This window comes from Rhinolophus ferrumequinum, chromosome 16 (genome assembly GCF_004115265.2).
Source record: "Rhinolophus ferrumequinum isolate MPI-CBG mRhiFer1 chromosome 16, mRhiFer1_v1.p, whole genome shotgun sequence".
In the NCBI taxonomy this organism is placed as follows: Eukaryota; Metazoa; Chordata; class Mammalia; order Chiroptera; family Rhinolophidae; genus Rhinolophus; species Rhinolophus ferrumequinum.
The window spans coordinates 64,372,856-64,643,071 of record NC_046299.1 but is presented as its reverse complement, the minus strand read 5'-3'; the positions used below and the strand labels follow the sequence as shown (position 1 = coordinate 64,643,071).

Sequence of the window (270,216 nt, the reverse complement as noted above, 5' to 3'; positions counted from 1 at the left end):
GTCTGTACACAGGCGCTCAGTAAATGGAGAATGACTGGCATATCTGGCCATCAATGGCATGCTGTCTTTCAACTCACTGTGTAGGTCCTGCTTAAAATCTTTTACTCCCTGGGCATTGTAAGGGGGACATTCAGGGAATCAGTAACGTAATTAGAGTTAGCTAGTTTGCAGTTTGACTCACTGCATAGCTCTCTATTTAGCCACCGGTAATTAGACTTAGTTTGTTTGCAGTTTGATCCATCCTGATATTCATCTGTTTTCTCTTTGTTTCTCTCCTCACTGATTAACTGAAGAACTCTGTTCCCTTTCTCAACCTCGTTAATTAACAACATCCTAACCTGAAAAGAGCAATTTCTTAATCCCCAGGCGTCTTGACACTGGAAGGCAATTTACAACTCCCTTGCAGCTTTCACTGGTAACACATTAAAGTCCCAGGTCGCTATGGCCAGGTCGGAGTCCAGAGATAATATCATCTTCAGACCAGACCCCAGGAAGGATGTCAGCCCTCAAACCTGCCTGACTGACTCCCCCTTTCCTATATAACAAAAAGCTAACCAGAAGTTAGCTTTCCACTCTGGTGCAGCTGTCCACTCTGACTCCGCTCTGCCTGGGCAAACCCCACCCTATCCCATCCCCTCCTTACTACCCACAGCAGGCGTCTTCTTTAAACACTGCCATGGGCATTCTCTCTGCCCTAATTTTAAGAAAACCTTTTCTCACTCTCCCACTTTGTAGAGCCTGTGAATGCTTTCACCTTTTTCGAACAACCAGGGGTTAATTCTACATCACACAGACATTGCACTGAGATGCAAGTCCAGCCTTCTGCTATGATCCTTACTTCTGAATCCATCCTCAACTCTCCCAGCTCCCTGCTAGTGTTCAGTGATCTGGCTGTTCCATCTCACACTTCCTTGAAGTTCCTTCTCACTGCGGAGTCCCTCTTGTGACAAACCAACTTACCTTTTAAATACAGATCCCAATTCCTTTCCATCTTGTGTAACCAAGGGCAAGTATTCCAACCGTGAGCTTTCTTCCCCAGTAAAGGGAGGATATATACCTTGCAGGGACATGTTATTAAATGAAGTGCTGTTTGTGCAATAGCTTGCATTGTACCTGCCATACAGCGAGCATTCAACAGAATTACTCGGCCATAAGAAAGAATGAAACCTTGCCATTTGCGACAACATGGATGGACCTAGAGCAGGGGTGTCCAAACTTTTTTCAAGGGTTTTCACCAAGGGCCATATGAGGTAAAATACACAAACAGCCGGGCCACTCACTCGAGGTGAAGTACATATTGCTTCACCTGGTTTATTTAAGTAAACTAAATATATTTCTGGAATTTGCTGCGGGCCAATTAAAAATGGATTGCGGGCCGTAGTTGGCCGGCAGGCTGCAGTTTGGACACCCCTGACCTAGAGGGTATTATGCTAAGTAAAATAAGTCAAACCAAGACAAATACTGTATGATTTCACATATGTGGAATCTAAAAAAGCAAATGAACAAATTCATAGATACAGAGAACAAACTGATGGATGCCAGGTGGGATAGGGTTGGGGCATTGGGTGAAACAGATGAAGGGGATTAAGTATAAATTTCCAATTACAAACTAAGTCATGAGGATGTAATGTACAGCATAGGGAATATAGTCAATATCATAATAACTATGGATGGTGACAGATGGGTACTAGACTTATCGTGCTGATCACTTCATAAGGTATATAAGTATCTCATCACTGTGTTGTATACCTGAAACTAATATAATGTCAACTACAATTTAAAAATAAATTTAAAACAAAACGCAGATCTTACCATTTCTCCTATGCCCTTTATTTGTCCAACTCTTGGATTTTCTTTTCACCTCTGTCACATCAATAACAACTCCCCTGATTATCCCAAATATGATTTAAGTGCCCCCTGAATTATTGTCAATATGTCTTTAAACATATTCCTCATAAAGTATTACATTGTATTATAATGTATTTATATATCTGTCTCCTCTTTAACAAATAATAGCTAATATTTGTGAAGTACTCAGTGTTTACCAAATACCTTACACATATTTAATTCTCACAATGATATTATAAGGTAGATATTACCATGTTTCCCGAAAATAAGACCTAGCCAGACCATCAGCTCTAACGCGTCTCTTGGAGCAAAAATTAATATAAGACCCGGTCTTATTTTACTATAAGACTGGGTCTTACATAATATAATATAGTATAATAATTATAATATAATATAATATACTACCAGGTATAATATAATATAAGACTGGGTCTTATATTAATTTTTTGCTCCAAAAGACACATTAGAACTGATGGTCCAGCGAGGTCTTATTTTCAGGGAAATACGGTATTATCCCTTCCCCCCACCCCTTGTTATAGTTGAGAAAACTGAGGCACAGGTTAGAAAACCAGTAAAGAATCAGAGCCAGAACACACACAGTTAGCCACTATGTTACACCATAGCTAGTCTTCATTTCTTAAGGGAACTTTATTTAAGTTGTCATCTACAAACTCCCAGCTATTACCCTAGTCATTAATTTTAAAAAACAACAACAACTTTAGAATTTGGTTGGTAAAATTGAGGTGAGCCACTTATCAAACTTGCATCTCACCTGATATCATCATGGGCAACTTCAGTGGCCATGTGGATGAACCTGCCTCAATGTGCCCTAATAACCTTAATGTACATCCCAGTTCTCAAAGCCCCTGCTTATCCACACCCTGGACCTCATAACCTGAAACTGGATGGCTTCTAAATCTGGATGCAATAAAGCAGCCTCTTAAACTTTCAGATCTCTCTCTGTCTCTCTCTCTCTCTCTCTCTCTCTCTCTCTCTCTCTCTCTCTCTCTCCCTAGTCTGTTCTCAACTAACCAAACCTAAGTCCCTCAGTGCACCCTTTTCTCCCACTTGTTGCTTTATTTCCTTGCCTGTTCCGCCTAGAGCCCATGATAGTAGCCTACAACTTCTCTTGACAGCCATTAATATCCACACATTATGTTTCTCACACATAATCTTTGATCGTAATGTCAGTCAAATTTGACCAAGAACTACAAGGTAAACAAAAGCTTTACTGAGGGGGTCTTTAGGAATTGCAATTCAAAACACAGGTTTGGGTAGAAACCCAACTGTGTCCAAGGGGGAAAGAAAGAGACAGTGTATAAAGACAGAAAAGGGGAGGGGAGGCTTCCTAAAGGAAGTTGTTTTGAAAGAGCTGTGATTGGTGCTGGCATACAGACTTACACTGTGCAATACTTGATTGATTGCTTATGTCTATTGCTAGGTGAAAATTTTATTTCTTTTGATGTAGAGTTCAGTGTAGAGCAAGTCACAGGAACTGTGTCCGGATGTAGCCATTTGAGTTTTAACCCAGTTCCGAAGTTCAGTTTCACATGGAGGGTGTGTTAGCTTCCTAGAGTACTCCTGGGTCTGTTTTAGAATTGTTCTTTTGACAATAGTAACTCCATTTTGCTATTTTTCTTTCAAGCTAGCTCCTAACTTTGAATGAGTCCAACTATGCTCTTTCTCTTTTCCTGGACCTACGTTCCTGAAGGAAATCACTACACATTCCTATTCTACAAACTTAGCTGGACCCTCATCGCTGAATAGCAGTCCTTTTACTTACCTTTGATTTTTATACTTATCCTTGATCAGCTTTCTATGATAACTTCACATTGTTCAAACTATCCACTGCTTCCACCAGAGAGAACAGACTTCGCCTTGTCACTTCATACTTATAATGTTTCTATGTCTACATCTGTGTATCTCATGCAGCTCTTTATTTGCACAAAACTGAATTCGACTGGCAAAGTCAAACAAAATACAATTTTTAGGAAAGATACTGCAGAGCTCACAGAACTTAAGAAAAAGCTAGTAGACAGGTCTTGGGAAGAGCATAAACCAGAGGAACTCAGGACAGCCTTCTCTGAGCCACAGCCATCAGAATGATTGCGCTCCAATCATTTCCCTTTTTATGTTTCTCCGCTGAAGTTTCAAGTTCCTGAGATAAACAGAATCTGATTGGCTTCCCTTAGGTCATATTCCCACTTATCTAATTGGCACTTCTACCAAGATCACATGGAACAGATATAAGTGGGTCCAAAAACAAAAATTGGGAACTGTTGCCAAAAGCAGGGAGAAGACATGCTAGGCAAACGAAAACAACGGGCTGCATGCTCCCTCAGTCCCTTTCTTCCAGTCTCTGGAAAAGCCATCCCCACTCTTGCCCAGGGTCAGTCAGTGACCACCATGTTGACTGAGCCTCTCCTGCTTCCCTGGGATGGAGCTGTCTTAAACTCCCCTTCCTGTATGCTCAGTGTTGCTCTCTTTACTGGCACTTCCACCATAGACTTGCAAATGTTTTTGAGTCATTCTTTTTATTGAATTTGTTCATGTTAAAGAATTCTTGCACTGCCATAACCATGCCTGAGAATTCAGATAAATTTATCTGGCGTATAGTATTTTAAAACTTAATTCATTTGCATTTTGATAAGTTTACAATCTTTTAAATATTATAATAAGAGTTGAAATTCTAAAGCTGCTGCAATTCTTTACATTTTCAATACTGTATGACATTGAATAACATTTCTACATATTTATCTCAGTTTATTTTTCAGTAATATAATCTCCAATAAGATTTTGCTATAAAAGATACATACTTTTCAGAGAAAAGACATGCCTCAATATCTAAGAGATTATTCATTCAGGTTTTTGGTTCTCAAATGAAATCTTCAGTTTAACCAAGAATTTTTTGCTTTACTTTTTAGCCCCCAACCTCCCTTGGCTCAACTACTCAGCCAAATACATCAAAAGGCAGACATCCAGCCTGCAACTTCAAGTAATACCAACACCATCACCCAGAAGTGGTTGGCAAGTTCTGTAGAGGAGACACGGTAACTGTCTTAGGAGACCAATTCCTGCACCGACAATTTAACTAAAGCTGAACTGTTATAGGGAACGCTCCCTCATTGGATGCTATGACATCAGCATCATTTTCCTCACCCATTCACTTCCCTCTGTGTGTGTGTGTGTGTGTGTGTGTATGTGTGTTATCCAGTCCTTTTTTATTGAATACATTTGACATATAACATTGTGTAAATTTAGGTGTTCAATGTGTTTCTTTGATACAGTTATATATTATATTATGATAGCCATTTATCACATTACATAATTAAAGTACAATATTGTTGTCTATATTTATTATACTGCACATTAGATAAGTATGGCTTATTTAGTACTCATTGAATGCTTATACCCTTAAACAACATAAATTTTAACCTTCCACCCCCTATCCCCTGGTAACCACCATTTTACTCTCTATATTTTTTACAAGTTTGACTTTTTTTACATTTCACATATAACTGATAACATATAGTACTTCTCTGTCTCTGTTTGACTTATCTCACTTAGCATAATGTGCTCAAGGTCCATTCATGTTGTCCCATTGCTTCACTCTTGCCAGTACCAAGTCTTCAACTCCTGCATTTGGCAAAGATATTGATTACATATAATATTGAAATATGTTATATATAAATTATAATATATTAATATATACAAATTTATTATATATAATTTTAAATTTTCTCTTCTTTTAATTGTTGCACTTTTCAATTTGAAATCGTTTCAGGTTTACAAAGAAGTTGCAAAAATGATGCAAAGAAATCCCATATTTCCTTTACCTGGTTCCCAAATATTTATATCTTACATAAACACAGTACAATCAAAACCAGGAAATTAATATCAATGTATTACCATTGTCTAATCTATAGGCCTCATTCAAATTTTGTCATGTGTCCCCTGTCCTTTTATGGACCAGAATCCCATCCAGGATTACATAGTGCATTTGTCATTCCTCCTTAGTCTCCTTTAATGATATATAATTCCTTTATCTTACTTTTTCATTCATGACCTTAACGCTTTTGAAGACTATCAGCCAATTCTTTTATAGAATTTCCTTCAATTTGGGTTTCTCTGTTTCCTCATGAATAAATTCAGATTATGCATTTTGGGCAAGAATACAATGTGGAAAAAACAAATATGATACACAAGAACATTTAGGAAAACATTAAAATGGAAAAACTGAGGAGGGACTAGCCTTACCAGACATGAAAACATACTATAAGCCTCTATAATTAAAACAGTGTAGTATCAGTGCAAGAGTAGACAAAGAGACCATTGGAAATGAATAGAAAACTCAAAACAGACCCAAGCACATTTGGAAACTTAGCATACTGATAAAAGTCACTCAAGCCACTGGGGCAAAAATGGACTTCTGAAAAAATGATGCTGGAACAACTAACTGGGTAGCTATTTGGAAAAAAGATAAAAGTTTACATAAAAATTTTACATAAAAATAAACACTTTACATAAAAATAAACTCTAACTGGATTAGAGATTTAACTGTAAAAAAGGAAACCACACAAGCACTAGCAGAAAACATGAATGACTTCCTCTTTAACCTCAGTAGAGAAAGTCTAATTATGACTCAAAAGCCAGACTCAATTAATATAAAATAAAAGAAACAAATGATAAATTTGAATGCATAAAAATAAAGTGTTTTTTCATGTGAAAAATAATAATAAACAAAGTCAAAAGACAATTGACAAATGAGGAGAAAATATTTGCAACATATATCACAGACAAATGGCTAATATCCCAAATAATAAAGAGCTCTTAGAGATTAAGTAGCAAAGGATCAAAAAGTCAATAGTAACAATAGAAAAAAGAAAGAAGGCCTTTAATTTTAGTCACACAGCAGCCTAGCTGACTGTCCCCCCCCCCCCCCCCCCCCCCCCCGTGTATTTCCTTGACGAAAGAAAAGTGAGACTGTGCCTTTTTGGGACTTTGCTTATCTCTGTTTTACACCTTATGTCTCTCTGTCTGGTCCCCAAAAGATGGTTTGCAGCAAATGATGAGTAAGATTCCCCATGGGGGGAACAACTCAAGCCAGGCGGAACTGAGTGGGGACCCCCAATGAGCTGCCTTAGAAGATCCAAAAAGGAGCCTTGCCTCCCCTTCCCCCTGCCTGGGAAAAGCCATTGCTGACTCTGGCTTTCCTCTCACCTGATTGTGAGAGAAGTCATGAGGGCAATAAAGATCAGCTCTCCTCACTTATCTCAACAGAACTGTGACTACATGAGAGACTTGTCCCTGGGAGGATACGTGTATCGTAGTTAAGACATCATGGGACTTTATGCTTCGGCTGTTAACAGACAAAGGGTGATTGAAATAAACACTTTTTCTGCTATGATGTATGAGTCTCAGAGACCGTGTAAGAAACTATGTTACTTTCTTGTATTTGTATGAGTGTCAATAAAAGCCACCAGTCAGCCCGATTCGAGGCTCCAGTCTCTGGTGACTGTGAGACCCCTTGGCCCTCTGAGATTTAACTGCATTAAGTCTCTGTTTCTTTCTTTCTTAAAACTTAACCCAAAGCTGCCCCTTCTCGTTCCCTCACTGCCTGTGTTGCGCTGGACGCGACACTTAATGTATGAAAATATGTCCCAATATTCAAAATTAAAAGTACATTAAAACGGTACACATAATATTTCTGTCCTATCAGAGCAGCAACATTTTGAAAATATGACAGCCATTCTATCAACCAGAGTGTGGGGGAAAGGCACTGTCATACATTATTAGTGGGAATGCAACCCAAAAGGGAGGATGACCCTCTTGAAGGAGACTTTGGCAAAATGTAGCAGAACTATAAATGTATTTTTTGACCCAGCAATTCCAATTTGAGGGATTTACCCTGAAGATACACTTCCAATAATATGAAAAACATGTAAAAGGAAATTTGCTGCAGAATTGTTTGTAATTGCAGAAAAATTGGAAACAATCAAAATGCCCAATGAAAAAGAAAAAAGCAGCACCTTGCATCCAGGGGTGGGCTTGGTACTATCAGCTGGGTCTTGATGTTCTTCTGTTGAACATAAGAAACTTCACAGAACATGAATGTTAGACAGTGTGACTAAGATGGGTCAGGACAGAACGAGACCACTTGCTCTTATATCTGAACACAGACAAATTTAGGAACATTGTCTCCACCACAGACTGAGCACGCATCCCTCCTCTGACTGATGTGAGTGACTGCTCTTTCTTTACCACTTATAGCTCTAGTCTCACTCTTGTCTCCCCTCCTTCTACACAGGATTTAGTAAGATGCCCCATCACGGAGTTCCTCTGCTTCCTACCAGCATCCAGTCCAGGGCAAAGCCCACTTGAACCCTTCCCAAAGTCAATGAACACAAGTCCAAATCCCACAAGGCCTTTCCAACATCCTCTTATGGAGATGACCCCATGGTTTCTATAGTATGCATTCTCCCTCAATGCAATGATTAATAAACTCAACTTGTTCAACTGCAGGTCTGTTCTTGGTGGTATTTGGCTGAAAGGCAGCGGCACCATACATAAGAGAGTAGTTGAATAAACAATGTACCAGGCAGTGTGCTCAGCATTTGGCAAGATTCATGACATTTAATGCTCACCAAGGCGGCGGAGTCTGTGAGTGGCAGAGAACAGAGGTAAACCCGGATGATACAGCTCTACAGACCCATCACCACCATCACTCTACCACATCCTTGCGGCATCCCCAGGGTTTTTTCTGTTGTCACAGTTCACTTCTGCTTCCATTACTGAAGCACAGACAGTCCTAATAGGTGCTTCAGCAATCATTTCACCCAGCTCAATAATTTCCTGTCCTTTTCCTGGTCATCCTCTTTCTATCCCTACATGATTAAAATTGCAACTAGTGAAAGTCCTAAAGGAGCTCTCTGTGAGGGTATCTATGAAGTCAGGGTAGATCTCTGGACAAGCGCCCCAGTCTGCGCTTCTCAAACATTGGGGTACCCAGAAGTCTCCCATGGAACTTGTCAAAATGCAGGTTCTAATTCAGTACTGAGATGGGCCCTGACATACTGCATTTCTAACAAGCTCCCAGGCTCCTGACACTAAGAAATATTGGGATAAAGAATTCCCTGGTGAGCGGTACTGCTCCATGGTGCGAACCTTGACAGCCAACATGTCTCTGTGTCAGAGGGAAAGTGATGAAGAAAGAGCTGGATATCACAGAGGAGAGAAGCCAGGACTTGCTTCTCATATGTTGTGAGAATTCACTTGCAAGGCCCATAGAGACAGGGAAGTGGGCCCCATAATTATGTAGTGGGTCCCAGGTTGGGATGGGATATGTTTTGGGCCATTCTCCCTGGAAGGTAGTGGGAAAAAAAGAGCTTAGGTTTAGAAGCTGAAGTTGACCTCTCTTGGACCACTGGCTTTAGGGAGGCCCAGAACTAGCAGGATGCCCCATGGTTTCCTTGCAGCATCGTGGACTAATGGACCACAGGGAAGGTCTGCCACGATGCTGGCCCAAGCACCAAGCCAATATTGGCTTAGGGAGCCAAGGATTAATGAGGTTTACATACCAGCTACTTCCAGATTCTAACCAATCAAGTAACCAATCATCCACTGCATTAGGAACTTCAAAGGAGAGCTAGAAATAAAGATAGAAACAACCAGTGGTACAATACAACAGGCAACACTACAAGAATTCCACATTGTAAATTCCAAGTGGATCCTACAGGTTATACTTACTATTGGGGTTTCAGAGTATGGAGAAAACTTTGAGGGCTGTAAGGATGAGAGAGAGAGGAAAAAAGAAAACACACTGGAGTTTACAGTGTAGAATTCAGATAATCAAAATGTTGTTGTTGCGCAAGGTGTCATGTGGGGTCTCTAGTCCCACTCCCCACATAAGAATGCAGGACACGGTGAGGCCAAAAAGGAACACCCACGGAGCCATAGATAGGGGAGTCATACCACTATAGTCCCGCTGATGGCTGCGTTGGAGACACAGGAAGCAGGAGCCACACTATCTGCAACCTGCCATCCACTTCTCTGCAATCCGCAACCCACACTCCACCATGCTAACTGCGATCCGCGCTTGCTAGCTCAGCCACCATCTTCTGGCCAGCCCCCCATTTTCTGCTAGCATAGCCACGGCAGTTATATTAGTGGCCAATGGCTCACTGGTTACAGCTGATGGTCAACTAGCCACAGCTGATGGCCATCCAATCACAGCTGACGGCCATTTACTACCCGAGTGAACACCTTTCCACGTGAGGCCAAGAGCCTGAAAACTGCACTCCTGGCTCTGTCCCCACAGTTTTTGTTTTTGAAGTTGTCATCAAGAGAACTTTACTTGCACAACAACTTCATTTTAGAAGGGCTCTAGGTAAAATTTTCCAGTTTACCAAACAGAAAGATTTATAAGCAGTTGATTTGAAACAACAGGGGATTTTTAATTGAAAACAAATACATAAATCTGAGACTAATTAGAAGGAATTGGCATACAGAGTTGTTCTGGCAGTGTTTTCAACTTTCATTGCTGAAGTCAAGAAGGAGCCTCTGTTTCTTGGTGTTACACAGAACTCAGAAAGTAGCTAGCTCAACAGAGGTCACAGAAAAGCTTTAATAGACTAGAGACTGCAGGGTTCATTATGTCCTGGAAACCTTACCTGAAGTATAATTTTTGCAGTCTACTTATATAAAATGGCAACTTCCCTGCAGATATACTCGTACACATAGCTTCACTTAGCAGGGTGCTAAGAACCTGCTTATTCAGGGGAGGGTACCACTATCAGTAGTTCACATCTAGGTATGATGGACCCCTTTCATTCCTTAAGATTCTGGCACCTTGTGAGTACTGGAAGGGAGGGAAAGATCATAAGTCCTGTTGTGCAAGAATTGGTAAACTATTTGTGCTTGAATGCCCAGCCAGTTTAGATTAGCATATCTACCATCTGTGCAAAGACAAACACACCCAGAGGGAAAAAAACTAACCCTTAATCAGATTCATTCAACAAATAATACACAAATAATGTCCTTGAACATAAAATCAGACTTTACCAATAAGACTAAATCCCTTGCGTCTCCCCCACCCCAAACTCTCCCTCCAAGCCAACACACACCAATCACTCCACTCTTCATCTCATCTCCTCAGAGGTAATCTTAACTGAGTTTGATGTTTAATCTTTCAGGGATTTTTCTGGATGTTTATGTACATATATGGTATTGATTTGTGTGTTTACACATATAAACTAATTCTATACCTTTAATTCTGCAAATTTTGAAATATTCACAATATGGCTATCCATTTTATCACAAATTAATCTAAATTACTCTTTCTAACTAACTACTGCAAAGTATTGCCAATTATGAGCATGCTATGATTTATTTAGTCATTCTCCCATTGATGAACATTTAGATTATTTCCAGTATCTAACTGTTACAAGCAATGCAGCTATAATATCCTGATCACAGTTCCTTGTACACGTATGCAAATTTTTGGTTTTAATAGGTTAAATTGCTCTCCAAATTGATTGAGCCAATACTCACTCCCAATGGTGGGACATGAGGGTAATTGCTCAACTTCCTTCTTGACACATGCTATTTTCAAAATTAAAAATACTTGCCAATATAATCAGCAAAAATTATATTTCATCTCATATCTTTCTCTTGTCTTCTGCTTTGCCACCTGAGTCCAATTTCTCATCTCTCTGGTCTTTGTTTCTTTTCATTTCCTGGCCATATGTGAACCAGAAAAATAATTATAAAAATTATAAGTTGTTTTAATTAAGAGAAATGCATTATTCCTGTTTTCATTGCCAAAGTGAATGAGTAAGAATGTTTACCATTCCTCCACTACGAAAACAAAAAACAAAACTCCTGCACTCTGCGAAAACCAACAGGATTATTTTTCAATCTGAAAATATTTATACATAAAGACAAGTGTGCTCCAATGTTCACTGCAGCTTTATTTACGGTGGCCAAGACATGGAAACAACCAAAATGTCCTTCGAGAGATGAATGGATAAAGAAGTTTTGGTATACATACACAATAGAATAGTATTTGGCGGTAAGAAAAGATGAAATAGGACCATTTGTGACAACATGGATGAATCTTGAGAATATAATGCTAAGCGAAATAAGTCAGACAGAAAAAGCAGAGAACCATATGATTTCACTGATATGTGGTATATGAACCCAAAACAACAAAAGAACAAGACAAACAGATGAGAAACAAAAACTCATAGACACAGACAATAGTTTAGTGGTTACCAGAGGGTTAGGGGGTTCAGGGGTGGGAGATGAAGGTAAAGAGGTCAAATATATGGTGATGGAAGGAGAACTGACTCTGGGTGGTGAACACACAATGGGATTTATAGATGATGCAATACAGAATTGTACACCTGAAATCTATGTAACTTTACTAACAATTGTCACCCTAATAAACTTTAATTTAAAAAAAAAAGAATTGTTTTTCAAGTTTTTTATTAAATTATAATATACCTACAGAAAAGAGCACCTATTTTATCTGTATAGCTCAATTAATTTTCACAAAAGAAACATAGCTGTATAATGAGTATTCAGATCAAGAAACAAAGCATTACCAACACCCCAGGAGCCCCTTTCTATCCCCATCCAGTATCTACCTTCCACTCACCCAGGGGTAACCACCATCCAGATTCCTAATAGTAAACACAAATTCTACCTATTTTTGTGCTTTATAACAATGGAATCCACTGTCCTAATTTCAGTTTCCCTAGAAGCTTCCAGTGGTTTTTCCATACAAATGGCCTGTCTTGGCTCATGCTGTGGACTTTCCTAAAGTCTCTCAAAAGTTCACAAAACCCAAACAAGCAGCATCTGGATTCAGTGTATCCCATACCGCTTGCTGAGCAGCCCTAAGTCTGGCATTAGCAACACCAGCCTCTCAAAGCACCTCCAAGCCCAGCGTGAATAATGGCCATCTGCAGATTGCTTTGTGACTCATGCCATGTGACCTTAGGGAGGGCACAGGCTGTGGCTGAACCCACAGGTCCCCTCTCAGGAGGCACCAGTGCTGACAAGCCTGGTGACCAGCTTCAAACAGAGCCAGAGCATCATCCAGCTGCTGCCAAAGATGACATACCAAAAGAACACACAGGGCAGGCACTGGAGCCCTGCTAAAGTGAACCCTGCTCTTTAAGGTCAGCCCCTGCACAACAGCTCCTCCACTGTAGTCACAGCCAGTCCTCACAGCCAGTGAGCCCAAGGGTCAATCCCTCCCATTGATGTGCATGAAGCAACCACAGCTCAACTACAACAACAGGGCATACACAACCCACCCAAGTGACACAGCTAGAGCACCAGCTCAGGTGACCAGGTAGACTGCAACACTGGGTCCCACAGGACACCTACTACATAAGACCACTCTACTAAGATCACCTAATACATAGAAACAAACACAGGGAGGCAGCCAAAGTGGGGACACAAAGAAATATGTCCCAAATGAAAGAACAGAACAAAGCTCCAGAAAAAGAAATAAAGAAAATGGAGACAAAACATCTACCAGATGCAGAGTTCGAAACAGTGGTCATAAGGATGCTCAATGATTTCAGTGAGAACTTCAACGATGAGAAAACTTAAAATAGAGATAGAAAACAAAGAAAAGAAATAATCAGAAGTAAATACAATAACTGAAATGAAGAATACATTAGAGGGAATCAACAGTAGATTAGATGAATCAGAGAATTGAATCAGCAATTTAGAAGATAAGGTAGAAGAAAATGCCCAATATGAACAGCAAAAAAGATAAAAGATCCCGCAAAATAAGGAGAGTGTAAGGGGCCTTGGGGACAACATCAAATGTACCAACATTCACATCATAGGGGTACCAGAAGGAGAATAGAGAGAACAAAGGAGTAAAAAACCCATTTGAAAACAATAATGACAGAAAACTTCCCTAACCTGGCAAAGGAAATAGACATACAAGCCCAAACAGCACAGAGAGTTCCTAACCAGATGACCAAAGAGGCCCACACCAAAACACATCATAATTAAAATGCCAAACACTAAAGACAATCTTAAAAGCAGCAAGAATAAAGCAGTTAGTTACCTACAAGGGAGCTCCCATAATACTGTCAGCTGATTTCTCAACAGATATTTTGCAGGCCAAAAGGGATTAGCATGAAATATTCAAATGATGAAAAGCAGGACCTACAATCATGATTACTCTACCCAGCAAAGCTGTCATTTGGAATCGAAGGACAAATAAAGAGCTTCCTAGACAAGAAAAAGCTAAAGGAGTTTATCACCACCAAACCAGTATTACAAGGAATGCTAAAGGGGCTTCTTTAAGATGAAAAAAATTAAAATTATGAATAATAAAATGGCAATATCTACATATCTATCAACAATTACTTTAAATGTGAATGGATTAAGTGCTCCAATCAAAAGATAAGGTTCCTGAATGGGTAAGAAAGCAAGACCCTTACATATGCTGCCTTCAAGAGACTTCAGATTGAAAGACACACATGGACTGAAAGTAAAGGGAGGGAATGAAATATTTCATGAAAATGGAAACAAATAATGGGTAGCAATATTTATACCAGACAAAATAGACTTTAAAATAAAGTCTATAACAAAAAACTAAGAAGGACCCAGTAATCCCACTTCTGGATATTTATCTGAAGAAACCCAAATGCTACTTTGATGGGACGTGTGCATCCATATGTTCATTACAGCATTGTTTACAATAACCAAGATGTGGAGGCAGCCTGGGTGTCTGTCGATGGATGAATGGATAAAGAGGAAGTGATATATGATTGATAGATAGATAGATAGATAGATAGATAGATAGATAGATAGATAGATAGATAGATATAATGGACTATTGCTCAGCCAGGGAAGGGAATGGGTTCTTGCCATCTGCAGCGGTGTAAATGCCCTGGAGGGTATTATCTATATATCCCCAGATACATGTATCTATGCATCTACTCCTCTGAAATTACTCTGAGTCACCACAGGATGACTCCGTACTGAATGGGGTATGTCAGACAGAGAAAGACAGATGCAATGTGATTTTGTTTATATATGGAATCTAAAGAACAAAATAAACAAACAAGCAAAACAGAAACAAACTCATAGATACCAAGAACATTTTGATGGTTCCACGTGGGGAGGGATTTGGAGGGGGTGGGTAAAAAGGGGGAGGGATTAAGAAGTACAAATTGGTTGTTAGACAGTAGTCATGGGAATGTAGGGTACAGCATAAAGAATATAGTCAATAATATTGTAGTAACTATGTATGATGTCAGATGGGTACTAGATTTATTGGGGTGATAGATGGGAGAGGGGTTGAGGCAGGGTGAAAAAGGTGAAGGGACTAAGAAATACAAATTGGTAGCTACAAAATAGTTATGGGGATGTAAAGCATAGGGAATATAGTCAATAATATGGTACTAACAATGTACAGTGCCAGGTGAGTACTAGACTAGTCAGGGGGATCACTTCTGGTTTTTTTTTTTTTTTAAGTTTATTGGGGTGACAACGGTTAGTAAAGTTACATAGATTTCAGGTGTACAATTCTGCAATACATCATCTATATATATCACATTGTGTGTTCACCACCCAGAGTCAGTTCTCCTTCCGTCACCATATATTTGATCCCCTTTACCCTCATCTACCAACCCCTCCCTCCTTACCCTCTGGTAACCACCAAACTATTGTCTGTGTCTATGAGTTCTTGTTTCTCATTTGTTTGTCTTGTTCTTTTGTTGTTTTTGGTTTTATATACCACATATCAGTGAAATCATGTGGTTCTCAACTTTTTCTGTCTGACTTATTTCACTCAGCTTAATTATCTCAAGATCCATCCATGTTGTCACACATGGTACTATATACTAGCCTCAGCAAATTTAGGAAGATTGAAATCATCCCAAGCATATTCTCTGATCACAAGGCTTTGAAATTGGATATCAACTGCAAAAAGAAAGCAGGAAAAAACACAACTATTTGGAGATTAAACAACATACTTTTAAAGAACAACTGGGTCAAAGAAGAAATAAGAAGAAAGTTCAAAAGATACATAGAAACAAATGACAATGAAAATACATCCTACCAAAGTTTTTGGGATGCAGCGAAAGCAGTTTTAAGAGGGAAATGTATATCATCACAGGCCTAGCTCAAGAAAAAAGAAAAATCCCAGATAAATAACCTCACATTACACCTTAAAGAATAAGAAAAGGGGGATCTCTTCTTAAATTATATAAATATCTAAGCATATGCTGTACACCTGAAATTAATAAAAAGTAATATTGAATGTCAACTGTAATTGAAACAAAATATAAACTTCTGTGTGTCAAAGGACATTATTAACAGAGTGAAAAGACAACCCACAGAACAGGAGAAAATATTTGCAAATCATATATCAGATAAGTGGTTAGTATCCAGAATATAGAAAGAACTCCTACAATTCAATTATAAAAAAGAAACAGCCTAATTTAAAAATAAACAAAAGACTTGAACAGACAGTTATCCAAAGAACATAAAGAAATGGCCAATAAGCACATGAAAAGATGCTCAACATCTCTAATCACTAGGAAAATGCAAGTCAAAACCACAACAGGATACCATTTCGTACCCCTTAGAATAATTGTCATCAAACAAAACAAAACAGAAAATAACAAGAGTTTTAGAGAATATGGAGAAATTAGAACCCTTGTGCATTGCTGGTGGGAATGTAAAATGTTACAGCTCAAAAAAGTATTTGTATACCAATATTCATAGTAGCATTATTCACAATAGCCAAAAGGGGAAAACAACCCAAATATTCATCGTAGGATGAATGGATAAACAATATGTGGCCTATACATACGATGGAATATTATTCAGTTTTAAAAAGAAATGAAGTTCTGACACATGTTACTACATAAATGAACCTGGAAGACATTATGCCAAGTGAAATAAGCCAGTAACAAAATGACAGATACTGTAGGATTCCACTTATATGAGGTACTTAGAATAATCAAATTCACAGAGACCAAGAGTGGCGGTTCCTACAGGCCCGAAGAAGGAGGAATGGAGAGTTAATGTTTAATGGGTTCAGTTTCAGTTTGGGAAGAGAAAAAAATTCTGGAGATGGGTGGTGGGGATGGTTGCACGACAATGTGAATGTACCAAATGCCACTAAACTGTACACTTAGAAATGGTTAATGGTAATGTATATGTTATGTATATTTTATCACAAATAAATCATTAAGAAAGGATTATGTCTGTGTTTTTTAATTTGTCAGCTATTTCAGCAAGGTAGGTTTACAGGAGAGTATTGTTAGTTGGGGATATATATTCATCTATGTATTATTCCATAACAGGGGAAGTGTCACTATTTTTTCTCCCACGGTGGAGATAAGTGATTGGAAATACGTCTTTGAACACGTGGAGGGTTTCAGTGACCTTGGCCAGCCTCTGTGATGAGGAGCCTCAGTTGTACAAAGCACCAGCTCTCAGCCCTGGAGCACGTCCAGATGTTGGTTCTGCCTGCAGAGTCCCTGGCCAGTCGCTTCTGGTGGGACAGGGTGCAGAATGGAAGACCAGACTCATCCACCAGACCAGCTGCCTGCAGACTTTCAAAAGTGTGAGGACCTATGAAACTAATTTTAAGGTGTAAGGAACTATGGAAGCCCCACCTTGCAAAGATCATCCTTTGTAATTGTGTGCTCTCCTATCTAAAGGCCAAACTGGTAAAATGCTACGGGGGGGGGTGATATCTGTATATCCCCAGATACATGTATCTATGCATCTAGTCCTCTGGAATCACTCTGAGTCACCACAGGATGACTCTAAATCCTCACTAAATCCCTTTCAATAAGCTTTACTTCAATGACTGACTTTTGCCTTTTGTATCAAGGTTTTAATCCAAGTGAACTACGTAGGCTCCTGTCACCCTGTAGACCACTCTCTCCCCTCCCCCTCCCTATTCTGTGCTCTGGAGGGCTGACCTCTACAGACAACATCATTCCAGTCACCTCTTCCCTGCCTTCTAGCTGGTTTTGGGTGACATAGGTGGCAGCAGCAGCAGATACAGGCAAAGAGAGAGCCCCGGAGTCTTTATTCCCCTGGCTCCTTCCCTGCCATAGCTGTGTTCCTTCACAGGAGGCTTCTCTCCCCAGATTCTGGTAACGGGTCTCCCTCCCCCCGCCACCTCCTCAAACCCAGGGGTAAGATTGCCTCCCTGTTACTGCTAGTCTCCAGGATCACCGCCATCCCATAACCTGCCTACACCTTTGTAAACGGTCCCTTTGCTAAAAGTTACACCTCAAGTGTGCAATCATTTTCCTAGCAGGACTCTGACTGATACACCAAGAAGTAAAAAAAGAACAGTGAGGAAGCAGGCATGCTGGTATGGGGAAAGGAAATAACATCTCTCATATCGCAGATTCTGTTAGTTTTGCACATTATCTCACGTAATCCTCACAACCTTGTGATGAAAATTCTATCTTCTCTATTTTCTGAGAGATTAAACAATATCTTCAGATCCCTCAAAGAGTGAACAGCAGAGCTGGTCTTCCTGTAAACAAAACACATGTTCTTCCCCTGAAGGAGTGAAAAACATTATGGAAAATTCACTTATATTTGTGCTGTAAAAATGTTATGCGTTAAATCAGTTTGCTTCTGCAATGTAAAGCTTCACATGAGAAATTTATTGTATAAATTTTAGATTTAATTTTTTAAATTAAAAAATTAATTTGTTATTTTAACATTTTAGAAATCTGGGGGTGGAGGAATGTAGCTCTGTTAAGAATCTGGAATGCTTCTCTCTGAGGAGAGCTATGTAACTTACTTCATTATTTTTACCTCCCTGAAAACCAGGAATCTCCTTCCCAAACTCTGATCACAGTTATGCCCCTTTCACTCCCATAAATTCTGTCTTCTTTATCTTGATTTACCAGTTCTATTTGATTAGCTTCATCTTCTGACCTTTGTATAAGTTTTGTTTGTTTAGAATTTCTTTTTTTAAAAGGCATGGAATTAGTCATATATGTCACTTTGCTTTTTCCCAGTTTATATCTGAAGACCCTGGCTTAACATGTCAAGGATGGCACTAAGAGAATCAGAATTGGATGTAGATAACTTCTGGGCCTGGGCATGTACCAGGATAACCTGCTCTCCAGCAGGAAACCAGCAGAACAGTCTTTCTTTGCAAAGAAAACACATTCCATTGTTAATATGAACTTCAGCAACATGAGCCAATGATTAATTAAGGAAGGAACCAATACGTAAATGCCATGATTTAAATCTGTAATGTAAACATTTAATTTGTAAAAAGAATTTCCTTCTTATTTCATCAAATCCTGTTTGCCCAATGTATTTTATGGATAACTTACCACTCACATATGAAACGCCAAAGCTAATATTGTGGCTGACAAGAAGGTAAGATGCCAGCAATTACCTATCACCATCCAGTCATGTTATTAGTACAGGATAATGGAAGTTTGTTCATGGGAACCGCAAGTACAAATTACTATTTCTGATGACTCTTCCAATACTGCCAGTCTATTTCTTAAATTCAAAGCACTGTGTTAATTTCTGGCTCCAAAATTCTGCACAATCTGACATCTAAAAAGGCAACACTTTTTTTCTTTCAAGTGGTGTGTGTGTGTGTGTGTGTGTGCATGCACGTGTGTGTGTGCATGTTTTAAAAAAATTTGTCTGTAATTGAAAGTTAACTGACCCTAATGGCAAAAAGCAGAAGCTGGTAGCCTCAACAAGAACCGTCCACCACAGCTACAGATGAACCCAAGGGTGGACTACAGGGATGTGGGACAGGCGTTAATAGCATCTGCTACAATAATATTTAAGAAAAAGTTTTTGCCCTAAGGAATAACGCTTTTGGGAGCTTGCAAGAACCTGGATTGAGTCTCGTGGTAGACATGGAATTGTTCTGTCCATTACATCCCCCAAATCCCCTTCCCTCCTATCCCTCTCCCCCATCATGGAATAACTTGACCCCTAGTTGCAGGGAGTGTGTGGTCAGTGGATGGTCTTCAGCTATCAGCTCCTTCAGGGTTCTTGATCTTTCAGGGTGACCTTGTGTTCATTTGGGATTACTGCCTTCCTGGAGCAGCTTTATCCAGCAACTAGGTGAAGCAGAGTCCAAAGGTCTGACCACTCCAGTCTGAAGTAGACACTCTGATGGGTACTAGTTGCTCCAAGTGCTCCCCGCAGGCTGAGACTTTGCAACGTCTGCATTACAGCTCAGTTTCTTCCTCTGCCCCATCTGCTTTTGTCCCTTCCTTTCACAGGTGTTAAACTCTGATATCACGCACCTCAAATTCCATCTAAGTGGACACTTTTGGAGAACTCAACCCTCGACAGTCCCACTAGATACCTCTCCCTATCTTTATACAGAGCTCAAGGAAGGGCAACTTTACCCCAGAAAGACCTTCCTGCTTACAGGCACTGGATTTTTCCAAGACCAGATACTTGATAAATTGCATTCTTTTTTTTAAATTTTTTTTTCAGTTGCAGTTGACATTCAATATTATTTTATATTAGTTTCAGGTGTACAGAGTAGTAGTTAGACATTTACATAATTTATGCAGTGATCCCCAGTTAGCAGTTACCACTTGTCTTTGGCTTATAGACTCAGTCATTAGCCATGATGCTTTTCAGTGGTCCTGGGCTGGCCCCTCAATGCATTAAGTGTGTCAACATAAGAATATCCAAAACTGTAGAGAATTTTTATAATATTTTATTTGAGCCAAACTGATGACATTGCTAGGAAGCAAGATCTTAAATGCTCCAGAGGATAACAATGTGTAGTTTCTTTTGTGTATTTGGAATTATGAAGGGAATGTAAGGAAGATTGCATGACGATGGAAGAAAGCCAGGTGGATTACAGAATAGGTAGCAAGATAATGTGCCCTCTTGAGGGTGGCTAAGCTTTTGAGCGGTCTGTAAAAGAGGTATTTCAAAGGTGTGTTAACTTAGATGCATAAGAACAATAAACAGGGTTGGCTTAAAACACTTCACTGAAGAAGTTATAGGCCTGGCTGGTGACTACCCGCCATTACATGTCCAGTAAGGAATTTATGATCAGATCACCCTGTGAGATTACTTTTGGTCACTGAACTTGTGCATACCCCCTTTTTCATCCATAACTGCAGAAATGTTTAGAAGTTATCCAACCTAGAAACAGCCCAGAAGGTTCGCTCTCCTGGAAACGTGGTACTCTACAGGGCAGGCATTCCTGCAACCTCTGTAAGAACTGGACTGTTCTCCAGTTGATGGAAACCTAGCTCCAATTTGAGAATGTTCCTGGTATTGGTTGTGGAATGGGGATCCTGTGGGGCACAAGGCATGGAACATAAACACAGTGATGATTTTCTGGTGCTGCTCACTCTGAACTCACTGCACAAAATAGGACTGAGATCCAGAATGTTTGGCAGGTCATTCTTACCCTCTAGATCTGTATGCTAATGTAACCGCTGTATGATTCTGACTAAATGAATGTGCACAATAGTTCTGGTCACATTTCTTGCCTCGGGGTAGTAGGTGAGACTCCATTTGGCCCCTTACCAGCTATATGATCTTGAGCCAGCTACGAAGACTCTTAGAAAATCTGTTTCTCCATCTGTAAGTTGGGGTTAGTGATGCTTGACTTATACATCTGTGGTGAGGTAGATATGAGATACTGTATTTGAATGCCTGGTACACATTATAGGCATTTGCTAAGGGTAGCTGTGATATTATGAGTTATAAAATATTTGGTCTTCATCCAAAGTATCTGACTTACAGTCCCCAAATCTCTTGGAATTTCTTTTTTTTTTTTAATTCTAATAGGAGAATAATAACCAAATTCAATGAAATATGTAGGTACAAAAACCCCACATACATGAAAGATTCAGAGGCAGACAGGTAAAATGAGGTATATGTGACATCCCAAGCTAAGATGTGAGGCAAGGCATGTTGGGGTTTCAGAGGGAAGGAGGGTAAGAGCAGATGTTCAGTACCCTTGGTATTTCTTAAGTGGTGAGCATGATAAAGGTGTTTTTTTGCTTTATTAAGAGGTGATTTGGGGACCCTATCCAACAGTGGGGGCTTGTTGCCAGGAGAACTAAACATGGGATTAGAAGATTAGATCTTCCAGTCCCACCCTCTGAGGCAGAGAGCTGGAGATGAAGTCAATCCCCACTGGCCAATGACTTAGTCACGACTGTGTAATGAAGTCTTCATGAAAACACAGGAGTACAGCTCATTGCTCTTTTTTCTGGGAGGAGCTTCCAAGTTGAGGAACCAGAACAATTTCATGTGCTACCGAGCAAGGCCCCAAAAGTTCCTTTGTTGGGGACCTTGCCCTATGTATCTCTTAATCTGGCTGTTGACTTGTATTCTTTAATATCCTTTGTAACAAATTGGTGCTCTATTGAGTAAATGGGTTTTCTTGAGTTCTGGGAGCCATTCTAACAAATTAATTAAACCCAAGGTGGTGGAGGTTGGAGGGTCATTGGAAACTCCAATCTATACCTTGTTAGTCAGAAGCACAGGTAAAAGCCTGGGTTTGCGACCTGCATCTGGGGTGTGTGTGTGTGTGTGTGTGTGTGTGTGTGTGTGTGCTGGGGGGCAGTCTTGGAGGATTTAACCCTTAACCTGTGGAATCTGATGCCATCTCCAGCTAGAGGAGTGCTAACTGAGTTGAATTCTTGGACACCACGCTGGTGTCAGCGAATTGCTTGTTGGTGTGTGGGGAGCTCCCCCGCCTGTGTTGGAAATTGGGTCCAGGAACCCCATTCAGTAGCACTATGACCCTGATAGTTACTGTTACCAGTAACTATTAGTAGCCACTGCCTCTTTAGGGTATTCAATAACTAAGAGAATATCAGAATATTTGGTTCACAAAATCTTGAGAAGTTTCACTGGCCTTATGATGTCCACCAGCTTCATGGTGAAGGAGGAGCAGCTCGTAAAAGTAAGTATTCTTGAAGGTTCACATGAGAATATGTCCATCCATATCTCAACATCTTTCCCAGTCTCAGGCGCCTTTCATCACCCTGACAGCCCATATCCCATAAACGAGCAGGTAGGACTATTACCAAGTCAAGCAGCAAGGGAGCCTTTGCTATTTTCTCCTTGGCTCTTTCTTCATCTTGTGGATACTTGTCATTTTGTGGTTTCTAACACTTGCCAGTTCGCTTTCTAACAGTTTCCTGTGTCTCCAAGTGTTTGAAAACTCCAAGTGATGTTTTTAAATGCCACTTAACTCCACATGCCTTTTCCCTGACATGGAGTACAGCTAAAAGAGCACTCATGTTATGTACATCCTGCACGGGCAGGAACCACAGCTGTAGCTATTTAGCTAGGCTCTAAGCCAAAGAACAGGCTGTAAGGGCCCAAGGCACAAAGGACCAGGGAACACGGATGGCACAGGAGGATGTTGCCCACAGGTGGTGTCATAAAGGAACTTTATAAGAACAAAGGGTCCAGGCACAACCAAGCAGGGGGCTTACAGATGCTCTCCACCCTGAACACGAGCATGTAGAGAACTGGAGAACAAGGACAAATAAAAGGCCTGACAGGTGACTGCAGATTTCTGACACATAATGGTAGGAGGCCCAGTGTTGCTTGTGTCAGTTCCATTTTAGCATCCACTTTTAAAAGCATATTCACCAGTGATCATGTACCTAACCATTCCTATTTTTGATAAGTAGTTCCCATATGACAGAGGGATAGAAATCCAGTGGATCAAATGTATGTTAATATTACTTTTTTCCTCCTAAGTTTTATTTTTGGAAAATAGCAAACATATATTATCTAGGTTCACTAGTTGTTAATATTTTGCCACATTTGCTTTGTGTCTCTGTTTATTGTTTTGGAAGCAATTTAATGCAAATGTCATGTCACTTTCCCCCCAAAGTACCCAAAACAAGGATATTCTCCCACAGAACCATAATATAATTATCACACTCAGGACACTTAATATTGATACAATACTATTTCTTAGCATATTGTCCATATTCAAAATCGCCCAATTTTTCCCATAACATTTTTATAACATTTTTTTCCTAATCCTGCATATAATCAAGGATCATGCATTGCATTCGTGTGTCATGATTCCTGGTAGTGATTTGCTTGGCTTCCAGCTTAAGAACTGAACCAGATAAATTTCCTGATGACAGCTGCATTTCACAGTCTCTCCAATTCCCCTTTTCCACGTGGATCACGGCGATTAACCCTGATGCAGCATCGTCAGGCCAGACCCATCACTCCTCTCTGTACTTCACCACCACCACTCCCACTCATTACCAATTAAGGAAAGCCCCAAATAGCCCAGGGTCCACTGCAGCTGTTCCTCGGGGCTTTTCCTTATCTTTTTTACACCAAAGTTGCCTTACGGCCAATTAGGTATGCAGCAAAAATGCTTATGGCAAAGACGCCTACAACAAAGATGCTTACAGAGAAAATATCTAGAACCATTGTGAACAGTGCTGCTGTGAATGTCGGTATAGGAGTATTTGTCTGAATACTTGCTTTCATTATTTTGGTTATATCCCTAGGAGTGGAATTGCTGGGTCATATAACTTTATATTTAACATTTTGAGGAACAGCTAAACTGTTTTCCAAAGAGGATGCACCATTTTACATTCTCACTAACAATGTATGAGGATTCTAATTTCTCCAAATTCTTTGTTTTTTTTTAAGGCCTGTTAGCTTGTGCAGTCTTTATTTATTTGTGTGGGGTTTTTTATTAGTTTCAGGTGTACAAAACAATGTAATAGACATTTACACCCCTCACAAAGTGATAACTCCCCTCCCCCAATCTACTACGCCTCTGACATCGTATATAGCTATTACAGTTCCACTGACTCTATTCCTTATGCTGTACTCCACATCCTGTGACTATATATATATATATTAAATTATAGATGACATTCAATATTATTCAGCTTCAGCCTCAGGTGTACAGCACAGTAGTCAGGCATCTACCCTGTCCATTAAGTGGTCTCCCTAATAAGACAAATGCCCATCTGACTCCCTATAAAATCTTTACAACATTATTGATTATATTCCCTAAACAGTCTTTCATATCCCCAGGGCAATATTATGGCTACCCACCTCCTATCTAGCAACCATCAGTTTTTCCTCTATATCTCTGAGACTATTTCTGTTTAGTTTGCTCATTTATTCTTGTCGCATCCAGCACAACACAGGCAGTGAGTGAATGAGAAGGGGAGGCGAAGGGTTAAGGAAGAAACAGCAATCAAGAAAGTCATGAAACAGGGCCAAGGGTCTCACAGCCTCAAAGGACTGAGAGCCCCGAATCGGGCTACCGTGTGCCTTTCATTGATGTACACACAAGGAAGTAGCATTGTTTTCTCCATTGTCTGTGAGTCTCATACATCATACCAGAAAACTGATTCAAACCAATCCTGCAGCAGCCGGAATCGAAAGTCCCATGATGTCTTAACAATTGTGGTATGTGCCTTCCCAGGGACAAAACCTTTATGCTGAGACTTATTGATAAGAATGGAAGGAGAACTGATGTTATCACATCACTGACTCACTTCCCAAGCAGGTTGTGGGAAGGAATATGGCCACATAGGCAGAAGCTCTCCTTAGATGGGGGAAGGTGGGGGCTGTGCCCACCTCTATTGACCACGTGAGTTCTCCTGGTGGTCCCCACGTGGATGCATATGTTGATACTCATAACACATGAGTAACAGCCTTGTTAGTAAGGCTGTTGGTTTTCAAGGCTACCACAGAGCTGGGAGGAAGGCAATCAGAATAGGGGAAGTTATGATGCCTCAGAGCTCCCTGTTCTTACTGAGATTCAGCCATATTTCTGAATAAATGTTTGTTAGATTGTTGCAAGCCTTTGGTTCATTCTCAGAGCTCTGAAAATATTGATTGCGACAATTTTTGCCAGAGTTATCATGCTTTTATGGAGGAATGGATTTTGGGAGATTCTTAGTCTGCCATTCCATTCTTGCTGAATTGTTGTATTACTTATAATATTTGTTGTAGCTTATTTGTCATCGTTTTTTATTTTATTTATGTAATTTTATTTATAATAGTTTATTTGTTTTTGGTTCTCATGAATTTCTAGGCAAATGAAGATATTTTCTACAAATAATGCTTCTTTACCATACTTTTCCCCTCCAATGTTATACATCTTTTTCTTATTTAAATGTATTTGTTAATACCTCCAGAGCATGTTAATAGTAGTGAAAATAAGCATCCATGTATTGTTCCTGGCTTAAGTGGATGTTCTTCCATTGTTTTACCACTAAGCTTTATAGTGCCTTTTTTTCCCCAATCATCTTTGTAGTTTTTAAATATGTGCAGATCACTTGTGCATGCCCTCTGCCTCATTGCTCTTCATCATGGCTTCATTTCTAGGCAAATCTATCGCAGCCTTCTCTTGTCTAGGCTGGGGTCCTCCTTATCACAACACCCACATATTTCCACCTTGATCAGAGCAACGAGGACTTCATCCTCTGGAGGAATACCCCAAACAGAAATACAGCACAGAATTGAGAATAACATTAACAACATACCAGAGGGAAACTTTTGAGACTATGAAAGTGAATATTTTAAATCAATATTAGCAAACAGAATCCAGAATCACATAAAAGTAACGATATTTCAGTAACACGTCTTTTTTCCAAGCATGCAACAGTCTTCCAATAAAATGGAATCTAATAATATAAGCTCACATCTTAAAAAGTCAAAGAAGATAGATTATCTCACACCATGCACAAAAATTAACTCAAAATGGATTAAAGAATTGAATGTAAGTCCTGAAATTATAAAATTAGGAGAAAACATAAATAATAAACTCCTTGACATAGGTCTTGACAATGATTTTTTGGATTTGACAACAAAAGCAAAAGTAAACAAGTGGGACTATATCAAACTAAAGAGCATCTGCATCGCAAAGGAAACCATCAACAAAATGAAAAGCAAACTACAGAATAGGAGAAAATACAGAGGGTACCAAAAAATGTACACATATTTTAAGAAAGGAAAACTGTATTAAAATTGTAATACTCAATATATACTGATAACAAAAGATGAATACAAGTCACATTTGATTTCTGCAATTACAAGTGGTGCTCAAAGTGGTTACCATCAGCGTCCAGACACTTCTGATTATGGCGAACTACTGCTTGAGCAACGTTGACCAAAGTGTCCACTTGTATACATTTTTTTTGGCACCCTCAGTATTTGCATATCATATATCTGATAAGGAGTTAATATATAAAGAACTCATAAAACTCAACAGCAAAATAATAATAATAATAATAATAATAATAATAATAATCTGATTTCAAAATGACTAGAAGATCTGAATTCCAAAGATATACAGATTGCCAACAGGTACAGGAAAAGAGGTACAACATCACTAATCATCAGGGAAATGGAAATCAAAACCACAATGAGATATCACCTAACACCTGTTAGATTGCCTATTATCAAAAAGACAAGAAATAGCAAGGGTTGGCGAGGATGTGGAGAAAAGAGAACCCTAGTGCACTGTTGGTGGAATGTTAATTGGTGCAGCCACTATGGAAAACAGTGTGGAGGTTACTCAAAATTTTTTAAATAGAACTACTATATTACCCAGCAATTCCACTTCTGGGTATTTATCTGAAGAAAATGAAAACAGTAACTCCTAATAATATATGCACCACTTTGTTCATTGCAGCATTATTTACAGTAGCCAAGATATGAAAACAACCTAACTATTCAACAATAGACAATTGGATAAAGAAAATGTGGTACATATATACAATAGAATATTACTTAGCCATAAAAAAAATGAAATCTTAACATTTGTGGCAACATGGATGGACCTGGAGTGTATTAAGCTAACTGAAGTATGACAGACAGAGAAAGACAAATATCATATTATCTCACTTATATGTGGAACCTAAAAATAAAAACATAGATAAAGAGAACAGATTGATGGTAGCCAAGAGTGGCGGGAAGGGAGTGGGGAGTGGAGGGGTATGAAATGGGTGAAGGGGCTCAAAAAAAAAAAAAGTAACAGAGAAAAACCATATAATCATCTCAACAGCTGCCAAAAAAGATGTGAATACATACAAAATCTATTGGGTTGTTTCAGTTTTTTTTTTTTTTTAAGATTTTATTGGGGAAGGGGAACAGGACTTTATTGGGGAACAAGTGTGTATTTCCAGGGCTTTTTCCAAGTCAAGTTGTTGTCCTTTCAGTCTTAGTTGTGGAGGGCGCAGCTCAGCTCCAGGACCAGTTGCCATTGTTAGTTGCAGGGGACACAGCCCACCATCCCTTGTAGGAGTCCAAGTGGCAACCTTGTGTTTGATAGGATGCGCCCCAACCAACTGAGCCATCCTGGACCTCAACGACAGCTCAGCTCAGGGTGCCGTGTTCAATCTTAGTTGCAGGGGGCACAGCCCACCATCCCTTGCAGGAGTCGAGGAGTCAAACCAGCAACCTTGTGGTTGAGAGCCCGCTGGCCCACGTGGGAATTGAACTGGCAGCCTTTGGGCATTAGGAGCACAGAACTCCAACCACCTGAGCCACCTGGCCAGCCCCTCTATTGTTAATAAACAATAACAATAGTAAAATTGTTAGTAAAATTAGGAAGATCTACTTCCTTAACATAACTTTTCCAGGGCTAAAGGAGCCCTTGGACTTTTTCATTTCCCTTTTAGTCACCAAATGTGTGTGTGTGTTTGGGGTGGAGGATTCAACTCACCAAGCAATGCTCTAATTCTCTAGACACCAGCTAGATGTCTTAAAATGTAACTCAAGTCTGACACTATCTACTGAGAGACAGCATTAGATACCACAGATTAAGGGCTCAGTCTCTCAAGACTGTCCCCCTCCCCAATTCAGATGCCAATGGCAAATCTGGATTGTTACCTGTGCTTCTAATAGGTATAAACTGGAGGTTCCCATGACTCCCTCTTTGGGTTTGATTAATTTGCTAGAGAGGCTCACAGAGCTCAGGAAAACATTTTAGTGCCTATTGGTTGGTGCAAAAGTAATTGCGGTTTTTGCAATTATTTTTTGTCTTTTAAACCACAATTACTTTTGCACCAACCTGATAGATTACCAGTGTATTATAAAAGAATATAATTCAAGAATAGCCAGATAGAAGAGATGCATAAGGCAAGCTGTGGGAAGGGCATGGAGCTTTCAAACCCTCTCTGGGTGACACTCTCCCAGCACCTCCCCATGTTCACCAACTTCAAAAGCTCAGAACCCCATCCTTCTGGATTTTTGTGGAGGCTTCATTACATCAGCATGATAGATTAAATCATTGGCCAATGGGGATTGATTCAACCTTTAGCCCTTGTCCCCTCCCCTGAGATCAAGGGGTAGGACTGAAAGCTCCATCCCTTTAATACCTTGATTGGTTTTCCTCATAATCAATCCCCATTCTTAGGGACATTACAAAAGTCACCTTATTAACATAAACTCAAGCTTGGTGGAAAAGTACTTGTTAAGAAAAACAAAATACACCTTTATGGCTCTTATCACTTAGGAAATTCCAAGGGTTTTAGGAACAGAAGAAATTTAGGAAACAGAACATCTGATTACTTTCCATACAGCAACTTAATTTTGATTTCAAGTCCCTGTTCCACTGGGATGATAAAGAATTCCATCTCAGCCCTTTTGGGGAGTGTTCTCCTGTTCTCCAGGGCATGTCAGGGTTATGGAGATTACAGAGTCAAGATTTTAGAGGGGGTGTCTATATGGTGTTTGGTCTTCTGTCTCCCCATATTCCTGGGGAGATACGCATTGTCTCTGGCCATGTGGTCCCTTTGGATCTAGTGACTCAAAGAGAATCCCTTGGGTAGGAGAGACCTGGCTCTTCTAATTTCATCTCCTGGATACATCCCTCAAACATTCCTCTCTAGCGTGCTTTTACCTCTCCAGGAGATTCTGGAAAGATGCTCAGTTTCCTGGCCACATACCTCCTCCTATGGAATAATAAACGATGTGTAATAACCTGAGTGCTGTGAGCCCAACAGGTAGGTCTTTCCACCAGGTTCGTATCCCTAAGGCCTTTATTGCTCCTCATCTAACATGGTTTCTGTCACATTGTGGAATATGGAAGATCAGTGTTCAAATCCCACCACATACTTGCTATGTGCTCTTAGCAACTCACTTACCTCTCTGAGTCTCAGTTTCCTCATTTGTAAAACAGGATAGTTATACCTTCTTCCCTGGATTGTTGTAATGATTAGATAAGACTGTGCATGTAAAGCAATGGCACAGTGTTTGCTTGCAAGAGTTCGAAAAATTGAAGCTATTGTTATTCTAACCTAGGCATCTTCCTCACTTATAATGCAAAGCCAGACAAGAAGACCCATGGGAAAAACTCACCCCTGCTTCTGGCTTGGCTGCACTCACAGAAGTTTATTAAGACTATAGTGGACCCCGATCTACACATGTACACCCCCACACCCACCAGAACACTTCTTTATGCTCTAAAGTGGGTTTAATCTGCCTTATGAGGCTCCACTCAGTATAGGAGTGAAGGTGGACTTTAAACCTGCTAATCTCATTCTATTCTGATTCAAATAGTCTGAGGATGGCTCAGACTTTCCCAGGGAAAGATACAGTTGTTCACATTTCTTTGCCCCTCCCTTCCTCTGTCTAACTCCAAGAGTATGGGCCATGGAGATGGGTGACTGCCATTAATAAGAGAAGTGGCCTTGGAACTATCTTCAGTGTCTTTGCAGGTCTTGTTATTGAACTAAAAGGGGTGTGTTTACCTGCGTGCATCAAAGCCAAGTAAGACACAAACAGGGGTTTGCAACAAATAAAGTAAAGGTTTATTTAAGGAAAATGCCGCCAAGCCCGAGACACAAGTGAGCGGGTGTTCAGAGACCTGCTTCCTCGATGGCCTCTACGAGATGGGTTATATAGGGGAAAATCATTAGTCACGGTAGCTAAAGGAGGTGGGATCGTGGGCTGGAGCTGAAACACAGTTGAGGTCAAGACATTATCTTTAGTTTGACCAAAATTCTGTTTCTTTGGTCAATAGACCTGAGACTTTGTTCCTAAGACTGTTTGATGCTGACGAGAATCTGAGGTCCTAAGGGCTTAATGATGAAGGGAATGGTCAGCTGTGCAGTATGTGCAAAGGTGGAAGGATATGAATAGAAAAGCAAGTGAGTCATGGTACTATTACACTAAGACAAGGTCAGTTTGAATCAAGGAGCAAGAAAAGAGAAAAAGTCATTTTAAAGAAGTAAAGTTTTTGCAGTTACAGTCTCTGCTACGTAGTCATGTGTGTCTGTTGGGTTCCTGAGTCCCTTGTCTATTACATGTGGCTGGTGAACTAGTGACCTGTTCTCTTGGCTCATCCAGTCTTCCCTGACTGATTTGGCTTCCCTCTGGTATTGTGGATGCTGCCACTTTCCTAAAGTTCTAGTTGTTATTCCCATTCAATAGGGTTCCCGTCACCCTCAACGGATTAACTGCATCCCATGTTCCCATCTCTTCTGGGGGCATGGGTCGTCAGAATCACTGGCGCTTCCCGTACAGGCTGTGGCACCCAGGCGGGTCTTTCTGCCATTGCTGTGCTTTCACCCTCCTGGTTGCTACAGGGCCCCCAGGCAGCAACATGCTGCCAAGATTTCAAACGGTTTTCTGCTTCATCTAACATCTTTTATCAATTAGAAATGTTTTTGGCTGCAAGTAATGGAAACCCCAACTAACAGAGATATAAATCACAAGGTTATTCACAGGTAGGTCCAGGAGCGGTGGCATCAGGAAGGGTTTGGTAAGTCAGTGATGTCATTTTCCTAATTATAGAGCCCAGGTCATTTCTACTTTTTCTCTGGCATTGGGGTTCTTGGATTCCCCATGACAGAAATCGAGAGGAAACCCCAGAAAAATGTCCAGACAGATTTTATTAAGCTTATGTTGGAGCACACGGGAAGAGGAAGGTCTTCCAAACTGACTCAGTCTGGCTCTGCTTGGCTGCTTTTATAAACTGGGGACAAAGCAGGCTTGCACAAAAAGGTGGGCTTTTTTAAAGTGGCAGGCTTTTTGAAAAAGGAGACCTTTCTTTACCGGTTACATTGCCTGGTAACTCTGTCCGCACCTGCGCTACGGGGGGCAAGATGGCGGAATGCTGATTATCGCCAAGGAAGGTCATACAGCGGTCAAATCTTGATCAACGGGGCATGCGGAGCATTGGTTTCTACATCTATATGGAAGCAAATGGTTAGAAGGGAGTTAATAAGCAGCCACTTTTGCATTTTTTGCATAGGGAGTGATGGGGTAGTAGCATTCTTGTGGTCAGCTTATCCAGCGTCCTCCTGGCCATCAGGCATTCCTTTGGCCCCAGGACTAAGTGCCTATGCTGGCTCATCTCTGTTATCCTTAGTATAATTGTTTTCAATTTTTGTCATCTAATTAGCATAAGATGGCTGTCTCAGCCCCAAATATTACAGTCACATTCAAGAAAGTAATAAGTGGGACCAAAAGGCACCTACACTTCTCCTCTTGTGTTTACCCCTTTTATTCAAAAACAAAATCTCTCTCAGAAGCTCTAGAGAAAACTTACACTTGTGTCTAATTTGCCAAAATGAAGTCACACAGCTACCTCTAGTTTAAAGGGAGGTTGGAAAAGAGAGTATTTGGCTTTCCAGACGCTCTAAGAGATGATTACCAGGGAAAAGGAAGTTGGGAGTGAACAATCACCCAGGTTGGGGACCATATGTTTTCCCACTGCTTTACCTAGGAACTTGAGCAACGGGGGCAGAATGCTAGATTATATTTCCTCATATGAATGTTGTAAGAATTAAAGAAAATTATTTATGTAAAGTACTTAGCCTAGTACCAGGCACAGAGTAAGTGCTCAATAGATGTTAGCTATTGTTATCACTGAAATTATTATTATTAACTCTGGTTTTTCCCTTTCTTTGTTTCTTCATGCCAGAAGGGACAGGCTTTCTATCTCTTCTCTGAAGAAAATTCTCCAATTATATATCCTAAGTTTTTTCTACATCAAAACTCTTTGATTAAGTCAGGCTTGTTTTTGAAGTCTCCATATAGCTTAAGAGGGGTGAACATGCAATTTATCATACAAACTAGAAGGCTTCATAGTACAAAAGAGAACACTTTTTTGTACAGCTTTATTGAAATAAAATTCATATACCATACAATTCAACCTTTTAAAGTGTGCAATTCAATACGTTTTTATATATTTACAGTTGTACAACCATCCCCACAATCAATTTTAGAATATTTTATCATCCCCCAAAGTACCCACTGCTCTTTTAGCTATAACTTGCCAGTCTCCCATCCCCCTAGTCCTTGGCACCCAATATTTTACTTTCTGTCTTTATATATATTTGTCTATTCTGGACATTTCATATAAATGGAATCATATATGGTCTTTTGTGACTGGCTTCTTTCACTTATCGTAATGTTTTCAATATTCATCCATGTTCTATGATATATCAATACTTCATGCTTTTTATTGCTGAATAATATTCCATTGTATGGCTATACACATTGTGTTTATCCATTCATGAACATTCAAGTAGTTTCCACCCTTTGACTGTTGTGAATAATACTGCTGTAAACATTCATGTACAAATATGTATTTGATTGCTTTGTTTTCAATTCTGTTGGTTATATACTGTTAAAGAAAAAGTTCAACCAAACAAATTTGAAGATCTAATTGACTTTATTAAGTGATCCATGAATTGGGCAACCCATCTAGCAACTAGAAGGGAGTTGGGAGGGTTAGTACAAAACAGAAGGTTTTTATAGGCAGAAGAAGGTGGGGGCGCGCACAGGAGCTATTTACAAAAGAAAAGAAAGGATTATGTTTAGACCAGGACAATTTCTGCTGGGGGAATGGGATCAGCAAGGGTATTTATCATGCAGACTGCCTCTTCTTTCAGGGTTTGGCAAGGGGTGGAGGGGGGGAGGCTCCATGTGACACATGACTGATGACCTCATTGGAGTTGACCAGAAAATTCCAGATCTGTTGATTAAGATTATGTTTCTGGGGGAGGTTTGACTTCTGCAGTTACAAGAGGTGCTCAAAGTGGTTACCATCAGCGTCCAGACACTTCTGCTTATGGCAAAGTACTGTTTGAGCAATGTTGACCAGTGTCCACTTGTATACATTGTTTTGGCACCCCCGTAGATGAGAAGCAGGGTGGAATTTGAGAGGAGATCTAACTTTGGAAAACATTAGAACGGGATGATTTCCTAATTAGCTAGGCATCTTCAAGGTCATTCAGCATGCCCATCTGCAGCATGAGTACAATTGGACTACAGAACTAAAATAAAAAGGCAATGTAAAGGAACTCAAAAAGTACTATAGAGTTATAACTCTCGTTGTTATTTAAGCTAAGCAAACGCTTCCAAACTTGAGATTGTATTCCAAGTTCCCTTTCTATAGTTAAACTTCTGGCATAGTTCATTTATAACTTGTGAAAGAGAATAGTAGCTCCATCTGCCATCTCCTTGTGTACTTGTGCCTACACAAAGATGCACACCCTTGTTTTTTTGTGTGTGTCTGTTTGCTTTTACATTCTTGCTAGAGGTACTTGGCATTAAAAAATTGCCAGCTGTTGACATACAAAATCTTCCGTTTGGTGGAACCTGCTAAACACATCTCTAAGAGAGGCCTCTTGATACTCTGAGAAAGACACTGGAATCACATTTAGAATGAAAGGAAAGAAATGTGACATTTATGAGGTACAAAGAGTAGGAGTTTTACCTGTAGCCTTCCCAACAACCCTGAGGAATAGTCATAAATGCACATATTTCACAAATGAAGAAATGGGCTCAGAAGCATTCAGTTACCTGTCCAAGGTCACATGTGGCAGAAACCAGATTTGATCCCAGTTGTGTCTGACGCACTTAGCCTGTTGTTCTCTTTATACTTTTGAATGCTGACTAGCTCGATAATTAAACTTAGGTAAGCGGCACTTTCTTTCCATGACTATTTATGTCTCAGTAAAACAATACCTTTCCTACCAATCTGTCCATTTTGATATGAGACTCGATAAGCAACTTATAAACTCTCATTATGTTCACATAAAAGATTTCCAAGATTTAATGAGTCCAAAGAAATTTCTCTGAGAAATGTAAAAAGAGAAAACTGGGTTATGTGGACATTCTTTATTCCTTTTCCATCCAGCCATTCATTCAACAAACATTTATTGAGTGTGTCTACCTTATGCAGCATTGCTTTATACAAACTGGAGGACTGGTGAAAAACGGGGGGCACCCGACTGCATTCTCCTGTCACTCAAGGCGGGTCGACACTTGGGAGCAGGGGAGGCACAGCCATTGAGCAAGAGCCTGTGAGATATGGAAGCAGGGACCCTGAGAAAGAAGGTTTTGTGTGATGGCAAGGACCAAGGCCGAGAGCCGATAGGGCAAAGAGTAGTCTACAAACTCAACAAGGAGCAGTAGAGTGCCTAAAAACGTGGGCAGTAGGATTCTAAGGGTGACACTGCATTCTTTATTTTCAGGACCTAACACCCTAAATTTAGTTCCATTCAACAATGCATTTTAGCTTAAAACCTTTTCTTTTCTTTGTTTCCTTCCTTAATGCAGTTTAGTTTGTTTGTTTGTTTTTTTAAATTTTATTGTGGAAGGGGAATAGGACTTTATTGGGGAACAGTGTGTACTTTCAGGATTTTTTCCAAGTCAAGTTGTTGTCCTTTAAATCTTAGTTGTGGAGGGCGCAGCTCAGCTCCAGGTTGCATTGCCGTTGTTAGTTGCAGGGGGCACAGCCCACCATCCCTTGCGGGGAGTCCAGGAGTTGAACCGGCAACCTTGTGGTTGAGAGCCCACTGGCCCATGTGGGAATCGAATGGGCAGCCTTCGGCGTTAGGAACACGGAGCTCCAACCGCCTGAGCCACCGGGCCGGCCCCTTAATGCAGTTTTAATGACTGTTTACTATGCATAATAGCAGTTTCTGTTTATTAATACTATGCATATCAGTTTCAATGACTCTGTTTACATTGACTTGGAAGAAGTCTTTTCAATATCTGCATAAGATCCACCCTTATACCCCTTTTTTCTCTCCCCCCCTCACTAAACTACTTGGAAGCACCTCCTTTTCTTTTTCAAATCAACCAGGAATTGCTGGACTACCACCCCCTTTTCTTTATTCTGCCTCTACAAGTCTATAAAATCTCTTGGTCACGTGGGAAATGAGGAGATGGACTTTGGACAGGAGTCCACCATCCTCCTGGTCTTTCCACCAACCTTGTCTTGCGATTTTGGGTCACAAGGAAGCAAGCAGCCGGACTTTAACCCGGCAACAAGATTAGGTTATGAGAGTTTAAATATTGACTCCACCACATACTAACTATGTGACCTTGGGCAAACTGTGCCTTAGTCTCCCTGTCTGTAAAATAGAGACTATAATGTGGGGTGTTGTGAGTAATGGGCTTTGCTTTATACAAACTTTATACATAGTGCAAAAGAAGGTGTCTGCCTTGAAGTGAGTGCTCAAGAAATATTTGGAAGAAAATTAAAAATGCTCTGTCTTTGAAAACAAAACAAACAGTAAGTGAATCTTAAGAAAGGTTTAATAAAAGAATATCTTAAAGCATGTGTTATGGATCACCTCTCCTAGTTGAGGATACAGAATATTTCAATCCAGGAAGCTAAACAGAAAATGCATATTTACTCGTGGTGTTAAGATCCGGAATTGTCCCCCTCAGACAGACAGAGAACCCACACAATAATGCAAGTCACACAGCGAGGTTTATTACCAGCCGGCTGGGGTCCCCGTCTCTGCCCGACGCAGCGGGTTTTTAACAAGGACCCCAAACACTTAAAGCCAAGGGGTTATATAGCATTTTCAAGGCCTTCCATAGCTTCTGAGAGTACAAGATAAACTTACAGGACTTACATAGTTTCAAAGAGTATAAGATTTACTACAGGACAAGGAGACCAGGAGTATAAGATAAGCTACAGGACTTGCATAGCTTCAAAGAGTATAAGATTTACTGCAGGACAAGGAGACCAGGAGTATAAGATAAGCTACAGGACTTCTAGTCGCCATGCTGCAACTGCCCACATCCTGGAATTTTATAATTATGTTGTTTCAGGCTAGGGGCTGTTAACCCTGACCTGAAGATAGCAGTTCTCATGCTAACAGTCTCTTACATGCTAACAGTCTCTTACAGTGGAAGACTAATCTTGAATCCGGTCTGTTATAAGTGGTAACATTTTCTCTGTTGTATTTTTCTGCCATTCAATGTAAAAAGACAAAGACTCTCTAAAACCAAAACAATGTTTGTCAGGAATTGTACTGGTGGAGGATACCCCTGGTCATTCACAGAATGTGAAATAATTTACAAGGCTCAAAAAGAAAAGAAGTTAGAAAGTTTATTTAAGAAGAAAGGCACAGAGAGGCTGCTGGGCGGTAGAGTCTGCACAGCTGCGCTGATTTTTAGATTAGCTTTTTCTTAGATAGGAAAGGGGGAGTCAGGCAGGCAGGTCTGAGGGCTGACATCCCTTCCTGGGGTCTGATCTGTTTGAAGACAATGTTATCTCCGGACTCCAGACTAAGACTCAGCCACAAGCCTGGGGCTTTATGCATCATCAGTAAAAACTGCAAGGGAGTTATAAACTGGATTCCGGGTGTCTGGATGCCTGAGGATTAAGAAATTGCCCTTTCCACTGCTAATTAAATGGATTAACGATATATATGTAGTCTTGAGAAAGGGAACAGAGTTCTTTAGTTAATCAGTGAGGGGAGAAACAAAGAAAAATCAGCTGAATATTAGGATGGGTCAAACTGCAAACTAAGTTCAATTACAGGTGGCTAGATAGCAAGCTAAATGGTGAGTCAAACTGCAAACTAGCTCAGTCTAATTATGTTATTAATTCCCTGAATTTCACTTTTACAGTAATTATGAGCCATGACCAGCTAATTAATAGAAATCATAAAATATGACTGTGTAGATTTTAATGGTTCATAAAGTGTAGGTATTGTTAATGACTTCAAACATGAAAGGAGTTCAAAAATGGACTTACAGCATTTGGGTATTTTTCATTCCTATTGTCTTAGTCTACTTGGCTGCTGTGGGGACAGAGTCTCAGAGAGCAGTTTCCAGGCTCTCGGCCTCGCGTGGAAAGGTGCTGGCTCGGGTAGTAGATGGCCGTCAGCTGTGGCTAGTTGGCTGTCAGCTGTAACCAGTTAGCCAATTAGCCACTGATATAACAGCTGCTGCTGCACTGGTTGGGGAGTCCGTTGGTTGGCAGGCAGAGAAGCGGACAGCAGGTTGCAGGTCGTGTGGATCCAGACTCCAGTGAGACTATAGTGCCACCACTGAGACTATAGTGGTATGACTTCCCTACCTATGGCTCCGCGGGTGTTCCTTTTTGGCCTAGCCATATCCTGCATTCTTATGTGGGGAGCGGGAGCTGAGACACTGCAGGCCACCCCCCATGACAAATGGTGCAGCGAGCAGCGTCTCCTGCACGACAGCTGCCATAACTAAGCCACAAACTGGGTGGCTTAAACAACAGAAATTTATTTCTCACAGTTCTGTAAACTGGGAAGTCCAAGATCAAGGTACTTGCAGGGTTGGTTTCATTTGAAAGCCTCTTCTCTTAGCTTGTAGACAGCTGCCATCTTGCTCTGTGCTCACGTGACCTCTTTGTGTTCATGCTTGAAGAGAGGGGAGCTCTCTGGTATCTCTTCTATAAGGGCACTAATCCCATCATGGAGTTCCCACACTCATGGCCTCATTTAACCTTAATTACTTCCATAAATGCCTATCTCCAAACACAGTCACATAGAGGGATAAGGGCTTCGACATGTATTGGGAGGTAGGGGAGGGCAGCAAAACATTCAGTCCTTAATACTGGTCTATACCTAGTCCCTCTTGTCCAACTGTATAACACCACCCCACTCCCAACTATGATTTCCCAGTATTTGCAAACAGCTGATATGTGTTGTCTTCCTTCACCAGGAGTTCACAATGAGCCTAAAAATATTAAAATGCTTTTGGCCATCTCAAAAGCAAAAGACAGTGGGGAGCTTTCGTTATCCCTCAACACAATTATCCCCCTCCCACATTGAGAGCCCTTAACACTAACCGAGACCCTGGTATTCTTCAGAAAGTTCTGCATATAGGAACTTTGTTGGAAAGAGGGAAGACAGCATTTAAATTGCTGGCACTCTGACCTAAATTTTAAAAATACTGCTCACTAGCATTCTTAAAAGTACAGAAATATGCAAAGAAAATCACTTAGGCCCAAATTCCACTTCCCATAACACGTATTAGTATTTTTAAAAAGTAATATATGCAAGAGATTAGAAAAATTCAGATGATATAGAAAGTGAAAAGTAAAGCCTTCATCCCTCACTGTTCCAACACTTCACCCCAAAAGTAACTATTATTAATATTCATTCATTCATTTAAAAATACTTGCTGAGCATCGACCATGTGCTGGGCACTGTTCTGGGTGCTCGGAGTCCAGTGGTGAGCAAGATATGTCAAGTCTCTGCTTCCTGAACTTGCATTTTAGTGGACAAGGCGGGTGATAAACAAGCAAATACATAAGACAGTATCAGGTAGTGGTAAACACCGTGAATGAAAAGCAGTGTGGAAGGAAAGAACACTGGAGCAGAGGACTATTTTGAGCTATGAGCTGCAGTGAGGGAGAGAGTGAGCCTGTGAATGTCTGAGGGAAGCTCATTCTAGAAAGGGAGAACACCATCCATGGGTGACAGTTCTCTTGGTTTGAGGAATACCAAGAAAGCCAAAGTGGCCAAAGTAGAGTGCTGAGGGGGCAGTGGGAGGAGCTAAGACTGGAGAGCAAGCTGAGGGCCAATGACACAGAGCAGGGCAAGCACTGAGGACTGCCCTCTCCGTGTGATGGAGAGCCATGGGAGGGTTTGATCAGAGGAGCGACTGGTCCTATATGTGTCTTAAATGTCCGTTCTGGTACTATGTGGACAATAAACAGCAAAAGAGTGAGAGTGGGAGTGGAGAGGCCAGTTTTGAGGTATTACCATATTTCAGGTGAAAGCCTTGGCCTAGGTTGTGAGAAGAGGTTGCATTTGAGATGCACTGTTAAACTAGAGTGAACAGAGGTTGCTGGTGAATTGGATGTGTGAGGTGAGAAATAAAGGAGTCCAGGATGGGTCCAAATTCTTTAGCCTGAGGAATTGAGGGCCCCATTTCCTAAACAGGTGACACTGGAGGAAGGTTTTCTCGGAGATACTGCCAGAAATGTTTTTATGTATATATTAACACATAAATCCTTATCTTTTAAAGGTATGCACATGGCATCGAGTTGTATACAGTGTTACAGTGATCTGTTGCTGTGTAACGAACCAGTCTAACAGTGGCTCAAAATGACCACTGTTATTTTGTTATTATCTCTCCCAGTCCTGTGGGTTGACTGAGCTCCGCTGAAGGGTCGCCTCTTGGGAGCATCGCTCATGCAACTACAACCCGATGGCAGTGTGGTCAGCCCAGGTGATTTGGGCTGGACATGCAGACCTGGTCCCCTGGGAGCTCAGCTAAGTTGACAGAAGGGAGTGTCAGCATATGGTCCAGTCATGAAGCTTGGGCTTTTCATAGCTCGGCCCATGGGTTCTGAGGAGGCTTGTCCCACAAGTGCCCAAGGCAGACACTGCAAGCTTTCTTATCACCTAGCCTCGGAAGTCCCAGATGCCCCAGCTGCCAGCCATAATTCACTGGCTAAGCAGGTCACTTAGCCAGCCCAGATTCAAGGTGAGGGGAAACAGACTTTGCTCCTGATGGTGGGGAGACTAGATTACATTGCAGAACAGTGGATATTATGGCCGTCTTTGGAAAGTGTAATTTGCCCACACATAGTCACATAGTGTTTGGCATCTTGTTTTTTACCCTTAAAAGTATACTTAGAGTCCTTTTAAGATCAGTACATAGAGAATGACTTCTTTCTTTTTTAACAGCTCTATAGTTGTCCTTTATGACTATGATAATTTTGTAATGAGTTTGCTATAATTGGGTATTTAGATTCTCTCTCTCTCTCTCGCTCTCTCTCTCCCTCTCTCTCTCTTCTAATAGAAACAGTGCTGCAATGATCATTTTAATGCTTATATATTTGGCAGACTTTTGCCAATATTTCCACAGGGGAAATGCATGCATTTTAAGTTTTATCATTATTGCCTACAGATTCATTTATAAACAACAACAGAAAGTATCAGAAATCAAAGATATTTTAGGCCAATATTTCTTACATGTGCTTCCTGGACCTTCTGTGTCAGAATTAAGCCAGAAGCCTACCTAAAATGCAGATTCCTGGGCCCCAGACCTATGAGATGAGACTCTCCAGGCGGCATCCTAAGAATCTACATTTTCAGAGATTCCTCAGTGATTCCTATGCACTCTAAAGTTTGAGAATGATGATTTGATTCAACTACCTCACTTTCTAAGTGGGAAAACTGAAAGCAGATTGATGGCTACTTGTACTTCCATTATGTTTCTGTCATAGCCCGTAACACGAAGTACTCTCTTCACAAAATGGAGAGTTATTCAAGACAGGTCAATATTAAGTATCTCAATAATCCCAGAACTGAGCACCACACTTGGTTTGTGAAAAGAGCTCCATAAATATTTGCTAGATGTCAAAATCAATTGACCACACATATAGGGTTTATTTTTGAACTCTCAATTCTATTGCATTGATCTACAAATTGTCCTTATGCCAATACCACACTGTCTTGATTACTGTGGCTTTTTAGTGACAAAAGCTGTCTCCTTGACCAGACTTCAGTCAGAGGCCTCTGAGCCCTCTTCTGAACTGGGCTTCAACCTTGGAGTCTGACAACTGCAGACTCACAGCACAAACAGTTTTGTCCACTCTCTAATACTAAGAGACGTGAACAAATGCTAGCGTAGTTTCTAACAGCTCAAAGCCCGTAACCTTAGAATGACAACCCCAAGCCCCTTAAGTTCCTCCCTGAGAAAGCTCAATGCTGCCAAAAGAATTTGCTGTTGGTTCCAGTCAAAACGTGACGATAGGTCCCTGACCTCCCTTTTCTTAGAACATTCACTACAGAAAACTTGCAATTGTAAATCCTTTCTCTGTCTCCTTGAAATATATCTTGTATAACCCAGGAATTGTTTTCCCCAGGACTCTAGAGCTATCCCTTTGAAATGTAATCACCAAGAAGGATAGAGCCCCCGTCTCCCAATCTCTGTGGTAGGGCAGGAGCCTAAGCACACAGGTGGCCTAATCGTAATGACCAAATCTCTCCCCACCCCAGTGTCCTCCAGTACTTTTCCTTTAGGACAACCCAGCATGTAAATGCCTCCTGCCTTTTGTTTTGGTGGAGTTGAGCCCAGTTTATACCAGAGACTCTGTCCCCCACTGCAGTTGTATGAATAAAGCCTATGTATCTTGCCATTTTTAACAAGAAAGAATCCGGCACAAAATTTTTTGGGGGATGAGGCGACTCTTCGCTAACTGAAAATTCTCTGAAGACCCTTGGGGCATTGGCTCCTGGACAATGGTGATAAACCGAGCTGAGCTGCGGGTGGTAAAAGAGATCAGCCTGCCCACCAGCTCTGGTGTGTTCCTTCCCTAGCAAAACGGGCCTTTTACTTTTGCACCAACAGCTGGAAATCAGAATTTTGGTCAGTATCCAACTCTCCTAAATACTTCCTTGTATGAAACGATACACCTCCCTTTGCCTGGAATATGTGATTAATCTGTCACTTGTAGTATCTTATTTCTTTATTTGGCTTATTAAGAGATGTTATCCTGTATGCCATCAGCTTGTAAATTTATTATAATTCCACCTGTGCAAACCTGTGCTAAATGAATCGCTGACAAAGACAACTCAGTCTCTGAACATAACTTCTGCTGCCTCCCACAAAACACTACCGCTCTACTTCTGCCTCTAAGCCGTCACTCCTGAGGGACTTCTGGAAGACTCTGCCCCTAGTGAGACTGTGAAGGTGGCTGGTTGACTTTCTTCTCTTTGGTTCTGGTGGCCACGTTGACTGCAGGTTCTGGACCACGAGAGACGATCAGGGCTGGGGGTGCTTGTGTGCGTCAGTGCAGACGTACTGGTGGATAAGTGGCCACTGCCCTGAGACCCCTGAGGGTCTCCATTCAGCATGCTGAATATCCTGGTCCCTCCATACCTCAGCAGACACAGAAACGAAAGAGGGAACATTTGGCACAGCAGGGTCCCCCAGATAGACTGCTGGCAGCTGTGCTGATGGGTCAGTGGTTGAGTCGTGCTGCACGTTCAACATTTTAAATACCATCCCAGAAAGGAGGAAGACACTGTCACCAACAAAAGCCTTACTGTCAGTGCCTTATCTTCAAAAGAAGGCAAGCATCAACTCCACAAAGGTACAGCAAGGTCAGGGAGGCAGTGGTTTCTGGGTTCTTTGCACAATTACTCTAAGCTGTAAACACAGGATCTTTGACCAAATAACCTGTAATTCATTTAACAAACAAGACTCTGAACCTCCTTGGGGACCCGTGGGGCTGCCTTTCTCTGGAACAAAATCTGGTTAGTTTCCTCAGTGGTTAATCCCAGACATGTTTGCTCTAGTTTCATCTCTTTGTTTCCGTGTTTATTGTTTTCAAGCTCCTCTAAATACGCTTTCCAATTGCCTTACAGGAAAAAGAAAAAAAAAGATTATTTACCAGTGGTCTTTCTGGTCCTTGGCTTCTTAGCTTCAGGCACATTCTTTCAACACCTTCCCAGGGTGGACAGGCCTCATGGAGCTTGCAGTGTTCCTGCAGGGCCCAGGAAACCCATACCTGCGACAGTTCCTGCTGGTAGAGGCCCACAGGTGACAGAAACCAGTGGTTTCTGTCTCACTATAAGTTTCCCTTGGAACTGCAGAATCTGTGTTCCACTGTCACCCTTGCCCAGTGTGGGGGTTCACTTTATAGCACCCCTGATGCTGTAAAAGACCCTCTGCTGTGTCTTTTGGCATATGGACTTGGACTTGTCTTATTGTATTAAAATAGATGGAAATAATTCATTTTGCATAGATGAATACATGCACTACCTCGGCCTCCATCTTTCTAGTTTCTGTAGAGTGAAAATTCTACTGTAAGGTCTGACATAGTCTGAGCCCCTAAATCTAGAAGCTAGTTCACCTCTGGACTGAACACTTGAACCCAAAACGTTTCCTTTTGCTTCTGCTGTTTAAGTTCATTTTTCTAATATGGCCGACAATATCCTGATGTCTCCAGAACCTGGTCCTGCTGTGGGGTTTCACAGGTATCAGATCTAAAATGAAAAACCGATAGGGGGTTGGATTTCTCTTTGGTGAGGATCTCCCTTTCCCTGGTTGAGAACTCAACAATTCACATGCCCTGGATACTTTTCATTTGCCCCTTCAAGCCCACTTGTCACCAGGGAGGTTGGATGAAGTCCCTGAGAAGGTGTGTGTGTCATGGCACGTCTGGGACAGGGAAGGGATCCAGAGGGAAAGTTGGAGGAACAGGAGAAGGTCAATGTGTAGGAGACAGGTGAGGCAGTTCTCACCTCTGTTCTCTGAGAGATAAGCAGTGATGAAGGAGGTATGAAGGAGGGACAGGTGGGTGGGAGTTTTAAGAGATGTGATAACAACGTGGAAAGGCTCTGAAGAAGGACATATGGGAGACAGGTAATCAGCTTGAAGATTGGTGAGAGGGGCCCCGTGATCCAGAGCACCGAAGCCTGCAGCGGCCTTAACCAAGGACTGTGCGGCTGTGTGTCCTGAGCAGCTCTGTGGAGGCAGAGGTGGGGCAGGGGACTGCAGGGTCCATACACAGGTGGGGAGAGGGTGGAACAGTGGAAGGCGGGTGCTGAGGAGCTCACACTCTGCCTGACATCCTACTGGACTCAACCCTCCTATGTGTGGCAACCTGTAGTCAGGTGAGGTAACACCTCTGATCACAGTGGCCAAAATTCCCAGAGAGAGTTATCAACAGGAGCAATGTCCATGATGAAGATTCCACTTCAAAGCCTGGCTTGCTAAGGCCATCTTACACGGCTTAGTAGGCGTTAGGTGGTGAGACAGAATGGCATGTTTCCTCCCATTGCCACCTGATTATTCAAGTGTCAGCAGGTCTGAGCTTCTGCGGGCAAAACAGTATTTCCCATTTCAAAGACAGTGCATCCCAAGGGATTAAAAATTAGACCAATGGTGTCCACTAGGAATTCCTGAACATTCTGTGTTACAATTATAGCAAGAAAAGTCTAGTTTAGAAAGAGAAGTTTAGAGAGAAAAAGTACAGAAAGAAATGCCTGGTCCTCACGATAGCCCGGGGGGAAGCATCTGAGGCGACCCTACTCCCTGAGACCATAGTCATTTCCCTGTGACAACGTGTGGAACTCTACAGCTTACTAGCTTGTCACTGATCCCCTCAGTGCAGAAAGTCAGAGCAAACACTGCCCGGAGGGCACCTGAGGTCTGAGGCGCTGTTCATTGCAACCGCTGTGTCGAACAGACGGTGTGGTAACATGTTAAGGGCTCACTTGTCAAATCCACTGGGCAAAACACATACACACACATGAAGGGCCAGGGATGTTTTTTTCTGTAGCGTCTGTCTCCCACCAGAGTCAGGAATCTGTGTTAATTTAAGTAAAACACCATCCACTTATCAATTTAGCAAACATCAATCCCTCTGGGTTAAGTTAAGGAAGATGTATTTCTGAAAATAAGATAATCCTGGATTGGGACTTAAAAGGAAGGATTTGCTGTGCAATCACCAGGCCTTGAATGGGCACCCAACAAGTATTTGTCAGACAAATGTCCTGCGTGTGCCAGTCCATTGCTCATCTTTTGTCAAAGGCCCACCCGTGACATTATAGAAGACCAAATTATAGGAAAGTGAGGTGTGGGGAGCCTCAGAAAAGGCATTTACCTAGCAGATATGATGGGATTTCACAAGGTATCTCATAAAATGTGAAGTTGAGGCTACCCGAGAGGAAATTAGCAAGTAACAACTTACATGTACCAAGATCACCCACCTCCAGGAGGTAGGTGCCCCCACCTTTCCTCTTCACCGGAACCACCAGCTGCAGGATGGGTAGGGTGTATTCCTGCTGAAAGGTGGCCTCATGCTTGTGGCTCGTGGAACTGTCCCCAGTGTGAAGGCAGATGATGTATCACAGAGACAGAACTAAGCAGGGCATCACTTACACTCCCCAGAGTAGAGGAAGCTTCCGCCACCAGACTCCAGTGGAGAAGGATGCAGCAAACTCCTGTTACCTGAAGATGCCGCCATTATAAAAAGGACATCACCACCCTTTATCTGGCATTGGGCTGAATGCTTTAGACACATTTCTCACTTATTTTTCATGCCAATCTTTTAAGGGGGAGAACATCATCTCTATTTACTACACCTTGACCAAGGTAACACAGCTATGTGGGAGCAGAAGTTGGATCAGAACCTTCTTCTGTTCTAACCTCTAGGCTAAGTCTCCTTGCCGTGATTCTGCATTTACCTGGCTCCTCAGGCAGTGTTTTCTAAAGGAAGAGACTGTGGTCTCAGAAGCAGTGAGGTACAGGAGAGGGTGAAAGTTGGGAGTTCCAATGCAGATACTCTCATTTATGAGCTCTTGGGATAGTGACAGGATCTTCCAGGATCTTCCATTTCCTCAGATGTAGAGTGGGGACCTCACTGGGAAAACCTCCCTTACAGTCTGCAGCAGGGCAGCCTCTCCATACATATTGTTCCTTTTCCCTTCCTCTCCCCAGTGTGATAAAGGGAACTTGCTTGGTCAGTATTCATATATGGGCTTCTTGGGAGTTTGGTACAACCTTGTGAGGTCACAGATCAAAACAAGAAGTGATTTGGTCCATATAATCAGATGGCGAGCATCACAGCTTAGAACATGGTAACCCCCTAGGACACTATTCCCCATAAAGACCTGGCAGCCAAGCAAGCCAGCTGCCCAGGAGAGTTTCTTCGTTTCATCCCTTTTAGCTATAGCAATATGAAAACACACTGGTACAACATTCGTTGCCGTGAAAATCCATTTCAAAGGCGAGTGATAGAATATTTTCTCTCTTGAGGTGGAGCCCAGAATGGCATGATAACTGCTCCCAGAGGCCATAAGTGACCTGAGTGGAGGAAGAGGCTGGCACATGGCACAGAGTGCACAGACTCCTGGGGCAAGGTGAAGAGCACATGTGCCCCTCTACAAGCGTTTGTTATGGCAAGCCGGTCAGGCAGAACAGAGAGCAGGAGCTTTTCCATGTGTTGGGGACAAGCTAATTGTGTGTGGTTATTCTGTGACACGCAGAAGCTAGTCCAAACAATGAACAAAGTCTCTCGTGAGTAAAAAAGTTTATCAATAAACAAGCCTCGTAGTAACTCTCACCCCTTACTTGCATAGCACTTTACAGTTTCTATAACCCCTTCCACATACGAGGTGTGATCAAACAATACAGTGAATGTTTAAAAAAGATTTATTACAGTAAAAGACACATTGCCACCAATTCCCCTCGCTTCACACACACTTATCCCATCCTTCTTGCCACTTTCTGAAGCAGTTCTGGAAGTCCCTTTTCATACGTGTCCTTAGTTGCGCTGTCATGGCTGCCTCAATGTCCTGAATCATTTTGACTTTGGGGAAGAGCCAGAAGCCACTTGGTGCCAGATCTGGTGAATAAGATGGATGAGGATACGTTGTAATGTTTTTATTTGACAGAAATTGCCATACACGAAGCAATGTGTGACACAGAGCATTGTCACGATGGAGGATGAATTATGGCACACTAAACACACCTTCTCTCAACCATAGCTCACATCTGACTGACAGCACCGAACAAGTTGAAACTTGTCACACACTGTTACTAAGGTTCAACCTCCCGCTTCACATATTGAAGATCTCTGCCCTTCCATTGGATGGCACTTGGCAGCGGCGTTCACCATATTTTGTGATCACAATGGAAAAGCTCCGTGTAAAACATCACTTCTGGTAATGCAATTTCTGTCAAATAAAAACATTACGATGTGTCGCATGCACTGTTGTGCATCTTCCTTTCTTCTTTTAGTGCTGTATTAAAATTTAGATAACCAGTCTCCTATCCTATCACTAAGATGGCTGTTTAAGTTGATTCTCAGTTTTGCTATTACCAACCATGCTGCTACAAATGTGTGTTCACATGCCTTTGAGCCCAATTTCCATTTTTTAAAACTTTTTATCTTGAAGTAATTTGACACAAAAAGTTGCAAAAATAGTACAGAGTTCCTATACCCCCATCTTCTGCAATGATAACATCTTAAATAACCACAGTCCATTTTCAAAACCAAGAAATTGGCATTGGTAAAGTAGTGCAACACTATAATTAAACTATAAACTTAATTCCAATTTCATCAGTTTTTATATGCACTTTTTGGTGTGTCAGCTCCCATTTAACACCCTTCCACTTGGCTTTCTTGGCCTTTTCCACCCATGTTACTTTTGAAGCAGGATTGAGTAAGTGTAGGTACATCAATGCATGTGACGTCTCACACTGACTTTGTCACTTGCCCAACGTAACACATGACGTGGCATAACCTCTTCATAATTGACACCATTGACTAGATGGCTTTTAAAGCTTTACCCCACCCCTTTCTTCTGCCCCTGGCCCATGCTGGTATGTGAGCCTTGCGCTCCCCCCAGCTGAGGCAGTCGGTCGCCAGTCATCGGTCGGCCGCTCACAGCAGCTCACGGCAGCTCACTGCTGGCCACTCACGCTGGCTGCCAGTCACTCATGGCAGCACACAGTAGCCCACAGCCGCACACAGCAGCTCACGGCAGCTCACGCCAACTTCCGGCTGCTCACGGCAGACCAGCTCCAGGGAGAGCTGTTGTTCACAATCTTAGCTGTAGAGGGCGCAGCTCACTGGCCCATGTGGGACTCGAACCTTGGTGTTAGGAGCACGGTGACCCAACCACCTGGGCCACCGGGCCGGCCCCTAGATGGCTTTTATAAAGGTCCTTGATTCATTTTCTATTTATTTCTTTGTGTGTGTGTGTGTGTGTGTGTGTGTGTGTGTACACTAAATCTGGTGTAGCTGGAAAACCTTAGGATTCATACCACTTTAAAAATATTTTACATATTTGTTCCATACCTTTTCCCATAAAGGCGGAAATTATAAACTACCGGTATTAACATATATAAGGGATCAATCCAAGAAAAAAAAAGATTTTAAATATGCCAACTACTCCATGGCTTCTGGTGTGTGATCCTGGGCAACGTATTTGAAACAAGTGGCACCGTTTCCTGGTGCTTGAAAGATCGTATCACTTAGGGTGGGCTTAGGGTTGTGGGCTATGCAGGCAGACATGCCAGGGCTGGAATCCTGCTTCCAAAATGTTTACCATGTGATCTCAAGCAAGTTATTTAATCTCCCTGTGCCAAATTATTCATCTGATATGGGGATCATAATTAAATGCGATAAAACGTGCTAAAAGTAAAGTCAGATCAGGTCTCTCCTCCAGAGGCTTCTTATCTTGCTAAGAATCCAAGCTGGAGTCCTTCCAGGGCCTGTCAGCTTCTCCATGACCCTTTTCTTCCTCACGCACTCCACCCCAGCTTCCCTCACAACTCCTTCCGGCCCTTAGACACCTCCAGGTCTTCATTCAAATGTCACCTTCTCGGTAGTTCCCTCCCTAGATGACCATATAACATCTCACCCACACGTCTGCCCTTGCACTCCCTTCCTCCCTTACCTTCCCTACCTTCTTTTTCTACAAGGCCCTGACAATGCGTGAGCTCTAGTGAGAGGAACTGAGAGACTGGGAGACAGGTGGGAGAGAGGCTTTTGTTTGTTTTTTAAATAGTGGTTTAAATGTGCATGCATTACCAATTTAAAAGTTAAATATTTTAAAATGCGATGAACCCTCCAAAGGAAGCCTCACAACCTTTCTAGCTATTAACCATATATAAATAAAGGCAAAGAACTATATTATAAATACTTGATAGATCTAAGTAAAAGTTTAAAATCTCTATGTCAAAACATATCACTTTAAAGGTAAAAGTAGAAATAATGAAAATTTCTCATTCCTTAGGTCTAACTCCAGAGTCTGTGTTCTCATTATGAAAAAGTGAGGAAAATATATGTAGCATATGTGACAGTTGAAGATTAATATCTTTAAAATGTTAAGAGCATATTTACTAATCCAGAAGAAAAATACAAACACCCTAAAACAGAAAAACAGATAAAGGATACAAGTGAACAGGCTACTCACTAAAGAAGAAATACAGTTGACTAATAAATATACCAAAAAATGTCTACTTTTGCCAAACTTCAAAGAAAAGTAAATTAAAACAAAATAACATTTCCCACCTATCAGATTAGCAAATAATGAAATAAGACCGTTTACCCAGAAAGTCTATATCTACAAATTTATCCTAAGGAAATTAGCATAAATGTGGGGACATGTTTATCTAAAAGATAAAATTCCTAGTTAAAAAAAAGTCAGAAACAACAAGAGGAGATTGATCCAATAAATGAGGGCTTAGCCATTCTGTGTAATAAAACGTAGCCATTAAAGCAGTGATCAGATCTCTATTTATTGATAGGCAAGAATGGTCATAGCATTGCTAAAGGAGTAGAGCAGAGTGGATAACAATATGCTATACCTATGTATCACAGTAGGTACAATGTTCTGCCTTGGGAAAAAGTGCATAGGATTTTTGTCTCTCCTGAATGAAAATACACCTAGAATGCTCTTAACCCTTTCACTGCATTAATTGATTTAAAGTGTTTTTTCCCCAAAATGTGTCAAAAATTCACAAAAAATAAAAAGTTGATATTTTGGGTATTTTATGCATTTAGTAATAACATTTTGAGCTGCTTTGTACATAAATGACATTATTTTTATTTTAAACCTTTGTTATATGGTAATAAATTTACCAATATATTGATTTTTAGCAAAAAATACTAAAAACATACTAAGTGGTATCAATTAGATTTAAGTATAGATAAATTAGTATCTAATGGCATTGACAATATAAAAAATTTATTACAAAATGATACACAATATGGCATACAAAACCACTTTGTTATTGATGGTGCAAGCCACAGGAAAACATCCGAATGTCGCAGCAAAAGTTTAAAGGAAATCCTCCAAGATGCTGACAGTGGCTCTCTTGGGACAATCCAACCACAGCATTTTCCCTTCTGCTTATCTCTCTGTTCACTCTTTTTTGACCACACATATGGAGTGTGTGCGTCTGCATGTGTGAAATAAATAAATAAATAAATAAGTAAATGGAACAGTAAGGCTTGTTCAGTCTGTTAAGATAAAAGTTGAAATAGGATCAAAATCAGGCAGGTTCGGGCAAAGCTGGCTGCAACACATCTGGAAAATACTGATCATTTTTTTTCCTTCCCTCCCAATCCAGGTAGGAAGCACTCACAAGTGCTCACAACATTCCTGCCCCATCACAAGCCATAGCTCGTGTTCGGGGGCGGGGGTGGGGTGGGGAGTGGGGGCTAAAGGGGGGGCAGATAGGGACACCCTTCTTGCAGCACCTAGCAAGTGGCAGATGGGCCCTTTCTCGCTGTGGCACTGGTTGGCCATGTGGAACCCCCGCGTTAAACCGGGTGTGATTATATTCTGCACGGCTGCTCGTACCAGGCACTAACTAGGCCAAGGGAAGGCTGTAGACGGGAACAAGCTGTGGCCACTGTCTCAGTCACTGAGTTCTGAGCTGGGAACAGCAGAATCTGCTCCAGTATGTGTGAGCAGGAAAGGAATTCAGTAAAGGTGTTAGTCAGCTCACAGGCTTTGTGGGAGGCCAGAGACATTGACTTGGCTGCCACAGGCCAGGTGGGTCCCCGGAACCCTACCGCTGACAGCCGCAGCAAGGCCGCACCGCCAGCTCTCACAGTCACTGCCCTGCACACGGGCTGCAGAAACCCTCGCCCTAGGAGCCTCCTCCTCTACCATCACTCCCAGGAGACTCTGCCTGATGCCGGTTTCCAAGAATGCTCTTTGAGGGGGTCCTGCTCTGTGTATCTGATTGTGGAACTGAGGTCACATGCCTGTGATAAAGATGTTAGGACACAAAATCTTAGGTACGGTGGGACTTGTACTGCGGCAAATTCTTCAAACTTGGTGTTTCTGAAAAGGCTGAGGGGCCACTGACTGTGACAAACATGCCCCTAACGTCTAGGAACTTAGAGTCCACAGCAGTTTAAATGAGCAGGTGACAGCAGAAGCATGCAGGAGCCTGTGGTGACCCTAGTGAATGGGGAGGCAGCCCTCCAAGGGAACAGGAGAGCTAAGCCACGTGGTATTGGGAGGTGGCAAGACTGGTTTTAGGGGTGGTAGACGTTTGAAGAGGACAACATGGCTGTGACCAGCTCTGAAGAGCTTTGAGAGCCAATTGGCTTCTTCAAGAGGCCTGAGCTTTCACCTGCGGGTGGAGGGAACCCAGGGTGGGATTTTAGGCACTGTAGCAAGCTGTGGGGAGATAAAATGGGATAAAACAGTGTTACAGGCTGAATTGTGTGCCCCCAAATTCATATGTTGAAGTCTTAACCCCCCAGGACCTCAGAATGTGATTGCATTGGAGATAGGGTCTTTAAAGAGTTGATTAAGTTAAAATGAGCCCACTAGCATGGGTCCCAATCCACTCTGACTGGTGTCCTCATAAGAAGAGGAGATTAGGACAAATGCACACGGAGGAAAGACCCTGTAAAGACACAGGGAGAAGGCAGCCATCTGCAAATCAAGGAGAGAGGCCTCAGGAGAAACCAACCCTGCCCGCACCTTGATTTCAGACCTCTGGCCTCTAGAATTGTAAGAAAAGTAATTTCTGTTGTTTAAGCTGCCCAGTCTGAGGTATTTTGTTAATGGCAGCCCGAGCTCGATTAACTCAGAAATGGAACATTCCTCAAATATACCAGCAGTTTCTGCTTGCTGCTACTCCCCAAAGCCATCCTCGACATGAGGAGGCCAAGAAGCCTTTTCTGGAAGACGACTGTTGAACAAAGAGAAGGAAGGCTTGCTTGATGCAGCAGGCAGTAAAGACTTGAGATTCAAGAAGAGTTTTAGAAAGTTCAAGCTGCTTAAGCCTAAGTGGCTTGTCAAGGAAAGTCGGCTGTGGGGTGCTGCTTTTTCATTCCACGGAGGTAGCTTGGGGCTGTCTGTTCTCTCAGAATAGACCCCAAGGGCAGTGCCCTGGTGGGCCTGCTGGCCTGACCCACTGAGTATTCTAACGCCTCCTTGGAGCCCAGCTTCACTACCTGGCTGTGTGATTGGTGTCCCTGAGCCTGTTTCTGTGTGAAATCAAGTTAGATACCATCCACTCAGCATGGGGGGAGGCTCAGGAAACAGGAGTTCTTTGCTCGCTCATGTCAAGGGCAAATGCATTTCAGGGGTGGAGATGGCTAAACACATAATTTATGAATAACTCATAAATCATCTGATGCCAGTTTCCTGTTGATTCTCAACCCTCTGTAATCAGCGTGTCCTTGGCACATTCTTCCCTAATGATGCCGGATGTGTTGTTACTGGCTCCTGTATAAATTTGCTATGACTTTCCCTGGACGCACTTGCCTCTAAGGACTCCTGCTTGTCATGATGGTAGGTAACTAACTGGTTTCATACATAAAGTTCAGAAAAGAAAAAAAATGAATATACAGCATATTCCTTATGTTAATGTACTGTGATGTGCGTTTCTGCTGGATACAATTGAATGGTAAATGTGACTTAGTTAAGACTCTTCTCTAGATTACCTGCAATTCAATGTGTAGTGTGTAATGAGAGTCTGCAAGCTTGGGAAACTCTTAATGCATTTAGCGCTATATATATATTCTCTAAAATCAAAGCTGTTGTTTCTTTTTCTTTTTTTAATTGGAGAATATTGGGGAACAGTGTGTTTTTCAAGGATGTCAACTCATTGTTTTTTCAATCTAGTTGTGGGGGCGGGGGGGCGCAGCTCAGCTCCAAGCTCAAGCCGTTGTTTTCAATCTAGTTGTGGAAGGCGCAGTTCACTGGCCCGTGTGGGAATCAAACTGGTAACCTTGTTGTTAAGAGCTTGCTGCACTCTAACCAATTGAGCCATCTGGCCACCCCCAAATTTGTTGTTTCTTTCAGGAATTTGGGATTCAATTAGGTTTCACTCAGGGCTCTAATTCTTGGGCCCTGAGTGAGTGATTTGTGAAATCAAACATAATTTCAGAGCTACAGCACTGCATCATTTTACAGATGAGAAATTGAGCCAGGGGTCGCACCATGAGCCTATGGGGAGCCGAGATGGAAAACCAGGTGTCCTCCTCTCTAGGCCAGGGGCTTCCAAACCCGGCTGTGCTGTGAAATCACCTGGGGGGCTCTGATAAATACTGATACCTGACTCCCACACCAGCCATTCTGAGATAATTGGTCTGCAGTGTGGCCTTGAGAATTGGATTTTCAAAAGCTGCCCAGGTGGTTTTAATGTTCAGGAAAATTTGGAAACCATCAACCCCTTCAGTGTATCATGTTGTATTAAGAAAGAATTTTGCATCAAAATCTATAAAACTCATCTAGGTCCCCTTTTTGTCTTTAATTCAAACTTCACCTTTTAAAAGTATCCTTTGCTAGAACCAGTGAAAGGGAACGAACTGGGCTGTTCTCGGGATGCAAAGAAGAGGAAGGAAGTGGCCGAGGCACAGGAGCAGGCCAATAAGGTTGGAGGATCCTCAGGGATGGACTCTGGGCCTCCCTCGGGCCAGGCCTCAAATACGGTGTCAGTGGGAATGGCAGGAAAACGGCAGCTGGGGTCCTCCTGCTCTCCTCAGACCCTCCTTCAGCCTCAGAGTGAACTGTGTAAGCTGCACATCTGGGAAGGGCCTGCTCTGCTTTAGACCCTGGATGACGCCTGACTTGTGGGAAAGACCCAAGGAGCAGCAACTTACCTAAAGGGACAGGATCTCTAGGGGCACTGCCAGCCTGCTTCACCCCAAGGCTGGTACAAAGCCACACCATCTAGAAAGTGTGACAAATGCCAGCCTCACGGCTGCACTGTCTCCTATGCCTGCACGTGTCAGGTGCTCAACTTCACTGAGTGCAGGAAAGGAAGCAAAGGAGGTGGGAGGAATTGAACATGGGAGCAGGAAGGGACGTCAGAGCTTCTGTACTAAGGTGGTCCTCAGCCCAGCAGCACAGCCATCACCTGGGAGCTTATGAGGAACTTCTGGGGATTCATACCCACGTTAAAACAGCGCTGGTTTTGATCATGTTTCTCGTACTCCTCACCTGGGGGATTTGGCCAAGAAGCAAAGGCCTTGTCCTTGTCCTTCTTGACCTTGAGACTGTGTGTTTGTTATTAGCAGCCTGGTGACTTTGATACCCACCCAAGTGGGAGAACACCTCTTCTTACGGGGAGGGAACTGAGGCAGAGACAGAGAGAGAGAGAAGAAAGAGGAGGGGAAGCACCAATGGCAGGCTATATGTGAGGTATTGTCAACTGGTTAATCTCAAAACTCCATCCTCTGCTCTCCCCTGTCACCATGTTTGGACTCCATCCCGGAGTCTCTGCTCAGAGCAGCAGGAGATCTGGGAGTTCTGCACCCCTCACCCCCCGTGGGCTGCAGCCCGGCTTGTGCCCACTGTCACCTCTGTTCTATGCCGAGGTGAAACAAGACCTCCAGGATTCCTGTAATTACCACCACTCCCCAGCAACATCCTTTGTGGATGAAGGGAGCAGAAATTCTGTCAACAAGGCTGGATTTGTTGTGGGTTTGTTGTTGTTAGTTTGTTTTGAGAAAAAAATTCAGGTTATACAGAATGATGAAACAGAGAGAGCTGGTGCAAACTTAAGTTCTGGTGTGAGCTAAATGTATTGAGGGTTTCTTGTAAGAATTGATTTTTGTTGTTGTTGTTATTAAACCAATACATTTCATTGTAGCCAATTTAGGATATAAGACGAAGAGCCCAGAGAAGAAAGTTGTCATAATCCCTCAGCTCAAAAATGACTTGTTAAAATTTGGCACAAAAGTTTTAATCTATTTCTGAGCATACTCCTCTATGTGTATCTTTTTACATCATAAGAATCACACTGTGCACACTGTTTTGTAACCTGTGTTATTCCACTTAATGATACATAGTGATCATTTATGTCATGTCATATTCTCTTACCTCCTCAGTTTACCAGTTTTTATTTTTTCTGAATCACCATGTTCTCAACCAGCCCTGTTCTTGGGCATTTTGGTTATTTCTATTTCCCCACTCCAGTGATCATCTTTGAGGACAAGCCTATCTCCTTCTCTGTGCTATTCTTCTTAGGATCAAGTCTTAGAAGTGAAAAGGTGATGTAAAATGTTGTAAACAGTTTTAAGAATTTGGATACACACAATCAAATTATGCTCCATAAAGACTGTTCCAACATACACCATCCTTGTGCATTTTACTTCCCATATATACCTCTATTTTCCTCTGAGTACTAGAAATCATTCTTGCCATCCCATTACAGTTCTATTTTATCTACATATTTACATTTATTGTGCTATCAGAAGTTAAACTTTTTCATGTGTTTGTTCATAATTTCTATTTATGCCTGTGTATGTGTTTGTGAAATGTCCCTTTATTTCCTTTGCCATTTTTCTACTAGGATATTTTTCTTTTTCCCATTGATATATAGAAATTGTTTATGTAATGATGTCGTTCTCCAAATTTGGTAATTGCTTTTTAATTTTGTTTATGGACTTACATAATCAAATTAATTTTTTTCTTTTTCTTTTATACTTAGAATAAAATTAATACTTACCTATATTTTCTGTGATTAGTTTATGATCTTTAAAAATTTTTTAAAGTAAAGTACAGTAAAGTAAAAAATTTTAAAACATTCAATATTATATTAGTTTCAGGTGTACAACATAGTGATTCAACATTTATATACCTTATAAAGGGGTCACCACAATAAATCTAATAACCATCTGTCACTGTAAAAAGTTAGTTTACAATCTTGTAAAAATTTAACCTTCAAATCCTCTTAGAATTTCTTTGTGTGGGAACTAAAGTAGGAAATTAATTTTGTTTCTTTTCAAAATAACCCACCACTTGTTCTAGTACTGTTTATTGAATGATCATTCTCTACAGATTTCAAAGACTAAGTTTATTTTATAATAAATTTTGATATGTATTTAAAAGTACACTTCCTGGGGTCTCTATGTTGTTCCTCTTACCTGTCTTTCTATTCTTATATCAGTAATGCACTGCTTCAGGTAGTATCGGTGAAAATTAATTTTAGACATCTTACAGAACAAGTACCCTCACCCATCTTCTTTTTGAAAAGTTTCCTGGAAATTCCCACATTAAAGTTTGTTTATTTAGCTTGCTCGTCTCAAAATGACGATAAGCATAACTTGATATTTTGTTTTTGTCCTGCAGATCCAGTGTCAGCTAGAGATGAACTGATAACATTCATTAGCCATCATTGATTCCTTTATCATTTAGAAAATGAAGTTCTTAGCCTCGTTTCTTTCCTTTAAATCATACATACTCTGCAAAGCAGTTAAAAAATCAACATCTACAAGGGTTTCCCGAATCTCCTCTGTAATAAAATAGCACAATATAACTGTTGGCCTATGATCTTTGACTCACATTTAGCTATTTTTCCAGTTTATTTTAGTAACTTGTCTTATTCCTTTGCTAGATTACTGTAGGGTATAAGCTCCACCTTTAAATCACCTGCCAGAGCCCAGCAGTGATCCTCCTACAGGCTGCTTAGTCAATGACTACCGTCTGAATTCATTGTTTCCTTTCTGACGTTTCTTTCTATTATAGAAAGCTTTTCTGGACAGCCTCACGATTTTCGCCACCTTCGTGACTTTATGCAATACCCAGTGCTATTTCAAGCCTAACACATACTTTCCAAATGATGTCTCTAATGGTAAGTTCTGGCTTTTCAAATTTATTATTTTACTGCAGCCCGGTAGTTGTAACCTTTTGGCAGATGAAGGCCTTTAAATCTACATGAGAAGGAGGGCTAGGGGCAGATATAGTACAATGAGGGACTTCAATTTGTCATTTATATAAGATAGTGGCTCTCACCCAAGCCCTATGAGAATCGCCTGGAGAGCTTTTGAAACCTACCAATGCTCAGGGCCTATCTAAGACCAGGTAAATCAGAATCTCTGTGGTACGAGCTGTACATTTAAAAGCTTTTCCATTGACTTCGTATGTGCAGCCAGAAAATCATCAATTATTCCAAAGCAGTACTTCTCAAACTTTAATGCACACATAAGCTATCTGAGAATCTTGTGAACATACAGGTTCTGATTCTGGGCCTGGAGCGAGAGAGAGAGTTGGCATGTCCAACACAGCGTCAGGTGCTACTAGTCCCAAAAGCACACTTGGACCACCAAGGATTAAAGCAGTGGTTCTCACCCTTGGTTGAACATTTGAATCACTTGGGGAGCTTTCTAAAAATATGGTGGCCTGGGCCCCACGCCAAGGGATTCTGATTTCATTTTTTCTGGGGTAGGAGCCAAGCATAGATTAAAAAAAAAATACCCAAGATGTTTTCCATGTGCACTTGAAGTTGAGAAGCAAAACAAAGGGAAGTGGGAAAATGAGACATTTACCCAGAGATAATACTGCAGAAAAAACTTGGTCCCTAGTACCTCTAAGATTGTAATAGCTATCTGATTAAAGAGGAAGGCCTTATTTTTCCTTGAAATGTCTGTTCTGAAATAAAATCTGGAAGGATTTAAGCTTGCTGTAAGAAAATATCAGTGGCATGAACTGGACAGTACTGGAATTTAGCTGTGGGTGATCACAGAAACACTTTCTTTAGATGCCTTCAGGATCGATGAGATTCTCCTCTGGGAGGGGTGCAGATGGCAAGGACTGGCCTGTATCCTGCAAGCCTTGTTCTGGTTGCATGACTTGGGGACTCCACTGACGATGCCACATGTATTATTTTAGAATGCAAAGAATCCAATGGAGTCACACACTCGCTGAACTCAAGGTGGAGGACTGACAACTGTGAGACGTGTTTTTGTAGCCAAGAAGGAATTGATTGTTGCAACATGTAAGTCGTTGCCAGCCAGGCTACGAGGGGATGTGGCTGTGGTTGTTGGGCTGCTTCCTGAGGTACAGCTGCTCCGTTTCAACATCCCATCCTGAGGAGGGTTTCGTTTTCAGTACTATTTCTTTCTTTTTTTTATTGTGGCACAACATGTATAACATAAAATTTAGCATTTTAACCATTTTCAGGTGTAAAGTTCAGTGGCATTAAGTGCATTCGCATTTTTGTACACCCATCTCCAACATCATCTCTAGAACTTTTTCATCTTTCCTAACTGAAGCTCCCTACCCAATAAATAACAACTCTCCATTCCCTCCCCTCCCCAGGCCCTGGCAACAATCATTCTACTGTCTCTATGAATCCGACAACTCTAAGTGAAATTGTACAATATTTGTCCTTTTGTGACTGGCTTCTTTCAGTATAATGTCCTCAAGGATCACCCATGTTGTAGCCTGTGTCAGAATTCCCTTTCTTCTTAAGGCTGAATAACATTCCATCACATGTGTAGACCACATTTTGTTTATCCATTTATCTGTTGATAGACATTTGTATTGCTTTCATCTCAGTCTTACTTCTTTTAAGTTGTTTTTGCAACTTGATAAATATCTTTATTATTAAATACCTGTATCCTGATGTGTTGCTGAAGATAGGAAAGGATACCTAAAGGTCTGAAGCTATTGTAAAGGTTATCTGGTCTTCACTTCTGCTTTGGACTGTGGTGATTTGTAAGAACAGGAGTGAGTCAGAGCACAGGCAGAGGGCATAGGGTGTGAGGGGGAAAGGATAACATGTACTCAAAACCCTAGTTTCTTCATTGCTTAAGTTTAAACTGTCAGCCCCAAATCACACAGATGTTTTCTGCTGGGTTGCTGTGGACACCAAAGGTCTAGTACGTGGGCTGATAGAAGAGAGTACCTGCAGTGTGATCCTAATTTTCTTGTTTTTTTTTTCCACCAGCTATGTCTATACAGCCACTCCACTCCACCTCCAGTCCTCACCCCCTGGCAAATTCCACTTGATGCCTTCACTTCAGCCTTAGCCTATAGTGTTTTGCAAGAACAGGAGTGGCTTTGATGAAAGAAGCATTGGTTAAACACAAACAAAGTAGTGTTTCTTAGATTTGCCTGATCACAGACTCATTTGGGAAGCTTGCTGAAAACAGCTTTCTGGGGCCCACTCAGAACCTACTGAATCAGAAGCTATAGGGACCTAAGGAATCTGAATTGTAACAGGTATCTCAGAGTTTTATGACACCACCAGAGAGTAGAGCAGCGAGCACTTGACTTAAATCAGAACATCTGAGTGCTACTGAGTAACTTTAAGTATCTGGAAAGTTCCGAACACATTTATTGAGGATGCTCCATGCTAAGTGCTTTATGGAACAGGAAAAATATCAGATTAGGAGACTTTCTGGCTGCCTGAAGCAGGTTCCCAGGTATTGCCTTGGCTGGGTCACTACAGGTGATAGCTGAACCTTGAATTTGTGGCTCCAGAAATTTGACACTGCGTTAGTATCATGTGTCAGTGTAACTCTGGAATTTGATTATATCAGCCAAGTTAAGGGCTAGTGAGCCTTTTCTCCCTGCCATTGCAGCACACCTCCAAAGTGGCCAAAGCTTCCATGTTACCAGGCTTTGACACGCCCCCACCTGGTCAGGGCTGCATCATCACAGCCATGTCAGTACCACCGTCTTCTAGGGTTCCCATGGACAGAGCGTAGAAAAGAGTGACGTGGGAAGAGCCTTGATGCCGGAGTCACAGTAATGGAGTCGGAATCTCCATTCCTTGCATACCTGCTGTATGACCATGAATATGTTTCTTAATCTCTCTTAGCCTCGGTTTCCTCATTGCAAAATAGGGATTATCAGGGTTTAATGAGAATTAAATGAGATTCTGCATATAAATTCAGTAACTTAACAAATATTGAATGCCTTCTCTATGCCAGTTCTGTGTCCGCTAAGCCTGGGACAGTAACCAACACCTAGTTGGAGCTCAAAGTACCACTTCCCTCTTTCCTTCCACCTCCCTATTCCATTTGGCACACTGTCCCGCATGGAGGAAAGGTGCACATTTCTCCCTACTGTTCAGAGCCAACTCCTTTCCCCTGTAATTGCCTCATAGCCTAACAAGTTGTTCTCATGATTTTTTTTTTTTTTTAGTACAGCAAAATACAGCTTTTGATTAAATTTTCTCTGGGAGAATTTTTTTGACACATTTTACTCTCTAAGGGACACTGTGCAGATTGCAAGCTGCCCAGTGGCCTCCCCACTACCCAGACCCCTGCCCCAAGTGCCCAGGGAAAATCTATTTCCAGTTCTCACTTTGATCACTAGATTACCCTTTGGGAGGAGGACTGAAATGTCTTCTTTGATTAAAATATGTCAAGGGTCACCTTTTGGAAGGAAACATTGTCACAAAGGGCTCTGGGGATGGCTGCTTCTGTGTACACGTTGGGCAGGGGTAATTTAAATCTGGGGTGTATGGATGGGTTCTGGGAAAGTACTGAACCCTAACATTGTTTGCTCCCTTGAATGTATGGGTGGACACCCCTGGGGAGAGGGCCCCAAGCTTTTGTCAGCATCTCCCTGGACTCCGTGAGTCTGGCCTGGAGTGCCTCTTTGCTCATGTTGGCTGAGCCAGCGCCTACTCTAATAGGTCCCCATGACAGAGATGGGACAACTGTTCTCTTTCTACATTCAAGCAGCAGTACTGCTAGCCATTACCTGATCAAGGAGCACAAGAAGAGTCAGGCTGGAACAAGCTGCTTGGCCCTAGAACTTGCCTTTGGACCTCTTAGAACTTGCTGTTGTCCTGTGCACACAAGATGGATCTCAGGAACAATGTCAGGGATGGTCTAAGTTTTCATAGCCCAGGTTCCACGAAGGCATCACTTAGGGGTTGCAAACCAAGGGGTGCCCTTAAGTTGGTGAAGGGCATCCTGCACAGTTGGAGTGTGGGCTGCTTCTACCACAGAGCCGGCCCTGAGGAGGCTGGGCATCCTCTCCCTTCTAACACGCCTTCTTTTGTCTCAATGACAGGGTTGCTAAACCGGTGAATTATGACACAGTCAAGTGTGAAAAAATCCTCAACAAGGAAACCTGCACCTATACAGTGGTGGAGCGGGAGGACCCAGAAAAGACTTGTGATGTCAGTGATTGGCTTGTATAATGTGCTTCCAGTAGGTCTGGGTCTCCCAGCCAGAGGGGGCCCTGGTCAGGCCTCCTTGTTCTATGGCTTCTAACAGTCTCTGATTATGTAACCCTTCCTATCAGTAAAATCATATTGAGCAAACACTTGAATATGTGTATACTTTCAACTTATAGATTATGTATGCATTGATATAATGCACATTATAAAGCATGCAAACATTTAATGGAGAGAAAAAATAAATATGAATAAAAGTCATTATTTTCCCTACACTCCAATAGATCATCGTACATCTCCTACTCAGGCACTGCTGTTTCTGATATAGCTGCACTCTGCTTGGCGTCCCTCTATCTGGTGAACAATTCAAAAATTAATGTGTCTTTAAAATGAATTCAGATTCCTTACATTCTTGGAGGTTTTATGTTTTTCCTTCCTTCCTCTTTTTCAGAGTGTCCTCCATGCTGTATCCCTCATATATCTCTATATTTGCCTTACGTTAAGGCAGGTTAGAGTGGAACAGCCTGGAAGAAGTAGCTGTGAGACCGACCACATGCAGCCTGATGGGGTATTAAAGGCCAAGAGCTCTGGCGTGCGGATGAGGAATGGCTTGCGTGCAGCATTCCAGTATCAGTTATTTCTTGCTGCATGCAGACCACCCCAAAAGTTGGGGACTTAAAACAGTGACAGTGCTGATCATCTCTTGCTTCTGTGTTGGAGAACATTTGTTCACCCAACAGGTCTTTACTGAGTGTCTTGGCCGGGCAGTGCTCTGGGCTGGGGGTACAGCAATGAACCAGAGAGACCAGGTCCCTGGTCTTCTGGGGCTTGGAGTCAGGTATGTGTGTATGTGACAGATCACAAACAAGCAAACAGTTTTCTGTTGAACAATCCATGGGCAATTGGTAAAGGGCTTTAGTTCTCCTCTTCCCTTTAACCCTATCTGTTCAAAAATGTTATAGGACTAGCTGAGCAATCCTAAGCAGGCCCCTTAGTTTTTTTTGGTCACTCTAAGATTAAAAAAAAAGTGCTTTGGTCAACTTTAGTGAATCTGCATCTGAGTTGAAGAGGGAATGGGGGTCAGGGAAGTTAAAGGTATGATGCAGTCTTGGCTCCCTCGGTTTGCGGCAGTGGTTAGGCTGATTACTTCCTCATGGGGCCTTTGTGGGCCTCTCCGACATTTTACACTGCCCCTCTTTCTCCACTTCCACCCACAGGCTATGACTGCCTTCTTAGCTTCTGCATCTGAATCTATGTTTCCTGGTGTTCTCAGGGGAGATTGCCTTGACCCTTGGAGGAGTCACTCTTGGGTGGTATCCATAAAAACCTATCGTGATCATCTTCTTTGTAAATCCTACTTAGATGGCCCTTTATCTTGCTGTGAAACATGGGGCACAATTAGCACCAAGTATGGGGACCTCTGTCTAAATGGAAACAGAAGGATTCCTATTTTAACACCTGCTCACAAATAAATGAACAACGAAAAAAACTCCAATGTGATAATGCCGCATTAAGTTGATCGTCATGAGGAGGTACAGAGTGGTGGGATGCAGAGTGTAGAAAACTGTGCTGTGACATGGTGCAAACAAACACATGCTTTGGAATCAGATAATGTGGCTTGGAATGTGGACTCTGACATTTATTTATTTATTTACTGAATTTTTAAAAAAATTGTGGGAACATATATATAACATAAAATTTACCATTTTACCATTTTTAAGTGTACAATTCAGTGGTATCAAGTGCATTCACATTGCTGTGTAAACATCATCACAATCCATAACCAGAACTTCCCATCATCCCAAATGGAAACTCTGTATCCATTAAACAATAATTCCCTTTCCCCAAGCCTGTGGCAACCACCCTTCCAGTTTCTGTCTTTATAAATTTGACTACTCTAGGTACCTCATATAAGTGGACTCATAGTATTTGTCCTTTTGTGTCATCTAACATTTATTTTTGCATCCGTACGTTAATGCTAAATAATACCTACCTTGTGAGTACATTTGGTGTGAGAGAATCACTTAGGATATTCCTCCATACAGAGTACAGAGTTTGCCTTCAACAAAGGCTTGTTTCCTTTAATCTGATTTATTCAGTAAGGACAAAAGAACTGTGACCAAGAGCTCAGGAAAGAATGTGCGCCTGCGCCCTGCACCCTCTGGAGGGCAGACAGCGCTTTGGGCTGACACCCAGCGGAGATCTCGCGAGATTATCAGACTGTGGCGTGAGGTGTGGGTGGAAGGTTGCGCTCTCGCGAGAACTCTGCCATTGGGCCTTTGGTTTGTGTCGGGCTGTGTCTCTCCGAGGAAGGTCCCCTCGGATTGCCGGGAGTTGCACTTGGAGCTGGTAAGAACGGGCGGGCGCGCCCCCTTCGGAGCCTTGGGCTGGTCTGAGGACCATGACTGCTTGCCTTACGGGCTTGGGCCTGCTTTCTGAGGCTAGTTTCTCCTTCGACCCGCCTGGCTCGTGGGCCACCTTCTGCCTGCCCTCTCCCCGGCCATCCACACTCTCGGCCTGGGGCCACCTCCTCCTGTCTGCCGCCTTCCCTCCGGCCCCGGGTGTGACAGCTGCATGTCACAGCGTCTCTTGGAGTGAGGAGGGGCCCGTTTTCTAGAACGGGCCCAGAGTATATGCATTCCTAGCCTGTTGGGTGGAAACGCTAAGAAGGCAATGTTTTTTCGGCCTTATATGCCAACGTAGCTTGATTATCTCCTTTTTTACAGATGAGAAGAGCGAGGCTTGCTCATTCATTGATTCATTCCCCCCAACAATCATTTATTCAGTGCCTGTGTGTTCAGGGTGTTGAGGATATAGCAATGAAAAAAATGGACACAATCCTGTTTTCATGGAACTAAATACTATGTCAGGGACAATAATTATATAGTCATATGTGCCACGTGGTGTAACATGGGATGATGTGATCCAGAATGGCAGAAGTCAGACTGCTAGGGTTTATCTGACTGCAAAGAGCTTTTTTCACTGTACCATTTTGTATTGTTTTCTAATCACGGTAAGGTACACCATAGCGTAACTGTTTCCACCACCCACTTGGTAATTTGGAAATATGAGACTCTTGAGTTACTTCCTGGGGTGAGGATGGGGACGTCATCATAGTTGGCTCACTTCTGCAGTGGGGTCGTAGTGTGACATTTCTGAACTTGAAATAACATCAGACCCTTGGAGGAAGACTTACCCATTACCCAGATGCTACAGTGGAGGTGGGCTTAGACACGTTACTTGGTGCACACTTTCCAAGGTTTGCTAGCTTGTGGATTTGTAAGTGAGATAATATATGTAAAGTCTAGCACAGTAACATTTCTTTTGTTTTATTTCTCCTTCCGTCTCTTCTGTGGAACTTTTGTCCTTGGGTCCCTAGGGAAAATCCTAGAGGTTTAAAGTTTTATGATATTTTGTGTCCTCTATAATTACATTATTAATTTTGGGCAAACAGGTATTTCAAAAGTGGGAAAGCATGGAGAGCTGTGTAAGGAAAGGAAGATGTGATTTTCAAAGGGGGAGGAGATATTTTAGAATTACATAGGACTTCCCACCTCACCCCCCTTCATTAAATCAGCTTAGCTGTGCCAGAATCTCGGGAACCTATGTAGGGGCTTCATAAAGCTGCACAGGGTATTCTGACACATCCTTCCCACAACCTGAGAGCCACTTAGCAAGTGTTTTATAGTTTCCCTCATAGAGTAAGTGTGAGCATACCGGAAGACATTCAGAGCCATTCATTGCTGCTGATGGACTTTTAAATTTGTCTCGTTTCACAGAATTAGTATTTTCTGCTAGATTTTTGGTGAATCAGGGGCACAAATTCTCTAGATGGCAAGTTCACCATTATGTCCTAAGGGACCTTCATGGTACATGTCAGCTTAGGTACTCAATAAATATCTGTCGAATGAATACATAAAGCCTTAATAACTAAATGTAATAATTTGGTTCAGTGAAGGAATGTGTAACTTACAAAATAGGTTAAAATATTTTGTTTGCTTGGTCATAGATAGGATGTTAAGTCTTTTAATACTTGGATGATTATAGATTTCATAAGAACATAATCTTGGGTATATGGTGACTTTTATTTTGTCATTATTGCTAGTCCCCTGGCTTTAGAAGAGGGAAAATATTTTATCAGTTGTTTACTTATGTGGGGGAAAATCCACAAGATGTTTACCATATAAAATCGGGATAAAGTGGTATTATTACTGTGATGGCAGATAAATAACATGTTTTTCTATCCTTGACTATATTGTGGTGAGAAGTTTCCAGTTGAAGATAGGGCAGGGCCCTGTTCTGAAAGCCTACTAAACTTCTGTGATGTCAGCGGGAATTTCTGTGGCGCTGCAAAATCTGAGCAAAAAAATTCCTGTGGCTGTAAATACAGCACTATTTCCCATTTTACTGAGAAACATGCTGGTGCTTGTGGATCTGTTTAGCTGAGCTTTGAAGGGTCTAGCGTCAGGAAAGACACTTTATCTCTGCGTCTATCTTGGAATCATGGTTTCAGTGGCAATATCCTTGCCAGTTTTGTCTTGTTTGAAAGAAAACTAAAAGTAATAGTTATGCTAGAAACATTTCCACTTTTGAAAAACCTCCTTGAAATAATGCAGGCCTTAGTGGGACATCAAGTTGATTATCTGTGTTTAAAGCAGAACTATACCTTACTTATGGTAGCTGGTCTTAATTTAAGCATTTATCATTTATTCATTCATTTATCAAACATGCATTAAGCCTCTGTTGAGTTTAGGACTACAGCATTGCATAACTCCAAGGACGCCTTCTCTTTGTGTCAATGCAATAGAGCACATGGACTGTGAAAGGGGTTGGTAATACCAACATACCGATACCAGGCATTAGCTGTACAAAGCCAAATAATATATGGTCTCTTCTTTTGGGGAGCTCTCAGGCTAAGGAGGCAGACATGTGACAATAAGGGTAACGTGTTACAGGTGTCATGCTGGAAACCTGTGAGATTGCAGTGGGCCCAGAGGACGCAGCAACTAACTTGATTGACCAAACCTATTGAGGGACGGGTGCTTGGTCAGCAAATGCTTAGTAGTAGCTGTGACATGAGCATAGTCAGAAAAGTGACAGATGAGGAGAAAGGAAGGAACTGACGTTGCTGGCAGAGAAAGCTGGGAGACCAAGCTGGACAAGGTGAACCAGCCTGGATTACGTACGGGACAGCTGTCTGGCAGATCATGGTGTTGGTGGCTGCTCTGGGGAGAATGCAGGAGTCAGGATGAAGCCAGAAAATAGAGACCTTTTTGTCTTTATAAGAAATGTGGACTTTATCCTGTAGGCAAGTGTGGAACCATTGGAGAGTTACTGTTTACGCTCTCTTTAGATGACATGATCTGGTAGGAAATGGATGGTTCTTTTGTTCTGAGATAGTGTAAAAATCTTGAAGCAGAAGAGAGGTAAAATGCTTTATGAATTTTTCCCCTTTAGAACCTAACCATTTTATAAAGATCCAAGGGCAAATAATTCAGCTTAAGGGAGTAAAGACAGGTGCCTGCCAAGTGGTCTGAATGCAGAATTCTGATAGATTTTTATGATTTTTCCCAGTCTTTTTATGTTTATGTAATATTTAATAAATCACATCATTATAGTAACAGCTAATGCTGGCATAAGCTGATAGAATAAACACTGTGACTCCAAATAGTTGTGTAACTCAGTGGAAATTCAAGGGAGGGAGAGCTGGAACATTTTGTGTGCTGAAGCTTTGGTCAGGATCTTTTGATGAGGACATAGCGACCATCCACACCAAGTTTCAGCTGTATTTACGTTATATTTTATAGGGCCATATTTTATAGGGCCATATTATATTTTATAGGGCCTATATTTTATAGAAAAGATGAAAGTTCTTGGCATCAGTTATATTTTAACAGACTGAAAATTCCTCCTTTCTAGCCATTGACTTAAAGTACAAAAGGCCATAAAATTTTAACTTTTAGAGGTATGTCTAGTGTTTTTTTGTACACTCACAAAATGTTATCTAATATTTTGAATTAAGAGTGAAATTGTTTTCTCATTATTTTTGGTAATGAATATCTGAAACGGGATCCCAGAAACTGTGCATAACAGATAAAGCAGGCACCTCCAATGACTATTCATCTGAAATCTGAAGGATGCTTAATTGTGGGTGATGGCCTTTAGTGTTACCTGTTTTTTGTCATGTGGTTTTGCTTTATTTTTTTACTATTTACAAAATAGGTTCATGTGCAAAGACAAGCATAAGTATTTCACATTTAAAAAATTAATTGAAAGGGAATGACAGTGCTGTCTATATTTTGTCTTCTGGTCTGATTGGATATGCAGACTATAAGGATTTATTTTTGGAGAAAGGGGCATCAAACTAGAAGTGCCATGAACATCATAATCAGACATGAAACACTGTGCCAGGCAGTGTCCTAAACATTTTACATATATTAATTCATATAATTCTCTTTGAGTTTTTTCCGTTATTATTTCCATTTTATAGATGGGAAATTGGGGCATATATTGGTTAACTGACCTTACACAGCATCTAGGACGCAGAGCCAGGTCTAGTTCCAGAGGCCATTCTCTTCACTACTGTGTATTACTGCCTGTCCAGGTAGGGCTCTCAATTTTACTTGTGTATTCTCAGCACCGAGAATGGTTCTTGGCATCTGGTAAGTGCTCAGTCAACTTTTGTTGAATGAAAAGCATCCATGAGTGTTAAAGCATAACTGAACTGAGGCCATGGCGGAGGGGGGGATGGGGGGGTGAGACGGGGCGGGGGAGAGAGAGAGAGAGCGCGAGAAAGAGAAGGAGGGACACACACGGGGTGGGGGTGGGGCAACAGTTCGAGGTGTGTCAAGGATGTGAGGTGTCTGACAGCCTGAAACAAAAGCCCAGGGCTGAACCCCAGCTGGGCTGACAGTGGTCATCTTGGAGTGACAAGGTATTGGCCAGGAAGATTCCAATAATGTTATAACTCGGTAAGCCTGACTGCCCCACGTTTGTTATTCCTCTGTAGTGATTAGCAGCAAAATCCTTAAATCATAGACGTCTTGACGATTTGCGGCTTGGAAGGGGTGCACACAGGCTAAACGCTGGGCAGGAAGGCCGAAGAGAGGCTGGAGAGGAGGAGCCCAAGCAGGAGGGACGCACGTCCGCGCCTCGCGGGAGGTTAGGGGCCTAGGGCTGCCGGGAGGGCGGAGTGCGTGCCCGTGTGGGCGGAACCTCCAGCCCCGCCGCCGACGTGCGCGCTCCCGCCCTCTGTTCGTTGCCGCCCGTGGCGTGAGCGGGGCGGGGCGTAGTCCGTGCGCTTGGGCACCTTCATCACCCCGGGCCTGCATAAAGCAGCCTCGGGCTTGCTGAGCAGCGTGCGCGGCGGGGACCTGGCCTTCGAGGTACGTGGGGCAGCCCAGGGCCGCAGCGGAGCCCTCCGGCCCCTCCGGCCTGCGGGGCCCTGCCGCCGGGGCTGCGCGCATGCGTGGTGAGCGGTGACCCTGCCAGCTCGGAAGCCGAGCGTGAACGCACCTAGGCTTTGCAGGGTGACTGTTCTCTTAGAAAGTGTTGGAGAACCTGGAAAGTCGCATGAGTCACTGTTGCTGTGAACTAGAAAAGCCTTGCTTAGCGTTAGATGGTAAAGAACCAACTTTGTGGTCAGTTTTCGGTGACTGCTTCGGAAAGTTGAAGTGCTGGGATTGATTGCTCATACTTGTAAAAAGGTAGACAAATCTGAGCGCAGTAAGCTCTGAAGTGCTAAATAATCTTAAAATATGCTCTCGTGGTTTTATTATTGCTTTGTTTTGTTTAAGTCTCTTCAGGCATTCTCCTTTATTTGCGTGGTTTTAAAAAAATTACGGAGAATCACATCCTGAATTTCAGAAATTAGTCTTGATAAAGAACTAAAAGTGGGCTAGGATAAGATACATGTAGTCTTCGAGTTAATTAATATGATATTAAAAAACTTTTTATTTTTTTAACTGAAGGAGCGTGTGAAAGAAAAAATATCTCAAGGTAAAATTTAATGTGGAATAATTGTTTCATAATTGTTTTCCTGAAAATTTGTACATATGGTCTAGTATATTGCCTCATCAAAGATAACGAAATTGGCAGTTAGTATTTCGAATTTAGTAATCCAGAGAACACATAGGTATTCTGTGGATTGCTTTTTAAGGGCTTGGGTTTCTAGCAATGATTGGATGCCAGGAAAATAAAAATAATTTATGAGTGATGATAATGAACTAAAGGAAGAACAAGCTGGACAGAGAGAGAGAACCCAGGACTAGACCTTAGGAATCCAAATCTACCTGTTATGGCTGTGGCCCTTTAGAGGTCTCATGTAAACTGTCTGGGCCTTGGTGGCTTCATCTATAATATGAGAGTAGTGTACTAAAGGGATGGTCAAGTTTTTTTCAACTTCAGATTGTGGTTTGTGTTGGTCACAAGAGGGTCATAGCTCTTTGGAAATTTTATGGTTAAACCATATGATGATGACTTGCTTTGTTTGTGGTTAGTTGCTCAATTCTGTTTCCATGATCTTCAGACTTGATAACTAGATTTGTGCAAAGCATTGTGCAAATATGGCAAATACAGTTTGTAGAGCTCCTCTTTGAGGAAAGCTCCAGGTTCTTTATTTATTTATTTATTTGAGGGGTATGTGTGTTTCTTCCTCCTCCCTCCCCCAAAACCTAGATGCAGGCTTTGCCCTTTTTTAGAAAGGACTTAAACTTTTAACTTTGTCTCAAAAAATTACCTTTAAGGCAATTCTCTTTGGACAGTGGCAGGGCAGTAGTTTTGATGGTAAAGGTGAATATGGAAAGAAAGACATTTTTAGTAGTCTTTCATTAATTTGACTTTTAGAATTAGAGCTGATTTGGTCCAGTCTTTTTACAGGTAAGAAAACAGGCAAAAGTGTGCCTACTTGGTTTAGACTATTGAGTTAATAAATGGCTACATGATTGTAAGTGAGGGCTTCATCACTTCAAAGCTTTCTTTGGCATTAGTGTTCCTTTCTATAGTCCAAAGGTGGAGGAGGTTGGTAAGGTCCCCATAACTCCTTTAACTCTGCTAAACCGAATAACAACTACAGCGTTAAAAAGTACAGGGGCTGGATTAAATACTTATAGGCAGAAATGTCACACTTTAACTTCACTGCAGCCCTTTGTAGCTGCTGTCATTTCTCCATTTTTTCCAGGGAAATTGATGTGGGAGAAGTTAAGTAATTAGTTCATGGATCTCAAGCTTGCAGATGCAGTTGGAATTCTGGTTTGTCAGACCCCAGAGTAATCTCTTAACCATCATGCTGGCTACACTGGCACTTGAACCTGAAACAGTGGTGAACTGTTGAAAGTGGCCATATGAACTAGTTACCTCACACAGGTCTCTGGATGTGGCGTTTCGTAGTTAGCTCAGGCTTCACCTCACTGCCCTTTGAGTTCACCAGTGTAGTGGAGTTTTTGTTTTTCGCCCTGAGGGCTTCCTCCTCTCTGCAGTACAAGAGGACAAGCTTTCCACACCTCTCTTCCTGGGATCTAGGCTTTGGAAGCTGACTCGTGAGGGAGGAGGAGGGGCAGAGCCAAGGGCAACAAAGGGACGAGCACCCTGGGACTGGCCACAGTGAAATGAAACTCTTTCCTTAGTGGCTGACAAATGGGCTCTAAAGACCTTATTCTAACAAGATGATTGAAGGATAACACTCATTTTAATTTGAAAACGTGATTAGTATGTGGGGAAAAATCAGTTTTGTAACTTTTAAATCTCACCCGACCTTCTGTTCATAGCTGATAAGAGGAAATTTCAATTTGTGTACTTTTGCCATGTTCTACTCTTGTTAGGCAGTTGTATAGTACGTGTGATTGAATTGAGAAGAGTTATTACTTTAGGGATCTAGTAATACAGTCATCACTGTATGCATTTGAATTTGTCTTCTACGTGGTCTAGAGCTCTGGGGTTTTGACTTTGTGAAGCAACATTTTAATTTTTTGATTACATTTTCCACTGTATTTTCCAGGCATTGTGGCGTTTCACACAGACGGTGAGGACCTAAGAGTGGGAAATTTGGCACAGGTGAGGTTTGGTGAACATATTTGAAAGACAGCTGAACTTGCCTTGTGTGTAACTAACGAAAGTGCCAAGTGAAGCAACTTGTGGCAATGAGCTGGCACTCTCGCTCTCTACATCTGAGCCAACAGTTCACTCATGTTGTGCAAAGTCTCTACAGTGTGCACCGAGTGTACACTGACGTCTGTACTTAAAACGAGCAGCTTACAGTGTGGAAAAGAAGGCAGCATAGTGTTTTCAAGAGTTGGAAAAAATTTCAGGGATTCCTGTCAAATCCTGGGGAAACAGACTTAGGAAAAAAATAGTAAGGGGAAGTTAGAAAGTTCCTGAGTCTTTCAGTTTTTTATAAAAAGCCTGTAGTTGATGAATGTGAATCTTTTGCTGAGATAGCCAAAGAAAGCCTGCTGGGCTTCTTTCCGCAGTTTTATTTCAGAGGGTGGGGATCACACTGTTTTTTGTCCCTTTCCAGATTCTAGCCAGCTACCGGGCCCTAAACTTAGGCCTGAAAATGCACTTGAAGCCAAAGTTCCCTGGGCTCAGATGAGCCGTCAGCCATTTGGAGGACTGCATGTGGCAGGCTACTGTTCCGCTGAAAGGTGGCTTCCCTGAGGTCATTGCCTCAGAACTTGCCTGTTGGGAAGTTCTTTCATATACTGCCTCAGATACCTCCCCCCCGGCCCTACACACACATACTTTGGGTTATTCTAAACAAGGTTATTTCTTGTATTTGACACGTCTCCAGAAATTGGAATAGTAATCATGTCCTCCCAGAGACTTCTCTTATCAAGGCTAAACAGCCTCCCTTCTGGAGAAGGTTTTCAGAGTTTTGAGGCCTCTTTCCCATTTCTAAATGCTTCTTTCTAAAGTGTGTTATTCAGAAGGAAATTCCAGATTTAGTCTGATAAACATGGAACAGATTAGTCCTGTGACAAATGCTGTACTTTTAATCAATTCAGTCCAATAGTGTGTAAGTTATATTTTCCTCAGAGCCAGCATACTGCTAACTCATATACAGCGTCCTTTCAGTTAAAAATCTCCATCCTTTTAAAAATTTATTCTCTTCCACTTTGTCCCACCACATTCATGTTCAAAAAATTTACATTTGATAAGATACAACCTCTGGTAGAGATTATTTTGAAATCTGTTTCTTTCACAGACTCATGTTATCTCCAACTTTAATGTCTGTCTATTATGTTTTCTTCCAAGTCATTAGGGAAAACAGTTGAGTAACTGGGAAAAACAGGGACATACCTCTAAAAACTTACAGTCTGGTTTCAGTCCATTATCCTTTGAGTACTTTGTGAAAATAATCTTCTGATTCAATTTAGTTGTACTTCATTTTAGCCTATATTCACTTTGTCCACAAAGGTAGCATGCAGCCTGTCACAGTCCTGTTGTCCAGGTATATCATGTGTACAACGTGACATTGACTGGCCAGTTTTGTGAAACGATCCAAGGGGGAAATCACTTTGGTGACACAGGGCTTAGGGAACCCATGCAGGGCTACAGTGATCACTGCTTTCGTTTTCTACGTGTTTAGAGACCGTCTTTGATTTTAGAGCTACCCAGGATCGACAGCAGCGGCTTCTTTCAAGTTTTACTTCATTGCATCTGTGACACTCTTCTGTCCCAGTCTCCTGTCATTATATCTTTGATTATGTGCTGTTCTATCCACTTGTATTTCTTATCTCTCTAACACTGAGCTTGTTAGAGAGCTCTCTGTAGTTTCCCACACTAATTTCTGTACCTCCCTTATATCAGAAGCCTATGAAACTATTCTGTTAGCTTCCTAGCTATGAGGCCATCTCTACATTGTTTCTAAATTAAAAACAAACAAACAACAACAACAAAACCACTGAAAAAAGAAAAGAGAAAATAAACGAAAATTCCATCTTCTGAAAAAATTTTGGTAAATGCCAGATCTAAGCAACGTCTAAACTCTGTTTATTGAGTATTTTTTTTTTTCTGGAAGCTTTTTTCAAAAGTAATTATGGATGCTTTGGACCTTTCAGTCTTCACCTCTAAATCTGTAAAACAAGAACACATGCCCTCTGTGACTTCATGTGTGTTACAAATAGAAAGAAACTTACACACTCTAGTGTTCTTTTAACTTTTTGGAGGCTGTATGCCTTACTGATTTCAGAAAAATTTTAGTGTATTTTTTCCCCCAGAAATATCTGTTCCCATGTAAAGTGTTACTAAAGCAGATTCATTGACTCTTACAGCAGGAACACAGTGGTGGGCGGGAGGGGGAGGCATTATTTCTGAAGGATACACTATGTGCCAGGTCCTCCGCTGGAAGTGGTCTAAGTGTTAGTAACTGGGAGCTGGTTGGAATGATCATTTGGGGGGTGATGGAAAGGTGGTTTGGTGTTGTAATTATGGTGCAATTTGGATTGTTCTTTTTTCTTTTAAAGGAGCAGTAAGCAGAATGAGTACTTCCCAGGACCAGAATGGCTCCAGTGCTAGAGAACCCCTTTGGAGGTGTTGTGATGCTCGGAGGGACTTGGAGCTTGCTATTGGTGGAGTTCTCCGGGCTGAACAGCAAATTAAAGATAACTTGCGAGAGGTAGGACATGTACTTTTCACTTGCCTTGTCTGGACTTAGCACAGGGATGGTTAGAGTATGGCCACAGGCTTGGTTCTCAGTGCCAACCAAGGAGTTTCACCCCAGGCCTTGCATGGTCTGCTGACAATGGTGATGTCTTTGATTCCAAAGGGCAGCAAAGCACTTGTTAGAAGGGTCTGGAAAACCTTGTACCACCTTGGAGAATTAGCTTTCTAATGCGTTTTTGATTGCTCCTCAATATAGCCTGTGTGCCAAGCTCTGCCATCAGTATAGAAATAACAAAATGAATGAGCAGCATACTGCTGAGTTATGTCCTTGATGCATAAAGGATGGCACAGCAGCCTGACCTCTGCCATCTTTTAACCTGGTGGTGGCATGGTTTTGGTGGTGGCCTGGTTCTATAATTGACTTTATCTTAGAGCAAGCCAGAATTAAATATGAGTATGTTCATTCCATTGGTTTAATAATATTTTCTTGGTGAGTGGGTAGATCAGGTAGCATAACATGACTTTAAAATCCAACTATATTGTACAGAAGAATGTGTTTTAGAATAGTTTCTTAATGGGGATTCTCCTCGATAATATATTGCTGATTTGATTTTTTTCCTTAGGATTTTTATATTTATCTCCCTTTTGAATCACTGTTTATACTTCCAGAAACCTTTAGTTTGTACTTAAACCATCTACTCTAGTGGTCTGTGGCTATTGACATGTAGTGGCACATCTCTTTACTGAAGTAGCGTACTGTAAACGGATTGCTCATTTGTAGGGTGAGAAAGAGATAAAGGCTAGCTATTAAGCGAATACTCTTGTCTTACTTACAAATTTGTGAAACTACAGGTTTTCAAATTATATGGGAAACTGACGGGGATCAGTATTACGAGACATATCCTTGTCTTTTCTCCTGATTACTTTAGGATACGCAACATAAACCTGATCCTCTTAGGAGGGAGGGGTATTGAAGGAGGATTTCAGAGCCGAAGTCTGCCTTTATGGCTGGAATTCTCAAACTGGGCCCCTGGGTCTTTGGGACACTAAACCCTGAAATTAAAGGCAAAATTTTGAGTATATGCATTTTTCTGGGGAGATACTCTATAGATGTCATTGGATAACCGAAAGGTTTTGTAACCCCCAGAAATTTAAGAACATCACAGTTCTGTGGGAAACACCATTCTTTGGGCTTGTAACACTAGTGAAACTAATACATGTTTCTTAGGTCAAAGCCCAGATTCACAGCTGCATAAGCCGTCACCTGGAATGCCTTCGAAGCCGTGAGGTGTGGCTATATGAACAGGTAGATCTCATCTATCAGCTTAAAGAGGAGACGCTTCAGCAACAGGCCCAGCAGCTCTATTGGGTAAGGCGGCTGCCAGGCTGTATGAAATTGGCTTGAGTATGGTTTCCAGGTTCCAGACAATGTCCTTCCTATAATGTAGCATTAATATAGATCAGATAAGAGTTTAATCTCAGGTGCTATTTGTTAACTTGGATACACATGATGCTTTTAGTGTCATTGTGGCTAGATGGTTTAATTTTTCTTACAGTTACTGGGCCAGTTCAATTGTCTCATTCATCAACTGGAGCGCACCCAAAACAAGGATCTAGCCAATCAGGTCTCTGTGTGCCTGGAGAGGTAATGGCCCTTTTTGCTTGTTTTATATTTTGGCTCTTTGACTTTCGTGTATTCAAAAAAAGTCAGTATTATAACTCATTGCATGTTTTGGACTTAACTTGACTTCTCTATTCCTGTGATAAGATCATCTTTATATATGTAATATTATACTTGGTACGTGGGTAAGTCATCTACCTTTGGTTGAGATTCTTAGAAAAGTATGATTGTTTAAAATAATTTACAATTTGGCTTTCGTTTTGGATGAAGTTAAAATGGATATTCCTTAAAAGTAGCCAGGTTTTATTTATTTTTTTCCTCCAGACTGGGCAGTTTGACCCTCAAACCTGAAGATTCGACCGTTCTTCTCTTAGAAGCAGATACAGCGGCCCTGCGTCAGGCCATTACCACATTTGGGTCCCTCAAGAGCATCGTGAGTAAACGTGATCTCAGAGGGCTCTTCGCAGGCCCGTGCCTCACAGGGGCCTTAAACACATCATATTTGTACTGTGAATGCTGACTCTGCTCAGAATTTGGTAAACTTCAGAAATTTCATGTTCTGATTAAGTCTATAGAGCACTGGTCTGGTGGTTCTTGGAATGTGGTATTGACTCATGGATAATCTCTAGAATTCATTTTGTGTATCTTTAAATACCTTTGACATGTTATAAAATTTATGGCTTAATGGTCTTTTCCTTTTTTTTTTAAAGATTTTATTGGGGAAGGGGAACAGGACTTTATTGGGGAACAGTGTATAGTTCAGGTTGTTTCCAAGTCAAGTTGTCCATTCAGTCGTAGTTGTGGAGGGTGCAGTTCAGCTCCAGGTCCACTTGCCATTGTTAGTTGCAGGGGGCACTGCCCACCATCCCTTGCGGGTGTCGAGGAGTCGAACCGGCAGCCTTGTGGTTGAGAGCCCATTGGCCCATGTGGGAATCGAACCAGCAACCTTCGGCGTTAGGAACACGGAGCTCCAACTGCCTGAGCCACCGACCCAGCCCTGAATGGTCTTTAAAGAACCAAACATGGTCTCATTTGGGTCTCGTTAAAGTAGTAATACCAATTCTGGTGAAGATATCATATGATGATAGTTAAGTAGTAGAGAAGTCCCAGATTTGATAACTACTTCATAGGTCATTGGATTTATTGTAAAGATCATCCTAATGAAATGGTATTGCTTTGCTTAATACTTTTAAAATTTAGGAATTACAATTTCACTTTTTTGGGGGATGAAAGTATAACATTAATAAACACAATTAATTCGTTTTTATTTTACAGCAAATTCCTGAGCACTTGATGGCTCATGCTAGTTCGTCAAATGTTGGGCCCTTCCTGGAGAAAAGAGGCTCTATATCATTGCCAGAGCAGGTAAAAATGTCACTTTGTTTCTCATAACTGAGTTACTACTTGACTTGTGTTTCTTTTGGGTTTTGACTAAATCACTGTTTTTTGCTACCATTTATTTATAAAAAGGCCCCAGAGGTAATGAGTTAATTTATACAATTAAAGGCTTCCCTTGAAACTGAATGTCAAATAGAAATTCAGAGGTTTTATAGGTGTTGAGTAAGAGAGAAAGTAATTGTTATCAATTAGTTCATAAGAAATTGTCATTAGGTCTCTTGATTGGGTTGGTTCTCTCTTGGGGGTCCTTCTCTATAATGCACAGAGATGATTTACTTCTAAAGGCGATGCAAATAATAGGTATCTAGATGTTTTGAGTTGAGAAGAACCCTGGAGATCAGCTATACTACTTGTTTTATAATTGTGAAAATGGAGGCTTAGGGAAGTCATGTGACTTGTACAAGGTCAGTGGCAAGTTAAGATTAGAGAGCGTGGGTCTCTTGCTTTTCTCGTGAACTTTCTACTGCATTTGACATTGCCTCGTTAAGCAGCAAAATATTATGTGATTAGCAGAAGTCAGCATCCAGCACCCCAGCTGTCCCTCTCAGTGAATGGCTCCTTGGAAGCAAACCTGCCAGTGGTCGTCAGGCTCCTTACACACCCAGCACCAACCTCCAGGACTGGCTCACCCAGAAGCAGACCTTGGAGAATAGTCAGGTGTGTTGCTGCTTTATTGTTTTTGAGGTAGATAGAGATGGGGTTGGTTAGTAACTGAGAGTGTATGTCTTTGTTTAGTCTTTCGTTCTAGTCTAGAAACATATATTTTTCTATCACAATAGTAACACCTCTTCAGCAGTACAAGACTATAATCCCAACATGTAGAGACAACCACTGTAATTTTTCTGTACTTCATTTTTCTATCCATACATACACTTTAAAATAATCTTTAGTAAAAGGTGAAAGATTTATACGGTCTGAAGAGAAACCAGAGTACATACACTTTAAAATAATCATTCTGTAAATCGTGTTTTGGCTAGCAGATTGTTTTCACTAACAGAGCATGAATATATTTCTTCCATAAAATCCTTAGTAGTATATAATATTTCATTGATTGGCTATAACTTAAATTTCATTGTTTCTGGATATAAACAAAGTTCCTCTAAACATCCAGGAGCTAATTATTTGTGTACATTCTTGGTTAGCTCCTTAGGAGTAAATTCCTAGAAATTGCATTCCTATATACAATTCTGCATACTCTTTAAGACTTTGGATACATATTGCCAGCCCTGGCTTTCTAGGAAATTGATAACTAATTTATAGTCCCACCATCAGAGTATTGAGGGCACTTGCTTCCCTGCAACTTCTCTAATAGTGGCAGTCATACAGAAGTTTTTTTCTCTCTGAATTTGACACAAAATAACAGTTTTACTTTTGTTTTGAGTTTGGTTGATTACTAAGGAGGATGAACATTTTTCATGTTTATTAGCCTTTTTTGATGACTAGCCTAATCATATCCTTTGCTCATTTTTGTCTTCTTTATTCATAAAGGCATATTATGTAAAACTTACGTTTTTCCTGTCAAATCTGCTACACGATTTCTCCTAGTTTGCCATTAACATTTTTCAGTTTTTTTAAACTGCAGAATTTTTTTTTTTTTCCAGATTTTATTGGGGAAGGGGTACTGTGTGTATTGTATTTCCAGAACTTTATTGGGGGAACAGTATGGTTTTCCCAGGACCCTTCAGCTACAAGTCAAGTTTTTGTCCTTCATTCTTAGTTGTGGAAGGTGCAGCACAGCTCCAAATCCAGTTGCCATTTTCAGTCTAGTTGCAGGGGGCGCAGCCCACCATCCCATGCGGGAGTCAAACCGGCAACCTTGTTAAGAGCTCTCTCTCTAACCAACTGAGCCATCTGGCTGCCCAGAAAATTAAAATTTTTATGTACTTGTATTTTAATATCACAACAGAGAAATCCCTTGTCTCTTGGCTTTGTATACTTAATTTACAAACATTGGCAGTGCAGTAAATATGCAGTTAGAACGCTTTCATTGTTGAATCCCAAAGCAGTCAGAATGTTCTGGTGAACTGACATTGTGTACTTTTTGTGTAGACTTCTGCCAGAGCCTTCAATTTCTTCAGTAATGTCTGGGGCAACCGAAAGGGCTTGGAAAACTGGCTCCACAAGAGTCAGCAACAATTTCCTGAAAAACCAATTTACCAAAAGTGTACCAGCAATTCTACCACTGATTCCTTTTCTGATATTGAGAAGGTTGGCGATCTAGAGCTTCTTGACGAGGTGGACTTTTCTGATTGGCTGGTGACTCCCCAGGAATCCCATAAGCTGGAAAAGCCTGGGAATGGCAACAGTGAAACCACTGAGAAGTTTAAGCGCTTGTTCCAGGTGTTCCAGGAGTCCTATTGTGTGAATGATTGGCTTCTCAAGCCCGATTCCTGTACCAGTTGTCGGGGCAACCAGCCCAAAGGTGTGGAGATTGAAAACCTGGGCAACCTGAAGTGCCTGAATGACCACATGGAGGCCAAGAAACCCTTGTCCACTCCCAGCGTGATTATTGAGGATTGGCTTGTCCAGAACCATCAGGACCCATATAAAGTAGAGGAGGTCTGCAAAGCCAACGAGCCCTGTACCAGCTTTGCCGAGTGTGTGTGTGATGAAAATTGTGAGAAGGAAGCTCTGTGTAAGTGGCTGCTGGAGAAAGAAGGAAAGGATAAAAATGGTGTGCCTATGGAACCAAAACCTGAAGCTGAGAAATGTATCGGTTCCCTGAGCATGTGGCTCTGTCCTTCCAGAAAAGAGGCAGCAGAACAAGCTAAAGCACCAAAGGCAATGGCTCCTTCTAGAATCGCTGATTCCTTCCAAGTCATAAGGAACAGTCCCTTGTCCGAGTGGCTCATCACACCCTCATGCAAAGAAGGGCGTCCCAAGGAAGTGCCTAGTACTGAGGACAGTGCTGGCAAGCAAAATGCTACAAGCCCTGCGGCCTCTTCCTGGTGTCCCTTTAACACAGCCGACTGGGTCTTGCCAGCAAAGAAGACTGGAAACCTCAGCCAATTATCCTCAGCAGAAGACAAGTGGCTACTTCGAAAGAAGGCCAAGGTGGGCAGACACCAGAATAACACCATTTGAAATAGGTTTAACAGTTTTGCTTTCTTAATCCCAAACCTTGCACATGGTCCAGATCCTTAAATACATTAACTTAAATTTGTCTTTATTAATTTTGGTGCCATGTTAGCAATAGATGGGAGGATTTATGATTATTCAGACTGAAATTTTTGTGCATTTTCCAGGGTCCCAACCGCCACCCTGCAGGAAGAAACCCAGCCAGTTTTGTTGCTATTTACCAAAAAGATTTAGGGGTAGAGAAAGCAATCATCACCTTTGCTCCTGATTTTTAGAATGCCCAACATTTACATTATTGAGACCACACTATTGGGAAAATTATTTGGCAGATAAGTTGGTCTCACGCCTCCCAGTTGTCATGTACAAGCCACCCTTTTTGTCTTGCAGGAAGTATTATTTAATTCGCCCCTACAGGAGGAACGTAACTTCCCCCCAGACTGCTATGGCCTCCCCACCGTTTGTGATCTCTTTGCCTGTATGCAGCTTCAAGTTGATAAAGAAAAGTGGTTGTACCGAACTCCTCTACAGGTGGGTACATGCCACTAGTGAATGTTACAGATTTTACTGCTTATAAAAGTTTCGTCTTATATGAGTTCATACATTGTCCATTGAACCATATTCCTATTAATGTAGTGTCTTATTAGCCAAGTGAGGGTGGGAGAGGGAGATCATAGAATTTCATGTATTTCTTTGAACTTTATAAAAGATGATGTAGCTGTTGGGAGTTTTAAGAGCCTGTGTGGATTCTAGTAGCATACTAAGAAATGAGTCAGTACTTTAAGGAGGGGAGAAATTCGCTTTTATGCTACAATGAAGTGACTTGTCATCTGTGGCCTTTTCTTTCCAGATGTGAAGGAATGGAGTACTTGAGTCAGGCAACTTTTCTGCAAATTATCACACGTCCATGAGCCGAGTGACTACAGCTTGCCAAATCATTGTGTCTGGGTCTGAGCAGTCAGCTTAGTTTCTTTCTTGCCTAATTTTGAACTAGTGAAATGTCATCAAATTATGAGTTACTGTGTAAAAGAAAAGGCTGTTTGTTAATGCTGAGGTGATGGTTCCGTTCCCTCTTCCAGAAGCATGAGTTCACCCCTACGCTAGAAACAGCATCCTGGTGGATAGATCTCTCATAAGCCTCCATGGCTCCTTAGCCTGGGTTCTTACTAGCACATCAAAACACCGTAGTTTCAAAATCAAATAGTTCTATAATCAAGGTGTGTTGGTGTATTATAAAGCAGTAAACTTCCTTAACCTTTAATTACCCTTTAGTTGCTTCCTTTGCTGTGAGTTTTCTACCTTTAGTGGTGAAAATGATTCTTTTGTTTAATTAATATATAGTATATTTCACACAAATAATTAATGTTGAGAATATAGTGATTTTTTTACCAAAATGTATCAACAATTTTTGACATTAATTACGAAACATTTTAGCCCATATGTCAGAGTCTACGTTTTTTTTTTTTCTTTTGAAAGAAATTTAGCTACTGCAAATTTTATCTTTCTTTCCTTTTCTGAATGTTATCGAAGTGTCTAGTGAGCTCTTTTAGAAGGGCTCCGTGTTGCTTCAAGATGGTATTCTGGGTTGTCCTAGCCTCTTTCAATATATTCTGAAGAACTGCAGGCAAAAAAGCCCCAGTGCCAACTAATCAAAAAGAGCAAAAGGCGACTCGTTGGAATGCAGTACTTGAACTTCAGTATCCTACCTAAGGGTTATTGGTGCATCCTGTGTAAATGGAAGCTGAGCTTGACACCTGGTGCTTTTAACGAGGGATAAATTCAGTGTCCTCTCACTGCAAGCACAGCATACCTATACCTCTAAAAGTACAATGCAGTGACGTTTTAGTGAACAGGCTGTTTTGAACACTTGTGCCTTGGGGTGTTTATTGAAGCTTTATGAAAACCATTCATGCTTTCTCAATAACTTTAAAGTCACATCCATGCTTTAAAAAGTTTCTCTGTAGGAGAGAAATGGGATTTATAATGTTTTAAAATTCTCTAAGATATAGCTGCTTTCCAGGCCTTTAAACTATTAAGCCACTCAACTTGCCTATATGGTATTGGAAAACTTTTCAGTTTGTGATGTGGTCTAGAAAGCCCTTTTGGGGAACCTTCACGGTCTGGCAGTGTCATTTGCCATACACCTTCATTAGAATTCTTGAACCACAGCCGAAAAAAGCCTATTAATTTTTAGTCACCCCAGACACTATTTAGAACTTGAATAATAAAGGTGGTGGGTAAAAACTTAAGGAGCCTTTCCATTATCTTAGGTTGCAAGAAACTTTGTAGTTTTTGAAGTTTAACACAGTGTATCCCTAAATTTACATTAATCACTATGCTAATGAGTATGTAAAAGTATTTTGCATTGATGCATTTTGTACCTCCCTCCATTAAAAGCATAACAGCCACAGTTGTCCTGTGTATTTATAAGACTACATTGTCACAAAATATTCGGCCACATTAGATAAATGTGATGACCTGAGGCTAGTTAGTACAGCTGAGAAACAACATAATTGTTTTTATATTCAATAAAATATCAGTGTTTTATGAATCTTAAATTAGCAAAGAATAGGTGTTATTACTAACTTCCATTTTCAGTCTTTTATGGCGAACTCGTCACATCTACTTTTAATGTTTAATCTCTGTTGCAGATGAAATAATTAAACTTTGTTTTTACTAGAGGACCTCAGGTAAAGTTCAGTGCTTTTCTGGCAAATTCCTTCTTACTAGATGCATCCAAAAAGGCCCTACTTTACTCTTTCCAATCGTAGTAACCACCAGTTGTTTAGTATTTATATGTGTAATGTGCAGTGCAGTTTTATTTCATAGATGAGAAAACAGACTGAGAAATAACTTGCCTTATTTCCTTTAACTTTCCCAAGGCTTCCTATAAAATCTTAAAGCTCTTGTCTATTTCATCTTTTTCTAATTATCCCCATTAAGGAGATGAGTTAATGCATACAGAATTAAGCACAGACTGTTCTAGCACACTAATGGTATAATGGTTAACCTGAAATATTTGAGGTTGTTTAACGTCAACTTGGATGGAGAAAAATTTTAACCTGTTAATGTCACAATATCCCTTCATTTCAACACAAACATGAAAACATGTTTTAATTTATTTAGTTGGGGCAGAAAAAGATACCAAGAGTAACTTTCACTTTATACCCAGAAAGATGCTTTTAAATAGAGGCCACTATGTTTACACTGGAGTTAGGACTTTGGTTGTTTTCACCCTTTATTGGGAATACAGGACAATTTGAGAGTGGATCATGAAATGAACAAATGTGGTGACTGTACTGACAACAAGCACGACCTGAATTATGGGAGTGAGTGCTTTTCCAGGTTAAGGGGGAGCAGGAACAGGTGCAGGTTCTCCAGAGGAGAAGAGAGCCATGTTACTCAGTCACTAGCGGGTTTTGGCTTCAGCTCTCACGGCTGGAAGGAGAGCCAGTCCTGGTCACCACCCATGATCATCACGGCAAATCGGAATTGCCACACGTTTTCAAACTAGGTAAAAGAGAGTAACTCCAGACTGACTGGTAATGGTGTGGATGACTACTCCAGTGTCCTCTATTCAACTGGCAAAGTCTTCAGAGTGACGGCTGCAACACGGAGCCTTTCATATGCTCCCAGTTGTTATACAGTGCGTAGAGGCCGGTGAGCGTTAGTCCTGCCAGGCCACCGCGTGCCACCCCTCGGAGACCACCTGGGAGAGAGCAAACCAGACCCGTATGGCACAATGTCCCAGCATCAAAGGGTTAAATAAGAGTATCATAAAATTGACACATATTTATAAATACTCCATCCCAAAAACGAGAATTGTTTTAAAATAAACCAAGACTGTAGTTCACGAGACAAATTCTCTGAATAAACTTGTCAATATACACACTATATTTCCATATTTAAAACCTTTTTTACTTTTAATGTCACAATTTGTACTTAAGGACATCAGCGTTAACATTTTTTTTCTCCCCCAGTCTGGCTTGGGGAGAACATAACACTCAGAAAATAAGCCTATTGTTCAAGTCCCAGCAAATCAGTAATTGCCTGCTAGTCATACAGTTTAGACTCCCCTGGTACCGTCAACTGATAATAAGGCTATGATGAAAACAAGGCGACACCCTCTGGACTATGCACAGGTCCTCCAACACTAACTGAAGACTAAGAGGTGATAAGACAGCTGTAATCAAGCTCTGAGTTAGACGCTGATGAAGCACCCCCTCACCCAGCGCCCGCTCCCTACACTGCTGCATCAGACAATGTTAACTAATGAGCAACGAGGCATTCAGTGTCCACACACTAGTTGAAAAACATTCAAGGATTAGACTTTGGACTGTTTTGCTTAACAACAAAAGAATAGTTTTCATGTGGAAAAGGACTGGCAACAGATACTTTGAAATGGAGAAACAAAAATGTCTGTTTCAATCAGTTATCTGAAGATAGTCCCCAAGTCTAATAACAGGAATGGGATCACCCAAAGAAGTTTTTAAGTGCTTGATGTTCTCTTCCCCTTTCACAAACATCAGGACTATACACTTCAAGCAGCCCATCTTGTACCTGTGGAGTCTTTGTCTCAGGTGGTGTTATTAGGAAGGCAAAGGTGGAACGGAGCTGTCGTCCAGTGGTTACCTTACTAGAGGCCCTTTGGTGACAAGCCAGTAAATTCTGTGAAAGTCAGTGATGTTGCTGAGTCAGAACCCTTGAGACCAATCATTTCTGCTGCGAATGTCCTGCCAGGTGGCTTCAGCTGATACATTAAAGGGCCACTCCTTCCAGGAGTGCCTCCAGTCTGAAGAGTTCTGATAGCCGACCTGCTTCCACTATGAGATGCCCTAATTATCTCTCTTCAACACTGAAACAGAAACTGCATCCATCATCTATAAATAGCTGCCAAATATGTGGGAGGGGGGTCAGAAACATTAGAAGTACTTCAGTAAATGGGATATATCTCCAGGTCCCCATCATCTTTTCATATCATTTTGCCATAGTTAAGACTACACATGGCAGTTGAACTTGAAACTATTCAGTGTGGTTCAAACATAAAAGTAATGTATACTCAATCTGCTCATTTAGAACAGTCTAATAAGGATCTACCTCATACCTTTGATCCGTAAGTCAATAAAAAGTTGCACGGGCTGAAAGTGAACTATAATTAAACCAAATTTCTGAAAACGGAAAACTACCAAGTATAGGAGAATAAAGGCTAAGCTATCTGCAGTAGCATATGATGGCTTAGTTATTACCGTGTTATTACCTGAAGATTATTACCTGAAAAGAAGTTATTACCTGAAAATAAGACCTAGCCAGCCCATCAGCTCTAATGCATCTTCTGGAGCAAAAATTAATATAAGACCGGGTCTTATATAAGACAGTCTTTATTATATTAATACTTATTATATTACATTGTATTATATATTGTATGTTATACTATACATATTTATTATACCTGATCTTATGTAAGACCCGATCTTATATAAGACCCAGTATTATACTGTATTATATAAAACCCGGTATTATATATTATACCCGGTCTTATATTAAAATAAGACCGGGTCTTATATATAATTTTTGCTCCAAAAGACACATTAGAGCTGATGGTCTGGCTAGGTCTTACTTTCGGGGAAACATGGTAGACCTAAACTTGTGAGTGTAATGAGGGTTCTTTCAACGTTACAAAGATTTTGTAAATAACCCATTCTGAATCAACAAAGCAAAAGCTAAGGTGTCCTCACTGCTATTTATTAATAGAAAAATGATGGAAGGCAGGTAATCGAAAGCACACTAATTTTGCAGATACTATTTCCTGGGACCCAACATCAACTTCAGATCAACTCCCCTGAACCTTTAGTAGATTTACAGATCCACAGGACTCTGATGTCTGCCTACTGGATTGGAATTAGCTGCAAACTATTCCTGCCAGTTGGCTCTTTGCTTTCAGTGTCTTAAGAACATGTTTTCTACTTAGCCCTTTTGGAATGCTTTTCACACTGGTTTTCAGTTCTCAAATAACAAGCCTTCACTTCAGGGCATAGGCACTGGGGTAACAAAATGAAACGGAACTAGAAGGCTTTCGGATATTGGGGACATGAGTGGTTATTAAGTGTTCATTAAGAATAATTCATCCCCCAGAAAGCTTTCTACCTTCTCACCACAATGAAGCAAATTCAGTTCAAATCAACTGTTGTTTTGAAGGCTAGAAAAAAGTTATTTGCAGCAAGAAGATACCAAAAATACGCTGTTTGATTTGCAAAGCAGTTAATCCTGACTGAAGGGTAGCTTTAACCACATTCCAGCCATGTTTTAGTTTTAACTTTCCAATAATTCCAGGGTTTTCCAACTGGCTGATCTGTTAAACGTTTGGAGGACCCTGTGGTTTTGGGCTTTCTGTAATCAAAGAACTTCTAACTAAGCACAGGAAGTTGATTAGCAAACACACCTGCTTTGAACATAGAGTAACCAAGTAAGGCCAACGGTCAGTCAGTCTCTATAAAGCACAACAACCATGTGATGTGTTTCACAGTTTTATCTTCAGTCCAGTAAGGGCACACATTAGCTCTTCTAAACATGGGGGAAATGAGGCCCAGAGTATTTAAACGCCTTGTTTGTGGGGCAGGGAGCTCGTCAGTGGCAGAGTTTACACATTGAATTGACAATTACTTGAGAGTAGGACTCAGCAAATTTTTCTTAAAATGGCCAGAAAATAAGTATTATTAGGCTTTGAGGGACCAAAGGCTGTTACTTAAATAATCATTTAAAATGTATCTTAAAAAACATAAAACACATTCTTAGCCTGCATGCGCTGTGGCCCCTGGTGTATCCTGAGATGGCTACTGAACACCAAAAGGTTTTTGCACCTTTAACTTTAAAAAAATTTTTTTTAAAAAAAAACTGTGGTAAAATACACATAACAAAATTTACAATGTTTTAGTGTACAGTTCAGTGGCATTAAGGACGCTGGCACTGCTGTGCTGCCATCACCACCACCATCTCCAGAGAACCTTTGTACCCATTAACCAGTAACCCCCCACTCCCCTCCCAACCTGCCTAATTATGTTGATACAGCTTCGCATACTTTTTTTTTTTATCAAAGTAGCCCATATACATAAATTTTAAGTCAATACAGTACTAAGAGATTTCAGTGATGCACAAGTCTGGTGCCCTTCCCCACCCTCCCCACCTCCCCCTACTTCCCAGGTCCCAAAGGCAACCACTTTAATTCTTTGCTCATAATCTTCATGTTTCTAAAGAACATGATTATCTTGCTATTTCTTGATTTTTCTAGGAAAACTGTTAAGTCTTGTAAGAATTGTACAAACTGTGCTTACGGCAGAAAGGAAGTCACTAGTTTTATATGGGTTATCTCGTTTACAAGTCTACGAGGTCCTTCTTGTTTTATAGGCAAAGAAACTGAAATTCAAACAAGTTACTGTCTTTTTCACACAGTTGTTTAGTGATCTAGTGCTAGTCAAACCCAGCCTGACTCCAAAGCCTATGGTCTTTTTCACCACACCAAATCGCCTCCAGGATAAAGAGCAATGAGGGAAATTTCTTGAAAGGGGGAAGGAATAACAGTTGAACTGGGCCTTAAGGATGGACTGGATTTCAAATTGATCTGTTTGGTCATCTGATAGGAATCAGGAAAGTAAGAGAGACAAATTTGGAAAGATAGATTAGGATCACAGAATGGAAGACTGGGGTGAGAAGTTGCAACTTAGGTTGAAAGGCACCCAGTCACCACTGAAGGTTTTTGGACAGGAGTTATAAGATTTAGAACCATTCTTGAGGAAGATTAAGCTAAAAATAGTGAATAGGTAAGATGGAATCGAGGTAGAAACCATAAAGTGAAAACAGTCAATGAAAAATACTGTTACACAAGTTCAGGGCTTGTGATCAAGACCTTAACTCAGGTGACAGGTGGTAAACTTCACAACTGATGAAATGAGGGGATGGTGAGAGAAAGACAGAAAGGTTCATTCTTTCTTTGCTTTGGAATCAAAGCAGCTAACTTCACTGGGCTTCCCTCACCACCGTCCCATCCACCTTTTCCTTGCAATCCCTGTTCCACGCAAGAGTAATAAACCCACTAAAATATCTCAGTTGTTTCTCACTCCCCACATTACTGTGTACTTTTAGGGCTATCTTTTACTAGGTTCTTAGTCTTTTGGTGGTTGCTTTCCTGTGGGTGGTAGGGAATGTCCCAGAGCCCTTTGAGAATCTTATGGATGATTTAGAAGGTTTATCAACCTTGAGTGAACATCTTTTCATGTAAACTCTGTACTCAGGAGACAGGCGAAAGTTTAACTCTGGGAGTTACAATTTAAAGCTTAGAAGTAAATGGAAATGCAGTACTTAGGAGGTAAGAACGAATGTCCAGGAGAGCAGCCCCTTCACAGTGGTCCACACAGCTGTCTTCTCCATCTGGTCCCTGGTCACATCTATGAGTCCGGATTCTACTGCTCTTCCCACTGTCTTTCAACTCCTGCTTCCCAGCCTGTTGGTGCCATCACCGTCACCTCCACACTTGTCACATGAGCCCTCATCTGTCTATGTTCAAGTACCACCTTCACCGGGAAGCCTGTCGCAAACACCCTGATGCAATTTTGCCTGGATGCCAGTTTGCTGCAGAATAACCTGCCAAATGTCAGATGACTTGAGCAAAGAATCTCCATATTTAAAGTATCAATAATGCCGAACTGCCCTAAAAGTACTTGTTTATCTTTTGCTGATATTAAGAGTCATCTACCATCACTTCTAAGCCAGTTGGTGAAAAACATTAACGATTTTTTTTGATTTTCCCTGGCTGCTTGTGAGACTGAGCAACATCTATTGTTTAGTAGTCATGTGTATTATTCTCTGAAGTGTTGTGTCATGTACTTACTCCATTTTTTTATTTGGTTATTGGTTTAAGGAATTTGTTGAAATGTTTTATATATTATGGCAGTTAGCCCCTTGCCTATTATGTTACCTGCATTTTTATTTACTGGGAGGATGTTGACGTCAGTAACAGACATAAAGAAGGCACCGAGAGGCTCTTTCTGGCACATACAATTTAATTTTGAAAGCCTGGCATACATAGGTAAACAGGACCTTTTAACAATAACCCTGATAATTGCTTAGTTTGATAAACTGGACATGTGTATCTTTTTACTTTTACTTAGTTTGCTTTTTATAAGATGACTTTCTTATAGAAGGAATAGGATTAACAGGCGCCCATGTCTTGGTTCCTGAGGACTTGTTTTCTGAAGATGAAATGACCAGACCTCATACACATTTCTAAGGATGAGAGCAGAACTACAGCTGTCTTTGTCCTGGTAGAATACTGGTCATTAAACAGATTTTCATGTGCCACAGGGAATCTAATGACATTTCATAGCCTCTGGAAAAGAGTTCCATGGTTCATTAAATAAGCATTAGGAACTAAAATCATATTAGAATTATTACTTTAAAAGTTAGCCTCTCTTTGGTCTGCCACCTACCTATTTTCTCATGTATTTTTCTTCATGATTTTTCTTTCTACTACAGTAGCTGCATACCTGAGTCATACTGCTTTCATTCTCAAGTTCTTCCTTTAAAAAAAAAATTCTATTTTTGAAGAGCACATTGGGATTGGAAATATTTTAGGTTGGCAGGAATTAGCCATTTCCTAAATGTAAACTTTGTTCCTTAACAGTTTATGCGGGCTCTACACTAAGAGTGCCTGAACTCTATTCCAAATCTGGAAGTTGAAGTTATAATCGTATTCCTGCCACACAAACTTCATAATTCTGTGCTCTGTCTTCTTAAGTTTATTCCAAAGCAGACATCAGTAAGACACACTGATTTGCCTTGTCAGGCTGACTTTGGTGTGTGAGCCAGGGCTGTGAAGCAATGTCGGAATTCTGGGTCGGCGGACGATTTACTTCCTCTGTGCTCCACACTGCAATGGAAACTGCAACCAGCTTGTCACCTGACACAGGAATCATGGATATTCTTTTTTTCTTTTTCTCGTCTGAGCCAAGGACCTTCTCTTCCATAATTTATGTTGGAGGTGTCCCTGGCTGTTATAAATGCCATTACGGCAAGGAAATCCTTGACACAGAAAGCTAGGCTCTCATTTCTTTTGATAATATCAAGTATTCAGCCTTTTCCTTTCTATCTTTTAAATATGCACAACATGTCTTAAACCAGAGGATCATTCAGTTCTTACATTCAGGACTGCCCGTAACACAGGCTAAGCCATAAGGGCTTGCCTTGAGTAAGAACACAGGAATGGTGAGCACTGAGCTGGCGCTTCAGTGCCTGTCCCCATGGCAGAAAACCCCCACCCCCACCTCCCACCCCCAGCTCCAGCCACATGACAACACGCAGTGGGAGCTTGGTGTCTCCCACTCACTTGAAAAAAGCTGAAATTCCAGATGTTCGTGTGAAGTCTCCTGGTTTTAAAATATTAATTTGATCTTTTTAAATACAGTTTGGGTCAACCAAACTTGCTGGCTGAGTGTCACTGCCAATTAAAATTTTAAATTCGTCTGTCTGATACTACAGATTTTCAATGTGAAAGCATTTTTAGGTTTTTAACAAGGTTTTTCTATGCCAAGGTAATGTTTACATGGACATAAAATGTATTTACTGTCTTATTCTACCTGGGAGCTCTGTGTGTAAACACAACCACACGTGCTGCAAGAAGTTTTGTGAACTTTTAGGAATAAAATTCCAAATGCAACCTATTACCTTACTCTTGGATATGTCAGGAAAGCTTTAACTTTGTAATCCTGTTGAAACTTCTCTCATTTCTTTCTAGTAAAAATAAAGCAAAAATGCTACTTGACGTATGTGGAGGAATTACTAAAAAACAATTGCTCAGTTAATCAAGTGTCTAATACATAACAATCAAACAAAAGTACTTTTCAGAGGTAGGAGTACAGGACGTATGCAGTTTAATTAAATCATTTTAAACAGAAATATGATGACAAATTTGGAGTTATCACTAGTTATATGACATTTTGAAAGAGGTCGCCTTAGTAATGTGCTCATTTATAAAACTGGGGTATGATTATCTCTTCACAGAGTTTTAAATGAAACAAGTTAAGTGCTTATTGCTGAGAGCATAATCATAATTCAGTGAATGTTAATTTTTTCCCCCACTTTAGAGGAGAATTTGGTATTTGAACTTCATCCAGATCATTTTGGTTCAACTCTTAGGGCTTTATTTTCTCAAAACTGAATATTAGTTACCTATGTTCGTTCATTAACAATATTATTCACAGTAGCCAAAGGTGGAAGCAACGCAAGCGTCCATGAGACATAGATGGATAAATAAAATGTGGCGTATATGTGCGATGGAGTACTACTTCAGTCTTAGAAAGGAAATTGTGACACATGCTACAACATGGATGAGCCTTGAGGACATTATGCTAAATGAAATTAGCCAGTCACAAAAATACAAATACTGTATGATTCCACTTACATAAAGTACCTACCAGAGTAGTCAATTTCATAGCGATAGAAAGCAATTTGGTATTTGCCAAGGGGCTGAAGGAAAGGTGAAATGGAGAACTGTTTAATGGGTAGTTTCAGTTTTGGAAGATGAAGAAAAGTTCTGGAGATTGGTTGCATAACAGTGTAAATATTGTGGAACTGTACATTTGAAAAATGGTTCAGATGGTGGATTTTATGTTATGTGTATTTTACCAAAATTTAAAAAAAATCAGAAAACAAAACCCAAAACAACCACAAGGTTTCAGAGAATATTAGATTATACTACCAAAAAAAAAAAAAAAGTATAGTTTCCTTTGGAAACTATGGATACAACACATACTTCAAGTATACTAAGAGACAGCTCAACAGAACCTACCTGTGCATTTATACAACATTCCTGTCATGGTTCCAGCTGCTACTGTATTGAGGTCATCTTCAGCACCTCGTGTTTTCTCAATGATGACACCAAAAGCACTATAGAGCAAAGCTACAGGGGAAATGGAACTGATCAGTAATAAAAAAGGGACTGCAAGTCAGTATGACAATTCTATTTAGATAAGTGTATCCTACAGATACCATTCTATAAGTATTCAAAGAAATAAAAAATGATCAAACATTGTAAAACAAAAGCCTAGGAACAAATAAAATGCCCATCAAGAGGGGACTGATCCAGAATGGGACTTTCCATATAATGGAATACTACATACTCACTTAAAACAAAAAGGAGGAAGAGCTATCTATGTTCCCTAATATGTAAAGCAGGCACGTGTGTATGACTCTGGATGTGAAAATAAGGTATTTGGGAAGATTCAAAAGAAACATTAATAGTAGGTATTTATGGAAAGTACCACTGGAGAGTCCCAGGAAGAATATCTTTAAATTTTACTTTTATTCATAATAGCTGTACTTCAGATTTAGAAACAAACACACATGTATTTCTATTTTAAGAAAAATATAACTTTAAAAAAAGATGAGGTTTGGTTCTTGCATGTATAAAAACTATAACACTGACACTTTAGTTTTCACGAGATCTCCTACGCCTGCAAAGATTCCTATTAACCACGAATGCATTCATCCTTTTCCTCACCCTTTCTCAAAATTGCCACATTTGACCCCTCAACATTATACCAAGCTCAGTCTTACAACTCCTCTGTTGTGATGTTTTTGTAGTTTTATAAAGTCTCTTCTTCCTGTTTCAACTTATTTACTTGTAACATGATCGATATTACAAAGGGAACACACGTGGTGACTGGCCATCCCGGTCTGCTCAGGACAGGGTTTCCTGTAACACGAACCCACAGTACTGAAATTAAGAAAGTCCCGGGCAGAACAGGATGGCTGATTACTCTAGGTAATAGGAACAAATAGGAACAAAGGAAGATAGGGTGACTGTATATGGGCGTGGGGGCAATTGGGGCATGAGCAGCATAAGGAAACAGCCATTTCCTAGGATCCCAAACATGAGTTTGACTTTACAGCGTCAAAGTGCACTGCTTCCAAATTTCATGACAAGGCGAGGATCTTACCTTGTCAACAGAGGCCTTTTCTATCTTTCAATTAGACGCCCACATTCCCCCTTACTGAATCTGCCACATTTAAAACGATTTTCAGACTTTCGACTAAGTTACAAAGAATCTTGGATGTTAGGGCCTAAGTGCCACAAGTAGGTTTATTTTAAGTCATGAATAATCAAAAGATCAACCATTCATAAAAAACATAGTATGAAAACATCTTGCTCTGACTACCACTATATCACCCCTTGCTTAGAACTGCAAATGTTTTCATTATCTGCAAGGGCCCCACTTCAACTCTGGCAAGTAAGTCTGGGAAATCTACTCAATGTAAACAGAATGCTGAATGGGCTATTGGGAAAACACAGCAAGAGGGCTGGATTAACCTAACCTATCTCACTACAGGACCACGAGCCACCTATCATATCTCACTACAGGATCATGAACCTTTCCTAAGATACAAATCCATTTGCCTTGGACCTAAATTATTTGGATTTCATTTAGTTAAAACACAATTTTATTAGGTGTCTTGCTTGGACAGGAGAGTATGTACTATTTAAAAAGATTTAAAACATTTAGAGATAGTATTCAAGGTAGTATTAGCATCTGGGATTTATTTTGTCATCTAGTTCACTGTCTTTTCCTGAGTGGTATCTACACTACTCACTAGAGTGTGGATTGAAACAATGTTTATTATCCTAGGACCAGAATTTTGGTTGACCAAACTGTTCATGATATGTGTACATTCTTTCTTTGCATTAATCATTTATTATCAAGTTAAATCTCTACTTACCTAGAGAACCTAGAGTATTAGCCCAAAGTGCCCCTTGTCTGGTCACCATGTTCAAAATTCTACAAGGGCAGAAAGAAAAATAATCTGTATTTAGAATCATTATTTTTCTAGTAATTTGAAAAACCATAATTGTAGTTATTTAAAAAGCAGAAACCTAATATCCAAAGTTTCCTTAATTTAAGAACGTACTACCTCCTCAGAATTCAATAAGAATGGCTTTTATTTTATAGAAATATAAATGAAGGTAGGTTAAAACCTCCAATCTTTTTGGGAAACAAGTAGGGAAAATTCTTATTAAATATATAAAATTATTAAAAATATACACATTTTTAACAAACATACAAAGACTTTGAATGACAGCCTGGAATGTATTTTATAAAGAAGTTAACAAAAACTGATCTGTGTAAAAAAAAAAAAAATGCCATTATAATGGACAAACTAGCTTACAATTAAGTTTTTTTGGGGGGGGAGAGGGAATACATATTTAGAATATTAAGTAGAATCTAACCATGGAATATTGTAGAATATAAAGCAGAATTAAAGAAATATACTCAAAGAAAGGGAAAAAGCAAACTAGAATACACAGAGAAAGCATACTGTGTGTGCGCTTCCAGACTAGAACTAAGCAGCCAAAATGAACGCTTAGCACACTCTCAAAGAAGCACAGTTCTGCCGTCACCAGTGCCAGACGCCACCAGAACAATGACGGAGGCAACTGAAGGAAGGAGACAGGACATTACTCTCCCAGCAGTGTAACACCATCACAGGAATGGTTCTGTCCGGACAGCTGACTACTGCTGGAGATTATGGAATTACAGTAACAAATAGAGAGAATTCATTTAATTAAAGAATTCATTTAAATTAATGCTCAACAACAAATACTTGTATTACCACTAAAAGGTTGTTTATGGAGAAGTAATTGTTTCTAATTATGTTACATATTTACTCATATACTTTAAGTTTAGCACATTGTTTTTCCATTTGCAGCAAGCTTTTAAAACAGAATTTTCAAAAAAAAAGAATGTGAATTTTCATTATTGTATTGCTGGTAGCACTGCAACCTGGTAAAATTCTTTGGGTTGCAACTGGGCAAGATACCTCCATTTACTGGTTCTTTACCTACTTCATCTCTCAACAACCCTTAAAGGCAGAAAGTATAGAAAACTTACCTAAGATCACAAAATAGCGAGTAATAAAACAAGGCTTTAAAGCTACATAGATCAGTCTGGCCCGAAGCCCTATCTTCCTTCCATTTTTAAATGCTGTCTCCCTATCTAGGACGATCAGAATAATATTAAAAAACGGCCCAGAAGACTTAAAAAAAATGCAAACCCATTTGACTCTCTCCAAAAAATTATTATTGTTTTAAGAAACAAAGGTTATTTTTCTAGACCTTCCACTTTCAAATTGGTGTTTAATGATCTGTCATTGGGGAGATTTGTTTCAAAATAATATGGAAGGGAAGAAAGGGATGGGATACAATTTGTCCTGGTTGATGGTTGTTGAGGATGGGTTATGGTTCACAGTTGTTCACTGTACTATTTTGTCTATATTTGGATATATTCAAAATTCACGATAATACAAAAAGTTAAAAAAAAATTATTGGAGTAAGGGGAAAATATTCAATATAAGGATATTCAAGGATCTGGGCTGGTAAAGCAGGGGCACCGATTGACACAATAACAGGAATATGAAAAACTTCACACTGCCTTCAGGAGTCCAGTCCCAAGGTCTAATTCTAGCACACCTGCTGCCATCTGCTGGCTCAACAACAAATAATGAAGATGAAGTTTAAAGTATCCTAAAACAAAACCATGAGCCACCATTGAAGAATATATACTGTTGATTCCATTCACATGAAGTACAAAAACATGCAAGACTAAACAATGTGTTACTAAGGGCATATCAACAAGGACTGGTCATGTTTATTTCTTAAGTAGGGTGAAGATACACATTATATATGCATTTTCTGATCTTTTAAATTATACTTTCCCTTCTCTGCAAATCAATTTCCTGGGAGAAGACTGTCTTATTCCTTTCGGAATGATCTCTAAGTTCTAGAACTTTCAATTAAATTTTCTGCAGCTTTCCATTTCAGAAATGGAGAGTGACGGTAAGTTCAGGTCGAAGAATAGCAGATCTAGCAATCACTCTGATGTGCTTATTTCTTCATTACTATGTCCTTTGCATGACCTTGAACAGTCCAAATAATGTACGAGTAATTGAACTATTTGAAAAGCAGGTTATATAGGCCCACAGAATGGAACAGGTGTAGCTAAGAAGTCAGGATGGGGTGGCACCAGCTGACTGAGGGACTCAAAAATCACTCCTTTCAAAAGCTTAGATTCAGTAATCTGAATCCTTAGTTCCTTTTATTTTGAATAAGGAAAAAAATTGATCAAAAAATACATCAATACTCTAAATATTTGTAATTTCAAAGTTGTGCCCATCAAGGCAGAGTAGAGGTTAATATTCAAAATCACTACATCAGATGATTACACGAGACTTACTGTACGTTTCTTGGTTTGGACCAGGCCATGTTCTGGGTTTCCTTCAATCCTAGCCGTAGACCGTTCATTGCCCCAAATGCAGCCCCTAGTAAATCATAGTAACAATTCATCCAAATAGTATGGCTTTGTATTAAAAACAACTGCACTTCTGATTCTTTTTCATTTTTATTTAATAGGAATAGATGAAAACTGTAAATAATGATTCTTAAAACAACACTGAAAGCAATATTCTAATTGCTTTTGATTTTAAGCGACTTTAACTACTGGGATTGAGGACACTTAAAAAAAAAATATTATACTCACCTGTCATACAACATCCTCCAATGGTGAAGAAGGCCAGTTCAAATCTGCCCCGGGTTTTATTAGCTCCAGTTGGTAAAATAAACTCATCTGTATCCTAAAGGGATAATAATGAAAAGCAAGCTTGAAGTACACTTCAAGACAGAGTACTTGCAAAATATTTTTGAATTTGTTCAAGTAATTTTTCACAGAAAGTAAAATCTTAAATTAACTAAAACTATACTTAGTCAAAAACTTTCTTCAACAACAGCACCTAAATCAAAGTGAAATGAAATATACAACATGTATAGTTATGCTCATTAGTTCTTAGGAGGGATTAGTTCTTAAGGCAGGATTCTCACTCAGAACTGCTTCTCAATGTAAGTTTGATAGATCGTATGTAATTTGCCTTATTTAGTGATAAATTTGAAGCAATAGTGTAACAGTTTAGGAAGGACAACTCTGGAGAAAAGTAAATTGAAAGCTATGAGAAGTAACAGTTGATAGAATAAGGTTGGAAGGAGAAAACTCATTCTGTAGCTACTATTTATCAAGCACCATTTTACCACCCATTAAGACCAAATTCATTGAAAAAAAAAAAAAGCAGAAACAATAAAAGCATAGCAGTTTGGATCAGTTATGCAAGGGCAAAATTCCTTTCTTAATGATTATTCCTTTGACCATGTTAGAAAGTGATAAGCGCTCTTTCCAGTAAATGCATACACAGAATTTGGTACGAACCTCTTGAAGGTCACTCAAGAATCCTAGGATTGGAAATGCTACTATAAGAGCACAACATGACTATCTGTGCAGTATAATACACTCTTATGAAGAACACGTCCAATACATTTTTGCAAAGCTTTCCATACAAAAACGGTTAGAAAAAGCTTCTGTAGTACACTCACTTGGCAACTCACTGACAGGTCCCTTTGCCAAATACTGACATTTGGCAAATATATCTCTGATTAGAAAAACCATATCTCTGCACTGATTTCTGGCTTGTGTATACATTCTCAGCAAAAATTGCACAAATAAGCAAGCACATCTACTCTTATCAAACAGAAATGGTCTGTTGGGCAGTAATAAGTGAACTGTGAATAGATGTCAAATCATGATTTATTTATCATACATTGTTTTGTAAATTTTGGGAGTTTCTTGATTTTTAAATTAATGACAGTTTTAAATTGAGATTCTGGTTTGAGGTTTTTAGAAATGCAATATTTGATTTGATGAGGTAAATAATTATCTTTCAATCCTAATTACAAACAGGAAATTAAAAAAAAAAGATTGCAATGAACATTAGCACACATGCATGTTACTCATCACCAACTTACTCTTCGCTGAGGTCAACTACAACAAAAGCACTATGAGGGTTGAAAGCAACTGTACATCAATTCACATGCAAAGCACTTGAAAACAATGTGATGGTTACTTGTCATTGGGACTTTTCAAGTTAATAAAAATGTACTGTTTCATAAAATGAAAATTTGCAAAGATTTTTTTGAGGGAGTAGACCCTGGCCAAACTACATTAATATTTTTTTTGGGGGGGGAAGCCCCCATTAAATTAAAGCTCTTGGTTTCTATAAAATTATGATGAACAGCTTTTTGACTGTCTTGGCACCCTTGTTGAAAACTTGACTATAAATGTGTTGTATTTCTGGACCCTAAATTTTACTTTGTTGATCTATAGACCTAGGCTTATGTCCGCACCATAATGTCTTTTTTTTTTAATAACTTTCATTTATTTTAAGTGTGTTTTTCCAGGACCCATCAGCTCCAAGTCAAGTAGTTGTTTCAATGTAGTTGAGGAGGGCGCAACTGACAGTGACGCCTGTGGGGATTGAACCAGCAACCTTGTTGTTAAGAGCACTGCGCTCTAACCCACTGAGCTAAAGGGCCACCCCCACAATGTCTTAATTACTGTAGCCTGGTAGTTAAGTTTTGAAACCAGTAAGTGCTCCAATTTGTTTTTTTTTAAAGATTGTTGACTATTTTGTATCCCTTGAATTTCCACATGAATTTTAAAATCAGACAATTTCTGCAAAAAAAAAAAAAAAAAGCCAGCTGAGATTTTGAGAGGGACTGTTCATTTTGCAGGTTGATTTGGAAATTATAATTTTAACAATATTAAACCTTCCAAGAAACTGGAGTATCTTCCAATTTATTTGTTTTAAGTTTTTTTCAATAATGTTTTATAGTTTTCATAGAATAAGTTTTGCATTTTTGTTGAACTTACTCCTGTATTTTATTCTTTTTGATGTTATTGTAAATGGACTTGTTTTTGAACTTTCACTTTTGTAGTGTCTACTGCTACTGTATAGAAAAATAAATGATCATGTATACTGATCTTGTATCCTTCAACTTTGTTGAACTTGTACATTAGTTGTTTTTTTGTGGTTTCTTTAGGATTTTCTATACACAAGTTCATGACACCTGCAAATAGGTAATTTTTTCTTCCTTTATCAATTTGGATGCCATTCATGCTCTAGCCTAATTGCCCTAGTTAGACAATGTTATTTAGAAGCAAAGACAGGGGACATCCTTGTCTTGTCCCTTATTACTGGGAAAGTATCCAGATTTCCACCACTAAGTATGATGTTAGCTTTGGAAGTTTTGTAGATACCATTGCTTAAATTGAAGAAGTTCCCTTCTATTCCTAGTTTCTTGAGTGATTTTTCAAGTCACAAAGGGATGTTGAATTTTGTCAAATGCTTTTTCTGCATCTTTTGAGATAATCCTGTAATTTCTTTACTTATATGGCATAGTACATTGATTTTCAGATGTTAAATCAGCTTTACATTCTTCAGATAGCCAAAAACCACTCTTTGAAGTTTCTTGATTAGTTTAGTCCCCTATCCTGATATTGTAAACTGAGCTTTAAAAAAACTTGCCATTTGCAGCTTTACCTGTATTGAATCAGCGTCTTCTGCAAATAACCAAAAAACAAATAAAACCAAAAAACCAAAACAAAAGAATGCTGAGGCCAATGTGTAAACCTTAAAATGTATAATCCCAACTTCAAATGTTTGTGTTCATCTGACTGTTCTTATCTCACGTCTGAATATTAATGGGACCTAATAAACTCAAGAAATTAAGTACATTTTTTAATATGTAAGGATTTGATTCCAGATTTCATTTAAAAATGTTCCCAGGCTTTACATTTTCATTTAACTTATTAGGTTGGTGCAAACGTAATTGCGGTTTTTGCATTGTTGAAATTTGCCGTTTGATACTGGAATACATTCTTAAATAAATGTGGTTATGTTATACATCATTTTAATGCACATTTCTCGCTTTATGTTTTTTGCCAATGACATATTACTTGCTGTTTATATTTATTTTAGACTATGGAAATGATCTTAGATAAAAAGCAAATTCGAACAATTTTCTTATTCGAGTTCAAAATGGGTCATAAAGCAGCGGAGACAACTTGCAACATCAGCAACACATTTGGCCCAAGAACTGCTAAAGAACGTGCAGTGCAGTGGTGGTTCAAGAAGTTTTGCAAAGAAGAGGAGAGCCTTGAAGATGAGGAGCGTAGTGGCTGGCCATCGGAAGTGGACAACGACCAACTGAGAGCAATCATCGATGCTGATCCTCTTACAACTACACAAGAAGTTGCTGAAGAACTCAACGTCGGCCATTCTAAGGTAATTCAGCATTTGAAGCAAATTGGAAACGTGAAAAAACTCGATAAGTGGGTGACCCTCATGAGCTGACCGCAAATCAAAAAAATCGCTGTTTTGAAGTGTCATCTTCTCTTATTCTACGCAATAACGAACCATTTCTCGATTGGATTGTGATGTGCAACAGAAAGTGGATTTTATATGACAACCAGCGACGACCATATCAGGGGTTGGACCGAGAAGAAGCTCCAAAGCACTTCCCAAAGCTAAACTTGCACCAAAAAAAGACCATGGTTACTGTTTGGTGGTCTGCTGCTGGTCTGATCCACTACAGCTTTCTGAATCCCAGTAAAACCATTACATCTGAAAAGGATGCTCAGCAAATCAATGAGATGCACCAAAAACTGCAACACCTGCAGCAGCCGGCATTGGTCAAGAGAAAGGGCCCAATTCTCCGACAACGCCTGACCACATGTCGCACAACGAACGCTTCAAAAGCTGAATGGATTGGTCTACGAAGTTTTGCCTCATCTGCCATATTCACCTGACCTCTCACTAACCAACTACCACTTCTTCAAGCATCTCAACTTTTTGCAGAGAAAATGCTTCCACAATCAGGATGCAGAAAATGCTTTCCAAGAGTTCGTAAATTCCTGAAGCATGGATTTTTACGCTACAGGAATAAACAAACTTATTTCTCGTTGGCAAAAATGTGTTGATTGTAATGGTCCCTATTTTGATTAATAAAGATGTGTCTGAGCCTTGTTATAATGATTTAAAATTCACAGTCCAAAAATGCAATTACTTTTGCACCAACCTAATATTAATGATCTCTTATAACTTTGTAACTAATAACTCCAATATTTTTACTGGAGTGCTATTTAAATTCCTTGTTGCTTTTAAAAATAAACTTTTAATTTGTGTTTTAATCACTCACTCACTGCTGCTTCTCATCACATAGGTGCAGACAAAGAAGCAGGAAGCCATTTTTGTTGCATGCCCCCCTGCCCCTAAGTGACTATCAGGGAATTTAAAGAGCTGGTCCGTTTTTTGTTTCTCCCTTTATTTTTCTCTTTCTCCTTCTTTGGGACATCAAAGACCAGGGCATTTAAAAGCAACTGCTGATAAAGGCAAAATTAGAAAGTGACATGCCCAGGGAAAAGTATGGGCTCAGAAAAGAAGGAGAAAAGCTTAAGTTTACACCTCAGGCTAGTCCTCAGAACAGACACAGCCTGTAATAATATATTTAAAAAACAAACAAAAAACCAAAACAGTAACAACAAAACAAACTTTGGGAAAAAAGATAAATCTGATTTCCAGACTGTCCAGTTTTCAATAGCAAATCATAAAACGTACAAAGAAACAGGAAAGTATGGCCCATCAAAGGAAAAAAAAATAAACAGAAATGTCCCTGGAAAAAAAAAAAAAGAAACCTGGTCGTGGATCTACTAGGCAAAGACTTTAAAACAATTGTCTTAGGATGCTCAAAGAACTAAAAGAGATATGGAGAAAGTTAAAATAATGTCTGAACAAAATTAAGTATCAATATAGAAAACGTAAAAAGAAAACAAAAACAAATTTTGGAGTTGAAAAGTACAATAACTGAAAAAAATCACCAAAGGAATTCAAAGCAGATTTGAGCAGGCAGTGACAAAGTGACAAAGATAAAATCATTGACTTTGAAGACTGGACAATAAAAATGACTGAGTTTTAGGAACAGGAAGAAAATCGGTTGAAGAGAAGTGCACACAGCCTAAGAAACCTGTGGGGACACCATAAAGCGGACTAAGATACAGATTGGGGGAGTCCCAAAAGAAGAAGACAAAATAAAGAACAGCTGGAAACTTCTTAAATTTGATAAGAGATAAGTATGAACATCCAAGCAGCTCAATGGACACTAAGATAATTTCAGACCCACATTGAGTCACATTAAAATCAACTTTTAAAGCCAAACACAAGGAAAGTGTCTTGAAAGCAGCTCATCACACATAAGGGATCTTCTTGAAAGCAGCTCATCACACATAAGGGATCCTCAATAAGATGACCAGCAGATTTCTCAAGAGAAACTTTGAAGGACTTTGAACAAGGCAGTAGGCTGATAATACCGTGTTTCCCCAAAAATAAGACCTAGCCGGATAATCAGTGCTAATGCATCTTTTGGAACAAAAATTAATACAAGACCGGGTCTTATATTTTATTATATCATATAAGACCTGGTCTTATAGTAAAATAAGACACAGTCTTGTATTAATTTTTGCTCCAAAAGACGCATTAAAGCTGACTGTCCGGCTAGGTCTTCTTTTTGGGGAAACACAGTATTTTTAAAGTGCTAAGAGACAAAAATGTCAACGAAGAAATCCTCTCTCTACTAAATCTGTCCTTTAAGTGAAGGAAATATTACGACATCACCAGATAAACAAAAGCTGGGGGAGTTCATCATCACTAGACTTGTCCTGAAAGATAGGATTAAAGGAGTCCTGCAAAGTGAAATGAAAGGACACTATACAGTTAACTCAAAGCATTTTTAAGAGACAATCTCAATAAAGGCAAATACTTGGGAAATTTTAAGTTAGTTTTATGGTAACTGGTTTCTCACCCCACATTGCTATCTACGTAATTTTAGAGTAAGCATTTAAAGAATTATTAGTATGTTTTTGGGCTCACAATATGCAAAGATACAATTTTGTGACATTAACAACAGAGACAGTGAGTTAAAGGAGCAGCATTTTTGTTGTTACCGAAGTTAAACTGGTATAAATTCAAATTAGTATTACAACTTTAGGATGTTAAATGTAGTCACCATGGTAGCCACAAAAATATAGCTATAGAATATCCGAGAGTATACAAAAGGAAATGAACAAGAAATATTTCATAAGTAAACAATGCAGTAATGCAGGAAATGAGGGACAAAAAGCTGGAAGGCATATAGAAAACAAATAGCAATGACAAAAATCTCTCCTAATCAGCAAGTACTTTAGAAGTAAATGGATTAGCTCTCTAACCAAAAGAGAGATTGGCACAATGGATTGAAAAAACATGATCCAACTATATGCTGTCTACAAGATTCACTTTAGATCCAAAAACACAGAAAGACTGAAAGTCAAAAGGATGAAAAAAGATATTCCATGCAAATAATAACCAAAAGAGAGCAAGTGGCTATACTAATATCAGAAAATACAGATTTTAAGTCAAATAAGGTTACGAGACAAGAAAGGACATTATATTAATAAAAGGTTTAACACAGCAAAATGATACAAAAATTATAAACCTTTAGTTACCTAATAACAGACCATCAAAATATATTAAGAACTGAGTGACAGAATTAAAGGTAGAAATAGAAATATCTACAATAATAGTAAGAGCCTTTAATAATCCACTCTCAATAATGGATAGCAACCATGTTACCAGACACAAGATAAGGAAATATAGGACTTCAACAACACAATAAACAAATTAGACCTAACAGACATATATAAAACACGACCCAATAAGACTACACATTCTTCTCAAATACACATGAGACATTTTCCAGGATAGACCATATATTAGGCCACAAACTACCTCAACAAATTTTAAGGTACCATATAAAGTACCTTACCCGACCACAACAGTTAGAAATCAGTAACAGAAAACTGGAAAATGCACAAATTTGTGAAAATTAAACACCCCCTTAAACAATCAATAATGGATCAAAGAAGGAATCAAAAGGAAAATTAGAAAATACTTTAGAGATGAGTGAAAAAAGAAAACACAACATACCAAAACCTATGAGACTTGGTGAAAATGGTGCTATGGGCGAAATTTATAACTATAAATGCGTACATTAAGAAACAAAAAAAATTCAAATCAACAACCTCACTTTACAACTTAAAGAACTAGAAAAAGAAGAAACTAAATCCAATCTAGCAGAATGAAGGATGCAATAATGATTAGAGCAGAAATAAATGAAAGAGAGAGAGAAAAAAAAAACCAAACAGGAGAGAAAAATCAATGCAACCCAAAGATGGTTCTTTAAAAAGAACAAAACTGAAAAACCTTTAGCTAGAGGGGCAAAAAAAAAGAAAAAAGCGATAGAAGACTCAAATTACTAAAATCAAATGAAGGTGACGTCATCATTTTGATTCTAACGAATTAAGGATTGTAAGAAAGTACTATGAACAACTAACTGTATGCCAAGAAATGGGATGACCTTGATGAAATGTACAAATTCCTAGGTACACAAAACTCACCCAGAAACAGAAAATCTGAATAGACTTATAAGGTGATTCAGTCAGTAACAAAAAAAAAAATATCTCACAACAAAATCAAGCAAAGTACTGAACTCGATGGCTTTACTGGTGAATTCTACCAAACATTTAAAGATGAATTAAGAATTCTTTTCAACCTTTTTCAACTATTGAAGTCCAGGAAATACCTGGGACACTTCCATAACTCTTTGTATGAGGCCAGCATTATTACCCTACCCTGACACAAAAGCCAGAGAAAGACACTACAAGAAAACTACAGACCAATATCCCTTTTATGAACATTGATGCAAAATCCTCAACAAAATACTAGGAAACCAAATTCAGCAGCATATTAACGGGATTTTATACACCATGACCAACTGGATTTATTCCTGCAATGTAGAATGGTCCAATATATGAAAATTGATCAAAGTAATACACCACATTAACAGAATGAAGGGGAAAAAAAACTCCAAGGATCACCTCAATTGATGCAGAAAAAGCATCTGACAAAATCCAACACACTTTTGTCATAAAAGCACTCAACAAATTAGCAATAGAAGGAAATTACCTCAACATAATAAAAGCCATATATGGAAAATCCATATATGGAACATTATACTCAAACGTGAAAGCTTTCTAGCTTTTCCTCTAAATTGGGAACAAGGCAAGGATGCCCATTTTTGCTACTTCTATTCAACAAACAGTACTAGATGTTTTAGCCAGAGCAACCAGGCAAGAAGAAATAAAAGGCATCCAAATCAGAAAGTAAGAAGTAAATTTTCTTTCTTCACAGGTGATCATACATGTAGAAAATCCTACAGACTGCACAAAAAGAACCCTGTCAGAATAAATGAAGTCAGCAAAGTAACAGGATACAAAGCCACACAAAAATCAGATGTATTTCTATCTACTAACAATGAATGGTCTGAAAAAGAAATTATAAAAATAATTCCTCTTATAATAGAATCAAAAAGACTAAAATGCTTAGAAATTAATTTAATCAAGGAGGCGAAAGTGTTCTGCCTGAAAACTACAAAACTTGCTGAAAGAAATTAAAGACATAAATAAAAGGAAACATATCCTATGTTCATAGATTGGAAGACTTAATATTGTTAAGATGTGAACATTACCCACAGCAATCTACAGATTAAAGTTCAATCCCCATCAAAATACCAATGGTGTTTTTGCAGAAAAAGGAAAACCCATCCTAAAATTCATATGGAAATTCTCAATGATTCTCGAACAGCCAAAACAATCTTGAGAAAGAACAATGCTGATGGCCTCACAATTTCTGTTTTGAAAACTTACTACAAAGCTACAGTAATCAAAATAGTGCTATATTGGCATAAAGACAGACATATAGACTAATGGAATAGAATACAGAGCCCAGAAATAAACCCTCGAATACATGGTCAACTGATTTTCAACAAGAGTGCCAAAACCATTTTACGTAGAACATGTCTTTTCAACAAATGGTGCCGTGAAAACAGGATAGCCACATTAAAAAGTGAAGTTGGATCCTTATACTAACACTATACATAAATTAAGTCAAAATAGATCAAAGACCTAAATGTAAGACCTAAAACTATAAAACTCTTAGAATACATAGGGAAAAGCTTAATGACATTGGATTTGGCAATGATTTCTTAGATATGATACCAAAGGCACAGGCAATGAAAAAACTTGATAAAATGACCATGAAAATTGAAAAATTTTGTGCATCAAAAGACAGTATCAACAGAGTAAAAAGGCAACACACAGAATGGTACAAAATATTTGCCAATCATGCATTTGATAAGGGGTTAATATAAAGAGTATACACAGAACTCCAAAATTCAATAACAACAACAAAAAACCCCACCAGATTCAGATATGGACAAAGGACTTTAATAGAGATTTTTCCAATGATGCACAAATGGCAATATGAGCACATGAAAAGATGCTCAACATCACTCATCATTAGGAGAATGCAAATCAAAACTACAATGAGTCACCACCTCATACTCATTAGAATAGCCATAATCGAAAAAAACCCCAGAAAATAACAAGTGTTGACCAGAGTGTGGAGAAACCGGAGCTCTTGTACAGTGTTCGTGGGAATGTAAATTAGTATAGCTGCTGTGGAACACAACATGGCAGTTCCTCAGGAAATTAGTAATAGAATTACCATATGATCCAGCAATTCCACTTCTGGCAATATAACCAAAAGAATTGAAAGGAGGGTCTAAAAGAGATATTTATACCTGTACAATGTTCACAGCAACAGCATTCACAATAGCTAAAACATGGAAGCAATCCAAGTTTCCATGGAGAGATGAACGGATAAGCAAAATGTAGTAGTATGTTCAATGGAATAACATCAGCCTTAGAAAGGAAAGATATTTTGACATATGCTACAATATAGACGAACCTGAGGACGTTATGCTAAATGAAATAAGCCAGTAACAAAAAGACAAATACTATACAATTCCACTTATTTGAGGGACTTGAGAGAACACAAAGCAGAGACAGAAAGCAGAAGAGTGGTTGTGAGGGGCTGGGGAGAGGGCAGTATGAGAAGTTATTTTGTAATAGGTATAGTAGTTTCCCCTTACCCATGGGTGAAACGTTCTAAGACCCCCAGTGGATGCCTGAAACAACAAATAGTACTGAACTCTATATATACTGTCTTTCCTATACATGTATTCTAATTTATAAATTAGGCACAGTAAAAGATTAACAATAATAACAGTAAAATAGAACAATTATAACCATATACTTTAATAAGCTTTGTGAATGTGGTCTCTTTCTCTGATAACCCAGACGTCTACTAAGTGATTAAGGGGCGGTTAGTGTATACAGCACGAATCTGCTGCACGAAGGGATGGGATGGTTCACGCCTGGGTGGAATGGAGTGGGACAGCATGAGATTTCATCGCACTACTCAGAACAGCATACTATTTAAAATGTATGACTTTTTCATTTAATATTTTTAGAGTGTGGCTGACCACAGGTAACTGAAACCACAGAAAACAAAACTGTGGATAAGAAGGGGACCACTGTACAGAGTTTCAGTTATGGATACAGTAGGTGGTGATGGCTGTACAATATTACAAATGTACAGAGAAACACTGAACAATACACTTAAAAATGGTTAAGATAGTAAAATATGTCAATGTATTTTACCACAATTTTTAAAAATGGTAAAAACCAAATCCCCAAACCCTTTAAAGGGATTTAATTAATTAGTGTCAGGGAGAGATGCAAGCCATATCCCCAGGATTTGTGTGGGAAAAAAGGGTGAATTTGGAGACTAGAGACTTGGTGCCTACATATCACAGATCAGGTCGGCATAAGTACCTGGCATTTTTAATTTTTTTAAATGGTAAGATTAAACCTAACTATATAGTAAAATCATAGACTAGTCTTAATCTTACCTGCACGAGATATCGTGGATCCACATTTAAATAAGGAGACAGAGGATTCATACCAGTCACTAGAGAGAAAACAAAGCATATTACAACAACAAATTTTTTAAGTTATTTCATTTAGTGTTAATACTGTTCTTATTTCATGTGTCTTGCAATTTTATCTTATAGGCTCATTGAATGTGAAGTTTTCTCCCACTTTTCTGTGCTTATCTTTCTTGTCTGGCAGTTTTGGGGTTGCCTCCTCCAGGGGTACTCAATCCCAAACCAGGTTTTGCACTGGTGACTCAGGCTCTCACACAAAGGTATTGGCAGTAACACGGAATGAAAAAAATCAAAGTAGCTGAAAGCATAGCCCAGGTCAATTATAAAGTTCATTTATTTCTACTTTGCTACAGGAATGAGTGACAAACGTACAAAGTACAAATAAAATTGACGAGACCGATGAATTCCATGGGAAAAACAGTGCTTGGGTTATGTGTTGTGTACAAATATTTTATGGCATCCCTTCAGATCTTAGTGTTAACAGTTGTGGCAGAGTAAAGAATTCTTGGTTTATCGCCATAGGTATGAGGTCAGAATAAAAGAAAATGGAAACTCAGAGTGACAGACTTGAGTCCCACTAACTTTGAAATTAGAAAAATCTATCAAGGAAAATCAACTTTCTCATTTTAAATTTAACCTTTGGATCCTTCTGTATCTCAGTTGATTTTTCACAAATTTATGCAGTATCTGTGACTATGCAAATCTATGACTGATCTTTGCATCAACTGAAAGTCCTATTACTTCTAAATTCAACAGCTATCTTGTATTGTTATTTATAACCATCTTTATTGCTACCATCCTAGTCCAACCATTAAATATCACCTAGACTACAGTAACAATCTACTACCTAATTGTCGACTCCTTAATCGCTCTAGTCCCTTCAATTCACTTTCTACACAGCAACTAAAGTGGTTTCTTAAGTAGAGGAAATCAGCCTTAATGGTTGTCATTTACACTTACAATCAAATCCAAACTCCTTACCATGGCTTACAAAACACTACATTAGCTGCCATTCTTGGCCCCTCTGATCTCATTATCTCTGACCACTCCAACTCCCTCCAAACTTTGTACACACAATGACCTAACAGATGATCCTCAAACAGCAAGTTTGTTTTTTTCTCCCAGGACGTTTTTTTCCTCAGGACATCTGAACTCGTCACTTTCACTGGAATACTTGCCTCCTCCCAAGCATTTGTATTGTGTTCTGATCACAGCTCAAATGCCAATCCTCCTGAGTGACCCATTCTAAAATGGCTTCCTGCTCCAATCACCACCTCATGATCCTGTTTTATTGCCTGCACACACTTATCACTAGCTCAAATGTTTTTGTTACTTCACTCACTTCAATAGGGTGTAAACTCCATGAAAGCAGCAGCCATCTTTTAAACAATTTAAGTGTAGTCCTGCTCCCCGAAAAGCCATTAGCCCATGTAGGTGCTTAATGAATGGTGTTCACCCCTGGATCGCTTACTTTACCGTCAAATCTTAATCAAATTAATGTAACAATGTCTTGCCACATTAAGGCAGTAACCTCTGTGCTCCAAAACTCATAACTCCTAAGACTTATATAAACTGCGTTCTAGATTCAGTTTTGACACATATGACACTAGGAAATTGAAAGGACTTTTTTGTTCTTGAGCATAAAGGATCTAGAGAAACAGCACGATTCTCAAAAAAGAAAATAGTTTTATAAAGCACTTATCCTCCAACTTCCTACTATCGTAACTCCACGTTGTATTCGTCCACAAAGTCCAAAAGATGTGGAATACACATTCGTAAGATTGGGGAGAAGACACAGACATGGTATTCATGCTTCTGCATCCTAGATCTTGCCTATTTCCTTCCCCCCAAATCCTTTCTTCATGACTATAAGTGCAGCTCACTCCCCAGCTCCTCCAGTTGTCTCGACTCAGATTTCTTTCTCTTCTACACGGTATTACTGAGTGTTTTGACCTCACAGCTACTTTACGGTTTGGAATATGCGACTTTGTGCTAAGAAGTTTTCTACGGGGTCGCAATTTGGCATGCATTTCCTCGCAGAGCTGGGCTCTCCTCTTACCCTAGGGCCACACACACAGCCCAACACACAAGGAATGTGTGGGAAGAAAGACAGGCACAAAGCTTGACTACAAAAGGAAGAAAACATGCAACATCTCCTGAGTCCTGGTCAACCAGAGAACTTCTCGGGGATACATGGCTCCAAAAACTCGTTCCATCACGAGAGCTGGAGGGCAGACACACTAACCCCCCACACACACTAATACTGCACAAGGTGAAGGCCACTAAAAAAAAGAACAGGGCATGCCGCATGTCCGGCGCAGTCGCAAGAACCAGTCAGAAATGTTCGCAAGCCAGGCCCGATACTTACGCGGGACGCCGGCCAAATCCGCGTGCGAGTAACCAGCTCCGCCGGCTCCGAAAAAGCCGGCCAACCCCCCTGTGGTTTTGTTGCCGCTTCCCCCGCCGCCCTCCATAGTGTCGCAGCAAACGGCCCGTTTGCTTCTCACCGCCGCCTCAGGGCAGGGTGGTCGGTACTGCCGTCGATCCTGGGTAACGCCGGCGACACCGCGTTACCATCGACTCCTTCACACGCTGACCTTCCGGGCGCCCGTGCCTGCTAAGCCTCACACTTCCGCTTTGCGACAGTGTACGCCCCGGAAGCCGAAGGCGCCTGACGGCAGTTTTCCGGTGGTGGGAAAGTGAAGGAAACCAGAATCTGAACGGCGCTTCGTGAGGCAGGCGGGGAACCTGTGGAAGAGGGAAGGCAGGCGACTGGCTAGGGCCTGGCTCGGGAGGGCGGCGGAGCGGCAACTGCAGAAGCAGGCAGCGGCAGAGAGGGGATGGTGCCCGGAGGCGCCGAGAAGGAAGTGCAGTCCGTCCCTCAGGGTTAGTGAATGAGGCTCTCCGCCCGGGCCGGCCCGGGGACTGTGCGCTTCGGGTCCCAGCATGAGTGCGGGCCCCGGCTGTGAGCCCTGTACTAAGCGACCTCGCTGGGGCGCCTCTGCAACTTCTCCGCCGGCCGCCTCGGACGCCCGGAGCTCCCCCCGCAGGCAAAGGCGCGTCCTCGATCCCAAGGACGCTCCGGTGCAGTTCAGGGTCCCACCTTCGTCAGGCTGCGTCCCGGGGCGGGCGGTACCGCACCGAGGCAGCACCACCTCGCTTGGTACGTGGGGAAATAAAGATCTTTGTCCTTCACCTCGGCCCAAACCTCTTGTTGCTCTCTGTCTGAGGAACCAGGGACTCCAAGTCGCTCCTTTTGGTCTAATGTGCACCACTCTGAAGTCCCCTTCCTGAGCTACCAAGGTCATTCGTGGAGGAATGGGACCACATTTTCCCCGTTGCGATTGGTTGGATGAGAAACCCTGATGACAGTCATTCACAGGGTGGAAAATGGCAAGAGGCTCTGCCTGTTTGTTTCCCTCGGGTTTGACTGAGAAATTGCCTTAGTCGTTAAGGAGGTCTAATTGTGTATGTGAAGCTTCAGTTTCTAGATCGAAAGAAACTACAAAGAAAGTCACAACTTCCCTCAATTCGGATTCTAGATCCCTGGGTGCAGAGCTCTTAGTCTTCGCTGGCGTTGTACTTGACTTTGGTGTACAGTGTTGAACAAGAGTAAGTTGGCCTCTATCTTCAGGAGAGGTAGACAGTTACAGAAGTGGACATAATGAAAGGTAATGGCTGTTTTGATAGATGAGGGACAGGTCCTTATTGTAGGAGTCAGGACTGCCTAATCCACTCTGGAATCAAAGATAATCTCCCAGAAGACACGGTGCTTATTCTGAGGACTGAAGAATGACGAGTTAGCTAGATGAGGAGGAAATGAGTATTCCACAGTGCATCAGATGCCACAAGGGAGAGCAGTGAGAAATGGGACTCAGAGAGGTAGGCGAAGATCAGATCACATTGGGATGTGTAGGCAATGCTGAGGATTTTGAACTTCAGCTCTAAGGGCAAGCAGAAGCCATTACAGTGTTTTCAGTAAGGGAGTGACTTGATCACACACACACACACACACACACACATATATTTCTTTTGGGGGGGTAAGGGTCCCTGTGGCGGATGTGTGAAAAATGAAGACTCGATTGAAAGTGAGCAGAACTGCAGGCCCAAGACTCATTAAGGAGTTAGTCTAGGTGGGAGATAAAGATGGGTTATACTAGGCTGTGGCCAGTAGGGAAGGGGAGAAGTGGTTGGATTCAGGAGAGAATGGGGTAAGTGAGTTTGGGCATCACAAATATATCTGTGCTGCAAATATAGATATGGGAGTTATTGGCATAAACATAATTGATATTATAGACGTAGATTAGGTCATATAAAGCATGTAGAGAAAATAAAGGCGACCTAGGACAGAAACTTTAGGAGCACTACCATTGAAGTATAGACTGAAGAGAAGCCAGAAAAGTAGGAGGAAAGCCTGGCTTTTGTTGTGTCATGCAGAGAAGAGACTATTTCCAAAAGGATGCATTGGTCAGCAGTATAAGGCTGGGAGGTCAGGCAGTCCTCTGGTGAATGATGTACACTTAGTTCTCTCAGGACTTACAGGCAGTGGGGAGCAGACCTAAACCAAGTATTGAAGGATAAGCAGGGTTTGCTGTATAAATCAGAGAACATTATATAGGCAGAGAGAACAGCTTGTGCAAAAGGTGGTAGGACTGGAGCACAGAATGCCATTAGATGAGGCAGGGAAGGCTGGCAGGAGCTTATGGACAAAAGAGTGTCATTTCAAGGCGTTTGAACTTTATTTATTCTGTGGTTAATGGGGAGCCAGCCACTAAAAAGCTTTTAAGAGGGGAGATATTGTTTGGTCAATATTTTAGAAAAGATGGCTTAGGCAATGGCTTTTGGACTTTTCTGACTACAACCCACAGTTTAAATTTCACCTGGTACACAGATGTACCTGGTAAATATGCCATATTTATAACATGTTTCATGAAATAATACCCTTACTATGTGTGATGCATTCTTATATTGTGAATTATTTCATTAAAAATTTTGGTCATTTGTATTCTGTAAAACACTGGGTTAGAGAAAGTCAAGACTGTAGACAAGGAGACCAGCTGCAAGAAACAAGTGCAGTTCCAGTAAGAGATGTACCTTTTCTTTTACCGTTGGTGTTATTTTGAAGATAGAGAGGAAGGGATGGGTTTAACATTTTAGGTTGTAGATTTCAGAGGCCTTGGTGAAGGAGCTTGGAGAGGAGGAGGCACTCCAGGCCTTGGGACAGGCTAAGCTGTGGTCCGTTGACGTCATTTGCATATAAAAGGAGGAGTTAGTTGTAGGTGGGAGCAGTGAATCTACAATGGTTGTATCCTCTGGTTTTCTGCAGAAAGATTTTCTGTGAAAGAGGAACCAAATTAGTACTTGGGCTGTACTTCATGTGTGTAAATGTTTTCAGTATACCTGGCACAGGACACCAATTAACAAAATGTTCGAAGTCTAAATTTGTATGAAAAATTGTTGTTTCAAATTCTGGATTTTTTTAGGAACTTGGTATTTAAAATGTTTATGTGTATATATATATATATGTATATATATATATTCTAGAAGAAGTGGGTGAGATAGGAAAGTGGATATTTATTCAATATCTTTACATTTTATTATTTATCTTCCTGGGCTTATTTCTTATATTGATTAAAATCTGCAAATCTGCACATAGACAAAACTCAGCATTCTATTCACATTCTGATGGGGAATGGTTTCTCCAGTTGTGTTGCTACTGCAGCTCCCCTTTTCTGCCTGTTAGAACTGCTTAGAGTTTCTCTACCCACTCCAGAGATGGTTCAAGTGTAGGTCAGGGGTTGGTGAACGGGGGCTGGAGCTGGCTTGTCTCCTATCCCGTCATTCTTTCAGCCTCAGTGCCGTCAAAAACATCTTCAGATCTCTTTATTCATCTCGAAATCTCCTCCACTGTCCATGCTCTTTGGTCTCACCACTTCCTTCCTCCCATATTTTATCTTGCTGCTGCTAGAGGAAAGAGACTTTTTGTAGAATGGGGTGTTCCTTTGAAATGCAGGTAAATTATATTGGTTTTGTGCCTTTTGCCTGCATCTCTAGTGCCTCATTGAATAATTTGCTCATTGAAATAAGCTGGTTACTGAGTGATGTTACTGATTAGATTATGTGTAAATGGTGTGAAGTCAGAATAAAGTTGGAGAACTACTGATTTCAGTGAAAAAAGATTGGGTGAAAGTGTTGGAAGAGAATACATTTGTTGAGTTTTTGCTCTGAGACCAGATACTTAATGTTTTCTCTTATTGATCTACATAAGCCTTGCAAGTATGGATTGTTAACACCATTTTATAGGTGAGAAAATAGAGGCTCAAAGCTCTCTATCTTATTTGATTCCAGGTCTTGTATCTTTTTCATCACCTATTGTCTTCCTTTTTGTTTACTGTCATTATATTCAGTTAAAGAAAGAAATTCCCAGGAAACCTGAGAAGCATCATTTTATACTTACTTCAGGAATAAGGGGTAAAACTGAAACAGTCCTGTGATGTGTTGTGAAAGAAACTTTGGAAGCCAGAAGTAGTGGTATTGGAAAGAGAAGTAGTAGGCAGACGTTTCTCTGGGGACCTCAGAAGGACAAAGGAATGTTTTGTTACTAGGAAATATTGGTTCCTCACCTGTTGCTTGTCCTTCTTCATCTTGTGCTCAGGCTTTGGGAATGATAGTGGGAAGCCTGAAGCTAGATGGGGAATAGGCTCAGTGTCAGAGCTGCAGGCGAGAGCGCTCCTTCAGCCAAAGCGGAACACTTCGTAGTTTTTTATGAAGGGATGTTGTATGTAGTGTTTAGGTTCTGTAGACTTGTCATCATAGTATTATGTTTCGTGTGTGTGTGTTACAGGGAACCTAACCATTGCATACCGTTTAATCCTCACAGTTGTGGAAAAGGGTGTTTTAAATTCTACAGACTCAAAAAATGACTTTTTTTGCTCATTGCTGGTTTTTTGCTCATTGCTGGTAATTAGAGGATTTTCTATACTTGGCTGTGTTTGATATAATGAAATTAAGTAAAGAAGAAGAAACTATAGAAAAAAAATCTCAGAGTCAAGGATTCATCCTCTTACTTCCTTCTGACTGAAACTAATTTTTTCTCTGAAGCCTGATTCGCTGTAGAAGTACTAACTTAATAAAATCGCTGGAGTAGTCGTGTGTAACAAGAAATATCAGATGTATATATCTGATATTTCTTGTTACACACCACTTCTTCACCACAATCTCAAAGATTACTTCTTTGAGAGAAACTATTTCGAAAATGCTAAACAAGGATTTTTACTGGTTGGAATGTTAGTATTTTGTGGAAAGTACAAATTATGTGGTGCTCAATTACAGTGATAAGTAAGCTGTTGATTCCCATATATTTGGGACAGCATCTGTTTTGCTCTTGTTACTGTATATGAGGGGACACAGGTAGATGAGAATGAGTCTATGATATAAGGTGCCTGGATCCTTACCTTGCAATTTAGATGGTAATTGAGAATGTTTAAGATTATGTGTGTGTTTTATACTAAAATATATACATTTATTACACATGCAGTGCATTGATTTTGGAAGCATGCTTATTTCTAATGCTCATGTAAATTGTGGCTGGCATTTATTTGTGTTGCATTTCCCTCTACTGATCCATCAATTCTTTTGCTACTGGCTGCTGGTCATTTCTATCTAGTTACCTCTTTGGCATCTCAAATTTAGTATGTTCAGAATTGACTTAATTATATTTCCCCCCAAATCCAGTTCTCTTATCTTCCACCTTTTTAATTAATGCTGTTGCCATCTTTGAAGTCTCAAGCTAAAACTTAGCGTCACCTTTAACTTTTCCTATGATTGTGAAGTCATTGTGATGACTCTCACTTCTCAACTTTTACTCTCTTCTCACAAGGATTAGTTTTGGTCCTTGGTTAACAGTTCTCCAACCTAGTTGATCATCAAAATCTGTTTTTGAAAAAATACAAATTCTAGCTTTCCCCGCACCTCCATCATCATATATAGATTCTGATTCAGTAGGTCTGAATGTGGCCCTGGGATCCATTTATTACCAGCCTCCTGATGATTCAGATGGTTTGGGAACCACCGACCTAGACCAATGGCTTCCTTGCTGATTTCTACCAATGGGCTCTTTCTTCTTGCCCCTTCAGATTTGCCCTCCAGGCTACTTGTATCATGCCTGTCTGGGAGCTTCCTAGATTTGAATTTTGGAATTACAGCTCTGAGTGTGACTTTTGACAGTTTTTTTTGTAATCCCAGGAGAGAGACTATTAATTTACATGTTTACAGATAAGGAGTCTGAGACATACAGAAATGACCCCTCACAACATCACATAGGGATACAGTGGGAGAGCCAGGATTTGAATCCAGGTGGTCTCGTTCCAGAGCCTATATTCTCACCCATTAGGCCATACCAACTCTTTCAGAAGCCAGTTACTCTCTATTCTATTGCAAATGTATTTATATTTATGTTCTTGTATTATCTCCCATTTCTTGAGTGTGGAAAGAGTGATTAATTTTTGTTTAACCCGCAGAACTTAGCATAGTGCCTTACATGTATTTATACCGCTATAGGTATTTTCTCTTTGAAGGCATGTATGCATATACGTTAATGTTTTGGGTTTTTTTGTTTTTTTTTTTTTTACAGTTTTCAAACAAAAGTCTATTACCAGTTGGATGGACACTAAAGGAATCAAGACAGCTGAATCAGAAAGGTATAGAAACATGTCTATATAGAGAAATGAATAATATGATATATGGATGTTTTATCTTGCTTCATGCTATTTCCTCTCTTTCTTGCTTTCCCGTTTTTCTTTATCTACATTGATTCATTCTTCCAGTTTATAAATAATAACTTTTTAGAGTCTCCTATATGTCAGAGACTGTCCTATATACTTGAGATACAGAGATGAAGGAAGAATAGTCTCTGTCTTTAAGATACTTACAGTGTAGTGATGGCGACAGATACAAAAACGCATGATTACAGTAAGTCCTCACTTAACATTGTCAATAGGTTTTTCATCTTTAAGTGAAATGACACATAATGAAACCAGTGTTACTATAGGCTAACTGGTATAAACAAGAATTAAGTTCCAACTGCACTTTACCAACATTATAACAAAATGACATTGAATGAAACAATGTTATTTGAGGACCTGCTGTATTACTTAGTATGATAACTGCATAAAAATAAGGTATAGTGGTGGTTAGCATACAGAACAAATAATCCACTTTACCTTTGCTGGAAAGACTGCACAGGAAGTGCGTAAGTTTAACACTTCACTCTGGCGGGTACTTGCTAGGCACATAGTTAGGGGAATGGCATTATAGGTGTATGTGCGATGTCATTGAGTCATGCTACGTGCTTTAGTATCACAAGTAGTTTAATTATTGCTGTGACATTGTGGGAGTGTGGTTGGGTAAGTGGTTTTTACATCATAAGTTCTTATTATATCGTAAGTTCTGTTGTATCATTAGTTCTTTCTATTTTCTTGTAGTTTGCCTAGTAAAGAAAACAACAATACAAGAGTAGAATCCATGATGAGTTCTGTACAAAAAGATAACTTTTATCAACATAACATGGAAAAATTAGAAAATGTTTCTCAGCTAAGTATTGATACATCACCAGTTGAAAAAAGTATACAGTGTTTGAACCAGCATCAGACTGCAGCTATGTGTAAGTGGCAAAATGAAGGGAAACATACAGAGCAGCTTTTGGAAAGTGAACCTCCAGCAGTAACTCTGGTACCAGAACAGTTCAGTAATGCTAACGTTGATCAGTCACCCCAAAATGATGATCACAGTGACACAGATAGTGAGGAAAGTAGAGACAATCAACACTTTTTTATACCTGTAAAGCTTGCAAATGCTAAGCAGACTACAGAAGATGAACAGGCCAGAGAAGCCAGAAGCCACCAGAAGTGCAGCAAGTCTTGTCATCTTGTGGAAGACTGTGCAGGTTGTCAGCAGGAGGAGATAGATGTGGTACCAGAGAGTCCCTTGTCAGACGTTGGCTCTGAGGATGTCAGTACTGGACTGAAAAATGCCAACAAGTTGAGTAGACAGGAAAGTAGTCTAGGAAATTCTCCTCCATTTGAGAAAGAAAGTGAGCCTGAGTCACCGATGGATGTAGATAATTCCAAAAATAGTTGTCAGGACTCAGAAGCAGATGAAGAGACAAGTCCAGGTTTTGATGAACAAGAAGATAGCAGTTCCTCCCAAACAGCAAATAAACCGTCAAGGTTCCAAGCAAGGGAAGCCGACCCTGAATCGAGGAAATGGTGCTCTGCTAAGGGAGGTGAAATTCGGTTGCATTTCCAGTTTGAAGGAGGAGAGAGTCGTGCTGGAATAAATGATTTAAACGCCAAACTGCCTGGAAGTACTTCTAGCCTGAATGTAGAATGCAGAAATTCCAAGCAACAGGGGAAAAAGGATTCTAAAATCACAGATCATTTCATGAAAGTGCCGAAAGCAGAGGAAAAAAGGTAGTTTTGGGCCTCAGGAGTTATCTCCAACAGTGTAATGTGTTTTATAATTTTGTAAGGGGGGTTTGGCAAATTTACGTTTTACACCGAAGCAAAGAAACAGTAGGGTTTCTTGATAACTATTTATGCTGAATTTAAACCTAGACTCAGAGTTTTAAATTCCAAAAAGGTCAGAAACAAAAAAACCAATAAATAAGTATTGTTAATAAGATTTTTAGTTTCATGAACTTCCTTCTGAAATTTATGTGAATTATCAGAACATAAAAATATTTGATTGGTAGTAGTTACTGTTTTTTAGCCATTTTCCTAGGCCATTGTATACTGCATTTTCTCTAATGCTCTGACGGGCAGGCAGGTGGTATTGTACTCACTTCACAAATGAGAAAACTGAAATTTGGGTTAGAGAATTCACTGAAATTACATCTTTGGTGGGTAGTAATGCTGGGGTTTAAATCCCAGTCTGTCTAATTACAAAAAATATATATATATAAAAAAATTACATTTTTGCAATTATCTCATGTGGAATCTTAAAGCCCACTCTGTAATTTCTGTATTTTTTTTTTTTTTAAAGATTTTATTGGGGAAGGGGAACAGGACTTTATTGGGGAACAGTGTGTACTTCCAGGACTTTTTTCCAAGCCAAGTTGTTGTCCTTTCAATCTTATTTGTGGAGGGTGCCGTTCAGCTTCAAGTTGTTGTCTTTTCAGTTTTAGTTGTGGAGGGCGCAGCTCAGCTTCAGGTCCAGTTGCCGTTTTCTAGTTGCAGGGGGCACAGCCCACCATCCCCTGTGGGAGTCGAACCGGCAACCTTGTGGTTGAAAGGACGCACTCCAACTGGGCCATCCGGGAGCTCAGCGGCAGCTCAGCTCAAGGTGCCGTGTTCAATGTTAGTTGCAGGGGGCGCTGCCCACCATCCCTTGCGGGACTCGAGGAATTGAACTGGCAACCTTGTGGTTGAGAGCCCACTGGCCCATGTGGGAATCGAATCGGCAGCCTTCGGAGTTAGGAGCATTGAGCTCTAACCGCCTGAGCCACTGGGCCGGCCCTGATTTTTTTTTCTAGCAAGCGTGTCATAATAAGTTCACTTCATTGAAAATTACTGCCTAGAGTCCTGAGAAGTAGCTGATACTATGAACTATGACTCATTTGTCAATCTCATATTGTTACATGTCTTTTTTCAGGAAGTGATTTATGTGTGTTTGGAAATTTCTTCCACAGACTATTGAAAATAAGCTCTTGAAACTCTTGGGTGTTACTATACGCTTTATAAGATTTTTTTTGTTTGTTTTTGGTAATTACCAAGGAGGGAGAACAAACTTGGCACATTTTAAAAAATAACATTCTGGGTCAGTTTTGTACTGTGTACTTAAATGAATTTAAACAGTAAGTGGTTTGTGACTGAATACTTTTGTTTTGACCTTAGAAAAGAACAATGTGAAATCAAACATCAAAGAACAGACAGGAAGATCCCTAAATACATTCCGCCTCACCTTTCTCCAGATAAGAAATGGCTTGGAACTCCTATTGAGGAGATGAGAAGAATGCCTGGCTGTGGGATCCAGCTGCCTCTCTTGAGACCTTCTGCCAATCACACAGTAACTATTAGGGTAGGTATTACCTCTCACCTATAAAGAGAGAAGATTGAGTCTTGATTTCTTGTGATACTATTGTTAATGTGGAAAACAGACCAAGGCCCAAAAAGTGCTGCTTTTTCTGCATGTAAGAGGTGTGATCAACAAATATGGTGAACGTTTAAATTGAAAAAAATTTATTATAGTAAAAGACACATTGCCATTAATCCCCCTCAAAATACTTCTCCTCACTTTGAACACTTATTCCATCGTTCTTGCCACTTTCTGAAGCAGTTCTGGAAGTTCTCTTTCATGAGTGTCTTCAGTTGCGCTGTCGTGGCTGCCTTGATGTCCTGAATCATTTTGACTTTGGGGAAGAGTCAGAAGTTGCCCGGTGTCAGATCTAGTGAATAAGGTGGGCGAGGACACATTGTAATGTTTTTATTTGACAGAAATTGCTGTATACCAGAAGCGATGTGTGACATAGAGAGTTGTCATGGTGGAGGATGAAGTAAAGATACTCATGAAAGAGAACTGCTTCAGAAAGAACGATGGGATAGGTGTGTTCAAAGCGAGGGGGAGTATTTTGAGGGGGATTAATGGCAGTATGTCTTTTACTGTAATACATTTTTTAAATTGAAACATTCACCGTGTCTTTTGATCACACCTCATATAAGGTATTGAGACTTCTACAGAATGTAGAAATATGATAGCTTACTTAATATTATATTTAACAAATATAGTTAAATATAGTTAAATATAAAACTATATTTAACAAATCTATAACATGAATCATTGTCAGCTGATGAAGAGACTGGATTTTTCTATAATTTTAAGAAAATTCATTGGATTCTCTTTTTAAAAATGTTTAATGGACAGTATTTATTAACACTACATGTTAAGTATTGGGTTAGTCTCTAAAATTCAAAGTTGTATGTTTTCAGTATCCTCAAATCATTCTCCAGTTTTGCCTTCTTTTCTAAGCTTTAGATTCTTCTAGATATTTCCATCACTGTTCCATAGGTATTTCAAACTCAACATGTCTATAACCAACCTCATTTTTAAAATTATAGTTAAATATACATAATATAAAATTTGCCATTTTAACCATTTTAAAATGTATGTTTCAGTGGCATTAAGTACATTCATAATGTTATGCAAGCATTGCCACTATCTATTTTCAGAAATTTTCCATTACCCCACACAGAAACTCAGTACCTCCTAAACAATAACTTCCCATTCCTGGCAAGCTCCTGGTAACCTCTTTTATTCTTCCTGTGGGTTCCTTTTTTAAACTACAGTTTTATTGAGGTATATAAAACTTACCCATTGTAAGTGCTCAACTCAATTCAGTAATATTTAGTGAATTTACTCAGTTAGATAACCATTACCATAATCCAATTTTAGCAGATTTACATCACACATTGGATAGTTTTTTTTGTTTTTTTTTTATTGGGGAATTTTGGGGAACAGTGTGTTTCCCCAGGGCTCATCAGCTCCAAGTCGTTGTCCTTCAATTTAGTTGTGGAGGGCACAGCTCAGCTCCAAGTCCAGTCGCCGGTTTCAATCTTAGTTGCAGGGGGTGCAGCCCATCATCCCATGTGGTAATTGAACTGGCAACCTTGTGGTTGAGAGCTGGTGCTCTAACCAACTGAACCAGCCGGCCTCCCTGGATAGTTTTAAATAGTCATCTCATTGATTAGTCACACTGTTACTAGATTTTACAGGGACTACTTTAAAAAATCCCTTTTATGGTACAACTTAGTCTAGATGTAATTAAATATATTGAAGTACAGAATTCTTTAGCGTGGTTAGAGGTAGAAGTGATGTTTAGCAGGGTGGTGGGGTTTGAGCTGAGCTCAAAAAGATGAGCAGAAATTTCTGAGGTGGAGTTAGTAAGGCAAGAGAGTTCCAGACAAATACATAACCTTTGTAAGAAAAGGCTGTGTAGTTGAAAAATATGTTTTAGGAATGGAAAACAGTTTGTTAGAGCTTAGAATTTGGATGGGAAATGGTGGAAGAAAAGGCTTGCAATGTGGATTGGGTTCAAATCAGAGAGGGCTTCAGGAGCCAGGAACTGCACTTGACTCTGTAGGTTTTGGAAATCATTAAAATGTGTGTGCAGACAATAGTTGTGCTGCAGCAAGAGTAATCAGACCACTGTCTGTAAAAAAAAAAAGAAAAGAGAAAAAAATTGAAGTGAGGATCACTTGAGTTTTACATTACCAGGGAAAGGTAATGTAAGAGCTCAGATAAGCGATGAAAAGTAAGGAGACAGTAATTATCAAATTGTGCTGCATGGAAGTGGGTCAGAGGTTCTTTTGAAAGTTGACCCAAGTTTCTTTTCTAAATTATCATTTTAACCTGTAATACAAGAACTAACAAACAATTTGAAATTGTGTTTGTTAGTTCAAATTTGAAATTTTGAAAATGTTTGATACCACATTTTAAACAGCAGATTTACTAAGAGAAGTCATGTTTGTGCAGACCATAGAATCAAGGTTCTCTTGCCACTGCTGTTTAACTGAAGAATTTCCTTAACATCAAAATAACAATTAAAAAAAATTACCATTTGCTACTATTTAGGTGAGTAGGATTTTCTTAATAATGTGTAAGAGATACAAATGTGAATTAAATAGTTACTTTAGCTGTCATCCCTAACTCCCAATTTCAAATTTTGTACTTCTTAAAACAGTCATCCTCCTTTATTGATGTTAGAATAAGTAAAAATTATTGTAAAAATTTTATTTATAAAAACAGTTTTCATTTGATTTTAATGATTTCATGTCAGATTTCTTAAAGAAAAAACAATTCTATTTTTAAAAGTTTGAAAATCACTGAGATAGGGTAATGGTGGAAATAAAAAAAGAGAAAATAGATGGTTGCATTGTTTTGAGGTAAAATTGATAGAACATGGTGAATTCTTAAATAGTGGGCGATACAGGGAAAAGAGGTATTGCTAGTGTATGTAAAATGAAGACATCCACAAAGAAAATTCAGAGGATCCTATACAATCGTTACTTAATCTCTATAATTATCATTTATTTGTTAGATATCCAGTGATCTACAGACTTTAAAAATCTTTTAAAAATTCTTTATTTTATTACAAAAGTAATGCAGAGTCATTGTAAAAAAAAATGCAACTATTATGTAAAAGTAACTCAGAAATAACTAAGTAACTCAAAAATAAAAATAAACTAAGTAACTCAGAAATAAAAAGTAACTCAAAAATAACTCAGAAAACCTGTCTCTTAGTCCTGTTGCCAAAGTTTCAATAATTTGGTGTATTTTCTTGTAGATTGTTTTTCCTGAATATGGTAATATATATGTGTAATTAATAGTTACTATTAGTAAGTTAACAGTCCTTAGTTATATTTCTAAGATGCCAGGTATTAATAGTTACAGAATTTGAATAAAATAAAGCTGATATTTCGCATTAGAAATATAAGGCAATCTGAAATGCATGGACATGACATTCAGTGCTTGATTATCTATAAACACGTGGATGAACACACATAAACACATAAACATACACACATGCACGCACACACATAACCACATGCCTGTACTCATGTTCAGACACAATGCGCGCACACACACACAAAGTATATTCTCATATGTGCAAGCTGGACTGGTACCTGTTTTATCACCTCAGATTATATGGAACAACTTTACAAAATCACCTCTGGGGTCTCCATCTGGAGGTGAAAATATTTTCAGCGTAATTGATGACTCAGCCACTTTTGACCATTCTATTCCTCCTCGGAATATTCTCATCCTTTGGCTTCAATGACACCATGTAATCCTAGTTTTCTTCCTACCTCCTTAGTCACTTTTTATGTTCCTTTAGCTCTTCTTCTCTGTGTGGCCATTCCTCAAGGCTTTCTCACACGTCCACTTTTCTTCTCACTCTCTCTCTAGCTAGTTTCATCCACAGTTATGGTTTTAATAGTCACCTATACAGAGGGCCTGCAATTTATTTCTCTTGAGTTGCAGACTTTTTATGAAGCTGCCTATTTGACAGTCTTTCTTTCCATAAGCTGTTCCCTTTTTGAGGAATAAGCTTCCTTTCCCTCTTTTCCTGGTTAAGTTCTTTTTATCCTTTAGAGTTCAGCTCAGTTGTCACTTCTCTATGCACACAAGTTAAGCTAAAATTGTCTACAATAGCTTCTCTTAACACCACGAACTTCTCATTCATACCATATTACAGTTGAAATATTTATGTGATTATTTGATTATCTGCAATGAAGTACTGATTCCTGCTACAACATGGATGAACCTTAAAAACATTATGCTACGTGAAGAGGCCAGATACAAAAGGCCCTGTATTGTATTATTTCATTTATATGAAATGTCCAGAATAGGCAAAATGTAAAATTTTTATGTTTTAAAGTATCTCCCTTCCTCAAACATTGATTGAATGCTCATTATAAGTAACAAATGTGAATATATACATATATGTGTATATTTACATATATATATGTGTGTGTGTGTGTGTGTGTGTGTATATATATATATAAGGACTGTTAAGGACTGTTAACTTACTAATAGTAACTATTAATTACACATATATATTACCATATTCAGGAAAAACAATCTATATATATATATACACACACACACACACACACACACATATATATATATGTAAAAACACATGCCAGGCTCTGTTATAAATATTCAGAATACAACGTTAATATGGTTATTATTTTCAAGAAATTTAGAGTCCAGTGGGGGAAGGAAACACTAGTGTGCTCTAGTATAATTAATAAAAAATAGGAGGGAATAAACTACTGCCTTTTAAAAAGTTTCTGAAGACTTCTTAGAGGAAATGAAAATTGGGCTGAGCATTGAAGGTGAGAATAGATGTTTAACCAGATAGTGTTTGGGTAAGAGAAAAAGTTTCAAACTGGGAACATCATTTGGAATCAGTATAGGCAGAGGGGAGCCATTATAGGATCAGAAGCCTGGGAATACTTGAGAAAGATAATGTTATTTCCAAGTGACATAAGAGTTTAAGAGGGATGATGTTCTGGGAGCAGACAGAGTTAGGGAAAGGGAGGTATAGAAAGCTGTTGACAGAAATTCATGCAAGGGATAATGAGCACCAGGCTCCTAGATAGATTGGAGATAGAATGCCCAGGATGTGGTGACTTGGAAACTGATTAAATGGAGATAAGGGGTGGGAACAGCTGAAGATTTCTTGCCTAGGAGCTGGTATTTTATAGCATTTGCTTTGGCCGCTTTATTTGGATTCTTTTGTAGACAATACACCTAGTTTTTATGCACTTACAGTTTTCTTATTAACCTCTATTTCAGGTAGATCTTTTGCGAGCAGGAGAAGTTCCTAAACCTTTTCCAACACATTGTAAAGATTTGTGGGACAACAAGCATGTTAAGATGCCTTGTTCAGAACAAAACTTGTACCCTGTGGAAGATGAGGTAAGAACAAATTTCATGTTCTTTTAGTCTCTGGTTTAGTACAGTACATTCTTACTTGACTCCTGATTCTATGATGCGGAAGATCTTCGAATAGCTTCCTCATTTATTTTTCCTTTTCCTCAAAGAATGGTGAGCGAACTGCAGGGAGCAGATGGGAGCTGATTCAGACTGCACTTCTCAACAAATTCACACGACCCCAAAACCTGAAGGTGTGTTCTTTTTGTTATTCTTGCCTCCTACAGGCCTTGTGTCTCCTCCCTCAAAGACATTTTTTGATCTCTAGTGGACTTGGGTAATGGCATTATTTATATGCAATGTGCTTGCTTCCTGAGGAACTCTTTTGAGAGACATTCTTGGTTTCCATCTATCACTAAGAAATGAATAAAAGTATTGAGAGTTGTAAATGACTTGCCAGGGGCCTCACAGAATAATTTGGAGAACGAGTAATAAGACCTCTGTTTCTTTTTTTTAAAAAGATTTTATTGGGGGAATGGGAACAGGACTTTATTGGGGAACAGTGTGTACTTCCAGGACTTTTTCCCAAGTCAAGTTGTTGTCCTTTCAATCTTAGTTGTGGAGGGTGCCATTCAGCTTCAAGTTGTTGTCCTTTCAGTCTTAGTTGTGGAGGGCGCAGCTCAGCTCCAGGTCCAGTTGCCGTTGCTAGTTGCAGGCGGCACAGCCCACCATCCCTTGCAGGAGTTGAACCGGCAACCTTGTGGTTGAGAGGATGCACTCCAACCAACTGAGCCATCTGGGAGCTCAGTGGCAGCTCAGCTCAAGGTGCCGTGTTCAATCTTAGTTGCAGGGGGCGGAGCCCACCATCCCTTGCTGGACTCGAGAAATTGAACTGGCAACCTTGTGGTTAAGAGCCCACTGGCCCATGTGGGAATCGACCGGCAGCCTTCAGAACTAGGAGCATGGAGCTCTAACCACCTGAGCCACTGGGCCAGCCCAGACCTCTGTTCCTTGATTCCACATCCAATTTCCTTTGGTCCAGGCTTCTCTTTTATTTTTGTTTTAGAATTGTCATGTTTCCGAAATGTCTTTAAAAGTAATTGAGGAAAGAATTATGACTTCAGCAATATTTGCCTTAAGGGAAACTGAGTTTCCTAATGATTAAAGTATACATTAAGCATTCTGTTTTTTATTGCTTTTAATATAGCTTCTAGCAGTTTAATAATTTGTTCTTATATTTTGGCAGTAATTTATTTTTGATTTTTGAAATATTTAAGACTGTAAGGGCAACCATGAGATTGCTTTTCTGGTAGCTAAAATATGGGTGATATATGTTTATTTTTGGCACTACATCTATTTAAACTTATAAAGTTTTTCTAATCTTTTTTAATAATTGTTTTATTTTGCAATTAGAGGGACATACAATATTATATTAGTTTCAGGTGTACAACGTAGTGATTAGACATTTATATAACTTACGAGGCGATCACCCCAATAAATCCAGTACCCATCTGACACCGTATATAGTTATTGCAATATTACTGACTATATTTCTTATGCTATACTTTACATCCCCATGACTATTTTGTAGCTACTAACTTGTACTTCTTGAACCCTTCCCTTTTTTCAACCACTGCCCAGCCCCTCTCTGAGCTGGCAACCATCAACATGTTCTGTGTATTCATGAGTTTATTTCTGTTTTGTTTGTTTATTTTGTTCTTTAGATTCCACACATGAGTGATATCATACGGCATTTGTCTTTATCTGTCATATGTAAGGGTCTAGTTTTCTTATCCATTCAGCCATCCTACTCTTTTAAGTGGAGCAGTTAATCCATTTACATTTAAAGTAATTATTGATAGATATGTAGTTTTTGCCATTTCATTATTCATATATTTGATCAGTTGTTTGTTTTGTTTTTTTTGTCTTATAGAAGTTCATCTAACATTCCTTGTAATTCTGGTTTGGTGTTGGTGAACTCCTTTAGCTTTTTCTTTTCTGGAAAGCTCTTTATCTGTCCTTTGATTCTAAATAATAGCTTTCCTTGGTAGAGTAATCTTGGATGTAGGTCCTTGCTTTTCATCACTTTGAATATTTCATGCCAATCCCTTCTTACTGCAACGTTTCTGTTGAGAAATCAGTTTACAATCTTATGGGAGCTCCCACGTAGGTAACTAACTACTTTTCTCTTGCTGCTTTTAAGATTCTCTCTTTGTCTTTTTAATTATGATGTGTCTTGGTGTGGGCCACTTTGGGTTCTTCTTCATTAGTAGTCTCTGTGCTTCCTGGGCTTGTATGTCTGTTTCTGTCACCAGATTAGGGAAGTTTTTAGTCATTATTTCTTCACATAGGTATTCAATTTCTTGCTCGCTCTCTTCTCCTTCTGTGAATGTTGGTACATGCTTGATGTTTTCTTAGAGGCCCCTTAAACTCTCCTCATTTTTTTGGATTCTTTTTTTTTGCTGTTCTGTTTGGGTGTTTTCTGCTACCTTAACTTTTAAATCTCTGATTCGATCCACTGTTTCAACTAATCTGTTGATTCCCGCTAATGTATTCTTTATTTCATTTATTTTATTCTTCATTTCTGACTGGTTGTTTTTTATGTTTTCTATCGCCATTTTTCTGTTTCCTCTTTGTTCAAGTTCTCCCTGAGATCATTGAGCATGCTTATAGCCAGTGTTTTGAGCTCTGCATCTAGTAGATCACTTGTCTCCATTTTACTTAGTTCTTTTTCTCTGGAGCTTTGTTTTGTTCTTTCATTTGGGACATGTTTCTTGGCCCATTTTGGCTGCCTCCCTGTGTTTGTTTCTGTGTATTAGGTAGGGCTGCTATGTCTCCCAGTCTTAATAGAGTAGCCTTATATAGCAGGTGTCCTGTGTGACCCAGTGGCACAGTCTCCTTGGTCACCTGAGTCGTGTGCTCCAGGTGTGTCGCTTGTGTGGGTTGTCTGTGGCCTCATGTTGCAATTGAGCCTTGGTTGCTGTGTGCACATCAATGGAGGACTGGCTGTGACTACAGTAGAGGAACTATTGTCCAGGGACTGATCCTATGGAGCAGGATTCGCTTTAGCAGGACTCTGTTGCGTGTCCAGTGTGCCCTTTGGGTGTGTCTCCTGTGGAGGCAGCTAGGTGGTGTTCTAGCTTGGTCTGCAGCCAGCTGCCAGGCATGCCGGCCCCAGGGCCTCCTCTGAGGAGCCCCACCAAGGAGCAGGCCAAGTTCAGCCAAAGTCTGTGTTCTGGCTTGGGTCATCTGACATGAGCCACAAAGCAATCTGCAGATGGCAGCCATTGCTCTATGCTTGGAGGTGCGTGGGAGAGGTCAAGGTGTGAACCGAGGCCAACTTCTGGGCTTGGGGCTGCTTAGCAAGAGGTACAGGGCTCTGTGAGGCCACAATATGCTTGTTTGGGTCTTGTGAATGTGGAGAGATTTTAGGAAAGTCTGTAGCATGACACAATACAGGCTGTTTATATGGCAAAGCCACTGGAAGCGGCTTGAGTGGGTTCCCAAGTGGGTTGGGCACGGTCTCAGGGAATCACCATGGTGAGGTGAATAGTGTTAGCTTGGTTGAGGGAGACTGAGATATGGCAGCTGCCTTCATCTGCATGCCAGGATGGGGGAGGGCTCAGTAAAGAAATAATGGCTTCTTCCACACTTTTGTCTGTGAGAAAGTTGCTCCTCCAGCCTTTGCTCTGAAGCCAGAAAACTCAGTTCCTCCCTCTAGGTACCTGGAGCCTGTCAAGCTGCTGTCCCAGTGCTGGAGCTCACAGTGAGTGAGTAAGTCTGTGCGCGGGCCCTTTAAGAGGAACGCCTGGAGCTCCAGCCGCCCTCCATCACCCTCAACCACCATCTCTGCTGGTTTTCCTAGCCAGAGTTATGGGGACTTGTCTTCCCCGCACTGGAACTTTGGACTGAGGAGCCTGGTGTGGGGCTGGGACCTCTTGCTCCTATGGGGGGCCTCCACAGCTGAAATATTTCTCCCCATTTTTAACTGCCACATGCAGGTGTGTGACAGCTCGTTCCACGTTTCCATGCCTCCTACCAGTCTCGAGGTGGCTTCTTCCTTATATCCTTAGCTGTAGGACTTCTCTTCAGCTAGACTTCAGGCAATTCTCCATGATGGTTGTTCTGTAGTTTAGTTGTAGTTTTGATGTGGCTGTGAGAGTAGGCAAGTGCAGGGTTTACCTATCTACCCCACCATCTTGACAGGAAATCAACTTTTAACGTTTTTATAACTACAAACGGTAACAGGTATTCCACACTAATGTGAAAATGGGTTTCATTTTCTTTGAGACACTTAATTTGTTGTGTATAGTTTCTCAGGTTTTATGCTCTTTCCATTTATAGTTACAGTTTATTCTTAAACTTTCTAAACCTTTTTATAGCTCCTGTTTTTTTTTTTTTTTAACACGAAAGACGTTGGTATATTGTGCCATAGTGTGTTTTGACAATTTTATTCCTTGGAGACAATGTTTCTCAATCTTGTAATGTACTCCTTAAAATGAGCAAAATTCTCAGGGTCTGCCAGAATTTACTTATTCTTAGTATAAAATTAATTACATATGTACTAACATAAAACTAAATATAAACTCTTTTTACTTACTTTGTACAGCTATATCAATTTGTTTTTTTCCATTTTAAGCCTTATGAGTTGTGTTCATTATCACAGTAAAAACAGTTGGTGGTCACTATTCCCTTTTTGCACAGAAATTTTTTAACCACTGATTCAAACCCCAAATTAGTATGCTGAGAAACTACAAAATACTGTATAAAGAAAATACAAAATTTTTCTTTTTGTATTTACTACTTTTCTTAATTAATCACAAACAATTGGTGAATGTTGGTAGATGCAAAGTTGGAATCTGTATGCAGAACATCAGCTTGCAGATAAATAAATATTGGTACCGATTCTTTAGAATTTGATATTCCTGTACTGCGGTGTATCTTAGGATGGCTTAATCTTTCCTTCAGTTTAATCTATTGAAAGTACCAGTCTTCATTCCTATGGTGTGTTGTCTTTTGGCCTTTTATTCTAAAACCACACTTAAAAAGTCACAAACACAAAAATAGGCCACCCAAGAATACTATCCAGACTCTATTTGAGAAACACTGCCTAAGGGCCGTTTTGGCCTTATAAACAGGATTATTTAAGCATTTTCCTATTTTTTTCTTTAAACTTAAATGCAGAATAATCATAGTGTTCTCTAATAAATTACATTGTTCACTCACCTCTAGCAGTTCCTTAGTGCACCACGATTACTTTAGAAAGGGATAATTGCTTTAGTCTGAATTTCCCTTTTTTGTTTATTTTACGGTAGATTATATAGAACAGAGTAATCCATTGAGATTTTCTTCTATCTGCTTATGATAGTTGTTTCCTTTGCTGTAAGAACACTATGAGAGGGAGGGGAAAACATTAAATCCCTAATATATAAATATATAAAATAATCTTTTTGCTCTTTTTCTGCATTTGGTGTTGATTTAAGAGGGATTAAAAATGTTAAAAGTTTAAAATAGGAGCAGTGTCCTCAAAGGTTGATTTACACAGTAATATTTTTATAGATGATGTGTCTGGTAATTTGCAAAGAATGGACTTCTTTGTGTTTTAGTTATTGATGCTCTTATGAATTATGCACTTAAAAAAACCCTCACTCAGTAGTTGATAGCTAAGGACACAGACTAGCGTCCAGTTTTTCTAATGATAGGAGACCTACCTCATAGTAGACTACTTTGGAGACTTGAAGCCTGAAGTAAAAGTAAATAGTAATAGTTAGGAGTTAATGCTAATTGGAAAGCCCCATTATATAATTAGAGTCTAAATGCCATTTAAAATGCTTTTTCTTACCAACTTTGAGGAATAATTTACATATAAGAAAGTGCATCCTTTTAAGGTATGTAATTTGTTGATGCTTGACATTTGCATCCACCCATGAAGGCCCCACTGCATTCAAGACACAGACCATTCCTGTCACAGCAGAGATCCCCCTTGACCTTTATGGTTGACTCTTCTTTCTGCACTGGCCCCACACAACTGTTGATCTGCTTTTTAAATTATAGATTAGTTTATATTTTACATGAATTGAATCATACAGTGTGTGTGCTAGTGTGTTTGGCTTCTTTCACTGAGAATGAAGGCTTTCGAGATTTATCCATGTTGTTGAGTGTATCAGTGTTTTTTTCAGTATATGCATTGTTTATCCATTCACCTGTTGATAGACACTGCTATTTTAATATTTTGTGTGAGGTTCTAAAATCAGTTACAAGTGATTAGGGGAAAAAAAAATCCTTAAAATCTTTTTTTTCCCTGATGGAAAATTTTATATTATGGCTATGAAAGAAAAATAAAAGCTTCTTTTGCCATGCTATTTTATGGTTGATACTTTTTTTCCCTTTTTGAAAGAACTTGGATATCCCCTGATTCCAAGTAAATAATATACATTTTGTTGACTCATTTTTTAACCAAGATGCTTGGTAATTATTTATGTGGCATGAAGTGTTTTTCAGGAAGCTCTTTGGCAGTGTTAATTTTGTAAAACTTCTTTAATGATGAGGAAATTTGGAAGATTTATAGTAATAATCTGTTTTTCAGATTTATATACACCTTCAGTAAAATTTTGGGGTGTGTGTTATGAATATTAACAATTGTTTATAAATTCTACATATTTATTACTTTATTAATATAACATGTAAATTATACTATATAATCCATAGAAATTTAAAAGGATGTGATGAAGAATAATTGTAAATCTTAGTTTTTTTCTGCATAACTAATGGATTGTCTTATGTATACCCCACCCTGGTGTTCGAAAAACAAAATTCACCTGAGTAAATTTTAAAGATCTTACTGGCATTATTCGGTGATTCATGAATTTGGGTAGTATCCCATCTAGCAGATAGAAAGGAGCCCTCAGGAGCTGTACAAAATAAAGATTTTTGTAAGGAAGAAGGGAGCAGGAACCAGGAGGTTATACTAGCAAAAGGTGGATTTGTTGTGACAAGTTCACTTCCTTTAAGGGATGGCAGGGGTCTATTGTGTTGATTACGTCACTAGTACCAACCAGGTGATTCCTGATTGATGGGATTAAGAATCCATTTTTGGGAGAGCTGAAACTGCAACTAAGTCATATTTAGGTGATAAGGGGTTTAGCATAAGCGACTCCAGTTTGAACCTGTTGTCTTGTTTTTAACACAGGTAACCACATATAAAGTACTGTTTATTCAGACAGTTAAATATTTGACCAGTAGATGGCGTATTATTTTGACTTCATTCTACATAAATCTGCATGTAGTTTATGTGAACTGTTGGGAGAGGATAACCATTAATATGTAGCTTATAAAACTAGCTGATGATAAAGGAAAAGAGACCATTGTATCCTTTAGGACAGTGTCCTCAATCTTTTTTTCACTATTACGCTCTACAGCAGGAATGCTTTTTAGGCATTTTTTAAAATGTCTAATTTAATACTACAAATATACTATATATGTGTATACACACATATATAGTATATTGAATCATACTACATATATATGTGTATATATATATATATATATATATATATATATGCCTTTTGATGGCCAGAAATCATAATATTTAAATTTTTTATCTCCAGGATCCAATTTTTGTCCAGTTGGAGTATTATCATCTCCGTTTAGAATGCTTACTTTAGAGTAATTATGGTGTTTTTTCACCTATTACTTGACCTTTCTAATCTCATTTTTCTTAAGTGAATAACAAATTAGCATGCATTCTGTTTGTTCATAGATACTGATGTGGAGTAGTTAATGGTAGGAGGAAGCTTGTCCAGCATTAAGAAATTTACTGGATGTAATTCATAAAGGAGACAGGCTATTCATAGATAATTCATTTGACTGTATCATGAGGGTTCTTGTTTCTGCTTTTTCCATAGGATGCTATTCTGAAATACAATGTGGCGTATTCTAAGAAATGGGACTTCACAGCTTTGGTTGATTTCTGGGATAAGGTAAAAGTATGCTTATTTCCTTAGCTATGAAAATAATATTACAACTCTATAAGAAAGTTTAAGAAAAATACCCATAATTCTGTCACACTAGCACGATTGTCTTTTATTTTGTGAAAAATATTTCCTGTTATTTTATATGCATGTTTTAGGAGCTAATTTTGAATTTTGCTTTACTCTCATAATGTGCATTTTCTCTTATATAGTTGTACCATTAGCAACATTATCAAAAGCTGTCATGATATTTCGCAACTAGATTTTGAGAATTTAATGATTCCCATATTCTCAAACATCTAGGTTCATCCAGTTTTATTCAGTTCTCAATTACAGTGTAGTAATATCTTTACATATATATGTGTATATATAGGTATATACACACACACAACACACACACACACATGTACACACATGTAGTCACGCGCTGCTTAACAACTGGGATACGTCCTGAGAAATGCATCGTTATGCAGTGTCCTCACTGTGGGAGCATCACAGAGTGCACTTACACAGACCTAGAGGGCACAGCCCACTGCGCACCTGGCTGTGTGGTGTAGCCTCTCGCTCCTAGGCTACAAGCCTGCACAGCATGTTGCTGTACAAACTACACGAGATTAAATCGGCACAAGAGAAACTGATGTGATCAAGAGACGTAAACACAAGATGTGTGAAGCTACTGCTGCTGTAATGATAGTACTTTACAGCAAACTTTTTTTATAAGTAAAAAGAGTACGTACACTCTAAAATAATGAGACATAGTATAGTAAATACATAAACCAGTAATATAGTCACTTATTGTCAAGTATTATGTACTGTACATGATTGTACATACTGTACTTTCATACAATTGGCAGTGCAGTAGGTTTATTTTCACCAGTGTCACCACAAACACATGAGTAACACATTGCACTATGATGTCATTAGGTGATGGATATTTTTTGGTTCTGTTATAATCTTTTGGGACCGCTGTCATGTATGTGGTCTGTCATTGACTGAAATATCGTTAACGCGGCACATGACTATATATGTTTTCCCAAATTTGATAATTGTTTCTTTAGCTGATATCCAGAAATTAGATGATGAGGTCAAAGGCCACAAAATTTTATGGCCCTGGATTTATGCTATAAAATCATTTCCCACAGGAAACTAATAATTTAGTATGCCCTCAGCAGTGGGTAAGCATACCACTTTCATAGTATTGTTAGAGGAATGAATGGGCATTATCCATTTTGAAGAAATGGCATTATATCTTTCTTAGCATTTTCTTTTGAAGTAATGATAGATTCACAAGAAATTGCGAAGAAATGTACATGAGATCCCACGTGCACTTCATTCTGTCTTCCCAATGTCAATCGCTTCGATAAGTGTAATACAATATCAAAACCAAGAAACCAAGAGCTTATTTAGGTTTTACCATTTATACCTGTACTTATTTGTAAGTGCACTTTTATAACTGGAGCTTTATGTAATCACCATCACAGTCAAGACACAGAACTGTTCCATCACCACTGTGCTCACTGGTACTGCCCATTAGAGGCCCACCAACACCCTCGTGATTTCTGGCAACTACTAATCTGTTATCCGTCTCTAAAATTATGTTATTTCAAAAAGGTTACAGTTTGTAACCTTTTCAAATTGCCTTTCCTCACTCATAATTCCCTTAAATCCACCAATAGTTTGTTCCTTTTTCTTGCTGAGTAGTATTCCATGTTGTAGATGTATCATAATTTGTTTAACCATACATGCGTTGCAGGATGTTTGCGTTGTTTCCAATTTTAGGCTGTTACAGCAAATCTGCTGTGTACTGTCTGTCATGTGCAGGTTTTTGCATGCACCTAAGTTTTTATTTTTCTGGGATAAATGCCTAGAGTGTGATTGTTGAATTATTTGAAGTGTATTTTTAGTAGTAGAAGAAACTTCCAGTATACTTTAGCTAGGTAAGTAAGTCCCCTCCAAAGAATTATGCTTTTACATACAGTCTATTTAAAACATTTTTATAACTCTTCCTCATGTTATTTTTAGTCATCTATATTACCGTATGCTTCATTTACTAATAATAGAAACTGTAACTGATTTTTGAAATGGAAACATTTTGATTTGAAATTTTTTTCAATATTACGTAATTTTGATTTACCTAATAGAGAATAATTATTGAACTTTGAACATGTCCTATATTTTTTATATTGGGGCCTTGCCTTCTCCGGCCTTTTTTTCCCGATAAATAACTGAGGTAAATAAGAGAATTGTTATTATTGCTATCATAAGTGAGTAGTTGTGATTTAGAAATAGACTTTCTTGGCCTGTGATGGAGTTGGTCCCTGGGAGGGCTGTGTAAGCCAGTCATCATTCTTCCTGCTGTTGCTTGCAGTCGCAGTATGGTGTCCCTCTGTCCCTCTGCACACACCCTCCCCTCCTACTTGCTGCCTCATTTGCTCTGTAATAAGAGACTGATATGCCTACTTCCTCCACTTTTCTCTACTGAAATTGTCTCTCTCAGATTCACATTTTCCTGTCCCCTCCAAAATGAGATGTCACCTTTCTTTGAATTTCCATGGCACGTTTTAAAATTTATCTTGTGGTACTTCCTCTCTTTACCTTTCTTTATTCTTGATGAAATGTTGATGTTCTATAGTACGTTAAAAGTTTTGTGGGCAGAGATTGTCTTTCTTAGCTTTTTGTTTCCTACAGCACCAGTACAATGCTTACATATAGCAAGTGCTTCGAAAGTAGTTATGGCCTGAATTTCACAGGAGATCAGGTAGTTATATTGGTTTTCAGGGTTACCAAGGTCAGAAGAATATTACCTAGAAGTAATGGTTCGAGTTAAAAAAAAAAACTTGTTATGTTTCTGATTCCTGTCCCCGCTCCCTGCCCATGCACACACAACACACCTAAATACAACAAACTCTTCCTTTTCTGAGCATTTTTAGCTAGTGATATTCCAACATGCTCATCAGTTCGTTTCCTGTGACATTACTGTACTTATGATTTGTCTGTCCTCTAGGGCTGCTAGTGACAATCCAAAAGAAAGTGGTTGGTTAATTACATTGTTAGGAATTAGACATTAAGATTATTGTGAATTCTTATAGTTACCTTCTGTTAATTCACAAGAGCCTGAAAATGTGAAAATGCCATTGACAGTGGTATAGATAATACCACCACCACCCCCTTTTTCCCGGAGATGATTTTGATTATCTCACAAAGTATTTGTGAGGCAGCATGAATCACAGCAGTGACTCTCAGATTTATGGTATACCTGAGTCCTGTGGAGGGCATGTTAAAACACCTCCCTCTGAGTTTCTGATTCATAGGTCTGGACTAGGATCTGAGACTGCATTTCTGATTGGTTCCTAGGTGATGCTTCTGCTGCTGGTTCAGGGACCACACTTTGAGAACCACTGGTGGAGACCAGGCATAGAATTAGAAATGAGAACCGTGGGTTCTTAGTCTCAACTCTGTGGCCTTGGACAAGCCACGTGACCTCATTTAGTTTCCTCATTTGTTAAAATGACAAAACAACCACTTCATCCACCTTAATGGCTTGTATTAAGGATCTAGCTAGTATATCTGAAATCACTTTTAAAACTCTGGAATGACAATCAAATATGTTGTGACTTTCTTATCTCTGAAAACAGTGTTTTGCCACTTAAAAAAAGTTACTGTTTTTTGTGTTTTTGTTTTTTTTTTTACCATTAACGTATTTGAATTGCAGAAAATTTGGAAATTACAAAGAGTAAGACATTAAAAATTGCCCATGATTTTGCTAATGAGAAACAAATCACTTTTTAACATTTTTAAAAAATGTGATTCTATCCACCTATGTACATTGAATGTAGATTTTTAAAAATGTTACTATTTTACAGTGACCATCTTGGTGCCTGAATCTTTTGTATCATTGATTGTTTCCTCAGAATCGATTTCTAGGAATGTAATTATTGGATCAAAAGGTATGTTGGTTTTGAGGCCTTTGACATATACTGCCAATTTACCTTCTTGGAAGGTTGTACTAATTTTCATTCTCACCAACAGTGTCTGAGAGTCCTGCATCACCATACCCTTCCCAGTGTGTTTACTTCAAAGTGTGCTAATACATAAAGAGCCCTGCACACTATCTTCTGCCTTAATATGTTTGTTAAATTTATTGCCTAAGAAAGTGTAGCTATAATATTCAAGCCTCTTGGAAAAGCAAATTTTGGTTAGAATAAAGTAATTTTCTAGCAACTACATAGAATCACTGTGGGATAAGAGAGTCCTATCATTTAAATGTTGTTACTTCTCAGACTCCGTAGTTAATTTTACTAATAAAACGTGGGCTTCATAATATAAATTATAAATTTGAAATTACTTGATTTGAAAATTTGAGATTTTTCTTCTGGGTATGTCCTCTACATACAACATTTTTTTCATAGACCTAAAGAGGTATGTTCAGTTACTTTGAGGAAAGGAGAAAAAAAGGAAATGGCATTTTTCTGAGTACATATGTATACCAAAAGGAATATATTACTGAATACAATCCTCAAACACTTTTGTGATGTGTAGGTAGTACATTTAATTGAGAGAGGAAAATAAATTTAGAGACCTCAGGTAACTTGTTCCACATTAAGTGGATGAATCTAGATTCGAGCTCAGTTCAGTTCCAGCACAAAATAGGTGACTAGTAACTATTAACTGGATACATGAAGGACTATTAGAATCCTAAGCCTGTGTTCTTTTTAATTGTAATGATGTTTATCCTTTAAAGAACACTGAACACCCTTATATATAGTAAGTCATTATATGTGAAAGATACAGAATTGACTGACAGGCTTATCCTCAGAAGGCAGGGGCCTAATTATGCAGAGTGGAGGAAATGTTCTGGTAGCATCTGGTGCGTTGTGGAAGGGCAAGAGTTTTATTATGGATCACGGGGCAAATGTTATAGAGGACATAGTATTTGGATGGTGGAGTGTAAAATGTGTAGAGGAGAAATATTAATAGTTAAAGGAAATATATTACACACATAGCCTGTAAACTGCACTAGCTTCTTTCACTTAGCATAATGTTTTAAGGTTCGTCCATATTGTAGCATATATCAATACTTCATATCTTTTTATTGCTGAGTAATATTCCATTGTGTGAATATGCCACGTTGTTTATCCATTCATCAGTTAATGGACATTTGGATTGTTTTCACTTTCTTTCCAGCTAGTAACAATGCTGCTGCTATGAACTTTCATGAGCAGGTTTTAGTGTGGGCATGTTTTCAGTTCTATAACTAGCATTCCTGGGAATTACTGGATTATGTAATAACTTTTGTTTAATATTTTAAGGAACTGCCAAACTGTTTTCCATAGTGGCTGCATCACTTTACAATCCTACCAGCAATGCAAAGGGGTTCCACTTTCTCCACATCCTTATTTGTTAATCTGTGTCCTTTGGATTTTCATCATTCTAGTGGGTGTGAAGGGGTATCTCATTGTGGTTGTGACTTGCCTTCCTCTAATGACTAATGATGTTGAGCACCTTTTCGTGTGCTCATTGGCCATTTGCATGCCTTCTTTACAGAAATGTCTACTCAGATACTTTGTCCTTTTAAAAAACTGGGTTAATTGGTCTTTTTATTATTGAGTTCTAAGTGTTCTTTATATGTTTTGGATGCAAGTTCCTTATCAGATCTATGATTTCCAGGTATTTTCTCCCATTCTGTGGGTTGTCTTTTCACTTTCTTGATGGTGTCCTTTGAAGCACAAAAGTTTTTATTTTTGATGAAGTCTAATTTACCTATTTTGTTTGTTCCTGTTTTTGGTGTCATGTCTAAGAACCTAACACAAAGTCTCAAAGATTTACTTCTATGTTTTCTTCTAAGAAATTTACGGTTTTAGTTCTTACACTTAGGCTCATGAATCATTTTGAGTTAATTTTTATATATGGTGTAAATTAGGGGTCCACTTGTATTGTTTTTCATGTGAATAGCCATTTTGTGTTAATTTTCATATATGGTGTGAGGTAGATGTCAGATTTCATTATTTTGCATGTGGAATTCTCTGGTTGACCCACCATCATTTGTTGAAAAGACTATGCTATCGCTACTGAGTTGTCTTGGTACTCTTTCAAAAACCAATTGACTGTAAACATGATGGTTTATTCTGGCCTCTCAGTTCTGTGCCACTGATCAATGTGTCTATCTTTACGCCACTAACACACAGTCTTGACTTCTGTAACTTAGCAGTAAGTTTTAAATTGGGAAGTGTGAATCCTCTAATTTTGTTCTTTTTCTAGTTTGTTTAGGCAATTTTGGATCTCTTGAATTTCCATGTGAATTTTAGGGTCAGCTTGTTAATTTCTGCAAAAAGTTAGCTGTGAAGGACAATTTCATAATCATATTAATAGAATCCAAACTGATTCTGCATCTTGAGATAGGACCAATGATTTCGGGGCACCTTTTTGAGCTTTGGACCCATATGATATTTAAAGGCAGGCCTAAAGTAAGTAATAGAAGCATTATGCCTGTATCAGAATATCCTAGACTCTGGTTATCTTTTCACTCTCACCAGAGATGTAATTTTTGATACAATGAAAAGTTGACCAAACTGATATAATCTTTGACATTTAATTTATAAAATATGGAGGGTCTATTTGCGTTTTGTAATTTTTCTGGGCTTATATCAGACAGTGTTGTTAATTTTGATACGAAGTAATATTAAATTTGATACCTTGTGATGGTAGTAACACATGCCATTGGTTAGAATACCTCTGTCACCTTGCTATAAGGTAAAGTAGTCATTTTTCCCCCTTTGTAATCAGACTACTCACACAGGATCTTGTTTCCCCTTTGTCTAGTGACCTTGCCCAGAAGTAAGGGTAATATATAGCACGTTTTGGTGTGTTTAATGTAGATCATCAATGAGGTGCTGATGACAGTTTCACATTTCTATAGAGAGGGGATTTTTGACCTTCTGATTTTTATTTTTTTGGAAACATAGAGGATTGTAGGAGTCTCCACAATTGTACTGTATTAATTTCTTACTATCTCCTTGATATCTTTACCCATATATATAATACTTTATATTTTTATCTAGATATAAAAGCATGTTTAAAATATTTTATGATATATTATAAAATCTGTGTTACATAGCTTTACCATACTTAGTATTAATGGTTGCATAACATTCTATCAAATCGATACGTTTGCTCAGCCATTCCAGTGTTAGAGATTTAAGGAAACCTATTTGTAAAGATTATCTAGAGACTCAAGGATGTTTTTTCCTGTGACTGTTTTTTATTCTATTATTGTCAGTGTGCTTAACACAAGACCTTGAATATTTAATACACTTTTGTGTTTTTCTGTTCATTCAGTCTCCATATAGAACTTCACTATAGCACGGCCCACAAAAATAATATTCCCCAAGCCTGCCAGTGGTTAGTGACCAGGAGTAAGTGTTAGTGGGCTTATGTGGGTGGGGTTGGAGGAGGAAAAGGAGATCTTTAGTGCAAGGGAAACAATTGTTTGGCTAAATTTTAAATTATAAATGAATTATATTTGTTTTGCATTATCTGTGTCCACATTTTAGAATCAGAATATTTTTTTAAAGGAGGTTCTTAAATGTTGCTTATTAACAGTATTTGGAAATTCTTTACTTAAATGTCAGATTGAACTCTGAGTGTCTTGCTTTGCTAAGGTAAAAAAATGAGTTTCAAATTTAACATCAATTTTAATGTTATTTGGGAGCTGTTAATACATATCTCCTTAAAACCTTGCTTTGGCTAATTTTGTGAGTAACAAATTTTGTAGTCCGAACTACCTGAAATAGGAGGTGTAACATCAATAGTCATTTAGTATGGTTCTATGTTACAGCTATTACCTCTACACTAGTAGTATCTAGATCAAGAAGTAAGAGACCCAGAATCCTGTTAATCCTGCCATGTGAGCATCCTTATTTGGGATGGACGTGAGGAGTGTGGCCTACGCTTTTGTTATTTTGTCAGAGCCCACCTAGCAAAGATCATGGAGATCAATCTGTTATTTTGTAATTTATAGTTAAATATTTAGGTGATACTGAGTCGAAATGGCCATTATTTAGTGTTTTTTGCATCTTGAGTGCTGATATTGGTCTTCCTCACTGCCAGCTGTTAGAAGGGTTAGGACCAAATAATCTGTGTTTTATGACTCTCCTGTGTGGTGTTCCACAAAATTAAATTCAAACACTTCTATACTTTGTATTCTAAATGGATCAATATACTTACTGCTGGCATTTTCACAGGAAATGTCCTATATGTTAGAAAAGGTTCTCTATTAATGCATTTTATGGGTATTTAAAATATTTCCATCTTATAACACCTGTGGCACTATTTCTTTTCTCAGTGAAGTAACTTGTGAAATTTACACAGCATATTAAAGCCACAGTGATTGAAGATGGGTGTGTGTGGGGGGGGACAGGTATGTTTCAGAGAGGTTACTTCTGTTTCTGTGATCCTGCTTCCTATTTCTAGACTTGGATGGCGTTTAAAAATGGATGTGTGCTTTATAATTATTCATTAGACCATGCATCTACATTTTATGTACTTTCTGAATATATAATTTCACAATAAATGTAAATGTTATTCAATATAGAGAGCTTTAAATTCTGAAATTGATTTGTATAGCAAACATTGCCAGCACATACGTTAGTTGTTCAAAGGAAACCTAAGGTTTTTAGTGACTGTTATATCTTCTTTTCCATCTTTAGTTTTCTGTCTGGAATAGAAAAGATAGGAATGAGAGAGCATTCCTATCCATACATCTATCCGTAAAGACTGCCATAACTAACAAAACGTGTGTTTTTGGGGTTTTTTTTTTCTTCTTTTAATTACATCTGTGGCTGTTAAACGTGAAGAATGAGAGCTAGGAGTACAGGAATAAGAGAGCATTTAAAACTAAAAACTGAAAAAAATCAGAGTTTAAAGTAGTAATGTTCTGTTGCAGTTATTTGGCTATTAATATATTACTCTTTGGAAGCCACAGTTCTTTTTTTTTTTTTTTTAATAGTAAATACAGCAGGAAATCTGTACCTCAGGTAATACATACCCAATAAATTATTTGTTGCAACTTAGAAATTATGCATCTTTTGCCTTTGCTATAGTTATTAAAAATATAGTATGTGTTGTCCTGTGATTTAACAGAGAAAGGCTTTGTAAAGCCTCTTTCCCTGCAAATGAGGGTGTGTAAATCTATCAACTTGCAGTCTTGCTTATGTACTGCTAAATTTTAAAAGGTAAATGAACTATCATCCAGACCCCTCAGGCCCACGCATTTAAATCTACAGTCCCAAAGTCACTCTGGGCACCAGGTGACCAGCTCTGCCTGCGCAATAAACAGGGGGCTCTTTGGTACAGCAGAGGACAACCTGGACATTACTTGGTGGGCTTAAGCCAAGACTGGCGCTGCTTTTTGTTTTGCTTTGTTTTGTTTTGTTTTGCTTTATCTTTATATCTTTGATATCTTTGCCTGTGTCGAGTGGGGGTTATCGGGTGTTTTTACATTTGAATGTATGTGATTTTTTTCTTTGTTGTTGTTGTTGTGCTTGGTGATTTGCTTTGTTCTGAAACTGCCCTACCAGGGCCCAGCTTAAGAGGCACAAGATTCAACATATCCAGAGGCCAACTCCAGACCAAACCAGAGTACTACTGGGTTTGACCTACAAGTCACACACCCAGAGGGAATTCTCTGCAGGCACTAGAGCCCATAGAGGCCAAACCACATTTAAGTGGTCAACCCTCACGCAGCAGAACGCCCTGCGGTGGGCAGAGCCAAGACTCACAACGAGTCAGCCTAGGAGTTAACCCCACCTACTCACAAGCAAAAAGCAATTAAAGATCTTCTTGAACAGGACAATATACACAACACAAGAGTCACCTTTGGAGCACACGCAGAGAAGAACGAAGTAGTGCAAGTCAAATATAAAGGACACATACTACATAAGATAACCTAGCAAGAACTAAGAACTCTAGGGGATCTACCTAATACATCAGAGCAAACACAGAGAGTCAGCCAGAATGGGGAAACAAAGATACACGTCCCAAATAAAAGAACAGAAGAAACCTCCACAACTGGAACCAAATGAAGCAGAGGTAAACAATCTTTCAGAGACAGAGTTCAGAACACTGGTGATAAGAATGTTTAAGGAGCTTAGAGAAGACATAAAGAAGGATGTAGAAATCATAACGAACAACCAGTTAGAACTAAAGAACACAATTACCGAAATTAAGAACTCACTTGAAGGAATTACCAGCAGGTTAGATGAAGCAGAGGATCGAATCAGCGACTTAGAAGACAAGGTAGCAGAGATCACCCAAACGGAACAACAGAAAGAAAAAAGAATAGAAAACAATGAGGATGGCTTAAGAGACCTCTGGGATAACATCAAGCGCAACAACATGCGCATCATAGGAATACCAGAAGGTGAAGAGAGGAAGCAAGGGATTGAGAACATATTTGAAGTAATAATGTCTGAAAACTTCCCCAGCCTGATGAAGGAAACCAACATAGAAACCCAGGAAGTGCAGAGAGTTCCAACCAGGATAAACCCAAACAGGTCCACACCAAGACACATTATAGTTAAAATGGCAAAGCTTAAAGACAAAGAGAGAATCCTAAAAGCAGCAAGAGAAAGACAGAGGGTTACATACAAGGGAAATCCTATAAGACTATCAAATGACTTTTCTACAGAAACATTGAAGGCCAGGAGGGAGTGGCAGGAGATACTCAAAGTGATGGAAAACAAAGGCCTACAACCTAGATTGCTTTATCCAGCAAGGCTATCATTTAAAGTTGATGAAGAGATAAAGAGCTTTCCAGAAAAAAATAAGCTAAAGGAATTTATTACTACCAAGCCAGCATTGCAAGAAATTCTAAAAGGACTTCTATAAATAGAAGAAAGATCAAAACAACCTAACTACAAATTTAAAAATGGCAATAACTATGTACCTATCAATAATCACTTTAAATGTAAACGGATTAAATGCTCCAATCAAGAGACATAGGGTGGCTGACTGGATAAGAAAGCAAGACCCTTGTATATGCTGTATACAAGAGACTCACCTCAGAACAAAAGACACACACAGGCTGAAAGTGAAGGGTTGGAGTAAGGTATTTCATGCAAATGGAAACGAGAAAAAAGCTGGAGTTGCAATACTTATGTCCGACAAAATAGACTTTAAAATGAAGAATATTAAAAGACAAAGATGGACACCTCATAATAATAAAGGGATAGATCAAACAAGAGGACATAACCCTAGTAAACATCTATGCACCCAACATAGGAGCACCTAAATATATAAAACAGGTACTGACTGACATAAAGACAGAGATCAACAGTAACACTATCATAGTAGGGGACTTCAACACACCTCTGACAACAAAGGACAGGTCTTCCAGACAGAAAATCAATATGGAAACAACAGCTCTAAATGATACATTGGACCACTTGGATTTAATCGATATTTTCAGAACATTTCACCCCAATGCTGCAAAATACACGTTTTTCTCAAGCGCACATGGAACATTTTCCAAGATAGACCATATATTAGGCCACAAAACAAGTCTTGATAAATTTAAGAAAATTGAAATCATACCAATTGTCTTCTCTGATCACAATGCTATGAAATTAGAAATGAACTACAGGAAAAAAACTGGAAGGCACACCACACCAATTCATGGAGGCTGAATAACTTATTACTAAATAATGAATGGGTCAAGCAGGAGATCAAGGAAGAAATCAAAAGATATCTCGAGACAAACGAAAATGAAAACACTATGACCCCAAATCTATGGGATGCCGCGAAAGCAGTCCTAAGAGGGAAATTCATAGCTGTACAGGTCTACCTAAAGAAACAAGAAACATCACTAATCAACAGTTTATCTTCACACTTAAGGGATCTGGAAAAAGAACAGCAAAATAAGCCCAAAGGGAGCACAAGGAAGGAGATAATAAAGATCAGAGCAGAAATAAATGAAATAGAAACCAGAAAAACAATACAAAAGATCAATGAATCCAAGAGTTGGTTCTTAGAGAAGATAAACAAAATTGACAAACCTTTAGCCAGACTCATTAAAAAAAAGAGAGAGAGGACCCAAATTAATAAAATCAGAAATGAAAAAGGAGAAGTGACAACGGACACCGCAGAAATACAAAAAGTTTTAAGAAATTACTATGAGCAACTATATGCCAACAAATTTGACAATCTGGAAGAAATGGACAATTTTCTAGAGGCGTACAACCTTCCAAGGCTAACTCAAGAAGAAACAGAAAACCTGAATAGTCTGATTACCACCAGGGAAATTGAATCAGTAATCAACAATCTCCCAACAAACAAAAGCCCTGGACCAGATGGCTTTACAGGTGAATTTTACAAAACGTTCAAAACAGAATTATCACCTATTCTCCTCAAGCTCTTCCAAAAAATCCAGGAGTGAAGACTCCCAAACACTTTTTACGAAGCCGCTATCACCCTGATCCCAAAATCAGACAAAGACACCACAAAAAAAGAAAACTACAGGCTGATATCTCTAATGAACATAGCTGCAAAAATCCTCAACAAAATATTAGCGAACAGAATTCAGCAATACATTAAAAAGATCATACACCATGATCAAGTGGGATTCATCCCTGGTATGCAAGGGTGGTTCAACATCCGCAAACCAATTAATGTGATACACCACATTAACAAAATGAAAAATAAAAATCACATGATCATATCAATAGATGCAGAAAAAGCATTTGATAAAATCCAACAGCCATTTATGATAAAAACCCTTAAGAAAGTGGGAATAGAGGGATCATATCTCAACATAATAAAGGTCATATATGACAAACCCACAGCTAACATCATACTCAATGGGGAAAAGCTAAAACCATTCCCCCTAAGATCAGGAACAAGGCAAGGTTGCCCACTATCTCCGCTTCTATTCAACATAGTGCTGGAAGTTCTAGCCACAGCAATCAGACAAGAAAAAGAAATAAACGGCATCCAAATTGGTAAGGAGGAAGTAAAATTATTATTATATGCAGATGATATGATACTATATATAGAGAACCCTAAAGACTCCACCAAGAAGCTATTAGAGCTGATAGATGAATTTAGTAAAGTAGCAGGATACAATATTAATATTCAGAAATCAGTTGCATTTGTATATACCAATCATAAAACATCAGAAGGAGAAATTAAAAAAACAATCCCATTTACAGTTGCTCCAAAGACTAGAAAATACCTGGGATTAAATTTAACCAAAGAAGTAAAAGATCTGTACTCAGAAAATTATAAGACACTGAAGAAAGGAATGAAAGAAGATATAAATAGATGGAAAATGCATATCATGTTCATGGGTAGGAAGAATTAATATAGTTAAAATGTCCATACTGCCTAAGGCAATATACATATTCAACGCAATTCCTATCAATCTACCAATGACGTTTTTCACAGAAATAGAACATATAATCCTAAAATTTATATGGGACCATAAAAAAGACCCCGTATAGCCTCAGCAATCTTGAGAAATAAGAACAAAGTGGGAGGTATAACAATACCTAACTTCAAATTATACTACAAGGCTACAGTAATCAAAACAGCATGGTACTGGCATAAAAACAGACACATAGATCAATGGAACAGAATAGAGAGTCCAGAAATAAATCCATGCCTATATGGCCATTTAATCTCCGACAATGGAAGCAAGAATGTACGATGGAGTAAAGACAGTCTATTCAATAAATGGTGCTGGGAAACCTGGACAGACACGTGCAAAAAAATGAAGCTGGACCACCTTCTTACACCATATACAAAAATAAATTCAAAATGGCTTAAAGACTTAAATGTAAGATCTGAAACCATAAAATACCTAGAAGAAAATATAGGAAGAAACTTCACAGACATTACCCGGAGTAAGATTTTTACTGATATATCCCCTTGAGCGAGGGAAGTAAGAGAAAAAATAAACATGTGGGATTATATCAAACTAAAAAGTTTTTTCACAGCAAAGGAAACCATCAATAAAACAAAAAGGGATCCTACTGAATGGGAAAAGATATTTGCCAATGATATATCTGATAAGGGATTAATATCACAAATCTATGAAAAACTCACTCAACTCAACTCCAAAAAAACAAACGACCCAATTAAAAAATGGGCAGAGGACTTGAAGAGACATTTTTCTAAAAAGGACATACAGATGGCAAACAGACCATATGAAGAAATGCTCAACCTCGCTAACCATCAGAGAAATGCAAATAAAAACCACAATGAGATACCACCTCACCCCAGTCAAAATGGCTATCATCAATAGATCAACAAACAACAAGTGCTGGCGTGGATGTGGACTAAAGGGAACGCATGTGCACTGTTGGTGGGATTGCATATTGGTGCAGCCACTATGGAAAACAGTATGGAGGTATCTCAAAAATCTGAAAATGGAACTACCCTATGATCCAGTAATTCCACTCCTAGGTATCTATCCGGAGAAATCCAAAACTCCAATTCAAAAATCTTTATGCACTCCTATGTTTATTGCAGCACTATACACAATAGCTAAGACATGGAAACAACTGAAATGCCCATCGGTAGACGACTGGATTAAGAAACCGTGGGACATTTATACAATGGAGTATTACGCAGTCATAAAGAAGACAGAAATCTTACCATTTGCAACAACATGGATGGACCTAGAGAACATTATGTTAAGTGAAATAAGTCAGACAGAGAAAGATAAGTACCATATGATCTCACTTATATGCGGAATCTAAAGAAAAGAATAAGTGAATGAACTAATCAGAAACAGTTTTGGAGACAAAGAGGAAAAACTGAGGGTTGCTAGATGGGCGGGGCGGGGTGGGGGTAATGGGGAAGGTGAGGGGATTATAAAACAATCAGTAACCACAAGATGGCCATGGGATTTTGAAAATTAATCTGGGGAACGTAATTTAGTGGTTACCAAAAGGTAAGGGGGTTGGGGGGTGGGAGATGAGGGTAAGGGGGATCAAATATATGGTGATGGAAGGAGAACTAACTCTGGGTGGTGAACACACAATGTAATTTATAGATGATGTGATACAGAATTGTACACCTGAAATCTATGTAATTTTACTAACAATTGTCACCCCAATAAATTAAAAAAAAAAAAAAGTATCCCAAGGTTATAAGGCTGGTTATTTTTAAATTGTTGCAGTTTACAGCCGTTCATCTGTGTGAATTAGGAATTTCTTATTACAATGTGACCAAAGCAAACTGCAGAAATAAACTAGACCCTGAGGCCGGTAAAAAAATAAAAGTAAATAAATAAAAGGTAAATGAGGGTTGTATTGAGTTTTGGAAGATGCAAATTAACTGGAGCAAATTACTATGCCTAAGTCATCTTTTCCTTCGGAGTTCTTTATGTGTAGTTTTAAATTTTAAAACCAGGTGTATTAGAATTTATGGTCCCTAAAATTGAGGTTTATAGTGTTATATTCATGCCTGACTAACATCTTTTTGAACTTATGTGACCATGAGAAACTTTAAAAAGTATAATTATTGACAGAACATCAGTAGAAACTCAGAAAAAACAAATGTAAGCTTGTGTTAAAATAGATTACCCAAAAAGTCATCTCACATATATAAAATAGTGGCTAGAAGAAATTATTAAATTTTGATTCATATCTTTATTATGTGATAAAAAGTTAAAATATGATGTTGAAATTATTAGACAAAAATCAGCATAAATCACCTGTCATTAAATAGCATAAAATACATTAGTTGTGTGCTTACTCTTCACTTGATTGACCCTCAGTGCATTCCTACATAAGTGGTGTCTGCGGACTTCCTGGCCTCCGGTGTGGGCATACTATTATGGGTAGCTTATCCAGTAAGAGCTATATCAAATATACATAGTGCTTTTGTATATTAAAAACTTTGGAACAAAAGTATTAGAGGATCATTTCTTTTTTGTCTCTTCATTCTACCCACTCCCACTCCTACTCCCTTTACCCCCACCTCCTCCAGAATCTCTGTAAACATTTCATGAAACATTAGTGTTTTTTAGAAGAGTTTGGGAAAAGCTGACGTAAGGCAACAGGTTGTTGTAACCACTGTTTGAAATCAGAACAAATTTCTTTAATAACCGGTAAAGAGTGTGGTCTTCCACAGTAGTCTTTTGTGTTTTTGGTAATGCAGAAGTAAGTTTCTGAATGTATATAAACACATTACTCCTTAGCTTCCAATTCCAAATTGAATTCTTCATAGCTAATCTATTTTCTGGATCTTTCTTCAAAGCTTAAAAGATTTAAAGTGTCCTTGTTATATTTGTCATAAAGAGCCTGTAGCAAATTCCTAATCAAATGAAAGCAGCCTAGCAGCCTTGAATGTTTCATAAGACTACGGCTAATGTCTTTATCTCTCTAGCTTTGGAACCTCTGATCTGGAGGTCAGTGGAAATTTAACCTTTTTGGACTTCTTTCCTTGGTGACTCACAGTCTCTAGAATCAGTAAGCTCTGCATTGCTTTACAGCTTGACTTAATTTAATTCATGAGAACTGTAGGAGCCAAAAGAGAGCTAATCAGTCACTAAAATATTAAATTTTAGATTCATATGAAATATGTGGATTTTCCCCGCCTCCCCCCGCCACCCTAGTTTGGTTAATGTATGCTTTTGGATTGGCATATATGTTGAGGGTCTCATATTCATGAATTATTTTAAATAGTGCATATTGCATAGGACTAATTGCTCCAATTGAAACTAGGTACCTTGCTTTATAAAGTTGCTAAGTTATTATGGGTGATTAATCTTAGTTGAGCCCTCCATGTACTAGATCATTGATGAAATTAGAGTTGTTTTTCATTTGTGAAATGCTGCCTGAGTTGTAATTATGTGTGTGGAGGACGAGGAGGGTGGAAATTATAGAAACCCAAAAGTGGAAATCCATTCAGGAGAATTCCTCCTGTATTCTAATAATGAAATTAAGCTAGTACATTAATGTCCTTTAACTCCAACTGTATTTGTTTGATTCAAACAGCCATGGAAGCCATTAGTTTTAAATGTTGCTATGCCATTTATTTCATTATCCAGAAATCTCCTGGAGGAGTGATAATAATTCCATGTTTTAATCTCTCCCATGATTTATATCCTTATCAGCTAGCTCTGAGGTAAGGTGAGTTTTTTTCACACAATCCAACATGATGTCTTGATTTATAATAGCTGCTAAATTAATTTACATTTACTCTTCTTATGCTCCTACTCATTAAAAATAAATTCTGTATTCCTTTGGAGTAAGCTCCTAACACTTTTATCTACATGTAGGACCTCATATTTAACAGTAAAAGGATATTTGTGGTATATATTGTCTGAAGATAAAAATAATAAGAGGAAATAAAAACAGAATGTAAATCTGCTTTTCAAATTTGTGTACTGTTTCAGTGTGTTCCCCACATAAACCATGTAGCAAACTTGGTCATAAAGACTAAATAGGTCCATTGTCTTCTTGCTGCAGAGAGTACTCCGTTAGTGCCATGGTAGCTGCATCTAATGGGGACTGAGCCCGAAGTCTCCATATTCTACTGTTGGTATTAGCCGTGAAAAGGACTTCTATGGTAATGACATGTAATGGTTACTTGCATGAGGCAGTCAGATTCTAAGCTGTCCGATCAATTATTCTGTATAGTGTTAAAAAAATTTTTTGTAAGCTGAGTGGCAGAGTACCTTGTTGCCTCAGATGCTCTTTGATTGCATGAAAAGCACTATAAAAAGACATTTTCTGCATCAAGAACCATAGTGAAATACGGAATATTTTCAAAAGAACTCCCGAGTGATACAATTGGGCTAATTTGCCTCAGCTCTGGGAAGCCCCGCTCACAGATAAATAAGGTGTCTTAATCCATTCAGGTTGCTGTAACACACTGACAGACGGGGTGGCTAACAAACTGCAAAAGTTTATTTCTCACAGTTCAGGAGGCTGGCACAATCCAGTATCAGGGCGTTGGTAGATTCAGTGTCTGGTGAGGACCTGCCTCCTGATTCATAGATGACTGTTTTCTGCTGCGTCCTCACACAACAGAAGGGGTGAGGGAGCTCTCTGGAGTCTCTCTTAGAAGGGCACTAATGCCATCATGAGGGCCCCATCCTCATGACCTAATCACCCCAAAGGACCCACCTCTTAGCACATTTTTGGGGAACACAGGCGTACAGTCTTTAGCACAAGGGCCTGGGGAGTGGAATGTTGAATGTGCTTGCTGTCATAGCTCGCTGGATTGAGCAGCTGTGTACACACCCTCTTTCTTCCCCAGCATTGAGTCCTGTCTCCCTATATAAACCTCTCCTTCTTCCTGGCCTACTGCTTAACTTGCAGACCATCTCAACTTCAATTCATTTGCAAACTCTTATCCATTACGGGCTTAGCCCTATCTCCTCCCACACTTCTACCCTTGTAAGTAATCTCCTCAGTGTTTGCTGGAACATCCGGTTTGATTGTCTGGTAGAGACCGTGGTGGTGCTTATTGGGAGGTTTACTGTTACTACTAAGTATAGTGGAAGCAGTATGTTTCATCATTTAATTCTTACAACAACCCCATTAGGTAGACACTTAACATTTCCATTTTACAAATGAAGCATTAGATACCAAGGCTTAGAGTTGAAGTAACTTACTCAGGTGATGAGCCAGCATTTCAACCCAGGTGCCTCTCACTGCAGAGTCTTAGCCCTTACGTACTATATCTTGTTGTGGTAGTTCTCACCTGTGAGCAGTTCTGCTTCCCAGGGGACATTTGGCAATACCTGGAGACGTTTTTGGTTCTCACAACTGCGAGGGAGGTACTGCTGGCTTCTGGTGGGTAGAGGCCATGGATGCCACTGAACACTACAGGAAGAGGATAACACTCCCCGTGACAGAGAATTATCCAGCCCCAAAGGTCAGTAGTATCAAGATGAAGAAACCCTTCTCTCTTGCAGTGGCTCTCAAGGTTGGGTCCCTGAACCATCAGTGACAGCATCCCCTGGGAACTTGTTAGAAATGTGCATTCTCCTGCCCTGTGCTAGACCTACTGAATCAGAAACTCTGGGGGTGAGGCCCAGCCTTCTGTGTTTTCACAAGCCCCCAGGTAATTCCGATGCACTTGAAAATTTGAGAACCACTGCTCTCATCTTTCTCAAACCTCTCCTTGGATAGTATGTGTCCCACAAATTTTTACCTTACCTGAAGGAGCTTTTTCTATTGGCACTTTTTCCTTCTCCGGTGGAACTTCTTAGAATGAAAAGTTGTTTTTCTCCTCAGCCTCCACTGCTGGTCCCTGTCCAGTGCTGAACTGTTTAACACTGTTGTAGACCTGGGAAAATCTAGGGTGATATGTGTAGATCTGGGTTGAGGGGGGCTTCGGCTTTTGTTTGTGTGCTATGGTGTGTGTCATCAGAACCAGCCTTTGGCGTAGCACCCAGAGAGGAACTGGGTCAGTCAAACGTGATGTCCAAACATTAGGTCAGCTGGAAATGCTCAGGGAAAGGGGCTGAAGCATCACAGAAACCAACTGAATAAAGCTAGGGAGGCCCAAAGATTTGACTTATAGGTAGGAGAAAACTCAGAAAAATCCTCTAGAAAAATGATGTTTGCAGCCGATGGCCTTCGATCTGGCATCATTTAAAAGCACTGACATAGAGAGGGCACCTGCCACCATCTAACAGCCGTTGTTCCTTTGAATCCTTTACCATCTGGTTGTGTCCTCTGTTCTCATTCTTATCTGCCCATCTTGAAACCTCATTTCCTCTCAGCTCTGTTATCTGACATCAACTTGGGCAACTTTGGTTGGTATTCATGTTGATGACCTGTGTGCTAATGTGACTCAAGTATATATATGAGACCCTCTGATGTATTAACCTATATGATCACATACAATCACAAGTTGGACCCGGGTATCCACTGGGACAATTCCTTCTCTAAGATCATAATTCTCTCCTACCATAGCCTCCTAGTTTTCTACTCTCTTATTCCTTCTCCACTTTGTTGTTAAGGCTACTGCTGCTGTCCCATTTGGGCCACTGTTTCCCAGGTTGTGCTGCTTCAAATACTTTGTAAATAAACAGTTGAATGGTCAGGTTATCATGCTGTATAATATGTCCTTCTACTGGGAATAGTTCTGAGGAGTCTTATAGTAAAGAAACATGGTTGGTTTTGGTAAACTAGACATTTTCCCTAAACTTACTTATAAACAGAACCCCTTTCTGTGTAATAGCCTGTGCTTTACCTTGTAGCCAGTATTCCATGGAACACACCTGGCAAAACAGTTGTACCTGTTGGTTCTCTCCTGCCTTCCTGTCTTTTCCTGCCCAGCCTGATACCTGTCATCTACTTTTTCTTTTCTTTTTTTAATTTTGTTTTTAATTTATTGGGGTGATAATTGTTAGTAAAATTACATAGATTTCAGGTGTACAATTCTGCATTACATCATCTATAAATCCCATTGTGTGTTCACCACCCAGAGTCACTTCTCCTTCCATCACCATATATTTGATCCCCCTTACCCTCATCTCCCACCCCCACCCCCCTTACCCTCTGGTAACCACTAAACGATTGTCTGTATCTATGAGTTTTTGTTTCTCATTTGTTTGTCTTGTTCTTTTGTTGTTTTTGGTTTATATACCACATATCAGTGAAATCATATGGTTCTCAACTATTTCTGTCTGACTTATTTCGCTTAGCATTATAATCTCAAGATCTATCCATGTTGTCACAAATGGTGCTATTTCATCTTTTCTTACCACGAATAGTATTCCATTGTGTATATATACCACAACTTCTTTATCCATTCATCTATCGAAGGACGTTTTGGTTGTTTCCATGTCTTGGCCACCATAAACAAAGCTGCAGTGAACATTGGAGCACATGTGTCTTTATGTATAAATGCTTTCAGATTTTTTGGGTAGATACCCAGGAGAGGGATTGCTGGGTCATATGGTAATTCTATTCGTAATTTTTTGAGGAACCTCCACACTGCCTTCCATAACAGCTGCACCAGTCTGCATTCCCACCAACAGTGTATGAGGGTTCCTTTTTCTCCACAACCTCTCCAACACTTGTTATTATTTGTCTTGTTGATGATTGCCATTCTGACTGGGGTGAGGTGATATCTCATTGTGGTTTTTATTTGCATTTCTCTGATGATTAGTGATGTTGAGCATTTTTTCATATGTCTATTTGCCATTTGTATGTCCTCTTTGGAGAAATGTCTCCTCAGGTCCTCTGCCCATTTTTCAATTGGGTTGTTTCTTTTTTTGTTGTTGAGTTTCATGAGTTCCTTGTATATTTTGGATATTAGCCCCTTATCAGAAGCACTGTTTGCAAAAATCTTCTCCTATTCAGTTGGTTGCCTCTTTATTTTGTCGATGGTTTCTTTTGATGTGCAGAAGCTTTTAAGTTTGATATAGTCCCATTCGTTTATTTTAACTTTTACTTCCATTGCCTTTGGAGTCAAATTCATAAAATGCTCTTTGAACCCAAGGTCCATAAGTTTGGTACCTATGTTTTCTTCTATGCAGTTTATTGTGTCAGGTCTTATGCTTAAGTCTTTCATCCATTTTGAATTAATTTTGGTACATGGTAACAGATAGCAGTCCAGTTTCATTCTTTTGCACGTGGCTATCCAATTCTCCCAGCACCATTTATTGAAGAGGCTGTCTTTTCTCCATTGTATGTTTTTTGTTTCTTTGTCAAAAATTATCTATCCATATTTATGTGGTTTTATTTCTGGGTTGTCAATTCTATTCCATTGGTCTATGTGTCTGTTTTTCTGCCAATACCATGCTGTTTTGATTATTGTAGCCTTGTAATACAAGCTAAAGTCAGGGAGTGTCATATCTCCAGTATTGTTCTTTTATCTTAAGATTCCCTTGGCTATTCAGGGTCTTTTGTGGTCCCAAACAAATCTGATGATTTTTTGTTCTATTTCTTTAAAAAGGGATTTTTTTAAAAATTGGGATTTTGATGGGGATTGCATTAAATCTGTATATTGCTTTGGGTTATACGGCCATTTTAAATATGTTGATTCTTCCGATCCATGAGCACGAAATGTCTTTCCATTTCTTTGTGTCTTCTTCAATTTCTTTTAAAAATGTCTTATAGTTTTCAGCATATAGGTCTTTCACATCCTTGGATAAGTTTATTCCTAGGTATTTTATTCCTTTTGCTGCAATTGCAAAAGGAATTGTTTTTTGTATTTCTTTTTCTGAGATTTGATTGTTAGTATATAGGAATGCAATGGACTTTTGTACGTTGATTTTGTAGCCGGCAACTTTACTGTATTCGTCGATTGTTTCTAATAGCTTTTTGGTGGAGTCTTTAGGGTTTTCTCTATATAGCATCATGTCATCTGCAAAGAGTGACAGTTTAACTTCTTCATTCCCAATTTGGATGCCTTTTATTTCTTTCTCTTGCCTGATTGCTCTGGCAAGGACTTCCTACACTATGTTGAAAAGCAGAGGTGATAGGGGACAGCCCTGTCGCGTTCCTGAATGTAGAGCAAAGGGCTTCAGTTTTTCACGGTTAATTATGAGATTAGCTGAGGGTTTGTCATATATGGCCTTTATTATGTGAAGTTATTTTCCTCTATACCTGTTTTACTAAGTGTTTTAATCATAAATGGATGTTGTATCTTGTCAAATGCTTTTTCTGCATCAATTGATATAATCATATGATTTTGTCCCTTATTTTGTTTATGTGATGTATCACATTGATGGATTTGTGGATGTTGAACCATCCTTGTGCCCCGGGGATGAAACCCACTTGGTTGTGATGAATAATCTTTTTAATGCATTGTTGCATTCGATTTGCTAGAATTGTGTTTAGCAAATTGCTTGGTATGTGATGGATACTTGGTTGTGATGAATAATCTTTTTAATGCATTGTTGCATTCGATTTGCTAGAATTGTGTTTAGCAAGTTGCTTGGTATATTTCGGTGCTCCCTGATTGGGGGCATAAATATTGATGACTGTTATGTCTTCTTGTTGTATAGTCCCCTTTACCATTATGTTTAGGATTTTTGCATCTGTATTCATCAGAGATATTGGTCTGTAGTTCTCTTTTTTTGTGTTGTCCTTACCAGGTTTTGCTATCAGGGTAATGTTGGCCTCATAAAATGAGTTAGGGAGTACTGTCTCTTCTTCAATTTTTTGGAAGAGTTTGAGCAGGATTGGTATTAGATCCTCTTTGAAGGTTTGGTAGAATTCACTAGTGAAGCCATCCGGTCCCGAACTTTTGCTTTTGGGAAGGTTTTGGATGACTGATTCAATTTCGTTACTGGTGATCGGTCTGTTTAGATTTTCCAGTTCGTCATGGTTGAGCCTAGGAAGGCTATATGTTTCTAAGAACTTGTCCATTTCTTCTAGGTTATTGAATTTGGTGGCATATAGTCCTTCATAGTATTCTTGGATGATCCTTTGTATTCTGTGGTGTCCGTGATAACTTCCCCTTTTTCGTTTCTGATTTTGTTAATTAGTGTCTTCTCTCTTTTGATCTTAGTGAGTCTAGCCAAGGGTTTGTCAATTTTGTTAATCTTTTCAAAGAACCAGCTCTTTGTCACATGAATTTTTTCTATTGTCTTTTTGTTCTCTGTTTCATTTAGTTCTGCTCTGATTTTTGTTATTTCCTTTCTTCTGACGTTGCGTTTCATTTGTTCTTCTTTTTCTAGTTCTTTAAGGTGTAACATGAGGTTATTTATTTGAGATTTTTCTTGTTTCTTGAGATAGGCCTGTGATGATATAAACTTCCCTCTTAAAACTGCTTTCGCTGCATCCCAAAAATTTTGGTAGGATGTATTTTCATTGTCATTTGTTTCTATGTATCTTTTGATCTCTCCTCTAATTTCTTCTTTGACCCGGTCGTTCTTTAAAAGTATGTTGTTTAATCTCCATGTATGTGTGTTTTTTCCTGCTTTCTTTTTGCAGTTGATAACCAGTTTCAAAGCCTTGTGATCAGAGAATATGCTTGCTATGATTTCAATGTTCTTAAATTTGCTGAGGCTGATTTTATGTCCCAATATATGGTCTATCCTTGAGAATGTTCCATGTACACTAGAAAAAAATGTATAGTCTGATATTTTAGGATGAAGTGCTCTATATATGTCAATTATGTCCATTTCATCTAATGTGTCATTTAGGGCTGGTATTTCGTTATTTATTTTCTGTTTGGATGGTCTATGCATACCTGTCAATGATGTATTTAAGTCCCCTAGTATAGTTGTGTTTTGGTCAGTTTCTCCCTTTAGTTCTGTTAATAGTTGCTTGGTATATTTCGGTGCTCCCTTATTGGGGGCATAAATATTGATGACTGTTATGTCTTCTTGATGTATAGTCCCCTTTACCATTATGAAATGTCCATCTTTGTCTCTTGATACCTTTTTCACCCTGAAGTCTGTTTCATCTGATATCATATGGCTACACCTTATTTTCTCTGGGTACCATTTGCTTGGAGTGTCAATTTCCACCCTTTCACATTGAGTTTATGCTTGTCCTTGTAGCTGAGATGTGTCCATTGGAGACAGCATATGGTTGGGTTTAGTTTTTTGATCCAATCTGCTACTCTGTGCCTTTTTATTGGTGAGTTCAGTCCATTTACATTTAGGGTGATTATTGATATGTGAGGATTTCCTGTCATTCTATCTTTAGTTTTCTGGTAAGGCTGTGTCTCCATTATTTCTTTGCCTTTTTGTTGTTGTCTGTTGTTTCTGTGTGGTGGTATTCTATGATGTTTCCCTCTGTTTCTTCTTTTATTACAGTATATATTTCAGTTCTGGATTTTTTTTTTGAGTGGTTACCCTTAAGTTTATGTAAAAGAAAGTTTGATGTTTAGAGTATTCCATTTTCTACAGCACGCTTACTTTCTCCATTCCCATATTCCAGTTCAGGCCTTTACTGTCCCCCTTTTTATGTTTCAGTTGCCACAAATTGTCCCTGTTGATGGTGGTCGAATAGCCTCCTTTAGTATTTCTTGTAGTGCAGGTCGTATATTAGAAAATTCCCTCAGCTTCTGTATGTCTGGAAAGGTCTTTATTCCTCCTTCACATCTAAAGGATATCTTTTCTGGATATATTATTCTTGGCTCATAATTTCTCTCTTTCAATAGTTTGAATATTTGGTTTCACTCCTTCCTGGCTTGTAGAGTTTCTGCTGAAAAATCTGATGATAATCTAATGGGCTTTCCTTTGTATTTTACCGTCTTCTTTTTCCTGGCTGCCGTGAGTATTCTTTCTTTGTCGTTGATTTTAGACAGCTTCAATACAAGGTACCTTGGAGAAGGCCTGTTGGGATTGCGGTAATTAAGTGTTCTATTTGCTTCTTGGATTCGAGAATCCAGTTCTGTCCAGAAGTTTGGGAAGTTCTCATCAACAATTTGTTTGAATATATTATCTGTTCCCTTCTCTCTTTCTTCTCCTTCTGGTATGCCCATTATTCTTATATTGCTCTTTCTGATGGAGTCAGAAAGTTCTTGTAGAGTTCTTTCATTTCTTTTAAGTCTCAAGTCTCTTTCTTCGTCCATCTGTGTAATTTCCAGGTTTCTATCTTCGATGTCACTGATTCTTTCCTCCATCTGGTCAACTCTACTACCTAAGCTGGCTATTTCATTCTTAATTTCTTCTATTGAGTTCTTAATCTCCAGAAAGTCTATTTGGTTCTCTTTTAAAATTTCAATCTCTTTCGTAAAATGCTCATGTTGTTCTTTGATTGTGTTTCTGAGTTCATTAAACTGCCTTTCTGTGTTTTCTTGCATCTCGTTGAGTTTTTTCAGAACTGCAATCTTGAATTCTCTGTCATGTAAGTCACATATTTCCATATCTTTAAGTTCCTTTTCTGGAGACTTTTCCCTTTCTTTCAGAGCTGTCTTGTTGCCTTGTTTATTCATGGCTATTACTGATTTATTATTTCTCTTCGTAGACATCTACAGGAGTGGCTTCTGCAACAGGTTGATAGGAAGATGTCTGTCTTTTGTTTTCCAGTACTTGTTGGTAGAATGTTTTATTTTCTCTCGGACTGCAGCCTTTTTTTCTCTCTCACACGGTAGTGCTATGTTTTCTCTGCACTATTCTAGCTTCTCACACAATGGGGAAATTCCCTGGGAGACGGGCTTCTCCTCTGTTAATAGTTCACCTAGGTCACAGGGCGCAGTGTCCGTGTGGGTATGCAGAGAGCTTTTGAAGTTCCAAAGCTCTTCCTGCACCAGATTCAGAGCCCTATGTTTCAGCAGTTCTGTTTACTCCTGCAGGGATCCGCCCAGATAGGTGGGGCCAGGGGTGGGTTGAGTTGTGACAGGTGGCCCAGAGCAATGGTGGCGACCACCACCACAGCTGGTCCTGCTTCCACAGCTCCCTCCCCTTTGCCGGAACTAGTTGGGCTGCGAATCTGTGTCTGTGGTCCACAGTTCTCAGAAGAGCAAATATTCTGTTGTTTTGATCTGACACTGCGAGTGTTCCGCTTCTAGCAACTGGCAGGTGGGGGCGGGGCAAGCTCTGGGAGGGTGGGGGGGTGGCTAGTGTCAGTGCCTAAGGCTTCTGTACTCTGCTTGGCAGTGAGGGCTTAAACCACCGTTTTCAGCCTTCTTCCCTCAGTCTTTTCTCTGAGGTCTTTGCCATGAGCGGTGGGTTCAGCCATGTTATGTGCAGCCCCCTCAGCCCTGTGGGCCATAACCAGAGCCGTAGCAGTCCGAGTTCTTCCCTCTCCTGCAGCTGTGGTAGTTCTGGGATGCAGCGAGCTCGGAGCACTGAGCTAGGTCTGCGTCCTGAGGGGCTCCGTCTCCGCACTTCTCCTTTCCCTCCTCCCCCAGTCGTGCAATTCGCCCACCTATAGGTGATTTCAGTATTGGGCCTCTTCGTCTTGCCTGTCTGCTGTGCAGGAAGTCCTTTGTGGAGTTATTGTTGTTCAATTAGTTGTAAATACCAGGGGTGATTTACAGAGGCTCACCTCACACTGCCATCTTGATGACGTCTTCCCCTCTACTTTTTCATCTAGATTCTTCTTGACCTTTGGTATCTGCTAATTTCCAACTCTGATGACATCCAGCTACTTGCTTCTTTTTCTCTTAACAAGCAGAAAGTTATACTTGTTTAAAACTGGAGGGAGGGAGGCAGGAAATAAACCATAAATTTTACGGATGGGCCTTACTGAGAGTTCATGTTATTGAATCTTAACTCAGCCTTTGGTTCTTTTTGTCATCTTTTATTTATTTCCTCATTATTCTGTGGCTCTGAACCTTTTTATTGTTCTCTAATCTTTGCCCCTACTCTACTCTCCGTCTGCTCTGTTCCTACTTCACACCTCACTGAGAGATTTGAGACCATCTAAAAGGTAAATTCTTTCAGTTTGTTTAGTTTAGGTTTTCAATATTCTTCATCTCTTGATATCTCAAAGGAAAGCTAGTCTTACTCCATTTCTCAAACTCCTCATGTCCAAAACATAATTATACTTTAGTATAGATATGTGGTATGATAAAAAAAAAAATATGGTGAATGCTGCTGCCAAGTGCCATCCAATGGAAAGGCAGGGATCTTCAATACAGGAAGTGGCATGTCGAGCCTTAGTAACAGTGTGACAAGCTTTAACTTGTCAGTTGGTCAGGTTGAACTACAGTTGAGAGGTGTGTTTTACAGAGTACCATAAACCGTCCTCTTATCATGTCATGTCTTTTCATGACAGCACTGCATGTCACACATTGCTTCAGGTACAGCAATTTCTGTCAAATAAAAACATTATGGTGTGTCCTCGTCCACCTTATTCACCGGATCTGGCATTGTGTGACTTCTGGCTCTTCACCAAAGTCAAAATGGCTGTGAAAGATAAATCTTTTGAATTGATTTTGGACATTGAGGCTGCTACGACAGCGCACTGAAGACACTCATGAAAGAGGACTTTCAGAACTGCTTCAGAAAGTGGCAAGAATGATGGGATAAGTGTGTTCGAAGAAACGGAGTATTTTGAGGGGGATTAATGGCAATGTGTCTTTTATTATAAATTTTAAAAAATTAAACATTCACTATATTTGTTGATCACGCCTTGTATGTCATAGTATCTATTCTGGCCTCATCCTTCTTCCCCCAAAGCCTGTTGTTTCTCGCTTGTCCTTTAGTGTTCAGTGTAGCTGGCACTTCTCTGTTGTTGACTTTTTACTTGTCTATCTCCCATGCTCTTCCTTGAAGGGGGCTGTGATTTCTTCTTTATTAGGTCCTGTCCTTTAACAAAGTGCCACGAGCTTTACCACTCAGTGCTGGGCACATTCAAACCTTTTATTTCAGCTCCTTCTCTGTCAGCTTCCTAAATAAAGACAATACTTTATGTCCTAAGCACTTTTTGACTCTTCATTTTTATTTCTATTACATTTGTTTAATTGATGCTGTCATCATTGACTCAGATGGTATATTGCAGCCGTCATCCAGCTGACCTTTATGTTTAGACCCCCATGTTCCCTTCAAATCCATCGTTCCTGCTGCTCACACAGTGAGCTATCTGAAGCATATATTGTCAGTCCTTACGTGGCACTTCATCTGTTCTCAGTTCTATTGGGTGACATATATGGTATTCCACACTTTGTCTCTGCCCATCTCTTTTGCATCGTTTCTTGTCGCTGTCCTGCTCGAAACCTGAGATATATGTGTGTATAGATATAGATATAGATATATAGATATATAATATAACATATATGTATATCATATGTATATATGATATATAGATATATGTATACTTTTTTTAAATTGGGGAATATTGGGGAACAGTGTGTTTTTCCCAGGATGTCAAGTCGTTGTTTTCCAATCTAGTTGTGGAGGGCGCAGCTCACTGGCCCATGTGGGACTCGAACAGGTGACTGTGGTATTATGAGCACCACGCTCTAACCACTGAGCAAACTGGCCACCCACTGGTTGTTTAGCTCCAAGCTTAAGCTGTAGCTTCTCACTGGTCCACATGGAAATTGAGCCTGTGCTATTGGTGTTATGAGCAACACGCTCTAACCACTGAGCCAACCAGCTACCCACCGGCGGCTCAGCTCTAAGCTTAAGCCGTTGTTTTCAATCTAGTTATGGAGGCTGCAGTTCACTGGCCCATGTGGGAATCGAACTGGCACCCTTCTTGTTAAGAGCTTGTGCTCTAAACAACTGAGCCATCCAGCCACCCTGAACCTGATATTTTATTGACTGAATTGCTTGTGGTTCTTTGGCATGCTGTTTTCTTGCTCTTAATTCGTCCTTTCAGACTCATCTCAATCTATACCTCTTCTGGGATCTGTTTTCTGTCCTCCCAGCCTCTACTGAAAACTCTGTGCTCACAGTAAGACCTGTGTATGCCTCCATGCACTTGCCACAGAATGCATGATCTGTGTATAAAATGTCTGCATCCTTCATGTCTCTGAATTTCTCCAGGCAACCTAGTGTTTTCCTTAGTAAATGATTTTTAAACTACAAGATATTCAAGGAGAGTAAGATCAGCATACAGAAGTGTGGGACTTAAGCCACAGTCTCTTACTTATTTGTATGAAGTGATAGTTGACCATTTGAGATTGGCAGTAGGTAGAGAGACAAGGTAAGGCCAGTACACATAACCCCATAGCTGTTTATAGGCATTTTTACTTTCAAAATTAGTATGTTTCCAGAAGACTTCAGACTCGCATTGTTTACCTCGTGTTTGTCCTTCACAGCGTTCGGCGTGGTGTCCTGGGCACAGTGGGTACTCAGTCCGTGCTAGAACTAAATAGCAACATACGATGGAGCTAAGTGTGAAGTATGGGCTGCACCTACGGGGCTGCTCTCTTGGATTCCTGAGCTCAGCTAATGCACAGTTCACGGACCCGTTTACCTTTTTATTCTCTCCATGTAACAAAAGAAAGAATGAACCGGGTGATAGACTGAGCCTGAGCTCTTTATCTGTTTTATTTGATGTAGCTAAATGCTGTATGAGTTGTCACATGCCTTCAGTTTCATATAGACTATAAAGCCAAAGTTATTTCAGAAGGAATATTTGACTTTTTAAACTCATCTGTATTTTTAAATGAATTGCAATTTCCAAAATTAGCCCAATGCAATTGAATAAAATTAGGTAAATAAAATTGAATAAAATTTAAAAGTCTCCAAACAAAAAGGTGCAGATTTAGCCTTATGGATTTGTAGCATCTAGCAGTACACATGTCTGGGAACCTTTGAAATCTTCCTTGTATCATTCTGGTGAATGTTTTATTCGAATGGAGTAGCAAATAGGACTAGATCTGTGTTGTCTAAACAGTAGCCAATAGCCATATATGGTTATTTAAATTGAAATTAAAGTGAAATAAAATGTGAAATTCAGTTGCTTAGTCACCGTAGCCACGTTTCAGATGCTCGATCGCACATGTGGCTGGTGGCCACTGTCTTGGACGGTGCAGGCAGTTTTGCTCTGCACTGCGCCTAGGTCACCTCTGAGGTTCCTTTTGTGTCTACGACATCTGGCTGCTCTCACTACCTGGAAGTGGCTGCTGGTCTCAGATCTCCTCACAGGGAACTTCAGAGATTTATCAACATTCTTTGGTCACATTTGGAATTATTTTTCTAGATTGGATATTACCTGAAATAATTGAGCTACTTGGGAGTCAATTTTTTTAATACAGGTATTTTCATTGTAATAGCATTTAACTACTAATGGATTTGTATTTTTTCTCCAAAGAATCTGCCACCAGAGGGTGCCCTCAAACCTTTTGGGGAAGTTATGTTTCAGCCTTGTTAATAAGAGTGAAGTTTGGACTGCAATATTGATTATTAATTCATACTGAATAATTTAAGAATTAAATGAAGAATTAAGCACTATAATATGTATGTATGCACATTACTTGATTTGTATGGAAAATTATTTTCCTGATAGTGTTTGAGAAGCTATCATAGAACTATCTTAAAAATTACTTAAAAGTTTTTAAGTCTTATAATTTAAAAGTATTTCTTATAGTTCAAAAATATTCTTATTAAATTTAAAAGTATGAACTATAATAAAAGATTGAAGTTATTGCTCACTTATAGTTCTTGGACAAATTAAATTAAGTCCATTTTGCTTCTAGGACTAGAAAACTTACATTACCATTAGCTATTTGCTAGTTCTCTGACATCTTGTCATGTTGAGTTTGATTGCCTGTCTGTAAAAGATGGATAATAGTGTGACTCTATGGTATTGAAAATATCTGTTGGCTTATATGTAATAGCACTGTGGCTTGGTGGTGTTTGCTAAAGTGATTGATGGATAGAGCCATATAGTCACACAGTAATAGAAATGAGAGATGAGAAAGACCTGTCAGAGGTCTTGTGCTAGCGTGCTTTCGGGATTATGCCCTAAAGATAACCATTTACCATAACAGTACTGAGAAATAAATTCTTCTTTGGAGATAGACGGTAATGAGGGCTTATTGTTATGTTTTGTCCTTTCTAAGGTAGACGTACTCTGTGAATTTTATTATTAGCATGAAAAAACATAGTGATTATCAGTAAATACTGTTTAGAGAAGAGCTTCTTTCATGTGTCATAAACCTACACAATTCTATTTTTCATGTGTAGTTTAATGAAATTTGTGTAGGTAATAGTGTGGCTGTTTTTTATTAGAGGCATATTTTGTTTCAAGAATTGGATGAAGATATTCTTCCTCAATTGCTTGTGTTCTCAGATTAGTTGTTAATTATTTGAATTTAGGAGTCCATGATGGTGAAATTTCCATACCCATCTACAAAAGCCTGTGAATTTTAAGCCACAGATGGCTTGTTTTCTGAATGAAGTGAGAAACTAATGCAGAGTTCAGTCATGAGAAACAGAACAGTGATTGGGAGAGGTTAGAAATGGAGTTGTGGTGAGGATTAGGAGGAGGGACTCCTTATTTCATTCCTCTTTCCTCTTCCCTGTCCTGGCTAATGAGAGTTTGGCTATGGGATTGGAGATTAAGAACAAAAGGAGATTCCATCGTTTAGCACTCTTTTTTTTTTCCTTCTATCAACCAGTAATGGGGAGGAAAAGGAAGTCTCTTAGCAGCCTGATTTATCCCATATTAAACAGCTATCAAATTAATATAATGACAAAGATTGTTTCCTGTGTAAGTATTAGGACAAATACTTTAAAAGGCTCTTCTGTTTTACCCCTAAAACAAATTATTTCCAATGCCTATAATGAGCTGTGATTTTTATCAGTGCTTCTTGGACAGATTGTAGTCATAGCACTTTGAAAATTCATAGGGAAACTCTTAATAGCTGTTTGAAGATGAAAACAAAACCAAACCAAAAGATGATAGAAAGGCTGACTAGCTTCTCAGCGTTGTCGATTTCCCTGTGTCACCCTCTGTCACCACTGCCAACCCTGTTAGCACTCAGCCTTTGAGATTGCCTTGCCTTCTGCTACCACATTCGCTTTGTACAGTTTTTGATTCCATGAGATAAAATTTTTGGACAATTTTATTTAGGTCCACAAATTAGTTCAATAATTTGTGAAATATGCCTTCTTAAATACGAATATATTAGGCTATTTCCTGAAAACCAACTGGACTTTATTAAAATTTGGAGAACAGTTTTATTGACGCCATAATTGTCACGGGTGATACACATGAGAAAGCACTCTGTTGTTGGTCTGTCAGACTTGCATGAGCCTTCAGAAATATTAAGGGGAATGAGTGAGTTTGTTTTCTTGTAAGCTGTCACGTTCTCTTCAAAGTGTCAGCCTGAGTCGTAAACAGATAAATGTTAGAAACATTCACCTTCTCCAGTTGATTTTATTACCCTTACATAATTTAGTACTATAATTGTTTTTTTCCCTCTAATGTTTAATTTTTGTAGTCTAAAAACATGCTTGAAGAATAGGTGGATCTGAAAGATCTTAATAATTCAGACTTATGTTATTTCTTTTTAATTTTTAAAATAGGAACCTGTGTGTTGGACTTGGGAAGCTCCAGAGGTAGCTGCAGTAAGTTTAAGGTATATTATAGAAAGCTCAGTCCATATGCAGTTTAATTTACTTTTCTTAAACAAACAACTCTAGTCTTTGTCTTAAGCAATGGTGGTTCAGATAGGCAGTAGCGAGGAGGGGAGCTTTTTAAAATCACCTAACTTTGATGGAAAGCATCAGTTAATTTAACAGATATTCTTACTGAGAATGTTACATATAAATATCACTGTTCACGGTATAGTAAATCAACATAAATCTTGTCTCAAAGGAACTTCAAGTAAGCACTAGAAGGCATGTCCATAAATACTACAGCATAAAGCAGGAAGTCTTAAGTGTCTTGTGAAAAAAAAGTACGGATAAATTACAAGAGGGAGAGTTACCTTCCAGCTGGCAAGTCTGTTTGGATAGACTTTGAAGCAGTGTTTTGCTTGTGCAAGACATTAAAAGGTTAGGTAAGTTTTAGAGCTGAGTAGGAAAGATATTCCAGGTATAGTGCAAATTGTGTCTGTGGAATCATAGGCAGTGCTAGAAGAGAGTAAATTGCTGAATTGCCTGGTAGGTAAAATGCACAGAAGTAGTGTGCCTGTGTATCCTTAATAAGACTAGACAAACATCTATATTTAGCCAGATAGCTTGATTATTAGTTCACCGAATGTACTGTATTGAAAAGGCAAGAAAAAGCCATTGAAAGCTTTCAAGTGGAGCAGGGACCCACCAGGTGTACTTGGGCAGAAACTAAAGGTGGGCTAGCAGCGGGACAGCAGCTAGATCACTGTCGTAATCTTGGTGAGATTGGATGAGGGGCTGAGTCAGGGTACTTTAGTAGTGATTAAAAAGGTAATGAATATGGAAGGCCCTGCTGGATCAATCAGTAGGACTTGGCAGTTAATTGATGTAGAGGTGATGAAAGGAGGAGGCTCCAGAAAGGTCCTGAATTACTCGCCCATTAGATAATAACACTTTACATTTGTATGTGGAGCTTTAGAATTGGTAAAACACAGTTAGAGCTGAGCCTTCATATCTCTGTAAGTTAAACAAAGTTATTAGTTTGGTGCAAAAGTAACTGCGGCTTAAAAGGTTAAAAATAATTGCAAAAACTGCAATTACTTTTGCACCAACCTAATAGAATGATCCTTATTATGGATAAAGAAGTAAAGAATTCAGGGATTTTTCTGTGTTAATATAGGGGAGTAAATCCAGATTTGGGCCTCCTCTACCTATAATCTTCGTTTCTTGGCTAATGTTCTGTTCTCTAAAAGTCTGGGGAGAAAAGCCCTGACAGCTACTTCTAGTTATGCCACTAAGTTTGAATATGGGAAACTGCTTTATCTCCTTGGAGTTTCAGTTTCTCCAGATATCCTTATGCTTTTTACTTTGCAGAGATATTTTCAGGATAAAATGTAATGTTTATTATTTTCATTAACTCTTTGGTACTCATAATAATGAGTACTAAATACTCTGCTTGGTACTGAAATGCAAGCTGTATAAGATAGAATCCTTGCTTGTGCAGTGTTCCATAGATTAGAGAAGGAGAGCTGGAAAACATGTAAATAAATAATTATAATAAGCTGTAATAAGCGCTGTAGCAATCTAGGTACGTGCGTGTGACTGTAGAGTCACAGAAGCAGCAGCAATTAGGAAAGTCAGGAAGGCTTCACAGGGAGATGCAAACTAAGTCTTGACACATAATTAGTGGTTTAACTGTAGTGAAATACTAAACAAAGCAGAGGGTAAAATATACATCGTCATAGTAGGAGCTACTATTTGTTGAAAGCTTCTAAAAGCCACAGAACCCCAAGGATTGCTGGTAGGCACCACAAACGAGGAAGAGGCATGGAAGGATTCTTCTCTGGAGCCTTTAGAGGGAACGTGACTCAGCCAACACCTTGATTTCGGACTTCTAGCCTGAAAACTGTGAGAAAATAAATTTTTGTTGTTTTAAGAGACCCAGTTTGTGGTGCATAAGTTGTAGCAGCCAAAGGAAACTAATATAGTGTGTTAATGGCATAAGAATCAGATTGATCACTGGAAAACCCAGAAATAGACCCATAATGATATAATCATTTGATTTTCAACAAAGGTACCAAAGCAATGTAATGGGGGAAAGAAATGCCTTTTTAACAAATGGTGGTGCTGGACAAACTGGACATCCAGATGGGAAAAAAAATGAATTTCAACTCTTCCTACAGAGCCATACATAGAAAGTAACTCTAAATGCAAAAGCTAAAAGCATAAAACTTCTAGAAGAAAGCATCATTGTCACTTCAGCAGTAGACAAAGATTTCTCAGGACACAGAACACATTAACTATAAAAGAAAAAAATAAATACTTGTCCTCAAAAGACATTAAGAAAATGAATAGACAAAGCTTAAAGACGGAGAAAATATTTGCAAAATGTTTATCTAATGAAGGATTTGTATTTAGAATATAGAAAGAACTACACTGTTTCCGGAAGTGTAAAATGGTACTACCACATTGTAAAAAGCTCTAGCAGTTCTTTAGAAAACTAAACATTTACCTACCCTAAGACCCATTAATTCCATTCCTTCCTTTACCTACCCAAGAGAAATGAAAATACGTGTACACAAAAAGTCCTGTGTGTATAAGAAGAATGTTCATGGCAACTTGATGTAATAGCCAAGACCTGGAAACAGCCCTGTTGTCCATTAATAGGAGAATGAATAAACAAATTGTGGTATATTCATACTATGGAATAAAACAATAAAAGGGAACAAAATTACAAATACACCTCAAAAACATTGTGCTGAGAGAAAATGTCCTATGTTTCCTATATATGAAGTTATACAAGAGTCTAAATTAATCCATAGAAGAAAAAATTTAGAACAATGGTAGTCTATCAGGTGTAGGGAGTTGCCTGGGAAGGGGCCCAAAGGAACTTCCTAGGGTGATGATAATGTTCTGCATCTTGATAGGACAAAAAGTATATATCAAAATCCTTAAAAAAAGAAAAAGAAAAAAGCCTATGCTTTTTGATGTAATATTTTCACTTGTAGAGACATTCACTCGGATGCACAAGATGTATGTACAATGATATTCATTACAATGATGATTAGAATAGTGGAAAATTGGCAACAACCTGTAAATCTGTCATAATAAAATTGGGGAAATTGTGTGTTCAAATAGCAGAATAATACCCAGCTATTAAAAATAGTGATATAGGGTTATATTTATATGGGAAAATGCCCACTTTGTAAATGAAAACAAAATACAAACTTTAATAGATTGTAGCCTGGAAGGCTATATCTCAAAATGTTAGCAGTGGATATCTTAATAATGGGTATATGGGTGATTTTTTTTGTTTATTTTAGTTTTCTACAGTTAAAATGCATGACTTTTTAAAAAGGAAACATTTTTCTAGTGATGTTTATGAAGATTATATAGCAAAGGAGAAAATTCTTTTGTTGTCATATTAGATGAAAATATATATTAAATTGTTTGAGCACCTTGATTTCAAGTGATTCCTTATGTGTAAGAAGAAAAGCAACATGCACTTAAGAGCTTATATTAATTCAGAATCACAGAATTATGAGTTTTTCTTCTGTGTAGATTTTGGAGTGACATACTTTTTATATTGAAAAATTGCTTAATGAAATTTAATGTTTTAGATCTTTTCATAATTTTTTGGGAAATTTTTCATTAAAGAAGATTATTAGTAACTTTTAAAAATTTTACTAGCCTCTAACTAGGTTTAGACCAATAGATAAAATGGAGTGATTTGAGGTGTTTATTACATTCATTGATTTGTGATTGGTCACTTTAAATGTTGTTTGCTATGAACTATTTGAAAAACTAGATCTTTGGAAATTTTCTCCTTTCTAAAAAACACTAGTAAAGTAACACTAGTTTTCTGATTTTTATAAACTACAGATTTCATTTATTCACTCAAAGTTCAGTAGTCATTTTTTTATTTAGTACTATGTGTTTGCCAGGCACTGTACTTAGTCTTGGGTGACTATGTCATTAGTGTTAGAGCACTGCTAACAGTTTTATTTTTAGTTGATCAATTATTCTAAGAAAGAAGCAATAAGTAAAAATCTCTTCTGCTTGTATACTGCTACATATTTAAATCATTCATGATGTTTTGAAATTTGACAAATTCAGTTACTCTGTTTCAGTAGTTTGTCCATGTTTCCGTCTGCTGAAGGAAGAAAGATAGCTCTCCACGGTCACTGTGATGAGGTTGCAGTAATTACTATCCTTCAAGGTTAGAGCTGACGTATTGAGGGGTCACAGAAAGAGCATAGGGCTTTCTGCTGTGAGATTCATGAGGTCAGTGATCCTGTCTATTGTTGTATGCCGTTCTGTCTTTATTCCTGGGACAGTGTCTGGCACATAATAAATATTTGTTTACTGGCCAGTCAAATGAACAAACAGACCTATAGTCTAAAGAGAGGAGATGGGCAAAATAGCATTGTAATTTGAAACTCATTGTATGAATTCTGAATGAGACATATGTATAATCAATTTGTCAGACTAGAATAAAATGACAAATACATATACACACGTACACACACACACACACACACACACACACACACACACAAATATACAGAATGCTTCCTACTTATAATTATGTACTGTCCATTAGAGGGCAAGGCTTGATTTATGGAAGCATTTAATGAAACTTTGCTTTCTACCATAATGTAAATGCTTATTTTTCCTTATAATCATCATTATCATCATCATCGTAAATAAATAACATTTTAATATATAATATAAAAAAAGTTTATTTAGTATTTAAGGTTCTTGCTACCCTTGAAGTTAAGAAATGATTTATGTTTTAAGAACCTTTTACTGCTTATATCTTGGTTTGCATTGTACAGATTAATAATCATTAAATAATAATTTGTAAAAGGTAAGATTTGCATAAAGATACTAATAATATGTGCAAAGGTATAGGTCATGCTAGAGTTATAAATTATGCATTTCATCTCAAACAGTAGTTGGGTTCTCAAACGACATTTTTTTATGTTACCATTTTTGTTTCCAAAGCAGCATTAGACATTAGACATATGTCTGAAGTGTTGACAGTTTTGAATAAGTCCAGTGAAATAATGCTTTATCCAATAAATAAGTCATATTCTAAAGCTTGTGACAGCCAGCAAAGCATGGCAGTAGCTACTCATATGACAGTTTTAAAAGACAAGTACAGGTACCCAAAGGAGAAGAATCTGTCAGTCTATTTAAACACTTAAGGTTAAATGTGCTTTGGTTAAAAGTGTTTAGATAGGCACATCTCCCTATCCCTTCTGCAAAATACAGCAAAACCCCCCTGGATGCCATATAAACATAAGAAGTCTCTGAAAGATGGAGAGAAGACTGACTAGCTCGGGTCTATGGGGCCCTAGGAAAGACACAACACCAGGGTGGTATCAGCAGAGGCCTGGTGGGGAGCCTGAATTCTCACCCCACCCAGTGTTATCAAGATTCCTCTCTCCCTCCTCACTCTGGAACTCAATAAAGGCCGAGTAGAAACCCTGAGTTTCTACTCCCAACTGGCAGTAACGAGGCAGTCCTCCCTTCCCATGTCACAGAAGGCCTGCTAAAACAAGATTTAAATAGGATCCAGAGTCTCATAACATAAATCCAAAATATCCAGATTTCAATAAAAAATCACTCATCACCAAAAACCAGAAAAATCTGAATTCAAATGAGAAAAGACAATCAACAGACACCAACCCTGCAATAAGACAGATGTTAGCATTATCTGACCAAGATTTTAAATCAGCCATTACAAAAAGGCTTCAGTGAGCAATTACAAATCTGCTTGAAACAAATGAAAAAATAGCCCCAGCAGAGAAATAGAAGCTATAAAGAAGAACCAAATGGAAATTGGTTCCGAAAAATACTGTAACTGAAATTTTTAAAAAATGCAGCGGATGTTCTTTGTGGAGAAATGAGATGAGAGAATTGGTGAACTTGGAAAAGAACAATAGAATTAATCTGAACAGCAAAAAGAAAATAGACTAAAAAAGAACAGTTTAGGGATCTATGGGATTATAACAAAAAATCTAATATATCATTTTAGTACTGAAAGGAGAAGAGAAAGGACAGTTCTGAAAAAAATACTCAAAGACATAGTAGCTGAAAACTAGAAATAATAGCTGAAAATTTCCCAAATTCGATGAAAGAGATAAACTTACAGCTTGAAGAAGGTGAGCAAACCTCCAAACAGGATAAACCCAAAGAAATCCATACCAAGACTCATCATATTCAAACTTCTTAAAACTAAAGGCAAAGAAATGAAAGCATCAAGAGGGAAATGAAACTAATAGGCTAAAGCAATTTAAATGATAGTGGATTTCTTATAAGAAAACACGAAGGCCAGAAAGAAGTGATAAAAGAACTGTCAACCCATTGTTCTATAAACAATGAAAATATTCCTCATCAATGAAGGGGAAATCATGACATTTTCAGATGAAGGAAAAAGAAGAGAATTTGTCATTAGTAGACTAATCCTAAAAGAATGTCTAAAGGGATTTCTTGAAACAGAAAGGAAATGATAAAAAATACAATCTTGGAACATCAGGAAGTAAGGAAGAACAACAGAAAGAATAAAGATATAGTAAATATAATAGACAAGTTATGTTAAATATAATAGACTTTTTTTCTTGAATATTCTGAATTGTTTGACATTTTATTTTATTGTTTTCAAAAAATTAAAACTGTTAGATGTGGTTCTGAATGTGTGTAGGGAAACATTGAAGGCTATTATAAATGGGGGAGAGTAAAGGAACTTAGTGAAAGGTAAAATTTCTTCACCTTTCTGGAGCTGGTAAGATGTTGACACCAGTAAACTGTTAAGTTATGTAAATGTAATGCCCAGAAATGCCAATAATAAAATCTATTCAAAAAGATGTACTCAAAAAACACTTTAGAGAACTTGTGGTCAAGATGGCATATTAGGTAAACACTGTGATCCCTTCCTCTCACAACCACATCAAAATTACAACTAAACTACATAACTACCATTGAGAATTGCCTGAAGTCTGCCTGTACAGAAATCCTATAACTAAAGATATACAGAAGCAGTCACGGGGAGACTGATATAAGTAGTGGAGTCGTGGAATAGACTGGTGCCAGACCCACATGTGGCATTTAAAAATCGGGAGGGCTATCTCAGCTGCAGAGGTTCCCCTGAGGAGCCAGGCATCCCAGCCGCACACCAGGCTCCCCAACCCAGGGTTCCAGTGCTTGGGAGGAAAGGCCCCATAACTTTGGCTGTGAAAACCAGTGGAGATTGTGACTAACATGGAGAACTGCTGGAATCCTAGGCATTCCTCATAAGGGGCCTGCACCTGGACTTACTCGCTGATGGATTCATTTGCTCTGAGCTCCAGTGCTGAGGCAGCAGCTAAAAAGGCGCCAGGGACACACAGGGAGGAACTGAATTGTCTAGCTTCAAGGCGAGGACTGGAGGGGCCCCTTTCTTCTTGACAGAAGTGCTGGTAGAGCCATTGTATTTTTCTTGAACCCTTCTCCCACCCAGTAGCTGGGTGCCATATCTGAGTCTCCGTCAACCTGGCTAACATCGTTTGCCCTGCCCTCGTGATTTCCTGGGACCCTGCCGCACTCAATTTGCAGGCCCACACAAGCCACTGTCAGTGGCTTTTCCATACAAAGGGCTGCCTTGGCTCATGCTGGAGATTTTCCTAAAATCTATCAAAGGTGCACAAACCCCATACAAGCAGCATCTGGCCTTGGTGTGCCCTGTACCACTTGCTAAGCAGCCCCAAACCTGGCATTAGCAGCAATCAGACTTGGTTCACAGTTGAGCCTCTCCCAGGCAACAACAAGCCCAGCACAAGTGGCAACCATCTGCAGATCACCTTGTAGCTCACACCAAGTGGCCCTGTGCAGGGTACAGGCAGCAGCGACCTTGGCTTGCAACAGAGCCTCTCCCAAGAGCCCCCAAAACCAACACACCCGGTGACCAATTTCAGACCACACCATTGCACCACCCAACCACTCCAGGAACAACACACCCAAAGGACAGACTGAGTAGGCACCAGAGCCCCACTAAAGCGAATCCTCCTCCGTAGGATCAGCCCCTGCACAACAGTTCTTCCACTGTAGTCCTGGCTAGTCCTTACAACTAATCAGCCCGAGGGTCAATCCCTCTAATTGACATGCAACAACAACCAAGGCTCAACTGCAACAGGATGGCACGCATGACCCACATAAGGGACACAACTGGAGCACCCAGCTCAGGTAACCAGGAAGACTGTGCCACTGGGCCCCACAGGACACCTACTACATAAGGCCACTCTACTCAGACTGGGAGACATAGCAGCTCTTCCTAATGCATAGGCTCAAAAAGAGGGAGGCAGCCAAAATAGGGAGGCAGCCAAAATGGGGAGACAAAGAAACATGTCCCAAATGAAAGAACAAAACAAAGCTCTAGAAAAAGAACTAAACAAAGTGGAGACAATCTATCAGACACAGAGTTCAAAACACTGGTTACGCGATGTGCGATCAAAACATACAGTGAATGCTGTTGCTGAGTGCTATCCAATGGAAAGGTAGGGATCTTCAATACAGGAAGCAAGCAGCACATCAAACCTTAGTAACAGAGTGTGACAAGTTTCAACTTGTTCGGTGCAGTCAGTCGGGTGTGAGCTACGGTTGAGAGAAGTTGTTTTAAAGTGTGCCCTAAATCATCCTCTGTTATGACAATGCTCCGTGTCATACACCACTTCTGGTGTATGGCAATTTCTGTCAAATAAAAACATTATGGTGTGTCCTCATCCACCGTATTCACTGTATCTAGCACCGTGTGACTTCTGGCTCTTTCCCTAAAGTCAAAATGACCATGAAAGGTAAACATTTTGAATCGACTTAGGACATTGAGGCAGCCATGACAGTGTAAGTAAAGACATTCATGAAAGAGGACTTCCTGAACTGCTTCAGAAAGTGGCAAGAATGATGGGATAAGAGTGTTCAAAATGAGAGGGAGTATTTTGAGGGGGATTAATGGCAATGTGTATTTTACTGTAATAAATTTTTTAAAATTTAAATGTTCACCATATTTTTTTAAATCACACCTCGTAAGAATACTGAATGATTTCAGGGAGAGTTTCAACAAAGAGCTAGGAAACATAAAAATGCAGGTAGAAAACATAAAAAAATAACCAGTGAGAAATAATACAATAACTGAAATGAAGAATACATTAGAGGGAATCACCAGTAGACTAGGTGAAGCAGAGGATCAGATCAGCTATTTAGAAGATAAGGTAGCAGAAAACACCCAATCAGAAGAGGAAAAAGAAAACAGAATCCAAAAAAAATGAGGAGCCTCTGGGACAACATCAAGCATAACAGTGTTCATATCATAGTAGTACCAGAGGAGAAGAGAGAGAACAAAATATTGAAAACCTAGTTGAAGAAATAATGACAGAAAACTTCCTTAATCTGGTGAAGGAAATAGACATATAAATCCAGAAAGCACAGAGAGTCCCAATCAAGATCAAACCAAACAGGCCCACACCAAGACACGTCATAATTAAAATGCCAGACAGTAAAGATAAAAAGAGAATCTTAAAAGCAGCAAGAGAAAAGCATTTAGTTCCCTGCATGGGAGCTACCGTAAGACTGTCCAATTTCTCAGTAAAACTTTGGATGCCAGAAGGGATTGGCATAAAATATTCAAAGAGATGAAAAGCAGGATCTACAACTAAGATTACTCTACCCAGCATAGCTATCATTTAGAATCAAAGGACAGATAAAGAGCTTCCTAGAAAAGAAAAACTTAAAGGAATCCATTACCACCAAACCAGTATTATGGAAAAAAAAAATGTTAAAGGGACTTATTTAAGAAGAAGGGGAATAAACGATAAAAATATGAATAATAAAATGGCAATAACTACATAGCTATCAATAATTTAAATGTAAGTGGATTAAATACTCTGATCAAAAGACATAGGGTGGCTGAATGGTTAAGAAAACAAGACCTTTACACATGCTGCCTACCAGAGACTCACTTCAGATAGAAAGACACATAGACTGAAAGTAAAGGGTTGGAAAAATGTATTTCATAAAAATGGAAATGGAAAAAAAAGCTGGGGTAGCAATACTTACACAAGGCAACATAGATTTTAAAACAAAGGCTGTAATAGACGAAGAAGGACTCAGTAATCCCAATTCTGCGTATGTATCCAAAGAAACCCAAACACTACTTTACAGGGACATGTGCATCCATATGTTCATTGCAGCATTATTTACAATAGCTAAGATATGGAGGCAACCTGGGTGTCCATCAATGATGAATGGATAAAGAAGAGGTGGTACATATACACAATGGAGTATTATTTAGCTATAAAAAGGAGTGAAATCTTGCAATCTGCAACATCGTGGATGGACCTAGAGGGTATTGTAATGAATAGAATAAGTCAGAGAAACAGAAATGCCATATGATTTCACTTATATGTGGACCTAAAGAAGAAAATAAATGAATAGGTAAAGCAGGATCAAACTCATAGATACAGAGAACATTTTATTGGTTGCTAGATGGGAGTGGGATGGATGAAAGAGGGGAAGGGATTAAGAAGTACAAATTGGTTGTTACAGAGTAATCATGGGGATGCAAAGTATAGCATAAGGAATATAGTCAATAATATAATAATTATGTATGGTGTCAGATGGGTACTAGATTTATCGGGGTGATGACTTTGTAAGTTATATAAATATCTAATCACTGTGTTGTATACCAGAAACTAGTATAATATTATAGGTCAATTGTAATTGAAAAATAAAAAATTATTTAAAAAAACACTTTAGATACATAAAAGTGGATTTCTGAGTAATTCCATTTTTCAGGAAGGAAGTAAAAAGGAAACAGATAAAAGAAATAGATAATAAAAACTCGATGAATGTATCCTTATATATCACTGATTAAATGTAAATGGTCTAAAATCACCAATTAAAAGACAGATTTACAGAGTAGATTTTTAAAAATGACACACTATATGCTGATTACAAGAAATCATTTCAGATATATGCAGATTGGAAATTAAAAGGCAGCTTTATTTGTAATTGCTAAAAACTGGAAATAACCACAGTGTCCTCAGTAAGTGGTTAAATAAGCTGTTGTATATTTATACCATGGAATACTACTTGGCAATAAGGAGGAACTAACTATTGATACATACATCAACTTAAGTAGATCTGAAGGGCATTATGCTGGGTGAAAAGAGTAAATCTTAAAAGGACATTTACTCTGATTCCATTTATATAACATAACAAAATTATAGAGATGGACAACTACACTAGACTGGACACCCTAATGACTGAATGGGGGACCTTGTATTACCCAGGAGTGACCAGAACCTGCAGGAACAGTGGAAGCAAAACTCCAGTTGCTCTTCACCACAAGTTCTGCTTTTCAATACACTGTTGTATAAAGAACTTTCTAAAAGGGAGAACTCCTTGCCTGACTAGGTCCTAAGTGCCAAGAGGACAGGGTCGGCATCTGTCTTGTTTATCATTGCATCTTCAACACTTGGCACAGTGTCTGGCATATGCCACATATTTTATAAACATTTGTTGAATGAATTAATAAATATTAATAAAGCTGAAAAAAATTATAGAGATGGAAAACAGTAGTGGTTGCTAGGGTTTAGGAATGGTTGATGGTAGGAGGGAGGGTGTGATGGGTAGCATGAAAGAGATCTTTTTTGTGGTCGAGCAGTTCTGTATCTTGGTTTTGGTGTTGCTTACGGGGTAAAATAGCATAAAATGACACTCACTCACTCACTCACTCTTTCACTCTCTCAGTCTTTTGCGGTCCGGTACTGATTTCCTGGTTTTGACATTGTGCGAAAATTATGTAAAATGTAACCATTAAGTGAAACTGGGTAGAAGGGTAAATTGGACCTCTCTATACTATTTTTGCAACTTCCTATGAATCTATAATTATTTCAAAATTGGTTTTAAGAAGGAAACAGATAAATTGTAAGTAAGACGAGTGAATATTTTAAACAAGTGCATTAGTACATTTTGTGCATCTTCAGGTACAGGAAAGCAATTAGAGGTGGGAAATTATAAAAGACAAAAATGAGCCATGAACATCATCTTTGTTATGCTTCAAATTATGATATGGGAATATTGTGGTTTTAACTTTTAAAGAGTGCTTAGAAAAGGAAAATTCTAAGATTATCTTGTGTACCTTTAAAATAGTAGAATAACTTTTATGGATGTATTTTCTTGATTTAGTTTTATTTTTATTAGAGTTAAAGCGGCTTATAATGAAGAGTCAGCCATTTAAATTCTTTAGCTATTTTTTTAATGTGTTAACTTCCTGTTATAGAAGATTAGGATTTAGTTATCATTCACTTCCCCTATCACCACTAACACAGCCTTATTTCTACTTCCCTGTTTTCCCACTATAGTGATCATATTTATTTTTGTTAGATCAATATTGTTTTTTTAGTAGGATGTAAAAACACTGTATCTAAGATGTGATTGCTTTTCTGCTCTTATCCAACTTTTTGTTTTCCCCAGAATTAATGATTGTCTTATGTTGTTCACTTGTTAGTTTTTTTGTGTTTTTTTTTTAAGATTTTATTGAGGAAGGGGAACAGGACCTTATTGGGGAACAGTATGTACTTCCAGGACATTTTTCCAAGTCAAGTTGTTGTCCTTTCAATCTTAGTTGTGGAGGGTGTCGTTCAGCTTCAAGTTGTCCTTTCAGTTTTAGTTGTGGAGAGCACAGCTCAGCTCCAGGTCCCGTTGTTGTTGCTAGTTGCAGGGGGTGCAGCCTACCATCCCTTGCGGGAGTTGAACCGGCAACCTTGTGGTTGAGAGGATGCGCTCCAACCAACTGGGCCATCCGGGAGCTCAGCGGCAGCTCAGCTCAAAGTGCCATGTTCAATCTTAGTTGCAGGGGGCAGAGCCCACCATCCCTCGCGGGACTCAAGGAATTGAACCGGCAACCTTGTGGTTGAGAGCCCACTGGCCCATGTAGGAATCGAACAAGCAACCTTCGGAGTTAGGAGCATGGAGCTCTAACCGCCTGAGCCACCGGGCTGGCCCTAGTTTTTTATATAAGTATGATTAACTGATTTCCCAGACTCCCTGAATTGCAGCTGTTCTGTTCATTCTGAAAATCAGTTTTACTATTGTCCTTATTTTAAAAGGGTGCTAAACATAGGTTGGATTTGAGAGCTTTGTTACAAAGACAATTCTTAGTGTTAGAAATTCCCTATAAAACCAGAGTGAATATAAATGAAATATCTTTGTTACTTTTTCCATTTACACACAAACCCTGTTTAGCTGCAGCTAGATGAATGGATATTCCTTTATTTCAGTTTATATCAAAGGATATCTGTAGATACTTGTGAATATTTGTACTCTGGTAGCAAAGGAGAGCTGTAGATATTTGTGGGAGTCTGTGTCCTCATCAATCCCAAACATTGGTCACAGCGGGAAGTGAGGAGACCCGTGGAGCAGAGGCAAGAATGCTAGGGTTCTAGTTCTGATTAGTTGCTTGATTGACCTTTTCAGTCCAGGATGATCAGGTAACCTCCTTCACTTCTGTTTCTCTTCTCTATAATAATGACCGGATCAGACTGGATTATAAGTGTGACCTCTTCTAGTTCAAATGTGATTTCAAGTAGATAAATGGTTAACTTTAATCCTGACTGTATATGTAGTATCTCCAAATTAAGTGTTGTCATTTTCAGTACTTGTAAAGAACTACCCTGATATTTACAGTGAAATTGGATTAAAAGTCCTCAAGTAATTTCTGAAGCCTTGTAGAGATGGGAAATTATAAAAGACAAAAATGGGCCATGAATGTCATCTTTGTTGTGCTTCAAAATTATTATATGGAATTGTGGTTTTAACTTCCCAGGGGTGCCTGGAAAAGGAAAATTCTAAGGTCATCAGAAACTTCATTGTTTGCTACTCAGTAGGTTAGATTTGACACACAAAATGACCTGAGATAATTAGTGTGGTTTTTATGGAAATTTTAAGTTGTAGACTGTTTAATTTAGATGGGCCTTTGAGGGCTTCTGAAAGAGTTCTGGATGGTCTAGCAGTTTTTAGTTGATGTAACCAAAGGCAGAATGCACTGTTTGTTTATTTGTTTTCCAAGTGTTTTATTTAATTGTAAATGTTGATATGAGAGATATTTGATATTTGGGATACTTAGTTTTCAGAGGGCATTAAGGTAAATTACATACATTTGGAAATGTATTTGTAAGTTTACCTAAGTTCACCTTAGTGCACCTTTTGGTAAGGATAATGTGCCTTATGGGAAAAGCAGGTATATAATTTAAGTTCATAACAAACATTTGTTCATTGGTTATTATTCACTGATAACGTGTTTTATTGGTTTTCAGGTACTTGAAGAAGCAGAAGCTCAACACTTATATCAGTCCATTTTGCCTGATATGGTTAAAATTGCTCTCTGTCTGCCAAATATTTGCACCCAGGTTAGTGGAAATAACTTCTTCCTTAGTAGCTTTGTCAGACTCACAATTGAATTTCCTTTAAATTCTTAATGACCGAGGTCAAAGAGGGAGAAGAGAGAGTTGGGAAATAGTTTTTGCCAATGAATATGATGATTTTTCTAGAAAAGGTTAGAGGCTAGAGAGAATGCTGCAAAAGGACATTAAAAATGCAGCATTCAATTTGGGAGCTTCAGTTTACACTGTTGATGTTTGTTTACTCAGACTTCTTTTTCTCTTTTTTGTTTAAACAGTCTTTAACTTTAAAAAAGCAGGCATTATTTCAAAACATTCTAATGAATTTAGAACATTTTATCTTCCAAATGGCTTAATACTACCCACTCCTTCCTCTCCAACCCCCAGAGTGGTATCATATATAACAAATGAGTTCATGGTATTTTCTTAACTTTTAGAAAGAAAAGAAAAAATCTGGTAATATTCCAATTTGTTTGGAGTGTATTAGTTGTTTATTGCTGCAAAACAAATTACCTCAAAGTTTAGTGGCTTAAAACAACAAGCGTTATCTCACAGTTTCTGTCTTTCAGGAATCCAGGGTCAGCTTAGCCGAGGGTTCTGTCTTAGGATGTGTCTTGTGGTTGCAGTCAGGGTGTGGGCTGCGGTCATTGGAAGGTTTGGCCGACACTGGAGGGGCCACTTCTGAGTTGGCTCACTCACATGGCTTCGCCATGGGCCTCTCCATAAGCTGATGGGGTGTCCTCATTGGCACAGTTGTTTCCCTAGAACAAGCAACCTAAGGGACAGAGCGAGAAATGTCAGTGTCTTTTTTGACCTAGTTTCTAAAGGCACTAGCATCACTTCCACTGTTTTCTGTTCATTAGGAGTTAGTTGCTAAATCTAGCCCACATTCCAGGAGATGATAATTAGACTCTGCTTCTTAAAAGGAGGAAGTGTCAAAGAATGTGTGTACCTGTATATGTTTTCAATTACCATAAGGGGGTGTTGGTTTGTTCTTGGTGAGTTTCTTCCTGTTCCTCACCACTGGGGCTGGAATTTGCCCTTCTCTTTTATTTCTAGCCCAGCCCCCTTGTTGCATTGGTGCTGGCCAGGGTTCTGCTAACACTGTTGCTAAGAGGCGCTGGGGACATTTTAGGTAGAACCTAATTTTCTAAATGTGGGATGGTCCCACACATTGCAATCTATCATTGGGGTACCCCAGAAACCACAGGTATAGTCACTGGGACAACCAAAAAACATGTCCAAATGCCTGAAGGCCATGCTGCTACTTTCAGTTGAGAAACACTGAATGTTTTCAATGAGCCATATTTGTTAGCACTTTACTGTGATAGTTCCAATTTTAGGTAACTTCAATTCTACCTCATTAAAGCATTGTGTCTGAAGTAAGTTTTTCTATTGGGCACAGTAAATATATTGTAAAACTCATCTCATTTTTTGTTGGAAGTTATAGGCATACCTTGGGGATATGGCGGGTTTGGTTCCAGACCCCCAAGTAAATATCACAATAAAGAGAGTCATATGACTTTTTTGCTTTCCCAGCGCATGTAAAAGTTATGTTTATACTATAGTCCATTAAGTGTGCAACAGCATTATCTAAAAAATGTACTTGATTGCTAAAAAAATGCTAAAAACCATGTGAGCCTTTTGGGAAAATGGCACCAATAGACTTGCTGGACACAGGGTTGGTTGCCACAAATCTTCAGCTGGTAAAAATGTGGTATCTGCAAAGTGCAATAAAGTGAAACTCAACAAAACGAGGTATGCCTGTATTTGCTTGCTTATGTTTTATGTTCATTCTTTTTCTTTTCCCTCCTTGCTTTTTTCCTTTCCTAGTAAAATCTCTCACTACCTCTCACTTTTACTTCCCCTTCGACGCCTGCCCTACCTCTCCCAGCCAAAGCTAATCCCTCCTATAGCACTCGAATCATACTTAGCACATTATTTTGTAATTTATGTCTTTATATACCTCATCTCATTAGATTTGGTTCTCCTTGAAGGGAGATCCTCTTTATGTTCCCGAGTTTATCAAGGTGCTTAATTAAATGCTTTTTGAAATCAATGTGTAGTTTATAATTGACAATATAGCGCCTTAGACATGAATCACTTAATCTTCTCTTCCTCTCATGCTTAGAACAGAATGTTTCCATGTTTTATTTAATGAGATATATATCTCTATATATATATATAGATATAGATATAGATATAGATATATTTTCAAAAGCATTTAAATTTGTAAACTGTAACAAGTCATTGGTAGAACTAAAATCGGACTTGTGGCTCCCCAATTTTTGTCCTAGCTTCAGATAACTTTGTTCTCCCATTAGTGTATTAACAGGAAGAACACTTTAATTCTGTGCTCTGTCTTCTGCTGAGAAGTAAATCTCTGCTGCGAAAGTTAACATTTCGATTTGGTATCAAAATACACCTTTGGCAAGTTAAATTGCTTATGTTGTTATTTAATGATTTATCACATTAACATTCTCTAGGCTAAATCTAAAATAGTTAGTTTTAGATTTATAAAAAGAAAATTAAAGGAAACAAGTTTTGGACGTGAACATTTTGAAAGATCTTTGTTTCTATTCACCAGTCTCTTATTTTAATTGAGCTGAGCGCTTGATAATATTTATCCCCTCTGGTTTTCCCCAAATGAACTTTCAGGCATTTCTCCTCACCAAGAGAACAGAAATCATTTATTCTATTTAAAATTATACTATTTGATTATTAGGGGAAAAGAAGTGTCTGCTGTGTTTAAAGTCCATTAAGCCTGAAATATCACCATTAATTTTTTAAATCATTTTTGTAGATAACTTGGTAAATATGCCAGCAAGTTCCAGTTTGCTTTAAGCCACTGACACATTGTCACCTTTGCTAAACTCATTGCTGGGTTGTAAATAAATGTATAGGATGGAAAATGGAGATCATTATGAGCTATTTACTATTTCTTATAAATGGTGATTGGTAAAGCCTGAAAGAAGAGAGAATTTTGGATACCGAAGTGAAAATAAATTCTTTGTTTTCCTTGTTTGTTTACCTTTTTATTTTCCAAGAGAAATAGTTAGTTGCAAGTTTAATCTTTTTCAAGCAAACTCTTATTCTACCAATGGTATGTAGTTTCTGATTCAAGGAGAAAAGTTAACTGTTACAGCATTGCGGTTTTAACTTGTCTCGCCTGCCTTTCCTCAGTTACATTTTGGGTGCTGATTCCTGAGATATGCTCAGAACAGTTGTCTCTGCATACTGGTTTGAGATTCAGGCAGATACCCAGGATTCTAAGTTCTGAGTCTTGTTGAATGGGAGAAGGGAAAACATCCACGGGAGAACTTTAAAACTTAAGAGCTGATGTGGAAACCAGCAGTTGATCTTGGGCTTTACCATCTTGTCTTTAAATGTATCATTTAAACATTTAGAATAGAAAAAACCCACTGGACACAGTACTAGGTCCTGGGGATTATTCTGAAACTAAAAGGTCAGTGAACTTGGGTTTGGTACAACTAGAAGGTATTTCAGACATCAGAATTTTGAAGGGAAAATACCCTGCTGCTTCCTTGACTTGAATGATTATGTAGGAAATACCTGTCTTCCTACAACTTGTACATAAGTCTGTCTACATCTGTTCTATTAATTGCTGTCCTAAAATTAGATCTGGGTCTCACAAAGAAACTGTCAATGTGAACTGATTCAGAATTAGAAGAAAAGGACTTATTTATTGAATTATTTTCCTGAGCACTAAAAGAGAAAAATTGTTGCTCTGTCCAACAATATTTAATATAAGTGAAAGCAAAATTTAGCATATGCAGTAACAGCTAAACTCAGTGTTGTATTTTTCTGTTTCATCCTTTGTTTTAATTTTTCATTAGATGGGTAATGTGTTTTTATTTCTTACTTGCTAGAGCAATATTGTTTTTCACTAATAGGTAATGTTTTGTGCTCTCTTCGCTATCGTTATTATTGATTAGCAATCTGCAGTTAGTCAAACAAGTGTATTTTTCCCCCCATCATCCTTGATGAACTGCCCTTGACTTCAACAGTATTGCTGATTTAAGAATTCAGGAGTGGCTTGAAATTATCCCTACCTTAATTTAGCAAATGCAATTTGGTGCCTCTGCTTTTGAAATTGCTAAACTAATTATTGCTCTTCTTGTCTGTATTTTTGTTTCCTCTGTCAGCCAATACCGCTCCTGAAACAGAAGATGAATCATTCCATCACAATGTCGCAGGAACAGATTGCCAGTCTCTTAGCTAACGCTTTCTTCTGCACATTTCCGCGGCGAAATGCTAAGATGAGATCGGAGTATTCTAGTTACCCAGACATTAACTTCAATCGGTATGTTTTCAAAGAACATCTCTAGCAATGAAATAAAGAGGGTGGAAGGAACTGGTAATATTTATTGATTGTTTTGTCATAGACCGAACATTTTATGTACACTTACCTAATTTATTCTTTACAATAAAGTGACTTAAGTTATATTTTTGCCATTTTTCAGGCAAGGTAATTAAAAGTTCATAGAAGTTACAGAACTTGCTTAGGGTTGTTGACATAAGAAACATCCAAACCTGTGGAGAGTTTTTGAACAAAACTGAGGACAATTGCCAGGAAGCAAAATATCAACAGATTTAGAAAATGCTCTGGAGAATGACAATTTTGCAGCTTATTTTATACATTAGAATCAAAGGAGGAGACGTAAAGAGGGTTACATGAAATCCATTGATGGTATAGGTTAAAGGGGCAGGAGAAAGCAAAGCGGGGAAATCTCTGGGATTGGATAAAGTAAAACAGAGAGACACATATTTCTTTTTCATTGGTGGATAGTTAATAATTAACATTTACAGCATGTAGAAATGGTATTTGGGGAACAAGATAACAAACAATGAGGAGTTGTGATTGGGTGGTCTCAGTGCTGTGGCACGTGGGTATGCCCTTAGGGGTCTGGAAAAAGGGGATTACTCTGACATTTCAAGGGTGTGTTATCTTAGATACAAAAAGACAATAGGCTCATTTACGGTGAAGATTGACCTTTGTCAAGGAAGCTACAGGCCAAGGATGTGACTGTCCACCATGACCCTCTTTTAGTTAGGAATTTTTGTGTTCAGACCATCCTATGGGGTTATTTTCGGTCTCTGAGTTTATGAGGTCCACCATGCAGGCCTCCCCTGAGCTTGTCAGGTTCAGTATATGGCCCTTTTGTGTCCACAGGAGCCAGTAAGTCACAGACATGACATTTAATCTGAGGTCTGTCTTACTCCGTGGCCCATGTTCTTTGTACCCCGTCAGATTGTCCTCCTCCTCTGAGCACCCTAGATTCTTCAGGCCTCCTCACTGTGATATTCTCAGGAACGTTTTTCATACATTATATTCTTTGTATGCTGAGATAACGTTAAGGCTGGAGTTCAAGTCCTCTTTTCTGTGAAGTGTGAGTTTAAAATCATGAGGCTGACTACCTTGTGAGACTTGAAAAATATACTTGTTAAGATGAAGAGCAGAAGTGAAAGTTGACTTTGACTTTTTATAGTCATGACTAATTTATCAATGTAATATTTTTTAAAATGAAGATAAAAGAATGTTTATATTATTCAACTAAAATAATGCATTGTGAATGTATTGATAAAGATTCAAATTCTAACCATTTTCCTAAATGATTACTCTCTCCATCATCTACACAAATAAAAATATTATAACATCTCCTTGGCAAATGATTATCATGTTTTTCCTCCCTCCCACTCCTCACCTCCACTCTCCCCCTTCCCTGGCAAACCTTCTTTTTTCACTTGAGAATTGTCTTTACGGGATTTGTGGATGCAATGTTAGTTTTCTCCCCTAATGTCAGTTTTCTCCCCTAATATCAGGGGCGGGCCTTCAGAAAATTGTTACAATATAGTATTCTCTTTCTCAGCAGGCTGTGTACCATCCTCCCCCACCACCTCCCTCAGTGCCTCTGAGGGTGGGGTGGTGTGGGTAAGAGGCTCAGTCATGGAGCAAAGTCAGGCTTTTGAGTGCCATTCTGGTTGTGTCTTCAAAGTTGACTGGTGTGTTAATGCCACTCTTTTAGTTTACCTTTTTGATGTTTCTTTAAAAACTTTTTTGTCGCATCCAGCGCAACATGGACAGTGAGGGAACAAGAAGGGGCAGTGAAGGGTTAAGAAAGAAACAGAAATCAAGAAAATTATGCACTAGGGGCCAAGGGTCTCCCAGCCTCAAAGGACTGAGAGCCCCGAATAGGGCCACCTTGTGCCTTTCATTGATGTACACACAAGGAAGTAGTATTGTTTTTTCCACGGTCTGTGAGTCTCATACATCATACCAGAAAACTGATTCAAACCAATCCTGCAGCAGCAGAAAGTCCCATGATGTCTTAACAATTGTGGTATGTGCCTCCCCAGGGACAAAACCTTTATGCTGAGACTTATTGATAAGAATAGAAGGAGAACTGATGTTATCACATCATTGACTCACTTCCCAAGCAGGTTGTGGGAAGGAATATGGCCACATAGGCAGAAGCTCTCCTTAGACGGGGGAAGGTGGGGAGCTGTGCCCACCTCTGTCGACCGTGTGAGTTCTCCAGATGGTCCCCATGCGACTGTGCTTGGCTTAGGTCATTCCCCCCGTGGGGAATCTTACCTGTCATTGACTATCCAGCCATCTTTAGGAGCCAAACAGGGAGACATAAGGTGTTAGCACAAAGGTGAAGCAAAGTCCCTGAAAGGATCAGTCTCACAGACTCCTCTTTCTTTACGGATAGGCATGAGGGGACAGACGGTTAGGCTGCTGTGTGACAACTTTTTATTTTGAATTAATTTTAGACATGTAAAAAGTTGCAAGAATAGTCCTGAGAATTCTTGTACACAACTCACCCAGCTTCACCTTATGTTAATATTACTATATAACCGTACTGTGTAATGTACTATGTAACTGTAGTAAAATTATTAAGATAAGGTTGGAATAATATTAGGTTGGTGCAAAAGTAATTGTGGTTTGAAAGGTTAAAAATAATTGCAAAAACCGCAATTACTTTGGCACCAACCTAATACTATTAACTGAACTACAGACCTTACTTGAATTCCAGTAGTTTTTCCTACTATATTTTTCTGTTCCAGAAGCCTCCCAGTTTGCCCATTGCATTTACCCTGTTGCTTAGATTTTCCTTTTCTTTCATGACTTTGACACTTTTGCAGACTGCTCATCAGTTATTTTGTAGAATGTTCCTCAGTCTGGGTTTGGTTAACATTTTTTTCACAAATGGAATGAGGTCATGCATTTTGGCAGAAATACCACAGAACCAATGCTGTGTCCTCAGTGCATCATATCAGTGGGACCATGATGTTGGTCAGTCTTGTTACTGGTGATCACCAGGCTGAGGGGTATCTGCTTGGTTTTCCACTGTAGTTACTACATCTGTTTTGGGATTAATGAATATCTTGGGGGAGGTATGTGGGCACTGTGCAAACGTTTGCCTCACATTTTCCCCCACTAATTTTAGCATCCCTTTGTGGATTTTGTCTGCAACAGTTGTTACTGTAGTGTTTATTGTGGTTCTTCTAATTACATCTTTCCTTCTGCATTTATTAATTGCAATTCTGTTGTAAGGAAGAGCTATCCCTTCCCTTTCCCAGTTTTTGATATCAGAATGGACTTATGGATACTTACTTTATTCTGTGAGTTAAAATTTAACATTGTTATTTATCTTGCTTCTCAGATTGTTCTAACTTTGGCCATTAGGGCTTCTTCATGTAGGCTTCTGTGTTCTTTTAAAAAGTCCCCAACCTTTATTTTGAGCAGTTTTACTTCTAGCCTCACAAGATGATCTAGGCTCCTCTTATATTTTTCATGACCCAACTCTAGAAGCAACCATTGTTCCAAGGAACCCTGGTTTCTCTTATTGAAGGGTGGTATTTAGAAACCAAGATCTGGGTGTTTATTGCTGCTAGAATGTCATTGTTTCTAATGCCACTTTATATGGGCAGAATTTTTGACAACTACACAAGGCAATGGAAATGGATTCACAATTCTCTGCAGTAACATGGAATGTTAGCCCCGAAGGTATGATTTTTAGCTTCCTGAAATTTAGAATGATTCTCTCTCTTAAGATGGGAAAATTCTAGAATTTAACTGATTAGTACGTAATGTAAATTTTTATTAAACCCAAGACACAGACACTTCAGTATACTTACTGCGTTTATTTTATTTATTTGTTTGGCAAATGAAAGCATAACAGATGATTTAAATATAAGGATACTTTTAGACTAATAATTCTTGGGCTATATTTTTAAGGCTTTCAAACATTAAAATATAAATAAAATTTTTTGTTATTATATCCAGTTACTCTCATCAACACTAAGGAGAAGCGGGGCAACAATGAAAAATAATATCACCCCTGTAAGAGAATTTCTTTAAAATCCCAACATTTTGATATTGGCAGGTGAGTGAGGAGAGGCATCCAGGGTAATTTCTGGGTTTGCACAACCTGGAATGTACTTTTAGTTCTCACTACTTTTCCTGCTATTCCGCCTACCCTATTTCGTTGTAATTGTTTGTTTAATTACTATGGGACAGGAATCTTATCCTGTTTTTTTTGTTGTTGTTTTCATTAAATCTCATGCATTGTAGGCCTTCAGTAAATTCTTGTTTAGTGAATAAAAATAAATTTGAAGATGAAACATTTGAGAAATCAGGTGACTGGTGAGTGGCCAAGTGCTAGGACTATGACTTAGACTCCTCGTTCTCAGTCTGCGGTCTTTTACTTTTCAAACTGCATCTTATTCTTAGGAATTAGGAGGAGTTTTGTTCTTAAGCCACATATAATTAAGCAGTTTTTACCTTTCATTTTTTTAGCATTTGGGGTAGGACTGAGAGAAAGCAAAGAACATTGGTATCTGCAATTGCAGTTGTGTAAAGAACCTGTTTACAAATATAATTTTTTTGCTTATTTGAAAAATGATTAAATAATTTTCTCTACTGTGCAAGTAGACCCACTAGTAGTTAAAGGCTTTGCGTCTCTTGCAGGTTTTCTTTTTTAATATAGAAAAGGAAATGGTGAAATTTTATATGTAAGTAAAGAAGTGGGAATTTAGTTTTATGGGAATATAATTATCTGTTTCCACAAAGAGTATTGGTAATATTAATAGTAAGGATTCTACAAACAGTGAGTAGCCTTTCTGTTTTCTTGGAATAAGTGATAGATCAGTGCCAGGATCTGCAGAGATACTGTAAATTATAAAATTTCTATCCAAAATTCTGAAAACAATCCCAGTGGTTCTAGGGTTTTTCCACCTAGTATTTGGTTTTGGTATGAAGTAGGTGTGATTACTAATGCTTTAAAATTAATGTTGCAATGGCCACTTACAAATTGTTTCTGTGGAATGAGTAGTTAGCTAGTGCGCGTATCTTGATGGTCCCTAAGGGAATCCTTTGCTGTCTTAGGTACAGACTTTCTCAGGAGATTGATTCTTTGATTTAATTGTAGACTTTTTAAATTATTTTTTTGATAAGAGCTGTGTGTTCTCTTACTAAGGTTGTATCAGAAAGTCTCTTCCCTACAAAATTATGTTTATAAACTTCATTAATGGCTGTTTTCATAGTAAAATAAATATAACAGTATAGTAAGCCCGTATTTTAATCACCCAAATTCAATACTTAACAGTATTTTTTGTACTTTTTTTACCTATCCAACCCCACATTTTTTTTTCTAGAATATTATAAAGCAAATTCCAGACATTAAGTTTCACCCACTAAGAATTCAAACTCTTCACAGATAACTTTAGTCCTATATCTTGGTTAAGTGTTTATAGCCCTTTCCTCAGAAAAGCTTAAGGCTCTCTATGCATAACTAAATACACATTCCTCACCAATAAAACAAGAAAAAGCACAAGAAAGGGAGCAGAAGGTTAAGAATGATTAAAATCAGCAATCCAAATAAAAATTATAAATGGAATATGATCTCAATTATATTAAAAATATCTGTATCTTTTAATACAGTCCTGTGTTCACATCTGTGCACATAGATGTATGAGCAAAGAAATGGACCAACAATAAAATGGATCAGAATATGGTTACCATTGGGTGGTGAGATAAAAACGTTTAACACAGTTACTTTATCCTTTTCTATATTTTCACACTCTTTATAATGTGCATATATTACTTTTATAATCAGAGAAAAATAGTTACTTAAGAGGAGAAACAAGTCAATCATTAGAAATGGAGCAGAAGACAAAAGTTAATAAAAAGACTGGACGATTTTTGTAATTTGATTTTGAGGGTAGGATCGCACAGATTTTTTACTTTCCCAAAGCTAGTGTGGGTGGCTTCTTCCTTCCTAAGTATAGCCCCATAGACACAATATCATTACCTCACTTTCACCCTAACTTTTCCGTTCAGCATGTAAAAGAAACACAAGTACGCAGGGCCCTCTGAGGGCTGGCCATCTGCAGCACTGACAGCCGTCTTCTCTCAACACAAAAATGGACCACGGATTTGGGATGACTGACAGGTAGAGAGAAGTCAAGTCCTGGGAAGCTTGACTTCTGTAACTTCCCATTTCCTGCCACCAATGACCAGAATTTATATTAATTTTAATTTTAAAGCGTGTTTGGTTTTCAGCTAAACTTCTGACAGGAATGCTGGGGCTTCTGGGCAACAGCATCTTTATCTTTTTCATTGTTCATGGTCACTTATCCTGAAGACTGAGCTGATTAGCTCTGAGTGTCAGCATGCTAGGCTTGATGGGAAAAGAGGCTGAGCTACTTTCCTTAATGAAGGGAATATGGATTAGAACAGTGTAAGCATTTTATGTAAATGAGTATGTTTTTCTTCTGGGCATTATGCACAAGTTCAAGTCTGCTTAACAACCTGCGAAGCATTGAATTTTTTTTTGTATGAGAATATCTCTTCATAATACTTACTATTTCTTAAACACTTGCCATGTACCAATCACTGTGCTATTTTTTTTTATTTAATCCTCATATTAATCTTATCAATTAGGTATTGTTGTTTTTCTCATTTTTTCATACAAGGAGATGGAGGCTTAGAGAGGGTCATTTACTTCCCCAAGTTAACTGGTATAATCAGGATGCAAACTCAGGAGGATATAGACCTCTAGAAGCTCTGTCCCATAATCATTCTACTCTATAGCCTCCCTGTCAATGAACTGTATTAATACTTCTTATCTCATAACTAGTCAGAAATTAGAAGTATTAGAAATAATTCTTGATCTGTAAAATGAACCATAGCCACTCAAGAGTCCAGAGTGACCATGTGGGATTTAAACACACAGTATCCCAGGAGTATTTTCACCAAATAGGAGTTTAAGTAGGTCTGTTGACGACTTGAAACCAGGTGTACTGTGTCTTTCTGGCTGATGATGTTTTTTGGTCACTAGAACACTGAAAATGAATGAAGTCAGGAAAAGCCTGTGGTTGTAGGGACCCCTCAGCAGCCAGCATGTCTGTACCTGCCTCTCACTGAGGTGGTATGTGTTTTAATAAACCTGAACTAGCGCCAGCAGGAACAGCGACGACTACTCGTATATGTAATCATTGATGCAGTGTGTTGACAGTTCGCTTTGATTCTCTGTGGAAATTTCTAGGTGGGGAAGCATCTATACTAGTAGTTCAGCATGAGTAAATGACTTCTCAGCAGAACTGGGACTTGAAGACCGTCTTCTGTTCAAACTCAGTGATCTTTCATTCTGTCTCGCTTCCTCTCAGTTGCTCTTGAGTGCACTCCAGAAATGGAAAACAACCAAAAGTTCCCCCTTTTTTACGTGGGTTATGAAGGATCAAGTACCTAATTTGATGAGCCATTTGGCAAGCTGATTATTATAGAGTGTTTTGTTGTTGTGTTTTCTTTTTTGCATAGTTGCTATTTATGATTATAGTTTTCTGGCAGTTGGGTGTGTGTGTGTGTATTTAATCTCAGAAGAGGTATGACTAGCTAGTTGATTGAATAAGAAAAATGGTTGAGAGTATGTGGTGGGAGGCTGACGTCAATAAATTGAATAAGTCTTTTAAAATTTATTGTTGTGTTCTTCCAGCCCTGCTTAGTTATGTTAAATACCGTTGACCTTTTCCCCTGCTTGCCTTGAAGGACTTAAACATTCATAGAAAGGCCTCCAATGTCATTAGCATTGATGCTTCTAAGATTGTGTAGAAACTGATGGTCAGAGATTAATTGTGGGATGCAGCAGTGGTCAGCCCAGGATCCGCTTACATCTGCCTCTGCCTGGATTGAAATGCTGCTGGGGCCATATGGCAGAGCGCGCTTCACAGAAGAGCCAAGAATGACTTTCTGGCTGGGTTCCGGGTTATCATTTGCTTCCATTTTAAAGTGGAGGTTATAGTGCTGTGGGTTTGATTTACTGTATACTAATGGGATTAATCCTTAACTTGAAATCACATGGGGGTGTGTGTGTGTCTAGAATCCAATTCCAGTAATGTTATCAATATGCCATTCAGGGAAAGACTCTATAAACTATGTTTCTCTTTATTTGTATGGAAAGAAAAACACCAGTTAATAAATATCTGACCCTCGATTGAGTTATTCCCTTGAAAATAAAAAGTTTTGTTTAGAACAAAAGTCAGTTTGCTTGACTAGCTTTTCCTGTTTGCTTTCTTTAATAATCTTTAATTAATTAAATTATCATTCATTTAAATGCCAAAATGTATTCCCTACATGCAAAGGGGTTAATATGGCCTAGTTTATGTTCATGTTTACATACACGCCTGCTGGCTCAAAATATGCCTTCAAATATGCATATTTAGGACCTGAAAATCTAAATTAAAAAAAAAATTGTTGAGAAGTGAAAACATCAGATGGTGCTTGATTATTATGAGAAGACCCCATTCTCTTATTCTCCTTTCTCTCTTCCAGTCTTTGTCTGAATGTTTTTTTTTTTCTGTGTGAGTTTATGTCTCTCATGCCCGCCCTCTGACTCCAGCCCCATTTCTGTCAATCTCTTTCTTCTCTATTTTCCCTGCTCTATCTTTCTCTCTTTCTCCAGCTCCATCCTCAGTTCCTTTGTCTTCTTCTTCCTCCCTCTCAAAAGCTGTCCCTCGGATAATACATCACTCTTACGATGACTTTCACTCATGCTGTTTGCTGGTGTTTTTATGTTATTTTTCACTTGTTTTCTTTACAGGATGATTTATTTTATTTGGGTGGCTATACATAATATGTACTTATAAAATTTCACAGCAGCCAAGTCTGAGAATTGGCACAAAGGTTTTAAACCTGCTTCGTATTCCCTGACTTTCTCTCCACCTTCCCCTTCCCTCCCTACATCCACCCCACACACACTTCCCTGCTCCATCGGGAAGATGGGGAAGCATATTTGGTTACATAGTGATTTGAAATTAGGCTTTGGAGCAATGAAGAAACAGAATATGTTGAGATTTTGCTTCATTTGTACCTCTAAGGTTGGGACCGGCAAAGTAAACACTGGTGCTCATAACAGCCACATAATCTTCCAGGAAAGTCCGTATCAGTAGGTAATAAATCTACAGTCCTAAGGCTCCTAAGATGAATAATTTGTGTTCATGGTTATGAAATATGTGAACTTTTATGTGATTTTATACACAGCTGACCACATGTAGAAGCTAGGGACAATTTTTGTGTTTGGGGAAACTTTTTTAAGGGCAGCAGCCATTTTCTCCTCACTGCAACAGTTCTGTGTAAGAGGAACTTTTCCCCCTTATTTGAATTGTGTGGTACATCGATTCATCTCTAGGAAAAGGTGGTATGGCTGTCTTTACATGTATTCATACTGCTTCCCTCTACTAAGTAGTAAACCTAGAAAGGGATTTTGTAATGGATCCCAAGGTGTTCATTTAGTAAATCATATTTATTTCATACAGGATGTTTAATTAAACTGCCAAGTGGCTTCTTCATTTTGACTATCACTTTGATTTAAACAAACTCTGTTTTGGTTGACATATTTCAGAAGAAACCAAGCTGAAACCTGCTTTTTCAAAGATAATTTCTTTTGACAGGCAGTTAGATTTTTAAGAGTATTTGTAATAAACATTTTAGAAGAATAAGTTCTATTAGATGAGTGAAAATTATCATACAGGCACTCTTAAACTATTTTTAAGAATTAAATAGATTGTAGATTTGGTTAAAATGTTTTCGGACATTAGTATTCTTTTCAGGAAATAAGTATTCAGATAAATTGTTTTCTCAGAATTTCAGATCACTGAGAACAGGGTCATTTGAAATCTGCATTTCCTTCCCTTTTCCTAATTCATTTCACTTGCTTAATAGGATTTTCTCATGGAATTAACTTCTTCCTCCCTGCATAGTTACATAAGCTTGCTTTTCTAATCATGAAAATTTTTACGCATTTTGGCATTTACTAAAGTGAACTTTTAGAAGGGTTTCAGGTTTTAAAGCCAGGGTGATGGCTGGAGGCAGATGAATCATACCTCATCATTTATAGCCACAGACTTTCTCTGTAATTTTTAAATGCCTTTGGGAAGCTAGCTGTTTTGCCTAAAAGCATGCTTTTGTGTTTGAAATCTTTTAGAGAACTACTTGCTTTGATATGCTTTCAAAGCTCTGCTTTTCTTTCCTCGGGATAAATTGCATTACATGTTACCAATCACAATGCCACGTCATTTCAAAGAAAACTGAATTAAGTCGTGCAAGTCCCGGTTGCTGGCAACTAGATGACATAGGGTAGGCACTGCCATACAGAGAGTGTATTGGTTTAATTACCAAGGATTGGCCGCCCCCCCCCCAACATCTTGTCATGTCCGCTTTCGTTGTCGCTGTCATTGTTGCCTCCCTTTCGCCCCCCCAACATAAACAATCATGTGAATTTTTTTCAGATACCATTTTTGTTCAATCATTTAACTACCTAGTAATATTTTGAATTATAAATAATATTTGCCATGGGAAAATGATGGAGTATTAACTCACTGGCCTAATTGACTTTGGGGGACCAGATTGTGCCTTCTCCCAGGAGGAAGATGGATTGGAGAGACATGATTGTTAGAGAGTACCATCTGACTTGAACAACTTTTAAGAAGCCTGGTCCTTGCTGGTTTCAGTGCTCTCTGAATGCCATCTGAATCCAGACAGTTTCCAGTTCTCGGTCATTACACAATTGTCTCCTGGGAGAATTCCTTTTTTTATTACTTGGTAGCAATATAGATTTATTTTTTTGTGAATCATTAAAGCATTTTAAATTATCCTTCACTCTATTTTTGGTCTCTTTCAGGTTGTTTGAAGGACGTTCATCAAGGAAACCAGAGAAACTTAAAACGCTCTTCTGCTACTTTAGAAGAGTCACAGAGAAAAGTAATTCCTTTCATTCTTACTTTAATTTTTTATCACTGATGGGGACAGTTCAGATCAAGAACATTTTGTGTTCAAAGTACACCTTCCTTTCCAAACCAAATAATTCAATATTATAATCTAGATTTTATGCATATGTTGGGTATATACATAACTGTGTGCTATGAGCTTGTGTCGGTTTTATATACTCTGGAATTAGGCCAGCGTAACATACCCTGATGGATCTTCATGGAATAAAAATAGCAAATTAATACTTTTAAAGGAAAGTATATTGACCAGAAAATACATTTTGGGTGTTCTTTACTTAAAGAAGCATTGACTATTACAATCAGTTTATTTGTAGAGGTCAACCAATTTGTTGTCTTCCCTCTCTTTTGTGCCCCCTTTAAACCCTTTGTAGAATTCTTATAAAACAGTGTACGCATGTCTGTTTTCCAGTGTTGGACCTCCACCATCTTGTTTTCCCAGAGGCTAATTGTAATACCTGAGGCAGTGGTGGTGAATGTCTAACCAAGGCTCGTAGTGACAGCTAATTCTAGATTGGTAGTGCCTCTCTTATCCTAGGAACTGGGTTGTCACAGATAAGTTTCTTAGCATCTCTAAGTCTCAGTTTCCTCATCTGTAAAATAAAAGAATAATGATAATAACCTCATAGGATAGCTGTAAATATTAAATGAGAAGTTACATGCTTAATAAACGTTAGCTATTAATAATGGGTGGCCTTTCCTGCAAGTCAGTTATGTAGAAAGCCAGAACATCTCAAAAGTGCTTTTGCTAAGTCAGGTCTGGTCAACTGAAGTGAGTTCTTTGCAGTTCTGGTCGTCCAGTTTGTGGAATTATCTTCACATCCCTGAATCATTCATTTTAAGGTCATTATTCTCATATCCTTGCTTTAGTAAGTGATCTCACTTATAGTGCACTTGGCATTTTTCCCCCTTGAATGTATTGCTATTGGACATTGTTCACATTTTTTGAAAGAAATCAATTATTATCCAAATTTTTAAATTTAAGGGGGAAAACTATATGCTTCTTTAATAGAGGATTGTTTATTTCTTAGCTTCTCAATTTTTAGTTTTTTGTTCTGTACTGAATGAAATATTAAGGAAAATGAGGGCTTGTTTGAGGACATTAAACCAAATTAGAAGTTGTAATGATTCATTATAAAAATGAGTACATTTTTTGCTATTCTAAATCTAAATAGAATGAATTCCATTATTATACCTACGTAATCTAGAGTTTAGTTTTCTGTCCTTGGAGTCAGATCATGTATATCTTCTCTAAAGGATAATATTCCCTTTCTGCATTTTAAGATTTTAAATAATTTGAGGAAAAAGGTGAAAGTTTGTTTTTTCAACTAGAAATTTATAAACCATTATAAGTGTTAGGAATTAGTCATACTCAAAAAATAAATTGTGAGTAGACATTTTGTTTCCTGGCTTTTTCACTATACATTGTGATTTAGTTCTTTGTAGAAATGTAGTGAAACATGCTGTAGGTTTTCAGGATGTAAAGCTACAGACTTAAGGAGGAAATACTAAGTGGAATAAAAGAGGTTTGCAATTTAATGATTACTTAACATAGAAGTTCTGGAGTCTGATCAGAAATTCTAACAGCATTTATTCCTTAGTTCAGAGATTATAGCTGACTTCTTTATTATTCTTTTCATTTATCGGTATTTTCTAAATACTCTACCCTAAATGAGCATGTATTGATGCCGTCTTCAAAAATATAGCGATAAATGTTACTTAAAAATGAAAAAAAAAAAAGTCTGGAGTCTACTGAATAGAAACTAGAAATGTATTAAAAGTACCATATATTTCACCAAATCTAGGACATCATAGATGGTAGGAAGTGCCACTAAGTTTGTACCACTAAGAAGGGAAAAACACTCAGGATGGGGAATCATAGTCGACCTCTCTTACAAAGCTGGTACACCAAAGATCTGTACCCTTAGTATCAGGATAAATGAGAAATTAACCTGGCCTTGCAGAAAAGGGACAAGCAGCAGACTGCAACTGTCAACCTTGGAACTGGGTAGAGAGAGGACAAAAGAGTCTCCCCTGCCAATTTGAACCAGAGGGCCCAAGTTTGGGGTCTGACGTCATGTCACCGGTGTGATCCACCAAAGTCTGCAACAGAGGATTTACTTCCAATTGATCTCCGGTCAGTGGTGCTCTAGGAGAGCGGTAGCAGATGCACATCTTCTCTGGGAAATTTGACTTCAATTAGACTCACAGCAATGGCGAGGTACCTTTGATGATGAAAGATGTATCCCACTTTCAGAAATTTAATACATGAAAAAATGTGCTTTTAGAACTGATAAAATATCTCCATCAGGACCAACTTCTGTAGTGTCAAATGTCAACATTTTATATTTGTAATGAGGATCTTGAGACTGAAAGATTTTAAAGAGCTTTCTGAATTAAATTATTTTCAGAAATAAAATAATATATAAATAAAAATAACACTCAGGATGGGGAATTATAGTCGACCTCTCTTACAAAGCTGGTACACCAAAGATCTGTACCCTTAGTGTACAGATCTAAATAAAATAATAGATAAAGTATCTTGTAGATGGAGTATTTAAAAATTGATGATTCATATGCAGTATATATTGTGATTTATTAAGGGAAATATTAGATAACCAAAGTAACCTATTCTGGCATGAAAAGTACCTTTTTATGGAAGAAAGGTGATAGGCATGTTGTCAAGGTATTTTTGTAATTAATTGTATCTAAAGAGCCATGGTGTCTGCCTTTACTCTTGCTTTGCCAGCAGTGTTCATCTGTGAATTTCTTTTGGTCTCTCCTCGTGTATGTGAAGGACATTTAATGTTCTTATTTTTCTGCTAAGTTACGGAACAGTGATACTGACATTAGTTTCCTATTACCGTGTTTCCCCGAAAATAAGACCTAGCTGGACGATCAGCTCTGATGCATCTTTTGAAGCAAAAATTAATAAGACCGGGTCTTACAGAAAACCCGGTCTTACATTATATTATAGAAGACCCGATCTTCTATAATATATATTATATTATATATATTATGTATTAATTTTTGCTCCAAAAGATGCATTAGAGCTGATTGTCCAGCTAGGTCTTATTTTCGGAGAAACACGGTAATAGAATTTCTTTTGTAGTGTTTGACCTCTTACTTGTGAGTTTTAAATATGCTATCTACTTGCCTTAAAGAAAGCTGGATATCTAAGGAATATTTTATAACTCCTGTTAACAAAACTGTTTTCTAAGACAACTATTCCCTATACTTTTTGAGTTATTACAGCTTGTGAATGAAAATAGAGAAGTGTGGCATCATCTAAAGGCATGAAATGATGCTTAGTTTTCATTGGGACTCTACCACTGTTATCTGTAATAGTTCCTGACATATTTCTCTTTGCTTAAGAGCTTGTTTTTTCTTTTTAAACAAAAGAAAATGGAAATGGCCTGGCATTTTTAGTTTGTTCTTTGATTTGAGTCAAACAAATTACTTTTGGCCAGCTGATTTATTTGTTGCTTTTCCCACTAGTTAAAAAATTTTAAAAAAGTAAACCTAACAAAAAAGAATCTTATTCTCTAAAATTTACTGCGTTTTGCTCCTCATATCTATTGCTCCCTGAAAACTGTGTCATCTGTCTTCTCAAAGTAATTCCTCCTTCCGGCTAAGGAGCCTCATGAGCAGAGTAATTGCATATCGTCTGAGCCCTGGATTTGGCTGTGTCATCTCCAAAGACATGCCAACAATTTTCCTTTTTAATCCTAAACACTTTATTTCATTATAAAACAAATAAATAAGTGTACATTCACCAGGTTTTAGGTGTAGGGTTAAGGTTTTTCTTTGAGGAGTCCACAGATGAAAATTCAGTTTTGTCTTTTTTGTATACGCTACACCTGTTATGCACCTTTTTTCCCCAATTATTTCTTAAAAGTTTATGCAGTTTAGAAAATGTCACTAAAAGTACAAGCGCTCAGATCGTCCTATTGTTGTGCTGTTGTTTGTATAGTTCTGTGTTTTAGGGAGGGCTTAACTATTTTATAAAAAGAGTTCCTACTGTAAGGATAATATTTTAAATCAGTCTTCTGTTGTATTACAACACCACACTTGGTATTTCCTGATTAGTTTATAGCCATTGTTAGACCGTTCTTTTACTGAACATACACACACACACACACACACACACACACACACACATATGTGTATATATATGTATACATATACATATATATGAACGTATATATATGTTCATATATAGAGAGAACATATATATGTGTTCAGTAAAAGAACGGTCTAACTATAAAAATATTTATACATATATAAGTATATATATATAAATCTAACAACATTTATGTGTATGTGTAAAACCTATTCAAAATAAAAACTTATTTGGGGTGTGTTTTTTTCTTTTATTGTTTTTGTAGAACCTACTGGATTGGTGACATTTACAAGACAGAGTCTTGAAGATTTTCCAGAGTGGGAAAGGTAATAATGATAAAAATAATCCTGGAATCTTAGAATTAGAAGGTTTCTTTTACTGTGAGAGGGTTTTATTTTACAGCCCCTGGAAAAACGGTTTTCCAGCCTCTTACTTGCCCTAGTCCTAGGGAGTTTCTTCTCCAAAGTGATAGCTCGCGTTGTTTAGAAAGGTCGTGCCTTTTGAATCAAAGTTTGCAGCTCTTTGACTTCTACTCTTCTGCTTAGTTTTGTCTTCCAAAACAAAGTCCTATTTAGAACTAAGGAGTTTTGTGTGTGAAGACATTAATTAACTGGAATACCAATATTTAATGTTCTTCCTTACCCTCCTTTTTTGGTTAGTGTTTGTGTTTTCTGACATTTCTTCCTGGAAGACAAGATTATGAAAAGTTTTTGTTGTTGTTGTTGTTGTTTTAAATAAACTAACATGTAAATAGTAATTACCTACAATTTGTCTGAGGGACAAGAATTTTGAAGTTTGGCTGTCCGTATGTACTACTGGCAGATTTTGTGGACATTGCTAATTTACAGTGTTTTTTTTTCCTTATTCTTATCTGCAAATACTGAGGAGAATAATAACCAATCTGAGTTCATTCAGATTTCTCAGTGCCCTGAAATAGTTAACACATTTCCTAATCTAGAACACATTCCCAAAGCATTAAAAAAGAATGGATCGACTTTTTCAATGCACGTAAAGACGTGATCAGACATACTTAGTGCATATTTTGGGTGTGCATTCACTGCCTTTCATTTTCACTTTCTGATAATTTTATTGTAGTTTGTAATTGTTTTGTTTGGAATTAGTGATGAAAGGGCCTCACTCTTAAGGGCATTAACTTAGAAGGCTTAGGTAGCTTTCCCATGGTTTTTCATTCATCAAAGATGTTTATTTGTGAGGTGAAAGAAAAAACTTTAGGAGGCTGACTGCATGTCTGAGGTGATTATTAATACAGGGAAGTGGATAAAAGATTCAACAACCTGAAGGGAGAAAAAAACAGAAACAAAATTGAGCCAGAAAGGACAAGAACATGTACAGCATTTTGGAGTAATGGCATGTTAGAGATGAAAGGGACCCCAGGAAGTCCTCTGGCCCAGCTGCCTACTAAAGAGCAATCAATTCTATAATACCGATGAGAGACTAGACAGCTTCCATAATGGGAAATTATTTCACCTCAGTGAATTTTTATATTACTATCTAAGTTATTAGATAATAGATATTATTATTATAATATCTATTATCTAATATTATTATTATCTAATACTTTCATTCACTAAAAAAGTCTGTTTTCCCAATTATCCTCCCCGCCACCCCCCATACTTGGTTCTTCCTTTTGGAGCTACAATAAGTAAATTTAATTTTCTGTAACATTCAACCCTCTTTCATGCACCTTAATGCTTTCTTAACTCACTCCACCTCTAACAATGCACACGGGTACATACTAAAATTACTCATTTATTCTTTTGCATATATAATAGTAATTCTAAACCCTTTATCTTTGTTCTTTACATACCCCAGGGCATTGGTCCTTCTTCAAATGTGGTACCTAGAATTAAAAGTAACAATCTGCTATGTTACCTGCGCAGACCGGAGTGCAGAGCAGTGCTTTCCTTAGCTTTTCTGTTAGTCTCTGATAGGAACACAGATGTTTTGTTCACGTCACTTTGGTGTAGACTTCACAGACCATTCAGGGGGCTTGTTTTTCATTTAGCTCACAATCTGTGCTCTGCGTTTGGCATTAATGTGCAAGGACACTCATTTGTGTATTACCATCTGGGAGAGAAGGGATAGGTCAAAATGCAGACTTCTTGGAGGCTGTTGTGTCAGTGAGATAACTTTGCCCCTAAGTAAAATCTAGATTTTCCCCTTAACTTTGATACGCAGCATTTAACTGGTAACCTTTCTAACTTTAAAAAGAATTTTTTGACCTCTGTTTTGTTTTAGCTGCTTCATAAGTGAGTTGGCGAATGTAATTAAAATCAATCTCCCAGACTCTACTGAACCAGAAACATGCATTCACTTAAAGAGGGAGGATGAAGAAGAGATGAGCGATGTTCCCAAGAGCAAGGGGATGAACGGGTGCCGGGAAGTTAGAGGCTTTTCTGACTTCCAAGCTTTGGGCTTGTTATAGTTAGCCTGTGATTATCAGTAAATACCTCAGTCAGGCTTAGTTAATCACAGAGAGCCCCAGAGGCTATGTCCTTGATTCCTGGGGCAGTGGAATGGAGGATTTGCTGGGGCCAGAAGGAGAAACTTCTCGGGAATTTGGAGAATGCTTTAAAAAACCAAACAAACAAAAAACCCCAGTTTCTAGCAGTTTTGTAATTTTATTGAGAACTGTTGACAACTTCAGTGGTAGAGAATCGTTGAGGACAGTTGAGATTTCTGTTTTGAAGTCCTGAATGCCAAACCAGAGATTTCTGGATCATGGTTCTTTATCTTTTCAGTAGTATCCTCACAGGTGTTCTCCTTTGGAATAAAATGGCTAGGAAAATAAGACCCCCTCCCCCAAAACAAGAGTTAAAAAAAACAATCTTATGATACTATTTTCTATAAGAGATTTGGAAAGTAATTTTTTTAAAAGTATAGCATATTTTTTTCAAGTAAAGATATTTTCAAGTCTTTATTGCTTCATTGACTAGCCTTCTGCAGGTTACTTAACTGCTTTCTGTGTTTTGTTTTCCTCTGTAAAAAGAGGTGGTGATGGGGCTGTTGTGAGGATTACAGGAGTTCATGTAAAGGAAGCTCTTAGAACCTGTAGTGAATCACCTTCTGACTTTAAGGTTATCAGTCTGTTGGACTGAAGCTTAGCCAGAAATGTATTTGGACTCATCGAAACCAGGAAGAAAGCAAATCCCAGTAAGTAAATAGTGCTTCCCCAGCTAAGTTGTTTTTAAAAGTATATAATTGTTTTAAAAAGTATGTAATTTCCCTCTCCCCCCAAAATTAATGCTACCCATATAAGTTAGGGGTTTGGATCTCATCTGTTACATTCTATTATAATTTATATTTTTTGTTCAACAAATAGTCGGGGAAAAGTGTACTAAGGAAAAATACCATCATCAAATGCTATTAATAAAATTGAATTTTTTTTTAATATACTGTAAGCCAGACTCTCTTAGGGTCTCTGGCTAGGTCTGAAAATTAAAGTGACAAAGATTCACAGAAACAAAGAATACACATTTATTTGATGTAAGTTTTACATGACATGGGAGCCTTCATAAGGAAATGAAGGCTCAAAGACATACCCTCTGTACTTTTATGCTATGTTTGATGACGAGTAGATAGCCATGAAGGAATAGGATGGGTTAAGGAGTACGGAGTAATTGTAGTGAACTGGGGAAACAGCATGGCCTGTTTGCTAGGATTCTTCTTGGGATCCCATTGTCTTCTAAGATAAGGATGCTCCTTTCCTCTGGGAACAGGGAGGGCACCTCTCACAGAGGGTACTGGGGCCTGTTCCAGGAAAGAAGGGGCGGGAGGCCCGAGTGACCTTCCTGCTTCTGCCATTTTCTCAGACTTCTTCAGCTTTAAATATTCAGAGTGCCAAAATGCTATATTTTGGGGTAGAGTGTCCTGAACTCCATAAACACCTTATACTAAGGTGACCGTGGTTTATGAAAATGAAAGAAAATAATTGTGACTTACAGATACTAGGTTCATCTGTCAATTTTATTAATATAAAAACACCATAGATCAGAATTTCTGTGGCATGTATTTTCATCAAGACATCCCCCATACATACACACTATTATCAAACTAGTGAAAATAGAGCACTTTTGAGAATCATACATGACTTATTGTCAAATTTTTCTATATTTTATCTTAGGTTGCCAACTCTAGCATAATAATAAAAATGTATAGCTCTTAATTTATTTTATATTTTGAGAAGTTTTTCAACTCTTAAAGAGGAGAAACTGATATTTTGTAGGTGAAAAACGGGTTTCTAAACAGTATATTACCTCATTTTAATTTAAATATGTATACTTATGTATTTGAATAAGAAAATGTTTGGCAGTCTACACCAAGAATGTTAACAGTAAGAATCTGTTTCTGGCTTTTGAGATTTGGTGTGGTTTCAATTTTTCTTTCATAGCTAATCTGTGTTTTCTGTTGTGAAATACCTGTCATTAAAAAAATAAATAAGGGAATATGTTTTTCAATTGTAGGTGTGAAAACCCCCTGACTCGACTACATGTCACTTACGAAGGTACCATAGAAGGAAGTGGCCAAGGCATGCTCCAGGTAGGCACAGCGGCATGCGTGTGCTTGGGACCTTCCCTTGTCAGGCTTCTGACAGCAAAGGGGATTTGAAAAGCTGTTTATTTATCTCCTAAGCTGATGTAATGCAAAGAAGCATGATAGCAGAACGGAGGAAAACACCAAACAGATCATCTTGACAGTCTTGGTAATATTGTTACTTGCCAGTGTATGTTCTCTGTTTCTTACATGTGCCTCTTTAAAAAGCCTTTGACAGAAAGTCCCAAGATCTGGACAGCATCAGGCCTCTTGGTTCAGACACCGAGTGTAGATTGACAGTGGAGGAAGTTCCCAGGGTATGGGCTCAACAAGCTGTCACCTGACAGTCTTGTTCTTTTTCTTTAAAGGTTCTTGCTCTGCCCTAAATGATGACCATCTTGAGATGTTTTTCTGCCACCAACCTTACTTAGATCTAGGAGGCAGAGGTCTAAGACTGGTAAGGTGACCGGTTAGCTCAGTTGGTTAGAGCATGGTGCTACTAATAAGACCAAGATTGCCAGTTTGATTCCCGATGGGCCACTGTGAGCTGTACCCTCCTTAAAATAAATAAGTAAATAAATACATAAATGAATAAAACTTATAAGTCCTTTCTCCAACATATAAACATTTTAGTCACGTGAAACAGCTATGTTTGCTGTCTTTTCCCTGTTTTAGAGCAGGTAATATCCCATTTCTCAATATTTGTTATTAATCTGTTATTGCCTTTACTTAAAATATATATATATATTTTCAAAAAGGAGTTAACAAGTATAACACCCTGTGTATCTACCTTTAAATTGATGTAACACCTAATCTGAACACGTGTTTTCCTTTTACTTTATAGTGATTTTTAAAAAATCATTCATCAGAGAGAAAATGTTAGTGATTTTTGTTCTTATCCCTTTTATAAGAGCATTATAATCTCAGTTTTCTTTGACAGAATCTTGTACATTATCTCACTTATACTGGAAACGTCTGATTTTTCTTCTTAGATCCTTATTTGATACATATATCCTGTCAGAAGCTAAATAAAGCACTTGACTGAGAATGGACTGCTATGTTTGAATAACAATGTTTATTGTAAAATGGCTAGACTGATTGGCGTTTGGCTAGTTTTATGATGCTATAAATGCCTAATGATACAGATTCTTTTTAGAATTGCCTTTTATTTAGACATATTTGTAATTTAAATCTTCAAAGAGACAAGCCGTTTTGTTTTAAATCACCTCCCAGTGATTGAGATCATAAACAAAAATACTTAGGATAACTGAATTAATACTTGTCCTATACTTAAAATTGTTCTAAATGTGTATTTAATCAGTACTATCTCTTCTATTTAAAACAATAATTTTGAAACACAGTTAAAATTTGTTTCCAGAGAACATCACTTTTTCCCCATAATACCATCTTGATGATGTTCTTTCCTACATTAAAGTCTTTGATTAGCTGAGGGAGTCTTAATACACATAAAATCAACAAAGTTCCTTACTGCTCGTTAGCACCACAGGGTTGCTGGCCTTTCGTTACAGTACAATTCAACAAGGAATTATTTAACAACATTCAAGGCTGAGGTTCCCCCACTTCCCTGGAATATATTATAGATGAAGGGTGAAGCCTTGCTAGATTAAAAGAATACCATAAAAGCTTCCATTAATTGTTCTCCCTACTTGGCCATGTATTCCCAGGAGGTCAGGGAATATTGTATTGCAGGGCCATAAAAAAAGCTCCTTGTGTAGTGTATAAATTACATGATGTTGAATGGCAGTAACAGCAAAAACCTCTTTAAGGAGTGTTATCATTTCTCTCTTTTCATCAAGTTATAATTCAGAAGCTGAGTAATCTAAACAAGTAACTTTAAAGTAAAGTGAGTTGAAAAATGACTGGCTAAAAATAAAGAAGCACTCACATGCTTGTTTTCATGTACTGGAACAACAGGCTTCTCACCTGTAATAGCCTTTTATTAAGAACTTTTTTAAGTAGTAGAAACTTTGATTTTTTTTTAAAAGACTCCTGCTCTGAGAGGCAGATTGAATTTAGTGTATTTATTTCTATGCATACCTTTCAAATAATAAATGTTGGCCTTTTATTCAAAGAATGAGCAATAACGTGGCACCTTGAATGTATTTCATTTATCCTTACCAAGTACTGCATAAGTTGGATAGAGCTTTTCTTTCTATTTTGGCTGTGTACCTTGTTCCGGTAAAAATTAAGTTTAGTTGATCTTAAACCTTTGCTTCTCATTTGTATTTATAATACCATTATACTTAGCCAGTCTCTCAATTTTCAGGTGCTGTCCCTTTTCTTTCTTTGCTGGGTCTCTCTTTCCTTCACCCTCTTTCCCACTGACCTCTCTGAGACCCTAGTAGTGCTTATATTAATATAAACTATTCCGTGGTCACCTAATCAGCCTCTCTGCTTTTACTTTCATACTTTTCCAGGTCATTCTTTAAACTCTAGCCTGAATTATCTTCTGAACACATAGGTTCTTTGTTGGTACTTTTCTCCTAGAATCTTTCCCAGAACCTTCAGAATTAAGGAAACATTTCCTGGACCGCAGACCTCCTCATCACCAATTGTAACCCTCCACATACCCTACACTGCTGAGAGGCGTGAGGAATCTGCTACGACACTCCTCAGACAGCACTTCACATTCGGTTTTTCCTGTGTCCTTGTGCAGCTGTTCCCTCAGCCTGAATGTCAGCAAAATCCAGATTGAATGACATATCCTCTTGTTACGCTCCCTGTCCTCCTCCCTATGCTCTAATTGTAGTTAATTGTGTTATTTGGGCAATTTCAAATAAATACTAATAAGTCCTTTAATAATCATCTTATCATTCTGCTTATGTGCCGCACTCCCATGTAGATTGTAAATGCTGTGAAGCCAGGAACTATGTCTTACTCATCTTTGTGTCCCGTGGTTCCCAACACAAGATTCAGTCAATATTTGTTGAATTGAATATTTTAAGCCATAAATCACCCAATGCGTAAAGACCTCATTATGTAGTAGATAACTGATTCTAATCAATGGATTTGTTTAACCAAAATTATTTTTCTAAATAAGCTAAAGAGTTACTATGTTTTTCAGCATTGATTTAGTATGCCAGAATATAAACCCAAATATCTATTTCTCTGTGGTAACTTATTTTGAGAACTTGTCCAGTCATAATTTTCAGTATTTTCTAAATTCTTCTATGGTACAGGAAGACTACTTTGCCTTCGATTAATTTCTGTCTTTTCACATATATTTTTCCATCTCAAAAGATTCATATTCTTGTTTTACTCTCTTGTAAAATAGGCTTCAGATAATATAATATCATCATTGCCTTAGAGAACATGGACAACTCTTAAGACATCTCATATTTAAAAATAGACTGAAAGTATATGTGAAATAATAGAAATACACACACACACACACACACACACACACATACACATATATAGATACATATATATGTATATATTTATATATATTTATATACGCCCCCAGTTTTTGGCACAGAGCTCCTAAAACCCTGGTAATTTTCTAAGTGATAAGAGCACTGGGAGCATCTGTTGTTCTAATATTTGGTCTTTGACTCTGATTCCTGACACAGAGCTCCTAAGTCCCTTAGAATTTCCTGGGTGATAGAAGTTTCTTTTGTTCTATGGAGGCAACTCTTGGAGGGCTTTTGGAGAGCTTCAGGATGGGGACTGATTACCAGAAAGACCAAGCCATAACTAGAAGTTTGGAACTTTGCACCCAGCTACCCATCCTCTGGGAAAAGGAGAGGGACTGGAGACTGAGTTAATAATCAGTCATGCCTACATGCTATAGCGTCCATAAAAATCCCAAAGGCACAGGATTCAGAGAACTTCCAGGTTGGTGAAGATGTGGAGGTCCTGAGAGAGTGACTCGTGGGGACAGTGACTTGCCTGGTAGCCCTGTGCCCCTTCCCACATCCCTTACCCTGTGTATCTTTTCATCTGCTGATTCATCTGTATCCTCTGTTATATCCTTTTAAGTAAATCAGTAAATGTAAGTGTTACCCTGAGTTATGTGAGCTATTCTAACAAATTATTGAACCCCAAGAGGGGGTCATGGGAACCCCAATTAGCCAGTCAACCAGAAGTACAGGTAATGACTTGGGACTTGCAATTGGCATCTCAAGTCAGGCAGTCTTGTGGCACTGAACCCTTAGCCTGTGGAATCTGATGCTAACTCCAGGTAGATAGGGTCAGAACTGAATTGAATTATAGGGCACCCAGATGGTGTCACAGAATTGTTTGATGTGTGGAAAAATCCACACATCTGGTGTCATACATGTTGTGAGTTTGATAGCAATGTGAAATTAAAGGAGACCCAGATGTGTGTTTTTCCTACACAGTATGTAAGCCCCTCTTACATTACTTACCAAAGTCTGTTTTCTGGTGTGTATGACTATGTATGTACACAGTTGTGTAGATGTGTGTGATCTAACTCCTCAAATAGAATAATCTAAGGCAAAGTTGGAAACCATTCCTTACTTACTGCCCCATAATGCCTAGCATAGTGTTAGAAGCTTGGTAAGGTGCTTAGTGAGTTTAAGACAAACAAATAACGATGGAAGGTCAAGTTGGCTTTCTCTTGAGGATTGTGTTATTATTATAATTATATAATTATAATAACTCATTATTATTAATAGGAGCTTGGGGATCCCATCTTGGTACTCAACGGAAGCTTATGTACAGTTTTAAACTAAATTGGAAATACTAGTTTAGTTGAATCTTTACTGTTAAACTAGGTTTTCTGTCTTCATTTTTTTTCCTTAGGTTTATTTTTTTTTTAAATTATTTGTAACGTTCATGCAGTTGAGAGTTTGCGATTTTACTTATGACTTAATTTCAATCCCTTTATTCTTTCACAGAAGAAAAAGGTTACCCAAAAAAGATCAGTACAAAACTTTACAGTTCTTTTTTTTTTTTAAGGACAAGTGTTTGATTGGCATTATATAAGAAAGGTATAACTATATTAAAGCCTATGAAATACATAAATGGAAATTGAGTAGTGAATAGTGGGGAAATTATCTTGAAACCTTTCCAGATAAAGCCTCCCTTGCTTTGTGGTCCTTGGAGCATAAATAAGGTTTTTAAACGAAAGCCCACATAATTACATTGAGTCTTTTGTCTAAATGCTCCATTTTCCAGGTTCCTTCTAAGGTTTTGGGATCCAAAGAAATATGCAGAGATGTTAACTGTTAACTGCAGATGGAAAGAGTGCGATCAACCACAATCTCTTCTCCCTGAAAAGATTGCTATTTTGGGGATTGATTTATATGGGAAAAGAAGGAAGATTAGAAGTAGTATACTTTTTTTATCATGTATCTAGGTATTTTAGAGCATCATTTAATATGCCACGTTTTCCCAATTAGGTGGATTTTGCAAACCGTTTTGTTGGAGGTGGTGTAACCAGTGCAGGACTTGTGCAAGAAGAAATTCGCTTTTTGATCAACCCTGAGTTGATTGTTTCACGGCTCTTCACTGAGGTGCTGGATCACAATGAATGTCTTATCATCACAGGTTAGTTTGGGAAAAGGTGGACAATGGGGTAGTTTTCTCCATCTATGAATGAGTATCTGTCATGAAGACTAGAGGCCACCCAGATAAACTTTTGTCTACCATGGGTATTGGTCCCAACATTTTTATTCATTAATTTATACTTGTTTTTTTTTGAAATTGTTATAGAGTTGACTCTTGAACTGCTGACTCCCCCCGCCATGCAGTCAAAAATCCACATACAATTTTTGACTCCCCAAAAACTGAAGTTGTCCCTTGCTATTAGTTCCAAAACCCCCTGTGGATACCAAAAACCACAGATGCTCAAGTCCCTATGTATAAAGGTGTAGCTCAGGCATATGGTCAGCCCTTTGCATCTGTGGACTCCCAAATGTGGATCAAAAACAGTACAGGTATTTGGGAAAAAGTCCACATATAAGTGGACCTATGCAGTTTGAACCTGTGTTTTTAAGGGTCAATTGTAGCTTTATTTTCCTAATCTTGAGTAAGACATTTTATCCCCACCTTTTTTTCTTGGCATCTTTATCTGAGGAACAATGGTAAAAACTATATAATTATTCTCCATTTCGAATTTATATAATACATGGTCTTAAAAAGAAAATAGTGATGTGTCTTTGAGGATGTATTCTATTGTTATTCCTCCAGTATATTTCTAAAGTGATTTATTGTACTTCAATATGAAGACACTATATAAATGTAAAAAGCACAGTTACAGCATTTGGAGAGAGTCAGTACAACATGGAGCTTTAAAGAAGAGAAATAAATTAGTAACTTAATGTATATATCCTAATTTCTAATCCTAGGAGAAACAGTGTGATTATCTTAGTGCCTCTCCTTGATTTAAGTTAATGTAGGAGAAGAGAGGGAAATACAGTCAAATTTGTATTTTAGGTCTATTCTTGAGATTTAATTTTTTTTCTTTAAGTTTCTTTAGATTGAGATACCATTGTCACAGTATTTTCTTGTGAATGAGCTACAAAAAAATTAATGATTAATTCATAGCTCTTAAGCTCTTGGGCCGGCCCGGTGGCTCAGGCGGTTAGAGCTCCATGCTCCTAACTCCGAAGGCTGCCGGTTTGATTCCCACGTGGGCCAGTGGGCTGTCAACCACCAGGTTGCCAGTTCAATTCCTCGAGTCCCGCAGGGGATGGTGGGCTCTGGCCCCTGCAACTAAGATTGAACACGGCACCTTGAGCTGAGCTGCCGCTGAGCTCCCGGATGGCTCAGTTGGTTGGAGCGTGTCCTCTCAACCACAAGGTTGCCGGTTCGACTCCCGCAGGGGATGGTGGGCTGCACCCCCGGCAACTAGCAACGGCAACTGGACCTGGAGCTGAGCTGCGCCCTCCCCGACTAAGATTGAAAGAACAACTTGAAACTGAATGGCACCCTCCACAACTAAGATTGAAAGGACAACAACTTGACTTGGAAAAAAAGCCTGGAAGTACACATTGTTCCCCAATAAAGTCCTATTTAAAAAAAAAAAAGAAGAAGCTCTTAATCAGCTAACTTAAATAAGTTAAGCCTTTTATTCAAGTACCTAAAATAACATTCCCACATAAAAGCCATGATCACTCATTGGTTGCTGATACTTTTTTCTTTCTGCAAAAGAGGATTTTCTATTTCCTTTTTGAGTCTGTTGCTGCTTTGAGATTAGTGTAGGAGACTAAACATTCATCTGGGATAGAGAATTTGGTTAATTGTTATTCCCAAAGATTACAATGGGAGAAAAACTATATGAGTAATATCAAATGTATATTCAACTAATTAACCTCCAGTGAGGTACATGATGGAACTAAAGACTCTTGAGGTCTCATCTTGAAGCCACACTCTTTGCCTCAGATACATTTGTAGGCAACCTTCAGGAGAGTATCTAAATTTGTTTTTCTATGTTTTGCTTTTAAGGTTCTTTCTTTGTGTTTTTCAGCAGCTGATTATGACGTGCTTAGGTGTGAATCTCATTGACTTTATCCTGTTTGGAGGTCATTGAGATTGAATGTTTAGATAAATTTGGAAAATTTTTGGCCATTATTTCTTCAAATATTCTTTCTGTCCCTTTTTTTCCTCTCCTTCTGGGACTTCCATTATGCATATATTGGTACATTTGGTGGTGTCCCATTGATCTCTGAAGCTCTGTTCATTTTCCTTCCTTCTTTACTTTTTCTTTTCCTCAGACTAGATAATTTCAAATTCACTGATTCTTTCTGCTCTCAATTGCTTTTAAATCCCTCCAGTGAAACTTTTATTACAGTTATTGTACTTTTCAACTCCAGAATTTGTTTGGTTGCTTCCTTTTTTTAAGAATTTCTATCTTTTTGTTGAGAGTCTTTATTTGCGAGGCATTATTCTCATGCTTTCATTTAGTTCTGTAGATACAATTTCCTGTAGTTCTTTGAACATATTTAAAATAGTTGATTTAAAGCCTTTGTTTAGTAAGTTCAACATCTTGGCTTGTCAGGGACAATTACTACATTGACTACCTTTCTTTTCTGAGTAGGGGCCCTACTTCCTTGTTTCTTTGCATGTCTCAACTTTTTGTTGAAAATTGGACATTTTAAATAATGTGGCAACTCTCTCAAAATCAGATTTTCCCTCCCCCAGAGTTTGTTTTTGATGCTGCTTGTTATTTGCTTAGTGACTTTCCTAAACTAATTCTGTAAAGTCTGTATTCTTTTTTGTGTGATCACTAAAGTCTCTGCTTGGTTAGACTAATGGTCAGCTGGTGATTAAACAGAGATTTTCTTAAGTGCCTAGAATCAGTAAGTCTCTTAGTCTTTGCCAAAGGGCTCTGTGTGCTGTTGAGGCTCACCTTCAACACTCCACCAAGCATTTGGCACTTCCTTCTTGCTTGTACTTGATACTTCACTTCCTGCTTGCACAGAGCCCCAAGATCAAACAGAGAGGAGATCTTAGGACCTTCTCAGTTCTTTTCCTGAGCATGTGCACAGCCATGGGCATGTGGGTAGCCTTCTACATTCCTGGGGATACTTTGAACTTTTCCAGGTCTCTTATGGACATCTCATTCCTCAGCTTTTCCTTTATAACTTTTGGTTAGCCTGTTGTTTTCCCCAACCATTAGCTACTGCCTCAGGCAGCCACACTGTTATACAATTGCCTATAATTGTTTTCAACAAACACCCCTGGAGATTAGACGGTTTGCACTGGGCAAGCTTCAAGTCAAGTCAAATAAAGATAGCTTTGCTAGTGAGGTCTTCCAGGGAATCACCAGATATGTCATAGGGTAACAGTTCTCTGAGAATAGGGCTTTGAAGGAGCTTTAGCCCTTTTCTACCACCTCTGGTGGCTACCAGTCTCCTAGTTTTCACTGTGATTATAGGCTCTTGGTTTTTTAAGGCTACCGCAGAGCTTGGGAGAGCAGAATAGGAACAGGGCAGGTTTAAGACGCCACAAAACTCATTCTTTTTACCAAGATTCAGTCATTTTTCCTCTAATAAACTCTCTTTGGACTGCTGCAAGCCTTTGGATAACTCCCACAGTTCAGAAAAAGTTGAGTCTCACAATTTTACCAGTATTCTTACTGCTTTTAGAGAGGAAAAAATTTTCAAAGGTTTTTACCCCATCATCCTTATCTTTTATAAGTACTTGTTGGCTGAGGGGCTTTCAACAAGTTATCTCACATCCTTAGATAGCCTGTGTTATTTTTTTTATAATATCATTGTGAGTCTTGTTGTTTTAGTGTAAGACAAAAAATATAACAATTGTTAATTGTCTGAGTTTATATTGGAAATTAAGAATTACTTAATTACTGTAGAGTTACGTCTGGTCTCTAACTTACCTGCAGGCATCGTAAAATAAATGGAAAATTGCAGATCCACAACTCACCTTCACATCCCTAATTACCTCAGGCTAAGGACATCTGGGGTGACTTTTAACTCAGCATTTTTTCCCCACATCCACTTAACTCTATTATAGAGACTCCTAATTAATATCTGTGATGTGATGTTCCCTTAATGGAAATGGCCATTTCATCATCTATTTGATGTTGGATTTCTGCCATCTCCCTTCTTAGGAGACTTTTAACCATGCAGTGCAATCTATCTGCCTGATCAATCCCATTCCTTCAATGATTCATCTAGGCTCAGTGAGCTAATGGCTGTGACTGTGCTGCCTGAATCTGTAGAAGAGTTTGAGAAATTGGAAATAAATTAAATTTATCATCATTGAGGGGCATCTGGTTGGTATCAGACTTTTAATGAATATGAAACAGGTCATGCAAACAGGCAAATACTTTCATCCAGACCGTGTTATCCCTCTGTTTGCTATGACCCTCTCTGGGGCAGCCATAAGTCAAAACATTTCAGGAAGTATAGATAGAGGGAAAAATTAAAACTCCAATCTTCCCTTTTTCCCTTTTGTCCCTCTCTCATGTTCCTCTACAACTAGCAGCAAATAGCTTCAATACCAAAGGGTTTTACTGTGGTTATGGGAGATCGTTTTGTTGTTTCTGTGTGGTGAACACAAAGTAGATGCCTAGACATGAAACCTACTGAGCAGAATGTTAGTCTGTTTAACATAAAGCCTGCACTCCAGTGAATCCAGTTATCCCAGACATCACAGATCCTTATACCTTTTGTGAGTGTTAGCAGAACTGCTAGAAAGGACAAAAGTGGACGACACCATTGCTTAGAGTATTTGCTTTTTATACGTATAGAATAACATCACTACAAAAACAGCCTGTTGCTAACTTAAATGACACTAGGTCATTGGGAAAGATCCATATTCAGTTGGAGTTTGGCTTTTCTTAATTTTTATTAATCATGGAAATGAAAGGAAAGAGTGTTTTATCTGCTGCATAATCACCACTATGTGAGTGATACTAGTACAAGCAGAGTAGGTGGCTTTCATATTAACCTTCTTTCTAAGGGCACAACCCATTGATAAGTAGAATGTTTTTAATCTCCAAATATTTTTCCTGTGTTCGTCACAAACTTTCATTACTAGTAAGAGAAAATAAGAATGTTTCTAACTGCTAATCTAAAAACTCATAAAGGTGTCATGAACTCTTAAAAAGATTTGAATGGGTTCCTTCTAGTTTTGTGCTTAAGTGAAGGTTTGCCTTTGAACGTGAAGTCTTATAGGCTGTCCCAAGAGAGCTATCACAAAGGTCATTCAGTCTCTGACTCTTGTTTGCTGTTAGCAGTTTCCCCTTGCATTTTCATTGTAGCTTATCAATAAATTTGAATTTAAAATGTTAAGGGTATCCATTTTTCAGAACAGTCGACATAATTTTGAAAGATGTCTACTTAGAAAACCCAGGATTTAATTTGTGTAGAGCAGAAGCATCTGTGTGTGATTTTTATTTCCCATAACTAAAGGAAATCTAACCTTGTTTGTCTTAGGAAAGACGACTGAAACCATCCTAACTTGAAATAGAAATATGATAATTGCTATTTATATTTTTCATCTACTTTCTTTTTAATAGACAGAACAGGTGTTTGTTTTCATAGTTAAGAGATCAGAGTTGGCAGCATTTTTTGTTTGTTTATAAACAGGAAAATGAGGCTTGGCCATTTTGGGGCAGAAAATAGAAAAGAACAAGACTGTTCCTGAGTGTCTATTGCCAGTCAGGCCAGTGGACCAGGTTGCTTTTAAACCCCACATACCTGGAATCATATATCTTTAATTTCTCTACCCCCTTAGAAAGGGGGTAGAGAAGTCTAATGACACAATACCAACTGCTTTATGGTTTTGAAGGATTCTAAACTCATCTTATTTGGTTTTCCAAGCAATTCTGTGAGGTAAACAAGCAGTAAGCCTGAATTTTAGAAGACAAAATGAAGTCCAAGGAGATTTCATTACTTGAGGATTTACTGTGGGTTCCTCATACTTCCTAATGTTAGTGTGTGCTCTTTGTAAATGGGAATTTTCTATATGTGTCAATTATATGGTACTTTCGATTAAGTATTTCTGGAGTCATTATTTGAACATGTTAATTCAATATTCTTCCTGTTTTTCTCATTAATTATTATGTTTCTACGGCAAGTACTTGCTCAGCTGCTTCTATACTCTTGCATTACAAGATGTTAATGTAGACACAATGTTAATAATGTATAATCCCCACCCTCGAGAAGTTAACAGTCCCAGTGAGGGATTTAGGTTACAGTTTTTAACTGATTTATTGAGGTATAATTGACATATGATAAGCTATTTTCAGGTGTGTAATTAAGTTTTAACGTACGGCTATACCCATGAAAACACTTTTTGCCCATATTTTAATTGGGTTGTTTGTTTTTTTATTGTTGAGTTTTGAAAGTGCTTTATTTTTTTAGATACATGTCCTTTATCAGATATGTGTGGTGTGTCTTATCATTATCTTAATTGTGACTTTTGAAAATCAGAAGTTTCCAATTTTGAAGCTTAGTTTATTGTTCTTTTTGGTTTTGCTTTTTCTGTTTTGATTACTGTTGCTTTGTAATAATTCATGAAATCATTGTGAGCCCTCCAGCTTTGTTCTTCTTCAGAGATGTTTTGGTGAATTTTAGAATCAGTTTGTTAATATCTGCAAAAAAAGCTTGCTGGAATTTTATGAGTGCTTTGAGTCAATTTGGGGAGAATTGACATTTTAGTAACATTTAGTCTTTGGCACATGGATGAGATATTTCTCTGTATGTTTAGGTTTTCTTTAATTTCTCTCAGTAATATTTTATACTTTTCATTGTATACTTTTACATATTCTCAGATTTATCCTCTAAGAATTTCATATTTTGTTGCTATTGCAAATGTATTTTTAAAATCTTTTTCTGATTGTTCATTGCTACTGTATAGAAATGTAATTGATTTTCAGATTTCAATTTAATATGTCAAGTGCTCTAGTGATGTTAAATGCAGAACACAGGGCCAGCCTGGTGACTCAGGTGGTTGGAGCGCAGTGCTCCTACCCGGTTCCATTCCTACATGGGCCAGTGAGCTGCGCCCTCTACAGCTAAGATTGTGAACAACAGCTCTCCCTGGAGCTGGGCTGCCCTGAGCGGCCCGCAGCCAGCGTGAGCGGCCGGCAGCCAGCGTGGGCTGACGTGGCTGTGAGCGGCCAACCTACGACCGCCTCAGCCCCGGGAGCGCAAGGCTCACAATACCAGCATGGGCCAGGGAGCTGTGTCCTCCACAACGAGACAGAAACAACGGCTTGAACCGGAGTGGGGAGGTGGGAGGCGGAAGAAAGGGGGGGGGGAATGCAGAACACTGTGGAGCACAGAGAAGGAACAACCAACTCTTCTTATGATGTCACGGAAGGCTCACACAAGAAACAACATGAATTTTGTAGTTATTTTCTTGATTTGTAGCTGAGTATAGGATTAAGGTATAAATTATGTTAAATTTTTTTAAAATTATTTTTATGAAGGGTTGTGCTAGCTAATACATTAGAAACTAGTATTGAGTTTAAATCTTTGAAGTTTTATTGTGGAAAGTTTTAGTCATATATGAAAATACATATTATTAATATAGTATTTCAGATAGTACTTTTCATAGCTTTATTGAATATATTGTATATATTTTTTTGTATTTGTGTGTATGAGAAATTTTAGACTTACAGAAAAGTTGCAAGAATAATACAAGGAATTTCCATATAATCTTCACCCAGATTCACCAGTTTATATTTCTGCCCTACCTGCTTTATCATTTATTTTCTTTTTCTGAACCATCTAAGAGTACATTGGCGACATTGTGCCCTTTTACCCCAAATATTCTGTTCTATTTTTCTTAAGAATGAGGACATTCTCCTTCATCAGTACAGCACAGTCATCCAAATTAGGAAATTTAACATTGATAAAGTATTATTAGCGAATCCCTAATTAATATTCTAGTTTTGTCAATTATCCTAATTATACCTTTTGTAGCTTTTTTCCCCCCAGTTTACAATCCAATCCAGGATCATACCTTGAATATGGTTGTCATATATCCTTTATGCTGGGACAGTTTCTCAACCTTTCCTTGTGTTTGTTCACCTTGATATTTTTAAAATACAAATACATAAGCCAATTACTTGGTAGAATGTCTGTTATTTTGCAGTTTGCCTAGTGTTTTTTCATAACTAGATTCAATTTATTCATTTTGGTAGGAATCAGTCTGAAGTGATGTGTCCTACTCAATGTATCTTTTGAGGAGAAAAGTAATACCAGTTTATCTCAATATTTGTGATACTGGATGTTATGACTTGGTTAAGGTGGGAACGCCAGATTTCTCCACTGTCGAGTTACTCTTTTTGTCTTTAGAATTAATCTGTAATCATGTAATTTACATACTTTGAAACTGTAAATATTCTGTCCTCATTAAACTTTCACCCACTAATTTTAGCAGCCCTTGATAATTTCTTTAACTTAATTGTTCCTTCCACATTTAGTAGTTGGCATACTACTGTAAGGAACAATTTTTCCCTTCTCCCTCATTTTTGTATATTTGTTTATAAATATTTGTATAGTCATATGGATTCTTGTTTTATTCAGTGGGTTATAATCCATTACTGTCTATTTTGATGCTAAATTTTACCAGATTTATTCAGTGGGAGCCCATTCAGAGATAGCTATTGTGTCCCTTAGAATGTGTCATCATTCTTTAATGCACTTCCTTTTTTATCCCAAAAAGATGTTCCAGGCTCATCTTGTAAATTCTCTTCCCCAGCTCTGGAATCAACTATTTCTCCAGGGAGTCCTGGATCTTAATGAGTTTTTAGAAATCAAGATTTGAATACTCGTATGCTTATTGCTACTAAGTGTGTCATTGCTTCTGTATCCTCTCGTCAGACAGAGTTGTGTCATACATGTTGGACACACACATGCGTACACAGACACACATCCAGCTGAATTCGTGTGGCTGTCTCCCATTCCCATCCGACATCACAACATACATTCTCGTCTTCCCCTTTTCCATATTTGGAACTCACTTCCCCAACAATGTAAAATGTGTCTTCCGCTGTCCTCCGTTTATTTTTTCATTTGCTTAAACCTAGAATACACAAAAGGTGACTTCAGAACTTCTAAGCCATGTCATTGCAAAAAGCAAACCTGTTAAATGGAGTTCAGTGTTTGTTTATAGCCCTTCATTCCTGCCTGCCTGCCTGCTTGCCTGCCTGCCTTCCTTCTTCCTTCCCTCCTTTCTTCTTCCCTCCCTCCTTCTTCCCTCTCTCCCTCCCTTATTATTTTTTTTTTTTGACACCAAAGAACACAATGTTAAGTGTATAATTTGGTGAATTTTGGCAGATAGATACACCCTTGTGTCCCACATCCCTGTTAAGACATAGAACAACATGTTCATCATACCAGACAAATACCCTTGGGCCCTTTTCTGGTCAGTCTCCATACCAGCCCCAGCAACAACCACAATTTTTTTTTATCATAAATTAGTTTTGTCTTTTTAGAAGTTCATGTAAATAAATTTACATAGTATATGCTCTTCTGTGCCTCATTTCTTTTGCTCAACATAATTTATATGAGATTCGTCTATGTTTTTGAGTGTATTAGTTCCTTTCTTTTTAGTACTAAGTAATATTTGTGTCATTATGCCACTTGCTAATTTCCTATTCATGGATATTTGGATTGTTTCCACTTTAAGGCTTATGATGGTCTTTTTTATGTCAACTTGGCTAGGCTATAGCCCCGTTACTCAAACACTAATCTAGGTGTTGTAAAAATATCTTATAGATGTAATTAAAATCCATAATCAGTTGACTTTAAATAATGGAGATTGTCCTAGATAATCTGGGTGGGTCAGATTCAGTCAGTTGAAAGGTCTTAGGAGCAGCACTGAGGCTTCCCTGCGAAGAAGAGATTCCTCCTGTGAACAGCAGCCGCAGCCTCTGCCTGAGAGTCTAGCCTGTCCTTAGGACTCGCTACAAAGTCAGCCACAGCGATTGTGTGAGCCAGTTCCTTGCAATAAGTCTCCTAATACGTAACTCCTACTAGTTCTGTTTCTATGGTCGAACCCTGACCGATATAAAACTATTATGAATAAAGCTATTATGAGCATTCTAGTACATAGTTTTTGTGGGCATGCATTTTCAGTTTTTGTTGGATAAATACCTAGGTGTAATTTCTAGGTTAAAGGGTAGATACATGTTTAATTTTATAAGAAATTGTCGAAACGTTTTCTAAAATTATTGTCTGTTGTATGTTCTACCAGCAATATATGAGAGTTTTACTTGTTCTACATCCTTGTCAACGTTCAATGTTGTCATTCTTTTTGATTTTAGCCATTCGGTTGGGTATGTAGTGGTAGCTTATAGTGCTTATAATGTACATTTCTCTGGTGACTAGTGAAATTTACATTTCTCTGGTGACTATTTCATGTAGGCATTAGCCAGTTGTTTACCTGCCTCTGTGAAGTTTATGTTCAAGTCTTTTGCCCATTAAATTGGGTTATTTGTTTTTATTATTGACTTGTAGGAGTCCTTCAAATATTCTGAGCACAAATTTTTGTCAAATTCTTGTTTTCAGAATATTTTTTCCTCCAGTCTTGCCTAAGCATTTTTCTAACAGTATTTTAATATTGATCTAGTTTTTTTAAAAAAAATAAATTTATTGAGGTTACTATTTTCTTTATCCTGTCTAAGAAATCTTTACCTACCCCAATGTCATAAAGCCATTCTCCTGTTTTTTCTTCTTAGAAGTCTTACGGTTTTATGTTTATATTTATCTCAAAATAATTTTCACTCATAATGTGAGGTAGCAGTTAAAGGTTATATATTTTTTTGGTTTTTTGATATGAATATCTACGTATTTCAGCAACATTTGTTGGAAGGACTATTCTTTTCCCAATAGATTGTTTTAGCACTTTTTGTTGAAAAGCCAATTGCCCGGGCAAGTGTGGATTTACCTATTCTATTTCGTTCCGTTGATCTATTGGTTTTTCCTTAGGCCAAGACCAAGTATAGTTGACCCTTGAACAATATGGGTTTGAACTGCACAGGTTCACTTATTTGCAGATTTTTTTCTTTCCAATACCTGTACTGTTTTTGATCCTTGGTTGGAAGTATAAGTATATGGATGGACTACTATATGCATTGATGTACGCCATTTTATATAGGGAACTTGTGCATCTGCAGATTTTGTTATCTGTGGGAGAGGAAGGGTGGTCCTGGAACCCCCCATGGTTACCAAGGAACAACTTAAGTTTTGGGGTGTCAAAAGTTATACACAGATTTTCGACTGTTCAAGGTTCGGCACCCCTAACGATCTGATCCCCTGCATTGTTCAAGGGTCACCTGTAAATGTTGAATCCTCCAATATTGTTCTTTTTTCAAAAATGTTTTGGCTATTCTAGGTTATTTGCATTTCCATGTAAATTTTAGAATTATTTTCTCAATTACTATTTTTAAAAGTCTGCTAGGATTATCAACAAGATTGAGGAAAACTGATATTATAACAGTAATGAGTCTTCTACTCCCTGAACATAGTCTATCATCCCATTTAATTAGATATTCTTTACTTTTTCTTGATGGTGTCTTCTACATCTTTTGTTACATTTTTATGTTGTTGTTTTTTAAGTTTCTTGGGGTGACAATTGTTAATAAAGTTACATAGATTTCAGGTGTACAATTCTGTAATACATCATCTATATATGTTACATTGTGTGTTCACAACCCAGAGTCAGTTCTCTTTCCTTCACCACATATTTGATCCCCTTTACCCTCATCTACCAACCCCTCCCTCCTTACCCTCTGGTAACCACTAAACTATTGTCTGTGTCTACGAGTTTTTGTTTCTTCATTTGTTTGTCTTGTTCTTTTGTTGTTTTCTGTTTTACATACCATATATCAGTGAAATCATGGTTCTCGACTTTTTCTGTCTGACTTATTTCACTCAGCATAATAATCTCAAGATCCATCCATGTTAGTACTATTTCATCTTTTCTTATGGCAAAATAGTATTCCATATTTTATGGGTTTTGATGCTATGATTTTTTTAAAAAGTTTATTTTCCCACTGTATGCTACTAGAATATAGACATAACTTTGATCTTACTGCATTTATTTAATAAGCTTTTCTTTTTTTTCTCTTCCTTTTCTTCTTCCCCCATCCTCTTTTCTTTCTTTGTGATTCCTTAGGATTTGCTACAGAAACAATCATGACATGTGCAAATAATGTCAGTCTTACTTTTTTACACTCTTTATGACATATTTTTTTTCTTGCCTATTGCAGTGGCTAGGACCTTCACTACAGTGTTGAATAGAAGTGATGAGGGTGGTAATCCTTGCCTTGATCGGTTAGAAAAGAGACAACAGGCCCAAAATGGAGTCAGTTGTGCTAAGCCCACATAACCAAACTGAGATTTTTAAAAAAAAGTTTATTGGGGGTTACTGGGGAACAGTGTGTTTTTCCAGGACCCAAAGCTCTAAGTCAAGTTGTTGTTTTCAATCTAGTTGTTGAGGGCTCAGCTCATTGGCCCACATGGGAATCGAACCAGCGACCTGGGTATTATGAGCACTGCTGCACTGTGCTCTAACCAACTGAGCCAATAGGCTGCCCAGCTCCAAGTCAAGCCATTGTATTTCACTCTCGTTGTGGAGGGCACAGCTCACTAGCCCATGTGGGAATCAAACCGGCAACCTGGGTGTTACGAGCACCTCAGTCTAACCAAGTGAGCCAACTGGCCGCCACAAACTGAGATTTAATATGTAACTTATTTACAGTTTCATTCTTCCCCAGGAGTGGAATCTTAAACCAGTCAATCTGGAATTACCTGGTCAGCACTAGTGCAGTAGTCTGCTTGATAGACCTCTGCTATCCCCTAAAAGAAGGTGACCTCACCTGAAACAATCGGCTCTTTGCTTTTATAATTTCCTTGTCGTGTTCCCTTCTGTCTGTAAAAGTGTTTTAATTTTGTACAACTCTTCTGAGCTCCTTTCTGTCTGCCAAGTGGGATGCTGCCAATCCATGAATCGTTGAATAAAGCCAATAATATCCTTAAAATTTGCTCAATTGAATTTTGTTTTTTTAATATATCTTAGGTGGAATATTTTCACCATTGAATATGAAGTTAGTTGTAAGTTTTTAAGTAGTGATCTTTAATAAGATTGAGGAAGTTCTTTTTTATTCTCAGTTTTGCTGAATTTTAATTATGAATGGGGTTTGAATTTTATCTTTCCTGCCACTTTTGATAAGATTATGTGGGGTTCTTTAATCTGTTAATAGATGAATTTCATTAATTGATTCTTCAAATGTTCTACCAAAATAAAAGCATAATTGTTATGTCTTTCTGATGAATTGACCCTTTTATCATTAGGAAATATTCTTCTTTATGTTTCATAATACTCTCTGACTTGGGAGTCAGTTTTATCCAGTATTAATATAGTATGCCCATTGTCTTATGATTAGTATTTTCATGTTTGTGTCCTTTAATTTATAGGTTCCTCCCTTTTTTCCTTTCCTTTTTCTTTTTCCTTCCTTCCTTCCTTCCTCCCTTCCTTCTTTCTTTCCTTCCTTTCTTCTTTCTTTCCTTCCTTCCTTCCTTCCTTCCTTCCTTCCTTCCTTCCTTCCTTCCTTCCTTCTTTCCTTTCTTTCTTTCTTGATGTTGGTCCTGTAGAGTTTTCCAGGGTCTGAATTTTCCTGATTATGTCTTCATGGTGGTATTTAATATGTTCCTCTGTTTATAAATTGATGAAGAGGCCGTTTGTAATCTTCATCACTACATTTATTATGCTTTGCATATAAAAGCTTCAGAGTTAAGTAAACATGTAACAAGTTAACCCAACCCCCAAAATTGAATTAATTTGATTTTGGATAAATAACTGACAGTTCATAATTAGCATGTCATGATTTGATTTTGTATTCTTTTAATTTTTATTAAATATGTTCTCTATTTTTTATAAATTTATATTTTCTGAAACACTGTATATTCCAGAATCATTTTCCCCTGTATATTAAGTCTTTGTCATAAATATTTTCAGTATTGGACCTTTATTATGTGAGTAGTCGTTTGTTAACAAGTAGTAGTTCAGTTGCCTGAAAGAGTCAGTCTGCTTACATTTTATTTACTGGCAAAATTAGGACAATTGTACTAAAAAATTAATCTTAGTTATCAATGGTGTTTTTTTTTGTCTTTTTTTTAATATGTGAGGTATTATCTTGCTCAAGGTATTCAGCTCTTCATTTTACTGTTGTTTTTTTTTCATTCTTGAAAAGTAAAGTGATTATTGAGTTGACCATAGTAATTGGAATAAACTTATTTAGTTAAATAGTAGAACAGTTTTGACACCATCCCTCCTGATATGTTCAGGTACCATGAATTAGAAATCGGATATATGGCAAGCTTGGTACATGTTCTCATTAGGTTAACATTAATTATGCTTTTTCCCCTCCCTTTCATCTCATGCCATAACATTGTGGTCTTACCAAGCCTTTTTGAAGTACGTTGCCTGTTGATAGGCAAATCCTAGATTTAATTTTAATAATACTTTTCTTAGCAGGGAATGCCTTTAAAATTTCTTTTCTCAGCAATACAAACTAAACATACCATCAAATTACTGACATTGAAGACAGGGGACTTTTACAAAACAGTCTTGATGCACTCCTCATAAGAGATGGAAATGAGTATGACAGCATATTTTGTTTTCTATGTTGAATGAGACATTCAGTCACTGTATGATAAACACTGTGGTGGGTTTAGGAGGAATCGTTTCTTTTCTTTATGGGAAATAATAACAAGTCATTAAGACCAGTGTTTGTTTTTTTTCAATTGTTATTGGTTTTCAGTTGACATTTGCCAATAAGGTATTTCCAGAAAGGAAGAATAAGTTTATTTATACTTTTTAAGAAGGTGCAGCTTGTAGGAAAATATTTCTGAAAAATAATATTGGCAGATTATTTGTTTCAGGTACTGAACAGTACAGTGAATACACAGGCTATGCCGAAACGTATCGTTGGGCCCGGAGCCATGAAGATGGGAGTGAAAGGTGAGTACGTTTCTGACTTTAGTATCGCATGACCAAAGCTAAGGAATGTGACCTGTACATCCTGCCTCCCATTACTCTTATTTAACTTTCTTTTAAAATTCAGTGTTACAGGTTCATTAGTAATTAAAATAGTATTACCATCTCTTTATACCAAAGAGAAGAACAGAGAAATAAAAGCCAAAAGCCTAAGTCAAGAACAAGAAGGACAGAGCTCTCAGCAGTTCTTTACCTCTTTGCTGCCAAGCTAAGTAGTTAATGGAGGTTAACTTCCAAGGCCAAACTAATTTAGTATAGATTCTAATTATAGCTTAAAGCCTTTAAACAGCATGTTTCGTTATCCTTAATTTTTCTGGGAGATTAGGTAGGTGGGGAAAACCTATGTTCAGACAATTTGCCTAATGCCATGAAACAGTTGACAGCAGAACTTACAGTGAACTTTGCTGCTGCTATTTTTTATTTATATGTTTACATGTTAACATCCTTGCTTCCCCCACCAAGTTGGTTTATCAGAGGTAACTTTTTTCAGAAATAATGCCTGAAAGCGTGTGTGTATGTACATGTGTGTGCGTGTGTGTGCACGTGCGCATGTGTGTTAATGAAAAAGCCATCGTGGCAGAAAGAATCAGCTATTGCCTATGTAACCATGCAGACTTTGTAATAGCTCAAGTCCAGCCCCTGGTCTCTTTCCCTTTGTTTTGGTTGAAATATGTAGTTGTAGCAATTATCTGTGTAGATGTTTAACTCCTGAGAATTACTTATAGACTAACATGAAGGTTTTTATTGCTGTTCTTCAGTGTGGAAAGTTGCTTGGCATATCAATATATGCAAGTTGGTAAGAGATGAAATACTTGGAATTTCATGTTTCCAAAATCATGTCACCCAGTCCTTCCTCTTTCCACAGGCAATGGTGTTATTGTCTGCTCTGCTGTCTTTGGCTTTTTAAAAACAATTTCACACATTCAGAATTGAGCACAGTAGGTAGAATGTTGTACTGAGTCATTACAGTTTTTGTAACACTTGACTTGGGATTATCTCTTGGACAATATATGGTAATGTCATGTCCTCAGTGACCTAGAGCAGGTCTTTCAAAACAAAGGAGGAATGAGCTCTTGTCGAAATACAAATGCCATGTCTTTAGTATTAGACGAAAACAAAGAACTAAGTGCCTCTTTTTTTTTGCCCCCAAATCCTTTAATCCCTGAGACTCATTATAAATAATGTACCCGTTTACAATACATCATGTTTGTTGTCTCTCCTGATTTTTCATTTTGCTGTTTAATGCCCGGCAGTCCACAATGCGTATGCCTTGAAATCTAGAATAAAATGGTGTTTTCTGCCTTCCTTTTCTGCTGAGACCCTTAGCCATGGGTTTGTTTGTTTCTTCATTAGTTCTTAATTTTTTAACCCTGCCAAAGTCTCAGAAGCCTGATGTGGGAGGCTCTCGCTGTGTGAGGACCATTCACCCCTCCCCCACCTTCGTGTCCCCTCTTCCTGCCATAGGGACGACTGGCAGCGGCGCTGCACTGAGATTGTCGCCATCGATGCCCTTCACTTCAGACGCTACCTCGACCAGTTTGTGCCTGAGAAAATCAGACGTGAGCTTAACAAGGCCAGTAACCTTATTTCTTATTTCATCTGGCCGCTGTCATCTATTTACTGTCATTTTATTAACGCTGAAATTAATGCTTTCTGGTAATTCTTGTAGTGTCAGTATGTCTGCCCACAGCTCTCCTGATTTAATGGGTCTGTCAGCTTGTACAAGATGTACTTTCCATTTCGTAATTGTTTGATTACTGATGCCAGATAGACTGTTGCTTGACATGAAGCCCACACATGCATTTATCTCATCAAGTACTTTTAGCTGCTTTGGAACATTGTCAGTGTAAAACCACATAGAACTCAACAAACCCTGAACATTCTGAACATTCTTTTAGACCTACCCAGTGACGTTTCCTCTATAAGGTATGCTGTCAGGGTGAAAAGAGATAAACCATAAAAGTCAAGTTATATTGTTCTGTTATTTGTAAGAATCATGTGTGAATTGTACATCGATTTGGTAATTTAATATATTGTGATGGAATCTATGACTTTCTGTGACAGTTAATGCTGTCTACTATTATCACTTTCTTTTCTAATTGTATTACAGAAATATTAAAAAGAGCCATTTCTATTGTTCAAATTTTCACTAGTGTTAACCATAATAAATAAACTCTATTACACAATAGAGTGCTGATGCTATTCTCTAGATTTAGGGTCTTACCAAGACAGTTGGTATTTTCTTTAGTTCCTCAGAGTACTCTCACAGTCAAGAAGACTGACCCAATTCTGAAAACCATTGTTTAACTCCCACAAGTAGAATTTAGTTATGAAATTATTAAGATGATGAGGTTTGTGGTTTTGCATAGGTATATGTGTTCCAATCCCTACACATGAACTTGATAATGACAGCAGACTGGGTGTACCACTGCAGGGAGACTGGGCTGCATGTGGCATCTGCTCCCGCATCTCCCCATCTTCTCCCTGAGTCTCTCCGGAGGAACTGTCTCTGTGAGGCTCCTCTTCTCTCAGCCGAACCACTTTGCCTGTCTATTATTAGGAAAAGAAACAACCAGATAAAACAGAAAGGCTTTTTTTACACTTACAACTTAGTAGATATTATGAATATGATTACATTTATTATCGTATATCCTAATCTACTTGAGAAGCTTATTGTTGGACATGTTCTTATAAATAATTTATTATTTTAATGTTTAGCATTCTCAAAGGAATCTCACAAAAAGTGTGAAAAGTAAATGCATTGTTTTCCAAAGTTGAACTTATTAACAGATCTCATTTATCTTTTTAAAAAAGTAATTCCGCTATCCAGAAAGACTGTTCTTTGGTATATCAATAGTTAAATTTCTCTCTTTCACCTGACTCTGAAAGTCAGACATTTGCCTGAAGAATATCTTTTATTATATTAGATTGGTCTAAAAGTAATTGTGGTTTAAAAGGTTAAAAACAATTACAAAAGCCACAATTACTTTTGCACCAACCTAATATTAGGTAGTTTTAAATGTGAGCCTGCTTTCACTGTTCCAAACTCTTGCCTTGTAGCAGTTGTCTCCAAGCACATGTTTTTATCATATAGTTTATCAAGTAGAATAAGATTTATCTTTAAATTTTCATTAGATATTATGTATTAAACGTACATGTGAATTTTTCACATGATGATTGATACCAGAAGACATTTATACAAGCAGTAGGTAGTTTGGATGGAAATATATGAAAAGGAAATGTGTTTAAGCATAATTATATTTTAGCACAGGTTTAAAGGTTCCCTTTTTTATGGATAAAGTCCGTATTCCCATAGAAACTTTCTAGATCATTCTAGAAACGTGCTAGATCATTCACTTTTAGAAATTATCAACAAATAGGGTCTTTTTAAAAGATAACCCTGGGCATATATAAGTCTTTTCTTTTTTAATTCCCCAGGACCAGTTGATGTTCTCTTCATTTACTTGTGTAACACCAACTTCAGTTTACCGGTCCTCAAAGACACCAGAAATTTTAAAAATGTGAAGCTTTGATGTATGTGAATAGGTTGTTAGTTGTGTTACCAACACTGAAAAACATTTTTTTGTAGAATGTAGAGTCATTATGAGATACACTTTATACAAAAAGAATGAGTCTTTAAAATAACCTTCAGAAGAAGTTTAATTTCATTCAGGTTGGTTCAGTGCCTGGCACACTGCCTTACTGATGGGAACTTTTAAAAAATATTTGCTAAATGAGTTAGTCAATGATTAATTAAATTTCTTCCATGTTACCAGTACAGTTTTTTAAGATAAACTTTTTAGATATAAATACATCTCAGATCACTCAAAATGTTACAAATTTGTGGATATTTCCTAAATAGTCTTTAAAGGCTAAATAAAGCCCAGTAAATCCAGTGTCAATTCAAGTGTGAAACAAATGAAACTATATGAAGCAGACGGATTGCCTTATAATGAATAGTAATGCAGTTCTCTGTCTTCAACCTGCCATTATTTATGTCAGTATGCAATCAAGTCCAATTTATATGTCACAAAAGATTCAGTCAAATGCATGTAGAAACTTTAAAAAATTATTCAAGTAACAATAGTAAGAGTAATCGCTAACATTGATTGCTTACTATATGCTAGGCACTCTACTTAGCCCTTAAAATTGGGTGTCTGATTTAATCCTAACCACCCAAGGAGGTGTAGACAGTGATTCTAATCTCTGATTTAGAGACAGTGAACTGAGAGCCTCAGGAAGCTGACTAAAACTAACTTGCCCCAGGTCACACAGATAGGCAGTGAGGAAGCTAGGACTTGAACCCAGGTTCCCTTCCTTCAAATTACTTTTTTAATATCTAGCTCCTCCCACCTAGAGATTACTGTCATTGTATCTGTCTTTCCGGACTTTTTACCTATTTCAGTCTTATGTCATGAAGGTTATTCCCGCATTTGGTGGACACATGATCTTCTCTAAGCACATATGCCCAGTTTACCTCTCAGTCATTCTCCTGTACTGTGAGCAAGCTGCCAGTTAATGCTTTTGTCAGTACCCTTTTCTGTTTGATACACTTTTTCAAGGAAAATTGAGAATCCCCCTCACCCAGCCTATTTAGTAAATTCCCACGAGACAAGGAAATACCACAGGTATATTTCCTTGGTATTTCACAGGTGCCCGTTGACACATTGGGTAACACTGAGAAAGCACCTGGTTCAGGCCTGGCACGTGGGAAGGCATTTGATAAATGTATGTTATTTTATTCACTATATTTGAAAACATTTGCTCTTTTAGCATAGAATTAGTTTTCTAATTCTATCATTGAGAAAAGAAGAAAGCAGTAAATGATTTTGTTAAATATATTGATGACTTACTTAGAAAACTAATCCAAATAACTTTGGGCCTTCTAAATTAAAGCATTCCATCATTTATTATTTACACTTACCTATTAAAATAGAGTTGTGAATTTTAGTACAAGCAACAGAGTTTTCCATAAACAGCACCACTTGGAGAGAATATTAAATGTTTTACACTGTGTTTTGTCAATTTAGGTTTAAAGCAGAAGTCCATTATTAAATCACTTTAGACATGACTTGCACAATTCTACTTTTTTTTCTTTTTTTAAGAGAGCAAGGTTATTAAGAAACAAGGTTTATTGAAGGTAGGCCACGAGGATGCCCACGGCAGTGCCAATTCTACTGTGTTTTTCATGCCAGAGAGAAAATAGAAAGGAATAGAAAACTTCCATTTTTCTAAATGAAGCAACAGAGCATCAGACCAGTTTTCACCATCAGAATTCAGTGTGGATCTTTGAACTCTGCAGGCCTCTCTGCTGCTTTTAGGCGTAATAATGGATAATAATGGAAATAACCAGATAATAATGGAAAGGGCAATCCCAAAAAGTGCCTTATTACCTCTGGAAACAAGTCTGCTCCATCCAGGCTCCACCTCTTCTATTGGCCCCATGTGTCACCTGCAAGTAGAGTTGGTTTTTAAAAAGAAGAATTAGTCTTCTTTTGTCTAACTGATACTGTGAAGCAATGTTTTATCCTGTGAGAAATCAACTGGGTAACATTCTAGAAGAGAATTACCTTGTGATTGAAAAGACTTATGACTCCAGCTTGCAAAAGTGGCAAATAGCTCAGCAAGGGAAGAAAGAAATCATCTGTGAAAAGTTGTATTGAGCCATGATAGACTCGTTCCAGTAAGATTAAGTAATGAATATATTTCGAGGAGGCTTCTGGATCAGACATTTAACAGTAAAGAGACCACCCCACCAGGAAATAACCACCATTACCTTTTTTTAAATTGATTTGTTTATTGACTTTTTTTTTTGTTTTTTTTACCCATCTCCAAATTTGGAAGGGGATTGTTATTAAACCAAAGCTTGCTTGGTTAATAAAACTTATCAATACTTGCTGCTGATATTTCTAAGAAGTTTAACATCTAATCATTTATGATCTTAAAGTATGTGTCACTTTACTTTTCAGGAATATTAGTTCAAAATGTATCATTTTTAGTGAGTTTTCCCTTAAGTCTCTCAATATATAGAATCAGAATAACCAAAGAGATATCTAATCTAGTGTTCAATTTCACACGAGGAAACTAAGGTCTGCATAAGTCCTTCATTTTAAATTGCGTTTTTAAAAAGCAAAATCAATTTACTAATGTTAGTTATTTTAAAGACAAAAAAGTCATCCATAATCCTACTTTTCAAATAGTTGTTTTTGTTTATGTAAGTATTCTCACATGAATATTCAGTTTCATATAAATGTGTTCAAAAGTTACCTATAATTTTGTATTTTACCTATTAATCATATATTGTAAATATTTTTCATACTTTTTAATAATCTTAATAATATGTTTAATGGCCATAAAATTGGTTGTATCGATATACTGTGACTTAACTACTGTTTTTGAACAATTAGGTGGTCCCAATTTTTTCTCTATTATACATAGTATAGTAATAAACGTCTTTGTACAATTGCTATTTAATCAAATAACAAAAGAAATTCGCAAAATTGTTATAACTGAGTCTAAGGATAATTTTAAGACTTCTAATTCATATTTTATTCTTTCAAAAGATTACTTTTTAATTATTTATTTTTAAGTATAGTTGGTATACAATATTATATATAACGCATGTCCTTGCGTGGATGTTTGTGACTGTTCCCCTGAGGACCATCTGTTTCCTGGAACCAGTTCTGGGCCTGTAGGTTTTTACTACTGTTTTCTTAGTTTCCTTCCTGCATCTGTCCTCACCACTTCCTGGTTAGGCTCTAGTTTTTAACTCTAGATACCAATATTTTCCTCCTGCCTTTTGCTTCTCTTTTGAAACCTTCAGGACTCCAAAATTACCTTTATCCTCCCTCTCTTCTTCCCTTCCCATCAAAACTAATTCTGAGGTATGACTGTTCATTGGTATCTTCTACTTTACTGTGTTGAGGTATGAGTGTTTCCTTTTTTCCTTTTAAAGTTGTTTATTAGTAACAATAAGTAGCTTTTGCACTGGTGAATGTCATGTCAGGATGTGACTGAAGTTCAAGCTGGTTTTCTTTGACTCTTACTGCTCTGCTTAATCTCCTCAAGTGCTCTGGTTCCCGGTGGGGGAAGTAAAGTATTTGTTGCCAGTGTGCAGCTCTTGAGAACTCCTAGTACCTTTTCCTGTGAAGTAACAACTTGGCAGCTCTTTTCAGGTCTCTTTTGTTCTTACTAAAGTAGCTCAATTACTCCTGTAAAAGGAGGGGATTTCCTGAGTAGTGGCCCTGCCCTCGTCTCTATCATTTGAGGGGTCCCTCTCCTTACTGGAGAAGGGAGAAGCTTGGGTTTTCCTTCTAAAGGGAATTCAGAGGAGCTTGCTGTTTCTCTCCTGTTTCTGACCTTGGAAATGCTTGGTTTTAATAGAATAAAAGAATTTTGTATTTAATCGTTATAAACAGTTATTCTTACATCTAAGTACCATGTGATTTATCATTTCATTTCTATCTGATTAACTTTTTAAAGTTTTATTTTATTTGATAAAAACACCAAATGCAGGTTAATTTCAGTCTTACAGTTTGTTTTAGTTGTGACCATTTTTATAAGATAGATTTTTTTTTAGTAAAATTGGTTAATTACATTAGATTTTGCTTATAATAATCTTAAATATTTCAAATTTTCTGTAGTTAGGCTTTAGTTTCACTAAGCTATTTTTGTTCATTAAAAAAAAGTTAGCCCAGCTATGTAGAGACAGCAGTGAGGAAGAGACTAAAACCATTCTGACAGTACAAAACAGAAATGACACAAACTAGGAAGCTACGGAATCTTTCTCTTCATGTAGGCATGTTAGGAGAATTTGACAGGAAACCAAGTGGCAGAGTTATGTCTCTTCTGACAGTGAGTTTGTTCTCCCTCTTGTTGGCACAAAGGCAGAGAGAGAGACTTTGTCTTTCAAGAACTTGCTCAAAAAATTGAGGTCTTTGATATTTTTTACCTGAAAGAGATTTTCAGAAGCTCCGTGCATCTGATTATACAGGTAATTTGTGAGTTCTCGTGTAAGCTCGGTACCACGTCATTGAATAATGGTCTGGTAGCGACTTATTAATATCTGTCAGGATTTACAGCCTAGGAGGGGGTGGAAAAAATAGCCTTGTTAATCCACCCAGACAGTGTGTAAAGTAAATTTTTATACCTTTGTGCAAACTTCAGAGAGCAATTTACTGTATTTCTTTGTATGATTTCATAGAGCATCTTTCTTTATCCTTGGTTTTTCTCTGGGAACATTTGTCACAGATTATTCTTTTTATTTTATTGACTGTTATGCATAAGCTATATTTTCGAGAAATATTTGAGAGAACCCAGGGGAGATTGCTTTGCGATTGTATTCAACCTCGTAATACAGTCTGATAGTTTCAGAAAACTAAGAACCCTTAGGAGACAGAAAGACCAACGAGGCTGACAGCAAAGAAATGGAAACCAGAAACTCTGGGACCTTAACCTTAAACTGCAGTCTTCTTATATACAAAGTGAACTGTTCATGTAATTAATACTTAGCCAGCATCCTTGGGATATATTGTTCCTTTCTCAGGTTATGGCAAATTTTAAAATATTCTAGTTTCAAACAGAGTTGTGAAACTAGAGATCTTGGAGCTGGAAGAGATCCTAAGGTTATTTTGTAACCAGTGTGGGAATCCCTTTTCTATACAGTTGCTTACTCATTGTTAAGCATTTTAGTGGCAGGAAGCACATTTAAAAATCTAGTCACAGTTATTAATCTAGTCCCAATAATTCAGAGAGAGAGAGTGCTGAGGAAGCATAATAATTATAACCCCTTACTTTAATGAAAACATGGTGATCAGGAATCTTCTAATGAAAGTGTCTGAAGTGTCTTTCCTCCCTTTATTGGTGGTTTGTAATTGTGATACTATCCGTTCTTGAAATATCTCTGATATTTCCATTTATATGTCTTTGAGTTGGAAAAAGAAACCGAGATCTGTATTGGTTTAAGGGCTTGGATTTGCCCAGCATCAAAGCAAATAAATATTAGAATTGATCATTTCTTACTCTCTTCCTTGTATAATCCTCCAATTTTCTGTTTTTCCCTCTACTTTGGCCCCTAAGAATCAGTCAAAAAGACTGTTAGTGTCTAGTTATTCATGTGCTTTGATATTTCTTTCCTCCTGAAGGCTTACTGTGGATTTCTCCGTCCTGGAGTTTCTTCAGAGAATCTTTCTGCAGTGGCCACGGGAAACTGGGGCTGCGGTGCCTTTGGGGGTGATGCCAGATTAAAAGGTGAGTGGATAAGCTGTTACAAGGATACTAGCATTCTGACTCAGGAGAAAAGGTAGTGCTTCATACTGGGTTGCTAATGTTCTTTCATCTTAAGAGACCACAGTATCTCAGAGAAGAGGAAAAGAATATTTAACAGCATCCTCTTTTGTCTTACGGTGTTTAAAGGAATTTTTATTTTTATTTACTGTTTCCCTTCAGAGGTCACTTATTTCTCTGATCTACCAGACAACTAAATTTCTCTTTAGTTGACTAGAAGAGTCCAAATGGCTATGAAGTTTCAAACCAAAGCACCTGCTCAAGCATGTTGCTTCACAGAAGTCATTTTGTGGACAGAGCTATTTCACAGACTCACTCATTCATTCACCAAATTTATGGGGCATTTTCTCTGCCTCCTGCACTGTGGTTGGCTCTGGGAATACAAAGGGGAATAAGATGTGGTCCCTGCTTTGGAATCCACAGTCCAGAATATCAGAGAGAGGCATAGAGCAATGCAGCACACAGCAATGCGTGCTTTCATAGAGGTACACCGTGTGTGGCAGTACATCTTGGGGAGCTGCATGGATGACACAGATAAGGAGGCATTGGGGTACCCGAGGATCAACATTTCTGGCATTTTATTGTGTATGGTATAAAAACATCACAAAACCTGCTCAACAAAGCTGTTGGCTGTTTATTAGATGATGACATTTGCTCTTTTCTCAAAATTATGTTATAGAAAATAGTGTTATAGCATTTCTGAGGATGGTTACTGCTGTCTGCCAGCCCAATTCGTCTGACGGCAGCTGTGTGTGCTGCAGTGCAGTCCTGACACCGACTACCTAGAGGTAGTGCAGGCCTCACAGCTTAAAGGCAGAGTCCTCCACAAGACCGCTCCTGTGTCACACTCTAGCCAAAAGTCTGGGGGATGGGGGAGGTGTCTCCCAGGCGACCGACACCTCTGACCAACTGGCTACCAAGTTGGGAGGTTCCCACAATCCCCCTCAGGTGTGGTAATTCACTAGCGTGACTAACAGAGCTCAGGATGGTGCTAGTATATAATTTTATTATAAAGGATACACATAGGTGAGATCTGGGAGGGAATACAAAGGTTCCCCGCCCTCTCCCTGTGGTGTCAGGCCAGTCACTCTCCCAGCACATCAGTGATTTGCCAACCAGCAAACCCACTGACCTTTGGTGCCCAGAGTTTTTATTGGGACTTCATACATAGGCATCATTGATTGGCTCATTGGCCACAGCACTGAACTTAATTTCCAGCCCTCCCGTCACTCCCTGCAGCTCTAATGCTGAAGCCCTCTAGGGGCCCACTAGGAGTCACTGCATTAGCATGACAAACACACTCAGGGAATTCCTAGGGTTTTTGAAGCTTCTGCCTAGAACCCAGGACTAACACCAGACAAATCCTTTGTTATACTACAGTTATCAAAATAAGAAAACAAAGCAAACATAAAATAACCGGCTGGCCTTGCTAGCCAAACTAGATAGAGAATAGAGATAAAATCCACCTTGTTGGGCATAGAACAGTGGAGTCTGTCATAATTTATGAGTCTCTTATTTTTGTAAAAATGACACGTTTATTATTATATTTTAAAAATTTTGCGGTACGTGAAAGTCACCAGAATTCACTGTTAACTTTTTGGTGACCATCCTTTCAGACATTTCTATGTAACAATCTATGTATCCTTTTGATACAAATCACACTATATAGTCTATGCTCTAACTTCTTCATTTTGAAAACCCTACAATCTCATGGATGGCTTTCAACACCAACTAATGTAGATGTACTGTTGACATTTTTTCATAGCTACATGACTTTCCATTGTATGTACCTATATACCATAATTTATTTCACAGATTCTCCATTCGTAGACAATTGGTTTATTTTCTTTATCTTATAAGCAATACTGCAGTATGTAATTATATGTTATATATAATTGTTTTCTGAGGTTTAATTCCTAGAAGTAAGATTAATGACTCAAAGGATATATATACTTTATATTTTGATACTTGTTACAAATTGTTTTTGAAAGCCTGTATCAAATTATAGTCTCCTTTGTGTGGGCAACCTCACAAAGATGAGATTGTCAATCTTTTAGATTTCGCTGAGGTTCAATAATTTTCATATGTTTATTGATCATTTTTATTTGTTTTGTGAAAATTGCTTTTTCACGTCTTCTGCCCATTTAGTTCTTAGGCAGTCGTTTCGATTTTTCATTGGTTAGTAATAACTCTTTGTATATTAAGAGGTATTAATTATTTAACTCACATGTTGCAGGTATGTTTCTGTTTTTTCATTTATTTCATCCTGTTGGGTTGTTGTCATATGGAGTTAATTTTTATGTGTTCACATTTTTGTGACGTGCTTAGAAAAAAATCTGTTTCTTCATTCTCAAGACTTTCACCCACATTTTCTTTATATTCAAAAACAAAGACTGCATGTTGTTATTTTCAGTGTTTTGAAAGCCTATAGAAAAATAATTTCTGATTTCTATTTTATGAAATTCTTTATCACCCTGAATTTGCTTGCGGAAACCTGTTTTTCACTCTGGACTTATTGATCTTATGACAGAGCTTTTTTCTGTTTTTCTCTTAAATAAAATGAAATGAGTACACTCAGGTCATCAATCCAGAAACCAGGTCTGCCATAAGCTTTGGTCATTTGTGATGGACAACTTGGGAAGCTTTATAAGTGTGTTTGTTTCATTTTCTTTCTTTATGGCATAAAAGCCTTTCAAACTGCAGCTTTGCAGCCTCTGGTACTGTCAAGCATAGTACAAAAATTTTCACTATGTAATTTTTTTGCTGTTTTCGAGATTTAAACTTTAGAGTGACGTTTTGACCTTCCCCTTTATTTGCTTGAATAATCATTTAAAAAGTAGAAATAGTCATAATGTCCTTTAGTGGGGGTTGTATACTAAACATGATTTTGAAAAGAAAGTTGTGGTACATGTACGTACTGAAATATTACCCAGGCATTATTATTAACTATTGCAGAAATATAACTGCCGACATGGGAGGATGTTTCTGGAATCTGCCAGATGGGGGGGAAACGTACAGTACATGTAATATAAATCATTTTTAAAATTAAACTGTGAACATAAAACATACCCAAATTTGAGATTCTCTGTGTTTATCTGTTTATGTACAAAGATCAACAATGGTTGTCTCTAGGTGAGTAATACAGATGTTCTTTTCCTTTTAATCTGTATTTTTCTGTTGTGAGCACACATTGTTTTTTTTTTTCTTGTTCTTTTTTTTTTTTTTAAAGGTTTTATTGGGGAAGGGGAACAGGACTTTATTGGGGAACAGTGTGTACTTCCAGGATTTTTTCCAAGTCAAGTTGTCCTTTCAATCGTAGTTGTGGAGGGTGCCGTTCAGCTGCAAGTTGTTTTCCTTTCAGTTTTAGTTGTGGAGGGCGCAGCTCAGCTCCAGGTCCAGTTGCCGTTGCTAGTTACAGGGTGCACAGCCCACCATCCCTTCCTTGCTGGAGTCAAACCTGCAACCTGTGGTTGAGAGGACGCACTCCAACCAACTGAGCCATCTGGCAGGCAGCTCAGCTCACGGTGCGGTGTTCAATCTTAGTCGCAGGGGCCGGAGCCCAACATCCCTTGCAGGAGTTGAAGAGTGGAACTGGCATCCTTGTGGTTGAGAGCCCACTGGCCCACGTGGGAATCAAACCGGCAGCCTTCAGAGTTAGGAGCACGGAGCTCCAACTGCCTGAGCCACCGGGCCGGCCCACACATTGTTTTTATAACAAAAAATTGTATCAAAATTTTTTTCTGACAACATAGATGGACCTTGAGGGAATTATGCTAAGTGAAATAAGTCAGACTGAGAAAGACAAATGCCATATGATCTCACTTATATGTGGAATCTGAAAAAAGCAAACAAAAAACCATGCTTTATAGATACAAAGAACAGAGTCGTGGTTGCTCAGGGTTGGGGGGTAGGCGAAACCAGTGAAGGGGGTCAAAAGGTACAAACTTCCTATTAAAGTAAGTCATGGGGATGTAATGTCCAGCATGGCGACTATAGTTAGTAATACTCTTGGTATATTTGAAAGTTGGTAAAACAGTAGATCTTGAATGTTCTCATCACAAGAAAAAAAATTTTGTAACTACATCTGGTAATGGATGTTAACTAGACTTATTGTGGTGATCATTTCTCAATGTATACAAATACCGAATCATTATGTTGTACGACTAAAACTAATATAATGTTATATGTTAGTTATATCTCAATTTTTAAAAAAAATGTCAGCCATCGGGATGGTATAAGCTCCTTTTTATAAGCCCACCATCTCATTGATCATATTGCGGACATGAGCAAGGGGGCATTTAAATGCTAGATTAATCTCCAAGAGAAGAGAGCACCAAGAAAGAGGTGTTTGCTCGTGAACCAGTATTGGGGAGACAGAGCAAGTGCATAAAGAAGAATCAGAGGCTATGGTCCAATTCAAAGTATCGATAAATGACACAAAGTTGGAAAACTAAAATCCTCTGAAAGTAGATAAACACAAGCCAATATTAACTTTTTCTCTGCTGGCCATCTTTATCTGTCCCTAGGTCTTACTAAACCTTTCCTGAAGACTCTCCTGAACCATCACGTGCTAACAAGGGAAGGAAGGAAGGAAAGGAGGATAGTAAGAAAAAAAAATCATGGATGGAGAACATGGGGATGTGTGAATCCTTAAAGTTGTATTTCTTGTATTAGAAATAAGGCTAAATAAGTTTTTAATATGCTTGGTGCTTAATTGTGCTTGAGTTTTGCAATTTATAACCATTTAATTTTGAACTGCTTCCATTGTGTATTATGCTTACAGCTATTAAGAGAATATTTTTCATATATTCGTTTATTCAACAGCCATTAACAACCTTCTGCCTCCGGCAGGCAGTGCCCCTGGAGCCAGAGGGTAGGAAAGGAGGGGCATGGGGAAGCGGGAGGGCTTGGTGCCGACCACCAGCAGCAGCCCATTACCTGTGCTGCACACACACCAAACGGTGTTACCAAACGGGTGCTCTGTCCTGCCAGACCCCCACCTTTCTGAGCACTCTGTGGACGCCCATGGGAAAGCTTTTCAGTGATTGTGGATTCGCCTATTTCTGGGGATCCTAGCTATTCCAAAATGAACCCCCTCCTCCTCCCACCCCCACCCTCGCCGCCCAGTCCACATTTGGCTTTTAAAATTTTACTAGTTTTAGCTGACTTATTCTTAGCCATCTGTATGGTGCCCACCTCGTCCTCCTGTGCTCTTTCAAAGATAATAGTTTCTGTGTTTCATCTCTTCTTAGAGGGGCTTGTCATACTTTGGTTCCCTGCAAACTCAGCCCCCTGGTAGACTCAGGAAAGTTAGGATTCTGTAGATCACTTGTCCTTTTCTCTAGAAGCAGTGTTTTTTGTTGTTTTGTTTTTGTTTGTGGGTTTTTAGCAGCTTTAGTCACCTCATCTCAGTATAGACTGGAGTGGCTCCTGCCCTAAGTGTACCACCAGGCACTCATGCAATATTCAGGAGATAATTTAAAACCATTTCTAAATGGTTGGTTCAAAAAAAATTGTTTCTTTTCATCTCTTATTTCTAATTTGATTGCATTGTAATCAGAAAGTGCAGATAGTATTATTTATTTTTGGAGTTTTTTGAGCATCTCTTTGTGGCCTAACGGTTAATTGTTGTAGATATTATGTTGGCTCTTGAAAGATGTGTCTGAAGGTATAGAACTTATTCTATGTCTGTTAGACGCTATACCTATTAGATCCAACCCTATATCCTTCTAACTTTGCTTGCTTTGTGAAGGGATTGAGTGGTGCTCTTGTTAGTGTTTTTGTCAATTTCTCTTTTTTTTTTTGAATTAAAATTTATTGGGGTGACAATGGTTAGTAAAGTTACATAGGTTTCAGGTGTACAATTCTGTAATACAGTATCACATCGTGTGTTCACCACCCAGAGTCAGTTCTCCTTCCATCACCATATATTTGATCCCATTTACCCTCATCTACCACACCCCTCCCCCCTTACCCTCTGGTAACCACTAAACTATTGTCTGTGTCTATGAGTTGTTTCTTCATTTGTTTCTCTTGTTCTTTTGTTGTTTTCAGTCTTATATCCTATATATCAGTGAAACCATATGGTTCTTGACTTTTTCTGTCTGACTTATTTCATTTAGCATAATAATCTCAAGATCCATCCATGTTGTCCCAAATGGCAGTATTTCATCTTTTCTTATGGCAGAATAGTATTCCATTGTGTATATACATCTTCTTTATCCAATCATCTACTGAAAGATACTTTGGTTGTTTCCATGTCTTGGCCACCGTAAATAAAGCTGCAATGAACATTGGAGCACTCATGTCTTTATGGATAAATGTTTTCAGATTTGTTGGGTAAATACCCAGGAGAAGGATTGCTGGGTCATATGGTAATTCTATTCGTAATTTTTTGAGGAACCTCCACACTGCCTTCCATAGCGGCTGCACCAATCTGCATTCCTACCAACAGTGTACGAGGGTTCCTTTTTCTCCACAACCTCTCCAACACTTGTTATTATTTGTTTTGTTGATGATAGCCATTCTAACTGGGGTGAGGTGATATCTCATTGTGGTTTTTATTTGCATTTCTCTGATGTTCAGTGATTTTGAGTGTCTTTTCATATGTCTGTTGGCCATTTCTGTGTCCTCTTTGGAGAAATGTCTGTTCAGGTCCTCTGCCCATTTTTTAATTGGATTGTTTGTTTTTCTGTTGTTGAGTTGTATGAGTTCCTTATGTATTTTGGATATTAGTCCCTTACTGGAGGTATTGTTTGCAAAAATCTCCCATCCAGTTGGTTGCCTCTTTATTTTGTCGATGGTTTCTTTGGCTGTGCAGAAACTTTTTAGTTTGATATAGTCCCATTCATTTATTTTAGCTTTTACTTCCCTTGCCTTTGAAGTCAAATTCATAAATCCTCTTTGAACCCAAGGTCCATAAGTTTAGTACCTATGTTTTCTTCTATATAGTTTATTTTTTCAGGTATTATGTTTAGGTCTTCAATCCATTTTGTCAATTTCTCTTTGCATTTCCTTCAGAGTTTATTTTTTGTATATCCCCATAGTGTGTTACCTGACTTGTGAAAGATTATGCCATTGCTACTTTACCGTAATTAAAAGGTATTTCTTTTCACCTATTACAACCCTTTTTTCAGTTTCCTGTGTATGGAACAATGTAGTGATTAGACATTTATATAACTCACAAATTGATAACCCCAACAAGTCTGTTACCCATACATAGTTATTACAATATTATTGACTAATTCCCTATGCTGTACTGTATATCCCTGTGACTATTTTTTTTAATATGGTTGACATTCAATATTATTTTATGTTAGTTTCAGGGACAGCATAGTCGTTAGACATTTCTATAATTTGTGAAGTGATTGATCCCCCTGATAAGTCTAGCACCAGTCTGGCACCATCAAGTTTTTACAATATTATTGACTATATTCCCCATACTGTATTTTACATCCCGGTGACTGTTTTGTAACTATCAGTTTGTACTTCTTGATCCCTTCACCTTTCTCACCCATTCCCCAATGCCCCTCCCATCTGGTAACCATCAGTTTGTTCTCTGTTTCTATGGGTCTGTTTCTGTTTTGTTTATTTTGTTCTTCAGATTCCACATGTAAGTGAGATCATATGGTATTTGTCTTTCTCAGTCTGACTTATTTCACTTAGCATAAAGCCCTCTAGGTCCATCCAGATTGTCACAAAAAGGTATCTTGATATTGTAGTTCTGTGCATTTTATTTTCTTTCCCTATTCCCTACCTTCACTGTCGATAAGTGACTTTCAAATACAATATGCTCAATGAATTTCTATTTAACAAATTTATTCAACAACCTCTGTATGCCTTTCGTTAATCTATGTCTTTGCACATTCTTCAATTGCCTCTCTATATCTGGCTAATTCCTTCTGTTCCTTTAAGACTCTATTCCAATGTTAACTATTCCACAAAGATCTCCCTTCCTCTCTCACCCCCCAACCCCCCACCCTGCAAAAAAATTCTGTATTAGGACTCTTTCAATTGCAAGAGACACTAATGTACCTTATCACTTAAAGCCTGAGAAGGGGTTATTATTGGCTGGTGGGGCTGAGAAAGGAAGAGTAGACTAGGCCTCAGGGATGACTGGATCCCAGGATCAGAGGCTACCTCTTGTGTCTTGGTTCCTCTCCTGCCTGCTTCTCTCAAGATGATGGCTTCACTCTCTTCTATTTCCGTTGGTTATCTGCGTGGCAAGAGCTGGGACAAAATAGTTCCAGGCTTACAATATTGTACTTGAGTCCCTAGAGGAAAGGAGGACTCCTTAGTTTAAAAATGCTATGGAAATCCTCTAATTTGACCAACTTAGATCACTTTCCCATACCTTGGACCAAATCATTGTAGCCAGGGAGTCAGTAAACACTGGACACATCCCCTAATGAGAATTTCCCGTTGATTTTTATTGCATATTTACATTAAATGAAAAGTTTTCTGAGATTATAGAAATTTTGTATAAATTCGTTTTCTTTCATACCTTATGTCCCATTTACATCAAACTTAAATGATGTTTTTGCTAGTTATTTTGCTAGTTTGGAGTCAAGATAGCTAAACTCCAAGAAAACCATTGTTGTAGAAAAGATTAGAACCTAGACAATGCTGAGAATCATTTTCTGTGGTTGGCGTAGCCTCCCTCTTTTGCTGGGGTTTGTGGGAGGTCTAGTTGGAGAAGTAGGAACAGGGTGACTGTCAACAAAAAGTAGAAGGTAGAAGAACAGAATTATGGACCAACTCATTCCAACTTGTCTACCACAGTTTCCTCCTCTCCTTGCTTCCTTCTGTTAGAACACACCACACTCTGCATTTTTCTAACAGCTTTGCTCCTACACACGGGAATAGAATATTTCTTCCTTAGCATTTCTGCATTGTTCTCATCTGTTGGGCCCAGTGCCTAGAATGGGCTCTTGTATGATAGTTCATTCAAAGTGGAGTGTGTGGAATGGTTGTTACGAGCACCTTGGAGATGCCACTGAGTTGGTGGATCTTGGAAGTGGCTTTGGGAATTTTTTTTAACTCTGGAAGTTGCTGGTTATCAGCCAGGTTTAAGAAATGTTGCATTCTCTTCTTTTGTTTGCACAGTTACTCTTCAGTTTATAGCCTCATTTTTACAATGAGGAGACAAAGGTTTGTAGAGAGGCTAGTGAACCTGCCCAAAGAGAGACCGCTGGTCAGTGTCAGAACCAACATTAAAACGTGGCCTGTCTTCCTCCAAAAACAGTATGTCTTTTTATTATGATGATGATTTTATTAGATGATGATGATGATGATGATTGAACATGTTGAATGCATTCTATGTTCCAGGAAATGTACTAAGTGCTTTCCTTAAGTGTATTAGCTCTGAACAGCCCATCAGGTAGATTTTATTTTTATCTTTATAGGTGAGATAACAGGCATAGAGAAGTAAGTGACTAGCCTGGGATCACAAGGGTATCAAGTGGCAGTGCTGGGATTCAAACCAGGATTGATGCCCAAGAGGCTTATGCTGTTGCTGTTTAATCTTAATTGACACAAACTCCGTATCTGGATCTAGATTTGGGAGTTGGCATTCTGGAAATGGTGGTTGAATTCTTGAGGAGAGAGAGAAGTTAAAGCACATAAAAGGACCAAGGATTGAGCCTTCAGTAATATCTGGTGGGGGGTAAGGTGGGGGGACAGGTGGTATCAATATTAAAAGCAGTCGCCAGAGGTCAAGATCAGTTAGAGAGGTTAGAGAGTAAGAGTCGGCCTGGAAGCTCGAGCTAAAAGCCTTTGGGGCTGGTGCAGTGCTTGAGCTTTCAGGATAATCAGACCTGAGAGCTCACAAAACACCTTGGGTTTCATGAGAAGGACATCAGTGGTACTTGCAAATCTATACTGTTTTAGCCTTGCTTGCCAGCATGCATCTAAATAATGTAAATAAACAATGGGAGGCAGTTCTTCTGACTGGCATGTGCTAAGTTTTCTTGGAGCAGAGCACGGCATGGCAGCTTTACAGCATAGCGGGTCAATCTGCCAGGGTTCAAATGTCAGCTCCACTGCTTTCTGATTCTGTGACCTTAGACAAATGACCTATCCTTTGGTGCGTATACGAGGCAGTTGAATGTTTAAATTTAAACAAGAAGGTGAATGTTTAAATTTTAAAAATTATTACAATAAAAGACCTGGTGCCAGTAATCCCCCTCACTTTGAACACACTTATCCCATCGTTCTTGCCACTTTCTGAAAAAGTTCTGGAAGTCCTCTTTCATGAGTGTCTTTAGTTGTGCTATCATAATTGCCTCGATGTCCTGAATCATTTTGACTTTGGGGAAGAGCCCAAAGTCGCACAGTGTCAGATCCGGTGAATAAGGGGAATAAGGACATACTGTTATGTTTTTATTTGACAGAAATTGTGGTACCAGAAGTGATATGTGACACGGAGCATTGTCATGATGGAGGGTGATTTATGACACACTTTAAAACACACCTTCTCTCAACCATAGCTCACACCCAACTGACTGCACTGAACAAGTTGAAACTTGTCGCACACTGTTACTAAGGTTGGACATGCTGCTTTCTGTATTGAAGATCCCTGCCTTTCCGTTGGACTGCTATTTGGCAATAGCAGTCACCGTATTTTGTGAATGCAACGGAAAGGCTCCGTGTCATACATTGCTTCTGGTACAGCAATTTCTTTCAAATAAAAACATTACAGTGTGTCCTCATCTGCCTTATTCACCATATCTGGCACCATGTGACTTCTAGCTCTACCCCAAAGTCAAAATGACCATGAAAGGTAAACATTTTGAATCAATTCAGGACATGGAGGCTGCCACAACAGCGCAACTAAAGACATGAAAGAGAACTTCCAGAACTGCTTCAGAAAGTGGCAAGAACGATGTGATAAGCGTGTATGAAATAAGAGGGAGTATTTTGAGTGGGATTAATGGCAACGTGTCGTTTACTGTAATAATTTTTTTTTATTTAAACATTCACCATATTGTTTGATCACACCTCATATATCCTTATTTTCAAAATAGAGATCATACTAATATTTACCTTCTTCAGTTTTTGCGAGGATTAAATGAGTTAATCATTGTAAATCTTGTTTGTGCTTATAAAGCAGCATGATATAAGAGCTCAGTGTTAGCAGTTGTTACTAATATTACATGCTGATGGCCTCAAACCACACCTATGATGTGAGTATCCATCATTTTACTCATTTTTTGTTTGGTTCATCTGTTGCAAGAGGACACTATGAATTGTTTTTTGATGTTATTCAGATTTATTTGAATTTCTTTCATAGCTTAATTTTGATGCCAAAAAGAAAATTAAAACCAGGTTCCCTGCAGGTTAATTTAAGTGATTATTTTGGCACCTAGTTGTGCTTGAAGTTAGAATTTAATGCTTTTATATCATACTTGGAGTAGGTCCACACATCCTATTAGATTTGTGATGCAGGAGAGTTCACTTAAATTATGAGACACAATTCTCTAGATTTGCAAAGGTCTTGGTGATGTTGTAGATTGTGAGGTCTGAAGACAGTTTTGTTTAAAATGATCTCTTGTTAGTGATTCCTGATGTATCAGGGTGAAGATTAATTTATATTTCTGAAAATTTCATTTGTATATTTATAGTCTAATGCAAGGAAAAGATTGTAGAAGAGATTATGGAATCCTACCCTCTGAAAGAGTCTTTAGTGATCTGATTGAACTTCATTGCGTAGCTGAGGAAATGTGGGAAGGAGAGTTCAGTGACTTGGCTAAAGTCATAGAGCTCGGTAGCTGGCAGAGGGGTGAGGACTGAATGAGGTCTGCTGTCTCCAGTCCCAGCTTGTCTAACACGGGCTGTATTACTTATTGTGAACCCAAACAGAAACAGATGTGAAATCAAGAATGTGACATGAATTGGTGTCTCTCATTAGGATCCAGCCTCTTTTTTGTAGCTCTGTCAAGCTTCACTCTAAGAGCCTATCCACAGGGACAAAATGGCCTGTGAAGCATTTTAAAAATAAATTCTATAGGGAGATAAATTTTAAATGTTTTTATTAATATTTCATTTTTATATATGGCAAATGACCACTGATCTAGTATTTCTATATGTAAGAAGGAAGTAGGACTAAAAGGACATTTCTTTGGGTCTCCTCTTTTTTTAAATAGGAAATACTTAAAGTCAAATTTTCATTCAAACTAAAAGATAAGAAATGATACCTCTTGGTAGAGGAAGATGACGATTTATTAGTTTCCATTTTTATGTGTAGTTTAGGTTAATTTGGAACCTTTTGAAATTGAGTGTACTGAAGCTTTAATGTATGTGTAAGTTGGTTGAGCAGTTTTAATTAAAACATCTGTATTTTGAGATTAATTACTTCCAATACTCTGAGACTAATGAGGCCTTGTCATGGTACTTCACGTGTTGTGGATACTCAATAAATAGTAGTTTGGAAATTAGGAAATACTTTGGTGTTTTAGAATCTCACATATAGTAAAGTGTCTTAGATACCTTCTAAAATCTGGGGATACTCAACTATGTCAAATTTACTAGTTCAATTTAAAAATATTTTTCCTTCCTACATAATTAAAACTTTTTATTTATAAATAATTTCAAATTTATAATAGTTAGAAAAAGTAAAATTAACACCTCTGTATATGTATGTATACGAGGTGTGATAAAAAATGGTGAATGTTTAAATTTAAAAAAATTATTACAATAAAAGACACATTGCCATTAATCCCCCTCAAAATACTCTCCCTTGCTTCGAACACACTTATCCCATCATTCTTGCCATTTTCTGAAGCACTTCTGCAAGTCCTCTTTCGTGAGTGTCTTTAGTTCATCCTCATCATGACAATGCTCATGTCACATATTACTTCTGATACAGCAATTTCTGTCAAATAAGAACATTACAGAGTGTCCTCATCCACTGTATTCACTGGATCTGGCACCGTGTGACTTCCTGGCTCTTTCCCAAAGTCAAAATGACCATGAAAAATGAATGTTTTGAATCGATTCAGGACATTGAGGCAGCCACGACAGCACAACTAAAGACACTCACAAAAGAGGACTTCGAGAATTTTTTCAGAAAGTGGGAAGAACAATATTGATAAGTGTGTTTGAAGCAAGGGGGAGGTTTTTTGAGGGGGATTAATGGCATGTATCTTTTACTGTGATAATTTTTTTTTATTTAAACATTCACCGTATTTTGTGATCACACCTTGTACATATATGTGTATCTATATATGTATAAATATATACACATACAATTTTTTTCTGAACCATTTGAGCTTAGGTTACATACATTATGCTCCTTTGCCTAAATACTTCTGTGTGTTTCCTAAGAGTAAAATATTTTCTTATATAAACACATTGTAGTTATTAAGTTCATAATTATACATTGATTGAGTTTTTTTATCTGCTCTGTCATCTATGTTCCAATTTTGGCAGGTATCCTAATAGAATCATTTACAGCTTTTTGCCCTCCAATACAGAGTCTACAGTCAGGCATTACATTTAATTGTCATGTCTTTTAGCCTCCTTTTGAATCTGGAGTATTCCATAGCCTCTCTTACGACATTATCATGTTTGAAGAATACAGTATTCCTTGAGTTTGTCTGCTGTTTCTCATGATTAGGTTGAGGTTATGCTTTCTTGGTCTCAGCAGTGCATAGGTGATAGTGTTTAGAGGCACTTGATGACATCTGACCCCACCGGTGTTGTCTGATTTTTCAGTCAGGGTGTTGTCTGATTTCTCCAGTATGTAGATACTGAGTTTTTTCTCTTTCTTGTAGTTAATAAGCAGTCTGTGGGAAGAAACTTTAAGATCAGATTTCCCTTAGATTTAGCATCGTTTAATGATTTTTGCCTGATCCAGTCTTTACTGTGATGGTTGCAAAAAGAGAATTATCTCATTCTAACACTCCCTCCACACTTACTGGTTGGTCTTTGGCAAGACCAACCTTTCTCTCCTTTATTTATGTATTATGTAGTATCATTGTCATCTCAAGAATTCATATTTTTTCAGTGGTTTGTAATTTATTACTGTACTTAACATTTGGGTGCTTAGCTTGTCCAGATTTGGCTAATGGAAGCTGCTTCTTCAAATTGGCTCCTGTATCCTTGTGACAGGCTCCCATCAATTTTTCCCCCATCATTTTCTGAGCATTTTTTTTACTTTCTCGTAAAATATTTTGGGCTTGTCTTGTACCTATCCTGTCTAAATCATGAAATCCAGCTCCTTTTAGGGTAAATGGAATTAGATACCAAGATATGAGCACTTAGGTGTGCTTATTGCTACTGGGATGTCTTCTTTTTTGGCTTTTTCAACAGACAAACCTAAGAAATGTTCTCTCTCTCTCTCTCCATCTTCTCTCTCTCTCTCACCCTCTTCCTTTCTCCCTCTCTCTCTCTCTCCTCTCTCTCTCTCTTTCTCTCTCTCTCTCTCTCTCTCTCTCACACACACACACACACACACACATACACATAAATGGACATGTCTTAGATATCATGAGTACACACCAGTGCCTTCCATTTCAAGTCCATTCTCCCAGAGTTATTTTTTTGTCTTTTCCCATTCCATGTTTGTGTGTCCTGTCTTCCACAGAGAGAACCTCAGCTCCCAACAATGTCAATACATTTACTCTTTTGCTCAATCCTGAAAAATATTTAAAAATATTTTCAGGATTGCTTTGCCTATACCACTATGGTAAGCAAACCTAGTAAGAAGAGTTGGAGATTTGTTTGTAATTCTTTCTTTCTTGCCTAAGACTGAGGGTATATTAGTCAAATATTGTATTCATAAGCTACTTGGATTAGTTCTTTCATTCTTTGCTTTTTCCTTTCCCTTCAGTGTAGTCATGTTATTCTTTTAAAATAAAATTAGGCTCATTTGTTTTAGTTTGCTTTCAAGTATAGGTTCCTCTTCATTTCCATTCTTATTGTTTTAATTTTATTTTTTGAATATGTAGAATATTAACTTGCCCTCAAAAATCAAAACTGTATAAAACCTATCCTATTTTAGTTTGATTCCCTCTTCCCCTTTTATGAAAGAAAAAGATATATAACTAGCAAAAGGCCATTTATTGTACCCATGTTCAGTTTTGTTGTTATTTAAAATAAATTTTGTCTGTTGAGATGAAGATTATAAAAGAACTTAATTTTTGGAACCATACTTGAGGCTCAGTGATTTGTAACTGATTCCTGGGGACAGTGATTCTCAATGATTTTGCCATTCCAGCACACCAGGTTCCCATCCAGTGTTTGCGGTAACGTTCACTGCTTGCTGCAGTGATTGGGTGAAGTGAGTGCAGGGAGGGATGAGCGTGTGCTTTCACCCACTTTGAGATGCTTGCGATAGGGTTAATGAGAACATTAGAACCATTAGAACCTCCCAGTTACATTGGTCAGGGAAAATCAAAGACTCCTGTGATAGAAAAGACCAGTGACTATGTAATAAGACAAAATAATTAAATCAAGCAAGAACAGAAATTTTAGTTCCAGATCAACATAAGCCAGAAAATATGACCTTAGTGTCTTGACTGGACTACCTTAAATGTCCTTCCTCTATTTGTTTTCCCACCCAGGTGCCTGAGTGGGAATTCTGTGGCTTAATGACATTCTCAGCAGCATGTCTGAAAAGTCACACAACTAGATGATTTATACCCATCCTGTATTTGCCATTTCTAATAATGTGTATGTTAGGTTTATAAATCTTTAATGCAGAATGGAGCTGTGGCGCACGAGCTGTAATTTAGCAGGTTGAAAGAACTAAAGATGTCTTGATGGGAAGTGTCATAATATAGCTGCGTTTTTTTCTCTCTGCTAGCCTTACTCCAGATCCTGGCAGCTGCTGTAACTGAGCGAGATGTGGTTTATTTCACCTTTGGGGACTCAGAATTGATGAGAGACATTTATAGCATGCACACCTTCCTTAGGGAGAGGAGACTGACTGTCGGTGAGTAGGAGGGAGTCTTGTCACTGGTATTTAGGTGGGTTTAGCAGGAGGGACGTCTGCTACATCTGGACGGACCACAGTGAATAAGAAAAAATGAAAGTGTGATTGTGAGGGTTGGGGGTACACAGTCTTAGAGAGGCAACATTTGTAGAATCAGTCTTTCTGGGAAAGTGTTATCCCCAGTCTTGAAAGAGCGTGTCAGCTGACTAAAGTAAGGCCAAGAAGCTGCAGTTGGTGACCATTTTTATGTTTGTGTGTATAGAAAGCCACAAGAGGGACGGTGTGGGAGGGTAAGTTCAAACCTAAGTGGCCTCCCTGAGTCATATTTCTGAGACGTGCCAGCATGCTCATCTGGTGTGTTTCAGCTGTCCGTGAGAGGCCTTGTGACCGTGGGAGCTGAATGTAGAGTCAGAGTTGTCACCAACTCCCAAAAAGATGCGTGGATGATATAATGTGTGCTCCCTGTTGTAATCAGAAGCTAATAAGTAGTTTCTTTAAGGTATTTTTTTTTTTAATTTTATGTCAGGAAAGCCTTCAAGCATATGAAATTCCTACTCTATTTTTGGAAGTCAAATTTTAGCCTGTGTTATTTAGATTAAGATAGTAGTTTTATCCATCATGTTCTTTAGTAGTTTTATCCATCTCCATCCCTTAATGTGCAAATTGGTCTGGCCTTTTATTCTCCAGGAGAAGTATATAAGCTGTTGCTACGATATTACAATGAAGAATGCAGAAACTGTTCCACCCCTGGACCTGACATCAAGCTTTACCCATTCATATACCACGCTGTGGAGTCCAGTGCAGAGGCCGCCAGCCAGCCAGGACAGAGGCCTGGGGCCTGAGCAGCACAGGGAACAGGACCACCACCCTCTTCTTAGCAGAAAAGCCTGTTTGAATTGTCGGCTGTAATATGTAAACTGACTTAACTTAATATAAATGTGTATATAATCCACACTTGTACACAAGGATGCAATCCCTTCCACACACATGCAGTTGTCGTGTGTACATCTGAGCCCCCTCCATCCTGACTTATGTAGGCTTAGATTTTCTTTCCAGTTTTTTCTGTTCCAGTCTTCATTCTTTGACTGTGTTTTCTTTTACCCCTCAGGTTTCTTGTGAAATCCCATGAAAGGTAGTCTCAGCCTGTTAGGTTTTTGATGTCTGTATATTATACAAATTGCCTCTGCTGCTAGCAGATGGCAGTGATGCCAGGGAAGAAGTTGAAATCCAAGAATCTCTTTAACTGGTTTTACTAAAGCTCCTGTGAGCCTTTCATTTCCAACTCTCACTATGATTGTGTTTGAGGTTTTCAATTTTGAAAATTAAGAGTTGGGGTTTTATTCATACATGTTATATAATGCAAATCTCCTAGGTTAAAACAGTTTTGTATTTAAGACAGAATAGAAATAGTTCCTTTATCTGTTATGGTTTGTCTATCCTTTTTTCACCTGATCAGTTTTTATTGATGTTTCTGGAAACTGACCAAGATGGAAGGAAAAGTAGGATAAAACAGAATTTCCCCCAAATGGTGTTAAAAAAGATTCAAGAGAGTTGAAGATTTTGTTGTTTCTTGGGATTTTTTTTCTTTTTAAATTAGGATGATTGTTTATTCCTTGGTGCTTGAGGCATATTCATATAACCAAAGTTTAAGAACTGGGAACTTTGTGCTGATTTGTACATATTGAAGTTTTCTCTGGTATTCAAAGGTTATATAGTTAATAAAGTTTCATTAACAGTCATTTGTCAGAAACTCCCTTATCATCTATATTTTATATATATATACATATACATACACACACACACATATATGTGTATATATATGTGTATATATATGTGTGTGTATATATATATATGTATATATTCTTTAAGTGTGTCTCTGTGCAAGCACATAAAAATCTGAATAAAACTGGAATTGTGGGAAATGATTATGTTTAAGCTTTATCAGGGGCTCTGTTTAAAATCCTTTACTTACAATTGAATCCATTAAAACTGGCAACAAACATAAATAATAATATCTTTCAAAAGTTAAAGTGAAAGCCAATATCAATCCTGTGTTAATGGAGAGTAGAACTTAATCACAAAAGCACTTATTTTACTGTTGAAGTTCTAGTCTAGTCAACTGTCAGGAAAAGCTATTGGAGGTCAAATCCTATTATGAGGAGTTTTGGTAGATTGTCCGAACTCCTGGTATCAGTATTGGCAGGGAAAACAATGGGGGCTTGACCAATGTCTGTAACTCTTTTGGTTTATGTAGAGATTGAGCAGTTAATGGAATTTGGCAGCTGAAGACAGCCACTTATTAACGAAGTTCTCTGCCGTAGTAACTAAGATTTAAATCATCTAAGTCCGAGGTGTCTGGCTGGTATGAAAGTCTTCTGTTTCCTTCCCAGCCCATTCTGTGCTTTCGTCAATATTCATACTGACATTTTCTTTTTTCTGTCTCCATATTCTTTCCCTGTTACCCAGCCCCAAGACTAATTAAATAGTTCTTTAAAACACTGCATGAAAAGTACAGGATGGTTCATATGGTAGATAACTAATTAAGTCTAGGTAAGAAGACCACCCAGCCTCCACTCCAGAACATAGAATCTGTGACTCCGCTCATATTGCTGACCAGGCTTAGTGACTAGGCCACCTAACTGATTGCTTCTCTCGCTGTAGAGAGGTTTCCAAGAGTAAAACCTACCAAGTTCTTTGTCCCAGTACATTCTAGGATTGGGACAGTTTGATCAGATGGAACACTACAAGAACTAATGTCCATTTTTTGAGGAGGGAGAAAGTTGGAGGGAACATGATTACTTTGTTCAGAGAAAAGAAAAAAAAAATCAGTCATCTAATTAACATTTGTATCTATTCTAAGACATTTAACAGCACCTTTTATTCTCTTTCATTTGGGGTTTATTGGTTTATTTCATGTGTTTATCCCTCTAATCAATTGAGACATAAAAAGATATTTTTAGTTTAGAATTCTTAGGTTTTTAACATACTCACTTGCTTTTTACTTTCTATCTAGCCCACTCAAATGTACAATAACAGTTTAAGGAAACATGGTGGAAGAATGGAAAGGGCATGAGATTTTAAATCAGACTAACTGGGTTCAGGTGCTAGCCACATCCCCAGCTAACATTTTAACCTTCTCTAAATAAACTAAGTTTCTGAGCCTTATTTAACTCATCTAGAAAATGGGCTATTAGCACGTATCAGGAAATACTGTATGTAAAGTAACAGTCATAGCGTCTGGCACATAGTTGGTGCTCAGTAAATGCCGACTATCCTAGTTGATCAGGAAACATTTATGGAGCACCTAATGTATAATAGTTACTATGCTAAAATGCTTTACATATTTGCTTTACACATTTTTCCAATGAGCTAACAGATGCCCAGAGGTTAGGAAATATCATCTCAACCTCCAGCAGTTCATTAGGAAAGGAGATTTGCTTTGTCATCTCTGAAGGGGATCTGATAAGAGCAAAGGCTCTGATACTCTTTATCTCTACCAAGTTCCTAGTATAGTTTATTCTCCATCGTGAATGACTAGTTGTCAGTGGAGTAATTTAAATCATCGCTGAGAGAGAATTATCTCTTTCTTTGTTGGGTGAAGTGACATTAAGGGCAGGCATACCAAATCAGTATTTAAAAGAGATTGGAAAGGAAATCTAAGCAAGCTCCATGATTGCTGTGCAGCTACTTAACCACTATAATTGCTTTGGAAACAGTATTGATTAAGCTCTCCCACTGCGAGAATATGATAGAGCAAAGACTTTGTTGGGTTGAAGAGAAGCAGTTACATAGATTCTCACCGTCTTCTCCGATCTGTGTGGCTGCATGTTCGTGGCGTTTTTCCTGATGTAAGGAAGCCCTGAATCCTAGTGTGTCTGCTTTAAAAATAAATAAGGTTTAGAGGCCCTGTACTTTCTTCTGTCCACCCTGTGGATCAGCCCCAGTCCTTTGTCTTGACGGAAGGGAAAGGACTGGCCCTTCCTGGAATCTGAGCTCAGAATATTTAATCCTGTCCTTTGGGGCTGGGCTGATACTAGAACAATGATACTTACTAGGACAAGCTGCTAAAATCCACTGACCCACTGCTGTTCTTTGTGCCACAGCACAGCGCCCTTGGGCCGCCTTCACCGGGTCACACACGGATCACTGAGCCTTCAGGGGGTGGTTTCCCAAACAAGACGGCCCGAACTGTGTGTGTGCATCTGATCGCTGGATTTAGTTTTTCAGTTTAAGTGTAGGGTTAATGTGTCATGATGGCTTTGAATTTGGGGATAAGGAGAGTCTGCTAATATTTCCATGATTTTTGTAGGGAGAGAATAAAGAAATTCTGGTCTCTTTGTCATCACCTTTTTTCCTCAAATCATTATGCTACTTTTGAGATTTCATGTGCATGCTCTCATTTGAACAATCTAGAGTGTGTCTTGGGCATTTGGTGAGTTTTTACATGTAGATTTGTTATTCCACATTAGGTGTTATGCATGTAGAGATGGTCGTTGGCATGAGGAACATTCCAATGGTCAAGAGAATTCTGACTGCATTCGTTTTTCTTCCTTGCCAGGTTCCTGAGGTCATGTTTCCTAGTGTTCATTCCCCTTTCCTAATTTTCATCTTCCCTCAAGAGAGGTCGAATCAGGGACAGGGAAGATGTCTTGAAGGTTCTGAGGACACTCCTTCCATCCATTACCATATCCATAGACACTTATGAGCGCCTTCTCTGGGCAATCTCAGGGGTACTGAACTCTCAGGGGTACAAAGACGAATGACTTTTCCTCTGCCCTCAGACCAAAGACAAGATCTAAAAGAGAGGGTAAGTGATCTAAAACCCTACAAATAGTATTTTCTTTTCACTATGCTGTTCCAATTCAAGCTAGAAAAACCAGTTGAAGTTTTATGCTATCAATTTAGAAACCTGAATAGAACCCTGTGCCATGTCAGTTCACTACAGTGAACTCGCTTACACAGCTTCCTCAGTTGGAGAGTGTGTAAACAAAGGGCCTAACTTATAATGTTCAGATGGGCTACCTAAAAAGCCCATCTTGCTTCATTCAGTCCCTGCCATGTTGAGTTCCTGCCATCTCAATTCCACTGGTTCTTGGATTCTGAGAAAGTAGCACTTGAAGCTAAAAAGTAGATTTACTAATGGAAATGTTATTTTTACCTGTAGGTGAGTCCATACAGGGTAGGTAAAAGGTCATGTTTCTTTAATTTTAGCTGTAATTATATTGCCTCAGTCTGAACACTACACATTTAATCGAAAAATGAAGAAAATTAGCTTACCTAATGAATTTTACTTGATACCAAAGTATTTCAAAATACGGAGACCTTGCGGATAAAATAATAAAAGGGTTCCTTGGTGGTGAGAAGGTAGAGACCGTCATGTTGTAATGTTGCATTTTTGGTTAAGGTTTGTAACAGTAACCTATAAACTTAGACTTAAAATGTCAGTATTTGGGAAGAAATATACTCACTGTAGAATTGGTAAAGCCTAAAATATATATGCTAATGTGCTCTTGAACATGTATGAAGCACAGTATTTCAGAGTCTTCATTTGTTCCACAAATAACGTATTTCATTAATTCCAAAATGAACATTTTTTTCACATGTGGCATCTGAAATCCAAATACTTCTAAAAATTTGTGGTGTATCATAATCTACTTTGCAGTATTTTTTTTTCATGGTACAGAAAATAAAGGTATTTTATAATCTATGACATCTTATATTTGAAGAAATATGGTAATTAGAATGCCACCTAACGATACGCCAGTCACTTTTATTAAGCTTTGGAGCTGCAGTTGTGACCAAAATAGATTGGGTTGTTGTCATCAAGTTTATACTGTATCGGAGAGCACACATAAGAGCCTGTGTGATAGGACTTCAAGTGGGTAGTCAGGAAATGTTTTGCTTTTTAAGGAGAATTTCAGACATACAAAACAAAATAGGGTTATGAACCCCCGTATAAGTATGACCCATCAATAATTATCAATTCATAGCTAATCTTACTTGCTCTATATTCCTACCCATTACTTGCCCAAAATTATTTTGAAGTTCATCCCAGGCATATTTCATCTGTAAATGAATGTCTTAAAGACATTACCACACACACACACACACACACACACACACACACACACACATTAAAATAATAGAGAAAGGACTTTTGATTCCAAATGATGGAGTCAACAGACTTTTCCCTATTTTTCCTGCTAAGTACAGCTAAAGCTTCTGAACATGATGCATAAAACAAACATAAGACGATGAAAGGTGGAAGAGAAGAAGGCAGACTGGTCAGGAGATCTGCGGAACCAAGGAACAATACAGTGGTGAGTTCCCTGGATTTCCTTCTTGCTTCATACATCCCGTGCTGACTACTGGAGAAAGTGACAACCCAGAAATTCTGAATACAGATAAAGGCCCAAGAAAGCCTGCTTTCTCTGGCCAACAGACCAGGAAAGGGACAGCATAATGAGAGAGAAAACTTTTATATAATAACTGCTCTACTGTAGCTAAACACCATAGGAAAAACAGGCCCCACCAGCACAGATAATGTGTAGAGCCTAGATTTCCATCCTTTTCAGGTTATAACAAAGCACCCCAATCGTCATGTAAAGAGGTTCTTTCCCCAATGCAGTGTGAGTAGGGAACACCGAACTTCTACCTCCATCTGGAGTTAATGAGTCTCCACTCCCACTTCCCATTAGGCGGTATCAGAGGAAGCCTTCGATACGAGAGTCAGATATCAAAGTTATCTCTGATAATAGAGTCAGAACTTGACACCACTGCTTGGAAGAATTGAGGCCCCTTAAACACTTCCATCCTGAATTGTCAGTGAAGGATACACAGGGAGGAGTCACTGGGTGCTCCTCTTCCTAGCCAGGATTATATCAGTGTAACCTATGGTGGAGCCTGAAGTCCCCCAGCAGTGACAGGGAGTCCTCTGTATGTCTGCTGAGGCAGAGAGGAGAACCTGAACTTCCGTCTCCACCTGGCTATAATGAGGCAATGTCTTGCTCCCCAGATGGAGTGGTATCAGAGACCAGCTCAAATAGGTATCAGAGAAGGCCTGCTAAAACCCAGGATTTAATGAGATCTGAAGTCTCATAATATCAAAAATATTCAACTTGCAATGAAAAATCACTTATACCAAGAACCAGGAACATCTCAACTTGAATGAGAAAAGACAACAGAGAGCAACATTGAGATGACACAGAACTATCTGACAAGGATTTTAAAGCAGCCATCATAAAAATGTTTCAACAAGCAGATATGAACACTTGAAATAAAAGAAAGGAAGTCTCAGCAAGGAAATAGAAAATCTCAACAAAGAAATAGAAGACGTAAGAATAACCAAATGGAAATTTTAGAATAACAACCAAAAAACCAAAAAAAATCTCCATGGATGAGCTCAACAGCAGAATAGAGAGGACAGATGAAAGCGTCAGTGAACTTGAACTTGAAGGTAGAACAATAGAAATTAGCCAATCTGAGACAACAGAAAAAACAGGCTGAAGAATAATAATAAATAGAGCTTCAGGGACATTTGAGACTGTAAGAAATGATCTAACGTATCATTGGAGTCACAGAGAGGAGAAAGAATGTGGGGACTGAAAAAGGAATTGAAAGCATACTTTCTGAATGTCTCCCAAATTTAGCAAAAGACAAACCTATAGAATCAAGAAGCTGAGTGAACTTCAAACAGAATAAATCTGAAAAAAAAAAAAAATCACACCAAAATTCATATAGTCAAACTTCTGAAAACCAAAAAAAAAAAAGAAACAAAATCTTTAAAGCAGTGAGAAATGACATATTACGAACAAGACAAACACAATTCAAATGACAATGTATTTCTCATCAGGAACAATGAAGGTCAGGAGGAAGTGGCACAACACTTTTCAGATGCTGAAAGAAAACTGTCAATGCAGAATTCTATATCAAGCAAAAAAATGCTTCAGGAATGAAGAGGAAATCACGACATCATCAGATGAAGAAAAACTAAGAGAATTTGTTTCCTGCAGACCTGCCCTAAAAGAATGATTATAGGAAGTTATCGAAACAGAAAGGAAATGATAAAAAAAAAAAAAAAGGAATCTTGGAACATCAGGACAGAAGAATAGAAAAAGTAACAATATGGATAACCACAATACACTTCTCTTGAGTTTTCTAAATTATGTTTGTTGAAGCAAAAATTTTAACTGTCTATTGTGTTTTTCAATGTATATAGAGGAAATAAGACAATTATAAACAGGAGGGTAAAGTGAGGTAAGGTTTCTATACTTCACTCAAACTGATAAACTGTTGACATCAGTAGACTGATAAATTATGTATCTATAATATAATACCTGGAGCAACCACTCTAAAGAGTATAGAAAGAAATATACTAAAAAACACTATAGTTAAATCAAAATTGAATTTCAAAAAATGTTCAGTTAACCCACAAATAGGCAGGAAAAAAACCAAAAATCTTAAACGTAGAGAACAAGCAGAAAATGAAAAATAATGGCAGACTTAAATATTCATGCATCATAGTTACATTAACTATACATTAAGACATTAAGTGGAAGAGATGGATATTGGCAGAGTGGATTAAAAAAAAACACACATACGAGGGGACAGCCAGGTGGCTCAGTTGGTTAGAGCGCGAGCTCTCAACAACAATTTTGCTGGTTCAATTCCCACATGGGATGGTGGGCTGCGCCCCCTGCAACTAAAGATTGAAAACGGTGACTGGACTTGGAGCTGAGCTGTGCCCTCCACAACTAGATTGAAGGACAACGACTTGGAGCTGATGGGCCCTGGAGAAACACATTGTCCCCCAATAAAATTTATTTTTTAGAAAAATTGTCTAAAAAAGAATACGAGTATGACCCAACCATACAAAGTGTAAGAAACTCACTTAAAATATAATGATATAGGTAGGTTGAAAGTGAAGGGATGGAATAAAATATACACCTTGCAAACTAATCAAAAGAAAACAGCAGTGATATACTCATATTAAATAAGTAGACTTAAGAGCAAGGAAAGTTAGGGACTGGGAGGGATATTGCATAATGATAAAAGTCAATCCACCAAGATGATAGGAATTCTAAATGTTTATGAACAAAACAGTAGGCCTGAAAGATATGTGAAGAAAAAACTGATAGAAACTAAGGGAAACAGATAAATCTACAATGATAATTAGGGATTTCAAAACCCCTCTTTCAATAGTTGATAGAGCAATTTGATAGAAAATCAGCAAGAATATACAACTCAACAACACCATCATTCACCAAGATCTCCATAACACTTATAAAACACTCCAGTCAACAACAGAAGAATGCACAATCTTTTCAAGTACCTGTGGAATATAAGGCAAGGTAGGCCATTGCTGAGCCATAAAACAAAATTCAACAAATTTAAAAGAATTGAAATCATATAAAATGTGTCCTCTGGCCACAATGAAATCAACTAGAAATAAATAACAGAAAGATAAAAAGAAAGTAGCCAACCCTTAGAAACTAAATAACACACTTCTAAATAATCCATGGGTTAAAGTCTCAAGGGAAATTAAAATATATATATATATTGAACTGAATTAAAAATATATATATCAAAATATGTGAGATACGCTAAAGCAGTGCTGAAAAGGAAATCTATGAAACTAAATACGTACATTAGAAAAGAGGAAAGACTCAAATCAATCTAAGCTCCTACCTCCAGAAACTAGGGGGGGAAATCAAAATAAACTCAAGAAGAATGCAAATATTAGTAAAGAGCAGAAACTAATGAAATAGAAAAACAAAAATCAATAGAGAAACTCAAATGAAACAAAAAGCTGGTTCTTTGAAAAGATCAATAAAATTGACAAACCTCTCACATGACTGAAAGAAAAAATATAGAAAAGACTCAAATTACTAATATCAAGAATGAAATAAGGAATACCACAATAGACCCTTCAGACATTAAAGGATAATAATGGAATTCTGCAAACAATTCTACACATATATTTGACAATGTAGATTAAGTGGACCAATTCCTCAAAAAAAAACTACAACTCACCCAGTATAAAATTTGTAATTTGAATGATCTGTAACAATTAAGGAAAATGAATTTGTAATTTTATAACTATCACAAAGCAATAATCAGGCCCAGATGTTAAAGAATTAACAACATATTTATACAATCACTTCCTGGAAATAGAAGAGGAGGGAAAACCTCCCACTTTGTTTTATTACCTTGATACAAAACCCAGACAAAGACAGTAAAAACACAAACAACTACAGACCAGTATCCTTCATGAATATAGCTGCAAAATCCTTAACAAACTATTAGGCAATACAATTCAGTATTATAGTAGAGAATTATACACCATGACCAAGTGAGATTCTTCCCAGGTATGCAAGGCTTGTTCAATTAATGTAATATATCACATCAACAGGCTACAGAAGAAAAGTCTTAGGATCATATCAATAGAAGAAAAAGCATTTGACAAAATGCAAGACATTCATGATAAATTCAGCAAAGTAAGAATAGAGGGGAACTTTCTCAATTTGATTTTTAAAAATCTACAAATGTCCATAGCTAACATCATACTTAATATTGAGAAACTAGATGCTTTCTCCCAAGATCAGGATCAAGGCAAAGATCTCTCTCACCACTCCTATGCCACATCATTGGACTTCCAGTTCCAGCTAATGCAGTGTCAGAAAAAGGTTATATAGGTTGGGAAAGAAGAAATAAGACTAACTTTGTTCCCAAAGACATAATTATCTATGTAGAAAATCCCTAAGAAATGACAAACAAACCTCCCAGAACTAATATAAGCTTATATAATAAGGCTGCAGGATACAAGGTTCACATTTAAAAATCAGTTGCATTGCTATATACCAGCAACAAACAATTGGAATGTGAAATTAAAAATGGTACCATTTACATTAGCACCCCTAAAATAAACTATAGGTATAAGTCTCACAAAATATGTACAAGGTCTGTCTGAGGAAAGCTACAAAACTCTGATGAAACAAATCAAAGACAATCTAAATGAATGGAGAGATATTCCATGTTCACAGACAGGAAGACTCAATATTGTTAAGATGGCAAAACTTGATCTATAGATTGAATACAACCTCAATCAAAATCCCAGTGAGTTAGTTTTGGATATAGACAAACTGCTTCTAAAGTTTATATGGAAAGACAAAAGACCCAGAATAACCAACACAATACTGAACACCGGCAGGCTGACATGGCCTGACTTCAAGTCTTACTATAAAGTACGGTAATCAAGACGTTGTGGTATTAACAAAATAATAGATTAATAGATCAATGGAACAGAGTACGAGAGCCCCGAGACAGAACCACAAAAATATAGTCAACTGACTTTTGACAAAGGAGCAAAGGCAATTCAGTGGAGAAAGGATAGTTATTTCAGCAAATGTTCAAATTGGACACCCACATGAAAAAAATCTAGACACTTTTGCACCTTTTACAAAATTAACTAAAAGTAGATCATAAACTAAATGTAAAACGCAAAACTGTAAAATGTCTTGAAGATAACAGAGGCCCAAATCTAAGTGACTTTGATTTGGTGATGAGTTTTTAGATACACCACGAAAAACACCATCCCTGAAAGAAAAAATAGATAGGTTGGACCTCATTAAAATGAATAACTTCTCTGCAAAAGGCACTATTTAAAGAAATGAAAAGACAAGTCACAGACTAGGAGAAAGTCTTTGCAAACCACATACAAGTATCTGACAAAAAACTTGTATCCAAAATGTACAAAGACCTCTCAAAACCCAAAAATAAGAAAACAATTAAGAAGAAGAAACACTACATACTTATTAGAATGGTGAAAATCTAAAACTGCCAACACCAAATACTCGTGAGAATGTGAAGCAACAGGAACCCTCATTCATTGCTAGTGGGAATGTAAAATGATACAGCCACTTTAGAAAACAGTTTGGTGATTTCTTACAAAACTAAACATACTCTTACCATACGATCCAACAATCACACTCGTTGGTATTTATCCAGTACCAATTTACCCATTTGAAAACTTGTGTCCACAAAGAAACCTGTACATGGATGTTTATAGCAGCTTCATTCATAAAATTTTGCCAAAACTGGAAGCAACCAAGGTGTTCTTCAGTAGGTGAATGGATAAATATACTCCAGTACATCCAGACAATTGAATTTTATTCAGCACTATAAAGAAATGAGCTATCAAGTCATGAAAAGACATGGAGGAAATTTAAATGCATATTACTAAGTGAAAGAAACCAATCTGAAAAGGCTACATACTATATGATTCCACTTACATGACATTCTGAAAAAGGCAAAAATATGGAGATAGTAGAAAGATCAGTGGTTGCCCGATTAGGGATTAGGTGGAGGGAGGGATACATAGTTGAAGCACAGTGGCTTTTTAGGGCAGTAAAACTAGTCTGTATGATGCTATAGTGGTGAATACATGCCATTCATTATACATTTGTCCAAACCATAGACTGTATAACACCAAGTGTGAACCCTAATGTAAGCGATGGACTTTGGATGATGATAATGTGTCAATGAAAGTTTATCAGTTGTTAACAAATGTATCGTTCTGGTGCAGGATGTTTCTAGAGAGGGGAACTGCATATGTCGGGACTTGGGGTATATGGGAAATCTTCTGTTCAATTTTGCTGTGAACCTAAACTGCTTTAAAAACTGCATTAAAAAAATATCCCCCAAAAGTGGGCGGAAAGTCTGAACAGACATCAATCCAAAGAAGTACACAGATGGAGCCAATACGCATATAAAAAGATGCTCAATGTTATATATCATTAGGGAATTGCAAATTAAAACAACAATGAGATAGGGCTACACATATATCGGAATCACTAGAATTCACAACACTGACAATACCGAATGCTGCTAAGGATGTGGAAATACAGGAATGCTCACTCATTGCTGGTGGGAATGCAAAATGGTACATCCACTATGGAAGACAGTTTGGCAGTTTCTTACAAAGGTAAACAGTCTTGCTATATGATCCAGTAATGATATTCCTAGATACTTCGCCAAATGAGTTCAAAACTTACGTCCACAGAAATTCCTGCATGAGAATGTGTATAGCAGTGTCGTTCATTATTGCCCAAGGGAATGGATAAACTGTGGCATATCCATACATTGGAATATTATTCAGTGATTAAAACAAATGAGCAACCAAACCACAAAAAGACAGGGAAGAACCTTAAATGCATATTGCTAAGTGAAAGAAGCCTGTCTGAAAAGGCTACCTATTGTATGATTCCAACTATATGACTTTTGGACAAAGTGAAACTATAGAGACAGTAAAAAGATCAGTGGTTATCAGGAGTTTGAAGTAGGGAGAGAAGAGGGGGGAGAGGTGAGAATTTGGAGCATGGGATTGTTAGGGTGATGACTATACTTTATGATAATGTAATGGTGGATACATGACATTATGCATTTGTAAAACCTGTAGAACTCTACAATACAAAGAGTGAACGCTAACACATAACACTGTATTAATAATAATGTATCACTAGTGGATTGTCAGCTACAAATATACCACACTAATCTAAGACGTTAAGAATACCGACACTGGGGAAGAGGGAACTAACTCTATGTACTATCTGCTTAACTTTTCTGTAAATGTTAAACTTCTCTTAAAAAATTGAGTCTCTTAAAAAAGAGAGAGAATAGTGAATTGATTATGGGGCCAGACTTTGCACGGCTGAAGATTTCAGTCTGTAAGAACAATAGGGACCTCTGGTAGGGTTTCAGTGCGTCGTGTCAAGGTTCTATGATTGAACACCTGTATTTCTGGGCCTTTTAATGGTAGTGAAGGTCATGAGACTTTTTCACTAGTCTGTTGAAATGTAATTCTCTGCACCTTTATGTATCTATGAAAATGGCTAACCACTACACTGTACACCTGAAACTCATATAAAATAATACTGAATACTAACTATAATTTAAAAATATATAGTCACAGGATGTCAAGTACAGCAGAGGGAATACAGTCAATGGTATTGTAACAGCTATATACGACATCAGAGGGGTAGTAGACTTGGTGGGGTTATCACTTTGTGAGGGGTGTAAATGTCATATCATTATGTTGTTTTGTACACATGAAACTAATAATAATAAAATTAGAAAATATCAGCTCCCCCTTCATTTTTTAAAAATAGTAAGCCTAATTCAATAAACATTTACTCCATGTACTGGATTTTTAAAGTTTACCAGACATTGGGGCTATGAAGGGGCCCAGAGAATTCTGTTTCCAGCAGTAGAGTGGATTAAATGCTAAAGACAACTATATTCTAGATATAACATACCTTTATGGTTTTTTTGTTCTTGAAACATCCCACCTCCCTTCCACTTCCCTGCCACTGAATTAAAACTAAAACTAGGAATAGCAAATAGTAAGCAAATGGGAGAGACAAGGTTAATCTGAGGGCAGGTGCCAATAATGGCAAAATCATTAGCATTACTAAACTTTGGGCCAATAAGGAAGTGGGAATAACTAGGCAGATTAGAAAAATAATCAACTAAAACCTAAAGAAATGGAAAAGGTTGATTAAATGATTGGATTAGACGGTTTGAAATCCAGGGGATATATCTGAAGACATTAAAGTGAAATACAAAGAGGAAAGCCAATGAATAAAAATTCAAAATAAGTAAGAGATGGTGCATTTGAAGGCCCCCACGGATCTGTGGCTTGATTCAACAGTCTTTAGATGGGAGATGTGCCAGTCTCCTGTGCAGACTCGGCTTCCAGGCTCCCTCTAGATAGCCCATGCCGACAAGACCTGCTAACACTGTATTTTGTGCTCAGTGCCTTTTTTCCAGCAAGAGCTCCTAGGTCCTTCTGAATTATTTAAAAGAAGCCAAGGCCATTGTCCACTGCCTGGCCAGCCTGCATTTGTGAGGCTCCACCATCTAACTCTTTCTGGGCTACTATTTTAATTGCAATGTGTGGCCCTAAAGGGTGTGTGACGCTTCTGTGAGTTGGCAAGGCAGAACACGAGGGTACCAAGTGCCTCTTTGCAACTCCAGTGTGGTGACAGTACCTTCTTTGTGGATAAGCAGAAGGTGTCTTGAGATGAATCAGGTCCTACCTCAGATGACTTAGGGGCTTCATGGTTCTAGAAAAGAGTCTGAAACTGGCCCTATGAGACCTGCACCCTCCAACTTCTGCCATCACAGCCCCCGTTTCTGTGGCTTCTTAAAGAACCACTACCTAAAGCAGGAAATGAAACCCATCCAGAAGATGGGCTTCCACCTCACCAACCTGCACAAGCCAGGCTTGGGTAGTACCTCCTTGAAAGACACTGCTAAGCATGGTTAGAGGCCTCCAGAATTCAGAGGTTTTCAGGGTCCTGCTGCAGGCCCCTAGCCTCAGGGATCCATCTAAGCTTCTGCCCTCATCCCCAGGTCAGGTGCTTATACACTCCCCAGGCATTATTCCAACTGTGGACCAAATGGAAACAGTAAAGTTTGTTTGTTTGTTTTTTATGTGTAAAACATTTCAAATTTAATATAAGTAGAGGAAAGAATGAGATCTAAAATAGGTCTAACGAGGGACCGGCCCGGTGGCTCAGGTGGTTTGAGCTCCGTGCTCCTAACTCTGAAGGGTGCTGGCTCGATTCCCACATGGGCCATTGGGCTCTCAACCACAAGGTTGCGGGTTCGACTCCTGGACTCCCACAAGGACTCCTGGACTCCCGCAAGGCTCTGGCCCCTGTAACTAAGATTGAACACGGGACCTTGAGCTGAGCTGCCGCTGAGCTCCCGGATGGCTCAGTTGGTTGGAGCGCATCCTCTCAACCACAAAGTTGCCATTTCGACTCCTAGACCCCCGCAAGGGATGGTGGGCTGCGCCCCCCTGCAACTAACAAGGGCAACTGGACCCGGAGCTGAGCTGCACCCTCCACAACTACAATTCAAAGGACAACAACTTGACTTGGAAAAAATCCTGGAAGTATGCCCTGTTCCCCTATAAAGTCCTGTAAAAAATAAATCAATAAATAAAAATAAAATAGGTCTAATGAGAGCCCCAGAAAAGAATAGGGGAAATGGAGGAGAGGAAATATTTGACAGGAATTTGTAGGACTAAAGAAATATGTACCCAAACACATCGGCATGAGATTGTAGAATAGAGAATAGCAGAGCCTAAAAGCAGAAAGATAGAAAACAATGATACTGTGTAAAGAAATAAACTTAATAATATAAGAATATTATTATAATTTTTGAGATCTTGCTTCCTGGCCTATGTCATCAGTTTGGCTCAGATAAACTCTTGCAAAAATCCCAAACGAGATAACGTTATTATAATATAACATTATATTACAATTTTAATAAGTTTTTGTATATTGTATCTTCATTTGTATTAATTGCAAATTATTATAATTATATGATAAATTATAGTAATGAGTGAAATAATATATTAGTGAATACAAATTCATGAAATAATATCTTTAAATGCTGGAAGAATAATTGTTTACCCAGTTGACCATCTTTCAAGAGTGAGAATAAAGACTTTTTAGATAAAACAAAAATTAAGAGTTTACCTGTTATGCTTTTACTAAAGCAAATTCTTAAAGAATACACTTTAGGAAGATGGTAAATGATTTCAGAAGGATAGTCCAAGATGAAAGAAGGAGTGATGAACAAATATAATAGTAATACATGAGTAAATATAATTTTAAAAAACATGTTGGTATAATAAGAATAACATTGAGAGACATCATCAAAATGGCGGCGTGAGGTGAGCCTCTGTATAGCTCCCCTGGAATTTACAACTAATCGAACAACAATAACTCCACAAAGGAATCTCTGCACAGCAGACAGGCAAGAAGAAGAGGCTCACTACTGAATTCACCTAAAGGGGGGTGAATCGCACGAGCGGGGGAGGAGGAAAGGGAGAAGTGCGGAGACGGAGCCCTGCAGGCACAGGACGCAGACCTGGCTCAGTGCTCTGAGCTCGCTGCATCCCGGAACTACCGCAGCTGCGGGAGAGGGAAGAACTCGGACTGCTAGGGCTCCGCTTATGGCCCACAGGGCTGAGGGGGCAGCATATAACATGGCTGAACCCAACGCTCACAGCAGAGAACTCAGAGCAAAGAATGAGGGAAGAAGGCTGAAAACGGTGGTTTAAGCCCTCACTGCCCAGCAGAGAACGGAAGATTTTGGCACTGAGACTAGCCGCCACCTCCCTACCCTCCCAGAGCTCGCCCCGCCCCCACCTGCCTGGTGCTAGAAGTGGAACAGTAGCAGTGTCAGATCAAAAGAACAGAATATTTGCTGTAGACCGCAGACACAGACTCGCAGCCCAACTAGTTCCGGCAAAGGGGTGGGAGCTGTGGAAGCAGGACCGGCTGTGGTGGTGGTCGCCACCATTGCTCTGGGCCACCTCTCACAACTCACCCCGCCCCTGGCCCCACCTATCTGGGCAGATCCCTGCAGGAGTAAACAGAACTGCTGAAACATAGGGCTCTGAATCTGGTGCAGGAAGAGCTTTGGAACTTCAAAAGCTCTCTGCATACCCACACGGACACTGCGCCCTGTGACCCAGGCGAACTATTAACAGAGGAGAAGCCCGTCTCCCAGGGAATTTCCCCATTGTGTGAGAAGCTGGAATAGTGCAGAGAAAACATAGCACTACCGTGTGAGAGAGAAGAAAAAGACTGGAGTCGGAGAGAAAATAAAACGTTTTACCAACAACTACTGGAAAACAAAAGAAAGACCTCTTCCTATCAATGTGTTGCAGAAGCCACTCCTGTAGATCTCTAGGAAGAGAAATAATAAATCAGTAATTGCCATGAATAACCAAGGCAACAAGACAGCTCAGAAAGAAAGTGAAAAGTCTCCAGAAAAGGAACTTAACGATATGGAAATATGTGACTTACATGACAGAGAATTCAAGATTGTAGTTCTGAAAAAACTCAACGAGATGCAAGAAAACATAGAAAGGCAGTTTAATGAACTCAGAAATACAATCAAAGAACAACATGAGCATTTTACGAAAGAGATTGAAATTTTAAAAAAGAACCAAATAGAATTTCTGGAGATTAAGAACTCAATAGAAGAAATTAAGAATGAAATAGCCAGCTTAGGTAGTAGAGTTGACCAGATGGAGGAAAGAATCAGTGACATCGAAGATAGAAACCTGGAAATTACACAGATGGACGAAGAAAGAGACTTGAGACTTAAAAGAAATGAAAGAACTCTACAAGAACTTTCTGACTCCATCAGAAAGAGCAATATAAGAATAATGGGAATACCAGAAAGAGAAGAAAGAGAGAAGGGAACAGAGAATATATTCAAACAAATTGTTGATGAGAACTTCCGAAATTTGTGGACAGAACTGAATCCTCGAATCCAAGAAGCAAATAGAACACTTAATTACCTCAATCCCAACAGGCCTTCTCCAAGACACATTGTATTGAAGATGTCTAAAATCAACAACAAAGAAAGAATCCTCAAGGCAGCCAGGGAAAAGAAGATGGTAACCTACAAAGGAAAGCCCATTAGATTATCATCAGATTTTTCAGCAGAAACTCTACAAGCCAGGAGGGAGTGGAACCAAATATTCAAACTATTGAAAGGGAGAAATTATGAGCCAAGAATAATATATCCAGCAAAGATATCCTTTAGATATGAAGGAATAAAGACCTTTCCAGACATACAGAGGCTGAGGAAATTTTCTAATACAGGACCTGCACTACAAGAAATACTAAAGGAGGCTATTCGACCACCATCAACAGGGACAATTTGTGGCAACCGAAACATAAAAAGGGGGAGAGTAAAGGCCTGAACCGGAATATGAAAAATGGAGAAAGTAAGCGTGCTGAAGAAAATGGAATACTCTAAATATCAAATTTTCTTTTACATAAACTTAAGGGTAACCACTCAAAAAAAATCCAGAACTGAAATATATACTGTAATAAAAGAAGAAACAGAGGGAAACATCATAGAATACCACCACACACAAATAATAGACAACAACAAAAAGGCAAAGAAACAATGGAGACACAGCCTTACCAGAAAACTAAAGATAGAATGACAGGAAATCCTCACATATCAATAATCACCCTAAATGAAAATGGACTGAACTCACCAATAAAAAGGCACAGAGTAGCAGATTGGATCAAAAAACTAAACCCAACCTTATGCTGTCTCCAATGGACACATCTCAGCTACAAGGACAAGCACAGACTTAAAGTGAAAGGGTGGAAATTGACACTCCAAGCAAATAGTACCCAGAGAAAATCAGGTGTAGCCATAATGATATCAGATGAAACAGACTTCAGGGTGAAAAAGATAACAAGAGACAAAGAT

At 38.5% G+C, this 270,216-nt stretch overlaps 4 protein-coding genes and 1 non-coding gene across 11 annotated transcripts; 3 read left to right on the top strand and 2 right to left on the bottom strand.

The window, feature by feature from the left end:
* The first annotated feature begins 53,235 nt into the window (after nt 1–53,235).
* MSMB (microseminoprotein beta) lies at nt 53,236–62,096 on the top strand. Its single transcript, XM_033129784.1, has 4 exons — nt 53,236–53,369; nt 57,552–57,657; nt 58,695–58,800; nt 61,836–62,096. The coding sequence occupies exons 1-4, from the start codon at nt 53,364–53,366 to the stop codon at nt 61,963–61,965; spliced, it is 348 nt and encodes a 115-aa protein (XP_032985675.1). The 5' UTR covers nt 53,236–53,363; the 3' UTR covers nt 61,966–62,096.
* Nucleotides 62,097–64,174: 2,078 nt separating this feature from the next.
* NCOA4 (nuclear receptor coactivator 4) lies at nt 64,175–83,043 on the top strand. 4 transcript variants are annotated; one of them, XM_033130981.1, is made up of 11 exons: nt 64,175–64,290; nt 71,936–71,991; nt 74,403–74,554; nt 75,770–75,910; nt 76,098–76,186; nt 76,487–76,595; nt 77,438–77,527; nt 78,074–78,217; nt 79,610–80,614; nt 81,026–81,166; nt 81,486–83,043. In XM_033130981.1, the coding sequence occupies exons 3-11, from the start codon at nt 74,417–74,419 to the stop codon at nt 81,489–81,491; spliced, it is 1,863 nt and encodes a 620-aa protein (XP_032986872.1). In that variant the 5' UTR covers nt 64,175–64,290; nt 71,936–71,991; nt 74,403–74,416; the 3' UTR covers nt 81,492–83,043. The 4 variants fall into 4 exon arrangements, with proteins under 4 accessions (XP_032986872.1, XP_032986868.1, XP_032986869.1 ...); XM_033130977.1 differs by having other exon boundaries at nt 78,071–78,217; XM_033130978.1 differs by lacking the exon at nt 64,175–64,290 and adding an exon at nt 69,191–69,326 and having other exon boundaries at nt 78,071–78,217.
* Nucleotides 83,044–83,718: 675 nt separating this feature from the next.
* Nucleotides 83,719–111,131, bottom strand: LOC117036223 (mitochondrial import inner membrane translocase subunit Tim23). Its single transcript, XM_033130982.1, has 7 exons — nt 110,866–111,131; nt 108,462–108,520; nt 97,213–97,306; nt 96,910–96,994; nt 94,400–94,458; nt 92,472–92,582; nt 83,719–84,344 (listed from the first exon to the last, which is right to left on the bottom strand). Exons 1-7 carry the CDS (start codon nt 110,969–110,971, stop codon nt 84,229–84,231), a joined length of 630 nt encoding a protein of 209 aa, XP_032986873.1. The 5' UTR covers nt 110,972–111,131; the 3' UTR covers nt 83,719–84,228.
* LOC117036509 (small nucleolar RNA SNORA74) lies at nt 94,999–95,201 on the bottom strand. Its single transcript, XR_004425400.1, has one exon. It is a non-coding gene; the product is annotated as a small nucleolar RNA SNORA74 (small nucleolar RNA).
* Nucleotides 111,132–111,188: 57 nt separating the features above from the next.
* Nucleotides 111,189–252,649, top strand: PARG (poly(ADP-ribose) glycohydrolase). 4 transcript variants are annotated; one of them, XM_033130973.1, is made up of 18 exons: nt 111,189–111,660; nt 117,130–117,196; nt 117,980–118,966; nt 120,389–120,572; nt 125,856–125,978; nt 126,104–126,187; nt 133,838–133,912; nt 181,142–181,234; nt 185,392–185,549; nt 196,432–196,511; nt 200,923–200,983; nt 205,142–205,217; nt 210,599–210,746; nt 225,566–225,644; nt 227,145–227,253; nt 234,824–234,929; nt 250,771–250,899; nt 251,587–252,649. In XM_033130973.1, exons 1-18 carry the CDS (start codon nt 111,444–111,446, stop codon nt 251,739–251,741), a joined length of 2,931 nt encoding a protein of 976 aa, XP_032986864.1. In that variant the 5' UTR covers nt 111,189–111,443; the 3' UTR covers nt 251,742–252,649. The 4 variants fall into 4 exon arrangements, with proteins under 4 accessions (XP_032986864.1, XP_032986865.1, XP_032986867.1 ...); XM_033130974.1 differs by having other exon boundaries at nt 111,191–111,383; nt 251,587–252,638; XM_033130976.1 differs by lacking the exon at nt 117,980–118,966 and having other exon boundaries at nt 111,191–111,383; nt 251,587–252,638.
* The last annotated feature ends 17,567 nt before the right edge of the window (nt 252,650–270,216 follow it).

Coding starts and splice junctions, on each gene's coding strand:
- PARG (XM_033130973.1), top strand. CDS start 111,444: ATGAGTGCGGGCCCCGGCTGTGAGCCCTGTACTAAGCGACCTCGCTGG. Junction 200,984..205,141: donor GATTTTCCAGAGTGGGAAAG/GTAATAATGATA, acceptor TTTCAATTGTAG/GTGTGAAAACCCCCTGACTC. Junction 225,645..227,144: donor CATGAAGATGGGAGTGAAAG/GTGAGTACGTTT, acceptor TTCCTGCCATAG/GGACGACTGGCAGCGGCGCT.
- NCOA4 (XM_033130977.1), top strand. CDS start 74,417: ATGAGTACTTCCCAGGACCAGAATGGCTCCAGTGCTAGAGAACCCCTT. Junction 74,555..75,769: donor TTAAAGATAACTTGCGAGAG/GTAGGACATGTA, acceptor CATGTTTCTTAG/GTCAAAGCCCAGATTCACAG. Junction 76,596..77,437: donor TTGGGTCCCTCAAGAGCATC/GTGAGTAAACGT, acceptor TTTATTTTACAG/CAAATTCCTGAGCACTTGAT.
- MSMB (XM_033129784.1), top strand. Junction 57,658..58,694: donor TCCAAATGATGTCTCTAATG/GTAAGTTCTGGC, acceptor GTATTATTTTAG/AATGCAAAGAATCCAATGGA. Junction 58,801..61,835: donor GGAATTGATTGTTGCAACAT/GTAAGTCGTTGC, acceptor TCTCAATGACAG/GGTTGCTAAACCGGTGAATT.
- LOC117036223 (XM_033130982.1), bottom strand. CDS start 110,971: ATGGAGGGCGGCGGGGGAAGCGGCAACAAAACCACAGGGGGGTTGGCC. Junction 96,995..97,212: donor TGGAGGATGTTGTATGACAG/GTGAGTATAATA, acceptor ATGATTTACTAG/GGGCTGCATTTGGGGCAATG. Junction 84,345..92,471: donor AATGTTGTATAAATGCACAG/GTAGGTTCTGTT, acceptor GCTCTCTCCCAG/GTGGTCTCCGAGGGGTGGCA.